The sequence below is a fragment of the Scyliorhinus torazame genome, chromosome 15 (genome assembly GCF_047496885.1).
Source record: "Scyliorhinus torazame isolate Kashiwa2021f chromosome 15, sScyTor2.1, whole genome shotgun sequence".
Lineage (NCBI taxonomy): Eukaryota > Metazoa > Chordata > Chondrichthyes > Carcharhiniformes > Scyliorhinidae > Scyliorhinus > Scyliorhinus torazame.
The window spans coordinates 119,406,933-119,695,290 of record NC_092721.1 but is presented as its reverse complement, the minus strand read 5'-3'; the positions used below and the strand labels follow the sequence as shown (position 1 = coordinate 119,695,290).

The following is a 288,358-nucleotide window of genomic DNA, read 5'->3' as shown; positions in this document are numbered from 1 at the left end:
CACTGCCCTACACTTACAGAATACGGCTCAAACCGGACACCAGCCCGGTCATTCACGCACCTCGTAGAGTCCCAGCACCACTCAAGGACCGCCTCAAGCAGCAGCTGCAGGATCTGCAGGACCAAGGAGTGCTTTCCTGGATCACGGAGCCTACGCCATGGGTCAGCTCCATGGTGTGCGTAAAAAAGCCCTCTGGCGAACTCCGGTTCTGCATCGACCCGAAAGACCTGAACAATAACATCATGAGGGAACACTACCCCATTCCCAAATGGGAAGAAATCACGAGCGAAATGGCCCAGGCTAAAATTTTTACCAAGATTGATGCCTGTGGTAGTATGCATTAGGGGTCATGTGGGACTGTGAAGCCGTGATGTCATTGGCTGACAGATCCCGGGTCCTGGTTGGACGTTGACCTCTAGTTCCGCCCTGAAGGCGGAGTATAAGTACCTGGAGTCCTCCCCCGCAGGCAGTCTACTACTGAACTGCGGGGGAACAGTCACGCTTAATAAAGCCTCATCGACTTCACTCTATTCGTCTCTCGGAGTCTTTGTACGCTACAATTTATTAAGTGTGACTAAAGGACTATGGAGCTCAGGATCATCCCGGAATGCCTGAGGATCAGCCCCCACGCAGTGAACGTGGCAGCAGCTTTCAAGCACTGGCAGACTTGTTTCGAGGCCTACCTCAGAACGGCCACCGGCCGGGTCACAGAAGACCAAAAACTACAGGTCCTGCACTCGAGGTTAAGCATGGAGATTTTCTCTCTCATCGAAGACGCAGAGGATTTCCAGACGGCGTTCGCAGCACTAAAAAGTCTCTATGTCCGCCCAGTAAACCAGATCTACGCTTGCTATCAACTCGCAACGAGACGGCAAAGTCCCGGAGAATCGATAGATGAATTCTACGCCGCGCTACTAATTTTGGGACGAGCCTGCAGCTGCCCGCCGGTTAACGCAAATGAACACACGGACATGTTAATGCGCGATGCTTTTGTGGCAGGTATGAACTCCTCCCAAATCCGCCAAAGACTTCTAGACAAAGAGTCGCTAGGACTCTCAGAGGCACGGGCCCTAGCAGCCTCCCTAGACGTGGCCGCGCGAAATACCCGCGCCTACGGCCCCGACCGCACGGCAGCCCATTGGGCTCTGTACGCACCCGTCGCGACAAATCCACCCCCCCCCGGACACCCCACAGGCTTGCGCGGTCCAAACGTCAAGTCGCATCGGGGGAGCCCGCTGCTATTTCTGAGGCCAGGCGAAACACCCCCGGCAGCGCTGCCCGGCCCGCGCAGCGATCTGTAAGAGCTGCGGGAAAAAGGGCCATTTCGCGGCTGTGTGCCGGTCCCGCGAGGTCGCCGCTGTCCCGGGAGAACAGGGAGCCCTGCACGCCATTTACGCTACCCAACCCCCCCAGCGCCCCATGTACGACCCGCAAGCGCGACCACTCTGGGTCCCGACCACCGCTCTCCCCGGAGAATAGGGAGCCCTGCATGCCGCTTATGCTCCCCAACCGCCCCCCCCCCCCCCCCGCGCCCCATGTATGACCCGCCGGCGTGACCATTTTGGGTCCCGGCCACCTCTGTCCCCAGAGAAGAGGGAGTCCTGCGTACTCCCAACGCTCCCCAACCCCCCCAGCGCCCCATGTGCGACCCGCAGGCGCCGCCATTTTGGGTCCCGGCCACCACGAGGGGAGGAAGGGCGCCACCATCTTGGACCACCCCAGACCTGTGCGACGCATGGGGGCGGCCATTTTGTCCACCCCGCCGCCATCTTGTGACCCCCCAGCCATGTGCGATGCATGGGGGCAGCCATCTTGTTCACCCCCGACGCCATCTTGGACGGCAACAACGGACCCCAGCATCGACGGCTCCACGGGGTTCGAAGAAGACGCTCAACCACTACAATCACGTCTGGCTTCAGTGACGCTGGACCAAGCTCGGCCCCGGACGCTCCAGACGACGACGACAACGGTGCTGATAAACGGGCACGAGACACCATGCCTAGTCGACTCCGGGAGCACGGAGAGCTTTATCCACCCCGACATGGTAAGACGCTGTTCTTTGACCATCCATCCCAGCGCACAAAAGATTTCCCTAGCTGCAGGATCCCACTCCGTACAGATCAAAGGCTTCTGCATAGTTACCCTAACGGTGCAAGGGAGGGAGTTCAAAAACTACAGGCTCTACGTCCTTCCCCAACTCTGCGCCCCCACATTACTGGGATTAGACTTCCAGTGCAATCTACAGAGCCTAACCTTCAAATTCGGCGGCCCAATACCCCCACTCACTATCTGCGGCCTCGCAACCCTCAAGGTTGAGCCCCCATCCTTGTTTGCAAACCTCACCCCAGATTGCAAACCCGTCGCCACTAGGAGCAGACGGTACAGCGCCCAGGACCGGACCTTCATTCGGTCCGAAGTCCAGCGGCTACTAAAGGAAGGCATAATCCCGGCCAGCAATAGTCCCTGGAGAGCACAGGTGGTAGTAGTAAAGACAGGGGAGAAGCAAAGGATGGTCATAGACTATAGCCAGACCATCAACAGGTACACACAACTAGACGCGTACCCTCTCCCCCGCATATCCGACATGGTCAATCCGATTGCCCAATATAAGGTCTTCTCCACCGTGGACCTCAAGTCCGCCTACCATCAGCTCCCCATCTGCCCAAGTGACCGCAAGTACACAGCCTTCGAGGCAGACGGGCGATTATACCATTTCCTAAGGGTCCCATTTGGCGTCACAAACGGGGTCTCGGTCTTCCAACGAGAGATGGACCGAATGGTTGATCAATACGGGTTACGAGCCACGTTCCCGTATCTCGACAATGTAACCATCTGCGGCCACGATCAGCAGGACCACGATGCCAACCTCCAAAAATTCCTCCAGACCGCTAAAGCCTTGAACCTCACGTACAACGAGGACAAGTGCGTCTTTAGCACAAACCGGCTAGCCATCCTGGGCTACGTAGTGCGCAAGGGGATAATAGGCCCCGACCCCGAACGTATGCGCGCCCTCATGGAATTTCCCCTCCCGCACTGCTCAAAAGCCCTAAAACGCTGCCTGGGGTTCTTTTCATACTACGCCCAGTGGGTCCCCCAGTACGCAGACAAGGCCTGCCCCCTAATACAGACCACGACCTTCCCTCTGTCGACATAGGCTTGCCAGGCCTTCAGCCGCATCAAAGCGGATATCGCAAAGGCCACGATGCGCGCCATCGACGAGTCCCTCCCCTTCCAGGTCGAGAGCGACGCCTCCGACGTAGCTCTCGCGGCCACCCTTAACCAAGCGGGCAGACCCGTGGCCTTTTTCTCCCGAACCCTCCACGCTTCAGAAATCCGCCACTCCTCAGTGGAAAAGGAAGCCCAAGCCATAGTGGAAGCTGTGCGACATTGGAGGCATTACCTGGCCGGCAGGAGATTCACTCTCCTCACGGGCCAACGGTCGGTAGCCTTCATGTTCGATAATGCACAGCGGGGCAAAATCAAAAACGACAAGATCTTAAGGTGGAGGATCGAGCTCTCCACCTTCAACTACGAGATCTTGTATCGTCCCGGAAAGCTGAACGAGCCGTCCGATGCCCTATCCCGCGGCACATGTGCCAACGCACAAATTAACCGCCTCCAAACCCTCCACGAGGACCTCTGCCACCCGGGGGTCACTCGGTTCTACCACTTTATTAAGTCCCACAACCTCCCATACTCTTTAGAGGAGGTCCGTACAGTCACAAGGGACTGCCACATCTGCGCTGAGTGCAAACCGCATTTTTTCAGGCCGGATGGTGCGCACCTGATTAAGGCTTCCCGCCCCTTTGAACGCCTTAGACTGGATTTCAAAGGACCCCTCCCCTCCACCGACCGCAACACATACTTCCTTAATGTGGTGGACGAGTACTCCCGCTTCCCATTCACCATCCCCTGCTCTGACATGACCGCGGCCACAGTCATTAAAGCCCTGAACACCATATTCACACTGTTCGGTTGCCCCGCATACGTCCACAGCGACAGGGGGTCCTCCTTCATGAGTGACGAGCTGCGCCAGTTCCTGCTCAGCAACGGTATAGCCTCGAGCAGGACGACCAGCTACAACCCCCGGGGGAACGGGCAAGTAGAGAGGGAGAACGGCACGGTCTGGAAGACCGTCCTACTGGCCCTACGGTCCAGGGACCTCCCAGTTTCACGGTGGCAGGAGGTCTTCCCAGACGCCCTCCACTCCATCCGGTCACTACTGTGCACTAGCACTAACCAAACGCCTCATGAGCGCCTCCTTGTCTTCCCCAGGAGGTCCTCCTCTGGAACGTCGCTGCAGACCTGGCTGGCGGCCCCAGGACCCATCTTGCTCCGAAAACATGTGCGGGCGCACAAGTCGGACCCGTTGGTCGAAAGGGTTCACCTCCTTCACGCGAACCCGCAGTACGCTTACGTGGAGTACCCCGACGGCCGACAGGACACGGTCTCCCTGCGAGATCTGGCGCCCGCCGGCAACACACACACCCCCCCGACACCAATCACCCAACCCCCCCCCCCCTTCCTGCCACCGCCGCACCCCGCGACCGCCCCCTTCCCAGGAGGATCGGTCCTCCTCCCAGGCCCGACCAGGAATGAAGCCCAAGCTGAAACCGTAAGGCTCCCGGAGACGACAACACTGGAACAAGCACCACCACCAACATCGGGGCCGAGGCGATCGACACGGACGACCAGACCGCCCGACCGACTCGTGGCGTCGATCTAACAGTACAATATGTGGACTTTTAACGAGAACATTTTGTCTTTTCCTGACGATTACTGTAAATAGTTTGAAACAAAAAAAAAACCTTGTACATACTGTAATAACATGCGAAAGTTTTCCTCCCAGGACCAGCCTTGTAAACCCTTACCACCATGCGAAGCATCACCCCGCCGGGTTCATTTTTAACAAGGGGTGAATGTGGTAGTATGCATTAGGGGTCATGTGGGACTGTGAAGCCGTGATGTCATTGGCTGACAGATCCCGGGTCCTGGTTGGACGTTGACCTCTTGCTCCGCCCTGAAGGCGGAGTATAAGTACCTGGAGTCCTCCCCCGCAGGCAGTCTACTACTGAACTGCGGGGGAACAGTCACGCTTAATAAAGCCTCATCGACTTCACTCTATTCGTCTCTCGGAGTCTTTGTGCGCTACAATGCCTCAAAGGGTTTTTGGCAGATTCAGCTGGATCAGTCCAGCAGGAAGCTGTGTAACTTCAACACTCCCTTTGGCAGATACTGCTACAATAGTTTGAAACAAAAAAAAACCTTGTACATACTGTAATAACATGCGAAAGTTTTCCTCCCAGGACCAGCCTTGTAAACCCTTACCACCATGCGAAGCATCACCCCGCCGGGTTCATTTTTAACAAGGGGTGAATGTGGTAGTATGCATTAGGGGTCATGTGGGACTGTGAAGCCGTGATGTCATTGGCTGACAGATCCCGGGTCCTGGTTGGACGTTGACCTCTTGCTCCGCCCTGAAGGCGGAGTATAAGTACCTGGAGTCCTCCCCCGCAGGCAGTCTACTACTGAACTGCGGGGGAACAGTCACGCTTAATAAAGCCTCATCGACTTCACTCTATTCGTCTCTCGGAGTCTTTGTGCGCTACAATGCCTCAAAGGGTTTTTGGCAGATTCAGCTGGATCAGTCCAGCAGGAAGCTGTGTAACTTCAACACTCCCTTTGGCAGATACTGCTACAATAGGATGCCGTTTGGCATCATCTCTGCATCCGATGTGTTTCATCGAATCATGGGACAGATGATGGAGGGCATCGAAGGGGTGCGCGTCTATGTTGACGACGTCAACATCTGGTCCACCACACCACGGGAGCACATCAGTCATCTCCAGCGCGCCTTTGCTCGGATACGAGAACACGGCCTGCGCCTCAACCGAGCCAAGTGTTCTTTTGGCCAAACTGAGCTAAAGTTTCTGGGGGACCACATATCCCGGTCAGGGGTGTGTCCGGATGCAGACAAAGTGACAGCTATTGCAGCCATGCTGCAGCCGGCAGACAAGAAGGCAGTGCTATGCTTTCTCGGGATGGTCAACTTCCTGGGGAAGTTTATTCCCAACCTTGCCTCCCACACAATGGCTCTTCGCCACCTAGTGAAGAAGACTACGGAGTTCCAGTGGCTTCCCGCACACCAGAAGGAATGGGAGGAGCTCAAGATCAAGCTCACCACTGCCCCCGTATTGGCGTTCTTCGATACTACTCGAGATACAAAGATCTTGACTGATGCCAGCTAGTCCGGCATTGGGGCGGTACTCCTGCAACGGGACGACACTGCATCATGGGCCCCGGTCGCCTATGCCTCGCGGGCCATGACCCCCACAGAACAGCGCTATGCGTAGATTGAGAAGGAGTGCCTGGGTTTGTTAACCGGCATAGATAAATTCCACGACTATGTGTATGGTCTTCCTCAGTTTACCGTAGAGACCGACCATCGCCCCCTGGTCGGCATCATACAAAAGGACCTCAATGAGATGACCTCTCGCCTCCAGCGCATTCTACTCAAGCTACGGATGTACGACTTCCAACTGGTCTACACCCCAGGAAAGGACCTCATCATCGTGGATGCCCTGTCCAGAGCAGTGAGCACACCACTCGAATCGGGGAGGGGTTCGTCTGTCAGGTCGACGCACATGTAGCCTTCACATCGGCCAATCTACCAGCTACTGACGCACGTCTGGCCCATGTTCGCCGTGAGACTGCAACTGACCCCCTTCTACAATGTGTGATGCGCCACATGACGGAAGGGTGGCTCAAGGGGCAGTGCCCACAATTCTACAATGTCCAGGACGACTTGGCCGTCATTGATGGTGTCCTCCTAAAGTTGGACCGGATTGTGATCCCACAGAGCATACACCGGCTTGTCCTCGAACAATTGCACGAAGGCCATCTCGGGGTTGAAAAGTGCAGGCGGAGGGCCCGAGAAGCTGTGTACTGGCCGGGCATCAGCGACGGCATCGCCAACATGGTGCTCAACTGCCCCACCTGCCAAAGGTTTCAGCCGGCGCAACCCCGAGACGCTTCAGCCCCATGAGTTGGTAACGTCCCCCTGGGCAAAGGAGGGTGTGGACCTTTTTCATGCGCTCAGCAGGGACTACGTCATCATAATTGACTATTTTTCCAATTATCCGGAGGGCATTCGCCTGCACCACTTGACATCATCAGCTGTAATCAGAGCATGTAAAGAAACCTTCGTTCGCCATGGCATTCCGCTTACCGTCATGTCAGACAATGGACCCTGTTTTGCGAGCCAAGAATGGTCTTCTTTTGCCGCTTCATACGGCTTCACACACGTGACGTCCAGCCCTTTGCATCCCCAGTCGAATGGCAAGGCGGAAAAGGGCGTCCATATCGTGACGCGGCTCCTCTGCAAGGCTGCTGATGCTGGATCTGACTTCTGTTTAGCCCTGCTGGCCTATCGCTCGGCCCCACTGTCCACAGGCCTCTCACCAGCCCAGCTGTTGATGGGTCGCGCCCTCAGGACCACTGTGCTGTCCATTCATGTTCCTAAACTCGACCATGCTCCAGTACTGCAAAGGATGCGACAGCAGCGTGCTCAGCAGAAGGTGGCACATGACACTCGGGCAACTGATCTTCCTGCCCTGGCGCCTGGAGACAACGTCCACATACACCTACCAGAGGGTGGCTGGTCGGCAACTGCCGAGGTTCTCCGCCGTGTGGCTCCCCGCTCGTTCCTGGTTCGCATGCCTGTTGGCTCCATTCGCCGGCGTAATCGCCGGGCCCTTCAGCTGCTTCCACGCTCGCTACGTGATCATGCACCGGTGCCACGCCCTCCTGTTGTCCCTGATGTCAACTTCGTGGAGCTTCCTGCCACTCTGCCTATTCCTCTATCGCCCGTGGCCAGGCCCATTCCTCAGCCGGTGGATCCTGACACACCCTTGAGGTGGTCAACCCGAACTCGTCGCCCATCTACTAGGCTGGACTTATGAGCCTGTTTGCACATTGGACTCACTGAATTGTGCATCAATATTAACGTGTTTCTCTTTTTGTCGTTCCAGGAGTTCTCTTTCGATATTTGATGATTGCACTTGTTTTGTTTGTGGTACAACCTCGTTGCTATGTTGCACCTGACACCGTCCTATGTTTATAGTTTAGCCTCATGTACATGTTGTAAATATTGCACACACATACTCAGATTCACTCAGTACACACCAATATTTATTACCATGTTGGATTGGATTGGATTGGATTTGTTTATTGTCACGTGTACCGAGGTACAGTGAAAAGTATTTTTCTGCGAGCAGCTCAACTGATCATTAAGTACATGAGAAGAAAAGGGAATAAAAGAAAATACATAATAGGGCAACACAAGGTATACAATGTAACTACATAAGCACTGGCATCGGATGAAGCATACAGGGTGTAGTGTTAATGAGGTCAGTCCATAAGAGGGTCATTTAGGAGTCTGGTGACAGTGGGGAAGAAGCTGTTTTTGAGTCTGTTCGTGCGTGTTCTCAGCACATATTCTTGTGAAAAGGGGGGATGTCATGATATCCATATTAACATATCATGGTGCAATCACACACACACACTGATGGACAGGTCAGTGGACCAATCAACACACACGCAACATCACAGCCAATCACCAGTGAGAGCACACGCACTATAAAACAGGGAACACCACAGTTCCCGCTCATTCTACCAGGAGATAGCTCAGAGCACAGAGCTCACAGCGTGCCACTCAGACATAGACCATGTGCTGAGTGCCTCTCTAAGATAGTGCTAGGGCTGGGTCCACAGGTTAACTGGTGAAGTACGAACCACAGCCAGAAGTTAACAGTTGTTATTATACAGAATAATAAAACAGAGTTGTACCATCTACAACTGTGTTGGTTTGTTTGTATATCGGAACACCCAACACGACATGCTGGTCATCACGTAACCCTGCGCAGCAGAGAGGAGAGAAACTGCAAACCATTGACCTGGAAGAGTCACACTTCCCAGCCAATGATGCGGATGGAGAGAAAGGAGCAGCGATGGCAAGTCAGAAGTTAATGCTCCTGCACCAGATGTGAGGGGAATGAAAAGACACGTGAGGAAGGGCCGATAGTTGCTCAGTCGCACAACATTCCGGCAGGAATCTTGCATTTGGCGCACATTCTAGTGTGCGTGCTCTTTCTTTTATGCTTCTAATCACAAGGACATGGTGCCACTAGAACATCTGCAGCTGAAGGATGGCCAGGCTGCTGAATACAAAACCCCAAGTCCTTAACACAGATGCTTAGAAGATAGGAGCAGGAGGAGGCCATTTGGCCCTTTGAACCTACTCCGCCATTCATCACGATCATGGCTGATCATCCAGCTCAATAGCCTAATCCTGCTTTCTCCCCATAGCCTTTGATCCCATTTTTCCCAAGTGCTATATCCAGCCGTCTCTTGAATATATTCAAAGTTTTAGCATTAACTACTTCCTGTGGTAATGAATTCCACAGGCTCACACTCTTTGGGTGAAGAAATGTCTCCTCATCTCTGTCCGAAATGATTTACCCTGAATCCTCAAGCTGTGACCCCTGGTTCTGGGCACACCCATCATTGGTAACATCTCCCCTGCATCTACCCTGCCTAATCCTGTTAAAATTTTATAAGTCTCTATGAGATCCCCCCTCATTCTTCTGAACTCCAGCGAGAACAATCTCTCCTTATATGACAGTCCCGCCATCCCTGGAATCAGTCTGGTAAACCTTCGCTGCACTCCCTCGAGAGCAAGAACATCCTTCCTCAGAGAAGGAGACCAAAACTGCACACAATACTCCAAGTGTGGCCTCACCAAGGCCCTGTACAATTGCAGCAACACATCCCTGCGTCTATACTCGAAACCTCTTGCAATGAAGGCCAACATTCCATTAGCCTTCTTTACCGCCTGCAGCACCTGCATGCTTACCTTCAGCGAATGGTGCACAAGGACACCCAGGTCCCGCTGCACACTCCCCTCTCCCAATTTACAACCATTCAGGTAATAATCTGCCTTCCTGTTTTTGCTTCCAAAATGAATAACCTCACACTTATCCAAATTATACTGCATCTGCCATTGATTTGCCAACCTGTCCAGATCATGCTGTAGGAGCCTTGCATCCTCGTCACAATTCACCCTCCCACCTAACTTGGTATCATCTGTAAACTTTGAGATGTTACATTTTGTTCCCTCATCCAAATCATTAATATATATTGTGAATAGCTGGGGTCACAGCACCGATCCCTGTGGTACCCCACTGGTTACTGCCTGCCATTTGAAAAGGACCCATTAATCCCTACTCTTTGTTTCCTCTCGGACAACCAGTTTTCTATCCACCTCAATACATTTCCCCCAATCCCATGCACTTTAATTTTGCACAATAATCTCTTATGCGGGACTTTGTCAAACGCCTTCTGAAAGTCCAAATATACCACATCGACTGGCTCCCCCTTGTGGACTGTACTGGTTACCTCTTCAAAGAATTCCAACAGATTTGTCAAGCATGATTTTCCCTTCATAAATCCATGCTGATTCTGACTGATACTGCAATTGCTTTCTATATGTTCTGCTATAAAGTCCTTGATAATGGATTCAAGCATTTTCCCCACTACCGATGTCAGGCTTATTGGTCTATAATTCCCTGCTTTCTCTCTACCTCCCTTTTTGAATATCGGAGTGATGTGAGCTACCCTCCAATCTGCAGGGACAGTTCCAGAGTCTATAGAATCCCGGAAGATGACCACCAATGCATCCACTATTTCCAGCGCCACCTCCTTAAGCACTCTGAGATGCAGATTCTCAGGCCCTGGGGATTTATCTGCCTTCAATTCCATCAGTTTTCCCAGCACCATTTCTCTACTAATGTTGATCACCCTCAGTTCTTCCCTCTCACTAAACCTTTCATTCTCCAACGTTTCTGGGATCTGATTTGTGTCCTCATTTGTGAAAACAGAACCAAAGTATGTATTCAATTGCTCAGCTATTTCTTTGTCCCTTATTATGCATTACCTGTTTCTGTCTGTAGGGGGCCTACATTTCTCTTTACCAATCTCTTTCTCTTCACATATCTGTAGAAACTCTTAGTGTCAGTCTTTATGTTCCCTGCAAGCTTCCTTTCATACTGTACTTTCCCCTTCTTAATCAATCCCTTCGTTCTTCTTTGCTGAATTCTAAACTGCTCCCAATCCTCAGACCTATTATTTTTCTTGGCCAATCTGTATGCTTCTTCCTTGTATCGGATACTATTTCTAATTTCCTTTGTAAGCCATGGATTGGCCCTCTTACCCCCTTTCCTTTTGTGCCAGACAGGAATGAACAGCTGCTGTAGTTCCTCCATGCGTTCCTTGAATGTTTGCCATCGTCTATCCACTGTCATCCCTTTAAGTAACTCTCCCCAATCTATCAAGGCCAACTCACGCCTCATATCCTCACAGTTCCCTTTATTAAGATTCAGCACCCTCGTCTCCAAATAAACTACTTCACTTTCCATCTTGATAAAAAAATATTTCATGTCATGGTCGCTCTCCCCATGGAGTCTCTTCTCATTACACAAATTTCCGTGGAAAATCACTCGACACATTGTTCCAATTAGTTTGCCTGCCAACAGTCCCAATTCTCTTTTTCCTGCCAGTTGCACGATTTCCTAACCAGATCATAAAATTGCACTCAATTCTCAGAGTGTTATCTTTAGCAGATAATTTCTTCTCAGGGAATTTATCAAATTCCTTCTGGAATTCCAAATGAATAATACATAAGCTATTTCCTGTTATACACAAGGGGTGAGATTCAACGGAAAAAATTCGATGTCCGCTTTTGGGCACATTTAGCAGGGTGTTTCTCAATGATTGCAATACCGTGAAACACCATCTATTCAACAGCACTTTGCCATTTCTTTTGGTCTCGGGAGTTTCTCTCCACGAGGCTGCACTGGCGAGCCCAGCAGGAAAGGCTCCTTGCCTTTAGAGATCGAGGAGTCATTTTGTGTGGCTGCGCCTATCCCTTTCAGCTCCGCCCCCCTCTGTTTCGAATGCCCCCCCCCCCTACTTTGGGGAGAACCCCTCCATCTGGTAAGGCCCCCCGGGCCTGATCCCTGGCTCGGCCTACCTGGCACCCTGACACTGTTAGCCTAGCCCTCTACCAGCCTGGAATCCTGGCAGTGCCAAAATGCTCGGGTGCCAGATGGAGCGCCAGGTATCCTGTCCTGTGCCCAACAACCTGGGGGGGTCTCCCCAGGTGCCATTACGAGCAAAACCCAGACAGCAACGTCTCGCAAGATTCTGTTAAATCTCGCGAGGTGTTTTAAGCATTGCAAACCTCATGAGAGGCCTCTAGCAGATTCAACGACCTTGTCCCAACATCAAGTTGGGCGCGACGAGGCCTTTGAACTCCAACCAAGACAATGGCTGGAATTTTCTGACCCCCCCTGTGGCAGGCTTTCTGGCAGCGGCGGCAGCTCACCATTGGCTGCCAGCGGGATCTTCTGGGTGCCGCCAAAGCTAATGGCCATTTGTGTTGTTAGCCAGCATCACTGCTGGGCATCCCCCACTGGCCAATGGTGGGCCACCTCCGCCGCTGAAACACAGGGGGCTGGAACTTTCCGGCCAATATCCTGATTTTCCAGAAACCCGAAAGTCATTGGGTGAAAATATGAGCCCGCATTAGCCGTGCGCAGGACCAGAAGTGTGAGCGGAAAATCCCACGAGAATCGGGAAAGGCGATTCTCGCTGGAGATATGTAATTCCTGATTATCCCCGTCCCTCACTGGCGAAGTCACAATGTGGGGGTGAACCTCATTATAATAGATTTGCACCAATTTCAATGTAAATTACGATATCGGCGTCGGGCAATGGAGAATCCCGCCCCGGATATTTTCTGTTGGCTGACTCTACACTCTTAAGTTGTTGAGGGGCACTCTTAATGAACATAACATGGGTATATATCACCAATCGTCTGACCATTAATTTAAGTACACAAAAAGTAATGGACAGAGAGGATTTTAAATTGGATAAGGCCTTTAATTTCAGTGTGTGATATTGCAATGTGCAAGTAGCTAACGGCCACTTTGAAACACTGAAAGGATTCCAACTTTGCGCCACCCACACCTTACCATGATTTCTGCAAGTACCAAACCCACCAGGCAATGCTCATTGGCTGCATGCAGCAGAAGAGGGTCCCAATGTCATGAACAATTGCACCATTTAAAGCTAGTTTGAACTTTTTAAAGAGGGTGTGCATTGTACCTGCTGGAAGTGATGAGATTTTTAGGAATAATGTGGTGTGCAGTAATCAACAATGGTTGATTATGGGTGAGAGTGTATATATTGGCTGTCAGACACTGCATTGGAAGACTTGGTTCCAAGGCGGAATAAAAGAGATATCTTGTATGTTCGTGGTGGCAGGAAGCCCTCTATAGGCTCTTGCACAGAAAATAGTGAGATCTAAGCTGGGAGAGGATCCCGCTGCTTTTTCTGCTTCTGGCCTTCGTATCCGACTCTCCATTTAACACTCCCCTTCCATCATGTAGGTGCGCACAATTGGAAACCATTGTCACAGTGGGGCTGAAGTGACTTTTAAAGGTTGGGCAAAACCTTTTGGCTTCTGTAAGCAGCGTTTCAATTATAAAGCACGTTGAAGGTTCACGTTTCGGTATGATTTTTAAAAATTCATTTAGAGGATGTTGGTTTCACTGGCTAGGTCAGCATTTATTTCTTTAGTAACTTGAGGAAGCAGGTGATTAATTCATTTTAACTTTGTACAAGGTTTTGCATATAGCAGCATCTCGCTCCCAGTACAATCCTTGCTGGAAGGGCTGGTCTGTCTAGGTCCTGCTTTGGGCCAGCTTTCATATCAGTACATAACGAGCCCCAGGCCTCTGCCCCCTATCTGGGATGCCCGTACTCCAGGGGTCCCATGGGAAGATTAATGATGGCTTCCCCGTGGTCTTCTTGAGGGTTATCACAATTTCACATCCCTAAATGCCCTTGCAACGATGGTAGTGAGCTGCCGTTTTGAATCACTGCAGTCCATGTGGTGTAGGGATATTCACAGTGCTCTTACGGAGGAAGTTCCAGAATTTTGACCCAGTGACAGTGAAGAAATGTGATATATTTCCAGGTGAGGATGAGTGACTTTGAGGAGAACTTCTAGGTGGTGTTGTTCCCACGTGTCTGCTGCCCTTGTCCTTCTAAATGATAGCAGTCATGAGTTTGGAGGGTGTTGTCGAAGGACCCTTCATGAGTTCCTGCAGTGCACCTTGTAGATGGTACACACGGCTGCCACTGTGCGCCGTGGTGGAGGAAATGAATGTTTTTGAATGGGGTGTCAATCAAGCAGACTGTTTTGTCCTGGATGGCGTCAAGCTTCTTGAGTGTTGTTGGAGCTGCATCGATCCAGCTAAGGGAAGAGGATTCCATAACATTCCTGGAGATGGTGGACAGACTTTGAGCAGTCAATAAGTGGGTTACTTGTCGAAGGATTCCTAGCCTCTGACCTGCTCTTGTAATCACGGTACTTATATGGCTAGTCCAGTTCAGTTTCTGGTCAATGGTAACTCCCAGGGTTTTGATGGGGTATTCAGCAATGGGAATCCCATTGAATATCAAGCGACAATTGTTTGATTGTCTCTTGTTGCAGATGGTCATTGCCTAGCACCTATGTGGCACGATTGTTACTTGCCACTTGTCAGGACATTATCCAAGTCTTGCTGCATTTGAATATTAACTGCTTTAATATCTGATTAGCTGCAAATGGTGCTGAACATTGTGCAATCATCAGCGAACATCCCCACTTCTGACCTTATGAAATGAAGGAAGGTCATTGAGGAAGCAGCTGAAGGTGGTTGGGCCTAAGACACTACCCTGAGGAACGTCAGCAATGATGTCCTGGAGCTACAATCATTGATCTCCAAGAAGCACAATCTTTGTGCTAGGTATGACTCTAACCAGCGGAGAGTTTTTCTCCTGATTCCCATTGATGCCAGTTTTGCTAGAGCTCCTTGACACCAGGCTTGGTGAAATGCTGCCTTGATGTCACCCTCACCTCTGGAGTTCAGCACGTTTGTCCATGTGGTAATCAGCAGGAGGCTTCCTTGCCCATGTTTGACCTGGTGCCATGAGATCTCATGGGGTCCAGAATCAAAGTTGAAGACTCCCAGTGCACTCAAACCTGACTGTTTACCACTGTGGAACCACCTCCACTGGATTTGACCTGCTAATGGGGCAAAACATACCTAGGGGTGTTGATGGTGGTGTCCTGGGACATTATCTGTAAGGTATGATTCCGTGAGGATGACTATGTCAGGCTTTTGCATGACTAGTCTGTGAGACAGCTCTCCCAATTTTGGCACAAGCCCCCAGGTGTTAGTAAGGAGGACTTTGCAAGGTCAACAGGGCTAGGTTTGCCGTAGACATTTCCGGTGCCTAGTGGTCTGTTCGGTTCCATTACTTTTCGCCTTTTCATCCATCTGATTGGCTTGCGAGTCCATTTCAGAGGGCATTCAAAAGTCAACCACATTGTTGTGGACCTGGAGTCATGTGTAGGCCAGACCAGGTAAAGTTGGCAGATTTCATTCCCTGAAGGGCATTAATGAACCAGATTAGTGAACCAACAATAGTTTCATGGCCATCATTAGGCTTTTACTTCCAGCTTTTTGTAAATTAAATTCAAATTCCACCATCTGCCATGGTTAGATTTGAACTCAGGTCTCCAGACCTTTTCCCTGAGTCTCTAGATTATTAGCTCAGTGACAATACCACTACACTACCTCCTCCCCTTTACAACCAAGGATTTGTCAGACAATTACACACTACCAGGAACCTAGCCCTCTAAAATATCCAGACAGCAACTTCCAAAAGATTGAACCTCATGAGTGGTCAAAAATTCTTTGTAAAAATGAGAATACCGTGCACTAACAACGACGTAATCTATTGGTACATGACTCCTGGTTTCACTTCCAAGTTTAAAAATGGAAAAACGTACGAGTAAATTAGCATCAAGAAATTCTTCTGCTATAAAAGTTTTATTTCCTCAGGCTCGAATAAAGGGTCATTGACCCATGTTTGCCTTTCCATCGATGTCAATAGATGTGCTGGGCATTTCCAGCACTTCCCATTTCGATTGGAGCAAAAATAATCCTTGTTATCAGCCCTCTGAAAAACAATCTGATTTGCGTGCCCCGAACCACCCTTCCACAGTGACCCCAGCCCTGAATAATGTCCTGCCCGAGGATCGGACCTCTCCCGACTGTGGCGGCGCTGGACTGAGTCCGCAGCCGCCACGGCGAGTTCCCGATGGGTGAGACAATGAGAGACCCACGGCGTTGGAAACTTGATCGGTCGAGGGCGGAACATTGGGGGCGGGCCTCAGGCAATGACCTGAGGCCGTCGATATGGCATGCGGGTACGAGTACGCTGCTTTGGAGGAGGGGCAGCATCGCGAAAGCACGCCTGAGACTAAGGGCGGGATTCTCTCAGGCCGGAGCCGGGCCAGAGAATCCCTGCGACCGACGCGGATCGCGGCACGCCGCCCCGACGCAATTCTCCGCTCTACGAAGAATCGGCGCCATTGGCGCCGGCGTGGTAGTGCGCCGCCAGTCAGGGGTCGCTCTACACGCCCCCCCCCCCGCCAATTCTCGCCCCGGGATGAGCCGAGCAGCCATCGTAAAAAAACAGAGTCCAGCCGGTGCCATTCACACCTGCTCTCAGCCGGCAGGACCTCAGCGTGGAAAGGTCCGGGGGCAGCCTGTGGGGGGGGTCCGATCCTGGGGGGGGTCTCTGATGTGGCCTGGCCCGCGATCGGGGCCCACCGACCGGCGGGCCGGCCTCTTTGGCTGGGGGCTTCCTTTCTTCCGCACCGGCCCCTTTAGCCTTGCGCCATGTTGCATCAGGGCCGGCGCGTTGAAGGGAGCCACTGCACTTGCGTGCGTTGGCGCCGATGCCACTGCGCATGCGCGGACCCCACGCCGCTCAGTTAACGCCAGGATCAGCAGCTGGAGCAGTGTGGTCCGCTCCAGTGCCGTGCTGGCCCCCTGTAGGGGCCAGAATTGCCGATCCTGAGGCCGTGTTGACGTCGTCGAGAAACACAATAGCGTTTCCGACGGCATCAACACTTAGCCTCAGGATCACAGAATCCCGCCCTAAATGTTGACACCAGGGCATGATTCGTGGACTTCCATGACAGCAAAATGGTGCAGCACCCAAACTGACTTAGCGACTGTTAAGGGGCTAGCACTGGCGCCACATGGAACACATTCGACTACAATCAGAAACGGTGCTGGATTCACCAGATTCGCGATTGACAGTCAGGAGGCCGCATATACACACTTCATTCCACACACACACCATTCCAGCCAACAAGATGGCACTGGTTGCACTGGAGTGCACCCATATGACTGATGGGTCGGCTGGGGACAGAGGACACCTGGGGGGTGGCCTGGGAGGACACCCATATGGCCTGTGGCCCCACGTTCACAGTGGGCAGTCAGCGGCATGCGCAGCTGCATGGCTAAATTGGCGGCTGCGGCAATGGTGTTCCGTGCCTGTCCACCCCGACACCACAGATCACCTCCTGGCAACCCCTCACTACTCCTCCTGGCCCTGATAAAAGTCCCCGACCAGCGGCACAACTGTCAGCAAACTATGGCGATGTTGGACACTTTCCCTATCCCCTCTCTCTCCCTCAGCAGCTACGCCGCCTGTTTCACAATTTTTAAAAGCACAAGTGAACCTCGCCATCGTGAATTTGGCCCAAAGAGAATCACGGATGCCCCGGAGAATACTGGGTCGGGCCTGCTAATGATATGCCAATGGCGTTTGCTGTATATGCGTTCTCGAATGCATTGACGGCACTGTCGAGGCGACAGAGAATTGCGATTCGGCGTTAAATCGGCACCCGTTGCGATTTTGCCATCGGATCTCATTCTCCGCCCAATTGCTTTTCCTATTCAGGCATCGGCCAAGGGAAAAGCCCGCCCCTTGCCTTTTCGCTTAAGAAACAGAGCTAAAGAGGTACGCACACAAGCACACACACACACATGCACACACACACACACGCACACACACGAAACGTCTCAAGTTTCTAACTCCTCATGCAGCATCCTATTCTGCTGAATTATAATGGCCTTATTTTCTATTACTTTGTTATTCTTCCTATTTGATGGTGCTCAAAACTACACGGGGGAATTTTCCGGCCGTTCTTGCTCAGGATCTTCTGGTCCCACCAACGGTGAACCCCCATCGCTGCCTTCCACCCGGTAGCTTCAATGGGAAATCCTATTGACAGCGGTTGGACCTCCAGCCACCAGGAAACTTGCCGGGGAGTGGAAGGAGACACGCAGAAATTCCCCCCCGCCAAAGTCTATGTCCTGCTACAATCTTTCACAACCAGCATTTCCTCACTCACCACCGGATCTAATGATCGCATTCCTTACATCTGTTGCCCATTTAAGTGATAGAGGTCATGGTTTGGAAGGTGGTATCTAAGGAGGTTTGATGAGGTGCTGCAGTGCATCATATATATTGTACACCCTGGGCAAAATTCATCATCTCGCCACGCCGCAAACACGATATCGGTCGGCGAATCGGTCGTCTGGCCAAAATCAATGCCTGTGCCCAGCGCCGATTCAGCTGCCATGCTCCGGTCCCACGCTATTGGTGATAGCGAGGTGTTCTGGAAGCAGGCTTGGGTCTGCTGCCCACGCTGGGGAAGAGGGTGTCCCTCCACTCCTCACTGGCATGGAGCTGTGGGTCCACCTCGGACTCCCGGAGGCAGGTCTTCTCTGAGCCATCTTGGTGGCTGCACTGAGTGTGTGGTAAGTGCAACGCTTAAAAATAGCTACAGTAGCCAGGCTCTTTGGCCCTAACTCCAGCCCCAGAACTGAGAATGTTCGCTGGGCCGGGAATTGCTCGGAATATGCGGCAGCAGAGTGCTGGCCAATTAGCATGTCCTGAATTGCTCCAGAAATAGTGCCGCAACGGGAACTCGTACTGCACGCTATTCAGACCTGGCATCAACACTTCGTCTCAGTGGTGCAGGGAGTCAACGTGTATGTTAGTGAAGCCATGAACACCACCACCTGAAGGTTCCCCTGCAGGCCACACACAATTCTGACTTGGAACTATCACCATTCCTTCACTATCGCTCGGACAAAGTCCTGAAATTCTTTCCTAACAGCTCTGCTGGTGTACCGACACAACACGGGCTGCAGCATCTCACCACTACCTTCTCTAGGGCAATTACTGAGGCAATAAATGCTGGCCTAGTCAGCAATGCCCACATTCCATGAAAGAATAAAAAAGTTAAACAAGTGGAGTCTCGTTAACTATATCTTAAGGAAATGGTCTCTCTGTAGGCATCTCAGGACAGGATTTGAAGTTAAGGTGTCAACTGGGGCGGGGGGTTAAATTACTGTCAAAAGTTCCCTAGATGTAACAGGGGTTTGAAATTATCCTGAGAAGTAGTCTGTGAGAAGGCAGGCTGCCTATGCCCAAATGGCAGGTCAAGGAGCACAGAGACAAGCTAGACTAAGAGGTATTCCTGATTTAGAGTCACTGCGCAGGGGTTGCTTGGAAGGCAAGGTCCAAGTTCATGAGGAATGACATGACAGACTGTCAGACCTGCCTAGTAAAGCTGATGGAAGCGATTGACAGTGGAATTATCGCAGAGAGAGAGAGGGAGAGCGAAAGAGAGCAAAGAAAAGTGTTCTGGAAGTCAAAGTGCCAGGCAGGGTTTGAGGAAGAATCAGAGTGAGTCCCTGGGAGGTGTGTGCGTGAGCGCGTTGTGTGAGACGCGTGTGTGAGGGGAGTAACTGAGGGGAATGACTGAGGGGTTTGGATTTCAGTTGTTAACTTTCAAAGGGAACTAAAATGTTTTATAACTTGGGAAATGTCAGAAGTAAACTTGGGAACTTGGGAAAGGTGTATTTGACTCAAGAGTGGGAGTTGGATTTCGGCGGCAGCGGTGCGCAGGGGCCTTCTTGGAGGTGAGTAGTGTGTTTAAAAACCTTACCTTTACAGGAGCAGCCCTTTGGATTTCGGCGGCAGCGGTGCGCAGGGGCCTTCTTGGAGGTGAGTAGTGTGTTTAAAAACCTTACCTTTACAGGAGCAGCCCTTTGGATTTCGGCGGCAGCGGTGCGCAGGGGCCTTCTGGGAGGTGAGTAGTTAGTTTAAAAGCTCTTACCTTTACAGGAGCAGCCCTTTGGATTTCGGCGGCAGCGGTGCGCAGGGGCCTTCTGGGAGGTGAGTAGTTAGTTTAAAAGCTCTTACCTTTACAGGAGCAGCCCTTTGGATTTCGGCGGCAGCAGTGCGCAGGGGCCTTCTTGGAGGTGAGTAGTGTGTTTAAAAACCTTACCTTTACAGGAGCAGCCCTTTGGATTTCGGCGGCAGCGGTGCGCAGGGGCCTTCTGGGAGGTGAGTAGTTAGTTTAAAAGCTCTTACCTTTACAGGAGCAGCCCTTTGGATTTCGGCGGCAGCGGTGCGCAGGGGCCTTCTTGGAGGTGAGTAGTGTGTTTAAAAACCTTACCTTTACAGGAGCAGCCCTTATTTCGGCGGCAGCGGTGCGCAGGGGCCTTCTGGGAGGTGAGTAGTTAGTTTAAAAGCTCTTACCTTTACAGGAGCAGCCCTTTGGATTTCGGCGGCAGCGGTGCGCAGGGGCCTTCTTGGAGGTGAGTAGTGTGTTTAAAAACCTTACCTTTACAGGAGCAGCCCTTTGGATTTCGGCGGCAGCGGTGCGCAGGGGCCTTCTGGGAGGTGAGTAGTTAGTTTAAAAGCTCTTACCTTTACAGGAGCAGCCCTTTGGATTTCGGCGGCAGCGGTGCGCAGGGGCCTTCTTGGAGGTGAGTAGTGTGTTTAAAAACCTTACCTTTACAGGAGCAGCCCTTTGGATTTCGGCGGCAGCGGTGCGCAGGGGCCTTCTGGGAGGTGAGTAGTTAGTTTAAAAGCTCTTACCTTTACAGGAGCAGCCCTTTGGATTTCGGCGGCAGCGGTGCGCAGGGGCCTTCTTGGAGGTGAGTAGTGTGTTTAAAAACCTTACCTTTACAGGAGCAGCCCTTTGGATTTCGGCGGCAGCGGTGCGCAGGGGCCTTCTGGGAGGTGAGTAGTTAGTTTAAAAGCTCTTACCTTTACAGGAGCAGCCCTTTGGATTTCGGCGGCAGCGGTGCGCAGGGGCCTTCTTGGAGGTGAGTAGTGTGTTTAAAAACCTTACCTTTACAGGAGCAGCCCTTTGGATTTCGGCGGCAGCGGTGCGCAGGGGCCTTCTGGGAGGTGAGTAGTTAGTTTAAAAGCTCTTACCTTTACAGGAGCATCCCTTTGGATTTCGGCGGCAGCGGTGCGCAGGGGCCTTCTTGGAGGTGAGTAGTGTGTTTAAAAACCTTACCTTTACAGGAGCAGCCCTTTGGATTTCGGCGGCAGCGGTGCGCAGGGGCCTTCTGGGAGGTGAGTAGTTAGTTTAAAAGCTCTTACCTTTACAGGAGCAGCCCTTTGGATTTCGGCGGCAGCGGTGCGCAGGGGCCTTCTTGGAGGTGAGTAGTGTGTTTAAAAACCTTACCTTTACAGGAGCAGCCCTTTGGATTTCGGCGGCAGCGGTGCGCAGGGGCCTTCTGGGAGGTGAGTAGTTAGTTTAAAAGCTCTTACCTTTACAGGAGCAGCCCTTTGGATTTCGGCGGCAGCGGTGCGCAGGGGCCTTCTGGGAGGTGAGTAGTTAGTTTAAAAGCTCTTACCTTTACAGGAGCAGCCCTTTGGATTTCGGCGGCAGCGGTGCGCAGGGGCCTTCTGGGAGGTGAGTAGTTAGTTTAAAAGCTCTTACCTTTACAGGAGCAGCCCTTTGGATTTCGGCGGCAGCGGTGCGCAGGGGCCTTCTGGGAGGTGAGTAGTTAGTTTAAAAGCTCTTACCTTTACAGGAGCAGCCCTTTGGATTTCGGCGGCAGCGGTGCGCAGGGGCCTTCTTGGAGGTGAGTAGTGTGTTTAAAAACCTTACCTTTACAGGAGCAGCCCTTTGGATTTCGGCGGCAGCGGTGCGCAGGGGCCTTCTGGGAGGTGAGTAGTTAGTTTAAAAGCTCTTACCTTTACAGGAGCAGCCCTTTGGATTTCGGCGGCAGCGGTGCGCAGGGGCCTTCTTGGAGGTGAGTAGTGTGTTTAAAAACCTTACCTTTACAGGAGCAGCCCTTTGGATTTCGGCGGCAGCGGTGCGCAGGGGCCTTCTGGGAGGTGAGTAGTTAGTTTAAAAGCTCTTACCTTTACAGGAGCAGCCCTTTGGATTTCGGCGGCAGCGGTGCGCAGGGGCCTTCTGGGAGGTGAGTAGTTAGTTTAAAAGCTCTTACCTTTACAGGAGCAGCCCTTTGGATTTCGGCGGCAGCGGTGCGCAGGGGCCTTCTGGGAGGTGAGTAGTTAGTTTAAAAGCTCTTACCTTTACAGGAGCAGCCCTTTGGATTTCGGCGGCAGCGGTGCGCAGGGGCCTTCTGGGAGGTGAGTAGTTAGTTTAAAAGCTCTTACCTTTACAGGAGCAGCCCTTTGGATTTCGGCGGCAGCGGTGCGCAGGGGCCTTCTGGGAGGTGAGTAGTTAGTTTAAAAGCTCTTACCTTTACAGGAGCAGCCCTTTGGATTTCGGCGGCAGCGGTGCGCAGGGGCCTTCTGGGAGGTGAGTAGTTAGTTTAAAAGCTCTTACCTTTACAGGAGCAGCCCTTTGGATTTCGGCGGCAGCGGTGCGCAGGGGCCTTCTTGGAGGTGAGTAGTGTGTTTAAAAACCTTACCTTTACAGGAGCAGCCCTTTGGATTTCGGCGGCAGCGGTGCGCAGGGGCCTTCTGGGAGGTGAGTAGTTAGTTTAAAAGCTCTTACCTTTACAGGAGCAGCCCTTTGGATTTCGGCGGCAGCGGTGCGCAGGGGCCTTCTTGGAGGTGAGTAGTGTGTTTAAAAACCTTACCTTTACAGGAGCAGCCCTTTGGATTTCGGCGGCAGCGGTGCGCAGGGGCCTTCTGGGAGGTGAGTAGTTAGTTTAAAAGCTCTTACCTTTACAGGAGCAGCCCTTTGGATTTCGGCGGCAGCGGTGCGCAGGGGCCTTCTGGGAGGTGAGTAGTTAGTTTAAAAGCTCTTACCTTTACAGGAGCAGCCCTTTGGATTTCGGCGGCAGCGGTGCGCAGGGGCCTTCTGGGAGGTGAGTAGTTAGTTTAAAAGCTCTTACCTTTACAGGAGCAGCCCTTTGGATTTCGGCGGCAGCGGTGCGCAGGGGCCTTCTTGGAGGTGAGTAGTGTGTTTAAAAACCTTACCTTTACAGGAGCAGCCCTTTGGATTTCGGCGGCAGCGGTGCGCAGGGGCCTTCTGGGAGGTGAGTAGTTAGTTTAAAAGCTCTTACCTTTACAGGAGCAGCCCTTTGGATTTCGGCGGCAGCGGTGCGCAGGGGCCTTCTGGGAGGTGAGTAGTTAGTTTAAAAGCTCTTACCTTTACAGGAGCAGCCCTTTGGATTTCGGCGGCAGCGGTGCGCAGGGGCCTTCTGGGAGGTGAGTAGTTAGTTTAAAAGCTCTTACCTTTACAGGAGCAGCCCTTTGGATTTCGGCGGCAGCGGTGCGCAGGGGCCTTCTGGGAGGTGAGTAGTTAGTTTAAAAGCTCTTACCTTTACAGGAGCAGCCCTTTGGATTTCGGCGGCAGCGGTGCGCAGGGGCCTTCTTGGAGGTGAGTAGTGTGTTTAAAAACCTTACCTTTACAGGAGCAGCCCTTTGGATTTCGGCGGCAGCGGTGCGCAGGGGCCTTCTGGGAGGTGAGTAGTTAGTTTAAAAGCTCTTACCTTTACAGGAGCAGCCCTTTGGATTTCGGCGGCAGCGGTGCGCAGGGGCCTTCTTGGAGGTGAGTAGTGTGTTTAAAAACCTTACCTTTACAGGAGCAGCCCTTTGGATTTCGGCGGGAACCGGAAGATCGACCTCTGGCAAGTTTCCCCCCCCCCCCCCCCAACCAATAAATTCTGGTGGAGAGGAAACCCGAGACACTACACGTGTAGTGTCTCCCACCCACCCTCCTCCTCTAACCTAATAATAAGACCCATTGGTGTAAGGTAAGTGCCATATTATATTATTATATTATTAGCATTGTGCAGGTCAAGGATTGGAGGTGGAGGAGCAGTCTCTGCCAGCGAGAGAACCTGAGAACATCTCAGAAGGTAAGCAAGTGATTTTTACTTTTATACCTTTTTTTCAAATTGTGTGTGTCGGGGGGAAACTGAAGTGACATCACAGAAAAGCTGTGACCTGAGTGGCTGGTTGGGATTCTAACCTAAATTTTTTTGAGTATTTGGGAACTAATTAAACATAATAACTTAATTATATTTTAGAGGATATCTAAGCCAGAGATCGGAGAATATTATAGTTAGCTATCGCATTTCTATTAGAAATCTAGTGCTAGGAAACAGATAGTTGACAGTAACTTTGTAATTAAAAAAAAAAGTATTTATAAAAAAAAAAAAGACAAATTTTAATTTTAATTAATTGACGCAATGTCAGTTCGAGGGGTGCTGTGCTCTGACTGTGAGATGTGGCAGGTCCGGGAGGCTTCCAGCGTCCCGGATGGCTTCATCTGCAGAAAGTGCACCCAACTGCAGCTCCTCACAGACCGCATGGTTCGGTTGGAGCAGCAATTGGATGCACTTCGGAGCATGCAGGTGGCGGAAAGCGTCATAGATCGTAGTTATGTAAGTGTGGTCACACCCAAGGTGCAGGCAGAGAAATGGGTGACCACCAGAAAGGGCAGGCAGTCAGTGCAGGAATCCCCTGTGGTTGTCCCCCTCTCGAACAGATATACCCCTTTGGATACTGTCGGGGGGGATAGCCTATCAGGGGAAAACAGCAGCAGCCAGAGCAGTGGCACCACGGCTGGCTCTGATGTTCAGAAGGGAGGGTCAAAGCGCAGAAGAGTAATAGTTATAGGGGACTCTATAGTCAGGGGCACAGATAGGCGCTTCTGTGGACGTGAAAGAGACTCCAGGATGGTATGTTGCCTCCCTGGTGCCAGGGTCCAGGATGTCTCCGAACGGGTAGAGGGAATCCTGAAGGGGGAGGGCAAACAGGCAGAGGTTGTTGTACATATTGGTACTAACGACATAGGCAGGAAGGGGCATGGGGTCCTGCAGCAGGAGTTCAGGGAGCTAGGCAGAAAGTTAAAAGACAGGACCTCGAGGGTTGTAATCTCGGGATTACTCCCTGTGCCACGTGCCAGTGAGGCTAGAAATAGGAAGATAGAGCAGACAAACACGTGGCTAAACAGCTGGTGTAGGAGGGAGGGTTTCTGTTATCTGGACCACTGGGAGCTCTTCCGGGGCAGGTGTGACCTGTATAAGATGGACGGGTTGCATCTAAACCGGAGAGGCATAAATATCCTGGCCGCGAGATTTGCTAGTGTCACACGGGAGGGTTTAAACTAGTATGGCAGGGGGGTGGGCACGGGAGCAATAGGTCAGAAGGTGAGAGCGTTGAGGGAGAACTAGGGAATAGGGACAGTGTGGCTCTGAGGCAGAGCAGACGGGGAGAAGTTGCTGAACACAGCGGGGCTGGTGGCCTGAAGTGCATATGTTTTAATGCAAGGAGCATTACGGGTAAGGCAGATGAACTTAGAGCTTGGATTACTACTTGGAACTATGATGTTGTTGCCATTACAGAGACCTGGTTGAGGGAAGGGCAGGATTGGCAGCTAAACGTTCCAGGATTTAGATGTTTCAGGCGGGATAGAGGGGGATGTAAAAGGGGAGGCGGAGTTGCGTTACTTGTTCAGGAGAGTATCACAGCTATACAGCGAGAGGACACCTCAGAGGGCAGTGAGGCTATATGGGTAGAGATCAGGAACAAGAAGGGTGCAGTCACAATGTTGGGGGTATACTACAGGCCTCCCAACAGCCAGCGGGAGATAGAGGAGCAGATAGGTAGACAGATTTTGGAAAAGAGTAAAAACAACAGGGTTGTGGTGATGGGAGACTTCAACTTCCCCAATATTGACTGGGACTCACTTAGTGCCAGGGGCTTAGACGGGGCAGAGTTTGTAAGGAGCATCCAGGAGGGCTTCTTAAAACAATATGTAAACAGTCCAACTAGGGAAGGGGCGGTACTGGACCTGGTATTGGGGAATGAGCCCGGCCAGGTGGTAGATGTTTCAGTAGGGGAGCATTTCGGTAACAGTGACCACAATTCAGTAAGTTTTAAAGTACTGGTGGACAAGGATAAGAGTGGTCCGAGGATGAATGTGCTAAATTGGGGGAAGGCTAATTATAACAATATTAGGCGGGACCTGAAGAACATAGATTGGGGGCGGATGTTTGAGGGCAAATCAACATCTGACATGTGGGAGGCTTTCAAGTGTCAGTTGAAAGGAATACAGGACAGGCATGTTCCTGTGAGGAAGAAAGATAAATACGGCAATTTTCGGGAACCTTGGATGACGAATGATATTGTAGGCCTCGTCAAAAAGAAAAAGGAGGCATTTGTCAGGGCTAAAAGGCTGGGAACAGACGAAGCCTGTGTGGCATATAAGGAAAGTAGGAAGGAACTTAAGCAAGGAGTCAGGAGGGCTAGAAGGGGTCATGAAAAGTCATTGGCAAATAGGGTTAAGGAAAATCCCAAGGCTTTTTACACTTACATAAAAAGCAAGAGGGTAGCCAGGGAAAGGGTTGGCCCACTGAAGGATAGGCAAGGGAATCTATGTGTGGAGCCAGAGGAAATGGGCGAGGTACTAAATGAATACTTTGCATCAGTATTCACCAAAGAGAAGGAATTGGTAGATGTTGAGTCTGGAGAAGGGGGTGTAGATAGCCTGGGTCACATTGTGATCCAAAAAGACGAGGTGTTGGGTGTCTTAAAAAATATTAAGGTAGATAAGTCCCCAGGGCCGGATGGGATCTACCCCAGAATACTGAAGGAGGCTGGAGAGGAAATTGCTGAGGCCTTGACGGAAATCTTTGGATCCTCGCTGTCTTCAGGGGATGTCCCGGAGGACTGGAGAATAGCCAATGTTGTTCCTCTGTTTAAGAAGGGTGGCAGGGATAATCCCGGGAACTACAGGCCGGTGAGCCTTACTTCAGTGGTAGGGAAATTACTGGAGAGAATTCTTCGAGACAGGATCTACTCCCATTTGGAAGCAAATGGACGTATTAGTGAGAGGCAGCACGGTTTTGTGAAGGGGAGGTCGTGTCTCACTAACTTGATAGAGTTTTTCGAGGAGGTCACTAAGATGATTGATGCAGGTAGGGCAGTAGATGTTGTCTATATGGACTTCAGTAAGGCCTTTGACAAGGTCCCTCATGGTAGACTAGTACAAAAGGTGAAGTCACACGGGATCAGGGGTGAACTGGCAAGGTGGATACAGAACTGGCTAGGCCATAGAAGGCAGAGGGTAGCAATGGAGGGATGCTTTTCTAATTGGAGGGCTGTGACCAGTGGTGTTCCACAGGGATCAGTGCTGGGACCTTTGCTCTTTGTAGTATATATAAATGATTTGGAGGAAAATGTAACTGGTCTGATTAGTAAGTTTGCAGACGACACAAAGGTTGGTGGAATTGCGGATAGCGATGAGGACTGTCTAAGGATACAGCAGGATTTAGATTGTCTGGAGACTTGGGCGGAGATATGGCAGATGGAGTTTAACCTGGACAAATGTGAGGTAATGCATTTTGGAAGGGCTAATGCAGGTAGGGAATATACAGTGAATGGTAGAACCCTCAAAGAGTATTGAAAGTCAAAGAGATCTAGGAGTACAGGTCCACAGATCACTGAAAGGGGCTACACAGGTGGAGAAGGTAGTCAAGAAGGCATACGGCATGCTTGCCTTCATTGGCCGGGGCATTGAGTATAAGAATTGGCAAGTCATGTTGCAGCTGTATAGAACCTTAGTTAGGCCACACTTGGAGTATAGTGTTCAATTCTGGTCGCCACACTACCAGAAGGATGTGGAGGCTTTAGAGAGGGTGCAGAAGAGATTTACCAGAATGTTGCCTGGTATGGAGGGCATAAGCTATGAGGAGCGATTGAATAAACTCGGTTTGTTCTCACTGGAACGAAGGAGGTTGAGGGGCGACCTGATAGAGGTATACAAAATTATGAGGGGCATAGACAGAGTGGATAGTCAGAGGCTTTTCCCCAGGGTAGAGGGGTCAATTACTAGGGGGCATAGGTTTAAGGTGAGAGGGGCAAAGTTTAGAGTAGATGTACGAGGCAAGTTTTTTACGCAGAGGGTAGTGGGTGCCTGGAACTCACTACCGGAGGAGGTAGTGGAGGCAGGGACGATAGGGACATTTAAGGGGCATCTTGACAAATATATGAATAGGATGGGAATAGAAGGATACGGACCCAGGAAGTGTAGAAGATTGTAGTTTAGTCGGGCAGTATGGTCGGCACGGGCTTGGAGGGCCGAAGGGCCTGTTCCTGTGCTGTACATTTCTTTGTTCTTTGTTCAATGGAGAACATGACAGATTCTTATATCTGGAAGACAATTAAGTTCAGAGAGATGTTAAGAACAATGGTTTCCAAGAAGAAAGAGAAAAAATATATCTAGGGATAGGTTGGGAGCTATGTTGATATGGAATGCCCTTAGGTGCGCTCTGTTGTAGCTGTGAAAATAAGCAAAGTGAAGCAGTCTTTAGCCAACCAGTACTGTTTATGTTGTTTTCAGAAAGCAGAGTCTTGTTCTAAAGCTTTTGGAATTCTCCAGAACAGAGAGAGAAGAGAAAAGCTCTAAGATATATCTTCCCAATGGCCTTGTAGTAACATTTATGGAATGCATAAAGATTAAATATCTATAGGAGCTTCTGCCTAAAGGGATTTTAATTTGTGAGTTTAACCAAGTAAGAATCTTTTAGGAGCAATGGCCTGCAAAACTAATTTTAACTGTGTAAGTGTCATTTTGTATGCTTGAGTTGTCTTTTCTTGTGTTCGTAAATGTTATAATTTACTATTTAAAATCTCCAAAAGCGTTATTGGAATTTGAGACTTTTAACATCAGCACACACATCTTCTTGGAGTAAAATTAAAATTGAAAATCACTGTGATAGCTTGCCTCAGTTTCCCTTTAGGAATCGGTTAGCCCGCCAATTACCACCTGCCAGATCATAACAAGTTCCATTTGCCACAAATTGGAGTTCAAACACCTATAAATAGATAATTTTAATGAAACATTTTCCTGCTCTAACATGCACTATGATAACTCAACTCAAAAAGTGCTTACCGATCAGAGATTCAAATTTGGAGGAGGATTTTCCATTGGTGCTTGGAAACGGAGAACTATAGGCATGAATGCAGCATTTTGCAGGTGGTTGGTTAACTAAACAGAGAAAATATTATAGATCAATATATGATTTAACCAAACAATTCATCAGTAACATGAGCAGAATATCAAATTTTAAAAACTGAATTGAGAATTTGACATGGTATGTCAGGCCTTCCTGGCCATTCTAAGGCTAGCACAGGAGGGAACAATTTTGACTCCGAAAATCCCTTTGATATTCAGGGCAAGTCCATAGATGCACTGACTGAAATATTGGCACAATATTGTTGCCTCAAAAATCAATGAAAATTACTCCCGCCACAAATATTTTTTGTCTGGTGAATATACATATATTTTTGACAACGACGCTGAAGAATCAAAAATTATGCTTTAACCATTCCAGGTTTATCTGAGGCATGAACGATGTAAGATATGAAACATGGTGTATCTTTCTAATAACATTTTGAAGCATTGGTTTTCAGATTTGAGAAAGAGACAGGGTTTTTTTTCATTGCCTTGCTGCCATGCTAGAAACTTTGGAGCTAACCTTTTCTAATTTTACCAGCTACCTCCAAGTGGAATCAGCTATTTGGAACTCACTGTGTACCAAGATATTTCTTAAAGGTGATCTGCATTATTGGTGCTCTAAGGTTGAGTTCAAGAGTCACACATTATCCAAAATTGAGGTCAAAGTCATAGGTGGCTTAAAAGTAGTCCATTAAGAAGCTACAGTTTTTAAATGATTTGCAAGTTAAAAGGATAGGAAAAGCAGAGGGCATGTGATCTCTGCAGTTTGTGGCAGAGGTTTTCTGCTCTCTCACTGAAATGTTAGGATGCTCTTCCACCTGGTCTTCCTCACTCTTCTCCAGTCTTTCTTTTTTGTCCATCTGAAGAAAGCAACTGACCGACGAGGACTGTCCCTTCAATCCCTGAGCACCCGTTAATATACTTTATTTTTAGGGGCCGGTTGTTTACTTTACAGTAACCACTTGCTCAAGTAGCTCTGACCAAGCACCAAAAGACAGAGACTGAAAAGGTTCACACCCCCCTCCTTCAATCACTTTGGTTGAGATCGTCTTTCAGCTTGTCGGGTGCTATTTGTTAACCCTTGCTATATACTTGTGTGGATAAAAGGATACAGGATGCTGCAGAAAGACAACATGTAAGCCTGAACCGGGGGCCCTCAACGTGAGACCTCTGATAACACCATTCTCAATGTCTATTATCTTTGTTTACCTCCATCCCTCACTGGTAAGATTTTTTTCTGAAGAAAGTATAAAAAGTATATGATCATCTGCCCGGCCTTCATAATACAATGCTGGTTAATTCTATAATATTCTTCAAGGCACCATTTATTGCCATGCCAAAATTTAAAAAAATTAATTAAAAGTTTTTTTAATGAGTTAATGACAGATACTGCAAAACACAAAGGCCAAAATTGTTGAATACCTTTTGCAACCTTTGGTTCATAGCCTACAGCAGTTCAAATGCATATCCAAACATTTAAATAGTGATGAGGATTTCTGCATCTGCTGCCCTTTTGGACACTTCCAGATCCCCGCCACCCTCTAATACTTCTAACAATTACTTCAAATTAACTTAAGCAAGGAGTCAGGAACTTAAGCAAGGAGTCAGGAGGGCTAAAAGGGGTCACGAAAAGTCATTGGCAAATAGGGTTAAGGAAAATTTCAAGGCTTTTTACACGTACATAAAAAGCAAGAGTGTAGCCAGGGAAAGGGTTGGCCCACTGAAGGATAGGCAAGGGAATCTATGTGTGGAGCCAGAGGAAATGGGCGAGGTACAAAATGAATGCTTTGCATCAGTATTCACCAAAGAGAGGGAATTGGTGGATGTTGAGTCTGGAGAAGGGTGTGTAGATAGCCTGGGTCACACTGAGATTCAAAAAGATAGGGTGTTGAGCGTCTTGAAAAATATTAAGGTGGATAAGTCCCCAGGGCCTGATTGTACCCAAGAATACTGAAGGAGGCAAGAGAGGAAATTGCTGAGGCCTTGACAGAAATCTTTGGATCCTCACTGTCTTCAGGTGATGTCCTAGAGGACTGGTGAATAGCCAATGTTGTTCCTTTGTTTAAGAAGGCTAGCAAGGATAATCCAGGGAACTACAGGCCGGTGAGTCTTATGTCAGTGGTAGGAAATTACTGGAAATAATTCTTCAAGTACAGGATCTACTCCCATTTGGAAGCAACGGGTCGTATAAGCGAGAGGCAGCACGGTTTTATGAAGGGGAGGTCATGTCTCACTAACTTGATAGAGTTTTTCGAGGAGGTCACAAAGATGATTGATGCAAGTAGGGCAGTGGATGTTGTCTATATGGACTTCAGTAAGCCCTTTGACAAGGTCCCTCATGGCAGACTGGTACAAATGGTGACATCACAAGGGATCAGAGGTGGGCAGACAAGATGGATACAGAACTGGCTAGGTCATAGAAGGCAGAGAGTAACAATGGAAGGGTGCTTTTCTGATTGGAGGGTTGTGACTAGTGGTGTTCTGCAGGGATCAGTGCTGGGACCTTTGCTGTTCATAGTATATATTAATGATTTGGAGGAAAATGTAACTGGTCTGATTAGTAAATTTGCGGACGACACAAAGGTTTGTGGAATTGCGGATAGCGATGAGGACTGTCAGAGGATACAGCAGGATTTAGAACATTTGGAGACATGGGCGGCGAGATGGCAGATGGAGTTTAATCCGGACAAATATGAGGTAATGCATTTTGGAAGGTTTAATACAGATAGGGAATATACAGTGAATGGTAGAACGCTCAAGAGTATTGACAGTCAGAGAGATCTTGGTGTACAGGTCCACAGGTCACAAAGGGGCAACACAGGTGGAGAAGGTAGTTAAGAAGGCATACGGCATGCTTGCCTTCATTGGCCGGGGCATCGAGTATAAAAATTGGCAAGTCATGTTGCAGCTGCATAGAACCTTAGTTAGGCCACACACTACCAGAAGGAAGTGGAGGCTTTAAAGAGGGTGCAGAATCGATTTACCAGGATGTTGCCTGGTATGGAGGGCATTAGCTAGTAGGAGAGGTTGAATAAACTTGGTTTGTTCTTACTGGAATGAAGGAGGTTGAGGAGCGACCTGATAGAGGTCTACACAATTATGAGGGGCATAGACAGAGTGGATAGTCAGAGACTTTTTCCCAGGGTAGAGGGGTCAATTACTAGGGGGCATAGGTTTAAGGTGCGAGGGGCAAGGTTTAGAGGAGATGTACGAGGCAAGTTTTTTGCACAGAGGGTAGGGGTGCCTGGAACTCGCTGCTAGAGGAGGTGGTGGAAGCAGGGACGATAGTGACGTTTAAGGGGCATCTTGACAAATACATGAATAGGTTGGGAATAGAGGGATACGGACCCCGGAAGTGTAGAAGATTTTAGTTTAGACGGGCAGCATGGTCGGCGCAGGCTTGGAGGGCCAAAGGGCCTGTCCCTGTGCCGCACTGTTCTTTGTTCTTTGTTCTTAATGTCCCCTCTGCTATAGGCCTCTTGAACTCAGGACAATAGGTCCTTTTTATCTCCTCTATCAGGGCCCCTCATTATTTTACACACCTCATTAAATCTCCCTTCAGCCTCTGTTCCAAAGAAAACCATCTCAGTCAATCCAATATTTCCTCATAGCTGAAGGATTTCCATTCTGGTAACATCCTCATAATCTTCCTCCATACAATCTCTCATGTGATCTCGTCCTTCCTGTAAAGTCGTGACCAGACCTGCATGTAATTCTGGAACAATGCCCTAACTAATGTTTCATACAGTCCTAGCATGATCTCCCTCAGCTACAAAGGTATCCATTATGCCTTCTTAATCACTCTTATCTTTCTGTTCTATCAAATTCTGTGGCTTGTGCATGTGTTCATCAAGGTCCCTCTGCTGGATTAATGAAGGGCATCATAATAAAGGGCAAAACTGATCATAAATTGTTGGAAATTCACACTCGATTTGAGTGAGAAATGTGGGTCCATATCTAGTGTTTTAAATAAAGGAAACTACAAGGGTATGGAAACAGAACCTTTTCATTGTGATGATAAAGGCAGATGATAGGATTCATGCAAACACAATTTACAGAGGAAGCTGGCTATTTGCATCCTCAGTTACCTAAACTGAAGTGAGAGTTTGGTTGACCAGGAGGAATAAACTTGGAATATGCCGATTAGATCAAGTTAAAGCTGGTTTGAATTTGGTGGAATTGTTTAGACAGCCAGGGTATCCTTTTGGATCTGGCCCAGGACACTTTTGTGGGAGATAAGGCAACCTTTTAGAGATAAAGCACCCTTTGGGATTGTAAAAGTAAACATGACTGTGCATAAATTCAGTGGAACTGTTAAAGTTGTCAAAGAACTGTCAAGTTGTCAAAAAGCTGTTCAAGCTATCAATGGATTTAACTCTGTTGGACTTTAAATTTAAAAAATGTCTGAAGTTTAAAAATCAGCGCTTGACATAGGAGTTGTGCTATAATGACAGATTTTACAGACTAACATTATCATATTGGGCTGCCGATTAAGTGTGCAATTTGATTGACAGCTCCAAGTAGTTATAGAACAGAAATGTCTGTTTTCATAAGAGATTAATTTAAAAAGTTTCTTTGTGTTGAATTATTTTTTAGTAATTGTTATGGGCCAGGGTTTAGAGAACCCCAAAGTGAATCATGGAGTTCACCTGACCCACAACTTTTAATAGATTGTGGTATGGGGAGCACATGGCCCACTCTATAGGTGTGCTACAGCAGAAATGGAAAAGTATTTTTTAAAGCAAAACAATGTTTATTCTATGAACTCAAGTTAACCTTTTTAAAACATACAGTGAACAACTTAGCAACCATCAATTCAAATACAACCCCCAAAGAATACAACACTAAGTAATCCTTAATAAATTCTCAAACAACATCCAGAAGACAAACCTTTTAACAGAAGCACATTAGGTTTACATTCACTACTGAGAACATTTATAATTCTGAATTCACCAAATGATCAAGAGATAGTCTTTTCATGGCAGAGAGATCAACTGTACACCTCCTCTGTCTGGCCTCAGCTCCAACACTGAAAACGAAACTAAAAAACACCCTGCAGCAAACAACCTAAAACAAAAGTAAAAAGCTGACAGACAGCCCAGCTCCACCCACACTCTGACATCGCTGCAGTAATATGAGCAGTCAAACATTTCTTAAAGTGACATTCTCATGACATAATGAGTATTTTGTTTTGTTTGAAATAATGACATCATTATTAGACACATAACTTCACATCAGCATGCCTCTGAAATTTTACCCCATATTGATATGAAATTAGCTGGCATTGAGAAGGCTGAGTTGGCATGAGGACTTATATGACAAGCTAGCAGGAGGCCAAACCTCCACAAAATTGGGCATGAGCCATACCTACCTCCAGCTTGAACTAGACAAAAAAGGTCCCGTAAATATGTCATCAATAACACACATAAGGGCCTCTACGAGTACACACATCTGCCCTCTGGAGGTCTTATCGGCATTTGCCATATTTCAGCAGGTTATGGAGAACATACTCCAAGGATTGCCCCAGCTGGAGGTGTACCTCAATGACATTTTCATAACAGGGACTACAGAGCAAGAGCACCTGGCAAATCTGGATGAGGTCCTGTGGCAGTTTTCAAACCAAGAGTATATTTTAAATGAAAAAAGCGCATCTTCCAAGCAAGCGAGGTAGCCTATTTAGGATACCGAGTGCACAAGAAAGACCTACACCCGTTGAGAACAAGATCAAAGACAGTAAGGAAGCTTTTATCCTACAAAATACCACAGAACTGGAATCCTTCCTGGGACTGGTCAATTATTATGAGAAATCCATCTGCTGTCACCATTAATCTGCTGTTGAAGAAATATGAGAAATGGTCTTGGCAGGTGCCACAAGAAATCTTTGAGAAAGTAAAATGGCTGCTACCATCATCTACTGTATTGGCCCATTATGATCCCAAGAAGAAGCTTAAAATGTTGTGTGTGTCCCTCCCTATGGAGTTGAGCCAGTAAAAACATAGAAAATAGGCCATTTGGTCCTTCGAGCCAGCTCTAACATTCATTATGATCATGGCTGATCATCCAACTCAATAGCCTAATCCCGCTTTCCCCCTATATCCTTTGCTCCCCTTTGCCCAAGTGCTATATCTAACTGCTTCTTGAAAATACACAATATTTTGGCCTCAACTACTTCCTTGGTCATGAATTCCACAGGCCGACCACTCTGTGGGTGAAGAGGTTTCTCCTCATCTCTGTCCTAAATGGTCTACCCCGTATCCTCAGACTGTGACCCCTGGTTCTGGATACACCCACCACTAGGAACATCCTTCCTGCATTTACCCTATCTTGTCCTGTTAGAATTTTATAGGTTTCTATGAGATCCTCCTTCATTCTTCTGAACTCCAGCAAATACAATGCTAACTGACTCAATCTCTCTTCATACGTCACCATCCCAAAATCAGTCTGGTAAACCTTCACTGCACTCCTTCTAGGGCAAGGACATCCCTTCTCAGATAAGGAGACCAAAACTGCACATAATCGTTAAGAAGATGGCACAGAAAGACCCGTAGTTTACGTGTCGAGTAACCTCGTGGATACAGAGCAGCGCTACTCACAAATTGACCAGGAGGTTTTGCTGATTATATTTGGTGTTCTTCTCAGCACTGCATTCACTTGCATCCTCCACCATCACAGACACTGTCATCTCAGTGGGGCATTTAAGTGAAGTGACTCCTGGATCACCTTCAGGTGCGCACATCACACATGCTGCAGCACATTAGGTGGAGGTCGGAACACCTCAGGGAACGGGCAGTCAGAGGGCTGCCTGATCCCAGGAAAGAGCTGCAGTCTGGGAGAGATATCATGCTTCTGGAAAGAGGGATCCCATCACTGGTGGAGATGCAGATGCAGAGCCAGGATCTGCAGGACTTCCCAACGCCTGCAGGTGCAGTTGGAGGAGTCCAATCACCTTCAGTTTCAGGAGATTGTGCCAACAATGTGTGGTACCCAGGTCAACACTGAAAGGGTGGTATTCACGATGGAAGACTTGGGTCAAAAGATCACAGCCATGGGTCAAGACATTAAAGGCTTGGGGAACTAAGGGTTATGGCTAAAGACGTTGAGAACATTGGCCGGGTGCTAACTGGCCTGGGCCAGTCACAGAGGGTCATGACTGAGGCGCAGAGGGACATGATCGAGGCGCAGAGGCAAATGTAGGACATGCGCCAGTCTCTGTGCTCCATGGTTTTTGGAATCGCGGCCCTGGTTGAAATGAGAGCAGCCCTCCAGGACTGGCAGCGCCAGGTGACGATGGAGCCTCTGGAGCTCACTCTGGCCTCACCTCTGTCCGATGGAGTAGCGCGGAGACCATCGAGCATCCCAAGGGAGGGGGAAGTAATGGGGCCAGTGCCTGCCACAGGGGAGGTGCTGGAACACATCAGCACTTCGGAATCACCCCCCCCCCCCCCCCCCCACCTGACTCTGGTGCATCTGATGGGCAGCAGGCAGAACAGGGTGGCACCTCATCGCGTGTGACACCTCAAAATTCAGCCGGGCCCATCCAGGCCCAGGCCCTCCAGAGAACAGCCGTCAAAGGGCAAGATACACAGCAGACCATCTCCATGTCTGAGATGTTATCTGGGGTCAGACCTAGAAGGAGTGGGAGGCCATGTAAAACAAAGAAGTTAGACACCAGTAAAGTTGGCATGGGTGCAGCACATAGGTTAGAGGTAGGGGGACAGGGTACAATAATATAGAAAGTCACTATTAAACACCTTTTCACCAACATTCCGATCAGTCTCAATATTCTGCCCGAAGGATGTGAGGGATGGGCTGGGCTGAACTGGGTGTAGAGGGTGTGGGTGTGGGTGTTAGAGGATGGGCACAGGGCAGAGTCCTAGGACAATTGAATGTTCCACCTGAGGGTCATCCTCAGAGGTGCAGTGAACGGTACAAGAAGTGTAAGGCCACCTTGTATTTCAGCTTACCCAGTGAGTGACCCATCACCACTCGCCATCTCCATAACCCCTCCATCTCAAAGAATTTAGGGGCACATGAGATGGAATGGCCAGCATACACGCAGGCATCACCCGGGAGGACAGTGGAAGGTGATCCTGAAGGCAGGAGTCAGACTTTGTCAAATGATGAGAAGCACCAATGCTCATCTCACAGCGAGTCGTCATCATCCTGCCTCCCATGGACAGGAGCTGCTGATACTGCCTGCCCAGGAACAACACCCTGCAGTGATGCCGTTATGACCCTCAGAGGGGGGAAGGGGGGGAGGTGTCAGCAGCTAGGCCACTTATTTGGCAAATCTGGCGGAGACGAGGTTGTCCTGTGTGTGGCGACCCTGGAGCATACGTTGAGCGGCCTGCTGTGCCAGCCCGGGCTCCAAGCCCGGTTCTTCCTAGCCATCATGCTCGTCAGATGAGGCCTGGCCTTCCTCCTCCTTCAGCATGTCCCCCTCTGCTGGGCTATATTGTGCAGGTCAGAGCAGGCAAGCACGCTGTTAGGTACCCTCCAGGGAATATATTGGAGCGCCCCACCGGTGTGGTCCAGGAATAGAAAGTGCATCTTAAGGACACAGATGCAATGCTCAATGACGCTCTTGGTTTTTGCATGGGCATAGTTATAGTGGTTCTCCATATCCGTCCGGGATCTCCGGACAGGCATCATTAGCCAAGACCTCAGCGGGTCACCCGTGTCACCCAAGAGCAAACCCCTAACCCGAGGGAGCGGCTTGAAGGTGCCAGGGGCCGGCGAGTGCACCAGGATGTAGGCGCTGTGCCAGGCTATCGAGCGCAGACATGCATGATGTGCAGCTGCTGGTCGCATGCCAATTGCACATTCAGGTAGTGAAAATGAAAATGAAAATAAAATGAAATGAAAATCGCTTGTCACAAGTAGGCTTCAAATGAAATTACTGTGAAAAACCCCTAGTCGCCACATACCGGCGCCTGTTCGGGGAGGCTGGAACGGGAATTGAACCGTGCTGCTGGCCTGCCATGGTCTGCTTTAAAAGCCAGCTATTTAGCCCAGTGCTAAACCTGCCCCAAGTGGAGTGGAATGGAGGTTCGTCTGATTGATGAAGGGCACCCCCTGATGAGCCTGTGCTCGTAGGGGAACATGTGTGCCATCGATCATCCCCTGGAGCTGGGGAATGCCAGCGGTCGGGGCCAATCCTGTTGCCCGAGCAGCCTGGTGGGCGTGGTCCAGATTGAAATTTATATAGTCCGCTGCCCGGGCACACATGGTATCTGTCACTGTGGACCTGTGGACGGATATCTGAAAGATCCCAGATAGGTCCTGACTGGACCCGGCACCCTGGAAAGACTCAGGCATAAATATTAAGGGCACCTGTCACCTTGACGGCCACTGGGAGCAGGTATCCTCCACCAGATGTGCCACCATCTGGCACAAGTGGCGCAGGTCTCCTTGGTTAGCCAAAGTCTTTGGCGGGCTGGCATCGCCTCGAAGGACAGGCACTGACAGTATACACGTGCCTCCTTCACACTGCTTCCCGGTCTGCTGGATGGCTGGCACTGAAACCACATTGGCTGGTCCCTGCTCTTCTCTTGTTCAGGGTCCACCGCGAGCACGCCCTGTGCCTCCAGCCTCTGTACATCCGCAAAAGCAGCTATGGCCAGTTAGATAGCAAGCATTCCTGGCTGTACTCCGAAATTCATTCTCTGCAGCAGGGAAAAGAGAAGACATGTTAGCAAGATGATTATTCCCTGGACCATCCAGATCCAACAGGCTACATGGTGCTGCACTTCAGCTCCACCCTCCACATAACCAACACCCACCCCTCAGCCGTTCCCCCGATAGGTTGCCTTCCCCACTGCACCCTTGTCCCCAGCATTGAGTGGCACCGGGTAGCCTCTATCCTCACCACCTGTTCAAATCAACAGGGATACCGGTGGCTGCCGCAACCCGTATCAGCAATAGGCTCTGCAGCCCTCTCCTGTCTCCCCAGTAGGGTCTACTGTGGGTGTCCTCATTAGGTGGGCCGTGTATTATACTGCCCGCAGGGCGGCACCTGTTTGTATGGTGGAGAGGGTCACCCTGTGCCACCAATCACCTCCATGCTTTAGAGCTTTGTGTGTGGGTAGGTCCTACAGGTGGGGATGAGGCAGGAAGTGTACGTCTGCTGGGAGCATAGCTGCAGTGTAATGTGGGTCCTGGGTGTGACACATGGGTTTTGACAACCTGTCCGGGGGGAAGGCTGGATGGGAGGTGTACAGGGGGCTGGCAGGGCATGGAGACAGTTAGTGGTCCTGAGGGGTGGGTTAGCTAATAGTGTCACTGGTGAGGCCTCTGCCCTGAGAGGGGCGGTGTGCAGGGAGGGTGCCAAAGGCCATGGTGCATGTGTCCTTTGTTTCGGGTGAGTTATTCCCCTGCTTTCCCTGCAGTAAGGCTGTGCTTTTGATCAGTGTATTGAGGAGTGCGCAGCACCTGGTGTGCCACTGATTGAGCCATGCCCATCTTGTTGATAGGTCAGCTGGTGTCTGAGGGTTTCCAGAGGGGTGCCTAGGTGGGCTCCCAAATGACCATGGGCTCTGTGAACATTTACAGGACACAGTGAGAAGTCAGCAGAGCTAGCAACCAGGGGCCTGTAACTTCTACCAAATACTGCAGCAATGGTGGTCTGAGCCAGACCCCCCCCCCCTATCCAAGGTGGATGCCCTGAATCCATGGTGTTGTCTGCAAGTCACTCCCTGCTCCTCCCCCTAGCCCTGGCAGTCACTCCGCAGCAAATGGTACAATTTTTTACATGTTTTTAAACTTTGCTTACCTTCACTCACCCCCTTAGCAGCCATTGCGCCCAGTCCCTTTCCTGTTTGTAAATACCTGTAGTATATTTCACCCACGTGACTTCCACCTCAGAGGGGCAGAGCATTGCGGAGGCCCTGAGCATAGTGGGTCAAATGCGCTAATCAGGTTTAAATCCATGGAAATGACGGTTTTGCGTGCAGCCGCCAGCGCGAGGCTCACACCTCGTCATCACTACCAGTGAGGGATCAGAGCATGGTGCCTGAATCACCGCCGACACGAAGCTCGATTTTGACCAGATGTCCGATTCGCCACCCGAGTGCGGTTCGCGTTTGCAGAGTCATGAGGTGGAGTATTTTGTCCATGTGCAGTTTTTGTCACCTTACTTAGGAAAGGATATACTTGCATTGAAACCAGTTCAGGGAGATTTCACTAGGCTGATTCTTGGGATGAAGGTGTTGTCTTATGGGAATGGTTGAGCAGATTGGGCCTATACTCACTCGAGTTTAGAAGAATGAGAAGTAATCTTATTAAATATAAAATTCTGAGGGGGCTTTACAGGATAGCTGCTCAGAGAATGGTTCCCCTTGTAGCAGAATCTAGACCTAGGGACACAAAATAAAACCAAAATATGGGGTCTCCCGTTTAAGAGGTACAGAAGAATTTATTCTCTCAGAGTTACGGTATTGTTTGGTTCACTTCCTTGGCGAACTTGGAAGTGTATTAAATATATTCAAGGCTGTTAGACATATTTTGGACCAGCAAGCGAGGTAAGAGTCATGGGTGACAGGCAGGAAAGTGAAGTTATCAGGCACGATCTTACTGAATGACAGAACAGGCTTGTGGGGCCAAATGACCTACTGTTGTACCTATTCCTTCGGTTATGTTCCCCACACTTCTCAATATCTGACCATTTATTTTGCATTCCCATGAGCTTTTATGTTTCTGATCAGTCTGCCATGTGGAACATTTACAAAAGCATTGCTAAAATCGATGTAGACTGCATCAAATGTGCTACCTTCACCTTATTACCTTGTCAAAACGTTCAATCAACTTAGTCAGATATCACCTTCTTCACTGAATTGTCTAATGTCAAGCATAATTTGGGCATGTAGAGTGGAGCCTATCAAATAAATGGGTGGAAAATATTGTGCATATTCAGCCTTTAATAGCTGTAGCCCACAGTTTAAATTTTGCAACCGCTTAAAAGATACACAGAAAATATATTGTAACCTTTCCAACATCTGTAATAATTTAAGCCTATTTGAAATCTTTCCTGTCTTTGGGAAAAATAAAACCAGTGAAAGCTGAACAAATGTGAAGGTAGAAAATACTGTGGCCAAGCGATGAGATAGCTTTGCAACCAGAACCAATTTTTGGTGACTGATGTAAAGGAGATGCCGCTGCCTGAGATGGTTACGAGATAAGATTATGACTGATCAGATTCTGGCCTCAACTCTACTTTCCTGTCTATCCCCTATAGCCTTCGACTCCCTTATAAATCAAGGATCTGTCAAACTCAGATTAATATTAGTCACCTCAGAAAGTAATGTTTTCCACTCTTCTTCCGCCCAGCCAAAGAAAAACATAAAAGAGGCACTGTTATGATAATCTGAATATGTTGTACTAATAAGGATTGGATGACATTATAGGCGTGGAGGCCTGAGCACTCCCAGAGCTGCAATGCACTTAGCACTCAGAATGGGCAGAACTCTGCCAACCATTCCGCTATGCGGTATTGTGAATCAGGTGGGAACCAAAAAGTTGGAGACCTGCCTATTACAATTCTCCCAATGGTGGGTCGCACATCCCTCTGGCAGGTGACAAAAATATCATTTACATCTCATAAATGCTCATTGTCACACTTTTAAATCTTGCAACACGCCAGCAGGAAAGACTACCCCGATCTCCCATCTGTCCTCCCCACCCCCTTGGGCATTGGGATCCCTGGCAGAAAAGGGGAACACATGCAACCCTCAAACAGGGCCAACTTCCCCCCAACACTCAATGGTTGGGTGACCCCTATACCCCCCGCCCCCACCCCTCCCCACACCACACAAGCATCAGGGTGACCCAATACCACGCACCCCACCACCATCTTTGCCGGCATCGGGGCTGCCCCTTGCTGCCAGACAGACATAACCACATCCTCCCCACCCACATTGCCATCTCTCCAAATAATGGATCCCCCTCCCCCCCAAGGGGTTTTTTGGAAGTCCCATTCCTGGTCTCAACCTGGCACTGCCCCCCGACAGTGCCAATCTGCCGACACCCAGATTTGCACTGACATGTCCCTCACTACCCGAGCAATATAGTCACCTCTGCGCCCCGGCATGATCATCACAACTGGTTTCCATGTTTGGAAACCAGTAGTGATTCCCATCTGCGTGACATCATGCTGGTGGGGAGGATCATTCAACACCCCTGGAAGCAATGGCGTTTACCCATAGAATAATATTTAAATGTAGTGAATTTTATGGGAATCAGGTTCAAGCCCTTTCTGGGCATGAACTGGATATGTCTAGGTGAGGGGTGGGGAGGATCTCAAACTGAGATCTCAACGTGGGTGAAAATCCCATTATGGCCCTCACGCCATGATGGCCATGACAGGATTTTCGCCCCCGACAAATGGGTCCCGAGAATCTTGCCCAACAACGTTTTACCTGCTCTTACCTGAGATACTGCCTCTGTGCTGCTCCCAGCACTTCATATCTTATATACTGGGGAAATGCAATAATAATAATCTTTATTGTCACACGCAGGCTTACATTAAACTGCAATGAAGTTACTGGGAAAAGCCCCTAGTCGCCACATTCCGATGCCTGTTCGGGTACACAGAGGGAGAATTCAGAATGTCCAAATTACCTAACAGCAAGTCTTTCAGCACTTGTGGGAGGAAACCGGAGCAATCGGAGGAAACCCATGCAGACACTGGGAGAACGTGCAGACTCCACAGAGACAGTGACCCAATCTGGGAATCGAACCTGGGACCCTGGTGCTGTCAAGCAGCAGTGATAACCTCTGTGCTACCATGCTGCCCCAATAAGTAAATGTCATGAGCTCAACCAACAGGTGAAATGACATCATGCAAATGGTAATACAGAAGTTGACATGGTACACCTTTGATCGCATAGTTATACCCTTAACAACTGGAAGAGATATAACAAGCAAGTTATCACTCACTAAAAATAAATTTTGTGATTGAATCTTCGACCCATTTGTCTGTGAACCAGCATCTCCAGAAGAAACCCTCATGGTGATAAGTCACACTCAACTGCCTCTGTAAAACCAACCAAAACAAAAAAAAGACTTTATTAGTTTGCACATATACAACTTAAATTCAGCAAGATAATTACAATATATATTAATTATTTTATTAATTGGGGACAATTTTGAGCTCTGACTCTAGCCAGTGAGAAATTCAGTGGCACTAAAAATCCAGAGAGAATCGAAAAACGCGACTCTCTCTGGCATGATTAGGTTTTGGGATTTTTACTCCCACTCGGGTGGAGTAATGCGAATCGTGCACAGGAGCCCAGGAGCCTCATTTTAACACATTTGCTTGTCATTAGCAAACATACTCTCCACATCTCCCCCCGATGGAATATTGAGTGGGCGTGATGTCATGACAGCATCATTTAAAACAGGTTTGGCCATGCGTGAGGCAGTTGAGGGGAGCCCTCCAGGGGTAAGTATAGCCCCTGTCACAGGTTGGCACTTCCAAGTTGGCACTGCTAGATTGGCACTTCCAGGTTGGCACACCTGGCAGTGCCAAACTGTGCTGGGGACAGTGCTAGGGCTGGATGCTAGTGGGATCCCCATGGCAGGGGTGCATGTATGTGTGGTGGGCAGGGGGGAGAGAGCAAACTTGGCGGGGGGGGGAAGGTGGGGTGGGGGAGGCTGGCGATGAATGTTGGGAGTAGGGGACAGCCCCCGAGAACTCCGTCATGTGGGCTGGGAGCCGTTAGACTACAGTGCTGTCTAAAAACTCCAAATACTCCAAAGTAAACTCAATTGCACGATGAACATATATTATTCGCAAACTACAATCCAGAGTGGACATTTGGGCATCACTCCAGTTCTTCTTTGAACTTCCAACTGGATTCAGAACAATATGCCAAATAACAGGAAATAGAAAACTGTCAGGACAGGAATATAGTTTGAGACCAGTCACTGCTTTGAAAGATATCATTCCAAAATCCTGAGAGCCAGAGAGTGTAGATTAATCATATGAAGCACCAGGCTTCCTCACTTTCACTGTTAGGATTATCCTGTTCTGGGGCGGGATGTGGCGCAGTGGTTAGCACTAGGACTACAGCGCTGAGGACCCGGGTTCGAATCCCGAACCCGGGTCACTGTCCGAGTGGAGTTTGCACATTCTCCCTGTGTCTGCATGGGTTTCACCCCCACAACCCAAAGATGTGCAAGGTAGGTGGATTGGCCACGCTAAATTGCCCATTAATTGGAAAATAAAATAATTGGGTATTCTAAAATTTAAAAAAAAGGATTATCCTGTTCCTACAAACATATAATACTGCAGATACTTGAAAATTGTAACAAAAAAAACAGAGAATACTGGAAATGTTCAGATTAGGAGCACAATCTACCTGCCGTGTTGCGCTCGAACAGAAGCGCGGCGTGGCTGGTAGATGTCGGGAGAAGCCTCACACTCGCTGCCCTCTAGCCACTACGCCTCGCAAGATCTGGGTAGATCAGGATCCCACCCATAATTGGCGTGACCAAGTCGCTTTCGCTTAAGTTGATTTTAAATCGACGTCAGTGAGCTCACCCAGGATCTACTGGCCTCCCGGGATAGGCTCCAGCCAGGGGCCATTCAGTATTCGACCACACAAAAGTGGACCAGGCGGAACGGCACCCAAGGGGTCTCCCAGGCCATCAAAGGCCTCTTGGTGGTCAGAGACAGTGCAGGGTGGCCCCCTGGCCCTCCCACTAGAACACAGGCACCTTGGCACTACCACCCTTGCACTGCCAAGGTGCTCGGGTGGCACTGCAAGCCCGAAGGAGCACTGCCAGGATGGCCATGTGCCAAAGTGGTACTGCCAAGGGTCAGGGTCTGAGTGGGGCCATGCCCATGAAAGTAGGGTGGAGGGGGTGTATGCAGGGTGTAGGTGTAGGGCAGGTAAGTAGAGGCCTCTGGGAAGTTGGGGGCAGGGAGGTGAAGGGTGGGAGGCGCGGAAGAGGTGGGCCTTTAACTAAGTGACTAAGGGCGTGTTTTCCCGACCTCGATGTGCTCTCACTCAAGTGCAACGAGGCCGGTGAATAACGAGAACCGCGCTGGGTGCCAAACCATTTGCGATGCGACTGGCCCAATCCCATAGGCAAAATCGGGATTCAGTCGTACTGTGGCAAGAAACCAATTATCACCACTTAAGTCCTATTGCCATACAATTAACGGGAGCCCCCCATTTCCAATCGCTTCTCGTGATTCATCGGCCACCCCAGCAAGTGGTCACAGTGGCGCCGATTAGTACTCCTATTGAAAAACATAAAACTGGCGGGTGGTACCTAAGGAGGTGAGCAGCTATCTTTGGTCACATGCAATGGGCCTGGGGCGCTGGGCTTGCTGCCGGGTATGTGTGGGCAGGGTGGCTCAGTTGGGAGGCGTGTGATGAGAGACATGTTTGTCGGGTTGGGAAATGGGATTGCTGGTCGGCCCGTATCGCAGAACAGAAAGCCCAGAAGCATCATACTGATTAATGTTCCTCGTACAAGTGTACGAGAAAGGAGGGAGGCAGAAGGGAGACAGAAGACGGGAAATTATAGGCCGATTAGCCTGGCTTAAGTCATTGGTAAGAATTTAGAGTCCATTATTAAGATGAAATGGCAGGGCGGCATGTGGCACAGTGGTTAGCACTGGGACTATGGCGCTGAGGACCCAGCTTCGAATCCCGGCCCTGGGTACTCTAAATTTGTAAAAAAACAAATTACATCGCCAGACCCCGCCAGGCCACAGTCCATGGCAGAGAACAGGGATTACCTGCCCGAGGGTGTGCCGTAGTCCAGAGAGGCGCGTGTCCCAAACTGAGGACTTCTATCCCTTGTAATTCCTGTATGCCCTGCTCTTCACTTTCCCATGACAGGGTGATATCCACAGCCCATTTGAGGCCCAACTATGGCTCATCGAGCAACTTCCGCTGGGTCGCCACTTTACTGCAGACCAATCTATCCCACAATATCTCGGTAGCACAGTGGTTAGCACAATTGCTTCACAGCTCCAGGGTCCCAGCTTCGATTCCGGCTTGGGTCACTGTCTGTGCGGAGTCTGCACATCCTCCCCGTGTGTGCGTGGGTTTCCTCCCGGTGCTCCGGTTTCCTCCCACAGTCCAAAAATGTGCAGGTTAGGAGGATTGGCCATGATAAATTGCCCTTAGTGTCCAAAATTGCCCTTAGTGTTGGGTGGGGTTACTGGGTTGTGGGGGTGGGGTGGAGGTGTTGACCTTGGGTAGGGTGCTCTTTCCAAGAGCCGGTGCAGACTCGATGGGCCATATGGTCTCCTTCTGCACTGTAAATTCTATGATAATCTATGAAAGCAGTCGGATGTTCCTTGCTGTCGCCCATCCAATGAGAGAGCATTGCGCCGATGGCACATGGTGAGGTGTCGCAGGTGACCAAGAGCAGTTTTGTGGGGTCAAAGTGGGTCAGCAGCTGAGAAGAAGTAATCTACCTTTTTACCTCAGCAAATGCCAACTCCTGCGGGCGCCCCCCACACCCACTCCTGTTTTTTTTTTTGAGAAAATTGTGCAGGGGGGGCAACATCGTCGCAAGGCCCGGGATGAATTTCCCTTAACAATTTACCAGCCCTAGGGTTGAACAGAGCTCTGGCATGCCTCCCGGCCCGGGGACCTGCCAGATGGCCCACACTTTATCTTTGATCATATGGATGCCCTCCCGGTCCACTCGATAGCCCAGGTAGATCACCACTCGGGCATGAAAAACCCAAGTAGGTCACTTCTCAGGCATGGAAAATGCACTTCTCTCTGTGGAGGCGAATCCAGGACTCTGCAAAGCGGTGGAGCACCTGGCATAGGTTATATACCGGGGAGGCGGTGGCATAGTGGTACTGTCACTAGATTAGTTAACCAGAGACCCAGTGTAATGCTGTGGGGACCCAGATTCAAATCCCGCCACTGCAGATGGTGACATTTTTATTCAATAAAAATGTGGAATTAAAAGTCTAATGATGACCATGAAACCATTGTCGATTGCCATTTTAAAAAAAACATGTGGTTCACTAATGTCATTGAGGGAAGGAAATCTGCCATCCTTACCTGATCTGGCCTACATGTGACTCCAGAACCCCAGACCCACACAATTGTCCCCTCAAGGCAATTATTGCCCCTCCCATGAATGAACAAAAAATAAATAAATACATAAAAATATAGGTGGACCTGTTCAAATTTCCCATGACCATGACGTCGTTCAGGCAGACTCCACACGTGGCAACCTACATAGAGTATTCTCCATCAGGCACTGGAAAATGGCACAGGCTGATGATACTCCAAAGGCACCTCATAGGCCCATACAACCTCCTGTGTGTGTTCAGTGTCATGTACTGACCAGACTCTGGGTTCAGCACCAACTGGAGGAACGCGTGGCTCATTTTGAGTTTGGTGAATGAGTGACCCTTGGCCAACTTGGCACACAGGTCCTCAATCCGTGGCATTGGATACCAGTCCATCTTGGAGGCTCTATTCCCCATCAATTTATGACTGATTCAGAGATGAACCGTGCCACTGGCTTAATTTTGGGGTTGTCCGGTGCTGCCTAATCCGCGAACTTCACCAGCTGGATGAGCCCCAAGCCTTCGAGCTCTGCCTCTAACTTAGGCAGTAGCACGTAGGAATATGGGGAGCACAAAAAAGCCTTGGCATGCCGTAGGGTGAACATGCGATGAAACGCAGTTCAACTGCAGATAATCATCCGCGGACAGACCAATCTATCCCGCAACATCTCAGAGAGGGCGGCAACATATTTGCAGAATTCTGCAAGCTTTCTTAGACGCACTTAGAATTCCATATGGACTCGCCAGGGTGCAGGACCGGGGCGGGCGGCCAGCCCTGGCCAGCAGTGGGCGGATGGACCATCCTACGGTTGCTACTACCTGTGTCCTTTCCAATCGCACTGTCTTCCTTATGAAACTGAAAAAATGAAAATCACTTATTGTCACAAGTAGGCTTCAAATGAAGTTACTGTGAAAAGCCCCTAGTCGCCACATACCGGCGCCTGTTTGGGGAGGCTGGAACGGGAATTGAACCGTGCTGCTGGTCTGCCTTGGTCTGCTTTAAAAGCCAGCTATTTAGCCCAGTGCTAAACCTGCCCCAAGTGGAGTGGAATGGAGGTTCGTCTGATTGATGAAGGGCACCCCCTGATGAGCCTGTGCTCGTAGGGGAACATGATTGCCATCGATCATCCCCTGGAGCTGGGGAATGCCAGCGGTCGGGGCAAATCCTGTTGCCCGAGCAGCCTGGTGGGCGTGGTCCAGATTGAAATTTATATAGTCCGCTGCCCGGGCACACATGGTATCTGTCACTGCGCGGATGCACCTGTGGACGGATATCTGAGAGATCCCAGATAGGTCCTGACTGGACCCGGCACCCTGGAAAGACTCAGGCATAAATATTAAGGGCACCTGTCACCTTGACGGCCACTGGGAGCAGGTTTCCTCCACCAGATGTGCCACCATCTGGCACAAGTGGCGCAGGTCTCCTTGGTTAGCCAAAGTCTTTGGCGGGCTGGCATCTCCTCGAAGGACAGGCACTGACAGTATACACGTGCCTCCTTCGCACTGCTTCCCGGTCTGCTGGATGGCTGGCACTGAAACCACACTGGCTGGTCCCTGCTCTTCTCTTGTTCAGGGTCCTCCCTGAGCATGCCCTGTGCCTCCAGCCTCTGTACATCCGCAAAAGCAGCTATGGCCAGTTAGATAGCAAGCATTCCTGGCTGTACTTCCTGGTGTGTCTCAGGAAGTTTGCAGAATTCTGCGAATATGGTGCCACCCTCTCTGAGATATTGTGGGATAGATTGGTCTGCAGTAAAATGGCGACCCAGCGGAAGTTGCTCGATGAGCCATAGTTGGGCCTCAAATGGGCTGTGGATATCACCCTGTCATGGGAAAGTGAAGAGCAGGGCATGCAGGAATTACAAGGGATAGAAGTCCTCAGTTTGGGACACGCGCCTCTCTGGACTACGGCGCACCCTCGGGCAGGTAATCCCTGTTCTCTGCCATGGACTGTGTCCTGGCGGGGTCTGGCAAGTGGCCTGTCACCCCAACGACTGGACAGACCCCTGTCTTGATCCGGAGCCTCTCAGGGCAGAGGCCTCACCAGTGACACTATTAGCTAACCCACTCTGCAGGACCACTAACTGTCTCCATGCCCTGCCAGCCCCCTGTACACCTGCCCCCATCCAGCCTTCTTCCGGACAGGTTGTCAAAACCCATGTGTCACACCCAGGACCTACATTACACTGCATCTATGCTCCCAGCAGACGCACACTTCCTGCCTCATCCCCACCTGTAGGACCTACCCACACACAAGCCTTTAAAGCATGGAGGCGATTGGTGGCACAGGGTGACCCTCTCCACCATCAAACAGGTGCCACCCTGCTGGCAGGATAATACACGGCCCACCTAATGAGGACACCCACAGTAGACCCTACTGGGGAGACAGGAGAGGGCTGCAGAGCCTATTGCTGACACGGGTTGCGGCAGCCACCGGTATCCCTGTTGATAGGAACAGGTGGTGAGGATAGAGGCTACCCGGTGCCACTCAATGCTGGGGACAAGGGTGCAGTGGGGAAGGCAACATATCGGGGCAACGGCTGAGGGGTGGGTGTTGGTTTTGTGGAGGGTGGAGCTGAAGTGCAGCACCATGTAGCCTGTTGGATCTGGATGGTCAAGGGAATAATCATCTTGCTAACATGTCTTCTCTTTTCCCCGCTGCAGAGAATTCAGGGAGCTAGGGTGGAAACTTAGATCTAGGACAAACAGAGTTATTATCTCTGGGTTGTTTCCCGTGCCACGTGATAGCGAGACGAGGAATAGGGAGAGAGAGGAGTTGAACACGGGGCTACAGGGATGGTGCAGGAGGGAGGGTTTCAGATTTCTGGATAATTGGGGCTCATTCTGGGGTCGGTGGGACCTCTACAAACGGGATCGTCTACACCTGGACCAGAGGGGTACCAATATCCTGTGGGGGAAATTTGCTAATGCTCTTCTGGAGGGTTTAAACTAGTTCAGCAGTGGCTTGGGAACCTGAATTGTAGCTCCAGTATACAGGAGGTTGAGAGTAGTGAGGTCATGAGTAAGGTTTCAAAGTTGCAGGAGTGTACCGGCAGGCAGGAAGGTGGTTTAAAGTGTGTCTTCTTCAATGCCAGGAGCATCCGGAATAAGGTGGGTGAACTTGCGGCATGGGGTGGTACCTGGGACTTCGATGTTGTGGCCATTTCAGAGACATGGATAGAGCAGGGACAGGAATGGTTGTTGCATGTGCCGGGGCTTAGATATTTCAGCAAGCGCAGGGAAGGTGGTAAAAGAGGGGGAGGTGTAGCATTGTTAGTCAAGGACAGTATTACGGTGGCAGAAAGGACATTTTAATGAGGACTCGTCTACTGAGGTAGTATGGGCTGAGGTTAGAAACAGGAAAGGAGAGGTCACCCTGTTAGGGGTTTTCTTTAGGCCTCTGAAAAGTTCCAGAGATGTAGAAGAAAGGATTGCAAAGATGATTCTGGATAGGAGCGAAAGCAACAGGGTAGTTGTTATGGGGGACTTTAACTTTCCAAATATTGACTGGAAACGCTATAGTTCGAGTACTTTAGGTGGGTCCTTTTTTGTCCAATGTGTGCAGGAGGGTTTTCTGACACAGTATGTAGATAGGCCAACGAGAGGCGAGGCCATATTGGATTTGTTACTGGTTAATGAAACAGGACAGGTGTTAGATTTGTAGGTAGGTGAGCACTTTGGTGATAGTGACCACAATTCGATTACGTTTACTTTAGTGACGGAAAGAGATAGGTATATACCGCAGGGCAAGAGTTATATCTGGGGGAAAGGCAATTATGATGCGATGAGGCAAAACTTAGGATGCATCGGATGGAGAGGAAAACTGCAGGGGATGGGCACAATGGAAATGTGGAGCTTGTTCAAGGTACAGCTACTGCGTGTCCTTGATAAGTATGTACCTGTCAGGCAGGGAGGAAGTGGTCGAGCAAGGGAATCGTGGTTTACTAAAGCAGTCGAAACACTTGTCAAGAGGAAGAAGGAGGCTTATGTAAAGATGAGACATGAAGGTTCAGTTAGGGCACTCGAGAGTTAAAAGTTAGCTAGGAAGGACCTAAAGAGCGAGCTAAGAAGAGCCAGGAGGGGACATGAGAAGTCTCTGGCAGGTAGGATCAAGGATAACCCTAAAGCTTTCTATAGCTATGTCAGGAATAGACAAATGACTAGGGTAAGAGTAGGGCCAGTCAAGGACAGTAGTGGGAAGTTGTGCTTGGAGTCCGAGGAGATAGGAGAGGTGCTAAATGAATAGTTTTCGTCAGTACTCACACAGGAAAAAGACAATGTTGTCGAGGAGAATACTGAGATTCAGGCTACTAGACTAGAAGGGCTTGAGGTTCATAAGGAGGAGGTGTTAGCAATTCTGGAAAGTGTGAAAATAGATAAGTCACCTGGGCCAGATGGGATTTACCCTAGGATTCTCTGGGAAGCTAGGGAAGAGATTGCTGAGCCTTTGGCTTTGATCTTTATGTCATCTTTGTCTACAGGAATAGTGCCAGAAGACTGGAGGATAACAAATGTTGTCCCCTTGTTCAAGAAGGGGAGTAGAGACAACCGCGGTAACTATAGACCAGTGAGCCTTACTTCTGTTGTGGGCAAAATCTTGGAAAGGCTTATAAGCGATAGGATGTATAACCATCTGGAAAGGAATAATTTGATTAGAGATAGTCAACACGGTTTTGTGAAGGGTAGGTCGTGCCTCACAAACCTTATTGAGTTCATTGAGAAGGTGACCAAACAGGTGGATGAGGGTAAGCAGTTGATGTGGTGTATATGGATTTCAGTAAAGCGTTTGATAAGTTTCCCCATGGTAGGCTACTGCAGAAAATACGGAGGCATGGGATTCAGGGTGATTTAGCAGTTTGGATCAGAAATTGGCTAACTGGAAGAAGACAAAGGGTGGTGGTTGATGGGAAGTGTTCAGACTGGAGTCCAGTTACAAATGGCGTACCACAAGGATCTGTTTTGGGGCCACTGCTGTTTGTCATTTTTATAAATGACCTGGAGGAGGGCGTAGAAGGATGGGTGAGTAAATTTGCAGATGACACTAAAGTCGGTGGAGTTGTGGACAGTGCGGACGGATGTTACAAGTTAGGGTTGAAAAGAAGGCTTACGGTGTGTTAGCTTTTATTGGCAGAGGGATTGAGCTTCGGAGCCATGTGGTCATGTTGCAGCTGTACAAAACTCTGGTGCGGCCGCATTTGGAGTATTGCGTGCAATTCTGGCCGCCGCATTACAGAAAGGATGTGGAAGCATTGGAAAGGGTGCAGAGGAGATTTACCAGAATGTTGCCTGGTATGGAGGGAAGATCTTATGAGTGAAGGCTGAGGGACTTTAGGCTGTTTTCGTTAGAGAGAAGGTTAAGAGGTGACTTAATTGAAGCAAACAAAATGATCAGAAGATTGGATAGGGTGGACAGTGAGAGCCTTCTTCTTCGGGTGGTGATGTCTGGCACAAGGGGACATAGCTTTAAATTGAGGGGAGATAGATATGACAGATGTCAGAGGTAGGTTCTTTACTCAGAGAGTAGTAAGGGCGTGGAATGCCCTGCCTGCAACACTAAGGGCATTCAAATGGTCATTGGATAGACATATGGACAATAAGGGAATAGTGTAGATGGGCTTTAGAGTGGTTTCACAGGTTGGCCCAACATCGAGGGCCGAAGGGCCTGTACTGCGCTGTAATGTTCTATGTTCAGGGTAACTGAGAAGCTGAATGTCAGAAAATTAAGGTAATTAATGTCAGCAGAGAACAAGTATTGTAGAAACCTGTTGAACACATCTAACAAATACCCATGACTTGATGGTTTTAATAGGGGTAGCCGCAAAGACAGTGGGTGCACTCATTATGACTTTGCAAAATTTCTAGATTCTAAATGGTCCCAACAGATTTGAAGCTGCTATTCCAGAAAGGAGGCAGAGATAAAACAGGGAACTACAGGCCAGTTAGCCTGACATACTCATTGGAAAATGCTGAAATCCATTATGTAGGAAATCTTAACACTTATAAAATCATAGTATGATCAGACAAAGTCAATGTGGTATCGCAAAAGGAAAATCTAGCTAGTGGGGTAAATAAAGGAGAACTTTATTTGCAAAAGGTTCTCGATAAAATGCCACATGTAAGGTTAATATACAAAATAAGAGCTCATGGAGTTGGAGGAATTATGAGAGAGAGAGGGAGACCCATTATGAATTCACCTGATTTTCACTGTAAGGGACCTACATTTGTCTTCACCAGTCTGTTTTTCTTCACATATCCATAGAGCAGTTATAGCGGAAGGCTGTGGAGGTCACCCAGAGAGGTCATGAATGAAGCTGATCCAGATTACAGACTTTCAAAAAGGGTTCTCAAGGAACTTGACCTTCTTTCCTTTCTTTCTATGCCCCTATTAATAAAGCCAAGAATACTATATGCTTTTTTAATTGCTCTCTCCATCTGCCTTGCTACCTCCAATGATCTGTGCACATTTACACCCAAGTCTCTCAGCCCCTGCACTCTCTAAGAATTTTACGACTTATTTTAAAGTATCTCTCCAGGTTCTTCCTACCAAAATGCATCACTTCACACTTCTTTGCAATGAACTTTATCTGCCAACTATCTGCCCACTTCATCAACTTATCCATGTCCTTTTGAAGTTGTACACTGTCCTCTTCACAGTTTACATTACTTCCAGGTCTTGTGTCATCCACAAGCTTTGAAACGATCCCCTGTACTCCAACTCTGAACCTTTTGTATTTCTCTTGGTTCTCAACTATATTTCCTTCCTGATACCCGTCAAAAGCACACTTTTTCTTCCTTACCTCAATAATTTTCCAAATTGCGCTGGCTCTTCCTAATCAATCCACAAATCTGTTGTGTGGCACTGTATCAAATGTCTTATGAAACGCCAACAGTATTACTCTCATCAACCCTTTCTGTTGCCTCCTCAAAAACGGCAGCAAATTTGCTAAACATGATTTCCCCTTTAGAAAACGATGTTGCCTCTTCCTAGTTAATCCATATTTTCTATGTGACTATTAATTCCATCCTGAATAATTGTTTCCAGAAGTTTTCCCACAACTAATGAGATTTCAGAATTTAACTAAATACAATTGTGCAGTATCATATTGCCTGTGAGCAGTAACTTGATAATGAAGTCCAGGTACCATAGGATGTGGTCTTAGTTCCTCTTTCCACTTGATTTCAGTTGTGCCAATGCTTTTGAGCAACAAGCAGACCAGGTACATGCTCACAAGTATGGATGTATAGTTGTGAGGGAAGGGAGCTGCTAACTGGGACATTCATGCACATGTCCCAACAACCTCAACACAAGGTAAATTACGGACATCAGCGGTGAGTAAATTAATAGGTTAAGTAAGATAAAGTAATTTTAAATAGTTCAGTTGTAGGACTCACCACAAATAAGATTAAATCCCAGTTGAATGGTTCTCTTTCTTGAGCTTCGCTTCTTTGAGCTTGTCGCTGTTTTGGGACAACTGGTTGATTCACTCCAGTTGAAATCCCTTTCCCATTGAAGTGTTCCCGATTTGGAGCAGTTGAATTGGAGCACTGCAACAAATTACAAGAGGACAATATAAAGTTGCAGAATCAGCAAATACTTGAAAAATTAAATTCAATACAGAAAAGCGTGAGGAAAATATATTTTTGTAGGAAGAATAGAGAGATCATGTATTACTTGGAAATTGCAAGTGTAGATGGGGTAGAGAAACAAAGGTCAGAATGCAAGTACAACATTAAAGGTTGTGCCACAGACTGGCAAGGCCAAAATAAAGACACAAACAAAGCCCTAGGTTGTATTTCCAGATAAAAGAAGGAATAAAAAGAGGCATATGATGTATGCCGGAATAATAATACCAATAGAAATCAGAAAGAGTTTCTCAAATGGAGAGAGGAGCTAAGGATGGAATAAAGAAGGCTAAGAGGAAGCATGAGGAATGAATGGCAGTGCCTTCAGTTCCTTCATCCAAATCGTTGATGCATATTGTGAAAAGTTGTGGTCCCAGCACAGACCCCTGAGACACAACACTAGTCACCGGCTGCCATCCTGAAAAAGACCCCTTTATCCCCACTCTCTGCCTTCTGCCAGTCAGCCAATCCTCTATCCATGCCAGGATCTTACCCTTAACACCATTGGCTCTTTACTTATTTAATAGTCTCCTATGCGGCACCTTGTCAAAAGCCTTCTGGAAAACGTCCATTGGTTCTCCTTTGTCTAACTTCCTTGTTACTTCCTCAAAGAACTCGAACAGATTTGTAAGACATGACCTCCCCTTGACGAAGCCGTGCTGACTCAGTCCTATTTTATCATGCACTTCCAAGTACTCCGCGATCTCATCTTTAATAATGGACTCTAAAATCTTACCAATGACCAAAGTCAGGCTAACCGGCCTATACTTTCCCGTCTGCTGCCTCCCTCCCTTCTTAAACAAGTGTTACATTAGCCACTTTTCAGTCCTCTGGGACCCTTCCTGCCTCCAGTGATTCCTGAAATATCACCACCAATGCCTCCACAATCTCCTGAGCAATCTCTTTTAGAACCCTGTGGTGTAGTCCATCCAGACCAGGTGATTTATCCACCTTCAGACCTTTCAGTTTCCCCAGAACCTTCTCCTTAGTGATGGTCACTGCACTCACCTCTGCCCCCTGGTTCTCCTGGAGCTTTGGCACCCCACTGGTTTCTTCCACCGTGAAGACTGATGCAAAGTAACTATTCAGTTTGTCTGCCATTTCTTTTTTTCCTATTATTACTTCTCCAGCCACATTTTCCAGTGGTCCAATGTCTATTTTTGCCTCTCTCTTACCTTTTATATATTGAAAAAAACATTTCCTATCTTCCTTTATATTACTAGCTAGCTTGCACTCATACTTCATCTACTCCCCCCTTATTGCTTTTTTAGTTGTCCTCTACTCACTTTTAAACGCTTCCCAATCCTCTGGCTTCCCACTAATCCTCGCCACTTGTTTGCTTTTTCTTTAGCTTTTATGCTGTCCTTGACTTCCCTCATCAGCCATGGATGCCTTGGCCTCCCCTTAGCATGTTTCCTCCTCCTTAGGATGAATTTCTGTTGTGCCTCCCGAATAACCCCCAAAGACTCCTGCCATTGCTGTTCCACTGTTATCCCTGCTTGGCTCTTTTTCCAATCAAGTCTGGCCAGCTCCTGCCTCATGACTTTGTGGTTACCCTTATTTAATTGTAATATCGTTACATCTGATTGCAGCTTCTCGCTCTCAAACTGCAGGGTAAATTCTATTATATTGTGGTCACTGCTCCCGAAGGGTTCCTTCACCTTAAGTTCCCTAATCTGGGGCGAGATGCTCCGACCCCCCGCCGGGTCGGAGAATCGCTGGGGGCTAGCGTGAATCCCGTCCCTGCCGGTTGCCGAAGTCTCCGGCACCGGATATTCGGCGGGGGCGGGAATCGCGCCGCACCGGTTGGCGGGCCCCCACGCTCGATTCTCTGGCCCGAATGGGCCGAAGTCCTGCCGCTAAAATGCCTGTCCCGCCGGCGTAAATTAAACTACCTACCTTACCGGCGGGACAAGGCGGCGCGGGCGGGCTCCGGGGTCCTGGGGGGGGCGATCTGGCCCCGGGGGGTGCCCCCACGGCAGCCTGGCCCGCGATCGGGGCCCACCGATCCGCGAGCGGGCCTGTGCCATGGGGGCACTCTTTCCCTTCCGCCTCCGCCACGGTCTCCAGCATGGCGGAGACGGAAGAGACTCCCTCCACTGCGCATGCGCGGGAATGCCGTCAGCGTCGCTGACGCTCCCGCGCATGCGCCGCCCGGAGATGTCATTTCCGCGCCAGCTGGCAGGGCACCAAAGGCCTTTTCCGCCAGCTGGCGGGGCGGAAATTCGTCCGGCGCCGACCTAGCCCCTCAAGGTTGGGGCTCGGCCCCCAAAGATGCGGAGCATTCCGCACCTTTGGGGCGGCGCGATGCCCGTCTGATTTGCGCCGTTTTGGGCGCCAGTCGGCGGACATCGCGCCGTTTCCGGATAATTTCGCCCCAGGTCTGCCTCATTATACATCACCAAATCCAGAATTGGCTGTTCCCTATTAAGCTCTATCACACGCTGCTCCACAAGCTGTCTCTTAGACATTCCATAAATTCCTTTCCTTGGGATCCACTACCAACCTGATTTTCCCAGTCCACCTGCATATTGAAGACCCCCATGATTATTGTAATATTGCCTTTTTTACATGCCTTTTCTATCTCCTGGTTTATTTTCTGCCCCACATCCTGACTACTGCTAGGGGGCCTGTACATAACTCCCATCAGGGTCTTTTTACCTTTGCGATATCTCAAATCTACCCACAGAGATTCTGGGCGGGATTCTCTCTGCCTGCGCCGGTTTGAAGAATCCCCGTTCCCAACGGTATTCCGTGTGACGCCGGTCCGACATCGTTATGGGGAGGGGGGGGGCATTTGACGTGACATGGGGGCTGGATATGGACAGGAGGCTGCACAATGCCACCAGCTTGGCCAGCGAGCACGGGAGGCGTTGATCGCCGCACGTTTCACCAACTAGGTGGTAGGGGCTCACTGAGCATGGACACTGACCCCACTGTACGGCACCACCTCACCGTGCCCACCTCTAACAACACCCATGAGACGCACCTCCCCCCCCACCACCTACCAATCTTACCTCCCACACAACCTCATGCACCACACCCCTCCATTACACATCCACCTGCGGCACAACGGGCTGGGCTCACACGGTTGCTAGTGGAAGCGGGTGTGGTCCATGGCATGGAGGATGATGACAACCCGCTCTACGATGGGCTGTCAGCTCCAAATCGTTAGACAATGTCTGATTCATGGTCACAGTTACACCCTCCACCTGGGTGGTCCCAGTATGCGTGTTGGACACTCCATCACATTGTCCTGTCGAATCGCTGGGAGCGGGGGGGCGTGAACGTCCTATAACTAAACTGTGCCCTGCACCCATGCCTACCTACTAGGTGCCTAACTTCCTGGCCTTACGGGCCCTACCACTACGTCTCTGTGACTCCCCAGACGGTACAGCAGGAGTGGAGGCGGACTGCTGAGACCCCTGCCCTGCGACTTGGCTCCCTGTTGGCGCTCGTTTCCTGGGCGGCCCAGCTTGGATAGGCCAGGCTGACCCTCGGGCATCCTGGATGGAATGGTGCCACCCTGTTCTGCCCACCGGATGTACCAGGGACAGAACGGGGGGAGTCCAAGGTGCTGTGGTGTTCCGGGACCTCCCCTGCAGCAGTCACCGGCACGGGCCCCAGCCCCCTCCTCCTCCCTCGGAGTGCCCGGTGGCCCCCGGGCCTCTCTATGGGACGGGGGTGCGAGCAGAGACAAGCCCTGAGGCACCACCGACACCTGCCGCTGCCAGCCCTAGAGGCCCGCTGTGGTATCGTCCAAGGTCCTTACTTCAGCAGCGATGGAGCTCAGGGAGTGGCCCATCCCTGTCTGGGATTGCGCCATCTCCCTCTGGGCTTGTGCGATGGCCGCTCTCAGCGATGGCCTGCTGAGACTGAGCCATCGCCTGGGCGAGACCGCCGATGCTCTCAGCGATGGCCTGCTGAGACTAGGCCACACTGCGGAGCGTGGCTGAAATGTCCAGCTGACTATGGCACATGGCTGCTTGTGAGAGGGCATCCCTCTCCTGGGCCACGGATGACGCTTGCACATGAAGCCCCACGCCTTGCATAACCTGACCCATAGCCGGCACCGTTGCCCCCATTGCCTCCACAGCGGACACCACGTGTGCAGTGTCGGCCTGGGTGGCAGCCATGACCGGCACCACTCCCTGCTCCTGAATGCGGATGGACTCCACCACCTGCGTCTGCTGCTGCTGGAAGCCGGCCTGCATCCCGTTGTCTAGTCCCTGGGTGTCTAACTGCATCGGGTGTATGGGTGGGTCTGGTTGGTCCAGGAACCCGGGAACTGTCTGGGCGGCAGCTGGTTGCAGGGGCTGGGCTGCCCTCCGACCATCCGGCCCCTCGGCTGCTCCTACCTCCACCTGCTGTCCAGGTACGGCTGTGCGGTGCGCACCAGTTGGTGTCCCAGAAGCCTCATCACTAAAGTGGACAGGGCACACAGGTCACTCAGACCGAAGCCCAAGGCAGGGGAGCAGCCGAGAGCGAAGCCATACCAATACCAGGATCGGGAAAGGATCCTGCAGTGGGCCAGGCAAACTAAGGCAAGCACATGGGAAGGATCAAAGAATCCAGGTCTATCAGAACATTGGGGCAGACCTGGCAAAGAAAAGGGCCGTATTTAACAAGGCAAAGTAGGCGCTCTGCAAGAGTGGGGTGCGATTCAACATGCTGTTGCCGGCCAGAATCTGGGTCATGTACCAGAGCAAAGAATATTACATCAGCACCCTAACAGCAGCAAATGACTTTGTACGGACTAACGGCCTGGACCAAGAACAGGCACGGCAGCGATGAAGTCGTGGCGGAGGAGGACCGTTAAAAGACAGAGATAGAATCAGAGACATATAGTCTTGGCTACGTGTTTGCGCGGGACTGCACTGACTCGTTCAGAGCAGAAAGACCGGGTACAGGAGAGAGCGAGGACAGGGAAAGCAGGTGAGGGGGTGGAGAGGAAAAACAGGCAGCCAGAGGGCACAGACAAAGGGCTAGTCCAGCCCTGGGAAGGGAGCCACTGTACTAGGAGGGAGGGCTAGCACGGGAAGACAGGCAGTAAGAAGGGCGCGTCGCACCTCTCAGCAAAGAGGGAGAATCTGGCCCAGGATGGGGGGAGACAGAGCGGCAGGGAGGGGGAATGCAGGGGGGGGGGGGGGGGGACGACAGGGAGGGAGGGACCCGGGGAAGGGGGCAAGGGGGCAGAGGGGGAGTACAGAACACACAGGGAATAAACTGAGAAAAAGAGTCGGCAATCGTGTTGGCTTTGGCAGTAGGGATCAGGCCGAGGAAACAAGACGGTGATGCAAGCAGTCACTTTGGAGGGTCCCTAAACAAAGGGAACCCCCAGAGTGCAGGGGTGCACCCACGTAGCGTACACACAGTTGGCCCCCATGTTGGGTGTCTCCTGGACAAAAGGAAACCCCGGAGTGCAGCGGCCCGACCTCATGGTGAGAACGGTGACCGTGGCCATTTTGGCCCCCTAAGAAAGGGAAAACCCGGAGTGCAGCGGGGCGTCCACCATGGTTGATCCCGCAGGAACGGGGGGACAGAAGCCCCCATCAGGATAATCACTTGGCATGTAAGGGGACTTAACGGCATGGTGAAAAGATCCTGAGATTTTGCCCACTTGAGAAGCCTGAAGATCGACATAATCCTCCTACAGGAGACACATCTGAGGGAGAAGGACCGACTGCTGGTAAGAAAGAGCTGGGTGGGCAGACGTACCATTCATGCTACAGGACGAGGGCTAGGGGAATAGCCAATCTGATTAGCAAGAGGACGAGGTTTACGGAGACCAGGATGGTTACAGGCCAAGGATGATGATACGTCATGGTCAGCAGTGTCGTAGACGGGGCACCGGTCGTACTGGTAAATGTGTCCGCGCCCAACTGGGACGACGCGGACTTTATAAAGAAGACCATGGCGGAAATCCCCGACATTGACACACACCAATTGATCATGGGGGGGCGACTTTAACTGCGTACAGGACCCGCTGACTGACCGATCAAACCCCAGAACAGGGAAAAAGACAGGTGTAGCTAGGGAACTGGGAACATTCATGGAGCAGATGGGTGCAATGGACCCATGGAGGTTACCGCACCCCGGGGAGAGAAAATTTTTGTTCTTCTCACCGGTCCACAATGTATACACCCGGATATACTTCTTTGCAGTGGGGAAATCGATGCTTCCAGGAATAGTAAGAGCGAGATGCTCCGCGATAGTCATCTCCGACCACGCTCCACACCACATGGATGTAAGGTTGGAGATGGGCCGTGCCCAACGCCCCACATGGAGGTTGGACATGGACCTCTTGGCCGACGAGGCCTTCTGCCAGGAAACATCACAGGCCATAGGCGACTACATTAATAACAACCGGAACGGGGAAGTTCACCTTCCACGTTCTGGGAGGCACTGAATGGCATGATCATGGGGAAAATAATTATCGCCTACAAGGCTCACAGAGACAGGGAGGAGAGGGTGGCCAGGCAACAGCTGATTGACTCCATCCTGGAGGTCGTTAAAAAGTACTCCGAGGCTCGTACCGTAGAGCTTCTGTTGGAGAGGTAAACGTTACAAATAGACTTTAACCTGCTATCCACTAGGAAAGTAGTACACCAACTCCGCCAGACATGGGGGACCTTCTGCGAGCATGGAGAAAAGGCTGACCGCCTACTGGCTCACCAGCTGAGAAAGCAGGCAGCCACGAGGGAATTAACGCAGATAAAAGACAGCAAAGACAGACTGGTAACTGAACCAAAAGAGGTCAACCGGACATTTGAGCCATTCTACCGAGGACTGTGATGCACGATCAATAACCACTAAAGCGAGATTGTAGTCCAACTGAAGGCTTTAATAAGCTAGATGTTTCTCCCAGCAGCTCAGGTACAGAATGAAGGCTGCTGGGGCGGCACGGGCTCTTATACCCCGCCTTGCAGGGCGGAGCTTACCATAGAGCTTGACCAATAGGAAACATACAATATCTACCAATGGTGTTCCAGCATTACCAGGTACCGTAATACCTCTACACAGACTACCACATTCACCCCCTGTTAAAAAAAGAGTCCAGCAGGGGTGGTGGCCTGATATTACAATATGGTAAGGTGGTAGAAATTATAGTTATGGAGGTACAGTAATGCCTCCATACAGCGTTTTGTAACTATTTACAATTCTATTTACTATTTACAATTTCTGATTCATAATTAACTACACACTTTAAAATGAAGCAATCAGTCGATCAGGGGCCCTGGCCGTCCTCTGTGATCGTTGGAGCTTCGGTGGTGACTCTGGTGGAGGCTCGGGCGTCTGTGACTCCGGGGGCGTGGCCTCGATCTCTGGCAGCTACGACAACCCTAGACGGCGCTGGTGGGAAAACGGTTGACCTCGGAAGGGAGCACCTGCGGGGTGCGTCGGTGGGTGGGGGGGCCTAGACGGGGCCGGCGGAAGGACCGATCCTCCTGTAAGGTGCACTGGTGGGGGGAAGGGGGGGACTGGTGGCTGGGGTGTGCGTGGGGCTCCGGCAGGCGGCAGGTCTCGTAGGGAGACCGTATCTTGTCGGCCGTCGGGGTACGCCACGTAGGCGTACTGGGGGTTAGCGTGGAGAAGATGGATCCTCTCAAACGGGTCCGACTTGTGTGCCCGCACGTGTTTTCGGAGCAGAATGGGTCCGGGAGCTGCCAGCCAGATCGGGAGCGAGGTCCCAGAGGAGGGCTTCCTGGGGAAGACAAGGAGACGTTCGTGAGGTGTTTGGTTGGTTGTGGTACAAAGCAGTGACTGGATGGAGTGGAGGGCATCCGGGAGGACTTCCTGCCAGCGGGAGACTGGGAGATTCCTGGAGCAGAGGGCCAGTAGGACGGTCTTCCAGACCGTTCTGTTCTCCCTCTCTACCTGTCCGTTACCCCGGGGGTTGTAACTGGTCATCCTGCTCAAGGCGATGTCCTTGCTGAGCAGGAATTGACACAGTTCGTCGCTCACAAAGGAGGACCCCCTATCACAATGTATGTAAGCGGGGAACCCGAACAGTGCAAAGATGCTATGGAGGGCCTTGATGACGGTGGTTGCGGTCATGTCGGGGCAGGGGATGGCGAATGGGAACCGGGAGTACTCGTCAATCATGTTCAAGAAGTACATGTTGCGGTCGGTGGAGGCGAGGGGGCCTTTGAAGTCCATGCTGAGGCGTTCAAAGGGACGAGAAGCCTTTATCAGGTGCGCTTTCTCTGGCCGGTAGAAGTGCGGTTTTCACTCCGCGCAGATTTGGCAGTCCCTGGTGGCTGTCCTGACCTCCTCGATGGAGTAGGGCAGGTTGCGGGTCTTGATAAAGTGGAAAAAGCGAGTGACCCCCAGGTGGCAGAGATCCTCGTGGAGGGCTCGGAGGCGGTCCACTTGTGCGTTGGCACATGTGCCGCGGGACAGGGCATCAGGAGGCTCGTTTAGCTTCCTGGGACGATACAAGATCTCGTAGTTGTAGGAGGAGAGTTCGATCCTCCACCGCAAGATCTTATCGTTTTTGATCTTGCCCCACTGTGCATTATCGAACATGAAAGCAACCGACCGTTGGTCAGTGAGAAGAGTGAATCTCCTGCCGGCCAGGTAATGCCTCCAATGTCGCACAGCTTCTACTATGGCCTGGGCCTCCTTTTCGACTGAGGAGTGGCGGATTTCGGAAGCATGGAGGGTACGTGAGAAGAAAGCCACGGGTTGAGGGTGGCCGCCAGAGCTACGTCAAACGCGTCGCTCTCGACCGGGGAGGGACTCGTCGATGGCGTGCATCGTGGGCCTTTGCAATGTCTGCTTTGATGCGGCTGAAGCCCTGGATGGCCTCTATCGACAGGGGAAAAGCTGTGGATTGGATCAGGGGACGGGCCTTGTCCGCATAGTTGGGGACCCACTGGGCAAAATAAGAGAAAAACCCGAGGCAGATCTTCAGGGCCTTGGAGCAGTGAGGGAGGGGGAACTCCATAAGGGGGCGCATGCGTTCAGGGTCGGGGCCTATAACTCCATTTCGCACTACGTAGCCGAGGATGGCTAGGCGGCCGGTGCTAAACACGCATTTATCCTTATTATATGTAAGGTTAAGGATCTTTGCGGTCTGGAGGAATTTTTAAAGTCCCTTCCCTGGACTGTGAGGTTTGCTACACAAAACCCCTTTATCTCTACTGAGTGGGAACCAGAGGCCAAGGAGATGTTTTGATTAACGGGATGGACGAGGAGGGAACAGCGCCTTACCGTGTCAGGGTGTATGAAGCTCTCCGTGCTCCCAAAGTCAATTAAGCAGGACTTCTCGTGCCCGTTGATTAGTACCGTTGTTGTAGCAGTTGAGTGTTCGAGGCCGGGACTGGTCTAGGGTCTCCGAGGCTAATCTCAGCAGTTAAGTGTTCTCTTCGGGCGGTGTGCGGTCAGCCGAGTTGGGGTCCTGGGACTCCATCCAAGATGGCGGCTCCCATTGGTCGCACATGGCTGGGGGTGCACAAAATGGCGGCGCCCGTACATCGAACATGGCGTCTGCGGGACAAGATGGTGGCGCCTGGGGGCCGCACGTGGCCCTGGAGTAGGAAGATGGCGGCACCCGCTGGCCGCACGGGGACCGTGGAGAGGTTTGTGGTGACGGTCCGCATTCGCTGCCGGAGACCACGGGCCTGGCATACGAAGTGGCCCTTTTTACCGCATCCCTTGCAGGTGGATGCGCGGGCCTGGCAGCGCTGCCGGGGGTGCATGACCTGCCCGCAAAAGTAGCAGCGGGGCCCCCCGGGGTTGCAGGCTGCTTTGCAACACAAGCTTGTGGGGGGGTGGGGGTGTCTCGGGGTCGGCTGCGGAGGGCTTCCATGCTGCCCAGGGGGCTGCCGCGCGGTCGGGAACGTAAGCGCGGGCGTTTCTGGAGGCCACAGGTATCTTTTTCCAGCAATCGCTGGCGGATTTGCGAGGACAGCATACCTGCCACGAAAGCGTCCCGGTTCAAGAGTTCTGTGTGGTTGCTCGCCGAAACCTGCGGGCAGCTGCAGTTTCTCCCCAACACCAGGAGCGCATGGTAGAATTCTTCCAGCGATTCCCCAGGAATTTGTCGCCTCGTTGCTCACAGATGTCGAGCGTAGACCTGGTTTACCGGACGAATATAATGTCCTTTTAGCAGCTCTATTGCTGCATCGAAGTCTTCCGTGTCCTCGATGAGGGTGTAGATTTCTGGGCTCACCCTCAGGTGCAGGACTTGCATTTTCTGTTCTCCCATGGGTGTGTTTTCGACTGTTCCGAGATATCCTTTAAAACACGCCAGCCAGTGCTTGAAGATTGCCGCTGAGTTCGCCGCGTGGGGGCTGAGTTGCAGACACTCCGGCTTGATTCGGAGCTCGATCCTTTTAAATCTAGCTTATTAAATTGATGCACAATCAATGACCACTAAAGCGAGGTTGTAGTCCAACTGAAGGCTTTAATAAGCTAGATGTTTCCCCCAGCAGCTCAGGTACAGAATGAAGGCTGCTGGTGCGGCACGGGCTCTTATACTCCGCCTTGCAGGGCGGAGCTACCATACAGCTTGACCAATCGGAAACATACAATATCTACCAATGGTGTTCCAGCATTACCAGGTACCGTAATACCTCTCCACAGACTACCACAGACTGTACACCTCTGACCCTCCCCGATGAAACAGTCCCTCGATGATCTGGATATGGCAGTTGTAGGAGAGGACAGGTGGGGGGAGATGGAAGCAGCAATCGATCTGGGAGAAATCATGGAAAGCATCAGCTCCATGCAGGCGGGGAAGGCGCCAGGACCCGATAGGTTCCCTGTGGACTTCTATAAAAAATTTGCACCAGCGCTGGCCCCATGTCTAAGGAACATGTTTGCAGATTCGCTGGTGAGGAGCACCCTGTCTCCTACACAGGCCATGATATCACTGATACCCAAAAAAGACAAAGACCCGACGGAATGCGGATTGTACTGACCCATTTCGCTGCTAAAAGGAGGGATTCAGATTTCTGGATAACTGGGGCTCTTTCTGGGGAAGGTGGGACCTCTACAAACAGGATGGTCTACATCTGAACCTGCGGGGCACAAATATCCTGGGGGGGAGATTTGTTAGTGCTCTTTGGGGGGGTTTAAACTAATGCAGCAGGGGCATGGGAACCTGGATTGTAGTTTTAGGGTAAGGGAGAATGAGAGTATAGAGGTCAGGAGCTCAGATTTGAAGTCGCAGGAGGGGGCCAGTGTTCAGGTAGATGGTTTGAAGTGTGTTTACTTCAATGCCAGGAGTATACGAAATAAGGTAGGGGAACTGGCAGCATGGGTTGGTACCTGGGACTTCGATGTTGTGGCCATTTCGGAGACATGGATAGAGCAGGGACAGGAATGGATGTTGCAGGTTCCGGGGTTTAGGTGTTTTAGTAAGCTCAGAGAAGGAGGCAAAAGAGGGGGAGGTGTGGCACTGCTAGTCAAGAGCAGTATTACGCTGGCGGAGAGGATGCTAGATGGGGACTCATCTTCCGAGGTAGTATGGGCTGAGGTTAGAAACATGAAAGGAGAGGTCACACTGTTGGGAGTCTTCTATAGGCCTCCAAATAGTTCTAGGGATGTAGAGGAAAGGATGGCGAGGATGATCCTGGATAAGAGCGAAAGTAACAGGGTAGTTATTATGGGAGACTTTAACTTTCCAAATATTGACTGGAAAAGATATAGTTTGAGTACATTAGATGGGTCGTTTTTTGTACAGTGTGTGCAGGAGGGTTTCCTGACACAGTTTGTTGACAGGTCAACAAAAGGCGAGGCCACATTGGATTTGGTTTTGGGTAATGAACCAGGCCAGGTGTTGGATTTGGAGGTAGGTGAGCACTTTGGGGACAGTGACCACAATTCGGTGACGTTTACGTTAAGGATGGAAAGGGATAAGTATACACCGCAGGGCAAGAGTTATAGCTGGGGGAAGGGAAATTATGATGCCATTAGACGTGACTTGGGGGGGATAAGGTGGAGAAGTAGGCTGCAAGTGTTGGACACACTGGATAAGTGGAGCTTGTTCAAGGATCAGCTACTGCGTGTTCTTGATAAGTATGTACCGGTCAGGCAGGGAGGAAGGTGCCGAGCGAGGGAACCGTGGTTTACCAAAGAAGTGGAATCTCTTGTTAAGAGGAAGAAGGAGGCCTATGTGAAGGTGAGGTGTGAAGTTTCAGTTGGGGCGATGGATAGTTACAAGGTAGCGAGGAAGGATCTAAAGAGAGAGCTAAGACGAGCAAGGAGGGGACATGAGAAGTATTTGGCAGGAAGGATCAAGGAAAACCCAAAAGCTTACTATAGGTATGTCAGGAATAAGCGAATGACTAGGGAAAGAGTAGGACCAGTCAAGGACAGGGATGGGAAGTTGTGTGTAGAGTCTGAAGAGATAGGCGAGATACTAAATTAATATTTTTTGTCAGTATTCACTCAGGAAAAAGATAATGTTGTGGAGGAGAATGCTGAGCTCCAGGTAAATAGATTAGATGGCATTGAGGTACGAAGGGAAGAGGTGTTGGCAATTCTGGACAGGCTGAAAATAGATAAGTCCCCGGGACCTGATGGGATTTATCCTAGGATTCTCTGGGAGGCCAGGGAAGAGATTGCTGGACCATTGGCTTTGATTTTTATGTCATCATTGGCTACAGGAATAGTGCCAGAGGACTGGAGGATAGCAAATGTGGTCCCTTTGTTCAAAAAGGGGAGCAGAGACAACCCCGGCAACTATAGACCGGTGAGCCTCACGTCTGTAGTGGGTAAAGTCTTGGAGGGGATTATAAGAGACAAGATTTATAATCATCTAGATAGGAATAATATGATCAGGGATAGTCAGCATGGCTTTGTGAAGGGTAGGTCATGCCTCACAAACCTTATCGAGTTCTCTGAGAAGGTGACTGAACAGGTAGACGAGGGTAGAGCAGTTGATGTGGTGTATATGGATTTCAGCAAAGCGTTTGATAAGGTTCCCCACGGTAGGCTATTGCAGAAAATACGGAGGCTGGGGATTGAGGGTGATTTAGAGATGTGGATCAGAAATTGGCTAGCTGAAAGAAGACAGAGGGTGGTGGTTGATGGGAAATGTTCAGAATGGAGTTCAGTCACAAGTGGAGTACCACAAGGATCTGTTCTGGGGCCGTTGCTGTTTGTCATTTTTATCAATGACCTAGAGGAAGGCGCAGAAGGGTGGGTGAGTAAATTTGCAGACGATACTAAAGTCGGTGGTGTTGTCGATAGTGTGGAAGGAAGTAGCAGGTTACAGAGGGATATATATAAGCTGCAGAGCTGGGCTGAGAGGTGGCAAATGGAATTTAATGTAGAGAAGTGTGAGGTGATTCACTTTGGAAGGAATAACAGGAATGTGGAATATTTGGCTAATGGAAAAGTTCTTGAAAGTGTGGATGAGCAGAGGGATCTAGGTGTCCATGTACATAGATCCCTGAAAGTTGCCACCCAGGTTGATAGGGTTGTGAAGAAGGCCTATGGAGTGTTGGCCTTTATTGGTAGAGGGATTGAGTTCCGGAGTCAGGAGGTCATGTTGCAGCTGTACAGAACTCTGGTACGGCCGCATTTGGAGTATTGCGTACAGTTCTGGTCACCGCATTATAGGAAGGACGTGGAGGCTTTGGAGCGGGTGCAGAGGAGATTTACCAGGATGTTGCCTGGTATGGAGGGAAAATCTTATGAGGAAAGGCTGATGGACTTGAGGTTGTTTTCGTTGGAGAGAAGAAGGTTAAGAGGAGACTTAATAGAGGCATACAAAATGATTAGGGGGTTGGATAGGGTGGACAGTGAGAGCCTTCTCCCACGGATGGAAATGGCTGGCACGAGGGGACATAGCTTTAAACTGAGGGGTAATAGATATAGGACAGAGGTCAGAGGTAGGATCTTTACGCAAAGAGTAGTGAGGCCGTGGAATGCCCTACCTGCTACAGTAGTGAACTCGCCAACATTGAGGGCATTTAAAAGTTTATTGGATAAACATATGGATGATAATGGTATAGTGTCGGTTAGATGGCTTTTGTTTCGGTGCAACATCGTGGGCCGAAGGGCCTGTACTGCGCTGTATTGTTCTATGTTCTATGTTCTATGTAAATGGAGGCGCGAAGATACCCACAAAGGTTCTGGCCAAGAGACTGGAGAACTACGTACCAGAGGTGGTCGCAGAGGACCAGGCGGGCTATGTCAAGGGCAGGCACTTTACTGCGAACATCAGGCGGCTGATGAATGTGATAATGACCACAGAATGAGTGCGGATGGAGAAGTCTCCCTGCGAGGGAACGACCCTCCGGGCTCTCACCATGGCAACGCTCCCATCCCTCCCGGCAAAACACACATCCCGCCCAGTGGTGGTAGCTACACTAAGGACATGGAACCAGATGAGGCAACATTTTGGTCTGACCAAGATGACCCCCATCTGCAAAACCATAAGTTCCCACCAGCCATACTCAACGCCACATTCAAAAAATGGTGTCAGGACCGGGGGGGCGTTAACAGTCAGGGACTTTTACATAGAACATAGAACATAGAACATTACAGCACAGTACAGGCCCTTCGGCCCTCGATGTTGCGCCGACCTGTGAAACCACTCTAAAGCCCATCTACACTATTCCCTTAATGTCCATATGTCTATCCAATGACCATTTGAATGTCCTTAGTGTTGGCGAGTCCACTACTGTTGCAGGCAGGGCATTCCACGCCCCTACTACATGGGGGACAGACTAGCGACACTGAGCGAACTGACGGAGGACCTGGAACTATCGGCAGGACAGGAATTCAGACACCTGCGGGTGAAGCACTTTCTCTGCAAGGAGACAGTAGGATACCGCAGGGCCCCGGGAACCACATTACTAGAGGACCTGATGAATACGGACAGTAAGGAACGGGGAAACTGAAGGAAAATTGATGGACAGCTACTGGATATGGCGAGACTGCCACTGGACGAAGTCAGATGAAAATGAGAAGACAAACTGGGGACAGAAGTGAGCTGGGGACTCTGGTGCGAAGCACTGAGCAGGGCCAACTCCACCTCCTCCTCTGCATGGCTCAGCCTCGTGCAGTTCAAGGTGGTGCACAGAGCGCACCTGACCAGAATCTGAATGAACAGATTATTCCCGGAGGTGGAGGATAAATGTCAACAGTGCCAGAGAGGCCCGGCCAGCCACACCCACATGTTTTGGGCTTGTCCCAAACTTGCAGGGTTCTGGACAGCCTTCTCCGAGGCAATGTCCAAGGTTGTGGGGGTGAGGGTGGAGCCGTGCCCAAGAGTGGCAATCTTCGGAGTACCAGAGCAGCCAAAGCTACACATGAGGAAGAGGGCTGATGCTCTAGCTTTCGCTTTCCTAATCGCCGGCCGGAGAATCCTGCTCGGCTGGCGATCGGCAACACCAGCCACAGCTGCAGACTGGCTGGCAGACCTTGTGGAATTTCTCCATTTGGAAAAGGTCAATACATATCCGGGGGTCGAAGGAAGGCTTCCTTAAAGCATGCGGGCAGTTCGTCGGTCTGTTCCAAGACCTGTTCGAAGCCAACAGCGAATAGGGGGGGTGGCGGGGGAAGAAAAGTGAGAGATGGGAGAAGACAGGCAGGAACACACAACTTTGAGGGGAGGGGTGGAAGAAGAGAGGAGTGAACTCAGGAGAACTACAGGGAGAACCATGGATGGAGGGGGAGGGGGGGAAAGCCACCCCCTCCCCAAACCCGCAAGACAGGCAGCAGAAAACATAAAGGGAAGGGATGGAAGGGGAGAATAGGAGCCAGGGAACAGTACACTCTGAACGAAAAGGGGGGTGCCAAGGAGGGGCCGGTGGGGTGGAGGAAGACAGACAATATCAATATATATATATAAGAACCACACGTGCTGTAAATGTTAAACGTAAAGTGTGATGCGACCATCAATTCACTGAGAGACACGTTGAGAAGTAAACCGTGGTTTTAATCAGCTTACAACTGAGCCTGCCTGTGACCGGTACAACAATGAATGCGGCCCCGCAGGTCAGCTGCCTTTATACTTCCTGTAAGGGGTGGAGCTATAGGCGAGCCCACACATGCCCCGACATATCTCCCTGTGGGTGAAGCCGTACATTGGCCCATAGGTAGAGCCCACAGGGTTAAACACATAACGTAACACAGTAAAATGATATCACAGTGCACTGGTGAATTAACAGTAGTTCCATTCACCACATTCACCCCCTGTTTAAAAAATGAAGTCCGGCGGGGGTGACGGGTTTACAGATTCAGTCGGTCTGGTGCCCGGATCGTACGTTGCGACTGCCGAAGCACTGGTGTTGCAGCCGGTCCGGGTGGCTGTGGAGCTGGGCCCGGAGCAGGCACAGGCGTGGACTCCTGGAGCGGTTCTTCCGGAGCTTCATTCCTGTGGACCGGTGTGGCGGGTGGGAGGGAGCGCGAGAACCATATCGGGGTAGGGGCGCTGAACATGGGAGGTTGGATAGGGGTAGGGGCGCTGAACATAGGAGGTTGGCCGGGACCTAGTGTGGGGGATGCAGTAGTGGTTGTGGTGTCGGAGCCTGCGGGCGCCAGGTCCCAGAGGGAGACGGTATCCTGCCGGCCATCGGGGTGTCTGATATACGCATAGTATGGGTTTGAGTGCAGGAGCTGGACCCTCTCTACCAGGGGGTCGGTCTTATGGCTCCGAACATGTTTTCGGAGGAGGACTGGACCCGGTGTCATCAGCCAGGGCGGAAGCGAGGCCCCTGAGGTAGCTCCCCTAGGGAAAACAAACAAGCGGTCATGAGGGGTCTGGTTTGTGGTCGTGCAAAGGAGGGACCTAATAGAGTGGAGCGCATCGGGGAGGACCTCCTGCCAGTGAGAAACCGAGAGATTCCTGGACCGTAGGGTCAGTAGGACGGTCTTCCAGACCGTCCCAGTCTCCTTCTCCACCTGCCCCTTTCCTCTGGGGGTTATAGCTGGTAGTCCTGCTCGAGGCGATGCTCTTACTGAGCAGGTACTGATGCAGTTCGTCGCTCATGAACGACGAGCCCCTGTCGCTGTGGACTTAGCTGGTTACAGCTTTGACCTCCTTGATGGAGTAGGGCAGATTGCGGGCCTTGATGTAGTGGGCGAGCCGGGTGACCCCCGGGTGACAGAGGTCATCGTGGATAGCACGTAATCGGTCATCTTGCGCGCTGGCGCACGTGCCGCGGGACAGGGAATCTGGGGGCTCGTTGAGCTTCCCAGGACGATATATCATATCGTAGTTATAGGTGGAGAGTTCGATCCTCCACCTCAAGATCTTGTCATTCTTTATCTTGCCCCGCTGCGTATTGTCAAACATAAAGGCAACCGATCATTGGTCGGTGATGAGGGTAAACCTCCTACCAGCGAGGTAGTGCCTCCAGTGCCGTACGGCTTCCACGATGGCTTGAGCTTCTTTTTCGGCCGAGGAGTGTCGAATTTCAGAGGTGGTGAGGGTGCGGGAAAAGAACGATACCGGTCTGCCTGCTTGGTTGAGAGTGGCGGCGAGAGCGACCTCTGAGGCATCACTCTCCACCTGGACGGGGGCGGACTCGACCACCGCGCGCATTGCAGCTTTGGCGATGTCCGCCTTGATGCAGTTGAAGGCCTGGCGAGCCTCGGCTGCCAGTGGAAAAATGGTGGTCTTAAATAGTGGGCGGGCTTTGTCCGCATACTGGGGGACCCACTGGGCGTAATAGGAGAAAAATCCAAGGCACCTCTTCAGGGCCTTGGGGCAGTGAGGGAGAGCGAATTGGAGGAGGGGGCGCCTACGGTCAGGGTAGGGCCCTCGGACCCCGTTTTCCACGACGTAGCCGAGGATGGCTAGCCTGGTTGTGCGGAAAACGCATTTCTCCTTGTTGTAGGTGAGGTTGAGTTTTTGGGCGGTTTGGAGAAATCGGTGGAGGTTGGCGTCGAGGTCCTGCTGATCATGGCCGCAGTTGGTTACATTGTCCGAGTACGGAAACATGGCCCGCAGCCCGTACTGGCCCACCATTCGGTCCATTGCTCTTTGGAACACCGAAACCCCGTTTGTGACGCCAAAGGGGACCCGGAGGAAATTGAAAAGGCGGCCGTCTGCCTCAAACGCCGTGTAGGGGCGGTCCTCAGGGCGGATTGGGAGCTGGTGATATGCAGACTTCAGATCTACCATAGAGAACACACGGTAGTGCGCGATCTGATTTACCATGTCTGCAATCCGGGGAAGGGGGTACGCATCTAGTTGCGTAAAGCGGTTAATGGTCTGGCTGTAATCAACCAACTTTACCCCGGTCTTGACGAGCACCACCTGAGCTCTCGAGGGGCTATTGCTGGCTTCTATGACCCCTTCCTGCAAGAGACACTGGACCTCGGACCTAATGAACGTCCTGTCCTGCATACTATACCGCCTGCTTCTGGTGGCTATTGGCTTACAATCGGCGATGAGGTTCGCAAAGAGGGGGTGGGGGAGGGTCGATTTTTAGGGTCGCGAGGCTGCATATGGTGAGCGGGGGCAGGGGCCCCCCGAATTTAAGAGTTAGGCTCCTGAGGTTGCACTGAAAATCGAGTCCCAAGAGGAGAGGAGCGCAGAGGTCTGGGAGCACATATAGTTTAAAATTAGCGTACTCAGCACCCTGGATAGCTAGGGTTGCAGTAGTGCACCCTTGGATTTGCACCGAGTGCGACCCAGAGGCGAGGGAGATAGTTTGTCGCGTCGGGAATATTGGGTGAATGAAGCTCTCTGTGCTCCCAGAGTCAAAAAGGCAAGGTGTCTCGTACCCGTTTACCCGGACGGCCATCATGGAGCTCCAGAGGTGCTTCGGTCGCGACTGGTCCAGGGTGACCGCGCTGAGCTGGGGGTAGCGGCGGCGTGATCGGAGGTGCTGGGGCGGCCCCGCGATGGCTGCTGTCCATGTCGTTCGTACATCTCGGGCGGTGTAGCAGATGGCGGCCAAGATGGCGGCCCCATGGATCGCACGTGGCCGGCCACGTGGGGGAGGATTGCCAAGATGGCGGCTCCCATGAGTCGCACGTGTTGTGTGGAGGCGGCAGACACGCTGCCACTTTGCGGGGTCTGCGGGCCTGTGGGTCTGTGGATCGGGTCTGTGAGTTCGACTTTTTAGACCTGGCCAGGCAGACCTTGGCGCAGTGTCCTTTTCGCCCGCAGTTACTAAAGTTCGCATTGCGGGCCGGGCAGTGCTGTCGGGGGTGTTGGGACTGACCGCAAAAATAGCAGGGCAGCCCCCCATGATGGGCGGGCGGCCGCACGGCACAAGCCTGGGGTAGTCTCTGGTCGGGGGCCCACGAGGGGGTCGCGTGGTCGGCGGGGAATGCAGTAAGGCTCTGAAACGCGACCTCCAGAGAGGTAGCTAGTGTTACCGTGTCCTCCAGGTCCTGGGCCCCTTTTTCGAGCAGGCGCTGTCTTACATAGTTCGATCGAACCCCGCCACGTAAACATCTCGGATAGCGAGCTCCATATGCTGAGGGGCTGTAACGGCCTGGTAGTTACAGTTGCGCGCGAGGGTTTTGAGGTTGCGTAGTCATCTAGCGACTCCCCGGGGCGCTGGCGGCGAGTGGTGAAGATGTGTCGCACGTAGATCTCGTTCACAGGCCGTACATATATGCGTTCCAGTAGTGCGAGGGCCTCTGTATAGGAAGCGGCGCCGTCGAGCTGGACAGAAATACGATGGCTCAACCGTGCGTGGAGAAGACTCAGTTTCTGTTCGTCCGTGACGGATGGCGTAGACGACGCAGCGAGATAGGCCATGAAGCATCAAAGCCAGTGCGAAAAAATTTATCTCGCCTCCACAGCCTGTGGATCGAGTTTCAGTGTATCATGTTTGAGGGCTGATTCCATAGTCGTATTTTAAGCTGATTAAATTGATGCGACCATCAATTCACTGAGAGACACGTTGAGAAGTAAACAGTGGTTTTAATCAGCAAAGATCAGTGGGAGACTAGAGGACTGGGAAATCTTTAGGGGGCAACAGAAAGCTACTAAAAAAGCTATAAAGAAGAGTAAGATAGATTATGAGAGTAAACCTGCTCAGAATATAAAAACAGATAGTAAAAGTTTCTACAAATACATAAAACAAAAAAGAGTGGCTAAGGTAAATATTGGTCCTTTAGAGGATGAGAAGGGAGATTTAGTAATGGGAGATGAGGAAATGGCTGAGGAACTGAACAGGTTTTTTGGGTCGGTCTTCACAGTGGAAGACACAAATAACAAGCCAGTGACTGATGGAAATGAGGCTATGATAGGTGAGGACCTTGAGAGGATTGTTATCACCAAGGAGGTAGTGATGGGCAAGCTAATGGAGCTAAAGGTAGACAAGTCTCCGGGACCTGATGGAATGCATCCCAGAGTGCTAAAAGAGATGGCTAGGGAAATTGCAAATGCACTAGTGATAATTTACCAAAATTCACCAGACTCTGGGGTGGTCCCGGCGGATTGGAAATTAGCAAACGTGACACCACTGTTTAAAAAAGGAGGTAGGCAGAAAGCGGGTAATTATAGGCCAGTGAGCTTAACTTCGGTAGTAGGGAAGATGCTGGAATCTATCATCAAGGAAGAAATAGCGAGGCATCTGAATGGAAATTGTCCCATTGGACAGACGCAGCATGGGTTCATAAAGGGCAGGTCATGCCTAACTAATTTAGTGGAATTTTTTGAGGACATTAACAGTGCAGTAGATAACGGGAAGCCAATGGATGTGGTATATCTGGATTTCCAGAAAGCCTTTGACAAGGTGCCACACAAAAGGTTGTTGCATAAGATAAAGATGCATGGCATTAAGGGGAAAGTAGTAGCATTGATAGAGGATTGGTTAATTAATAGAAAGCAAAGAGTGGGGATTAATGGGTGTTTCTCTGGTTGGCAATCAGTAGCTAGTGATGTCCCTCAGGGATCAGTGCTGGGCCCACAACTGTTCACAATTTACATAGATGATTTGGAGTTGGGGACCAAGGGCAATGTGTCCAAGTTTGCAGACGACACTAAGATAAGTGGTAAAGCAAAAAGTGCAGAGGATACTGGAAGTCTGCAGAGGGATTTGGATAGGCTAAGTGAATGGGCTAGGGTCTGGCAGATGGAATACAATGTTGACAAATGTGAGGTTATCCATTTTGGTAGGAATAACAGCAAAAGGGATTATTATTTAAATGATAAAATATTAAAACATGCTGCTGTGCAGAGAGGCCTGGGTGTGCTAGTGCATGAGTCGCAAAAAGTTGGTTTTCAGGTGCAACAGGTGATTAAGAAGGCAAATGGAATTTTGTCCTTCATTGCTAGAGGGATGGAGTTTAAGACTAGGGAGGTTATGCTGCAATTGTATAAGATGTTAGTGAGGCCACACCTGGAGTATTGTGTTCAGTTTTGGTCTCCTTACTTGAGAAAGGACGTACTGGCACTGGAGGGTGTGCAGAGGAGATTCACTAGGTTAATCCCAGAGCTGAGGGGGTTGGATTACGAGGAGCGGTTGAGTAGACTGGGACTGTACTCGTTGGAATTTAGAAGGATGAGGGGGGATCTTATAGAAACATATAAGATTATGAAGGGAATAGATAGGATAGATGCGGGCAGGTTGTTTCCACTGGCGGGTGAAAGCAGAACTAGGGGGCATAGCCTCAAAATAAGGGGAAGTAGATTTAGGACTGAGTTTAGGAGGAACTTCTTCACCCAAAGGGTTGTGAATCTATGGAATTCCTTGCCCAGTGAAGCAGTAGAGGCTCCTTCATTAAATGTTTTTAAGATAAAGATAGATAGTTTTTTGAAGAATAAAGGGATTAAGGGTTATGGTGTTCGGGCCGGAAAGTGGAGCTGAGTCCACAAAAGATCAGCCATGATCTCATTGAATGGTGGAGCAGGCTCGAGGGGCCAGATGGCCTACTCCTGCTCCTAGTTCTTATGTTCTTACAACTGAGCCTGCCTGTGACCGGTACAACATGAATGCGGCCCCGCAGGTCAGCTGCGTTTTACTTCCTGTAAGGGGTGGAGCCATGGGCGAGCCCGTACATGCCCCGAAATATTCCCCTGTGGGTGAAGCCGTACAATGGCCCATAGGTGGAGCCCACAGGGTTAAACACAAAACGTAACACGGCGGCGTGATCGGAGGTGCACAGGTGAATTAACAGTAGTTCCATTCACCACAAAGTGTTACTGTGTATCAATTGAAAATACCAATAAAAATATATATTTTTTAAAAGGATGGAGGAGGAATCTTGTAAGTTTGAGGGCTATGGGGATGGCAGCTTTGCCAATGTCTCCGAGTAGGTAATCAGGGAGCCCAGTGGTGCAGTCCACTGTGAAGATATGAAATCAGTTGAGGAGGCATTTGAGGATGGAAGGCATGTCGGTGTTAACGCCGCAGTGCGAGAATCGTGTGTTTGAGCCCGGGGGGAGGGGTGGGGCCACGGATAATGTATTGAGAACGGTGGAGGGAAGTGGGGCTGGCCAAGGTGAGGGATCTGTATTTGGAGGAAGGTTTTGCCAGTCTGGAGGAGCTAAGGGAGAGGGTAGAGCTCCTCGGGGGGAGTGAGTTCAGGTATCTGCAGGTTAGGGACTTTGCGCGAAAGGTCTGGTGGGGGTTTCCTAGGTTGCCGTGGAAAGGGAGGGAAGAATTGGGGATGTATACAAGTGGCTGTGGGAGCCGAGAGGCGGGCAGGTGGTGAAGATCAAGAAGAAATGGGGAGGGGAGTTGGGAGGGGAGATCAATTGAGGAGTATGGAGTGAGGCACTGCGTAGGGTAAACGGGACCTCCTCCTGTGCAAGGATGAGCCTGATACAGTTTAAGGGGTGCACAGGGTGCATTTGACTGGGGTGAGAATGAGTGGGTTATTTCAAGGGGTAGCAGCTGAGTGTGAGAAGTGTGGGCGGGGGCCAGCGAACCACGCGCACGTTTCTGGGGTTGTGAAAAATTGGGAAGATTCTGGGTGTGGGTGTTCGCGGTCTTAGCCAGGATAGTGGAGGAGGAGGTGGACCCAGATCGTGGGTGCCGGAGCTCATGGAGAGGAAGAAGGCCGATGTCGTGGCCTTCACCTCTCTGATTGCACGGCGGCAAGTTTTACAGGAGTGATGGTCGGCATCTCCAACGGGGGTAGAGGCTTGGTTGGGTGACCTGTACGATTTCCTGCGGTTGGAGAAGATAAAATATGAGTTAAGGGGCTCTGCAGAGGGGTTTGAGCAAAGGCGGGGGATGTTTATGACCGTGTTTTAGGAGCTGTTTGTCGTAGGGAGGGGGTGAAAAGGGGGAAAACATTTGTATAGACTGTATCGTTGATTGCTGGGAAATATGTTTCCCGAGGTGTTTATGTGTTGTAACCTGTTTTGATACATGTTGGTAATAAAATACATTTTTTTAAAAAATTTAATATGATCATGGCTGACCATGCAAATTCAGTTTCCCACTCCCACTTTCTCTCTATAACCCTTGATCCCTTTAGCTGCAAGGGTCATGTTCAGCTCACTCTTGTATACATCCAATGAACTGGCCCCAACAGCTATCTGTGGTAGAGAATTTCACAAGTTCACAACTCTCTGAGAGACGACGCTCTTCCTCATCTCAGTTCTGAATGGTTTACCCCTTATTCTCAGGCTATGTCCCCTAGTTCTGGACGTCCCCAACATGGGGGACATTCTTCCTGCATCTAGTCTGTCCAGTCTCATCAGGATTTTACATGTTTCTATGAGATCCCCTCTCATTCTTCTAAACTCCAGTGAGTACAAGCCCAGTCGATCCAGTCTTTCTTCATATGTCAGTCGTGCCATCCCGGGAATTAGTCCGGTGAACCTTTGCTGGACACCCTCAATAGCAAGAATGTCCTTCCTCAAACTCGGAGACTAAAACTGCACACAATACACCAAGGCCCTGTAATACTGCAGTAAGACATCCCTAACCCTATACTCAAATCCACTTGCTATGAGTGCCAGCATTCCTCACCGCCTGCTGTACCTGCATGCCAACCTTCAGCGACTGTTCCACCATGACAACCAGATTTTGTTGCACTTCCCCTTTTCCTAAACTGCCACCATTCAGATAATAATCTGCCTTCCTGTTTTTGCCACGAAAGTGGATAACCTCACATTTACGCACATTATACTGTATTTACCAAGTATTTGCCCACTCAGCCAGCCTGCCCAAGACACCCTGCAGCCTCTTTGCATCCTCCTCACAGTACACACTGAAAAGGACCCATTTATTCCCACTCTGCTTCCTGTCTGTCAACCAGTTCTCTATCCACATCAATACATTACCCCCAATTCCATGAGCTTTCATTTAGCTCACTAATCTCTTGAATGGGACCTTGTCAAGAGCCTTTTTAAAGTCCAGATACACAGCAACCACTAGTTCAGCCTTGTCCACTCTACTGATCACATCCTCAAAAAAATCCGGAAGATTTGTCAAGCATGATTTCCCTTTAGTGAATCCATGTTGACTTAGACCGATCCTGTCCCCGCTTACCAGATGCTCAGTTATTTCATCCTTAATAATTGACTCCAACATTTTCCCACCACCAATGTCAGGAGAACCGGTCTATAATTCCCCGTTTTCTCTCTCCATCCTTTTTTAAAAAGTAGGGTCAGATTAGCTATCCTCCAATCCATAGAAATCTTCCAGAGTTCATAGAATGCTAGAAAATGATCACCAATGCGTCCACTACTTCTACGGCCACTTCCTTAAACACTCTGGGATGCAGAGCGTTAGGCTCTGGGGACTTATTGGGTTTTAATCACATCAATTTCCCCAATACAATTTCCTGAGTAATAAGGATTTCCTTTGGTTCCTCCTTCATGCTAGATCCTCTGTCCCCTAGTCTTTCAAGAAAAAATATTTATGTCCCCCATAGTGAAGACAAATCCAACGTATTTGTTCAACTGTTCTGACATTTCTTTGTTGCCCATTATGAATTCACCTGATTCTAACTGTAAGCGACTTACATTTGTCTTCACCGGTCTTTTTCTCTTCACATATCTATAGAACAGTTACAGCAGAAGGCTGTGGAGGTCACTCAGAAGGTCTGAAAGGAAGCTGCTCCAGATTACAGACTTTCAAAAAGGGTTCTGAAGGAACTTGACCTCCTTTCCTTTGTATTCTTTGACCCTATTAGTAAAGCCAAGAATACTATATGCTTTTTTAATTGCTCTCTCCATCTGTCTTGCTACCTCCAATGATCAATGCACGTTTACAACCAAGTCCCTCTGCCCCTGCACCCCTTCAGCAATTTTACGACTTATTTTAAAGTATCTCTCCAGGTTTTTCCCACCAAAATGCATCACTTCACACTTCCTTGCAATGAACTTTATCTGCCACCCATCTGCCCACTCCACCAACTTATCCATGTCCTTTTGAAGTTCTACACTGTCCTCTTCACAGTTTACATTACTTCCAAGTTTTGTGTCATTCACAAGCTTTGAAACGATCCCCTGTACTCTACTCTGAACCTTTTCTATTTCTCAACTATATTTTCTTCCTGATACCTGTCACAAGCACGCTTTTTCTTCCTTACCTCAATAATTTTCCAAATTGCACTGGCTCTTCCTAATCAATACACAAATCTGGGTCGGGGTTCTCCGATATTGGGGCTAAGTGTTGACGCCATCATAAACGCTAGAGCGTTTTACGACAGTGTCACCTGACCCCAGGATCAGCGATCCTGCACCGCACAGGATGCCAGCACGGCACTGGAGAGCCTCACGCTGCTCCAGCTGCCGATACGGACGTCAGCACGGGCGGTGCGGGTTTGTGCATGCGCGTGAGTTGCCTTCTCCACGCCGCCCCGCGCAACATGGCGGAGACCTACAGGGGCCCGGCGTGGAGGAACATAGTCCCCCACCGGGATAAGCCTGCCCGTCGATCGGTAGGCCCCGATCGCAGGTAAGGACACCGTGGAGGCCCCCCCCCCAAGAGTCGGAACCCCACTCCCCCCCCACCAGGCCGGCCCCCAAAGCATGAACGGCGAGGTCCCGCCGGGTAGGACCCCAAGAGAACAATGCCGGTGGGACTCAGCCTAACTCGGCGGGCACTAGGTCCATCGCATGGGGAGAATCGCCGGGACCAGTGCCGCGCCGTCTATGCCAACGCCAATGCCACCGATTCTCTGGTCATCGGACAATCGGCAGACCGGCGTCAGAGCAGCGTTGCGTGATTCGCGGCCCTGTTGTGTGGCACTGTACCGCATGTCTTATGAAACTTCAGCAGCATTACTCTCATCAACCCTCTCATCAACCCTTTCTGTTGCCTCCTCAAAAAGTTTGCTCAACATGATTTCCCCTTTGGAAAACAATATTGCCTCTTCCTAGTTAATCCATATTTTCTATGTGACTACTAATTCTATCCTGAATAATTATTTCCAGAAGCTTTCCCACTGCTAATGAGATTTCAGAATTTAACTAAATACAATTGTGCAGTATCATATTGCCTGTGAGCAGTAACTTGATAATGAAGTCCAGGTACCATAGGATGTGGTCTTAGTTCCTCTTTCCACTTGATTTCAGTTGTGCCAATGCTTTTGAGCAACAAGCAGACCAGGTACATGCTCACAAGTATGGATGTATAGTTGTGAGGGAAGGGAGCTGCTAACTGGGACATTCATGCACATGTCCCAACAACCTCAACACAAGGTAAATTACGGACATCAGCGGTGAGTAAATTAATAGGTTAAGTAAGATAAAGTAATTTTAAATGGTTTAGATGTAGGACTCACACAAAATAAGGTTATATCCCAATTGGGTGGTTCTGTATTTTGAACTGCAATTTGTCGCTGTTTACGGACAGCTGGTTTAGTTGTGGGTACTGGTTGATTCACTCCAGTTGAATTCTCCTTCCCGTTGAAGTGTTCCTGATTTGGTCCAGTTGAATTGGAGCGCTGCAACAAATTAGAAGTGGACAATATTAAACTTGCTGAATCAGCAAATATTTGACAAATTAAATTCTGTGCAGAAAAACGTGAGGATAGTACATATTTGTAGAAATAGGGAGACCATGTGTTACTAGGAAATTGCAAGTGTAGATGGGTAGAGGAACAAAGGTAAGAGTACAAGTACAGCATTAAAGGTTGTGCCACAGATTAACAAGGCCAAAATAAAGAAGAAAACAAAGCCCAGATAAAATAAGGAAGAAAAAGAGGCGTATGATGTATGCCGGATTAATAATACCAATAGAAATCAGGAAGAGTTTCTCAAATGGAGCAGAGAGGCTAAGGATGAAATGAAATATGAAAATCATTATTGTCACAACTAGGCTTCCATTAACACTGCAATGAGGTTACTGTGAAAATCTCCTCGTCGCCATATTCCAGCGCCTGTTCCAGTCCATAGAGGGAGAATTCAGAATTCTCAGCTGGAACGGGAATTAAACCCATGCTGCTGGCCTTGTTCTGCGTCACAAACCAGCTGTCTAGCCCACTGAGCTAAACCAGCCAACGAAATAAGGAAGGCGATGAGGAAGCATGAGGAAAGAATGGCAGGCTGCGCAAACACATATTGCAACGTGTTGCCATCCTTCTGGATTTTGAATTCTCATGAGAAGTCGCCAGGCCCGGATGAGATGCAACCTAGATTGCTGAGAGAGATAAGTGTGGTATAATCATAACTATCCGCATTCCAAAGGTTCATGTAATGTCAAGAGTAGCCTCTAGAGGGAGCTACAGTTACAACTATATAAGGCTGTGATGCTAGACCTTAGAGGATGAGTGTATGCAGGAGTTAGCTAGTGAAGGTCACAAGAGCAGATAGTGCAAGTGAGTGTCGATCATAGTTTAAACCAGTAGTGAGATTAGTTGTAGATGAGTGTAGTTTGGATGTCATTAATCAATTAAGTATTCTTAAGGAGTATGTGTCAAATCCAAGTTAGTAGTGTAAATAAATTCATAGCTTTGTTTACTTTAAAGCTATTTTGTGGTCTTTGTGAACACTACGCCAACCATCCTGAAATAAGCACACAAATAACACCACATGGTACCAGAAGTATATTTCTTGTAATAAACAGCAGTTAGATTAGGTAAGAATAGCATTATGTGATTGAAGAAGCAATCCAGAAGCTACAACTCAGAAAAAAATCTACGACCTAATCAGAAGATGTAAGGTCTTAAGAAGCCTGACCACTTCAAGACATACAGTAAACAATGCCAGAACTGGGCTTTCTTTAAGCAACAGTTTGAAATTTTCATTTCTGCCTCCGGCTTGAAAATGCCTCACACCACAGGAAAATAGCACTCCTATTAAATTTGGCTGGACCACAAGCATGAGAACTTTTTAATTTGTTTGAATTCAGTGCAATGTGGACAAAAATAAATACAACATGGTGCTACAAAAATTACTGATCCTGAGAAAATTCAATGATCGCTACATGTTAAGAAAACGCTGCAGTTAAGAGCAAAGTCAGTAGATTCCTTCATCTCAACTCTAAGGTTGCGTGCGCAGTCCTGTAATTTTTCCCCAACCTCCGATTCTATGCTGCGTGATCAAGTTGTGTTCGGGATAAATGATCAAAGTTTGCATGAGAAAATGCTAAGATGACTGGTTTTATCAATTGAAGACACTATTAATATGTGCAAGGCCAGCGAACAGGCATCGAGTGAATATGTAGAGTTTGTGGCAAAAGAAAAGAGCGCAAAATCGGGAAACGTGGCAGATGCCATTAATGCTGTGTCGCAGCAAAGAAAACTCCATACAATGGCCGGTAGCCATTTTGAAAGTAACGTCATGAGTGTGATGATGTGCACACGCTGTGGATACGCGCACATTAAAAAGAATTGTCCGTCAAAAGGCAATGTTCCAAATGTTGCAAACTTAACCACTTTGCAGCACAGTGTTGTTTATCAGCAACTGTTCCAGTAACCAAATTTTAAAAGTCCTACAATAATAATAATCTTTATTCTCACAAGCAGGCTTACATTAACACTGCAATGAAGTTACTGTGAAAAGCCCCTAGTCGCCACATTCTGGCACCTGTTCGGATACACAGAGGGAGAATTCAGAATGTCCAAATTACCTAACAGCATGTCTTTTGCGACTTCTGGGAGGAAACCGGAGCACCCGGAGGAAACGCACACAGATACGGGGAAAACGTGCAGATTCCACACAGACAGTGACCCAAGCCAGGAATCGAACCTCGGACGCTGGAGCTGTGAAGCAACAGTGTGCTACCATCGTGATTTCAGATGGATCCAAAGTGTGCAGAGTGCAGAGAAAAAATCCAACATCATAGCTGATAGGGAGGATTTCTCTCCATATTCACTTTTGGATACTTTCATGACAGAAGCAGTCACTAGGATTAATTTACTGGATCGAAATGAAAGGCCAATAAAAGAGCTCTCGATGATAATTAAGGAGTGGACTGTCTCATTAGAAATAAATGGAAAATGAATACTATTTAAAATTGACACAGGAGCGCACACAAATATTATCATCCACCAATCTTTAAAGCAAGCTATTGACAAACCACGAATAAAACAATTCACTTGTAGGCTCGAAGATTACAATGATTTTTAAAAAAATCTTTTTATTGGCATTTTCAAAATTATGTACATTGCCGTTCATTTTCATTTATTGTACAATGTAAAATGGCTGTTGCCTTCTGTTTCTTTATTTACAAATTGTTGGGGTCTAGTTCTGCGTGTCCCCGTCCCCCCCAGCTTGGCCCCAGCCCCCATTTCCTTAATCCCTCCCCGTCTTACCCCACCCATCCCCCTTGATGTCCTCCCTGGTCGATCTGGGGGTGTGCTCCCCCTCCCTTTCCCCCCCCTTTCTTTTCTCCCTTCGTCGGCTTCAGCCGTGTTCTTTTTGTGGATGAGGTGGGGTTACCCCCTCTCTCCCTCCCCTCCCCCAGTGTTGTCCCTCTTTGTCCATCTCAGACTCTCTGCCTCCTCCCCCCATCATCCCCCCTGGGTTGTGTGTCCCTGGCGTTCCTCCTTTTCTTTTGTTTTTTCTTTTCCCTTTTTAATCCTTGCAGTTCCCTCTCTATTGGCTGTTGTTGGCCTCAAACAGGTTTTGGAACTGACCATTTGGAATTGCCCCCATGTAGTAAGGAAGCCTTCCTCCGTCCCTCGGATGACGTATTTGATCTTCTCCAGGTGGAGAAATTCAGTCTGCAGTCCCAGTGGGTGGTGCTGCTGATCGCCAGCTGAGCAGGATTCTCCGGCGTGCGATTAGGGAAGCGAAAGCTAGGGCGCTGGTCCACTTCCCCATGTATAGCTCTCGCTGCTCTGGTACTCCGAAGGTTGCCACATTTAGGCATGGCTTCACCTTCACCCCCCCACAACTTTGGACATTGCCTCATAGATGTCTGCCTCATAGAAGTCTGTCCAGAACCCAGCAAGCTTGGGACAAGCCCAGAACATGTGGGTGTGGTTGGCCGGGCCCCTCTGGCACTGTTCACATTTGTCTTCCACCTCCGGGAAGAACCTGCTCATTCGGGTTCATAGAATCATTACATTTACAGTGCAGAAGGAGGCTATTTGGCACATCGAGTCTGCACTGGCTCTTGAAAAGAGCACCCTACTTAAGCCCATGCCTCCACCCTATCCTCGTAACCCAGTAACCCCACTGAACCTTTTTTGGACACTAAGGGCAATTTATCATGGCCAATCCACCTAACCTGCACAACTTTGGACTGTGGGAGGAAACCAGAACACCCGGAGGAATCCGACGCAGACACGGGGAGAATGTGCAGACTCCGCACAGACATGCAGACTCCGCACAGACAGTGATCCAAGCCGGGAATCGAACCTGGGACCCTGGAGCTGTGAAGCAGTTGTGCTAACAACTGTGCTACCGTGCTGCCCCTGTGCTACCGTGCTGGTCAGGTGTACTCTGTGCACCACTTTGAACTGAATTAGGCTGAGCCTTGCACAGGAGGAGGTGGGGCTGGCCCTGCTCAGTGCTTCGCTCCAGAGTCCCCACCTCACTTTTGTCCCCAGTTCATCCTCCCATTTCCATTTGGTATCGCCCAGTGGGCTTTGGGCTCTGTCCAGTAGCTGTCCGTATATTTTACCACAGAGTGCCCCTTCCTTATTGTCCATGGTCATCAGGTCCTCTAATGGTGTAGTCTCCGGGGCCCAGGGGTATCCTACAGTCTCTTTGCAGAGGAAGAGTTTTATTTGTAAGTGTCTCATTTCCTGCCCTGTCGGTAGTTCCCATTCCTCTGTTAGTTTGTTCAGCGTCGCTAGTTTGTGTTCTACATGGAAGTCCCTAACTGTCAGCGTTCCCTTGTCCTGTTTCCATTTTTTAAACGTTGTGTCTGGCATGGCTGGCAGGAATCTGTGGTTACCGCAGATGGGGGCCATGGGGGACATCTTGGTCAGCCCGAAGTGCTGTCTTAGTTGACCCCACGTTTTCAGTGTGGCCGCTACCACTGGGCTCGATGTATATTTCGTCGAGGGCAGTGGGAGTACTGTCGTGGCCCGGGCCAGGAGGGTTGTTCCCTTGCAGGAGGCCTCCTCCATCTGCACCTACTCCGAGTTGGGTTCTTGCACCCATCCCCCTCTTTCCGCTGTTGCTGCCCAGTGGTAATTTTGCAGGTTTGGCAGCACAAGGCCTCCCATAATTTTCCTCCTTTGCAGTGTTGATTTGGGGACTCTTGGATTTTTGGCCCCCCACACAAATGCCATAATTAAGCTATCTAGGTTCTGGAAGAAGGCTTTGGGATGAAGATCGGTATGGACCTAAACAGGAAGAGGAACCTCGGCAGCACGTTCATTTTGATCGTCTGCACTCTCCCCGCCAGGGAAAGTGGGACTGCGTCACACCTCTTTAGGTCCTTTTTGACTTCCTCCACCAGGTTGGTCAGGTTCCACTTGTGGATCTGTGTCCAGTCCTTGGCTATTTGGATCCCCAGGTATCGGAATCTATTTGGGGCTCTTTTGAACGGGAGTCCCTCCAACTCTGTCCCTTGCCCCTTTGGGTTCACTGGGATGCCTCACTTTTTCCCAGGTTGCGTTTGTAACCTGAGAATGTTCCGAACTTTCTTAGGATCCGCATGATTGCTTTCAGTCCTTCCTGTGGCTTTGAGACGTTCGGGAGCAGGTCATCTGCATCGAGTGAAACTCTGTGCTCTCTGTCACCTCTTTGCGTCCCGTAAGGCTATCGGCAGGGGTTCAATTGCTAATGCAAACAGGAGCAGGGACAATGGGCATCCTTGCCTTATGTCTCTTTGTAGCTGGAAGTATTCAGAGTTGGTGGTGTTAGTTTGAACGCTCGCCTTGGAACGTTGTACAGGAGTCTCACCCAGATGGTGAATCCCGCTCCTAGCCCAAACAGTTCCAGCACCTCGGAGGTACTTCCATTCAACTCTGTCGAAGGCCTTTTCCGCGTCCAAGGAGACGATCACGTCTGGTGTTCTCTCCCCGAGGGGAAGGGGGGGGGGTGTCATTATTACGTTCAACAGCCGCCTAATGTTCGCAGTGATTTGCCTACCCTTGACAAAGCTCGTTTGGTCTTCAACAACCACCTCTGGTACAGAGTTCTCCAGCCTTTTGGCCAGGATCTGTGCGAGTATTTTTGATTCCACATTCAGCAGCGAAATGGATCTATTTGATCCACATTCCGTCGGGTATTAATGAAATTGTGGCCTGTGCTAGTGTAGGAGGCAAAATGGCCCTTGCTAGCGAGTCTGCGAACATGTCCCTTAGATGTGGGGCCAGGGCTGGTCGGAATTTTTTGTAGAAGTCCGGCGGGAACCTGTCCGGCCCCGGTGCCTTCCCCGCCTGCATGGAGCTGATGCTCTCCATGATTTCTGCCAGGTCTATTAGTGCTTCCAGCTCCCTCCGTCTGTCCTTCCCCACAACCGGCATTTTCAGTCCGTCGATGAACTGTTTCATCCCCATGTCCCCTTCGGGAGGTTCTGAGGTGCCTGTTTTCGCAGCTGGTGAGCCAGTAGGTGGCCAGCCTTTTCTCATTGTTCATAAAAGGTGTCCCCTGTCTGGCGGAGTTGGTGTACTGCTTTCCTAGTGGATAGCAGGTGAAGGTTCATTTGTAGCTTTTTCCTCTCCTCCAGTAGCTCTATGGTCGGGCCCTCGGAGTACTGTCTGTTGACCTCCACGATGGAGTCGATGAGCTGTTGCCTGGCCTCTCTCTCTTCCCTATCTCTACATGCCTTGTAGGCTATAATTTCCCCTCTGATCACAGCCTTTAGTGCCCCGCAGAACGTGGAGGGTGAGACCTCCCCGTTCCTGTTGTTTTTTTTGTTTTACAAACTTGCATCAAAGCAGGTTACAGCAAAAAAACACCACGGGAAACATACTTCCCAACAATCAATAATACCGTCTGTACAGATTTTTCCCTTTTTTCACCCTCCCCAACTTACCGCCTCCAACCAGCCCCCTGTGAAGAATAGTTCCTCAAACATGGTCACAAACATCCCCTACCTTTTCTCAAACCCCCTGCTGCGCCTTTTAACTCATACTTTATCTTCCAGAAACCGCCTCATATCCCCCTCCTCACCCTCTGGGTTCGCCTCATAAAGTCCCTGGTAGTACTCCCTTAACGCCTCGTTTATCCTCCCTGGCTCCAACACCACACCCCCAGTCCGTATCTTCAATATTTCCCTGGACGCAGCCTGCCTCCGCAGCTGGTGCGCCAGTATGCGGTTCGCCTTCACCCCATACTCATATTGCACACCTCTTGCCCTACGCAGTTGCCTAAATGCCCTCCCTGTTGTCAACCTGTCAAACTGCCCCTGCAACTTTTCCTCCTTGCCAATCCCTCCACGGTGGGCACCCTTGAATATTCCCTGTCCACCTCCACTACCTCACTCACTAGACGGTCATGTTCCTCCCTCCTTTCCCTATCCGCATGAGCCTTAAACAAAATAATTTCCGCTCAGACCACTGCCTTCAGTGCTTCACAAAAAATGGCCGCCGACACCTCCTCATTCTGATTCAGCTCCACATACTCCTTAATCTCCCGCACCTTATCACAAAAACCTCGATCCGCCAACAACCACGAGGCAAACCTCCACCCCAGCTCCCGCCCCGATCTAAACCAAATCTCCAGCCAGTGGGGCGCATGATCCGAGATAACTATCTTAACGGCCCCTCCATCCCAACCAAAGTCTCCCGACCCACTACAAAGTAATCAATCCTTATGGACGTGTGAAAAGAAGGAATACTCCCTTCCCCCGGGTTCTGAAAGTGCCATGGGCCCACTATACCCATCCTCCCCATAAACCCCCCCCAGCTCCCTTGCCATTCGTACCCTACCCATCGACCTGGAGCTCGACCTATCCACCCTCGGCTCTAGGACACAGTTAAAATCTCCTCCCATGATCTACTGGTACGTGGCCAAATCCGGGATCGCTGCCAGCAACCCCCTCATAAAACCCACATCATCCCAATTTGGGGTGTACACATTTACCAACACCACCACTACCCCTTCCAATTCCCCACTCATAATCACATATCTCCCACCCGGATCCCTCACCTCCTTCGCACTCACAAATCCCATTTTGTTGCTTATTAAAATCACCACACCCCTCAATTTCAAATCAAACCCCGAGTGAATAACCTGCCTGACCCACCCCTTCTTTAACATAACCTGGTCCTTCACACGGAGGTGCGTCTCTTACAGAAAGACCACCAACGCTTTCAAGTTCCTGAGGTGCGCGAACACCCGTGACATTTTAACCGGCCCATTCAGTCCCCGGACGTTCCACGTTACCAGCCTTCCCGAAGGCTTATGCCGCCAATCCCCTCTACCGTCCGTCATCTTCCCCACTTAACTCCGACTCCCTAAATTCCACTCTATACCTAGCCCATCCCAGATGGCCCCTTTCTCTGTCCCTGACCATGTCATCTCTCACCCCCTGCCACATCGCAACAACCTCGCCCATTCTCCCCCTCCCCCTTTCCCCCCTCCACCCGGGCACCCCTCTCGGCCTTCTCCCCAGCACCTCACATCCGTTCACCAGCATCACCTGCTAGCACAGCCACCCCTGCCCAAAGGTGTCATAATATACGCCAGTATATCATGGTGCAGACACACACACTGATGGACACACAGTGGGACCAATCAACACACACAACACCGCAGCCAATCACCAGTTAGAGCACACGCACTATAAAGACAGGGGGCGTCAGAATTCCCATTCATTCGAGCTGCAGCTTCCTAGTAGGACAGAGCTCACAGCCTGCAGCACAGACATTCACCATGTGCTGAGTGCATCGACTGGTTAGGACAAGGCAAAGGTCTTTAGTTAAAGCTAGTATCGTGTTAACCCACGGTGAGAGTATGTTAAACTGTTAATGACTCAAAAAAATATTGTTGCACTATTTCAAGTGTTGGTGACCTGTAAGTGTTCCACGGATCCTGAGCGCCCAACACAACAAAAGGCACCCTCCTTCCCTTCCCCGCACTCCTCAGCTCAAGGAGGAAGGCTCCTTGCTGACCTTACCCTCCCCCACCCACACAAGGACTTCTCCTGAATTCCAGGCTGCCTTCTCCAAAAGCAAACAAACAGATGTTAAACACAAACAGTCCCATAATACAGGAGGGGGGGATGGGAACATCCATCCCAACATAAACTCTTCACCCGTACAATCTCAACAATAAACAGCAAAAAGACGAAAATCCCCCAATCCCTACCCCCACTTCAAACATGCTTCCAACCATTATAAAGTGCCAGCACCCCAGTTCGCAAGCATTGTCCATTTAGTTCTCCCACAGTTTATGCTCCTTAATAAAGTCTTTGGCCGCTTCTGGGGTCTCGAAATAATACTCCCGTCCTCCGAACGTCACCCATAATTTCACCGGGTAGAGCACCCCAATCCTGATCTGCCGCCGGTACAGCTCCGCCTTGGCCTTGTTGGAACCTGCCCACTGCTTTGCCGACACGGCTCCGATGTCCTGATAAATTCAGACGCTATTCTCCTCCCAGTCGCAGGTGCGCTTCTCCCTGGCCCATCGCAGAATCTTCTCTTTCGCCACAAATTTGTGGAGTCTCACGATGACCGCCCGCGGCGGCTCCTCACTTTAGACTTCTCCCTCAGGGACCTATGCATTCGGTCCACTTCAGGCGCCTTATCTATCACCCCTTCTGCCACCAGCCCGCCAGCATCCTCGAGACGTACCTCGTGACACTCACACCTTCCACTCCTTCAGGCAGGCCCATTATTCACAGGTTCTGCTTTCTCGAGGCATTCTCCTGTTTCTCCACCTTTGCCCTCAACGTTTTACACAGGTCTCCTCGGAGCCCCACCTCCCCCTTCAGAGCCACCACATGATCGCTGTGGTCCAAGATCACTCCTTCGATCTGCCGAATCTGCGACCCCTGCACCTTCAAACACTTCTCCACCCGTTCTAGAGAACTCTTCAGGGGCACCACAGCTCCTTCGATGGCCTTCGAGCGATCCTCCCGCATTTCCTTCCACTGCTGGCAGAATTCCTCTTGAATAAACGCCATCAGCTCCTCCATCTGGGGCCTTCCAGCTTGCACCAGCCCTTCCCCTGCCACCGTGCTTACTCTGGCTGTTGCTGCAGAACAGGCTTCCAACTCTTTAGCCTGTTCTCTCACTGTTCTGCAGGGTCTGCTAGCCAATAGACATACCGCTCCCGGGGGAAACTACTCCTCCAACATTCACCTACGCCTTTTCATCAAAATCCCACCCACTCCTTTCTGTGTCTTCAAGCAGGAGCTGCCCTGTGCGTGACCACTCAGTCCATAGCCAACCCCGGGAATCCCCGTTCCGGTTGTTACTCACATAGTTGCCTATGGCCTGCGATGATTTCTGGCAGAAGGCCTTGTCAGCCAGGAGGTCCATGTCCAGCCTCCATGTGGGGCGCTGGGCACTGCCTGTCTCCAACCTCACATCCACGTGGGGCATGGTCGGAGATGACTATCACGGAGTATTCCGCTTCTCTAATTCCTGGAAGCACCAATTTCCCCATTGCAAAGAAGTTGTATATAACCTATGTACTTGTGAAAAGAATGAGAATTCTTTTTCTCCCGGTCCACCGCCCCCATCTGCTCCATAGATGCTCCCAGTTCCGTAACCATGCCTGTCCTTTTCCCCATTTTGGGACTCGATCGGTCAGTAAGCGGGTCCTGTACACAGTTGAAGTCACCTCCCATAATCAGTCAGTGCGTGTCAATGTCAGGCATTTCCGCCATGGATTTTTTAATAAAGTCTGTGTCGCCCCGGTTGGGAGCGTACACATTCACCAGTACCATCGGTGCCCCTTCCAGGACACCGCAGGCCATGACATACCGTCCCCCTGGGTTCGTGACCATCCTCGTCTCCGTAAGTCTTATCCTCTTACTAATCAATATGGCTACTTCCCTCGCCCTCATTCCGTAGCATGAATGGTATGTCTGTCCCACCCAGCCCTTCCTTACCAGTAATCTGTCCTTCACCCTCAGGTGTGTCTCCTGCAGGTAGACTATGTCCGCCTTCAGCCTCCTCACGTGCGCGAAGACTCTGAATCTTTTTACTGGGCCGTTAAGTCCCCTTACATTCCAGATGACTATCCTGGTGGGGGGGCTTCTGACCCCCCAGTCCTGCAGGATCAACCATACTTACCTGGTGGGCACAACCCAGCACTCCGGGGTTTCCCTTTGTTAGGGGGGCGTCCAAAATGGCCGCGGTTGCCATTCTCACCATGAAGTTGAGCCCCTGCGCTCTGGGGTTTCCCTTTGTCTAGGGGGCACCCAACATGGCTGCCAACATGGTTGTGCCCTGCACTCTGAGGTCTCCATTTGTTTAGGGACCCTCCAAAGGGGCTGCTTGCGGCACCAACTTTGTTCCTTGGCCTGTTTCATGCCCACCGAGGTCTGTTCCTTTCTCGCTGTCAACCCTTTCCTATCTTTCTGCCCCTTTCCTGTTCTGTGAGTCCCCCCACCCCATTCCCCCCTTCCCCTCCCTGTCTCCCCCCACCCTCCCCCTCTGTATTCACCCCGCTTTCTGTCCTGCCCCCCCTCCCCCTTGGCCAGACGCTCACTCTCCCTGAGAGGTGCGCCGCGGCCCCCTTTACTGCTTGTCTTCCCGTGCTAGTCCTCCCTGCTATGATGGTGGCTCCCCTTCCTGGGCTGGTCTCGCCCTGTCTCTGTTCTATCTGCCTGTCTCCATTCCCTTCTTCGCGCTCTCACCTATTTCCCCCATCCTTGCTCCCCTCTCTCTGTCTTCCTACTTTAATCCGAGAACGAGGCAGCACGGTCCTCAGCAAATACAGAGTCTGTACAATAGATCCTGGTCCCGTTTCGTCCTCCGCTTTCCATCTTCTTCCAAGCTTCCCCTACCATTGCCTCGTTTGTTCCTTCTCGAGATTGTTGGTTTTCACGAACTCTTCGGCCTCCGCCGGGGTGCCGAAGTAGTGTTCTTTCCCCTTGTACGTTACCCAGAGTCTGGCCGGGAACAACATGCTGAACCTCACCCCGCTCTTGTAGAGTGCCGATATTGCCATATTAAATTCAGCCTTTTTTTGCCAGATCCACCCCAATGTCCTGATATACCCTTATTCTGTGTCCTTCCCACAAGCACGACTTTATCTGTTGGGCCCACCTTCGGATATTTTCTCCCGGTCCTGGTACCGGCGTAGCTTTACGATTATCGCTCTCAGCTGCTCCGCAGTCTTGGGTTTCGGTCGGAGCGACCGGTGTGCCCTGTCAAGTTCTGGGGGCTTTGGGAAGCTGCCCCTCCCGACTCGGTTGCCCAGCAATTGGGTGATGTAGTCTGTTGGGTCCCTTCCCTCAACCCTCTCTGCCAGTCCTACAATTTGGACATTCTGTCATCTGGATGTGTTTTCCTGGTCCTCTACCTTTCCCCTCAGATTCCCTTGGGCCAGCACCTACCTCTTCACTTCGGTCTCCAGAGCCACAATCCTATCACTCTGGTCGGTTGATGCCCTTTCCAGGTCCAGGATCTTCCTTTCCTGGACTTCCATTTTCTTTCCCAGGCCGTCTATCATGTGCTGGAGGGCGGCCATTGCTTCCATCGCCACCTCTTTCACCACCTCTTTCACCACCAGCTGGAATTCCATCTTAATCGCCTCCCTCATGGCAGTCAGTTCTTCTTTTAGGAATGTTTTTCATCCATCCCCTGTTGTGGTGGGGGGGCGTTGCTGCCTGTTCATGTTCTGCTGTTCAGGTCGCCAGTTGCCCGTTTCCTTGGTTCGCCAGGCCCTCCGCCTCTCCACGTGGGTCCACCGCTTCGTCCACTCGTTGCTCCTGCCCCTTACCGCCGCTTCTGCCTTCTTACTGGCCCTTTGAACCACTGTTTGCTGGCATCTTCTCTTCTGCTTCTTCGCTGCTCACGCCTTTTGGGTTTTAAGGAATTCTGGGTGGCCTTTTGAGCCAAGAATCCTAGAAAATTCACTATCTTGGGTCCGATTGAGAGGAGAGCCACCTGATGGGTGTCAGCTCAGCACATCACCGCCACCAGAAGTCCGAAGATTACAATAATAACAAGATAGTCACAAGAGGACTCTGCTGTCTTGTTTTTAAGAATGGGAACATCGAGATACCCATCGACTTCGAGGTGGTAGAGAGTGAGAACTCATCATTAATTGGAGTGGATGTTTGTGCAAGTTTGCAGCTGGTTGAAAGGATTCACTCAACCAGTACTTCAGCTGACCAAGATGAAGAGTCAAGAGTAGATTGGATGTTGTGGACGACCTCTCCAAAGCTACCAATGATGCTGACACATCGGATTCCAGGGCAACGCTGAAATATCAGAACCCAAGAAAGTCCAAATAGTGGAATCTCAAGCTTGTTTCATTACCAAGATACTACCAGTGTCTGACCTCAAACTACAGACCATAAAAGCCAAAACTGAAAAGGATTTGACGCCCCAGAAGGTGAAACAATACCGAAAAGAAGGATGACCTGCTGGATGTTGATCATCCTTTCGAGATATAAGAGATCATCTATCCACAGTAGATGGTATCCTGCTGAAGGGAGACAGGATAGTGATTTCTGCCAGTTTACGTTTAGGAATTCTGCATCAGATTCACAAGGGTCATAAAGACATCGAAAAGTGTCATAGGAGAGCCAGACAGTAGGTGTATTGGTCGGGAATAAACAGAGATATCGACCAATATGTTCGAGCATGTACAATTTGTCAGATGCATCAGTCTTCACAGAGCAAAGAAACCATGCAACAGGTGGAAATTGTTACAAGTCCATGGAACAAAGTGGGCATGAATCTATTCTATTTCCAGGGTCATGGCTACCTGATAGTCATAAACTATTGCTCCAGCTTTCCTGCGGTGATGATGCTGAACGATTCAACTGCCAGTTCGGTGATGAAGGCAACAAAATCAATTTTTGCACGCCATGGGATACCTCTTAACGTTGTTTCTAACAATGGTCCTTGTTTCTTGAGTTAGAGCGGACACAGTTTTCAGAGAAATTTAATTTCAATCATATTACTTCCAGCCCAAGTTATCCTCAGTCTAATGGAAAAGCAGAGAAAGGAGTAGGGATAATAAAGAAGTTATTCCGCAAAGCAAGTGATGATGGTCAAGACATATAATTGCCGTTGTTAGCATACAAAGCGACACCATTATAAACTGGTCTATCAGCTGCTCAAATGTTGATGGGTAGAGACGAAGAACCACATTACCAGAGATCACCAGCCCTGAAATGGATAATAAAGAGGTACGTGAATGTATCACGGCAGCGAAAAAGAAGCAACAAGAGGTCTATAATAGACAAACCAAACCATCGAGATGGTGACTTCATGAATTCAGAATCCAGAAGGAGGATGGAAACACGTTGCAAAAGTTTTAAACAAGTAACACCTAGGTCATACTTAGTAAAAAGAGAACAGGGATCGTTGTTCAGGAGAAACGGATGAGCATTGCTGCATGGCAAGTATAAAGTTCAACCTCAGCTTTCGAATATTGTACCACATGACAACATATTGAAGGAAAATGCCTTTCCAGATCCTTACTTAGCGCAGACACAGCAAGAAGATGTGGCAGAGCAATCGAATACCTTGAACATTCCATTGAGACAATCTACGAGAAGAAAAAGACCACCAGAGAGACTTCATTTGTGATGACTGTAAAATGAACCTTTTGCTCATCTAAGTGATGTAACAGTTATTACGAATTAATGTACGGGATTATAGTGAGGTTATGTTAGTTACTAGCTAATAGTCAGAATTACACCGGTAAGGTAAGGGTTAAAGAAAAAATCCCAGCAACGTTATAAAAGTCTTCTTTTACAAAGAAAGGGGAATGTGATATTATCGTAACTATCAGCAATGCAAGGGTTAATGTAGTGTCGAGAGTAGCCACTAGAGGCAGCTACAGTTACAACTATATAAGGCAGTGATGCTAGACCTTAGAGGAGGAATGTATGCATGAGTTAGCTAGTGGAGGTCAGAAGAGCAGACAGTGCATGTGAGTGGAGATCATAGTTTAAACCAGTAGCAAGATTAGCTGTGGATGTGTAGTTTAGATGTTATTAATCAACTGTGTATACTAAATTCATAGCTTTGTTTAAGTTAAAGCTATTTTGTGGTCTTTGTGAATAAGATTTTGTGAATCCCGCAGGGTTCAGTGTTGGGGCCACAGCTGTTCTCTTTATATATTAACGATCTAGATGATGGGACTGGGGGCATTCTGGCTAAGTTTGCCGATGATACAAAGATAGGTGGAGGGGCAGGTAGTATGGAGGAGGTGGGGTTCTGCAGAAAGATTTAGACAGTTTAGGAGAGTGGTCCAAGAAATGACTGATGAAATTCAACGTGGGCAAGTGCGAGGTCTTGCACTTTGGAAAAAAGAATAGAGGCATGGACTATTTTCTAAACGGTGACAAAATTCATAATGCTGAAGTGCAAAGGGACTTGGGAGTCCTAGTCCAGGATTCTCTCAAGGTAAACTTGCAGGTTGAGTCCGTAATTAAGAAAGCAAATGCAATGTTGTCATTCGTCTCAAGAGGCTTGGAATATAAAAGCAGGGATGTACTTCTGAAGCTTTATAAAGCATTAGTTAGGCCCCATTTAGAATACTGTGAGCAATTTTGGGCCCCACACCTCAGGAAGGACATACTGGCACTGGAGCGGGTCCAGCGGAGATTCACACAGATGATCCCAGGAATGGTAGGCCTAACATACGATGAACGTCTGAGGATCCTAGGATTATATTCATTGGAGTTTAAGAGGTTGAGGGGAGATCTAATAGAAACTTACAAGATAATGAATGGCTGAGAGAGGGTGGATGTAGGGAAGTTGTTTCCATTAGCAGGGGAGACTAGGACCCGGGGGCACAGCCTTAGAATAAAAGGGAGTCACTTTAGAACAGAGGTGAGGAGAAATTTCTTCAACCAGAGAGTGGTGTATCTGAGGAATTCATTGCCACAGAGGGCGGTGGAGGCCGGGACGTTGAGTGTCTTTAAGACAGAATTTGATAAATTCTTGATTTCTCGAGGAATTAAGGGCTATGGAGAGAGAGCGGGTAAATGGAGTTGAAATCAGCCATGATTGAATGGTGGAGTGGACTCGATGGGCCAAATTGCCTTACGTCCGCTCCTATGTCTTATGGTCTTATGGTCTAACGCCAACCATCCTGAAATAAGCAACACAAAGAACGCCACAGTGAGGGAGCATATTGCAAAACCATTGACAGAACTTTTCCAGGCATCTCTGAATACAGGATTAGTCTTGGGGATTGGAGGGTTAGAAATGTGATGCCGTTGTTTAAGGGGCAGAGGATAACCCAGGAAACTGCAGAACTTTCAGCTTGACATCAGTAATGGGAAAACTGATGGAGGCCATAATACGGAACAAGATAAATATACACTGAGATAAACATAAGTTGATACTAGACAGTCAACATGGCTTTGTCAGGGGCAGGTCATATTTGACAAATTTAATTGAGTTCTTTGACGAGGTGACACAGACAGTGGATGAAGGTACTGCCATATGTATTATATATTTGGACTTTCAGAAAGCATTTGATATGGTGCTAAATGGCAGGTTGAAGAGCAAATTAAAATGTTTGGGATTTATGGACCCTTGGCAGCATGGATTAGAAGTCGGCTAAGGGATAGGAAACAGAGGGTGGGTATAGATGGACATTTCTCAGACTGAAGAAACGTTGAAAGTTGTGTGCTCCAGGGCTCAGTGTTGGGACTCCTGCTTTTACTGATTTATATAAATGATTTTGAGATGAGTGTTGAGGGCAAAATGTCTAAATTTACAGATGATACTAAGCTAGGGAGAACAATGAATTAGAGGATGACGCTGAGCGACTTCAGAGGGACATTTTTTTAAAATAAATTTAGAGTGCCCAATTAATTTTTTCCAATTAAGAGGAAATTGAGAGTGGCTAATCCATCTAACCTGCACATCTTTGGGTTGTGGGGGCGAAACCCACGCAAACACGGGGAAAATGTGCAAACTCCACACAGACAGTGATCCAGGGCCTGGATCGAACCTCGGTGCCATGAGACAGCAGTGCTAACCACTGTGTCACCGTGATGCCCTGACTTCAGAGGGACATTGACAAGTTGGCCAAATGGGCAGACACCTGACAGATGAACGTCAATGCAGCAAAATCTTAGGTAATGCATTTTGGCATCAGAAACATGGGGAATAATATAGGCTCAATGGTACAACTTTGACGGGAGTACAGGGGCAGAAGGATCTCGGAGTTAAAGTGCATACTTCTCTGAAGGTGGCCAGGCAAGTTGAAACAGTTGTTAAGAAGGCTTATAGGATGGGATTTCTGGTGGCGCCCATGGTGTGAGTGGTCGCACACAGGTGGCTCCTGCTTGAAGGCACAAAAAGGAGCTTGTTTTACCCGATATTAGGTGGAATTTGGGTGAAAAGGTGTAGGTGAAAATCAGAGGAGTAGTTTCCCCCGGGAGTGGTATGTCCACTGGTTACCAAACCCAGCAGAAGATGGTGGGAGACCTGGCCAAAGTGTTGGAGGAATCCTATGGTACAACAGCCAATGTAAGGATGGCTGAGGGGGGAGGTGCAAAGTGGAAAGCCCCTGATGGAGCAGTTGAGAGCATTCATTAAGGAAGAATTCTGCCAGCAGAGGAAGGAAATGCGGGAGTATCACTTGAAGGCATCGAAGGAGCTGTGGCATCCCTGAAGAGTTCAGTGGAATAGGTGGAGAAGAGTTTAGAGGTGCATGGGGTCACAGATTCCGGAGATTGAAGGAGTGATCTCCGATCACAGCGATCGTGTGGTGGCTCTGGAGGCGGAGGTGGGGCAGAAGACCTTCGTAAAATGTTGAGGGCAAAGGTGGAGGAGCAGGAGATTTTGTCGAGAAGGCAGAACCTGCAAATTGTGGGCCTGCCTGAAAGGGTGGAAGGTGGTTGTACCACAAGTTCCTTAGTGTCCAAAGTTGCCCTTAGTGTTTGTTGGGTGGGGTTACTGGGTTATGGGGATAGAGTGGAGGTGTGGATCTTGGGTAGGGTGCTCTTTCCAAGAGCCGGTGCAGACTCGATGGGCTGAATGGCTTTCTTCTGCACTGTAAATTCTATGAAATCTTCTATGAAAGTTCCGTCTCAAAGATTCTGGCAGGGCTGGCGACAGAGGACTGCTAGATAAGGCCCCTGAAGTGGACTGAGCGCATAGGTCCCTGAGGCAGAAGCCTAGAGCTGGGGAGTGATCGTGAGGCTCCAGAAATTTGTGGAGAAAGAGAAGATTTTGCGTTGGGCCAGGGAGAAACGTACCTGCGACTGGGAGGGGAATAATGTCCGAATTTATCAGGACATCGGAGCCGAGTTGGCACAGCAACGGGTAGGGTTCAACAAGGCCAAGGCGGTGCTGCACCGGCGGCGGATCAGGTTCGGGGTGCTTTATTCGGCGAAATTATGGGTGACGTTCGAAGGCTGGGAATATTATTTCGAGACCCCATGAGCGGCTGAAGATTTCATTAAGGAGCATAAACTTGGGGAGAACTGACAATTGGGAACCAGGGTGCTGGCACTTCGTAATGGTTGGGAACGTGTTTGAAGTGGGGGTAGGGATTGGGGGATTTTCGTCCCCTTCGGTTTGGAGGGGGTCATTTTCTGGGTTTGCTGTTTACTGTTGAGATTGTAAGGGGTGGTAGGGGTGAAATGTTTATGTGGGGACGAATTTCCCATCCCCCCTCCTGTTTTTTGGTACTGTTTGTGTTTAGCATTTCTTTGTTTGCTTTTGGGGGAGGCGGCTGGAGAAGTCTCTGTTTGGGTGGGGAGGGTAAGGTCAGCAGGGAGCCTTCTTCCTTGAGCTGAGGAGTGGGGGCAGGGGAGCTGGAGAATGGGACTAACTGGGTAGCTCTTTCCAGAGTCGGTTCGGACATGTTGGGCCAAATAGCCTCCTTCTGTGCTCTAAATAACAACGATTTATTTTAAAAAGGGCCAGAATTGAAAAGAAGGCAAGTTATGCTAAACCTTCATTGAATAAGGTAGAACACAATTAAGAGTACTGCAAGCAGTTCGAATAAACATATTATTAAAAAGATAAAGTGCCACTGAAGAGGATGCACAGGATGTGACTAGAAAGCATGGATATGCATATTCACAGGCTGGATCACTTTTCTCTTGAAAGAAGAAGTCTGAGGGGTGATGGTCCTTAAAATTATGAAAGGTTTTGACAGAATGGTCAGAGAAAATGATTCCAATTGTGGGGAAGAGCATAGCTAGAGGCCATTAATAAAAGAGAGTCACCAAGTAATAGAATGAGAAATTCAGAAGAAAGCTCTTTCCCAAAGTATGGTGAGGATGTGGAACTTGTTACCGGGGGAGTGGTTGAAGAAAATAAGTAGAGATGCATTTACGTGGTAGACAAGCATTGGGGGTGAAGGGAATAAAGGTTACAATGGGAGGAGTCTTGATGGAGCCTAAACACCAGATTTGATTGGCCTGTTATGTGCTATTTATCCAATATTATCCTCAGAATTCCTTTCTCCACTCAAGTGTTTCTGAAAGAGAAACGTGCATTACATTGAACTGAAGTAATCCATGAACACTCCGCTATTTATGGTAATAAGTGACTGAGCTCCGCAGACCAAGAAGTTGCCAGCTTCAGTCTCAATTTATAAGGTTAATCAGTAATGCTTTGATACCTGCCTGGCATTTTGGCTCCCAAATACTGCCCAGTAATAATAAAACTATGACTGCATTGTTGATAAATCTACCTTAATTTTGTCATACATTTGCTATGGAAGTTCTTGGTGCTGAGGTTTGCTGAACTTGCTTCTGGTAGTGACGAATGTGATATAAAATAGTTACTTTAGAGATACTAGTTAATGTAATGTAGAAATAAGCCACTTTGATTCTGGCAGTTAGGGAGAAAGGGATTTGAGACCGCATGGAAAAAGTAGGAAGAGGTGTGTCTATGAGAGTGATGCTGCATTGATAGGGGCCAGAGAAAGGGATTGGAAGTGAGCCAATCAGAATAGATCAAACAGGTCAGGAGGGATATAGGCTGACCTATGGGCGTCGAGTATGTGAAACTTGATACCATTTGAATTGATTTGCAGAGATCCCTTTGTTTCTTTGTTCATTCGCTTTCTGGGATATAGGAAACTGGATGTCTCTTATATTTCTATGAAATGAATCAAGCTTGCAAGCTAAATAAATAACTTCTTTTTACGTGCGAATCCATCTCAACTTTTATTGAGGCCAGACTGACAGAGAAAGAAATTTGGGAATCAACATTTGGTGCCGAAAACCGGGATTTCTCAGGGCGATCCTGATCCAACTGCGAAATCAGAATTAGACTGATTATGAACAGGAGGATGGGGAACAAAGGGCCCTCAATGTAGAACTGGAAAACGACCGCGCATTGATTGTTCCCCTCTTCTTATCGTCTGATTAGTCTGGTCACTCGCGGTTGGCACAGAAAGACCGCCTCAACGAAATCACAGGTCAGTCTGGGGATTAGCAATTTAATTGATGGGATTTCATATTGTTGTTTCGGCTTGGGTTAGGGTTTTGGGTTGATGGGACATCTCAAATGATGATTCAATTCCAAGTATAAGGGTTCAGAGGCTGATGTGACTTCATTAATGAAGGTTCAGTCTATTATATGGGTTCAGAGGCTGATGTGACTTCATTAATGAAGGTTCAGTCTATTATATGGGTTCAGGGGCTGATGTGACTTCATTAATGAAGGTTCAGTCCAGTATAACTGTTTTTAAATCTGAAGATGGTTCAACTCTGTGTGTGAGTGTTTTAAATATATAGTTGATTAAGCTAAAATTGTCTCCTTGGACTGTATTGGCGGAAAACGCAGTTCCGAGGTCTAGTTGAGATTGTGAGGAATGCTGCATATTGGTTGAAGCAGAAGTCTCTCAAAGGGTTAACAGCAGCAGGCGAAGTTGAAAACAGACAGTGCTTCTCACTCAGGCTTTGAGATAACAGCAGCAGCCGTAGTGTAATCGGATACCTTTCCTTTGAGTCAGTGAACACCAGCAAAGTTATGTTTTGAATTAATTAAAGGAAACCAGTGGGTTTCTCCATCTCTTTGATAAAAGTTATTATTTTCGAAAGCAATTGATTGAAATTGCCAGAATCTTAAGTTTTACTTACTTGAAATAAGGTTTATCTCATTTTATCTGGAGATTAATAGAAACTTAAAGAAGATCATGGACACCATTTTAAAAAGTGTCAATCTGGAGATGATAGTTGATTTTGCTAATACTTATGTGTATGTAAAAGAAAAAAAAACTTGTTAAAAGAAAAATTGTTAAGATAAAGAAATAATTAAGTTGTAAATGTTATACAAGTTTGTGTTAAGCAAATTGTAAATTTAGTTCTGAGTTGAGATCAGAGCTAAGCTTGCAAGTTGCAGTAATTCAATTTGAATTTTCAAACATTTTTAAGTTTAAAAAAAAAGAGAGCAAATAGAGAAAAGAAGGACACAGATCTTGAATGCGTTGAATAGCACATTTCAAAGGCCCATAAATCTTTCTGTTATCTTAGACCTAAAACCTAGGAAGATTGAAGAGCCAGAGGAATTTCTGGAGCGTTTTAATGAAATCTACCGGGGGCAGTCAGGCGATTTGCTGTATCAAAATGGTCAGAATTCCCCTCAACACTGTGCTATGTTAATGCATTGCCTACCACCTTCTGTGGCTACTGCTGTGAAATGTAATAACATGAATTGGACAGAGAACGACCCTTCCCAGATGGCAAGGGCAGTCAGATTTTACTGGAAGGAGGGTGTAGGCCAAGAAGGAGGCTCAGTTACAAAGGCTAAGACTGAGTATGTAATGAAAAAGGATGATCTGCGACCCCAACAAGCGGCAGAAATGGTAGTTTACCAGCAAGAGCTCCAATATAGTGACTTCGGGTGGGTGGATCAGCGAAGAGGAGGATGAGACAACAGTGCTATATTTCTATCACCCCCCCAGTGGTGGACGTTAGACGTTGAACAGTCACTGCATCACGTTACCCTGGCCTATGACGGAACTGGACGAAACAGGGAGTTGGAGGACAAATACCGGCCATTACTTGAGACCGAATGGCCAGTCAAGGTTACAGCCACAGTCACGGGAAAAGAAGGTACAGCCGATTTTGTTACAATATCACCACATTTATGGCCACAGTCAGCTTCGGTAAGCCCTCATATTACACGTCAGGTCCATGACCAGTACCATGCCAGGGATATGGGGCAAATGGTCAGGAGGGCAGTGGATCATTCGGATCCAACAGACTACGCACTTCAAGTCATGCCGGACGGCACTACCATAAAATATTTTGAGGTCCCTGAAACGATTAACACTCGACTGCAGCATCACAGGGGACATGATGTGTTGGAATATGTCAATCCACAGGTCTGGGCGGAATACCCATCACAAGTGGGAAAGACAAATGTTACACCTATTAAGGTGATGATTAAGGATCATGTAAAGCTACCTTCCATTCGACAATACCCCCTGAAATCTCAAGCTGCTCCATCAATAGATAAATTAATTCAAGAGCTGTTGAAACAGGGTATTTTGGTCCCTTGCCAATCAGAATGTAACACCCCCATACTTGCTGTGCCTAAACCAGCCAAACCAGACCAGTACCGATTAGTACAGGATTTACGTTCAATCAATGCCATCGCATAGCCGTTACATGCTCTCACCCTCCAACAGGATATTACGGTGTATAGCTCCCACTCGGTCATCGCACTACTGAGGCAACTGCAGACTCAGCATCTTACCGCAGCTCGTCAGAATAGGTATGAGATATACCTTTTGAACAATCCACGTCTGACATTTAAATACTGTACCACTATCAATCCAGCCTGTTTTCTTAGTGGTCCCCCTGTCCATGAAGACGCACCTGGCCACGACTGTTTAGCCTTGATTCAGGAAACTACCACAATAAGGGGCGATTTGAGTGACATTTCGTCAGAACAACCTGACATGATTATGTGTGGTCAAATATCCCACCGGGGTTTAGTTAATGACCTACTGCAGGCCCTCCTTATGCCCGCGCAGATTTCCGTTATTAAATGCGCTGCCCACACGAATGGTACAACCCCAGTTGACGTTGGTAATGAACGAGCAGATTGTGCAGCGCGGACAGCCGCGCAAATTCAGCAAGTGATGGTGCCTAAGATGTTAAGTCAGACTAAACGATCTACTATAAATATGTCTGCTTCTGACAAGTCAATGCCAACCATCCAAGACGTCATAAGGTTACAGGAGGACGCTCCTGAGAGTGATAAACAAATGTGGAAACGGTTAGGTTGTACATATGATTCTGTTTCCTCTTTATGGACCACGCCTGCACATCAGACTTGTATGTCTGATGTGCTGGCTTTATGTGTCATTGAATGTGTACACTTTGCAACTCATTGTGGGGCTCGAGGGACGAGTGATTTGTTGCTGGACACTTGGTGGCACCCTAAAATGCAGGGGTTGGCCCAAAGTATCAGTAATCTGTGTTTGATTTGTCAGCAATATAACACCGGAAAAGGTATCCCTTGTGGGAAGGGGCAAACCCCGTTGCCCAGTGGTCCCTTTGAGACGCTCCAAATGGATTACATTGAGTTGGAAAGGTGTCAATGTTACAAATATGTTTTGGTCATTGTGGATGTGTTCAGCAGATGGGTCGAGGCGTATCCGACTATCGATAATAAAGCTGCTACTGTGGTTAAAGTCTTGATGAGGGAAATCATTCCCCGGTACGGTATACCAGCTCAGTTAAGTTCTGATAATGGGCCTCATTTTATTGGACAAATTAACAAGGAGTTTTGCTCCCAGTTGGGCATACGCCAGCAGTTACATTGTGCTTACAGACCGCAGGCGGCCGGGGTGGTTGAGAGACACAATCAGACCCTCAAAACTAAATTGGCTAAATTAAGAGCAGACACGGGACTGACATGGCTTAAGTTGCTCCCTGTTGTCCTCTTCCAGCTGCGGGTTACACCTGCGGGACCGGCCCGGCTCTCTCCCGCCGAGATTCTTTATGGCAGGCCTCTTAGAACTCCCTGGAGCCTGCAGGTTCCCAGACTGGTTCAGTTTCATTAGATGACTGAAGAAATGACCGCCTATGTTCTAGCCCTTACGCAAGTGCTCAAGGAACTCCATGGCCAAGTCCGCGCGGCTCACCAGCCATTGCCCCAGTACCTAGCTCACTTTCAGTCCAGCCCGGTAGTTATGTCATGGTCAAAAATTGGACTAGGAAGGGGTCGGAGCCGCGATGGGACGGGCCCTTCCAAGTTCTCCTTACCCAAGTGCTTGGGTCCACCTACATCACTGTAAATTGAGTCCATCTCCACTACTGTAAAAGGTCGGATACTAACCTGCCTCCCTTCTCCAGTGCTATTTTACAGGTGTGGAGCATGATGGAGTGGCTACGCATCGTCTGTCTGATATTTGGCCTCACTTCGCTTGGCGTGTTATTGGCGATGGACATGGAAAAGGGGAATATTATGTATCTGTGTAGCCCCAACCAATCTACAAGGATACATCACCTATGCAAAGGTGATGTTCTTCGCTGCCCCCATATACGAGGACATGGTATCGACTCATGGAAGGTCATCAAAGTTAAGGAGAATGCAGGAGTCATGAAGCAGTTGCACCGGTCCCGGCGATAGGAAGGGAACATTATATGGACATTGCCTTGTTTTTGGAATACATGTAAATTTGATTTTGGATGTGTTAAGAGTGGTACAATAAAGGTAAAATCAGGCTGTCAGAAGAGTGTAGGAAGAGGCTATGAGAAAGAGAAAGGGACTAGAGAGAGGACGGGGCGTATGAGAAGGGAAGTACAGCTAGAACGTAGGTTACCGGGAGATACACTTAAGTTAGTTAAAGGCCAAACTGAGGAAAACCCGGGTAGTAAACCTTGGGAGCCCTCGGGGCAATAACCAAGGAGTTGTCTCAGCTACGGTTGTTTGCAATGCAGAACCGGTATGCTCTTGACTATCTTCTGGCCCGTGAGGGTGGGGTATGCGCCATAGTACAGGGCAAGTGTATCATGGGTGTTCAGGACTTGACCGCTAACATTACTAAATTTATGGATCGCATACGGGATCACTTGGACGGGATGCAGGATCCTGGCTCTTGTGGTAACTGGGGATTTGGAGGATGGAAGGACTGGTTGATAAATATGGCCATGTATCTAGTGGTAGCTATCGGCTGCATCTTTGTGGGCCTGGCCATCCTTAAATGTGTGATGGGTAGAATGCGGGGTGTACTGGATCAGATCACCGCCCCAATCACCGAAAAAAATTTAACTGTTAAAATCCATGAGGGTGAGGCAGATGAAGGGGGGCTAAGACAGGAATTGGAAATGCAGCGACGGATCTTTTAGATGAGGAACCGTAGCTATGGATTGGATAATTCGGTTATCATGGAATGATAAAAGGAGGGAATGACGAATGTGATATAAAATAGTTACTTTAGAGATACTAGTTAATGTAATGTAGAAATAAGCCACTTTGATTCTGGCAGTTAGGGAGAAAGGGATTTGAGACCGCATGGAAAAAGCAGGAAGAGGTGTGTCTATGAGAGTGATGCTGCATTGATAGGGGCCAGAGAAAGGGATTGGAAGTGAGCCAATCAGAATAGATCAAACAGGTCAGGAGGGATATAGGCTGACCTATGGGCGTCGAGTATGTGAAACTTGATACCATTTGAATTGATTTGCAGAGATCCCTTTGTTTCTTTGTTCATTCGCTTTCTGGGATATAGGAAACTGGATGTCTTTTATATTTCTATGAAATGAATCAAGCTTGCAAGCTAAATAAATCACTTCTTTTTACGTGCGAATCCATCTTAACTTTTATTGAGGCCAGACTGACAGAGAAAGAAATTTGGGAATCAACAGTAGCATGGCATTTACTTGTCTCATCTCTTGAATCACATATCCACTGCCAAATTCCCAAATTCCTTTCCATTAGGCATCCCTCTCTAACCAGTGACTTCTCAAATGAACTTCATTAGCTGTAAAGCACTTTGGGATCCCCTGAGATGGTGAGAGGTGCTTTACAAATGAAAGTCTATTTGGCATATTTGGAGGACGTTGAGAAAGGTGATAACAAGAAAGAAATTGAGGAAGCTAGACGGGTGCCAGTTTAGTACACCAAAAAAACACTTACTAAACTATCCTTATTGTACTAAGGATTACACTGAATGCCAATTAAAGATAATCAGTCAGGCGTATAGTGTGGCTCACTTACACATTCTAGAAGCTACACATATTCACACACATGGTCCTGTTCTTTGCAAAGAGAAAGAATATGTCCACACATTGTGCCTTTTTCAACAAAATAAATGCTTGGGGACAGCATTCCCTGGTTCATTTCCCATGGAAAAATGCTTTGATCAATCACAGTCAACCTGCCTAGTTTGAATTGAAATAAAAGCTCAGCAGTTAACTATTCCCTGGTGCATTTTCCTTGGCAATGCCTCCACCAATCAGAATCCTCTTGCCAATCAATTAGCAGCCTCTTCTCATGAAATGTAAATGTATGCATTTATGATAATGGAGCCATCAGGAGGAGGCCAAGGTGGATTATACACTCAGCATTTTTGGCTGAAGGTGGCTGCAAATGCTTCAGCCTTGTCTTTTGCACTGATGTGCTGGACATCCCCATCATTGAGGAGGGGCGGTTTTGGAGCCATTAAATTGTTCAGCACCATTCACTGCTGGATGTGGTAGGACTGCAGAGCTTTTATCTGGTCCGTTGGTGGAGGAATTGTGTAGCTCTGTCTATTCTGTTGTTTAAAATGTACATAGTCCTGCACTGTAGCGTCACCAGGTTGGCACCCCATTTTTAGTTATGCCTGGTTCTGCCCCTGGCATGAATTCCAAACTCCTCTTTAAATTAAGACTCATCCCCTGGCTTTATGATAATGGTAGGGTGGGGGATGTGCTGGGCCATGAGATTTCAGAATTTAGCTGAATACAATTCTGCTCCAGATGATGGCCCACAGCATCTTATTGTTGCCCAGTTCTGAGCTTCTAGATTTTTTTCTGAGTCAATCCCATTTAGCACAGTGATAGTGTCTCATGACAAAATGCAGGGTATCATCGGTGTGAAGATGAGGACTGTGCTGTGATCCACCATGCAGGAGGACCCCACAAGAGCGAAGAATCCAATGCTAGAAGACCACCTGACTGGAATTTAATCCCAATGAGGCTCCCAGAAATAGCTGTGATGGGATTGCCATCAACTCGCCAGCCAATGGGATAGGCCCACCCCCAGAACCATTAAATTCCATCCCTGGCTTCTCTTGCCCATCCTTCTTAGATAGTATTCCAATCAAATTCCTGAACCTATATAGTTTTGCAATTCCACAACATCCTTTATTTAATAATCTGGCGTGGAAAGGTCCTGGTAATATTTTAAGTCCTGCTATTTCCGGCAATTCCGGCCGGGAGGGACGGAGAATTCCGCCCCATAAGTCTAGTTATTTTCAACATTACAATTTTTAATCAGATTAATTTCGAAAAGGTTCACCCAGTGATTTATTTTTTGTTGACCTTGTACCAATAATATATTTTGTCTTCCTCTACAGTGAAGGAAAATGCCATGTATTCATTTAGCAAGTATGCCATTTCATTGTAATGTAGTCTGCATCTGTCTTTATTGGTACCACATATCCCCAATCATGCTCTTCCTGTTGTCATATTTATGCAAAGTATTATGGGCCTTAATACCCTTGCAAGTCTTTTTGTCATGCAAATGTTTCAGCTCTTAGTGTTATTTTTGTGTCCCTTTGTCACTTTTTACAGCTCTTCCAGACGGCTGAATTTCCACTTTTTTCCCATTCGTGGAAGTCTCTTTTTTAGATTGATATTGTATCTTACTTCATTTGGTGCCAGTATATTGGCTAAGTACACAAGTCGAATAATTGCCTTTTAAAGACAGGTATTGTCAGAATATACACCAGTATATCATGGTGCAGACACATACACTGATGGACACAGAGCAAGACCAATCAACACACACAACACTGCAGCCAATCACCAGTTAGAGCACACTCACTATAAAGACAGGGGGCATCAGAGTTCCCCCTCATTCAGGCTGCAGCCTCTCAGAAGGACAGAGCTTACAGCTTACAGCTCAGATCTTCTCCATGTGCTGAGCGCATAGACTGGTTAGGATAGGCATAGGTCTTTAGTTTAATCTAACATCGTGTTAACCCACAGTGAAAGTATGTTCAACAGTTTCTGACTTAATAAAATAGTGTTGCACTATTTTAAGTGTTGGTGGCCTGTATGTGTTCCACGGATCCAGACACCTTTGCGTGGAAGGCCGCACATCAGGCAGAGTGGTTGGAGCTGAAAGCCAAGCTCACCACCGCACCCGTCATGGCATTTTCTACACAGACAGGGAGATAAAGATCTCGACAGATGCAAGCCAGGATGGCATCGGTGCGGTGCTGCTTCAACGCGATGACACTTCATCCTGGGCACCGGTAGCCTACGCATCGAGGGGCATGACGCCCACCGAAACAAGGTATGCGCAAATAGAGAATGAATGCCTGGGTCTTCTCACTGGCATTCTCAAATTTCATGTCTATGTCTACGGCCTGCCGACATTCACTGTTGAGACGGATCATAGGCCTCTGGTCCACTTTATCCACAAGGACCTGAGCGACATGACGCCTCGGTTGCAGCGCATCCTCCTCAAACTCAGAAGGTACGACTTTGACTTAGTGTACACGCCTGGCAAGGAGCTCATCATCACTGATGCATTGTCCTGCTCCATCACATTGCCTAGCGAACCACTGGAAATCATCCGGCAGATTGAATCACAGGTGCAGCTGTGTGCTAGCACCCGCCCAGCGTCTGATGAGGTGGTTGTTCGTATCTGCGAGGAGACAGCCAAAGACCCCCTCTTGCAGCGTGTCTTGCGCCACCTCGCCAATGGCTCGCAGAAAGGGCAGTGCCCTTAATTTTACAATGTAAAGGACGACCTGATGGTGATTGATGGTATCCTCCTCAACCTGGACCGGATTGTCATTCCACTCAGTCTCCAGAGCTTGGTGCTCTGCCAAATCCATGAGGGACACCTGGGCGTCGAGAAGTGCAGACGCAGAGCCAGGCAGGCTGTCTACTGGCCCGGTATTAGCCAGGATATCTCGAACATGTGCGACCTGTCAACGCTTCCAGCCAGCGCAGAGCAAGGAGACGCTCCAGCAGCATGAAATTGAGACCTCCCCGTGGTCCAAGGTTGGCATCGACCTCTTTCGTTCGAATGGTTGTGACTACGTGTTGATTATTGACTATTTCTCCAATTACCCTGAAGTCGTGAAGCTGTCAGACCTCACATCTCGGACCGTCATCAAGGCCTGTAAGGAGACGTTCTCCAGGCATGGTATCCCACTCACTGTCATAAGTGACAATGGCCTATGCTTCAACAGCCATGAGTGGTCTATGTTTGCCTAGTCATACCATTTCAAACATGTCACTTCTAGCCCACACTATCCGCAGTCCAATGGGAAGGTTGAAAAAGGGGTGCACATTGTGAAACAGCTCATCTGCAAGGCCGTGGATTCTGCTTCTGACATCTACCTCGCGCTGCTTGCCTACAGGGCGACCCCACTGTCCACTGGCATGTCGCCGGCTCAACTCCTGATGAACAGGGACCTGCGGACGACACTTCCAGCCATACATTTGCCCAATCTGGATCACCTCCCGGTGCTGCAGAAGGTGCAGCAGCTCCGAAACCAGCAAAAGCAGGGTTATGATGCTCATGCCACCGATTTGCCCATCTTATCCCCGGCAGACACTGTCAGGATCAAGATACCGGATGGTGGCTGGTCTGCTCCAGCTGTCGTTGTTCGACAGGCTGCGCCCCACTCATATGTTGTATGTATGGCTGATGGTTCTGTTGTGCGATGAAACAGACGGGCACTGCGCAAAGTTGCCTGCCCGTAACCGCTTTCTTCTCCGTTTCAGTCCGTTGTTTCCACACCTCCTGATGCCTCGAACTACGAGGCCACCAGTCAGGCTTCCATCCCGCCTGTCAAGGCGCCGTCGTCTCACCACCACCTCTCCGGTGGTCGACAAGGATCAGGCGCAAGCCCCAGAGACTGGACTTATGAACATTTGTTTTGTTTGCTATGTTCTGTTTTCTCACATTAGACAGCTGTCTACACATGTAAATACGTTCACATATGCCACCGCTTGTAAATATGTTAATATATGCCACCACATGTAAGCACGTTCCCATATGCCAACAAAACATAAAAAAGGGAGATGTCATGATATGTAGACATGCAGATAACGATATACAGACAGGCAGAGACAAGCAGCTAATGAACACAGAGAACAGGACATGACCAATGAGCAGGCAGGACACTCAGGGGTAGTATCTCACTATAAAAGGCATGAGGCACTCAGACTCCGCCTCTTTCCACTGATAAACATCTACAGAGTGAGTCAGGGTGTATCTACAGTATCACACCTCCAGCCCGTGGCTAAGAGCTAGTCTGGTTCAGCCAGAGTAACCACACTTAGGTTAGCAGAGAGTCGAACTCATAGAGAACTGTGCTAACTGTGCTACTGGTTCAATAAATCAGATTGAACTAACTTCAAGGTCTGGAGTAACTTTTGGTAAAAGCTGCATCCAGTTGCAGCCTGTGTTATCCCAGAGTACATAACACAACACCACTAAGTGGTAAAGGAAGAAAAAGTAAGTAAACTGATCTCAGCAGGTCCTTTGCCTTCTGCAACTCCCACTTGCAAAATTCTTTCGTTGAATTGACAAAAACAATGGAGGTTGTAACTGTGCAGACTAGCACATTTAACCAAGTTACAGACTTTATTTCCTGTCAAAGTGGGAATTGTATTGGCAGGAGTAAGTTGGGCAGTGAAATCAGATTGTTTCCAGATCTCTCTTCAAGAAACTGCATGGATCTGGGAGGGGAATGTCGGCTACCCCAATCCCCTGAGGATGAGGTGTGGAAACCACAGTAGGTTAGGCAGCCTGTTCAATGTGGTACATGTCCCACCACACAAATTGCAGCAGTCAGCCAGCCTCAGAGAGTAACTTTAATAAGGACACCTGGGGTAAAAGTAAGAATGAAATGAAATTTACAAACGGTATATATACACTGCCCGGTAGATCCGTACCTGGTTCCTGCTTGGTTGGTAACTTACTGACTAACCTTATATATGCTGGGTAACTGAGTTACCCCACCCCAGCGGGGGAGCTTGGACTCGGCAAGGAGCGCGGGGAAAACAAGTATTCCCACCCACAGGTCCCGTGCGGGATCTTACAGCAACATTAAACTCTGAAAAACCACATCAAACCAATCCGATCGCGAAAACAAGTACGAAAGTGCTCTTTTTACAGGGAACTGATAGAAACTTTAAAAAGCCTGGACAACTCGTTCAAACGCTCGAGGAAGATTTCATTCCAAGTTTGAAAGTTGGATTTGCAGGAGACTGTGTTTATCTGGAACGCCATGATGTGGAGATGCCGGCGTTGGACTGGGGTGAGCACAGTACGAAGTCTTACAACACCAGGTTAAAGTCCAACAGGTTTGTTTCGAAAGCTAGTGACATCGAAACAAACCTGTTGGACTTTAACCTGGTGTTGTAAGACTTCGTACTATCTGGAACGCAGACTGGGTAAACAGCGTGCAGTCATGTTGCCTCCATCCCCACGGAGAGAGGGGGGAGCGCTGGGGAGGGAGTCCGGAAAAACCGGGGGTGGTCCTGGAAAATAGGAGGGGGAGGGGGGGGGATCCTGGAAAACCCGGAGGGAGGACAAGAATTCCCGCGTGGAAGGGGTCCAGGAAAACCTTGGGTGGGGTGGGGAGGGAGGGGGCATGGTCGCAGTCGTTGGACACTCAGGGTCCCCGGTTAGGCAGTGACACTCACCACTGTGCCCATCTCGGTGCCATTCACCCTCGGGTAGGTAATCGCGTGCAGCCAGTAATTGGTGCACGAAGTTAAGAAGAAGAGAATCAGGCCGATGCCAGCGCTGAGCCTGGCAAAATTTAAAGTCACTGTGAGCTGCTGCATGGTGTTCCCGCTGTGCGGAGTGTCCCTCCCTCCTCAGTCGGTCCAGCAGCTGGCTGCACGGGTGTGCCGGTGTCCTTGAACTGAACTCTCCAACTCCCCTGTGCTCTCCCAGCACGAAATCAGCTCAGTGAGAATGCGCAGCACGCAGCCAAAACCGGTGCAACTCTTGGGGAATTCCAGCAAACTTCTCCTTTTCCTTCAATTTAATTCAAATACTGTTCCAAGTATTTCTCATTCAAGATAAAGCGCTATATGTCTGTCCAGTTTCATGTCCCAAAATAAATCGGTACATGGACAGAATTTTGTCAGATTCCAAGAGACACTGTTACCTCATTGTCTAAATTTAAGATAGTCACGAATTATTCATCAGAAACTTCGTTATTCGGAGACTGACTGTCACGCAAAGTGGTTGAGGTGAATTGTAAATAATCATTGAAAGGGAAACTAGATAAGTACATGAAGCAGGAAAGGAATCGAAGGGTATTCTGTAATTTCTATGAAGATGGGACGAGGCTTGTATGGAACATTACCCAGTCCACTTGCAGAACTCTCATTAGGATTGCTTTAGTACAGAAGGAAGTTATTCGATGTCCAGTCTCACTGAAGGAGAAATTTAGCTCGTCACACCCACCATCCCCTTCTCCTATTTTGAACCTATCCATCAAATCAGTTTTCAACCTTCTCATTAAGGAGAATGAGGCCATCTTCTCCAATCTATCTAGGTGATGGAAATCCCTCATCCATCTGAAGCTTTCAAATCCTACCTAAAGTGCAGGGGCCAGAAAGGGCAGCATGGTGGCACAGTGGTTAGCATTGCTGCTTCACAGCACCGGTGACCTGGGTTCAATTCTGGCCTTGGTTGACCTTTTGTATGGAGTTTGCACTTTCTCCCTGTGTCTATGTGGGTTTCCTCTGGGTACTCCGGTTTCCCCCCACAGTTAAAGATATGCAGGTTAGGTGGATTGACCATGCTAAACTGCGCCTTAGTGTCTAAAGATGTGCACATTAGACAGATTTGTGGGGATAGGGTAGGGGAGTGGGCCTAGATAGGGTGCTCTTTTGGAGGGTCAATGTAGACTTGAATGGTCTCCTACACTGTAGGGATCTGTGATAATTAGACACAATTGTCCAGTTGAGACCAGCCTAGTGTTTTACTAAGGTAATCAAAATGCCCATACTTTGGTGCTCTTTGTCTTATAAAGCCCCGGATCCTGTAAGTTTCTGTAACTACTTTCTCAAGTTGCCCTGCCAGAATCAAGCATTTGTGCTTATTTGCCCCAGGTCTATTTTTTCCTGCACTCCCCCCGCCCTCCCCCCCTAGAATTGTATGTTTATACTGCTTCTCTTCGTTCTCTCTACGAGAATTAATCACTTGTTACAATCCCAGTTGATGCTGTAACTGGACGGGAAGATCCCAGAATGGCTCAAAAGACCATCTGCGGGATTCTTCATTGGCGGGATCCTCTGCTTTGCTGGCAGTGCACCCATACCTGTGGGTTTCCCAACAGGGCCACCAAATAGTTTTAACAATATATATTTTTTTTATTAACATGAGAAGATGGATGATTATACAATACTACTTTACTTCCCCTTAATAATTGCATACAGGTTTTAAGATTAACACAGATTACAAAGTACATTGTATATTTCAATGGTTCCATTAACACAAAGTCCCTTTTGAGCACACAAGATCACAGTGGGCAAATACATTCTCCATTCTGAACCCAAGTGAATGTTTGTGGATGTCCCCTCGGAATCTCCCTGGATGATTGACACATAAGAGTTTCCAAACTCCACTCCCAAAACCATATTTTACAATCTTCTCTCATAACTATGCTTTCATTTAGTGGTTTGTATTCTGAAATCCAGACCAGGTTTTCCAAATTACACTTTAAACAAAGTTTCCGCTCCATTTGTAACAGCCAGGATTTTACACCAACCCCTTTAGGACTTATTTGTCTTGACTGCAGTGCACACTGCTCACAATTGCATTAACTCTTAATTCCTAGATGATATTAAAATAACTTTAAATCTGTTATTTCAATTGACTCTAACTTGGAGCACTTTATTTACTCTTCCTTGAATTCTTCTAACAATACCTTGATCTCTGTTCTCTTAACTTCAGATGTCTTAAATGTTCTTTCAGTCCCAATTCCCTTGTTATCTGGACTGCATCTTGTTCCTTAGGAAGGCTGCTTCTTTGTAGCTCCCTCCCTGTCTAGTCTTTCTTCTGGTAGATGTTCACTCCCCAAGGTCCTGTCTCCAACTGCTCACAAATTCAGCTAAAACTAAAACCTAAAAGCTTCTCTACCTCCATGATATCTTTCAAGTCTCCTCAGCTAAGTGAGTTGTTTAATTATCCACCACCATTCATGGCTGGACGTAGCAGGAATGCTGAACTTACATCTGGTGTGTCTTTTGTGGAATCACTTAGCTCTGACAATTACTTGCTGCTTATGCTGTTTGGCAGACAGGTAGACTTGTGTTGTAGCTTCATCAGGTTGTCAACTCGTTTTTAGGTATGCCTGATGTTGCTCCTGGCATGCACTCCTGCATTCTTCATTGAAACAGGATGGTTCCCCTGACGTGGAGTAATGGTAGAGGGAGGGATAGGCTGGGCCAAGATTGTACTCCATTTTTAACAGTAAATCCAATATCCAGGTTTTACAGCTCCCCTTCAAGCTTTCTTTGTCTTGACTTCTGTACAAACAGTTGCTTTAACTCTCGATTCCCAGACTCTATTAAGATGGCATCAAACTTTTGATTTACTTCTGAAGTCTGCTTTCCCACTTTAAATCTGGTTAGTGTAATTCTCTTTAACTCAAAACACTTCCTTGAATTCGTCTGAATAATACCTTGGTCTTTGTTCTCTCAAGTTCAGTCATCTTAGGGCATTCTTTCTGTCCCAATTCCGTGGTTATCTGGACTGTAACTGGTTCCTTGGAAGCTTGCTTCTTTGCTGCTCCCTTGTCCTGTCCAGCTTCTCCTGGCAGAATTGAGAGATGGTCACTCCCCGGTGTCCTGTCCCCAACTGCAATGTATCCAGCTAAAACTAAGAACAAAGGAAATCCCTTCCCTCTGAAAAGTGACCCCTGTTGCTCAATAACCACTGCAAGTTTATTTATTCTTCATGCCAAAACCCTCTCTAAGTACAATAGAAATATATTTGGAACGAAACCAACCCCCACACATATAAACATCTTTGTCCAGCATGAATCTAACTATCGGTTTTACCCTTCCACAAAATCATCAAATTAAACCCACTTCAACTTACACCTTATTTCTAATATTTACCAATACAAATATAAATCCCTTAAAATTGATTCCACAAAAGACACACCAGATGTAAGTTCAGCATTCCTGCTACGTCCAGCCATGAATGGTGGTGGATAATTAAACAACTCACTTAGCTGAGGAGACTTGAAAGACATTGACTATGAAAGCGGTGCGGTCCCTCTGTGTCGAATCAAGTGTAAATAAGTTATTACCACTTGAAGTTGGTGACAGTTCTATTAATATATAAATGATTAAGCATTTTCTTTAACTTTTCATGAAATATTCAGTGTGTATTAAATGTACTCAATCTTATTCAAGGGTCATTGTTAGTGAACATGCTCAATTTCAATTTGTTGCCCACTGAGATGAAGGAGGGCAACTCATTTGGCCCAGTCATTAGCCTAGGTTGCCCATCACTGTAATAGATGATTGAGAAATTATATAACCAACACATTTTCTTAGAGCTCCCGCATCTCAAAATTTCTAACTACACCACCGGTGATGGCAGGGAGAGAGACCTAGTATGAGCGGGGGGAGAAGAGAAAGTGTGTGCGATGGGTGGGGGGAGAGATAGTGTATGCAAGGGGGACGAGGGAATGTGTGTGAGGGGAGGAGGAAAAGGAGTATGTGCGATGGGTGGGGTAAGAGAGAGACTGTGCGAAGGGTGAGGGAAAGAGAGAATGTGTGCGAGGATTGGGCATCAAGGCTGTGGTGGCCCGAAAATAAAGCTGAGAACAGGGCCCCATGACTCGTAACTGCCTCTGACCTAGGTGACTCCAGGAGTATCCGACCCATCCAAATTCCCTCTTCCAATGAGCTCCAGCTCCACAGGCCACGGAGGGTGGTACTGTCGTAAAGTAGGACCCCAGAAGCAGTACAGAGCCTCCCAGATCTCAGCTTTCCAGAAGACACCAGGTCACCATGCCAACAGGGTGTAACAGTCAACAGGCTGCCTTTGCCTCTGCTGTGGATGTTGGGATCGCAGCAAGACATAGTAACAGGGCCATACCGGTGTCATCAGCCATGTTCTTCGTTGGTAGCCCTTGTCCCTGAGGGGCCAACCCTGCAGCCTGTGTTTTGCCTGTACGGGATCTGAGACTTGCTGAGGATGTATGAGTCGTGGATGCTCATGCAAGATTCATTTGTTATGGTCACAGACCAGCTAAGCATTGAGAGCATGAAAGCCTTTGTGGTTCCCATACTGGACTGCTTGTTGCCAGGGAGATGTAAGAGTCACGTGAATGCAGTCGATGGCATCATGCACCTGTGGGAATCTCAATTTGCTGCAAATCCCGGTGCTGTTGCTTCCTGGCTTGCCTGATCTCTGTTGAAGTTGACAAAGTTGTGCGCCTTGGCAAAAATGCCACCCATTACCTCTTGGATAGATTTGTGGATGGAGGCTTGCGGTATCCTGCGCAGATCCCCAGCAGTATGCTAGAAAGAATCATAGCCACAGAAATTAAACACAGTGGTCCATTTCACTGGCAATGGCCTCTGAGTTCCGTGGTGCGAAATCCTGCAAGAGGTGGCAAATGTGTGTGACCAGTTCCCTTGATATGCGCATTCATTGGCAACACTGATTCTCACTCATTTGCAGGTAGCACCTGCGCATTTTATAGATACTGGGACCATTGATGAGCCTATGAACGATGGTTCTCTGGGGTCCATCCTCTGTGTGTGGAGGAAGGCCTGTCACCCCTTGGTCTTGAGTATCCTGCTCATAACTTTGGAAACCCAAGCGCAGCTATCACATTCTTCCACATCTTCTGTCCTGCCTAAAAGCAATGAGATGGGCAATGCAATCACCAGGCTTCATCTTTCTGATGGTCTCCTAACTGCAGTATGAAAGAGATGAACTCTGGGGAGAGAAAACTGTCTCCTCAGTACAATCAAGTCTTTGCCTGTGGCTGCCTCTCAAGGCCGCTTTCTGCATGCTGCAGAATCCTGCCCACCACATGGATGCCCAGTTTTTGGTGTGCATGATAGTTGACCAAAATGCTAATCCCCCCCCCCCCACCATCCCCCCTGCAATTGCCTCAAACCATATGACTGAGTGATGACAGCTGCAGCCACTCGACTGTATCCTGAACTCTCATCTCAGACGCAGGCATTGTCCTAACCTGCACTCCGAGGCTTTGCACTTTGCTTGGGCGATTAGAGGCACTTGTCAATGCCTACTTAACCATAAAGTAAGGGATTTGAGTGAACCCTTCAGTTAGTGTTCCATGGTCACCTTTTCTAAAGGGATGCTCAAGCTTGCCCATTCTCCCAGTGATTCTGCAGCACCATAGTACTCATTGGATTTGTAAGTCTGCACACAAGGGGTTAAATGTAGAGCATCAAACATGGGTGAGCAAAGAATTCCACTGAGCATCCAGAGTACTGATCCAGTGACAATAATTCAATGCCACCATTCGGCTTTTCAAATTTTACCATCTGCCATGGGCAGATTTGAACCCAGGGCATTACATTGGACCTCTGAATTACACGTTCACTGGCAATACCATTCAGCCACCATCTCTGTAGATGTCCGACACTCTCCCCTTCCCAATGTTATCCTCTGACAACAGCTTGTCTTGCAACACCAGAGGTGGCTGCCCCAGGAAGGATGGTACCTCTCTCCTCACAAAGTCCCTCAGCTGCAGATATCTGAAACCGTTCCCTTTGGGAGCTCATACGTTTCCTTCAACTCCTCCAAAGCTACAAACATGCTCCGATAGAAAAGTGCCTAAAGCATCCTATCCCCGCCTGCCACCAACCCCAGCACTCGCATCCATCCCCACCGGCACAAACCCATAATTGTCACAAATAAAACCCATAACAATATGCCCTCTAACCCAAAACATTGCCTGCACTGGCTCCACACCCGCAATGCTGAAACCACCACTGGGCTCACAAAATACCGGACCGGCGAAAACGGAAGGGGCGCCCTCAAACATGTCCGCCGGCATGACGCAGCCTTCATCCGTCCCCAAACCGACCCCTCCTCTGCTGCCCATTTCCTCACCATTGCGATGCTCGCTGCCCAATAATAATTCATCAAACTCGACAACGCCAGCCCCCCCACTCTTCCCCCCTCCTCTCCAAATATACCCTCCTCACCCATGGGGTCTTTCTTCCCCACCCACACAAACCCTGAAATTATACCGTTTACCTTCCTAAAAACGGATATAGGGACGAAGACAGGGAGGTTCTGGAACACGAACCTGGGCAGCACCCTCATTTTACCCGTTTGCTGCAGCACGGTGGTGCAGTGGCTAGCACTGCTGCCTCACGGCGCCGAGGTCCCAGGTTCGGTCCCGGCTCTGGGTCACTGTCCATGTGGAGTTTGCACATTCTCCCTGTGTCTGCATGGGTTTCACCCCCACAACCCAAAGATGTGCAGGGTAGGTGGATTGGCCACGCTAAATTGCCCCTTAATTGGAAAAAATGAATTGGGTACTCTAAATTTATTTATTTTTTAAAATTTTAACCGTCTGCATGTGCCCAACCAGTGGCAGCAGTAACACATCCCACCTCGCAAAATCCGCATTCATTCCCTCCACCAGCCAAGTTAAGTTTATGCAGCTGCACTCAACTTCGCACTACCTGGATTCCTAAATACCGAAAACTCGCCCCCACCACCCAGAGCGGCAACTTGCCTCAACTTTTCTCCTGCCCTTTAGCATTAATCGGGAACACCTCACTCTTTTACATGTTTACGTTACATCCCGGAAACTGGCAAAATTCCCTCAAGATCTCCATGATCCTTCAAAGCGGCACACCGGGTTTGAGATATATAACAAAAGATTGTCCACATACAGCGAGTGCTGTGTTCTGCCACCGCAACCCCCCCCCCCCCCCCCCCAACACCCTAGTTGTCATTGCCAGAAACTCTATCACCAAAGTGAAGAGCAGACCGGACACCCCTGCCTCGTCCCCCGATGCAGACGGGAGTATCTCAAACTCGTCCTATTCATCCGCACACTAGCCACCGGTGTCCTGTACAGCAGCCAAACCCAATCTATAAAACCCTGATCAAGTGCAAACTGATCCAGCAAGTCCAACAAAAACACCTACTCCACCCCATCAAAAGCCTTCTCCGCATTCATTGCCCCTCGTGCCCAACGGAGGGCATCATAATAACATTAAGCAGCCTACGCACATTCACCGATAACTTCCGCCCCTTCACAAATCCCGTCTGTTGCTCCCCTATCACCCACGACACACAATCCTCTATCTGCAAGGATAACACCCTCACTAACAACTTTGCATCGACTTTAAGCAACGATATTGGGCAATACGACCCACACTGATCCGGGTCCTTATAGAAGCCTGCGGCACTGCTGTGGGCATGCTTCCCCTTACCCCTCGCCTCATTGTACATCTGCACTAACCTCCTTGTAACACTCCACTGAGAACCAGTCCAGCCCTGGGATCTTCCCTGCCTGCATCGCCCCCAACACTATCCATCACCTCCCTCGGTCGATCGGGGCCCCCAATCCCTGCACCCTCTCCTCATCCACTCTAGGGAACTCCAACCCTCCAGGATCTGCCTCAACCCCTCACCCCCTAGGCGGCGCCTCCGATACTTACAGCCATCTGTAAAAGGCCTCAAACACACCATTTACCCCCTCTCATCCCTCATCCTGCCAATCCCCCTCCTCACTGCCTGCTTCCTCCACTGGTGGGCCAGCATCCTATTCGCCAATTCCCATACTCATAAACTGCCACTCTGGCCATCTGCAATTCCCCAACAGCCTTCGAATGGACTAGACCCAAATTCCATCTGGAGCCTCTAACTCTCCTTCAACAACCCTGACTTTGGCACCATGTGTCCTTCTGATCCACTCTCAAATCTCAGCTACTAGCCTTGTTCTCTCCTCAAGTTCTACCCTCGCCTTATGCGCTCGTATCAAAATAAATTTGCCCCGAACTACTGCCTTGAGTGCCACCCACAGCATGGAGGCCATGACCTCCCTCATTTCATCCTGCTTCACATAACCTCGGATGGCGACCCTCACCATCTTGCACACCCCCTCGTCCCCCAACAAGCCCAGATCCAATCTCCACTGCGGCTCCAAACCCCCAGATCCAACCTCCCCCTTAACCACCCGCAAATCCACGCATTGCAGCGCATGGTCAGAAATAACGAGCGCTGAATACTCCAAGTTGGCCACCCTCGCGAGCAGCGCCTTATCCATCACAAAGAAATTGCCCCGTGAGTTCACCCAGTGCACATGTGAAAAATAAAAGAACTCCTTCGCCCTCGGCCTCCCAAATCTCCACAGGTTTCCACCCCCCCCACAACACCATTTAATCCATGAACCCCCTCAGCATGGGCGCCATGGTAGCACAGTGGGTAGCACTGTTTCTTCACAGCTCCAAGGTCCCAGGTTCGATTCCCGGCTTGGGTCACTGTCTGTGAGGAGTCTGCATGTTCTCCCCTTGTCTGCGTGGGTTTCCTCCGGGTGCTCCGGTTTCCTCCCACAAGTCCTGAAAGACGTGCTGTTAGGTAATTTGAACATTCTGAATTCTCCCTCTGTGTAACCGAACAGGCGCCGGAATGTGGCGACTCGGGGCTTTTCACAGTAACTTCATTGCAGTGTTAATGTAAGCCTACTTGTGACAATAAAGATTTTAAAAAGCTCCCGAGCCACCTGCGACTCGTTTGACGACTTAGGACTCGACTGGTCCAACCTCGGATCCAGAACTGTGTTAAAACCCAATGCATGTCCAAGTCCGGGATCTTCCCTCACACCCACTTCATAAAGTCCACGTCATCCCAATTTGGGGCATGACCATTCACTAGCACCACCAGCATCCCCTCCAGCTTCCCACTGACCATCACATACCTACCCCCAGATCAACCATAATCCTACCCCCTTCAAAAGCCACTTTCTTATTGACCAGCACTGCCACCTCCCTCATCTTCATGTCCGACATGTGGAACACCTGCCCCAACCATCCCTTCCTCAGCCTCACCTAATGTCCCAACTTCAGGTGCGTCTCCTCTGAAAGCACAACGGCTTCCTTCAAACTCCTCAAGTGCACAAAACCACGCAACCGCTTAACCAGTCCTCACACGTTCCAAGTAACCAGTCTGGTGGGGGACTCACTACTACCCTCTCCCCTGCATATCAACCATACCCTTTTTTTTAGCCGCCACAGCCCGCATCATGCACTCTTCCAGGCCTGCCCCTAGGTGTCCGTCGCCATATCTCCCTTCCTAACTGTGCCACATCAACCACACCCATGTCAGCAACTCTCCCCCCCACCCGAATAGCCAAACACAGAACCAGCCTATTCTCCCCACACTTCCCTTCTTGTGAGCTTTTCTGATCTCACCATTGAACATACCAGTCCCAATCAAGCGTGGATTCCTCTAGGTTCCCAATCTTTTCTATGTCCTGGCACACCTCTATACTGTAAAAAAAAGTTTTGAGGCACACCTTATATTATTTGTTTTCTTCCCTTACTGGGAACATCTCCCTGTCCTCACCCATTTCTTTATACCTCTCCCTGCCTCTCTCGCTTTTCCCTGGGTGTTTCCATCCTTTTTGAGATCTTGATTTTTGTGCAGGCGTATGGGACCTTTGTCTTCATTCCAAGTCCCATTGGTCATGCACATGGGCCTGACCAACCCACTGACTGGGAACCACTACCCCACCACACCCCTCTCACCAACACTGTAAAACTTTTCTTCGGCAATACTGTCACCTTCCGCCTTAATTCCTGTCCTATCCATTTGTGAGTTAATTTTCTGTTATCACCACAATATCATATTCGTATCTGCTCCTGACGATCACCAATCTTACTGAACATACTTTGTACATTTAGCTATTTACAATGTAAAGCTGAATTAGATCTTACGGCATCTTCTCTTACTCTCGAGCTAGGTCTCTCCCAATCCTTTATGCAACATTTTTCTCCATTGTGGTTCCCTTTCCCCTTCCAAATAAGTTGAAACCCTCATGCACAGAGCTATCAACAAGCCCCACGAGGACATTGGTGATTTTCTTGTTGAGGTGCAATCTCCCTGCATAGAAACAACCACCCCCAGAATCAATCCCAATGTTCCAGCAATCTAAAGCCCTTTCTTCTGCACCACCTTCCCAGCCACACAATTATCTGGAGTATTCTCCTATTTCTATATTCACTAGCACACGGCACCAGAGATCATTAGCAGGTAGATCTCGCTTACTATAAGGCCTTGCTTCTTAGGTCGGAATTTTCCAGAACCCTTACGGTGGAGGCAGCTCACCATTCCAACCACCATTCTCACCAGGCTCTTCCAACACCCGCTGAACTCAATGCCCATTTGTGTTGCTCGCTGGCCATGCCATGGAACCCGCTGTGGGCAGTCGCTTTTGGCAGAACCGGAAGATTCAGCCCAGGCCGGGCCGGAGAATCACCGGGCCGGGCGCGAATCGCACGACGCCGCCCTGACGCTGGTCCGACGACTCTCCGGAGAGCCAGAGAATCGGCGCCTTTGGCCCCGGCGTGGTCGGCGCAGCGCCGGTCAGGGGCCGCTCCACGCGCCCCCCCCCCCCCAGCGATACTCCGCCCGGGATGGGCCAAGCGGCGCCATCCACATGTGGTCTTACCCAGCGGGACCTCGGCCTGCACCCATCCAGGGGTGGCCTGGTTTGGGGGGGGGGCGAAGGGGTCCGACCCCGGGGGGCTTCCGCTGTGGCCTGGCCCACGATCGGGGCCTACCGATCGGTGGGCTGGCCTCTCAGTCTGGGGGCCTTTTTTGCTCCGTGCTGGCCCCTGTCGCCCTACGCCACATTGCATTGGGGCCGGTGCAGAGAAGGGAGCCACCGTGCAATTGCGCCAGTTGCACTGCACATGCGCGCATTGGCGCCGGCCGCACTGCGCATGCGCAGACCCGCGGTGCCCATATGACGCCGGTTTCGGCAGCTGGAGCAGTGTGGGTCACTCCAGTGCCATGCTGGCCCCCTATAGGGGTCAGAATCGCTGCTCCTGGGGGCATGTTAACACTGTCGTGAAACGCGATGGCATTTACGACGGCATCAACACTTAGCCTCAGGATCAGAGAATCCCGCCCTCCATCTTTAGTCTCTTTCCTCACTTCCTGAAACCTGCCAATGATGAATGTGATATAAAATAGTTACTTTAGAGATATTAGTTACTGTAATGTAGAGGTAGGCCAGTCTAATTCTGGTGAGTTCACAGACAAAGGATTTCAGACCGCATGGAAAAGCAGGAAGAGGTGTGTCCACCAAAGCAGGAGAAAAGGATGATGGGTAATAGGGGCCAGAGGAAGGGATTGGAAGTGAGCCAATCAGAATAGATCAAACAGGTCAGGAGGGATATAGGATGACCTATGGGCGTCGAGTATGGATTTCGGCGGCAGCGGTGCGCAGGGGCCTTCTGGGAGGTGAGTAGCGACTTTAAAACCACTTACCTTTACAGGAGCAGCCCTTTGGATTTTGGCGGCAGCGGTGCGCAGGGGCCTTCTTGGAGGTGAGTAGTGAGTTTAAAACCACTTACCTTTACAGGAGCAGCCCTTTGGATTTCGGCGGCAGCGGTGCGCAGGGGCCTTCTGGGAGGTGAGTAGTGTGTTTAAAAACCTTACCTTTACAGGAGCAGCCCTTTGGATTTTGGCGGCAGCGGTGCGCAGGGGCCTTCTGGGAGGTGAGTAGCGACTTTAAAACCACTTACCTTTACAGGAGCAGCCCTTTGGATTTCGGCGGCAGCGGTGCGCAGGGGCCTTCTGGGAGGTGAGTAGCGACTTTAAAACCACTTACCTTTACAGGAGCAGCCCTTTGGATTTCGGCGGCAGCGGTGCGCAGGGGCCTTCTGGGAGGTGAGTAGCGACTTTAAAACCACTTACCTTTACAGGAGCAGCCCTTTGGATTTCGGCGGCAGCGGTGCGCAGGGGCCTTCTTGGAGGTGAGTAGTGAGTTTAAAACCACTTACCTTTACAGGAGCAGCCCTTTGGATTTCGGCGGCAGCGGTGCGCAGGGGCCTTCTGGGAGGTGAGTAGTGTGTTTAAAAACCTTACCTTTACAGGAGCAGCCCTTTGGATTTCGGCGGCAGCGGTGCGCAGGGGCCTTCTGGGAGGTGAGTAGCGACTTTAAAACCACTTACCTTTACAGGAGCAGCCCTTTGGATTTCGGCGGCAGCGGTGCGCAGGAGCCTTCTGGGAGGTGAGTAGCGACTTTAAAACCACTTACCTTTACAGGAGCAGCCCTTTGGATTTCGGCGGCAGCGGTGCGCAGGGGCCTTCTTGGAGGTGAGTAGTGAGTTTAAAACCACTTACCTTTACAGGAGCAGCCCTTTGGATTTCGGCGGCAGCGGTGCGCAGGGGCCTTCTGGGAGGTGAGTAGTGTGTTTAAAAACCTTACCTTTACAGGAGCAGCCCTTTGGATTTCGGCGGCAGCGGTGCGCAGGGGCCTTCTGGGAGGTGAGTAGCGACTTTAAAACCACTTACCTTTACAGGAGCAGCCCTTTGGATTTCGGCGGCAGCGGTGCGCAGGGGCCTTCTTGGAGGTGAGTAGTGAGTTTAAAACCACTTACCTTTACAGGAGCAGCCCTTTGGATTTCGGCGGGAACCGGAAGTTCGACCTCTGGCAAGTTCCACCCCCCCCCCCCCCCCCCCCCCCCCCCCCAACCAATAAATTCTGGTGGAGAGGAAACCCGAGACACTACACATGTAGTGTATCCCACCCACCCTCCTCCTCTAACCTAGTAATAAGACCCATTGGTGTAAGGTAAGTGCCATATTATATTATTATATTATTAGCATTGTGCAGGTCAAGGATTGGAGGTGGAGGAGCAGTCTCTGTCAGCGAGAGAACCTGAGAACATCTCAGAAGGTAAGCAAGTGATTTTTACTTTTATACCTTTTTTTTCAAATTGTGTGTGTCGGGGGGAAACTGAAGTGACATCACAGAAAAGCTGTGACCTGAGTGGCTGGTTGGGATTCTAACCTAAATTTTTTTGAGTATTTGGGAACTAATTAAACATAATAACTTAATTATAATTTAGAGGATATCTAAGCCAGAGATCGGAGAATATTATAGTTAGCTATCGCATTTCTATTAGAAATCTAGTGCTAGGAAACAGATAGTTGACAGTAACTTTGTAATTTAAAAAAAAAAGTAGTTAAAAAAAAAAAAGACAAATTTTAATTTTAATTAATTGACGCAATGTCAGTTAGAGGGGTGCTGTGCTCTGACTGTGAGATGTGGCAGGTCCGGGAGGCTTCCAGCGTCCCGGATGGCTTCATCTGCAGAAAGTGCACCCAACTGCAGCTCCTCACAGACCGCATGGTTCGGTTGGAGCAGCAATTGGATGCACTTAGGAGCATGCAGGTGGCGGAAAGCGTCATAGATCGCAGTTATGTAAGTGTGGTCACACCCAAGGTGCAGGCAGAGAAATGGGTGACCACCAGAAAGGGCAGGCAGTCAGTGCAGGAATCCCCTGTGGTTGTCCCCCTCTCAAACAGATATACCCCTTTGGATACTGTCGGGGGGGATAGCCTATCAGGGGAAAACAGCAGCAGCCAGAGCAGTGGCACCACGGCTGGCTCTGATGTTCAGAAGGGAGGGTCAAAGCGCAGAAGAGTAATAGTTATAGGGGACTCTATAGTCAGGGGCACAGATAGGCGCTTCTGTGGACGTGAAAGAGACTCCAGGATGGTATGTTGCCTCCCTGGTGCCAGGGTCCAGGATGTCTCCGAACGGGTAGAGGGAATCCTGAAGGGGGAGGGCAAACAGGCAGAGGTCGTTGTACATATTGGTACTAACGACATAGGCAGGAAGGGGCATGAGGTCCTGCAGCAGGAGTTCAGGGAGCTAGGCAGAAAGTTAAAAGACAGGACCTCGAGGGTTGTAATCTCGGGATTACTCCCTGTGCCACGTGCCAGTGAGGCTAGAAATAGGAAGATAGAGCAGACAAACACGTGGCTAAACAGCTGGTGTAGGAGGGAGGGTTTCTGTTATCTGGACCGCTGGGAGCTCTTCCGGGGCAGGTGTGACCTGTATAAGATGGACGGGTTGCATCTAAACCGGAGAGGCATAAATATCCTGGCCGCGAGATTTGCTAGTGTCACATGGGAGGGTTTAAACTAGTATGGCAGGGGGGTGGGCACGGGAGCAATAGGTCAGAAGGTGAGAGCATTGAGGGAGAACTAGGGAATAGGGACAGTGTGGCTCTGAGGCAGAGCAGACGGGGAGAAGTTGCTGAACACAGCGGGTCTGGTGGCCTGAAGTGCATATGTTTTAATGCAAGGAGCATTACGGGTAAGGCAGATGAACTTAGAGCTTGGATTACTACTTGGAACTATGATGTTGTTGCCATTACAGAGACCTGGTTGAGGGAAGGGCAGGATTGGCAGCTAAACGTTCCAGGATTTAGATGTTTCAGGCGGGATAGAGGGGGATGTAAAAGGGGAGGCGGAGTTGCGCTACTTGTTCAGGAGAGTATCACAGCTATACAGCGAGAGGACACCTCAGAGGGCAGTGAGGCTATATGGGTAGAGATCAGGAATAAGAAGGGTGCAGTCACAATGTTGGGGGTATACTACAGGCCTCCCAACAGCCAGCGGGAGATAGAGGAGCAGATAGGTAGACAGATTTTGGAAAAGAGTAAAAACAACAGGGTTGTGGTGATGGGAGACTTCAACTTCCCCAATATTGACTGGGACTCACTTAGTGCCCGGGGCTTAGACGGGGCAGAGTTTGTAAGGAGCATCCAGGAGGGCTTCTTAAAACAATATGTAAACAGTCCAACTAGGGAAGGGGCGGTACTGGACCTGGTATTGGGGAATGAGCCCGGCTAGGTGGTAGATGTTTCAGTAGGGGAGCATTTCGGTAACAGTGACCACAATTCAGTAAGTTTTAAAGTACTGGTGGACAAGGATAAGAGTGGTCCGAGGATGAATGTGCTAAATTGGGGGAAGGCTAATTATAACAATATTAGGCGGGAACTGAAGAACATAGATTGGGGGCGGATGTTTGAGGGCAAATCAACATCTGACATGTGGGAGGCTTTCAAGTGTCAGTTGAAAGGAATACAGGACAGGCATGTTCCTGTGAGGAAGAAAGATAAATACGGCAATTTTCGGGAACCTTGGATGACGAGTGATATTGTAGGCCTCGTCAAAAAGAAAAAGGAGGCATTTGTCAGGGCTAAAAGGCTGGGAACAGACGAAGCCTGTGTGGCATATAAGGAAAGTAGGAAGGAACTTAAGCAAGGAGTCAGGAGGGCTAGAAGGGGTCATGAAAAGTCATTGGCAAATAGGGTTAAGGAAAATCCCAAGGCTTTTTACACTTACATAAAAAGCAAGAGGTTAGCCAGGGAAAGGGTTGGCCCACTGAAGGATAGGCAAGGGAATCTATGTGTGGAGCCAGAGGAAATGAGCGAGGTACTAAATGAATACTTTGCATCAGTATTCACCAAAGAGAAGGAATTGGTAGATGTTGAGTCTGGAGAAGGGGGTGTAGATAGCCTGGGTCACATTGTGATCCAAAAAGACGAGGTGTTGGGTGTCTTAAAAAATATTAAGGTAGATAAGTCCCCAGGGCCGGATGGGATCTACCCCAGAATACTGAAGGAGGCTGGAGAGGAAATTGCTGAGGCCTTGACAGAAATCTTTGGATCCTCGCTGTCTTCAGGGGATGTCCCGGAGGACTGGAGAATAGCCAATGTTGTTCCTCTGTTTAAGAAGGGTGGCAGGGATAATCCCGGGAACTACAGGCCGGTGAGCCTTACTTCAGTGGTAGGGAAATTACTGGAGAGAATTCTTCGAGACAGGATCTACTCCCATTTGGAAGCAAATGGACGTATTAGTGAGAGGCAGCACGGTTTTGTGAAGGGGAGGTCGTGTCTCACTAACTTGATAGAGTTTTTCGAGGAGGTCACTAAGATGATTGATGCAGGTAGGGCAGTAGATGTTGTCTATATGGACTTCAGTAAGGCCTTTGACAAGGTCCCTCATGGTAGACTAGTACAAAAGGTGAAGTCACACGGGATCAGGGGTGAACTGGCAAGGTGGATACAGAACTGGCTAGGCCATAGAAGGCAGAGGGTAGCAATGGAGGGATGCTTTTCTAATTGGAGGGCTGTGACCAGTGGTGTTCCACAGGGATCAGTGCTGGGACCTTTGCTGTTTGTAGTATATATAAATGATTTGGAGGAAAATGTAACTGGTCTGATTAGTAAGTTTGCAGACGACACAAAGGTTGGTGGAATTGCGGATAGCGATGAGGACTGTCTGAGGATACAGCAGGATTTAGATTGTCTGGAGACTTGGGCGGAGAGATGGCAGATGGAGTTTAACCTGGACAAATGTGAGGTAATGCATTTTGGAAGGGCTAATGCAGGTAGGGAATATACAGTGAATGGTAGAACCCTCAAGAGTATTGAAAGTCAAAGAGATCTAGGAGTACAGGTCCACAGATCACTGAAAGGGGCTACACAGGTGGAGAAGGTAGTCAAGAAGGCATACGGCATGCTTGCCTTCATTGGCCGGGGCATTGAGTATAAGAATTGGCAAGTCATGTTGCAGCTGTATAGAACCTTAGTTAGGCCACACTTGGAGTATAGTGTTCAATTCTGGTCGCCACACTACCAGAAGGATGTGGAGGCTTTAGAGAGGGTGCAGAAGAGATTTACCAGAATGTTGCCTGGTATGGAGGGCATAAGCTCTGAGGAGCGATTGAATAAACTCGGTTTGTTCTCACTGGAACGAAGGAGGTTGAGGGGCGACCTGATAGAGGTCTACAAAATTATGAGGGGCATAGACAGAGTGGATAGTCAGAGGCTTTTCCCCAGGGTAGAGGAGTCAATTACTAGGGGGCATAGGTTTAAGGTGAGAGGGGCAAAGTTTAGAGTAGATGTACGAGGCAAGTTTTTTACGCAGAGGGTAGTGGGTGCCTGGAACTCACTACCGGAGGAGGTAGTGGAGGCAGGGACGATAGGGACATTTAAGGGGCATCTTGACAAATATATGAATAGGATGGGAATAGAAGGATACGGACCCAGGAAGTGTAGAAGATTGTAGTTTAGTCGGGCAGTATGGTCGGCACGGGCTTGGAGGGCCGAAGGGCCTGTTCCTGTGCTGTACATTTCTTTGTTCTTTGTTCTTTGTTCTTTGAAACTTGATACCATTTGAATTGATTTGCAGAGATCCCTTTGTCTCTTTGTTCATTCGCTTTCTGGGATGTAGGAGACAGGATGTCTCCTATGTTTCTGTGAAATGAATCAAGCTTGCAAGCTAAATAAAGTAACTAATGCTGTACCTGCAAATCCATCTCGACTTTTATTGAGGCCAGACTGACGGGTAAAGAAACTTGGGATTCTACACCAAGAGCGTCTCATCCCTACTTCCACTTATGCTTTTAATATCAATATAGACCAATCTCTAACTGTTCATCTCTCAGAATATTCTGCAACTACCCAGGGATGCAAAATAAATAAACATCACCTGCTACTCATAAATCAGCTCTTTCCCTTCTGCTGAGATCACTTTATTTTAGAATGTGGGTAACTTAAATGTTTCTTATTATCCAGATACCTCAGATTTTAACTTAACATAAAAAACTTCAATGTCATTATCCCTCTTTATTTATTTTGAACTCTATCGCCTAGATATGATTAATTAAACAATGATCATAATTATGAAAATCGCTTTATCCAATATGCAATGTATAAAATATTGGTTAGAGTTTATAAATGTTACGAAATTGGCTTATTTGTAAATTGGTTATGTTCGATGTTGATTAAAATGAAGTAAATGCTTACATGCACACTTGCTTCTTGTGCGATGACGTATTCCTGATTTCTTGTTGCCTCTCAAGATTCAGTCAATTCAGGGTCAAAGTCATTTGCAGTGGCTCCGATATCCTACTCTCAGCCTCCCACTCTCTGACCGTCTCTCGCTTGTGACATTTTAATCTTATAACCAGTAGACGTCTTTTGTGATGGCCTGTGAAAATTGACAATTTTTGCATTTTTTCCTTTCAGTTCAGACACCTTCTTGGGAACAATGCCATGGTTTCCAACTGGGCAATGTTTTATTAGCTTTCCAACTCAATTTCTCAATCTCTCGTAATTTCCACTTGATATCCATCTATCCTGCACGTGTATATTCTAACAAGGGGCAAAACCCCTTTGAGTTTCTCCTTTCTATTCCTAAGGCAGCAAATCCAATGCAAAGGGCTGCATATTTCCCAGGCTATGGATGTGGATTAAGAGCCAGGGTTGGGAGTGAAATCTGATTATAGATTTCAGGTCAGCTACCCGCTGCAGAGATTGTGATCAGTCTTTGTGGAGATAACTAAGTGAGTAAGTAATGATGCAAATATGGCTGATGAACTGACAAGTTTGGTGTAGATGCAAAACCAGGGCCAGAATTCTATGGGCCACCACCCTGACCAACTATTGACCCCTGCCATTTACCCTTCCTCTAGTTCTCGACACTTAGTTCGAGGCAGCTAGCTGCAGTGCCTTCAAGGAGCGACTTCCTCCCAGTGATGGGCAGAAGTCCCACCTTCTGCCAACCAACACTAGTTAGAGTGTGAAATAACATCAGGCTTGCTGGAGTCAGCACTGCCAGGCTTAAGCCATCCTGAAACTTCTGGCCCTCATCACTTTGCACTATCATCGGGGAAATGCATCATAAAATGTTGAGCGATACTGACATGAAGGGCTGAAATTTTCCGCTCCTGCACTGGCAGGTTAAGAGAGAGCACTGGACCAAACTCAGAACAGAGAGCGGGATATTACGCCAGCGGGATTTTATGTTGCGGCCAAAATCAAATGAACATTTGAACGGCTCGCCACATAAAATTCTGCCCATAGTGTGCAGGTCAGCAGGTCAGCTAACTGACGACCCTGCCTCCGAGCAATCTTGCCGGTGACAGGGTCAACACAACAGAGGCCACCCACCCAGCAATGGCAAGTTGCCAATTTCACCCATTAATGGACCAAATGGGGGGGAAAGTTGACATCACTGCCCGGACCTTGCCAACAGCGGTGGATGGATCCTCTTTTGCCTGAGCCCAGAATTGAACTGGATGTGACCCCCCGTCAGCAGGTCAGCTGGCCATCAGTATGGCCTCACTTCTACTTCTGTTGCATCAACACCACAACATTTAGTATTGCACCAACTCTTCTAAATGTGGTTAGTAGCTGAACCAATCATGACTAACTAATATGGTAGCCATGATAATCAAAAACATATTGATGAAGATGCTCTAAAGATGAATCTTGAAGACTTCAGGAAATAGGAGTATAGATATATCCTTCAGCAATTGGTTCCATTATGGAAGTGGCCGTGGAATGAAAGATTGTCAATGCACTGTTTTGGAAACAATTGGTTTTTGTAGTTTGTGTGGATGATTACCTCTTAGTTTGTCATTGCTGGGGGACATTAAACATATGTTGGGATGTGATGGCCAGAATCGTGGCTTCAGACCACCTTTCCACATTGGTAGCCTGATAGCTGTGGCTTTGTGAGAGGACTTTTTTCTTGAAATGCTACATGGTCACCAGCCTGCCTCAGCAATGCCAACTCTCAAGGCAGGGTTGCTAAATACACATCACAGTGGGTCCTCTGATTTGGGCCACTTGTAGGTTCCTGACCTAGAACAAAGGCCAAAATCAGGAGCACGGTCAGATCGGGTATGTCCAGTCCAAAGAGTTATTTTATGAGAGCAGAAATAGAAAAAATGATTTTGGCATTAATGAACATGTCTGACTGGAAACAAAAACAGAAAATGCACGAAAAACTCAACAGATCTGACAGCATCTGTGGGGCGAGAAACACAATTAATGTTTTGAGTCCTTATAATACTTCTTCACAGCTCTTCTGTGAAGTTCCAGTGTGAAATACGCACTGGCGCAATATATGTGGTAACGCTGCAAAAACATTCTAACTCAGCATTATTATTAGTTTAAAAATAACACCAATACACTTTGGTACTTTTACCGACTTTATTGTGAAATTAAACCTTAAAGACTTTTGTGTACATTTGTGATTTATATCAAACATATAGTGGAGGAAAAAAAAGCAAAAGGTACAAATTCACAATTTATATGGCCTCGTATGAAATAAATGCTCTATACTGTTTGAAACAGCAAAATGAATGTTGAAAATGAGTTTTGAAAAATGATGCAAAAAAATTGATGACACAATTAAATACAGGAAATGTTCATTCATGGTGGATACATTTTATAAAATGACCTCTCCTCCACAAATTATAACTTGTGTTAGCTTATTGACAGTGCAAGAAATGTTAATACATTTTTATATCTACTGCTACTTTTTTAAAGCAATATTTATTAAGAGTTCCGAGTAGATTCCCTTCCCTGAAAAACATTAAGTGCACTAGCAGAAGTTTTACAATGGAATTACAGCCATTATTGATTCCTGAGCAGAAAAGATTTATGGCCTTCCACCCCACAACTTGCCGTGTAAGAATTTGTGACCTCTGTGTACAGAAACAATGTCCGCTTGACTTTTGGAAATGCTAAATTAATGTCTGAAACATTAGCTGCTTATTTTGGAAGCGAAGAACAAAATATTGAATTTAATATTTAATTAAAATAAATTACATTTTGCAATTTAATGTACTTCACAAACATAGTACATTTGTACAGATACAAATTTTAACTGTCATATATGCTTTCCATCTCCATTCGTCCTCCGTTGTCCATTTTATGAGGTCTGATTGGTTTATGGTAACCGCCAGGTATACTTTAATGTTTTACAGGTTACATTTTTAACAGAAACAAACCTGTAGTTTTCAACATCTCCGGGCAGATTTGCTTCCCAGTTTGTTCCTATATAGAACCAATTACATGAATGAAGCAGTGGATTTTACAGTGTGACAAGTACCCAGTCATGGCACCTCTGTCAGATGGCATCCATTACCTGATATCAGTGAGTGATCTTAACACATCAACATTTTTGCCACTTCACTGGCCAGAGTTTTCAAGATGGCGAGCAGTTGGCGCTCACCATCCTGAGAGTCGATGCGTAACGCGCTCCCACTGACTCAGAAGTCCACTGCCATATTACACTCAATTGAGTTCTGATTGGCTGTGGGTAGGACTTCCATCTGCCCCTGGAAGCAAGTCCTGCCTTGACAAGCTGTTGGCCAATCTGATCAGCTGCCAGCTCTCCAACCTGTCCAGGCACAGCGCTGTAGTGGCCAAATGAGGCACTGCAGCGCTCTGCCTGGAACAAAATCTCGGACTGTTCAGGTAAGTCCTGGGGGTGGGAAGGTGGCTGGGAATCAGAAGATGGGGGGGGGGGGGGGTTGTGGCATTGGGGGAGGGGGAGGATAGGCCAGGGGAGTGGAGATGGACCAGGTCTCACAGGACCCAGATGGGAGGCCTCAATCCCCCCAGCCACATCCTGCCCAAAATAGATAATTGTTTCTTTTTCTGTTTCTTATCCTGCTGTGACCCACGCCTGACAGCCTAAAAATTGATGCTGTGTAGGAAAAAGCCTTTAAGTGGCCATAAAGTGGCCATAGGACCTTAGTAGGGGTAAGTGAAGTTTTTAAGCCGAGACCCTGCTTGCTGAACTGCAAACTTTAATCTGGGTCAGGACGGGTGGGATCTCGGGTGGAATCAGGTCCATGCAATTTTACACTCAACCCCCCACCCACCCCGCCATGTCAGAGTCTGCCTGGGCAGAACGTAAATTTCTGCCCAATGTTCCTGATGGGGAAATTGGCCAGCTGGCTTTAAATGAAGTCTGGATGGTAAAATACCATGGTCTAATTTCTGGCACTGTGGGTGCGAATTTCCACAAACTGAATGGAAGTACAATCAAAATCATACCCTCATGTTTCTACGTCTCTCACATACTCTGTCCAGGGGATTAATTCAAGTTTGTCAGCATTGACAAGGACTTGGACGGTTTAATCAGATGAATATAATTTAGACAGCAACAGTATAGTGGAGAAACTACTGGAAGGAAATGGGTACCAATAAGAACAGGGCAAATAAATTGAAGTGTTAAACTGGCTAACAGAAATCGGAATTAGATTTCAGTAATTGCACTTTGTGGAATCTTTGATAGTGAAAGAAAGCATAAATATTTTGTGTCAGTGAAGCTTCGTTGTTAGAGCATAATTGATTCTAATTCATGCAACACCAGACCATTCCTCATTTGGGGGAATTAGGTTTTTTTGTACTAAGGTGCAGAATGTCACTGCCGCTGTGCTTTATTATTCTGGATATTGCATAAAAACTTTAAATCTCCAGACTAGATATAGCACAGTTAAATATGAATATAGCTCTTTCTTATTGATCTTTACAACATACGTTAGAGGGCAACTCAGATGAGCAACCTTTGCAAGATTAGTTTGGAATTTCCATTTCCCACAAAGCCACCCTATAGGTTCACTGAGTGAGATCGCCAATTTCTTTCAAACTGTGACATATATTGGGAAGGACCAAGTTTGAGACTGTAAAAGTTACTTCATGGAGATATAAGAGGTCAAATTGATCTCCAACAGTGGTGCAAAACAGGCTGGCACTGAATCAGCAACTGATTTTTCATGGTACCCATTTCTATTTTCCACTAATTTGACAAGATTTTTAATTTCAGCCAAATAAAAGCAACCAACATGGACTCTAGAAAATGAGTCTCTGTCATAACCCCCATGAGGACCACAAGCATCTTCCCATGGGATTCGTGGAGTACTAGCTTCCCAGATAGGGGGCAGAGGTCACCCGCCTCAGGCCCGTTATGTACCGATATAAAAGCTGGCCCAAAGCAGGGCCTAGACAGACCAGCCCTCCCAGTAAGGATTGCACTGGGAGTGAGATGTTGCTTCACGCAGAACTTTGTGTATAGTTAAAATAAATTAATGTTCCACGTTCGCCTGCTTCTTCAAGTTACTAAAATCTCCCAAAAAAGTTTGAACCATTATTCTGTGAACCTGGGGCAAAATTCTCCGGTATCGGCGCGATGTCCGCCGACTGGCGCCCAAAACGGCGCAAATCAGTCGGGCATCGCACCGCCCCAAAGGTGCGGAATGCTCCGCATCTTTGGGGGCCGAGCCCCAACCTTGAGGGGCTAGGCCCGCGCCGGACGAATTTCCGCCCCGCCTGCTGGCGGAAAAGTCCTTTGGTGCCCCGCCAGCTGGCGCGGAAATGACATCTCCGGGCGGCGCATGCGCGGGAGCGTTAGCGGCCACTGACGGCATTCCCGCGCATGTGCAGTGGAGGGAGTCTCTTCCGCCTCCGCCATGGTGGAGACCGTGACGAAGGCGGAAGGAAAAGAGTGCCCCCATGGCACAGGCCCGCCCGCGGATCGGTGGGCCCCGATCGCGGGCTAGGCCACCGTGGGGGCACCCCCCAGGGCCAGATCACCCGCGCCCCCCCCAGGACCCCGGAGCCCGCCCGCGCCGCCTTGTCCCGCCGGTAAGGTAGGTGGTTTAATCTACGCTGGCGGGACAGGCATTTTAGCTGCGGGACTTCGGCCCATCCGGGCCGGAGAATCGTGGGGGGGGGGGCCCGCCAACCGGCGCGGCGCGATTCCCGCCCCCACCGAATCTCCGGTGTCGGAGAATTCGGCAACCGGCGGGGGCGGGATTCACGCCAGCCCCCGGCGATTCTCCGACCCGGCGGGGGGGTCGGAGAATCTCGCCCCTGATTCATTCGGCGGGGAAACAAAATCAGCTGCCAATTCACTATAAGCCTATTTTAGAATTCTGGGTGGATCAATTTCATCCCCAAGATTTTTATTTTATTAATTGAGGCTGAATTCAGGACCAAATCCCAAGCAATATCTTAGTTAACTTAATCACCGAGACTTTGGTATGAGGAAAATCATACGAGATACCACATAGCTCATAAGTATTAACAGACTGTTGGATCGAAATAATAATGCACAGCATGAGCTAAAACATACTATCATGTTTTTAAGAAATTTCTAAGACCACTATTTTAAATAAACTTTCATTTAAAACACTAACTGAAACAAATGGATTCACATCTTTGTTGAAAAGTGCACACAGGAATCATGGAGTTAACACATTCCTTACTAACTTCAGAACCACTTCTCATGCTCCTGGTTCAGATGACACCACATGATAAATTCACTGCTCCATCCTCTCAACAGAGAGCCATGCTAAAACAAAACGTGGATTGGAGATAGGGCTACAACATTACAAAGCAGATTCTCCCACTAGCATATCTTCAAATGGGGATTCCATTGAGATGACAGAATTGGTGATCCTTAACTTTACATTCCCAAAGCAAACCAATACCAGTTTATGAACATCAGCAGTGCGCTAAAATTATATTAGAACCGTGAACAAATTTATTTTAACTTCCATTGCACAATTGTGAATTACACAGGATAGGAAAGTAACTGATATCACAGATTTATTAAAGCTTTTTAGCCAGATATAAACTATCGAGTATATTTTCCATTTTTGTATTCCTACGTCTGAGCATTGTCTGCCGAGACTACATATTGGAAAATGGAGAGCGCAAAGCCCGGATTTTCATTCTTCAATTCATTTAAATTTATAAAGCAAAATTTGACTATATTCTATATGTTAAACATTATTTTCATATTTTAAGAGATTAAAGCTCAACAAGACGTTAACCCCCGTGGCTCAATAATGAAATGCTGACTAAGATACTGATCCCCAGTGTCAGATAAATTGGTGACTGTAAAAACACTATGGTTTAACTTTGTGTGTCTGGATCTATCCAGGAGCAAGGAGTCAGTGTTCCTTCACTCGGCTGCTGTCCAGCATTCGCTGTGCAAAATTACATTTGTGTGGATGTCAGGCGAGCAAAGGAAAATATACCTTTAGCAATCTATATCTAGGTTCAAATGTGAAGAATAACTATTGCAGTGAACAAGAGGAGGACTGCAGATGACCCAACATAACTCCTGGAGAAAAGGAGAGAAAATTGAGGGAAGGGGAAATCATAGCATGAGAATATGAAGTGCAATTGAAATGGTCAGAGTTCCTCATCGCCAACTTTATCCGATGGCAAAGAATACCCGATGTTCTTTTTCTTATTTTGAGCAGTGCGTCCAACCTGAAAGAAGAGTAAACCTGCAACTAAAGAAAAGAATATGCCTGCAGGAGTCGCCATGAAAGACCAACCAAATTGAATGTTGAGCTTTGGATGTGGACATAATTTATGTGGTTCGATAATCTGGTCCACCACAGCAACGAGAGCTTGAATCCAATAGACGTACATTATCGTGGAAAATGCGGACAAAATACCTAAAAATAAAAATAATTGTAATCAGTACAACAGGAAATCATTGATATTTGAATGTTTTACTTATCGAGGTTTTTAACTGTTACCTACCATGTGAAGATTTATTTGTGCAGCACCAAGTAAAAGCTAGCCAGTTTTACTGTGATGGTCATAATGTCAAAAGACTCAACTTTCATTATTTTTCCTTATATTTTTAACAGATTCAGTGCATATCTGCACGTCACAAACATGACTTTATTGCTCTTCAGTTTTACTTATCGAGGTTTTTAACTGTTACCTACCATGTGAAGATTTATTTGTGCAGCACCAAGTAAAAGCTAGCCAGTTTTACTGTGATGGTCATAATGTCAAAAGGCTCAACTTTCATTATTTTTCCTTATATTTTTAACAGATTCAGTGCATATCTGCACGTCACAAACATGACTTTATTGCTCTTCAGTTTGAGTTCCGCCAGTGTCACTCAGCTCCTGACCTCATTATAGCCTTGGTTCAAACATGGACAAAAGAGCCGAATGCCAGAGGTGAGGTGAGAGTGACTGCCCTTGACATCAAGGCATCACTTGACCGCGTATGGCATCAAGGAGCCCTAGCTAAACTGGAGTCAATGGGAATCAGGGGGAAAACTCCACTGGTTGGAGTCATACCTGGCACCAAAGAAGGTGGTTGTGGTGTTTGGAGGTCAGTCTCAGCTCCAGGACATTATTACAGGAGTTGCTCAGGGTAGTGTCCTAGGCGCAATCATCTTCAGCTGCTTCATTAATGACCTCCCTTCCATCACATGGTCGGAAGTGGGGATGTTTGCGGATGACTGCACAATGTTCAGCACCATTCCTGATTCCTCTGATAATGAAGCAGTCCATGTTCAAATGCAGCACGATCTGGACAATATCCAGGTTTCGACTGACAAGTGGCAAGTTACATTCGTGCCACACAAGTGCCAGGCAATGACCATCTCCTGCAAGATAGGATCTAACCATCGCCCCTTGACATTCAATGGCATTACCATTGTTGAACAATTAACATCATGAGGGTTACCATTGATCAGAAACTGAACTGGACTAGCCATATTAATACTGTGGCTACCAGAACAGGTCAAAGGCTAGGGATCCTATGGTGAGTACTCACCTCCTGACCCCCCCCCCCCCAAAGCCTGTCCACCATCTACAAGGCACAAGTCAGGAGTGTAATGGAGTTCTCTCCACTTGCCCAGGTGAGTGCAGCTCCAAGAACACTCAAGAAGCTCGACACCATCCAGGACAAAGCAGTCACTTGATTGATACCCCTTCTACAAACATTCAAACTCCTCACCATTGACAAGCAGTGGCAGCCATGTGTACCATCTACAAGATGCACTGCAGTAACTGGCCAAGATTTCTTTGGCAGGACCTTGCAAACCCACAACCACTACAATCTAGAAGGACACGAGCTGCAGGCACCTGGAACCCCACCACCTGGAGGTTCCCTTCCAAGTAACTCACCACACTGATTGGAAATATATCGCCGTTCCTTCACTGTCACTGGGTCAAAATTCTGGAACTCCCTCCCTAACAGCACTGTGTGTGTATCTACACCTCAGGGACTGCAGCGGTTCAAGAAGGCAACTCACTGTTGCCAATTCGCACCGGAGACGCCAATATTGTTGCTCCTTTTAACTGGATACTGATGTGACAGTTATTAATGATGTTATTGCTTTTCAGAGTCGCCAGGTATCAAATGATACCACCACAAGGTTTTACCCGATATCGATCAAAGACCACACAACCAGTTAGTTAGTTCAAGTTCAATGATTGTTTATTTACACACAAGAATTACTTCGACATGCAATATAAAACACTACAAGCTAAATTACACCTAACACTACAACAACCTGTACTTAACTTCAGGCACCCGGATTTATGCAGAGGAACAAGGTCTTTGTTCGGATCTTGCGTGGCTGGGTCTGGAGAAGTGACTTCGTTTCTGCTGGGCTCATCCGTCTGGTAGCGATCGTTGGTCTTGAACTTGTCTTCTGGTCGTAATGCTGCACTTGGTTTTAGGCGTAGGTCGGGGCCAAGAGAGACCGAGGGCCGGGGCCAAGAGGGACCGAACACATGGCAGTGTCTCTCTTTATCCTTCTGGGGTTTCGCGTTCTTTTGGTCGGTCCTTAGCTTTGGACCCAATAATTTGGCAGGCTTCGATTACTGCCTTCGATTTTGGCCAATAAAGGGCGGGTGCCTTGATGGCGGGGCGTGTCCTGAGCGGTCATTGACCTTGGCTTTTTGGGCTCCCTGAGCAAAGGGAGTGGCGCCGAAGAGTCTGTTTCTGTATCTGTTACCTGAGTACAGGTCTTTTGTTGTGGGGAAATGGGCCATTAGAATGCAAAGTAGCTGGGGGATAGCGTCTAGTTATTTCAGTTGCCAATATACATAAGCTCTGAACGTCTGAGTCGTGGGTTGACCATATTTCCCATGGTCCTTTGCAGGTGGCCATATTTTCCGGGATCCTTTGTAAGTGGCCATCCCAGATGGCTACATCCTGTCCTTTTGATCCTGAACGCGAAGTGTTGTGGATCACACTGCTGATCCTCATCTGTCCTTGGTGTGCCGGTTACCCTTGGTCAAGGACAGCTTCTACACTACTCCGTCCTATGTTTTTGGAGCATTTGCCTAATTTTATCAACACATCATAAATTCATATACTCTAAGGGGCCACTATAAAACATTTAATCATTACACATTAACTTATTTACACAAGGGAACCTCTAACTATCATTACCAAAGCCAATCTCATGCTGCTGGCAAATATCAAAAAGGAACTTATGCACAATACAAAAATTTTAAAGAAATAAACAGTAGCATCACATCTCTACTGAATCCATTACAGTCATAGAAGAAGTATAATCTTTATATTTTGTCAGTGAAAAAGGTTTAATTAAAACCATTAAAGGTTTAATTAAAACCATGTGAGATCGGAAGAATAAACTGTATCAAGAAATTTTGTGTGGAGCCAACATTAATTAAAACCATGTAGCGATAAGACTCTGAGTCATCACCATCTCCCGATTGCCAAACTCGTGTCTGTCGTTTCTGTGCTGAGGCCGCGTGGGCCGTCGTGGGATCCGAATCGTCATTCCTTATTAATCGACAAGAGTTTGTCATGAGGGGTGGTAGCTGCAAAGGGCAAATTTCCATTGTCGGATGGTGGCAGTGGCTCTGGCTGTGGCAGCAAAAGGGGGTACAGCGGGCCAAACACGTCCTGGTCATGGTTCCAGGGGCTGTCGCTGTCGTCCGAATCAAGCTCAAGGTGGAAAGGCGTACCTGTGGGCGGAGACAAGGTGGGGTATGTGGGCGTGGACGTACTGTCCTGGCTGGGGGTGGGGGGTGGGGCTGGTCTAAGTTGTCGATGGCCGGGGCGGAATCGTCTGCCATTGCTAGGGAGACGTGGTGGGAGAGGCTACATTGGGTTCCATAAACTTTAAGATGGTTGATATGGAACCAACCTGTTTTTCCATTGGGGTACGTTATTTTATACACAGAGGGGCTCACTTTATCTGAAATGGAGTAGGGTCCTGCAAAATTAGGGGTGAGGAGCGAACTGGGATTATACGGGGAAACCATCACTTGCTGACCGACTGTATACTCTACTGGGTGGACTGTTTTATCAAAGCAGGCCTTACTCTGCTTTTTCCTAGCGCCTAATTGGACAGCTGCAGCGAGCTGGGCTGCTTTAATATTTTCCGTGAGTTGTTGGATTGCTTTTCGTGGGTGAGGGCGGTGACTGTGGGGTTGGCCAAATCAAATCCGAATAAATATTCAGTTCCTTTCATGGGTCGTCCGGTCATGAGGGTGTGGGGGGTGAATCCTGTGGTACTTGATACTGTGTTCTCAATAAACATAAGGGCGAATGGGAGAACTGTGTCCCATGTGGTGTTATGCTGTTGCACCATTTTCCTAATAGTCGCTTTCAGGGTCCAATTCATACGTTCCACAATGCCGCTGGATTGGGGGTGATAGGCAATATGGAATTTTTGTTTTATTCCAAAAATCGTTAGGACTCTGCCGGTGAAATGGGAACCTTGGTCTGATTCAATGCTGCGGGGGAGTCCCCAGTGTGTAAATATCTGCTGTGTTAACATCTTGGCTGTTGCTTTAGCCGTGTTTGTCCTGGAGGGAAGTGCTTCCACCCATTTTGTGAAGGTGTCGATCACGACCAACACATATTTAAAAACATTTCTGCAGGGGGGGAGGGGACCAATATAATCAAGCTGTAAATTCGTCCATGGGCCATTAACAGGTCTGCTGTGTTTTAATTGTCCTTTCCTGGAGTACCTTTCAGGATTATTCTGTGCGCAGATTAAACAATTCTCAACATAATGCGTGACGTCTGCTTTTAAATCGGGCCACCAGCAAAAGGTCTTAAGTGGGCAATGGGATTGTCTATCCCCTGATGTCCGGGTCCGTCATGAAACTGGCAAATAATCTGGTTTCTGTCCTGGATGGGGACCACATAAATTCCAGTCTTTAATACAATTCCGTCCTCTACCGTCAGTGTGTCCTTGAATTTGTCGTAGGGGGCTGGGAAGTTACCGTCTAAAACTTGCTTAAGAGTGTCGTCTGCCTTTTGGGCCTGGGCTAAATCTTCGATATTGGTCTGTGAAACCTGGACTGTGTGCGTCGGTCGGTTCACTCTCGGGGGGGTTGCCAAAAGTGACCGTGTCGTGATCCTGACTTGGCTAAGCCTTTACGCTACCGGGTGAGGAGGAACGATGATGGCGTCTGACTTTGATTATGCCATATGTGCGGTCTTTTGCTGTCTCAAGAATATGCTTCAATAATGGGGCTGAGGGTAGGGGTTTACTATCAGCGGATATGAATCCACTAGATTCCCACAGGGGCAGGAATTCTGTCAAACTATTGCAGACATATAAACTGTCCAAATATATATCTGCGGGGGTCGGGAAAGAATCTGGGTACTGCACTACATATGCTATTGCTGCTAATTCAGCTGCTGATCCTAAGTGGCCTGGCAATTTTAAGATATTTCCTCTAATGCGCATCCTTGCACGTCTTCCACATAAATACCGCATCCTGTTATTCTTTTTCCATTGTCAATGGTGGGGGAACCATCTACATAAATTTTTAAAGAGTTATCCATGGTCGGGGATTCTGTGTTCTGATGCTTGCTCGTGTGGGTAGTGATTTCGGAATAAAGGGTCCTGTGTGGTGTTTGGCTGCAATGATCTGGCACTCATGTGGGGTTCCTTCATACTGCAGGTTGTCCGCTAAAAATGTGTGGGTCTTTGTCCGTTTAACTGTGATGTCCCTTCCTTGTAATAACAGTGTCCAGCAAGCTTCTTTGATCTGGCTAACTGAACTGTCCTTTAACGTACCATCTAACAGTAGCTGCGTTGGGGTGTGCTCGGTTAAAATCGTTACGGGGTTGAGGCCTGTGATATATGCAAAATACTGCACAGCCCAAAAGACTGCGAGCAAGTGCCTTTCGCAGGCTGAAAATCCTTGCTGCATGGGGTCCAAAACTCACGAGGCATAGGCTACGGGTCCTAATCGGTCATGTCTTTCCTGTAGTAGTACTGCAGAGAGGGTTCGGTAGGTAGTCGCTACTTCTATGGCATAAGGAGAGTGTGGGTCTGGTACCTGCAAAGCGGGGGCTGTGCCTAGGGTGCGTTTTAATTAATCGATGACGTCCATGTGCTGAGGAAGCCATTCCCATGGGCGTTCTTTTTAAGGAGCTCTGAAAGTACGGCTGCTTTTGTGGCAAATCTATCTATATGGTTCCTACAATACCCAACTAATCCTAAGAATGATCGGAATGCAGTGACATTGTGGGGCAGGGGCAATTTAACTATTGATTCAATCCGTCTCTGTTCGATCTCTCTTTTCCCGTATGTGATAATGGTACCCAAGTAAAGGACCTTTTCTTTCGGGATCTGGGCTTTTTTCGGGTTGACTTTGCATCCAATTGATTGTAAGAGACCCAGCAATTCGGAAAGAAGCTTAACATGCTCTTCCTTTGTGTCCGTCTGTAGGAGTAAGTCGTCCACATACTGAATAAGGCATTCGGGTCGGGAAAATTTGGAAAGTCCGTTGGCCAATTGTCGGCCAATTGTCGGTGAAAGATGAAGGGTGAGTTGAGGAAATCTTGCGGGAGGCATGTCCACGTATACTGCTGTCCTTGAAATGTGAACGCAAACTTGTATTGACAGGCCTTATCTAAGGGAATGGACCAAAAGCCATTGCTAATGTCCAGCACTGTAAAGTACTTAGCATGTACTCCCTGCTTCAGCATGGTTTTGGGACTCGTGGCAACGGTGGGGGCTACTAATAGGGTGACCTTGCTGAGCTCTCGGTAGTCAGTGGTCAATTTCCATTAACCGTCGGGTTTCTTTACGGGCCAAATTGGGGCATTGTTTGTTGAGGCTACAGGCCGAATTACTCCTTGATATAGTAAGCTGTTGATAACTTTTGCAATCTCATCCTCGGCTTGCTGTGGGAAACCGTATTGCTTCTGGGGCTTGGAATCGAGACCTGTAATTGTGACTGTTCCCCGAATTTTTCCACAATTGTGTTTGTGCTGGGCGAAGGATGCTTTATGTTTTCTTAGGACCTCTCTAATCGTCTTATCTGTACTAATGGCTTGCGGATCAAACCAATAGTCGCCTACTGAGCAGATTCTATGTTCGTAGTCTCCTACTGTGAGCGTGGCGGGGGCTCTTGCTCTTCTGGCCATTATCCATACACACTTATTCACAGGGTCAAAGGAAAGGTTGCGTGAGCTCATGAAGTCGATTCCTAAAATGTGCTCTGCTGTTTGGGGCAGGTCCACTAAAACAACAGAGTGCTTGGTGTTATGTTGCCGATTTGAATATCTACAGGGGCCGTAATGTATCCCAGCTTTACATGTCCTGTAAATCCACTAAGAGTGATGGTGTCTGTGGTGGGCCATTTGTCATGCTGAAACATTGTGGAGGAGTTTAAAGTGGTGCGAGACCCTCCTGTGTCCCAAAGGAACTCTACTGGGTGTCCCCGGACTGTGCCTGTGACTACTGGTCTGCCTGATTCACAGTGTGTCGCAGACCAAAGTTGGGGAGTCCGAACACCGTAAATCTGTGCTATTAACCACTGCATTATCTGATAATTATCTGATCGGGCACTAATGCTATGTATGGGCCTAACATTGTTCTGAGGTGGGGCGTTCGATTGCTGGTTGTGTTGCTGGTTCGGGGGGGGAGTTGCATTCGTGGGTGCAATGTCCCTTTTGTCCACAATTATAGCAACCTCATGGTGCCTGTGCTCTGGGGTACTGACCTTCATTTCTGCCCTCATTTACCCATGCAGGGTCCTGAGTAGTCCTGACTGGGTTCATATTCGCTTCTGCCTTCTCCTGATCTGCCTTTCTATGGAGGGACTGTTCCCAAGCTCTGGAGAGTCTCTTTAAAACCCAAACTTCATTATGTGTGGCGTCTGCGGGGTCGTAATTTACACAAGCTTTGTGACCTGCTTCTGTGGCGTGGGAGACTAAAGTACGAGCGCATTTAGTTGTGTTGTCATAATCTAAGTGTGTGCGGTTCAATTCCCCAAATACCGCTTTAAAATGGATCCAAAGGCGACCTGCGTATGCAGTCGGATGCTCTCCCTTCTTTTGTCTACATCGGTTCAATCCTTCTACGGAATCTCCTCTGTTGTATCCAATCGCATCTAAAATAGCTGCCTTCATCTCCTGGAGGTTTCCTCCTCCTACATTCCAGGGTTCTGGTAAAGCTGAGCTAACGGACAGGTCAAGGCTCATGACTAGAAGCTTAATTTCCTCCAGTTCGTCCAGACCGTACATTACTGTTTGCTGTCGTACTCTCTCAAAGAAATTATGCGGGTGGGTTCAAATGGTTCAATTTTGGCGCAGGCATCTCTCAATTGGGTGATGGTTAGTGGGGTGGTGTAAACAAAATCTGGTGTAAACGAAATCGGGCTCCTCGCGATCCTGTGATGTGCGCTGTGCGGTGACTGGATTCATGGGGGTGTGTGCTGCCTGTGCAGTCGGTGGTGCGGGTGCTTTCCTTTTCGGGGCCTGGGCAGCTCTATTCTGATTTTCTGTATCCTCCACAGATCTATGGGCGGTTTCATTTAGTTCTTCCCAACTGGGGCCATTCTCCTGATCTAAATTCGGTCCAAAGGTATCTCTGAAGCCGTTTTGCACTGAAAGCCGTGACTGTAACTTTGCTATTTGTTGCCTACATTTGGCGTGATCTACTGTACTCTCACTTTGTTCCGTTGTGGAACAATGGAGCGCTCGTAAAGCTGCCTTCAAATCTGCGCATTGTTTCTTTAGCTGTTCTACCTGCTGTTCCGGCTCTTCTCGTACCAAAATTGCGCGCTGTGTATCTTGGTAGGCCTTATCGTACTGGGTCTGAAAATGCTAATGTGAACTATACAAGATTGGTGTGCCCGTTTGACATCAGCCATCTCTTTATCTTTAACTGGCAACTGTTACCGGAGTTGCTCATTAATTTTCTCACATTCACTAAAGATTCCTTCATTCTTCTCCTCTTCCTCAACTAGCTGTCTGCGGAGCGTCCTCACGACCCCCTCTGTGCCTCGCAACTGTGTCAAACAGGACACGATTGCCATCGGCTAACAAAATTTCACTGCATTCTTTTTATGTACCTCGGTTAGGTTGTCCCACCAGGTTTGTCCTATGCTTCCTGGACCTGCCTCTTCATTTGAACAAAACTCGGACCAAAGGGGCCATCCTTTCCCCTTGAAATACTTCCTCAACTCTTCTTCCCATATGGGGCACTGCTCTGGTCTACTGATTGCTGCAACCTCGGGTTCCTATGGGTTCATTAGGCGTTCCATTGCCTTTGCTGCCAGTGCTTCTATTATCTCTTTTTCTCCCGTTAATTTGGGACGGGGGAATAAGGCGGTGATTCGAACAACGGGTATGGCCTAGGCTATTTTCCGGTTCACCATACTCCCGATAGTTTTACGCAACAAAATCTAACGAGTTTATCTTATATCCCTGTTAGTACACATGCAAGTCAATGCACACTTCTGGGGCAAAATTCTCCCCAAACGGCGCGATGTCCGCCGACTGGCGCCCAAAACGGCGCCAATCAGACGGGCATCACGCCGCCTCAAAGGTGCGGAATGCTCCGCATCTTTGGGGGCCGAGCCCCAACATTGAGGGGCTAGGCCGGCGCCGGAGGGATTTCCGCCCCGCCAGCTGGCGGAAACGGCCTTTGTTGCCCCGCCAGCTGACGCGGAAATGACATGTTGGGGCGGCGCATGCGCGGGAGCGTCAGCGGCCACTGACAGTTTCCCGCGCATGCGCAGTGGGGAGAGCCTCTTCCACCTCAGCCATGGTGGAGACCGTTGTGGAGGCGGAAGGGAAAGAGTGCCCCCACGGCACAGGCCCGCCCGCGGATCGGTGGGCCTCGATCGCAGGCCAGGCCACCGTGGGGGCACCCCCCAGGGCCAAATCGCCCCGCGCCCCCCACAGGACACAGGAGCCCGCCCACGCCACCTTGTCCCGCCGGTAAATAGGTACTCTAATTTACGCCGGCGGGACAGGCAATTTATCGGCGGGACTTCGGCCATCCGGGCCGGAGAATCGAGCGGGGGGGCCCGCTAACTGGCGCGGCCCGATTCCCGCCCACGCCGAATATCCGGTACCGAAGACTTCGGCAACCGGCGGGGGCGGGATTCACGGCAGCCAACGGCCATTCTCCGACCCGCTGGGGGGTCGGAGAATGACGCCCCTGAATCTTGGAGATTTGATCGATACGGGCCTTACACTTGTGGTTTCTTTCACTCTTCTCAATTGGGATTGTAATGCAAAGTTTTGTGGTTTATCTCAGAGGGACAAAATCACTTCTAGGTTGAGTCCCACCTGAGTCACCAATAATGCTGCCAATTCGGACCGGATACGCCAATAATGTTGCTCCTTTTAACTGGATACTGATATGACAATTATTAATGATGTTATTGCTTTTCAGAGTCGCCAGGTATCAAATGATACCACCACAAGGTTTTACCAGATATCAATCAAAGACCAAACAACCAATTAGTTAGTTCTAGTTAGTTCTAGTTCAATGATAGTTTATTTACGCACAAGAATTACTTCGACATGCAATATAAAACACTACAAGCTAAATTACGCCGAACACTACAACAACCTGTACTTAACTTCAGGCACCCGGATTTATGCAGAGGAACAAGGCCTTTGTTCGGATCTTGCATGGCTGAGTCTGGAGAAGTGACTTCGCTTCTGCTGGGCTCAACCGTCTGGTAGCGATTGTTGGTCTTGAACTTGTCTTCTGGTCGTGATGCTGCACTTGGTTTTAGGCGTAGGTCGGGGCCAAGAGAGACCGAGCGCCGGGGCCAAGAGAGACCGAACACATGGCAGTGTCTCTCTTTATCCTTCTGGGGTTTCGCGCTCTTTTGGGCGATCCTTAGCTTTGGACCCAATAATTCGACAGGCTTTGATTACTGCCTTCGATTTTGGCCAATAAAGAGGCGGGTGCCTTGCTGGCGGGGCGTGTCCTGAGCAGTCATTGACCTTGGCTTTTTGGGCTCGCTGAACAAAGGGAGTGGCACCGATGAGTCTGTTTCTGTATCTGTTACCTGAGTACAGGTCTTTTGTTGTGGGGGAATGGGCCATTAGAATGCAAAGTAGCTGGGGGTTTCGATAGCGTCTAGTTATCGGAGTTGCGAATATACATAAGCTCTGAGCGTCTGAGTCGTGGGTTGACCATATTTCCCATGGTCCTTTGCAGGTGGCCATATTTCCCGGCACCCTTTGTAAGTGGCCATCCCAGATGGTTACATCACCACCACCTTCTGAAGGGCAAATAGGGAGAGGCAATAAATGCTGGCCTAACCAGTGATGCCCACATCCCATAATTTATTTATTTTTAAAATTATTTTTGACTATATGCTTCTGCCTGTGTGATCCGTTTCTATTAGGTTGACTAAGTCTACAAAGTGGGTGAGTGTTGTGGAGCATTTTGTAAATAAATAAAATAACACTCTTTTTGGTCTCTTAAGTCTCCAGAGCCACTTACACTAATAGAGTGGCAGCAATGGCTGTTCTGCTCAAATTATGGTGTCAGCAATGAGTGTACTGCTCAGACTGTAGCTCAAAGGCCATCAGGGTCACATTGACATAATGGGACTCCAATTTGAATGTATGTTTGGAGGCTCATGTCTGTTTTAGGTGGGTACCTCATTAATTGCCAAAAGCAGTGACAGTTCAAGCATTGGAGAGCTGTTAAGTGACCCATTCCATTATTAAAATGCTCTCCACTATTCTAGATCACCACCTATTCCAACATTTGAGGTTATCTATATCTGACAATGCAGGAAATTTGAATGGATGCATGTTAAAAAGGTGGTTAGAATTGTGGTTTTAGAGACTGTGCAAGTGACACTTTCTGCTCAGTAAACAAAGATTACGGAAGTTCAATCCAACAGAAAGCCAAGAATATTTGTTTGCCAGAAGTTAAGTTTATGCCTTACAGACTAAAAAATAGTCCCAAGATCTCTCTTCTCGAAGCTAGTGGGGTATTTTAGCAACTCTCCCATTGGTCATTTTCAGTGACCCCATTTCCAAATGTATTTACAGTATCTAATTGTTTCAGAATGTTGAATTTCCAACTTTCAAGTTGTCATATTAGATGGCCAATGACATTATTATGTCTCAACTTCCAAGTACAGATTTAAAAAGCGCGGGAGCTGCGAGTCAGAGCGGAGATTTAAAAAGCGCGGGAGCTGCGAGTTGGAGCGGAGATTTAAACAGAGCGTGAGCTGCGAGTCGGAGCGGAGATTTAAAAAGAGCGGGAGCTGCGAGTCGGAGGGGAGTTTTAAAAAGAGCGGGAGCTGCGAGTCGGAGCGGAGATTTAAAAAGCGCGGGAGCTGCGAGTCGGAGCGGAGATTTAAAAAGAGCGGGAGCTGCGAGTCGGAGCGCAGATTTAAAAAGAGCAGGAGCTGCGAGTTGGAGCAGAGATTTAAAAAGCGCCGGAGCTGCGAGTCGGAGCGGAGATTTAAAAAGATCGCGGCCTAGTTTCGGGAGCCGTTCGGAGGAAGAGGAGCAGTCTCTGTCAGGGAGAGAACCTGAGAACATTTAAGACCCTCAGAAGGTAAGTAAGTGATTTTTACTCATTTTTACTTTTATTACCTTTTCAAATTGTGTGTGTGGGGGGGGGGGGGGGAACTGAAGTGACATCACAGAAAAGCTGTGACCTGAGTGGCTGGTTGGGAATCAACACTAAATTAAAATAAATAAGCATTGGTAACTAATTAAACATAATTACTTAATTATAATTTAGAGGAGTACCTAAGCCAGAGATCGGAGAGTACTATATTTAGCTTTCACATTTATAGTAGAAATCTAGTGCGAGGAAACAGATAGTCAACAGTAACTTTTTTATTTTTTAAATTTTAACTTTTAATTTTAATTTACTAATTAATTGACGCAATGTCAGTTAGAGGGGTGCAGTGCTCGGACTGTGAGATGTGGCAGGTCCGGGAGGCTTCCAGCGTCCCGGGTGGCTTCATCTGCAGAAAGTGCACCCAACTGGAGCTCCTCACAGACCGCATGGTTCGGTTGGAGCAGCAATTGGATGCACTTAGGAGCATGCAGGTGGCGGAAAGCATCATAGATCGCAGTTATATAAATGTGGTCACACCCAAGGCAGAGAAATGCGTGACCACCAGAAAGAGCAGGCAGTCAGTGCAGGAATCCCCTGTGGTTGTCCCCCTCTCAAACAGGTATATCCCTTTGGATACTGTCGGGGGGGATAGCCTATCAGGGGAAAACAGCAGCAGCCAGAGCAGTGGCACCACGGCTGGCTCTGATGTTCAGAAGGGAGGGTCAAAGTGCAGAAGAGCAATAGTAATAGGGGACTCTATAGTCAGGGGCACAGATAGGCGCTTCTGTGGACGTGAAAGAGACTCCAGGATGGTATGTTGCCTCCCTGGTGCCAGGGTCCAGGATGTCTCCGAACGGGTAGAGTGCATTCTGAAGGGGGAGGGCAAACAGGCAGAGGTCGTTGTACATATTGGTACTAAAGACATAGGCAGGAAGGGGCATGAGGTCCTGCAGCAGGAGTTCAGGGAGCTAGGCAGAAAGTTAAAAGACAGGACCTCTAGGGTTGTAATCTCGGGATTACTCCCTGTGCCACGTGCCAATGAGGCTAGAAATAGGAAGATAGAGCAGCTAAACACATGGCTAAACAGCTGGTGTAGGAGGGAGGGTTTCCATTATCTGGACCACTGGGAGCTCTTCCGGGGCAGGTGTGATCTATATAAGAAGGATGGATTGCATCTAAACTGAAGAGGCATATATATCCTGGCCACGAGGTTTGCTAGTGTCACACGGGAGGGTTTAAACTAGTATGGCAGGGAGGTGGGCACGGGAGCAATAGGTCAGAAGGTGAGAGCTTTGAGGGAGAACTAGGGAATAGGGACAGTGTGGCTCTGAGGCAGAGCATACAGGGAGAAGTTGCTGAACACAGCGGATCTGGTGGCCTGAAGTGCATATGTTTTAATGCAAGAAGTATTACAGGTAAGGCAAATGAACTTAAAGCTTGGATTAGTACTTGGAACTATGATGTTGTTGCCATTACAGAGACCTGGTTGAGGGAAGGGCAGGATTGGCAGCTAAATGTTCCAGGATTTAGAGGGGGATGTAAAAGGGGTGGCGGAGTTGCGCTACTGGTTAGGGAGAATATCATAGCTGTACTGCGGGAGGAGACCTCAGAGGGCAGTGAGGCTATATGGGTAGAGATCAGGAATAAGAAGGGTGCAGTCACAATGTTGGGGGTTTACTACAGGCCTCCCAACAGCCAGCGGGAGATAGAGGAGCAGATAGGTAGACAGATTTTGGAAAAGAGTAAAAACAACAGGGTTGTGGTGATGGGAGACTTCAACTTCCCAATATTGACTGGGACTCACTTAGTGCCAGGGGCTTAGATGGGGCGGAGTTTGTAAGGAGCATCCAGGAGGGCTTCTTAAAACAATATGTAGACAGTCCAACTTTGGAAGGGGCGGTACTGGACCTGGTATTGGGGAATGAGCCCGGCCAGGTGGTAGAAGTTTCAGTAGGGGAGCATTTCGGGAACAGTGACCACAATTCAGTAAGTTTTAAAGTGCTGGTGGACAAGGATAAGAGTGGTCCTAGGATGAATGTGCTAAATTGGGGGAAGGCTAATTATAACAATATTAGGCGGGAACTGAAGAACATAGATTGGGGGCGGATGTTTGAGGGCAAATCAACATCTGACACGTGGGAGGCTTTCAAGTGTCAGTTGAAAGGAATTCAGGACCGGCATGTTCCTGTGAGGAAGAAGGATAAATACGGCAATTTTCGGGAACCTTGGATAACGAGAGATATTGTAGGCCTCGTCAAAAAGAAAAAGGAAGCATTTGTCAGGGCTAAAAGGCTGGGAACAGACAAAGCCTGTGTGGAATATAAGGAAAGTAGGAAGGAACTTAAGCAAGGAGTCAGGAGGGCTAGAAGGGGTCATGAAAAGTCATTGGCAAATAGGGTTAAGGAAAATCCCAAGGCTTTTTACACGTACATAAAAAACAAGAGGTTAGCCAGGGAAAGGGTTGGCCCACTGAAGGATAGGCAAGGGAATCTATGTGTGGAGCCAGAGGAAATAGCACTAAATGAATACTTTGCATCAGTATTCACCAAAGAGAAGGAATTGGTAGATGTTAAGTTTGGAGAAGGGTGTGTCGATAGCCTGGGTCACATTGAGATCCAAAAAGACGACGTGTTGGGTTTCTTAAAAAATCTTAAGGTAGATAAGTCCCCAGGGCCTGATGGGATCCACCCCAGAATACTGAAGGAGGCTGGAGAGGAAATTGCTGAGGCCTTGACAGAAATCTTTGGATCCTCACTGTCTTCAGGTGATGTCCCGGAGGACAGGAGAATAGCCAATGTTGTTCCTCTGTTTAAGAAGGGTAGCAAGGATAATCCAGGGAACTACAGGCCGGTGAGCCTTACTTCAGTGGTAGGGAAATTACTGGAGAGAATTCTTCGAGACAGGATCTACTCCCATTTGGAAGCAAATGGACATATTAGCGAGAGGCAGCATGGTTTTGTGAAGGGGAGGTCGTGTCTCACTAACTTGATAGAGTTTTTCGAGGAGGTCACAAAGATGATTGATGCAGGTAGGGCAGTGGATGTTGTCTATATGGACATGAGTAAGGCCTTTGACAAGGTCCCTCATGGTAGACTAGTACAAAAGGTGAAGTCACACGGGATCAGGGGTGAGCTGGCAAGGTGGATACAGAACTGGCTAGGTCATAGAAGGCAGAGAGTAGCAATGGAAGGATGCTTTTCTAATTGGAGGGCTGTGACCAGTGGTGTTCCGCAGGGATCAGTGCTGGGACCTTTGCTGTTTGTAGTATATATAAATGATTTGGAGGAAAATGTAACTGGTCTGATTAGTAAGTTTGCATACGACACAAAGGTTGGTGGAATTGCGGATAGCGATGAGGACTGTCAGAGGATACAGCAGGATTTAATTTGTTTGGAGACTTGGGCAGAGAGATGGCAGATGGAGTTTAATCCGGACAAATGTGAGGTAATGCATTTTGGAAGGTCTAATGTAGGTAGGGAATAGACAGTGAATGGCAGAACCCTCAAGAGTATTGAAAGTCAGAGAGATCCAGGAGTACAGGTCCACAGGTCACTGAAAGGGGCAACACAGGTGGAGAAGGTAGTCAAGAAGGCATACGGCAAGCTTGCCTTCATTGGCCGGGGCATTGAGTATAAGAATTGGCAAGTCATGTTGCAGCTGTATAGAACCTTAGTTAGGCCACACTTGGAGGATAGTGTTCAATTCTGGTCGCCACACTACCAGGAGGATGTGGAGGCTTTAGAGAGGGTGCAGAAGAGATTTACCAGAATGTTGCTTGGTATGGAGGGCATTAGCTATGAGGAGCGGTTGAATAAACTCGGTTTGTTCTCACTGGAATGAAGGAGGTTGAGGGGCGACCTGATAGAGGTCTACAAAATTATGAGGGGCATAGACAGAGTGGATTGTCAGAGGCTTTTCCCCAGGGTAGAGGGGTCAATTACTAGGGGGCATAGGTTTAAGGTGAGAGGGGCAAGGTTTAGAGTAGATGTACGAGGCAAGTTTTTTTACACAGAGGGTAGTGTGTGCCTGGAACTCGCTACCGGAGGAGGTGGTGGAAGCAGGGACGATAGTGACATTTAAGGGGCATCTTGACAAATACATGAATAGGATGGGAATAGAAGGATACGGACCCAGGAAGTGTAGAAGATTGTAGTTTAGTCGGGCAGCATGGTCGGCACGGGCTTGGAGGGCCGAAGGGCCTGTAGTGAAGTTCCTTTTACATGTGTAAACACAAATTCTGCGGCACACTGCAATGTGATGGCACCAAGAGGAATGAGCCCTGAGAAATTCCAGGCCTGATAGTTAGACTGATAATTTACAGAGTGTTCATTGCTTCTACAGAGAATATAGAAGCAATGAACACTCTGTAAATTATCAGTCTAACTATCAGGCCTGGAATTTCTCAGGGCTCATTCCTCTTGGTGCCATCACATTGCAGTGTGCCGCAGAATTTGTGTTTACACATGTAAAAGGAACTTCACTACGTTTATAGGACCCCCGAAGGATATTTACAAGGGAATTCAATTTGTACTGAGCCTCAGTAAATTATCAAGGCCAATGACAGTACAAGCAATGTGAAGTGTATGTTAATTGCCCCATTCCTTTTTAAAATTCCGCCCTTTATTCCAGATCAGCATGTCACCTATTGCAACATTTTGAGGTTACCTTGATCAGATAATCTAGGAAGTTTCAACCTGCCCCTTATTGATCTCAGAGCAATCTGTGAACTCTTGAGAAATAGATATTTATAGCAGAACATGTTCGGAAGGAAATACAATCACATTCTAAGGAAATTTGGAAATGTGCCAGTATATTGGGTCACGTTTTGTTGCATGGAAATGAAACTTCACAACTGTTATAATGTAAGGGGCAAAGGCAAGAGAATGACAAAAAATGAAATGGTAATTTGGAGAGCTGGTGCAGACACGTTAGACTGACTTGTCGCTTTCTTTCTTTAAAAAAAAATTTAGAGTACCCAATTCATTTTTTCCAATTAAGGGGCAATTTAGCATGGCCAATCCGCCTACCCTGCACATCTTTGGGTTGTGGGGGTGAAACCCAAGCTAACACGGGGAGAATGTGCAAACTCCACACAGACAGTGACCCAGGGCCGGGATCGAACCTGGGACCTCGGCGCCGTGACGCTGCAGGGCTAACCCACTGCGCCACCGTTCTGCCCCAACTTGTCTCTTTCTGCACTAGAAGAATTCTATGATTCTGCTTTTAGAGTATGAAATGTGCTTGTGAGAAGTGCTTGTGCAAGGAAATACAGGACATTACTGATGTCAGCCATCAGCAATTAAGGTGCAACTTTAGCGACAAGGTAATAAACCTGGATAGAGGGATCTCTTAATAGACGGTAGAAAAATAGCAGTCAATAATGCCCGTTCTTCAAAAGGATTCATAACAATTAGGTCAGAAGTATTGTTTGAGGGATGTAACCTTTGAGTACTAACAGTTAAAATGAACAGACTGCTTTCAACAGGATTTGGGAATAGGTACACCCTGAGCACTTAATAGTACCTTTGATATAAGTAAAATATTGTGTATAAAGGATTTGTATTTCCAATAGTTCTTCAGAGACCATGAAAGACACCAAAACCAAAAAGCTACTCTTTTTGTACAGTTAAGCCGATCCCTGAGCTGTATAAGAATAAAGTCTGTTCCATCCATCCACCATCAAGTGTCTTATGCTTACTTGTTGTGAATCAGGGATTGTAGGATATTGAAAGCTAACAATCATATTAATAATAATATAACTACATTCAAACAAATAAGCTGCATTTCTTTCCAAAATTAACGACATTTTTTTGAACTAGATCTTTCATTTACTTTTCCTATTTACTATTCAAAGCAGAGACCCAAAATTACACATACCAGCCAAAACAAAAAACCCTCCTCCTAGAAGGTATAGGGTGTCATGCCCTTGGAAAGCTTCATAAACAATGAGGCCAAATCCAATCCCAATGGTGAATACAGACAGCACGATCAGCACACTCCATGAATGACGGAAGCCTGTAAAAACAAGTCAACATTCAGATCTAACACCATAGGTATCAATCAGAATGATCAGAGGCTACAAGTTACCAGTTAAGCAAATAGTGAAGAAGTTCTTAACTATGCAATGTTAAAAATCACAGTCCCACGGTCAATGGGTCTGACTTTGCTGTGGAGAACATGAAGGCTAACATTTAAATGTAAATCAGAATCCAACCTCTGGGGACTGCAGATGCATAATTAAATACAGAAATTAGGAAGCTGATGTCGAAGCTGCCCTGTGTCGAAACCTTCAACATTTGAGTAAGACGTTTAGACCTAAAAGAGCAGAACAGATAACAACACAGTTAATGCGTTTAACGATTTTTGACTTGAACAAGGAGAGTGAGACCTGTACAAACAAAGGTCGCAGCCAGGCTGACTGCCAAACATGAGGGAAGTAAAGACATTTATACACAAAGGAAACCCATCCCCCCCCCCCCAGGTAGTACATTGATAATTGCTGAGCCTTTCTGTTGGCTTACACAGAGACAAAGGTACAATTCCGATACAAAGGAGAGATGATCAGATGACGTCAATGCCTCCTGCAGTAAATCTACGGAGATGAATATATATTAGCAATACAAAAGCCGCGGTAATCGACTGACGTCACTGGCCTCGATGATACTGTTATAGATAAACGGTGTGCATCTGTCACAATACAAAATGGGTTGATCTCGTCAAGAAACCGATTAAACTCCAGACAAAGTAATCAATTTACAAGGGGCCATCTGTCTGCTGACTGAATTAATGAGGTAGCTAAAGCTGCAAACGGCCATGTTAGGTTTCCACATTCCCTCCTTTTGTCATATATTTATGGCAACATTATTCCGTTATCATCCTTTTCAGTTCAATTAGTTATAGGTCTTCTGGGGGTATTTCAACAGTTAGGGCCATTATGGTGAGCAGGGATCTATGCTCTTGGTTGCCATGTTGCAGCAACTTTTTATGACGATTCCAAGGAAGCAGATGTAAATGGATAGCCCTACTATTAGGATAATGACTTGCAATATGGGCTTGCCCAGGCCTCCAACAAATCTTCCAGCCAATTCCCCCAACCCCCCCATGGAGCCCCATTATGTATTTTGGCTGCCCCCTTTCTGATGTGGGCAGCTAGTTTGTAATGTTTTCTGAGGCGTCTGGTATATAGGTGCAGCATTCTGACCATATTAGGGCACAAGTCCCTCCTTTTTCTGCTAGCAGGAAACCTAAGGCCATCCTATTTTGTAGGGCAATCATTCGTGTGGCAACCATTTTGGCCGTGATTTTGTCCAATGCCCCTGCAGTGTTATTTGCTATCACCTCGAAAGCTGCTGCCAAGTTTATTGATTCCCGGGCTAGTTTTCCTGCTCCATATGGTGGGAACAAAATGGCAAAGTAACGCTCTGTTTCTGTGATGACTCTCCTGTCTCGAGAATGCGCGAGCTTTCTTGGAAGTGAGGGTGAGTGATAGATGTAGGGCACCACAAATCCTAAATAACATGATCCTGACCAGTTGATAGGCAAACGGGGTAGGCCCTGTACCCACAGATAAAGTATGTCCCATTATATGACGTATAGTGGGCTATCCCTTCTACTTGTAGGCTAACAGTAAAGTTACCTTTCCCTGTCATGTTCTTAAGTCCTTCAAGGAGTGAGGAGTAAGAGCTCTGGGAGCTGTTGAAAGAGTGTGTGCAGGAGCTATTACCTACTTTTCCCCACCAGCCAGACTCCTGTATAGGCATATGCTGCCCTTGAGGGCACCTTGTCAAGTGATATTAGTGAGGAGAAGGACGGGCGGCCTATGGGCTGTGTTGTACTTAGGCTGATACCAGCCTGAAAAGGCTGCCATCGAGTACCCTGCAGACATCCAGGTCATCAAGTCTTCTTCACTAACGGTACTGTAGCTATCCCCATTTGTGGAGGCCCCTTTCTGCGGGAGCCGTTTTGGAATAGGTACCACTCCATAGTTTGTGAGGTGCTTAAAGGGATAGGTCTTAGTGGTATGCCCCCTTTACTATGTATGAGCACATGGGTACAGACCCAACAGTTAGATAGGTTCACTTCTCTTGCGGATACATATGACATGTAAAGGAAAGTGTTCATATTAGTCCAGTAAGTGTCCCAGTTCGTCCCATTAGGCAGAAAATTGCCAGCATTGTCAATCCTGTCCCCAAGTTTCCGGGGCGGGGGCTCTTTTGCAGTGCGATATGTGTATCCATGTCGGTCGCTCCTTAACCTTCACTGCGGTGTTGATCGTCAGTAGAATCAGGAATGGACCCTCAAACATTGGCTGTAGGTTGGTCTTCCTCTTGAAGGCCTTGATGTATATGAAGTCTCCTGTTCCGAGGCTATGGCACTTTCCCTCTGATGGATCCAACTGGGCTTCCTTAACCTGCAAATGAAATCTAGAAATGCTTTTTGTTAGGGAAATACAGGAGTTCAGCATACGTTCGTCCATCTTGTGAATGTCCATTTGCTTTGCCGCACACGGTGCTGAGAAAGGTAGTGTCTGGCGTCGCCCCATAACAATCTCATGGGGCGATAGTCCTGTTGGATGCTGATCTTATCACCATTAGTGCCAAAGGTATAGTTTAACCCACTTTAGTCCAGTTTCATCGCAAGTTTTGCGAGCTTATTTTTAAAAACTCCATTGTATCGTTCCCCCAGTCCGGCTGACTGTGGAGGTAGCTGCAGTGAAAGTGCTGGCTAATTTGTAGAGCTTTACACATCTCTCGTATAATAGTTCCAGTGAAATGTGACCCATTGTCGCTTGATAGTTGTACTGGGATGCCAAATTGCAGCACAATTTCTTTTAACAGAAACTTAGCAACTGTAGTTGCATCATTGTGTTTACATGGAAAAGTTTCTATCCACCGAGGGAATACATCTATAATTACTAAAACATATTTAAAACCCATACATGGGGGTAGTTCAATAAAATCCATTTGTAAATTTACAAAAGGTCCTGTCGGATTTGGGTGGGAGGCATAGAACATAGAACATTACAGCGCAGTACAGGCCCTTCGGCCCTCGATGTTGCACCGACCTGTGAAGCCACTCTAAAGCCCATCTACACTATTCCCTTATCGTCCATATGTCTAACCAATGACCATTTGAATGCCCTTAGTGTTGGTGAGTCCACTACTGTTGCACGCAGGGCATTCCACGCCCTTACTACTCTCTGAGTAAAGAACCTACCTCTGACATCTGTCCGATATCTATCTCCCCTGAATTTAAAGCTATGTCCCCTCGTGGTAGGCATTACCATCCGAGGAAAAAGGCTCTCACTGTCCACCCTATCCAATCCTCTGATCATATTGTATGCCTCAATTAAGTCACCTCTTAACCTTCTTCTCTCTAACGAAAACAGCCTCAAGTCCTTCAGCCTTTCCTCATAAGATCTTCCTTCCATACCAGGCAACATTCTGGTAAATCACCTCTGCACCCTTTCCAATGCTTCCACATCCTTCCTCTATTTGCTCCTTCCTCAGAATTGCACGCAATACTCCAAATGCGGCCGCACCAGAGTTTTGTACAGCTGCAACATGATCTCATGGCTCCGAAACTCAATCCCTCTACCAATAAAAGCTAACATACCGTACGCCTTCTTAACAACCCTCTCAACCTGGGTGGCAACTTTCAGGGATCTATGTACATGGACACCGAGATCTCTCTGCTCATCCACACTGCCCAGAATCTTACCATTAGCCCAGTACTCTGTCTTCCTGTTATTCCTTCCAAAATGAATCACCTCACACTTTTCTGCATTAAACTCCATTTGCCACCTCTCAGCCAGCGCTGCAGCTTATCTATGTCCCTCTGTAACTTGTAACATCCTTCCGCACTGTCCACAACTCCACTGGCTTTAGTGTCATCTGCAAATTTACTCACCCATCCTTCTACGCCCTCCTCCAGGTCATTTATAAAAATGACAAACAGCAGTGGCCCCAAAACAGATCCTTGTGGTACACCACTAGTAACTGGACTCCAGTCTGAACATTTCCCATCAACCACCGCCCTTTGTCTTCTTCCAGCTAGCCAATTTCTGATCCAAACTGCTAAATCACCCTGAATCCCATGCCTCTGTATTTTCTGCAGTAGCCTACCGTGGGGAACCTTATCAAATGCTTTACTGAAATCCATATACACCACATCAACTGCTTCACCTTCATCCACCTGTTTGGTCACCTTCTCAAAGAACTCAATAAGGTTTGTGAGGCATGACCTAGCCTTCACAAAACCGTGTTGACTATCTCTAATCAAATTATTCCTTTCCAGATGATTATACATCTTGGGCGAGATTCTCTGACCCCCGCCGGGTCGGAGAATCGCCGGGGGCTGGCGTGAATCCCGCCCCCGCCGGTTGCCGAAGTCTCCGGCACCGGATATTCGGCGGGGGCGGGAATGGCGGCGCGCCTGTTGGCGGGCCCCCCGCTCGATTCTCCGGCCCGAATGGGCCGAAGTCCCGCCGCTAAAATGCCTGTCCCGCCGGTGTAAATTAAACCACCTACCTTACCGGCGGAACAAGGTGGCGCGGGCGGTCTCTGGGGTCCTGGGGGGGGCGCGGGGCGATCTGGCCCCCGGGCGATCCGCCCCCACGGTGGCCTGGCCCGCGATCTTGGGCCCACCGATCCGCGGGGGGGCCTGTGCCGTGGGGGCACTCTTTCCCTTCCGCCTCCGCCACCATGGCGGAGGCAGAAGAGACTCTCTCCACTGCGCATGCGCGGGAATGCCGTCAGCAGCCGCTGACGCTCCCGCGCATGCGCCGCCTGGAGAGGTCATTTCCGCGCCAGTTGGCGGGGCACCAAAGGCTTTTTCCGCCAGCTGGCGGGGCGGAAATTCATCCGGCGCCGACCTAGCCCCTCAAGGTTGGGGCTCGGCCCCCAAAGATGCGGAGGATTCCGCACCTTTGGGGCGGCGCGATGCCCGTCTGATTTGCGCCGTTTTGGCCGCCAGTCGGCGGACATCAGGCCGTTTCCGGAGAATTCCGCCCCCTATCTCTTATAAACCTTTCCAAGATTTTGTCCACAACAGAAATAAGGCTCACTGGTCTATAGTTACCGGGGTTGTCTCTACTCCCTTTCTTGAACAAGGGGACAACATTTGCTCTCCCCCAGTCTTCTGGCACTATTCCTGAAATGAAATGAAAATCGCTTATTGTCACAAGTAGGCTTCAAATGAAGTTACTGTGAAAAGCCCCCAGTCATCACATTCCGGCGCCTGTTCGGGGAGGCTGGTACGGGACTTCAACCGCGCTGATGGCCTGCCTTGGTCTGCTTTCAAAGCCAGCGATTTAGCCCTGTGCTAAACCATCCCCAGAGGGGGATGGTTTTGGTGTAGAGGCCTAATAATGATATACTTGATTTGTTATGTTCTAGGTATAACATAAGCGGCATCCTTGTGGTGCACTTGACAAAGGAAGGTTCAGACATGGAGATAACTTCAACACGTTTATTAAACTATTTACACTTCTATTACTCGGGTTCGACACTACTGCTAATCCTACTATATCTACCCAGACTGACTAACCAGTTGCTGCAATCCACGTGGTGGGAGTGATATTGAATAAACCCTGTGTCTCTACTCACTGACTGTCTCCATTGGAAAGAGGCAGATGTGAGGTCATCTGTGTGGTGTCCTTTATATATGGGTTGGTGTAATGCCCTCCTGTGGTCGTGTCACCTCTGTGTGTATCGTGAATGTCCATTGGTCGTGTCCTATCTAACTGATCTATTGGTTGAGTGTGGGTGTGTGATGTCTCTGGTGCTCCCTCTAGTGTCTAGCTAGCCTACATGTATTTGCATTGATAGACATCACCACAATACTTACTAATTCAAATGATGTTCCTGACATTGAACATCAGGAAATACAATCTGTCACTGAAGGGGGGGGGGACAAACACATCACACATTTACATCGACATGAAACGACATGAAACGCAATTTGGCTGTTTTCGTGCAATTTTCTGCTCCTGTCGCCAAACCCGCCTGATGTGATTTCGAGCAGGAATTCCCGGCCCTTGGGTGGTATTTTCCCATTATTTGGTTTTGGCGTGGCTTTGGGTGGGAAAAGTGGACATTAGCTCGCCAGCCACAGTGATAGGTTTTTGTGTCGTATTTCTAGGCATATGAGAAACAAAGATTTTTCACGTGCTTCATGCTACCTCCATGGCATGCGGCCTCTGATTCACCCATCCCACCATTACCTGAGAACGCCAATTACTGGGGCACTGCATTTAAAGGCTGCTCCAGCATTCTCCAGCCACTTGTTCAAAGTCCAATGCAGAGGATGTCTGCAAAGACATCCGCACCTCGATTCTCGGAGTAAGGATGAAGTGTCAGGGGTTGAATTTGAAGAGGTGTCAGAGCTTTCACCCACACTCTCTACCAGTGCAGAGACACACACCATGGTGGGAATTAGTTTTGTCGAGGTATTAGGGTCACAATCTGGTGAGCACCTCACTCTCTCTGATCCACAGCAGGCGGAAACATGCTTATCCCAGAGAGCTAGCACTCATAGGACTGCAGGAGCTCAGAGCTCTGCTGAGTCCCAGTCAGATGACATGTCTTTGGACCCAGTCATGCCTCAGTGGCTGGAGCTCCAAAGGCAGAGTTGGGAACACCAGGAAGGGATGTCAGCTGCACTCCTCAGATTGAAAGGCCCAATGGAGGAGTCACATGCGTTCTTGACTGTGGAGATCGTGCCAGCACTCGGAGGCAGCCAGATCAATACTGCAAACAAGACTTTTGTCCTGCACTGGTGGAGAGAATAAACTCCATGGTGCATAACGTGCATTCCATGGCACAGGACTTCACTCCATGGTGCAGGGCATGAATTATATGGTTCAGGCACTTGTGGACATCCATGTGTATCATTACTAGAAGACCACAAGCATTCTCGACCTCACTCCAGCAGCCCCAAGTCGGCACTGCCAGGTGCCTGGGTGGCACTGCCAGGGTGCCAGATTGGCACTGTCAAGGTGCCTGGGTTCCAGGGAGAGTGCCCAGGATACCACCCTTCCCTGTCCATGACCACCCGGGGGGCTCTAATGTCCTGCGAGACGCCCGAGGTGTCATCATGCCTGATCCATGCTTGTGGAAACCAATGCGAAACAGTACTGGATTGAGGCCTAGCAGGCACGGCTGTGGCTCATTTAAATAACATTACCTGAATCACACCCAGCGAGGGCGTGATCCAGATTGCTCCGTTCGTAGCAAGTTGGATGACTCATGTGAGGTATTGCACTCAGTGCGAAGTCTGAATTGGGGCTCTCGCAGGATTCATCCATCGTGTTTGGTTCTGCGGAGAGATAATCGCGCCCCTTATTTCTAATCTGTGTATGAATGCTGGGTTTCATTATTTTCTTCCAGAACCTTAGTAACTAATACATTTGTTCTTTCTTTAGCTCAACAAAGCCTAGTTAAATTGTTTATTTTAGAAAACATAAATACATTTGAAATGGGACAAGGAACTCACAAGGAAAGGAATTATTTTCAAATTCATCTTGTTGCGACCAACTGAAGGGGTTTAATAAAGACAGAGAACCAGTTTAACCCTCTTCACGTTTAAGCATAACAATTTGGGGATACCTCGCTCGGGGACCCATTGCAACACGAGGAACCAGTCAATAAAGCAATCCCTATTTTAACCACAAGGCCTTGCTGCTGAAAGACAATAGGATGAATGGATTGAAGCAGTAAAATGTCATAATGGAATGATAGAGGCCTTGGACGCAATTCAATGGAAAAATTTCAGAGTCCAGTTTTGGGCGCGTGTAGCGCGGTATTTCTCTGGGCTGCAGGAGCCGAGAAGGACCCTGCTATTCTGCAGAATTTTGCCCTTTTTTTTTGCCTCAGCAAGGATCGCCCTGTCGAGGCCATGTCAAGGTGAACTGAGCTCACCAGTGCAGGAAGACTATTCGTGGATCGGACGCCATTTTTAAAGGCAGCCCTGATCGTTCAACCGCCCTCAACGACCCCACCGCAGTGTCCAGACCCCCGCCCACTTCATCCAACACACCTCGTCCGGGGCCCACGAGCCCCCACTCTCACCCCACCGATTATGGGTGAGGTGCCCCCTGGCCCGACCCCTGGCACGAGCAACCTGGCACCTGAGCACCTTGGCACTACCAGCCTGGCATTGTGGCAGTGCCCCGACTAGCCTGGCAGTACCAAGGTGCCTGGGTGCCAGTGGGTGTGTGAGGATATCACGTTGCCTTGTCTCCAACCACCCAGTGGTCTCTAATGATCTGGGAGACCCCTCTAGGTACCATTACGACTGGCCCACATTTGTGGAAACCCTTGCTAAATGGCACCCTGACGAGGTCTCCCAGGCGTGCCGTTAGGTCCCAGGCACTGGGAGAATCTGGTGAATGCATATTTAAATGAGCCGAATGGATTATTTAATTATGCTAATCTGGGTCGCGCCCAGATCGTCATGTCTCGCGAGGTACAGTTGAATCTCGCAAAATGTCTCAACAGTCAAGATTCAACGGCAACATCGGGGTACCACGTCTGGCAGGACAAGACCGTTAAATTGCGCCCCTTGAGGATGAGGCAAATTTCTCTTTCCCCTGCAATCAACCTCCCCTCCATCAAAACAATCATAGCATCTTGCTATAGGCCAGGCTTCAAAGTTCAAACAAGACAGCCAGCAGACAGAATAACACACCAGGTCCTGAAGCAGGGTTACAGCCAGAAGGAGTAGCAATTATATGGTGTATATTGTGTTCTGTAACTGCCGCTGTACATTGTTATAGAGTGGACTATTTTCCAATGGACACTCTAAAGTTATTGAAGTTCAGGCAAGAGGCCAGAAATGATCGATATTCATTTTTAAGAATTAGAAAATCACATTTGCTGCCCCTGACGCTATTACATAGAACATACAGTGCAGAAGGAGGCCATTTGGCCCATTGAGTCTGCACCAACCCACTTAAGCCCTCTCTTCCACCCTATCCCCGTAACCCAATAATCCCTCCTAATTAATTAAAGATAGATGTGCAGCCATCCTTTTATCTCAGCTGGGAGTGTATGACTGGGATATATTTCATAACTCCATAAATATGTGACCGTTCAGATCAGTTTGCACATGCATGTCACATGATTTTGGGGATCTTAGAAATCAGAGCATAACCGATAGACAGGAAGAAACATGAATTAACTTTGCAGCCAAAAAGTGCTGGAGAAAACTACTGAAGCATCCAAGTATTTAGCGATAACCAAATTATAGTCAAAGATAATACAAAGGATTTGTACACAACAGTAATAAGACATACATTAGTAAACTAGATTTGTTTGTCAACTGCTCGATCTAGTTGTTAAATCCAAAACATATTTTTAGTTGGTGCTGCAACTCAGCTCTCGATACATTTCATATTTGAGGTTTGCAAAGCATCATTTTTCATCATCATGGGCAGAATTTAATCCAGGCAACAGGGTCTCCCACTCCAGCTTGAGATCTGGCAAGATCCCTGTTATGGCCCCTACGGGGACAGAACCTGTATTGTATCTGATTCCCCTCCTACAAATATTAGAAGTTAATTCACAACTCAAGAATACAAAAGAATCAGCAACATGCTAAAAAGAGTCACGAAAATCAGTAATATGCTAAAGGCATTCACAAGACACCAAAGGAACAAACAAAACCACCAGCTCTCAAGCCAGCACACACCCACCACCACCCAGCCCCCTCCCACCACCCCCCCCCCCCACACACGCCCACCACCACCCAGCCCCCTCCTGCCCCCCCCCCCACCCCCCACCCCCTCCCACACACACACACACACACCGGCCCCAACAGTAGCCTCACACCGACGAAAAGCACCTAAACAAGCAGCACAGACTACCGGAAAAGGACACACCGGTGCAGGCACAGTGTCGGAAAAGGACACACTGGTGCAGGCACAGTGTCGGAAAAGGACACACCGGTGCAGGCACAGTGAGAGAGAGAGAGAACACCCTTTCACTTCCCAAGAAGGGGCACAGTTCAACACAAAACAGTTCCTTTAAACAAACAACCAGCTGCAAAGCCAGCATGCGGCCACCTCTCCTCCCCCCACCCCTCCCAATGATAGCCCCACATTGGTGGAAAGTTGCCCAAATGATTAGCACAGGCCACCGGAAAAGGACACATCGATGCCCTGACCTAATGCTAGCCCCACATTGATGGAAAGGCACACAAACAAGCAGCACAGGCCACCGGAAAGGAACATAGCGGAAATTCTCCTTCTGTGTACCCGAACATGCGGCAGAATGTGGCGACTAGGAACTTTTCACAGTAACTTCATTGCAATGTGAGACTAATTGTGACAATAAAGATTATTATTGAGAGACAGAGAGAGAGAACTCCCTTTACCAGAAACAAGAAAATATACAGAACAACCGCAAGAACCCCAACAAGCAAAGCCGCCAGCGCTCAAGACAGTGCATACTCCCCCTCCAACCCTCCCCACCTCCAGCAACAGCCCCACGTCGGTGGAGAGGTGCCCGCTAGCAGAGTAGTCTACCAGAAAAGGACAGGCAGTGCACGGTTAAGGAGAGAGAGAGATAACACCCCTCCACCTCACTAGCATCGGGGGGGGGGGGGGGGGGGGGGGGCGTCAGCTCCCAGTGCACAAAAGCAGGAAGACCGCAACTAGTGGGCACTCAGCCATTAGGCACAAAAGAAATACAAAAATACAATAATAACCATACAATCCCCGACAATAAAACAAAACCAACATCAATACAAGCAGCACACACAGTCAATTGGGCCACCGTCCTGATGCTCTCACAGTCCCAGCATCCGGTCTCCAGACACCATCCAGTTCAAAACTGCAAAAACGAGTCCACTTGCAGCCCGACAACAGGCCAACCAGGATCCGCCCCATTCTGCACTCCAAGCCAATAAGCAGAAAGGCAGCTAGTAACAAGTACAAGTCCCTGGCGTGGCAACTGCAGGCAGGAAAATTCTATCCTCTCTTTCCCCTGCAATCAACCTCCCCTCCATCCAACCAATCATAGCATCTTGCTGTTGGCCAGGCTTCAAAGTTCAAAGAAGACAGCCAGCAGACAGAATAACACACCAGGTCCTGAAGCAGGGTTACAGCCAGAAGCAGCAGGAGCTCAGAGAAAGATTCCCTTCCAACATCTCAGAGTGTGAGCCATCAGGCGACGAGAGAGTGGAGCTTCCTCCCAATTGAAGGTAATCCCCATAGGATATAAACCCCGACCTGGAAGCAATTTGTGAGAGGTGACCCTGCAGCAAATGAAGAGGGGTGATTGTTGTATCTGGTGTGAGAATAAAGATAGTTGTATCCTGTCAGCCTGGCCTCTTGTGGAGTCTTTACCTCGGCCCACAAGACTGGCGACAAGGAACAGCTGTAGATGGCAATTGCTGAGAACTCGGACCGTTTTTCATATATCTCAGGAGGCCACTCTCCAGCTGGTAGGTATGGCACACATTGGAAATCTTGAGCCTTTTCACACCGACTTCGACGATTGGGCCCAGTACGAGCGCCATCACCAATGACGAGCGACAGACCGTCACCTTCCTGACCGCCATTGGTGGACCATCGTATGCACTGATAAGGAACTTGACTTACCCGGATGGACTGCCGTTCACCACGCTGATTGACTGAGTGGCCTGTCACCTAAATCCACAGTCCCCAGTTATGGTCCAACGGTACCGCTTCCATACAGCTTCGCAGATGCCGGCGGACTCCACCGGGGGATGTTGATGTGCTTACTTGCTGCCCCCCATGGGTTCGGAGCTGCCCTGGCTGAATCACTGCAGGGCTGCTTAGTTTGCAGACATTGGAATTGGGAGGCGCAGCGGAAGTTATTAATGGAGACCCCCCCTGACCTTCAACAGGCTGTCGACATAGGAGGACCCTGCTATTCGACAGAATTTTGCCGGTTTTTTTTGCCTCAGCAAGGATCGCCCTGTCAAGGCCATGTCCAGCTGAACTGAGCTCACCAGTGCAGGAAGACTATTCGTGGATCGGGCACCATTTTTAAAGGCAGCCCTGATCTTTCAACCGCCCTCAGTGACCCCACCGCAGTGTCCAGACCCCCGCCCACTTCACCCAATATACCTCGTCCGGGGTCCACGAGCCCCCACTCTAACCCACCTCTTATGGGTGAGGCGCCCACTGGCCCAACCCCTGGCACAAGCAACCTGGCACCTGGGCAGCTTGCCACTGCCAGCCTGGCATCGTGGCAGTGCCCCGACCAGCCTGGCAGTACCAAGGTGCCTGGGTGCCAGTGGGAGTGGGAGGGTACCACGTTGCCTTCTCCTCGACCAGCAGCTGCTCTAATGATCTGCGAGACCCCTCTAGGTACCATTACGACTGGCCCACATTTGTGGAAACCCTTGCTAAATGGCACCCTGACGAGGTCTCCCAGGTGCGCCGTTAGGCCCCAGGCACTGGGAGAATCTGGTGAATGCATATTTAAATGAGCCAAATTGATTATTTAATTATGCTAATCTGGATCGCGCTCAGATCGTCACGTCTCGCGAGGTACAGCTGAATCTCGCGAAATGTCTCAAGCGTCGAGATTCAACGGCGACATCGGGGTACCACGTCTGGCAGGACAAGACCGTTAAATTGCCCCCCTTGAGGATGAGGCAAATTTCTGAGCATAGGAGTAGCAATTATATGGTGTATATTGTGTTCTGTAACTGCCGCTGTTCATTGATATCGAGTGGACTATTTTCCAATGGAGCCTCTAAAGTTATTGAAGTTCAGGCAAGAGGCCAGAAATGATCGATATTCATTTTTAAGAGATCTGAATTAGAAAATCACATTTGCTGCCCCTGACGTTATACATTACATAGAACATAGAACATACAGTGCAGAAGGAGGCCATTCGGCCCATTGAGTCTGCACCAACCCACTGAAGCCCTCTCTTCCACCCTATCCCCGTAACCCAATAATCCCTCCTAATTAATTAAAGATAGATGTGCAGCCATCCTTTTATCTCAGCTGGGAGTGTATGACTGGGATATATTTCATAACTCCATAAATATGTGACCGTTCAGATCAGTTTGCACATGCATGTCACATGATTTGGGGGATCTTAGAAATCAGAGCATAACCGATAGACAGGAAGAAACATGAATTAACTTTGCAGCCAAAAAGTGCTGGAGAAAACTACTGAAGCATCCAAGTATTTAGCGATAACCAAATTATAGTCAAAGATAATACAAAGGATTTGTACACAACAGTAATAAGACATACATTAGTAAACTAGATTTGTTTGTCAACTGCTCGATCGAGTTGTTAAATCCAAAACATATTTTTAGTTGGTGCTGCAACTCAGCTCTCGATACATATCATATTTGAGGTTTGCAAAGCATCATTTTTCATCATCATGGGCAGAATTTAATCCAGGCAACAGGGTCTCCCACTCCAGCTTGAGATCTGGCAAGATCCCTGTTATGACCCCTACGGGGACAGAACCTGTATTGTATCTGATTCCCCTCCTCCAAATATTATAAGTTGTGGTGAAATGTATTCACCAGGAGATGTGGTGCCTGTGTAACCTTTAACCTTTAAGGAATGAGCTGGAACCCCGGTGGACCCCACCTCTGGCTCCGCTCCCCCGGGACGGTATATAGTCCTGCGCACAGTGTGTGGCGCTCATTTATACAGAAGTCACTGGCAGGCTAGTTCTTTGTGTAATAAAGCCTTCGTTCACTTGTTCATATCGTCTCGCTGTGAATTGATGGTATATCATAAGTTTATTCACAACTCAAGAATACAAAAGAATCAGCAACATGCTAAAAAGAGTCACAAAAATCAGTAATATGCTAAAGGCATTCACAAGATACCAAAGAAACAACCAAAACCACCAGCTCTCAAGCCAGCACCCACCCACCACCACCCAGCCCCCTCCCACCCCCCACACACACCCACCACCACCCAGCCGTCCCCCCCCGTCCCCCCCGTCCCCCCCAACACACACACACACACCGGCCCCAACAGTAGCCTCACATCGACGAAAAGCACCTAAACAAGCAGCACAGACTACCGGAAAAGGACACACCGGTGCAGGCACAGTGTCGGAAAAGCACACACCGGAGCAGGCACAGTGAGAGAGAGAGAGAACACCCATCCACTTCCCAAGAAGGGGCACAGTTCAACACAAAACAGTTCCTTTAAACAAACCACCAGCTGCAAAGCCAGCATGCGGCCACCTCTCACCCCCCCACCCCTCCCCAATGATAGCCCCACATCGGTGGAAGGTTGCCCAAATGATTAGCACAGGCCACCGGAAAAGGACACATCGATGCCCTGACCTAATGCTAGCCCCACATTGATGGAAAGGCACACAAACAAGCAGCACAGGCCACCGGAAAGGAACATAGCGGAAATTCTCCTTCTGTGTACCCGAACATGCGGCAGAATGTGGCGACTAGGAACTTTTCACAGTAACTTCATTGCAATGTGAGACTACTTGTGACAATAAAGATTATTATTGAGAGACAGAGAGAGAGAACTCCCTTTACCAAAAACAAGAAAATATACAGAACAATCGCAAGAATCCCAACAAGCAAAGCCGCCAGCACTCAAGACAGTGCATACTCCCCCTCCAACCCTCTCCGCCTCCAGCAACAGCCCCACGTCGGTGGAGAGGTGCCCGCTAGCAGAGTAGTCTACCAGAAAAGGACAGGCAGTGCACAGTTGGGGGAGAGAGCGATAACACCCCTCCACCTCACTAGCACCGGGGGGTGGACGACCCGTCAGCTCCCAGTGCACAAAAGCAGGAGGGCCGCAACTAGCGAGCACTCAGCCATCAGGCACAAAAGAAATACAAAAATACAATAATAACCATACAATCCCCAACAATAAAACAAAACCAACATCAATACAAGCAGCACACACAGTCAATTGGGCCACCGTCCTGATGCTCTCACAGTCCTAGCATCCGGTCTCCAGACACCATCCAGTTCAAAACTGCAAAAACGAGTCCACTTGCAGCCCGACAACAGGCCAACCAGGATCCGCCCCATTCTCTACTCCAAGCCAATAGCAGAAAGGCAGCTAGTAACAAGTCCAAGTCTCTGGCGTGGCAACTGCAGGCAGGAAAATTCTATCCTCTCTTTCCCCTGCAATCAACCTCCCCTCCATCCAACCAATCATAGCATCTTGCTATTGGCCAGACTTCAAAGTTCAAAGAAGACAGCCAGCAGACAGAATAACACACCAGGTCCTGAAGCAGGGTTACAGCCAGAAGCAGCAGGAGCTCAGAGAAAGATTCCCTTCCAACATCTCAGAGTGTGAGCCATCAGGCGACGAGAGAGTGGAGCTTCTTCCCGATTGAAGGAAATCCCCATAGGATATAAACCCCGACCTGGAAGCAATTTGGGAGAGGTCACCCTGCAGCAAATGAAGAGGGGTGATTGCTGTATCTGGTGTGAGAATAAAGATAATTGTATCCTGTCAGCCTGGCCTCTTGTGGAGTCTTTGCCTCAGCCCACAAGGCTGGCGACAAGGATCAAATTTGGACGATCGTGACATTTAAGGGGCATCTTGGCATATACATGAATAGGATGGGAATAGAGGGATACGGACATAGGAAGTGCAGAAGATTTTAGTTGAGCCGGGTAGCATGGTCGGCACAGGCATGGTGGGCCGAAGGGCCTGTTCCTGTGCTGTACTTTTCTTTGTTCTTTGTTCAAATGGAACAGCAGTAGATGGCAATTGCTGAGAACTCGGACCGTTTTTCATATATCTCAGGAGGCCACTCTCCAGCTGGTAGGTATGGCACACATTGGAAATCTTGAGCCTTTTCACAGTGACTTGGACGATTGGGCCCAGCATGAGCGCCATCACTAATGACGAGCGACAGACTGTCACCTTCCTGACCGCCATTGGTGGACCAACTTATGCACTGATAAGGAACTTGACTTAACCGGATGGACTGCCGTTCACCACGCTGATTGACCGAGTGGGCTGTCACCTAAATCCGCCATCCCCAACGGTACCGCTTCCATACAACTTTGCAGGTGCCGGCGGATTCCACCGGGGGATGTTGATGTGCTTACGGGGACTTGCTGCCCCCGTGGGTTCGGAGCTGCCCTGGCTGAATCACTGCAGGGCTGAATAGTTTGCGGGCGTCAGAATTGGGAGGCGCAGCGGAAGCTACCAATGGAGACCCACCCTGACCCTGGGCAGGCTGTCGACATAGGTCTCTCCCAGGAAAGTGCCGACCGTGGACTCCCAAGAACTCCAGGGCCTCGCGGTCCTGAGCATTGGGCGTTGCCAAGATCACCGGCCAATGCCCACTGGAAGCAAGGTGCCAAGACCATCCCAGGGTGAAAGTCATCGCAGGTCCCGCAACTGCCGCTGTGCCTAACCCTGGAGAGACCGTGGAGCCTTCCCTGACTTAGCATTCCTAGATGATGGCTGTCAGCATCAAGCTGGGAACCAAGGCCAGGAACGAGACCTCATGTGAGGGTGTCGTTTTCTGGCATCGGACCAGTCATCATCCACAACCCCCCCCCCCCCACCCAACCCTGAGATGCTGCATGCATTACCTGGAGGACTTGGAAGCTGATCAGCCACCTCTCCCGCTGCACTGCGTTCCATACCTCAGAACGGCACTTATCCGGGTGATGCTGCTGCTAAACGGACACCCCACCGAGATGGAACTGGACAAGGGGGCGGAGGTTGCTGTCGTCCGCTTTTGGACATTATGGCCATCAGGATGGGTTTTCGTGACATCGGGATCTGACTGGCCATATATACCGGCGAGCTCTTCGAAATCAAAGGCACCACATGCCCATGGCATATGGAGACCATTCTGTATGCCGACCAATGGTGGTGTGTCCGCGAAGATGGGCCCAGCTTATTGCGGTGCAATTGGCTGCGTCACCTACGTTTGGATTGGCAACGCTTATGCCAGATGTACCCCTCTGGAGCAGAGGGAGTGCTGACCATGTTCCCTTCAGTTTTCACCAAAGGCCTCAGTACCATTAAAGGAGCTATGGCCACGGTAAATGTGGAAGAGAATTTCCAGCCCCGATATTTCCACGCCCACCCTATGCTGTACACATTTTCCGCCAAGGTAGATCAGGAATTGGACCATTTGGAACAGCTGGATATTATTTGCCCCATCCACTTTGCCGATTGACTGCGTCTGTAGTCTCGTGTTGAAGCCATGTTCTCCATACACATTGACTTTTCAGAGGGCCACGTTCCTCACATTAGTGAATGCCCACATAAAGTGGGGTCCCCACGGTGACCACATGAGCAACCATGGACAGACCGTGAGGCATCTTTAGCACGCACGGACTGTCCGATGTCCTGGTGTCCGACAATGGGGAGGCATTTACAAGCCAGGGGTTTGCATTGTACCTGGTCACGAATGACCCTGTACTATCTGGCCTCCAATGGACTGGTCGAACGAATGGTTCAAACATTCAAGCAGGCCATGAAGAAGATGACCTCGGAATCTTGGGAGACGCGGTTGGCACAATTTTTCTTCAGCTACTGTACACCACCTTACGTTATGACCAGCATTGTGCCAAGAGTTGCTCATGGGGCGTGGCCCCAAACACATCTCAACCTCATCCTCCCCGATTTCCAGGCGTGGGTCCATCCACGGCAGGACCGCTCGGAGGCGGACACTCACCGCTGCCCACAAATGCGAAGCTTCACGACAACTGGCATGATTTATGCGAGAAACTTCAGCACTGGAGCCATACAGATCCCTGGGATAGTCCTCCATGTGACGGGGCCAGCCTCCTAACGTGGTCCAGGTAGCAGGCACCGAGACACATGGCCACCTGGACAACATATGATGGTACGACCAGGAACCACCGGCGCGAGGTCCAGAGGCCCCGCAGAGGACTCAGACGCAGTCCCCCGTACAACTGAGGAGGAGCCCCAAGGCCAGAGAGGAACCAGGAGCTCACTCACCCGTTCCGCCTGCTGCTGAACATCAGGGTGCGTGGGGACCTGAGGCACCTGCGGATCTGACCAAGGATGGTGTAGACAGCGATGCTGATTCAAATATGGATATTCAACTGCCATGCTGGCTGAGCCGTGCCAACTGTGCCGATCCTCGCAGAAGCGGCGGTCACCGGTGCGCTGCACCCCTCCCGGGTTGGACCAACCCTAAACCTCTGACCACAACCCAAACAGCCACGAGACCTTCCACCTGAGGACTTGGGGTAGGTGGGGGGACAGGGGAGTTACGATCCCTATGGGGACATAACTTGTATTGCATCCAATTCCCCTCCTATACCTCAGAGTATGAGCTACCCAGGTGACAGGAGGGGCAGAGTTTCCTCCCAATTGTAGAAACTTCCCACAGGATATGAACCCCGACCTGGAAGCAGCTCGGGGAAGGTGACCCTGCAGGGAGTGCAGAGGAGTGATTGCTGCATCCAGTGTGAGAATAAAGACAGATGTATCCTGTCAGCCTGACATCTTGTGCAGTCTTTGACTCGGTCCACAACAATCTCACATTACCTCCTTTGGTAAGACCTGCCATCTGGTACGTGAGTGGGCAGCAGCAGGACTTTCACAGGATCCCAGGGGTGGAATGCAAAAGACTTAGCCCTTTGGGCAACCAGAGTCCGATAACCCTTCACTGCTGTTAGCACCAGCTGGAGCAATGGTTGCTGTCAGCACCCACCAAGACCCAGGATCAGCGAGGGTTCGACCACCAGTGAGAGATGAAAGGGTGGGGATCATGGGGAAGGAGTTCACTGATTAGAGGGTACTGGCAGTCCCCCCACCCCCCAACTCACATGCCAACCAGGGAGACTGTAAACAAATTCAAGAGGGTTTGCTTTTGCTTTTCATGCTCTCCAATTTGTAACTACTTGTGGTGAACCACTGCAATAGGAGATGTAAGGTAGGACCTGCACTACAGGTTCACTGGTAGCTCCTGCCGGCTGGCTCCGCCCACGGAGAACTGTATAAATATGCATGACCTCCAGTGCCCTGCCATTTCGCCAGCTGCAGCAGGAGGCCACACATCTGACTGTAATAAAGCCACAGTTGTACCCAACTTTAGTCTTTGTGCAATTGATCATGCATCAATTTATTACAGTCAGATGTTCCACAGAATGGATATCGGAATTAAGCCCGATCGCCTGCAGCTGGATCCGCACTCGCCCGACGCCAGAAAAGACTTTACTCACTGGCTAGCATGCTTTGAGGCCTACATCAAAGCTGCGGACCCCGAGCCAACGGAGGCTCAGACGATAAACATCCTGTACTCCAGACTGAGCTTCAGCGTGTTCCCGTTGATCCAAGACGCCACGAATTACACATAAGCAATGGAACTCCTTAAGGAACACTATGCACAGAAGGCGAACGTGCTCTTCCCCAGGCATGTACTCGCCACCCGCTCGCCACTACCTGGTGAGTCCATCGAAGACTTCTGGCGGGCCCTAATCCCACTCGTCCGGGACTGTGACTGTCAGGCTGTTACGGCCATTGAACACGCGATTCTCCTCATGCGCGATGCCTTCGTGACGGGGATTGCGTTGGACCGCATCCGAGAACGATTACTGGAAGGGGCCACGCTCGAACTGGCGGAGACAAAAACCTTGGTGCTCTCCATGACGGTCGCATCCCGTAACGTACAATCGTACCCCTCCCGCCGCACTGCCCACCCTTCTACTCCTTCCTACCCCTCCTGGACCCCGCCGACGATCTCCTCAGCTGGGGCCCTGCCTTCCCAATACGCCTGCGCCGCACGCCGATCCGCGCACACCAGGGGTCCCCGCTGTTACTTCTGCTACTACTAGCGCCCGCTATCGCCCCCTCCCCCACGCCAGACGCATGTGCGACCAGTGGGTTCCGCCATCTTGTCCCCCTTCAGCCACTTGCGCCCCATGGGTGCCGCCATCTTGTCCCGACCCCGCAATGTGCGCACCATGGGCGCCGCCATCTTGTCCCGACCCCGCAATATGCGCACCATGGGCGCCGCCACCTTGACCCCACAGGGTCTCCGGACATCCCGACATCGGAAGCACACACGCTCGCCACCCAAAGCATCCGATGGCTACCCGCAGCTCGCTTCGATGACGCTGGACCAATCTCGCCCGCACAACCTGGCCACCGCGTCGACGACGGTTAAAATCAACGGCCACGCGACCTCGTGCCTGCTGGACTCCGGGAGCACTGAAAGCTTTGTTCTGCCAGATAGGTTCAGGCGCTGCTTCCTCGCGGTCCACCCTGCCAATCAAAGGATCTCCCGAGCATCCGGATCCCACTCCGTCCTGATCCGCGGCTTTTGTACAGTCATCCTCACGGTCCAGGGCTTAGAATTTAGTAACTTCCGCCTCTATTGTCATGATATTCAAACATACATCACAACACACACATCATGATAGACAGACCAACAGACCAATCAGCACACATAACATGGCAGTCAATCACAGACAAGAGCAGACACAGTATAAGACAAGAAACACGACACCTGCTGGCCAGTCCATCTGGAGACAGGACAAGGCCAGGACCTCATTAACAAGACACTCACTAAGTCACCACATGCTGAGTACCAAGTCAGATGTGTAAATAACTAGTTGGAATAGAACTGCGTTGCACCAATCGCAACCGTGTTGGTTCGTCTGTACCTCAGAGCACCAACACCACATGGTACCAGTGAGTGATTCGATACTTACCGGCAAATCTGCTATCCTGAGCCATGGACACCCACAACAAACCGCAGCCGTTGCAAGTCGCTGGGAACCTGGGCACCAATTGGAAGCTCTTCAAGCAGCGATTCGAACTGTTCATGCGAGCCAACGAAAAACAGGGCGCCTAGGATGAAACAAAGATTGCCATGCTCCTCACTACCGCAGGTCAGTACGCCATCGATGTATACAACTCCTTGGTGTTCGCGGAAGGCGAGAACAAATCTAAATATGACACGGTCCTCCTCAAGCTCGACCAGCACTTCAACGTTGAGGTCAATGAAAGCTTTGAGAGGTATATCTTTCAGCAGCGCCTACAAGGTAAGGATGAGCTCTTTCAGCCCTTCCTGATGCACCTCCGCATACTCGCGCAGTCCTGCGGTTACGGCACCACCTCAGAGTCCATGATCCGGGACCAGATCATTTTTGGCGTTGCCTCCAGTGGCCTACGCCAGCAGCTTATAAAAATTAAAGGCCTGACCTTAGCATCTGCAGTTGAAGCCTGTGTCCTGCATGAAAATGCGACCAGCTGCTATGCCCAATTTCAGGCGACCGAATCGGTACGGAGGGGGTCCCAAGCGATCGAATCGGCAAGCCAGGCCACCCACGAGGCCGAATGCATCCAGGCAATTGAGTTTCTCCCGGCCCGCGGCCCGGATGAGGGCGGCCGTTTTGCGCGCTTTTTGAGGCCTCCCGCGTTTGTGCGCGCCAAAACCTACAGCAACACTGAGGGACGTGCTGCGCAGGCGCCACCAACGCAAGACCGAACTGCGCATGCGCAGTGGTGTAACGAACGCCATGACGTCATGACGTGCGGCAACTGTGGAGCTGCACATTTAAAAGGACAATGTCCTGCAAAAACCCGATAATGCCTACGCTGTGGCAAGATGGGCCACTACGCTGCCTACTGTCGAGCGGCTCATCCTGTGGATCTTCCACATCTCCGACAACCTCGCAGACACGTGCGGACCATCCAGCCTCCACATCACGACATCCAAACCGACGACACAGATGACCAAGACGCCTTCCGGGTTGCGGTCATTGATGTGAACCGGGTCAACACCATCAATCCGTCCGATGAATGGAGTGCCACCCTGACGGTCAACCGATCGCCGATCACTTTCCGCCTGGACACTGGCGCCTCCGCCAACCTCATAGCATGGTCAGCATTCTATGCCATGAAGGTCAGACCACCAATCCAGCCATCCCGGTGCAAGATGGTCGAATACAACGGGAAACGTTATCCCGGCCATGGGATCCTGCCAGCTCCAGGTGGCACACAAAACACACACGGCCACACTCTCATTCGAGATAGTTGGCTCATCGAAGGACTCCCTGCTGGGCGCACAGGCATGTAAGGCTCTCCACCTTGTGCAACGAATTCTCTCTCTCTCTCCAGACGGCACGTCTGACTTCCCGGATGCAGAGTTCAACGCACAGCTCCAATCGCTCCTCGCCCACAACCAGGAGGCATTCGAAGGCATGGGAACACTGCCATACACCTACCAAATTTGCCTCAAACCGGACACCATCCCGGTCGTTCATGCACCTCGCAGGGTTCCTGCGCCACTTAAAGACCGCCTCAAGCTGCAGCTGCAGGATCTCCAGGACCAAGGGGTCCTATCCAGGGTGACGGAGCCCACGCCATGGGTCAGCTCCATGGTGTGTGTCAAGAAGCCCACTGGCGAGCTCCGCATCTGTATAGACTCCAAAGACCTCAATAATAACATTATGTGGGAACATTATCCCATACCTAAACAGGAGGAGATCACCAGTGAAATGGCCCAAGCGAAGATTTTCACGAAACTGGATGCTTCTAAAGGATTTTGGCAGATCCAACTGGACCCGTCCAGCCGAAAGCTATGTACCTTCAACACCCCTTTCGGCAGATTCTGCTACAACCGGATGCCATTTGGCATCATCTCGGCATCCGAGGTCTTCCACAGAATCATGGAGCAGATGATGGAAGGCATCGAAGGGGTGCGCGTATATGTGGACGATGTCATCATCTGGTCCACCACACTGCAGGAGCACATACATCGTCTCCAACGCGTTTTTGCCCGCATACGGGAAAACGGCCTGCGCCTCAACCGAGCCAAGTGCGCCTTTGGCCAGACCGAATTGAAGTTCCTGGGGGACCATATCTCCCGGTCAGGGGTCCGTCCGGATGCAGACAAGGTGAGCGCCATCACAGCCATGCCGCAGCCGACCGACAAGAAGGCTGTCCTACGCTTCCTTGGCATGGTCAACTTCCTAGGGAAATTCATTCCCAACCTTGCCTCCCACACAACGACTCTGCGCCACCTCATCAAAAAATCTACAGAGTTCCAGTGGCAACACACACACCAGCTGGAATGGGAGGAGCTCAAACGCAAACTCACTACGGCACCAGTGTTGGCGTTTTTTGACACATCTCGTGCCACCAAAATCTCAACTGATGCCAGCCAATCCGGCATTGGCGCAGTGCTCCTGCAGAGGGATGACACGGCATCATGGGCCCAGTGGCCTATGCATCGCGGGCCATGACCCCCACAGAGCAGCGCTACGCGCAAATCGAAAAAGAATGCCTGGGCTTGCTAACCGGTTTAGACAAGTTCCACGATTACGTCTATGGTCTTCCACGGTTCACGGTCGAATCAGCACACATAACACGACAGCCAATCACAGACAAGAGTAGACACAGTATAAGACAAGAGACACGACACCTGCTGGCCAGTCCATCTGGAGACAGGACAAGGCCAGGACCTCATTAACAAGACACTCACACAGTCACCACGTGCTGAGTACCAAGTCAGATGTGTAAATAACTAGTTGGAATAAAACTGCGTTGTACCAATTGCAACCGTGTTGGTTCGTCTGTACCTCAGAGCACCCAACACCACATCTATGTCCTTCCTAATCTCTGCGCTGTGCTCCTGTTGGGCCTGGACTTCCAGTGCAACCTCCAGAGCCTCACCCTCAAATTCGGCGGGCCCTTACCCCCCTTACCGTTTGCGGCCTCGCGACCCTCAAGGTCGATCCCCCCTCCCCTTTTGCCAATCTAACTGCAGATTGCAAGCCCTTTGCCACTAGGAGCAGACGGTACAGCACCCAGGACAAGACCTTCATCAGGTCCGAAGTCTAGCGGCTGCTTAAGGAGGGTATTATCGAGGCCAGCAACAGCCCCTGGAGAGCCCAAGTGGTAGTGGTAAAAATTGGGGAGAAACACAGGATGGTCGTGGACTACAGCCGGACCATCAATCGATACACGCAGCTCGACGCATACCCCCTCCCATGCATATCTGATATGGTCAATCAGATTGCGTAGTACCGGGTCACCTCAACAATTGACCTGAAATCCGCCTACCCAGCTCCCCATCCGGAAGTCGGACCGGCCATACACTGCCTTCGAGGCGGATGGTCGCCTCTACCACTTCCTTAGGGTCCGTTTCGGTGTCACAAATGGGGTCTCGGTCTTCCAAAGAGAGATGGACCGAATGGTCGACCAGTACGGTTTGCGGGCCACCTTTCCGTACTTAGATAATGTCACCATCTGCGGCCATGACCAGCAGGACCACGATGCCAACCTCGATAAATTCCTCCGCACTGCCACTCTTCTCAACCTGACCTACAACAAAGAGAAGTGTGTGTTCAGCGTGACCCGGTGAGCCATTCTCAGCTATATAGTACAAAACGGACTTCTCGGGCCCGATCCCGACCGCATGCCCCCCCTCATGGAACTTCCCTACCCCCACTGCCCCAAGGCCTGCAAACGCTGCCTGGGGTGCTTTTCCTACTATGAAGTCTTACAACACCAGGTTAAAGTCCAACAGGTTTGTTTCGATGTCACTAGCTTTCGAAGCGCAGCTCCTTCCTCAGGTGAATGAACTACTATGCTCAGTGGGTCCCAAACTATGCAGACAAGGCCCGCCCACTCATTCAGTTCACCCAATTCCCCCTCGCGGCTGAGGCATAACACGCTTTCGCCCGCATCAGAGCAGACATCGCCAAGGCTTGGATGCGCGCAGTGGACGATTCACTGCCTTTCCAAGTAGAAAGCGACGCTTCAGACGTCGCCCTTGCCGCCACTCTAAACCAGGCAGGCAGACCCGTGCAATTCTTTTCGCGCACCCTTCCTGCCTCAGAAATTCGATACTCATCCGTCGAAAAGGAGGCCCAAGCTATCATTGAAGCTGTGTGGCATTGGAGGCATTACCTGGCCAGTAAGAGATTCACTCTCCTTACGGACCAACAGTCGGTAGCCTTCATGTTCAATAACACGCAGCGGGGCAAGATCAAAAATGATAAAATCTTGCAGTGGAGAATCGAGCTCTCCACCTATAATTACGAGATCTTGTATCGCCCCGGTAAACTCAAAGAGCCCCCAGACGCCCTCTCCCGAGATACATGTGCCAGTGCACAAGTGGACCCACTCCGGGCCCTACACGACAGCCTTTGTCACCCGGGGGTCACTCGATTGCACCATCTGGTCAAAGCTCGTAATCTGCCCTACTCCGTCGAGGAAGTAAGGACAGTCACCAGGGACTGCCAGGTCTGTGCGGAGTGCAAGCCGCACTTCTACCGGCCAGACCGTGCGCGCCTGGTGAAGGCTTCCCGCCCCTTTGAACGCCTCAGATTTCAAAGGGCCCCTTCCCTCCTCCGACTGTAACACATACATTCTCCGTGTGGTCGATGAGTACTCCAGATTTCCCTTCATAATCCCATGCCCCGATATGACGTCTGCCACCGTCAAGGCCCTCAGTACCATCTTCGCTCTGTCCGGTTTCCCTGCCTATATCCACAGTGACAGGGGATCCTCATTCATGAGCGATGAGCTGCGTCAGTTCCTGCTCAGCAGGGGTATAGCCTCCAGCAGGATGACCAGCTACAACCCCCGGGAAAACGGGCAAGTAGAACGGGAGAATGGGACGGTTTGGAGGGCCGTCCAGCTGGCCCTATGGTCCAGGAACCTCACAGCCTCTCTCTGGCAGGAGGTCCTCCCTGGCGCTCTACACTCCATCCAGTCACTATTGTGCACCGCCACTAATAACACACCCCATGAACGTGTTTTTACCTTCCCTAGGAAGTCCACATCCGGGGTGTCGCTCCTGACTTGGCTCGCTGCTCCAGGACCAGTCCTTCTCCGTAGGCACGTCCGATTCCACAAGGCGGACCCCTTGGTGGACAGGGTTCACCTGCTCCACGCCAACCCTCAATATGCCTACATTGAGTTCCCCGACGGCCAACAAGATACTGTCTCACTCAGGGACCTGGCACCGTCAGATTCCACCCCAACATACACCCCCACCAATGCGCCCCCCCCCCACCTCCCACCGCGCCACCAATATTGACCCCACCAGAGCACACACACCCTCACCTTTTCCGCACAAGAGGACGAAGAGGACTTCTGCATGCTCCAGGAGTTCCCCAATGACTGGCCAGCATTAGCGCCGCCACCACCGCCATCGGTGCCACCTCTACCACTGCCAGCAATGACTTCACCGCCACCATTACGCCACTCCCAACGAAGCACCAAAGCACCGGACTGGCTGAACCTTTGACGGACTCCGGACCGTCAACATGGACTTTTCTTTCCCTACCACTGTACATAATTGCATTCATTGTATATAGTTTCACGTCACCCCCGCCGGATTCATTTTTAACAGGGGGTGAATGTGGTGAACCACTGTAATAGGAGATGTAAGGTAGGACCTGCACTACAGGTTCGCCGGTAGCACCTGCCGGCTGGCTCCGCCCACGGAGAACTGTATAAATATGCATGACCTCCAGTGCCCTGCCATTTCGCCAGCTGCAGCTGGAGGCCACGCATCTGACTGTAATAAAGCCACAGTTGTACCCAACTTTAGTCCTTGTGCAATTGATCGTGCATCACTCACTACTCTACCCATTGCTAGCAGGGCAGGATGAGCACATTGATGGACATTTACTGCTTTGGGTTTTTAAACGATTAAGGGTGAATTTTGTCTCATCCAATCTAAAGTCACGAGATGAACGCCTGAAAATAGAGAAACACTGATCTTGGGTTTAGCAAGTGCAATTTTATTTTTGGATGCATGTTGTGGAGTTTCTGGATAATGTTACACAGATACCACCACACCCAGTCAGTTCTGATTTTCACACAGAGTGGAAGCTGTATTGAAACTGCAAATAAATGCACTTTGCTTCTTGCTAACTGGAAAAAGGAAACAAAAAGCACTTTACAACCCCAGGATTTTGTTGAAGTATCAAAATAAGATCCTGCATTGAGTGAGATCTCATGAACATCATCAGTGAAGCTCGTTGAGACTTATTTGTCATTGGATAAATGACCAGAAAATGGCTGGGTAAATGTTTCACCTCTGGAAGGAGACTGGAAAGAAAACAAAGGAAGATGCATATACAGCCCGTGTCCACATTTTGCTGCATGTTTCACCAGTCAGTTTCCCTTCAAAGTCACTTCCATAAAAATCTCCATGGAGGTTGTGGAAGAAATATTAGCCAGGGTATTGGTATGTCACTTAGCTAGTCTTAAAATAGTCACATGGAATCTTTTACATCCATTGTCAAATTGGTCCTCAATTTAATGGCCAAATCAAAAGAGCCTCTGACAATGCAGTACTCCCTCAGGACTAGACTAAAGTAATGGCCTGGAATGTGCTTAATTCAATAGTGTGTCATTTAATTCAGAGATAAAAGTATGTCCAATGACCTTAAATAGAGAGTAGCCAACATAGAATATGTTCAAGTTACAAAAAATACTTTTGCCATCACGGAAAGTAACTCTTTAGTGAGAAGTTCATTTTTGTTACTGATCACAATATTTTTTTCATGGAGAGGAAATGCTTCTGGACCCCCCCCCCCCGCCCCCCCCCCCCCTCCCCACCCCCACCACCACCCCCCCACCCCACCCCCCCACCCCACCCTCCCACCCCTCCACCCCACCCACCCCCCACCCCTCCACCCCACCCCCCCATCCCCCCACCCCCCCCACCCCCTCGAACCCCCCACCCCCCCCTCCCCCACCCACCCCTATCAGCAGGCAATACAGAACAACATCAGGCTTTGATTGGTGGACTCTCCTTTAGAGCAGGTGAACAGTGTCCCAGACGTTGAGAGGTGGTGGAGACTTAGAACAGTTCAGGTGGATCTCCTGACTGTCTGGTGTGAAGTTTCTGAAATTTCAATGAGCAGCAGCCAGGTTTCTGACATTCGGCCTGGCAGCCTGAGTCACCAGCCTCACATCGGCTGTATGTCCCTGTCAGGCAGGGAAGAGATGGTCAAGTGAGGGAACCATGGTTGACAAGAGAGGTTGAATGTCTTGTTAAGCGGAAAAAGGAGACTTATGTAAGGCTGAGGAAACAAGGTTCAGACAGGGCGTTGGAGGGATACAAGATAGCCAGGAGGGAACTGAAGAAAGGGATTAGGAGAGCAAAGAGAGGGCATGACCAATCTTTGGTGGGTAGGATCAAGGAAAACCCCAAGGCCTTTTACACATATGTGAGAAATATGAGAATGACTAGAGCGAGGGTAGGTCCGATCAAGGACAGTAGCGGGAGATTGTGTATTGAGTCTGAAGAGATAGGAGAGGCCTTGAACGAGTACTTTTCTTCTGTATTTACAAATGAGAGGGGCCATATTGTTGGAGAGGACAGTGTGAAACGGACTGGTAAGCTCGAGGAAATACTTGTTAGGAAGGAAGATGTGTTGGGCATTTTGAAAAACTTGAGGATAGACAAGCCCCCCGGGCCTGACAGGATATATCCAAGGATTCTATGGGAAGCAAGAGATGAAATTGCAGAGCCGTTGGCAATGATCTTTTCGTCCTCACTGTCAACAGGGGTGGTACCAGGGGATTGGAGAGTGGCAAATATCGTGCCCCTGTTCAAAAAAGGGACTAGGGATAACCCTGGGAATTACAGGCCAGTTAGTCTTACTTCGGTGGTAGGCAAAGTCATGGAAAGGGGGCTGAAGGATAGGATATCTGAGCATCTGGAAAGACACTGCTTGATTAGGGATAGTCAGCACGGATTTGTGAGGGGTAAGTCTTGCCTTACAAGTCTTATTGAATTCTTTGAGGAGGTGACCAAGCATGTGGATGAAGGTAAAGCAGTGGATGTAGTGTACATGGATTTTAGTAAGGCAGATGATAAGGTTCCCCATGGTAGGCTTCTGGAGAAAGTAAGGAGGCATGGGATAGTGGGAAATTTGGCCAGTTGGATAACGAACTGGCTAACTGATAGAAGTCAGAGAGTGGTGGTGGATGACAAATATTCAGCCTGGATCCCAGTTACCAGTGGCGTACCGCAGGGATCAGTTCTGGGTCCTCTGCTCTATGTGATTTTCATTAATGACTTGGATGAGGGAGTTGAAGGGTGGGTCAGTAAATTTGCAGACGATACGAAGATTGGTGGAGTTGTGGATAGTGAGGAGGGCTGTTGTCGGCTGCAAAGAGACATAGATAGGATGCAGAGCTGGGCTGAGAAGTGGCAGATGGAGTTTAACCCTGAAAAGTGTGAGGTGGTCCATTTTGGAAGGACAAATATGAATGCGGAATACAGGGTTAACGGTAGAGTTCTTGGTAATGTGGAGGAGCAGAGAGACCTTGGGATCTATGTTCATACATCTTTGAAAGTTGCCACTCAAGTGGATAGAGCTGTGAAGAAGGCCTATGGTGTGCGAGCGTTCATTAACAGAGGGATTGAATTTAAGAGCTGTGAGGTGATGATGCAGCTGTACAAAACTTTGGTAAGGCCACATTTGGAGTACTGTGTACAGTTCTGGTCGGCTCATTTTAGGAAGGATGTGGAAGCTTTGGAAAAGGTGCAAAGGAGATTTACCAGGATGTTGCCTGGAATGGAGAGTAGGTCTTACGAGGAAAGGTTGAGGGTGCTGGGCCTTTTCTCATTAGAACCGAGAAGGACAAGGGGCGACTTGATAGAGGTTTATAAGATGATCAGGGGAATAGATAGAGTAGACAGTCAGAGACTTTTTTCCCGGGTGGAACAAACCATTACAAGGGGACATAAATTTAAGGTGAATGGTGGAAGATATAGGGGGGATGTCAGAGGTAGGTTCTTTACCCAGAGAGTAGTGGGGGCATGGAATGCACTGCCTGTGGAAGTAGGTGAGTCGGAAACATTAGGGACCTTCAAGCAGCTATTGGATAGGTACATGGATTATGGTAAAATGATATAGTGTAGATTTATTTGTTCTTAAGGGCAGCACGGTAGCATTGTGGATAGCACAATTGCTTCACAGCTCCAGGGTCCCAGGTTCGATTCCGGCTTGGGTCACTGTCTGTGCGGAGTCTGTACATTCTCCCCGTGTCTGCGTGGGTTTCCTCCGGGTGCTCCGGTTTCCTCCTACGGTCCAAAGATGTGCAGGTTAGGTGGATTGGCCATGATAAATTGCCCTTAGTGTCCAAAATTGCCCTTAGTGTTGGGTGGAGGTATTGACTTTGGGTAGGGTGATCTTTCCAAGAGCCGGTGCAGACTCAAAGGGCCGAATGGCCTCCTTCTGCACTGTAAATTCAATGATAATCTATGATTACTCTAGGACAAAGGTTCGGCACAACATCGTGGGCCGAAGGGCCTGTTCTGTGCTGTATTTTCTATGTTCTATGTTCTATCGGGGTGCAAGCCTGCGAAGCATTCAGCAAGATGAGAAGAAGGTGCCATCAAGGGGGGCAGCGGGGTGACTCTTGACCTCCAGGCCAGGACTGCGGACGACAGGTGGGCAATTAACCAAAGAAAAAATAGAGGGCAGGTCAGGGCAGGCTTGATAAAGCTAGCACCCAGAAGTGGCCTCGCAACCAGCCTCTAGCACACGCGGTCATCGAGGCTCAAGGCCCAGTCACCCGAGCGAGAGGTGAACAGTCGGGAGGTGCAAGGGCCAAGCAAGTGCTGCGTTGCTGTTTTCAGGGAGCAGTGGGGTGGCTCAACCAGAGCCATAGGCCAGGGCTGAGAGTGAGAGGGCTGAGCGGCAACCAGGCCGATGAGAGTAAGAGCTGAGGCCAGATAGCCAGCAGCAGGACGCCAGTGAGCCACCAGCACACCTGCAACCTTAAGTCATCAAGGGGAGCAACTGCAGAGGTAACTCAATCTCCATGCCAAGTGTGATGAACGGTTACTGCCTTATCATCATGTAAGGTGATGTCCCCTTTAAGACCAGGCTTGTAACCCTGGGGACTCCGCCTCTGGCTCCGCCCATCTGTGAGCCATGTATAAAGGGCTGCCTCATGGGCTGTGCAGCAGTCAGTCTCAGCTCTAGCATAGTTCTTAGTCTAATAAAGCCTTCTTTACAGTTTAATCTCAAACGTCGTTATTGAGGGTACCTCAATTTATTAGACTAAACTAGATTCAGGATGGACGCAGGACTAAAACCAGAGAAGTTCAATCTGGAAGCACGGACACCGGAGGCGAAAGAAATTTTAAAATACTGGCTGCGGTGCTTCGAGGCCTACCTGGACCCGGCAGAGATTCCCATCCTGGGGCCACGCAAGCTGAGCCTACTCCACGCCCGGGTGAGTCACAGAATCTCCGCCACGCTCGAAAAGGCGACGACTTATGAAGAGGCGGTTGAGTTACTCCGCAAGCGGTTTGTCAAACCTATCAACGAGGTACACGCCAGGCATCTGCCCTCAGCCGTATTACAGGCCTGTGCCACGCGGCGACCCGCTCACCATGGGGGTACACCGTGCTACTTCTGCGGGCAGGGCCAGCACCCACGCCCACGCTGCCCAGCCCGCTCCGCGATCTGCAGCGACTGCGGGAAGAAAGAGCATTTTGCGAGGGTCTACCTGGCCAGACCCAGGGGCCAGAAAAACAAAGAACAGCCGGCCCGAAAATCAGGCTCTCAGGCCCACAGGCCTCGCAATGCTGCTGCGCACCGACCCGACACGCCCCCTTCTGACGCGTCATCAGCCTCGTGCGGATCATGGGAGCGGCCATCTTGTCGGTGGCCATCTTCTCGACCCGACACGTGCGACCGACGGCGGTGGCCATTTTACGAGTCCGACTCGGCTGAGGACTCCGACTACCCGCGAGTGGGTGCGATCACCCTCGACCAAAGTCGGCCAAAACACCTGCAGAACTCTATGATGCAGGTCCAGGTCAACGGGCGCGACACTGCATGCCTCTTCGACTCCGGTAGCACGGAGAGCTTTATCCACCCTGAAACGGTAAGGCGCTGCTCGCTACGCACCCATCCCGCATCCCAAACCATAGCCCTCGCATCCGGGTCCCACGCGGTACAAATCAAGGGGTACTGTATTGCGGATCTCTCGATACAGGGCGCCAAATACACCCGTTTCAAATTTTATATCCTCCCTCACCTCTGTGCCCCCCTGCTGCTCGGACTGGATTTCCAGTGCAGCCACCGAAGCCTGACACTGAAGTTCGGCGGACCCTTGCCCCCCCTCACGGTATGCTGCCTTGAGACACTGAAAGTCGCACCCACCTCGTTATTCGCGAACCTCACTCCTGACTGTAAGCCCGTCACCACCAGGAGCCGGTGCTACAGTGCCCAAGATATGGCTTTTATCAAGTCAGAGGTCCAGCGCTTACTGGGAGAGGGGGGTCACCGAGGCTAGCAACAGCCCTTGGAGAGCGCAAGTGGTGGTAGTCCGGTCCGGGGAGAAGAAACGGATGGTCGTGGATTATAGCCAGACCATAAACCGATTCACGCAACTCGCATCGCCTAAATGGTAAATCGGATCGCCCAATACCGAGTCTTTTCCACGGTCGACCTCAAATCCGCCTATCACCAGCTCCCCATCCGACCAAAAGACCGCCCCTATACTGCCTTCGAAGCAGCCGGCCGGCTCTTCCACTTCCTCAGGGTCCCCTTCGGTGACACAAATGAAAAATGAAAATCGCTTATTGTCACGAGTAGGCTTCAAGGAAGTTACTGTGAAAAGCCCCTAGTCACCACATTCCGGCGCCTGTTCGAGGAGGCTGATACGGGAATTGAACTGTGCTGCTGGCCTGCCTAGGTCTGCTTTAAAAGCCAGCGATTTAGCCCAGTGAGCTAAACCAGCTCATGGGGTCTCCGTCTTTCAAAGGGTGATGGACCAAATGGTGGACCAGTACGGTTTGCGGGCTACATACCCGTACTTGGACAATGTCACCATCTGCGGCCATGACCAGCAGGACCATGACGCTAACCTCGAAAAGTTCCTCCAGACTGCCCGAGCCCTTAGCCTGACCAATAACGAGGACAAATGAGTTTTCCACACCATCCGGCTAGCCATCCTCGGCTATGTAGTGGAAGACGGGGTCCTAGGTCCCGACCCCGACCGCATGCGCCCCATTAATGAACTCCCTCTCCCCCACAGCCTCAAGGCCCTCAAACGGTGCTTGGGGCTTTTCTCTTATTACGCCCAGTGGGTCCCCAAGTATGCGGACAAAGCCCGCCCACTCATCAAGACCACCATTTTTCCCCTCTCGGCTGAGGCTCAATTGGCCTTCAACCGCATCAAGGCCGGTATCATCAACGCCGCTATGCACGCGGTGGACGAAACCATCCCTTTCCAGGTAAAGAGCGATGCATCAGACATCGCCCTGGCTGCTACCCTCAATCAGGCAGGTAGACCAGTAGCGTTCTTCTCCCGAACCCTCACCGCCTCCGAGGTTTGACACTCTGCAGTCGAAAAGGAGGCACAAGCCATTGTGGAGGCTGTGCGGCGCTGGAGACACTACCTAGCCGGTAGGAGGTTTACCCTCGTCACCGACCAACGGTCAGTCGCCTATATGTTTGATAACACGCAACGGGGCAAAATAAAAAACGATAAAATTTTGAGGTGGAGGATCGAACTCTCCACCTACGCGAACGATATCAAGTATCGTCCAGGGGAGCTCAACGAGCCTCCAGATGCCCTGTCCCGCGGCACATGCGCCAACGCGCAGGAGGACCGCCTGCAAGCCATCCACAATGACCTCTGCCACCCGGGGGTTACCCGGCCCGTCCATTTTATCAAGTCCCGCAACCTACCTTACTCAACCAAGGAGGTCAAGGCCATGGTCAGGGCCTGCCAAGTCTGTGCGGAGTGCAAACCGCACTTCTACCAGCCAGACAAGGTTCGGCTCGTGAAGGCCTCGGGTCACTTTGAGCGACTGAGCGTGGACTTCAAGGGGCCCCTCCCATCCACCAATCGTTATGCCTATTTCCTCACCATGATCGATGAGTTCTCCCGTTTCCCATTCACCATTCCCTGCCCCGACATGACCTCAGCCACTGTGATTAAGGCACTGCACAGCATCTTCATACTGTTCGGTTTCCCCGCTTATATCCACAGCGACCGTGGTACATCATTCATGAGCGATGAATTGCATCAGTATCTGCTCAGCAAAGGCATCGCCTCGAGCAGAACGACCAGTTATAACCCGTGGGGAAACGGGCAGGTGGAGAGGGAGAACGCGACAGTGTGGAAGGCTGTCCTTCTGGCCCTGCGGTCGAGAAGTCTCCCAACCACCCGCTGGCAGGAGGTCCTACCCGATGCCCTACACTCCATTAGGTCACTCCTCTGCACGGCCACGAATGAGACCCCGCACAACCGATTGTTTGTCTTCCCCAGGAAGTCTACCTCCGGGGTCTCGCTTCCACCTTGGCTGATGGCTCCGGGACCTGTTCTTCTCCGGAGGCACGCGAGGAGTCATAAAACGGACCCCATGGTCGAAAAGGTCCGACTGCTCCACGCCAACCCCAGTTACGCCTACGTTGAGTACCCCGACGGCAGGCAAGATATGGTTTCCCTCTGGGATCTGGCACCCGCTGGATCCCCCACCATATACGCCCCTTCCCACGCCGCTCCCCTGCAGGACCCGGCGCCCCCTACAACACACACCCTTCCGGCCCTACCCACCGTTGGTGAGCACCTACCCCGCCGGCGCCGGCACCGCAACCTCCGGCTTTCCCAGTCCCCCTGCCCCGACCCGGACCGAAGCTCCAACCGCTGTGCTCCCGGATGTGCCCTCAACCGGGACGTCCGTGCCCGCCGCACCATCGCCCGAATTGAGGAGATCACTGAGGACGATCCGGCCACCGAGACGGACGGACCTATGATGGCACTTCACCCCCGCCGGACTCTTTTTAAACAGGGGGTGAATGTGATGAACGGTTACTGCCTTATCATCATGTAAGGTGATGTCCCCTTTAAGACTGGGCTTGTAACCCTGGGGACTCCGCCTCTGGCTCCGCCCATCTGTGAGCCATATATAAAGGGCTGCCTCATGGGCTGTGCAGCAGTCAGCACATGTCTCAGCTCTAGCATAGTTCTTAGTCTAATAAAGCCTTCTTTACAGTTTAATCTCTAAGCGTCGTTATTGAGGGTACCTCACCAAGGCTGAGGAGGGCAAAGTAGCCTGCTCTTTTTGAAAATCTTGTTGAAATTAAGACAGATCAGTCAACATGAAGAGACGTTATGAATCTTGCAGTCACAAATGCAGGTCAGCATGTGGTCAGCACTCATACAATGACAGCCATGTTGCCATAAGGAACGTCACTGAACAGATCATTAGCATACTGAAGTAACATTTCCACTACCTGTACTGTTAGGAAGGGGTCCTCGAGCACAAACCAATATTGCTGTTCATAGTGATCTGCAGCATCATCAACAACCTGGCCATCATGAGGGCACAGCCTTTATCACCACGGGTTCAGTAACCACCTCAGCAGCAGGAAGAAGAGGACAAAGCAGAAAATAAAAAGGAAGAGTAAGCGGGAGAGGAAGAAGAGGCTGAGGAAGGAAGGAAATAGCCAGCATATCCATATTCCATTGTTGCCCATGATGTCAACTTCAGATGCTGGATCCCCCTAAATAAAATTCCAGAACCCTGCCATTCAACACTTTCTGGCCTTACCATTGCTCTGTTCTGGACCATCACACGTGTTCGCTTGAGCACAATCCCGAAGTAAAAGCCACCACAAAGCAACCATTTCAGAACAACGTTATCCAACAACACATTCAATACTCTATACAATAATCAACCAATCACACTTGTGCATTCTCTCAGAGCCTGTTTTCTGTCTGCTGTTGCCTGGCCTATTGATTCTATTCGTTGCTACCCCTCTGGCTGCAATAGACTATTGATTTTCAATCGAAGAGACTGCAGATTGCCTTGCAGGATGATCTTGAGCTGGCGTCAGCCTTGAAAAACAGTTTTTGGACTGCATTGCCTTAACATGGGCAGCAAGAACCTGGACTTTCTGGCTGACGGGCGCAGCAGGAGTCCTAGCAGAATGGCAGAATCAAAGCATGATTGCTGGTATCCTGAGAAAGGTCAGCAGGGTTGTGCTCCACAGATTCACTGTCACTTCATCAGGACAGAGGCGTCTCAGCAATCCCTGCAATCTGCTGGAGTACAGATTGCTGAATTATTTCTGGCACCCTGAAAGCTCCATTGAGCACTGACATCTGCAGCCATACGGGGAGCAGTCTGAGCCTGCATGGCAGCATGTTGCACTTGCCTGGCAACAAGCCAAAAGTTCATGACTTCAGTCTGAGCTTCCACTGTACTCTGAGCTTCCACTCAGACATTATGTGGTTTCTGCCTGTGCTGTAATGGAAGCTGAGACATCGGTTATCAGATAGCGCGTCATGGCAGGGTGCTCAAATATTCTCAAGGAGTTGCTGGAATGGATGAGCTCCAAACTCTGTGCGAAACCCTGTGTTGAGTTGAAGCCGGGCTCCTCCATGCTCCTTGACAGTGACAGCAGGCTCTCTGGAAAGTCAGACTGTTCACCATGAACTAAATTAGGCATTAATGTAAAACTGTAAGCACTAAAAGACAAATCCAAATCCATTGTGTTTTTTGCATTTTAGGGAAAGCGGATGCTTACCTGAGATCCTTCTTTGGGAGAACTGTGTTTCATAATGGTTTTGTAAGTCCACTTTACCAAACACACTCAATGTTTCTCCAAGCAAAAAATTCCAATTTCCTACCCAGCTATACAACAGCTCTACAGTTACACCAGTTGTTGGAATTCAACTTGTTTTCAGTGACAGTACATTGCCTGATATTATGCTTACCAGTAGCAGACTCATACGCAGAGCTGTTGTGGTTCAGTCTTGTTGGAAATGGGAGATGATAAGCTCCTATGCAGCTTTTTGAAGCAGCTTGTTCAACTAAATAATACAGAAGATGAAACACATGAGCTACATTTACTCAAAATCAAATACATTTTTTTTCAGAAGTGCAAACACTAAAAGTTGTTCATAACAAATCCATATTATATATTTCAAAAATATGTATCTACTACTAACTTTGTTCCCCTCACTCTCATGGCCCGGGAGGTGAATGCAGTGTAATGTTTACCAGGCAGACCCCTGATTCCATCCTTTATCTGGATTAAATATAATGATTTCAGTACTAACGTTACGAATTGGGGAAAATTAAGATTAAAATATGAAATTTTGATCAAATAAAAAGGGGAATTGTTAAGGGCAGCTATCTGAAGGGGGTTTTGATATGCAAATTAGCATATCATTAAAAAAAAGCAAGTATTTTCCGATGTGAGGAGGGGAAAACAATGGGGTATAGAAGAGGTAATTCCAAAGTGGAGAGATAAGGGAATTGGCACTTGTTAAAAAGCCGGGTCCTCAGGATGGGTAACATCAAAGGGAAATAATGATATAAACATAGCATAATAACTAGAGGCATCTACCATCACAGCCCACTCAGCTACTATGCTGCCGAAAACAAGTTATTGCTAAAAAGGCTGGTTAAAATCCAAAACTCAAACCGAGCGGATTGCGCCTTCACTGAAACTGAAAACGGTTTTCCAAAATGTGGACAAATAACATGTGCTTGGTAATTATTTGCTGGATTTAACTTATAGAGTTATACAATATTGGATGGTGTTTGGGAAGAAATGGCGTCTCAGCTTTCAGGAAACGTAGGTAGTTGGGAACAAAAGGATAACTTCATATAATACTGTTTGCGTATAACCATCAGTACAGTTAAGTGTACTGTTGTCGTGTGTTATAGTCCTTCTTGTCATGTGTTTTTATTTCAGTTAATAAGGATTCTTTATTTATTGATCACAAAATGATTGAACTATTCCTTCAATATGGTTTGCATATCTTTGTCACAGTATACCAAATTGAAAATATACACCGTTAAGAACCAGTGTTCCAAGTTACCTTTCTGGGTTTTGGGATACCCTCGCATTTAACATCAGTGGGGTTCTTAACACTACAACAGGGTGGAGAACAATGAAAACAGACACATCAGGACTGAAAATACAAGTGTCGCTCAAAATAAGGGGAGGTAGATTTAGGACGGAGTGTAGGAGGAACTTCTTCACCCAAAGGGTTGTGAATCACTGGAATTCCTTGCCCAGTGAAGCAGTTGAGGCTCCTTCTTTAAACATTTTTAAGAAAAAGATAGATGCCTTTCTAAAGAATAAAGGGATTCGGGGATATGGTGTACGGGCCGGAGAGTGGAGCTGAGTCCACAAAGATCAGCCATGATCTCATTAAATGGCGGAGCAGGCTCAAGGGGCCAGATGGCCTACTCCTGTTCCTAGTTCTTATGTTCTTATAATGAGCCATAGACAACCGATGGAAGTGCATGTGCCTGGTAGCAGATGTGAATGAAGTCATGATCCCTTGGTGATCAAAGAGTCCAGCAACAATCATTGTCTAGGCTCAGATATGATGATTGAGCACACATGTAACAAAAGTTGTTGTCATAGAATCATAGAATTTACAGTGCAGAAGGAGGCCATTCAGCCCATCGAGTCTGTACCGGCTCTTGGAAAGAGCACCCTACACCTCCACCCTATCCCCGTAGTCCAGTAACCCCACCTCACCTTTTTGGACACTAAGGGCAATGAATCATGGCCAATCCACCTAACCTGCACATCTTCGGACTGCGGGAGGAAACCGGAGCACCCAGAGGAAACCCACGCAGACACAGGGAGAACATGCAGACTCCGTACATACAGTGACCCAAGACGGGAATTGAACCTGGCACCCTGGAGCTGTGAAGCAACTGTGCTAACCACTGTGCTACCGTGCTGTCATCAATGGAACTATCACTCGTGATGATGATTGAAGGGGAGAAAATCAGGAGAACAAATCCGGCCAACTAATTGTTTTCATGCAATTTAATCCCACAATATAACAGCATTGTAGACTATTCTAAACTACAGGGTGATGGCAAAATTATAATTTTTCTATGTTTTAATCCTGCGTTCATTCAACATTCATGTGCTACAGCTTGACACCAAATATGGACAAAATCTATCAAGTGGACAAAGCTATTGAAATAAAATAGGCCCTTCCCCCCTTCTTGTGATCTTCATGGTTTGGCCAACAACAACATGATTTTTCACCCACTTCCTAACATTTTTAAACGTTTTCACTTTGGAACAATTTGTCAATGTTTAAATGTTTCTCTATGTCAATTTGATTGCTGTAACATTAGTGTGTTAAAACATCCATCCTGCTTGAAAGTCGCTGATGCAAACAATCTAATTTTCACAGAGCAGGGCCAAGCACCTCTCTGTTGGTCTGTTTCTGTGGACAGTAGGTAGTCAACTGATGGGCTTCGACAACATTACCTGGAGAGACAAATGTAAAACAGAGCCTGGAAACGTTCAGGTGCTGGGGTACATGAAAGATGTAAATTTATAAACAGTATCTGCCTAAATGCAAGACACGTTCAAAATAAGAGGTCAGAACTGGAGATTATTGCAGCAGTAGTAAATTGGAAGGTCCTGTGAGTAACAGCAATATAGTTAAATCTAAAGGATGAAAAATGTTGGGAAAAACAAAATGGTGATGGCATTCCATCAGGGATACGTGAGATATACTAAAGCAGATCCCAGGGAACAGGAAGAAGGGGAGGTTAAGGAAGATGCAAATGGTTAGACAACTGTAATGATAACCATAAATCGGAGTTTTCATTAGCAGTATGCTATTGAACTTGTGATTTGTATAAGGTAGAAGAAATGATTCAATTTAAATTTCCCCCTTTAAGAAATCATTAAAACTTCCCTTTTCGTCCAAGGTTTTCGTCATCTTACCAAACGTTATTGCCTTGGCTTAGTGTCAATTTTTGTTTCATTATGCGTCTGGGAGCTACCACAGGATGTTTTTCCAGATTGAAAGCATCATGTTGTTATGTATCAGAGTAACACCATTGGCTGCAGTAATGTCACGTGTTACCCAATGCCACCATCGGAGCGTTTTGCAGTTCACCATTGTATCCTGTTTGAGCAGCATCTTAAAATAAATCCCTTGCACTACATTATACAAACTCGACGTGAGCCACCTCTGATTCTTTCTCTTTGCGGCTAAGACAAAGAGCATAATGCATATCAATGCAAAATGTTCTTGCTGTAGATTGCATCTTTCATAACCTAGGGGATTCTAAAATTCTTCCGAGCTAATTAAGTGTTTTTGAAGAGAAGCAGCCCCACACAAGTAGGACATCAAATGACGAGATCATTTGTTTGAATGATGTTGATTGAGGAATAAATATTACCGCACACACCAGGAGATTTTCTTCTGATCTTTCTTTTACATCCACCTGAGGGGGCAGATGGGGCCTCAGTGTAATGTCCAAGCTGAAAGATAGCACCTCCACAGCTGCAGCACTGCCCCAGTGCTCCACTGAAGTGTCAGTTTTGAACCCATGGTCAATTCCCCAGTGGGACTGAACTCTCAATTTTCTGACCCAGATATCAATGAATAACCACTGAATCAAGGATGGCATCTATAGTGGACAACCTTTCTCTGCAAAAAGAGAAAACTCTACTTGAGAGCATGAAAGTCATTCGAGTGGGAACCCTCAATCAACCAGATTATGGGCATTTTTCAGCACCATTGGGAAAAAAACAGCTTAAGGAAGGAGAGGAAGAGGTGGGGGCAGGGTGGGGTAGAGCAGGGCCTAGAGTAAAAGAGACCAAGCATGGTGGAATAATTCTGGAAAAGTGCAAAGTGGAGAGGGAGAAGACAAAGCATGAGATATGGTAGCCATTAATAGAAACGTGCAGATAACGCTAATCCAAAGAAAGAAGAGTAGAGCAATGTCAAACTTTGAGCAGGAGAAATTAGTGCAGAGTAGAACCTGAAAAGAAAGAGCAAGATTAAATGGAACTTAGAAGGAGGGACAGTGAACAGAATAAAGCTCAGTGAGGGAGCAAAGTGGGCCTGGAAAGTTTGTTTGGGAGACAGCTGATGAGAGGCAAAGGGAAAGAACAGAAGAAAGCTGCAGATGGAATATAAGTTCACAATATAGGGCACAATTCTCTCGCTCAAGCATAACAAGGCCGGTGAATAACGGGAGAGGCCAAAAACGAGATGGCTGGGGAGATGGGCAAAGGGTCTGTGGGTCAGCCCATTTTGCGGAAGAAAGTGACGGAGGCATCATAATGGTTGTGCAAAAAGTTGTTTAATGTGCTGTACAATACCCCATTCCCAATAGTGCTGCCCCCCCCCCCCACCCCTCCTCACCCCCTACCTAACCCCCTCACATCACCTCCCCCCTAACCCGGTCCTCAGTGATCTTCAACGTGCTTGGCCCTCCTAGCTCTACCACTACGTCTTGGTGTTTCCCCATGATGCACATCAGAGGTGGAGGCAGCCAGTTGCTTACCTCGCCCCATGGCCATCGATGCCCCTGGCGGACATCCACTGGGGGTTCTGCGGCCAGAGGGCACCGGCTCACTTGCCGGTGGCACATTCACAGCCGTGCCGCTCTGTCCCATGCGCTGCTTGCGAGATATGGCCTCATCAGAGGGGTGAAACTCGGGGGCTGGTGGCCAATATTGCCACTCCATGGGACAGGTCTGGGTTGGCCCTCAGCACCCCCTCCTCCTGATCCATGTCCATAGGGCCCTGGGGTTCACCTTGGAATGGAGGGCCAGCTGGTTTCAGCCCCGGCCACTCCTACATCGTCTGGCTCTGTCAGTCCTGGCGGTTCCCCATGGTCTGCACCATGGTGTCGACGCCCTCAGCAATGCTCCTCAGTCACTAGGACATACTCTGAAGTGCTTCGGCAATGCCCACCTTGTGGTGTTGGGTGTTCTGACACACAGATGAGCCAACACGGTTGTATATGGTACAACGCTATTTTATTTAAACTTACTATGTACAGTTTTGTCTTTGCACTCTGCACGTGGGGGTTCCCTGCTTGTGATGTTTTAACAGCTCTTTCTTGTTCCCTTCTCCCCAGACCTACTGACCACCAGGTGTCGTGCTCGTGCTTTTTATGTGGTTGGTGTTCTTGTCTGTGATTGGTTGTGGTGTTGTGTGCTCTGATTTGCCTGTTGGTGTGACCATCATGATGTGTGTGTTTGAATATCATGACATCCCCCCTTTTTACAAAGATATGTGCCTACGTGGTAATAAATATGATCGTGTCGTGAGTGCATCTAAGAGTGTGTGTGTGTCGTGTGCAGCATGTGCATATGACGGAACTATGTACATGGGGCGATGTCGGGTGCGTCACATGAACCAAGTTGTACCATAACATAACATAAATGCGAGCGAGAGAAGAAGGAAAAAAAAAAACTTGAACAGTTGTCCAGTCAGACGACATCTGGAACGATAAACAACAACAGGTTATCATGTAAAATTGTGCAACTTGTTAAACATATGAACGGTATTATAAGTCCAGTCTAATGGGCTTGCGACGAGTTCGGGTTGATCGCCTCAAGGGTGGATCAAGAACCACCGGCTGCTGTGCAGGCATGGCCATGGGTGGCGATGGAAAGGGCGTGATGTGCGGCAGCTCCACAAAGTCATCCTCGGAAGCCTGTTGAGGATCTGGCGTGTGCGTACTGTGTGGCTGTGAGTGTGGAAGTCGGCGAAGGGCGCGCCGATTGCGGCGACGCACGGAACCATCCGGCATGCGAACCAGGAACGAGCGGGGAGCCACTTGTCGGAGGACTTCGGCCGGTGCTGACCAGCCACCATACGGTTGATGGACGCGTACTTTGTCTCCGGAGGACAGGGGGGGCAGGTCCGTCGCTCGTGTGTCGTACCGACTTTTCTGGCGATCACGCTGCAGTTGCATGTTCCGAAGAACCGCCTCATGGTCTGTTGTTGGTGCCAGGATGGAAGGTACCGTCGTCCTGAGGGAGCGACCCATTAGTAGCTGCGCTGGTGAGAGACCCATGGATAGCGGGGCCGATCGATAGGCCAGCAAGGCAAGGTTAAAGTCCGATCCGGCAGCAGCCGCCTTGCACAGGAGCCGCTTGGCGATGTGGACACCCTTTTCAGCCTTCCCGTTCGATTGTGGATGCAGAGGGCTGGATGTCACATGAGTGAAACCATATGCTGCGGCAAAGGACGACCATTCACGGCTGGCGAAACAGGGTCCATTGTCTGACATGACAGTCCTTGGAATGCCATAGCGAGCAAATGTTTCCTTGCAGGCCCCAATGACTGCGGACGACGTCAGATCATGGAGAGGCATGACTTCCGGGTAGTTTGAGAAGTAGTCTATAATAACGATGTAATCTCTGCCGAGCGCGTGAAATAGGTCAACACCCACCTTCGCCCAGGGGGACGTCACCATCTCGTGTGGTAGAAGTGTTTCCGGAGGTTGCGCCGGCTGAAACCTCTGACAGGTTGTGCAGTTGAGCACCATGTTGGCTATGTCTTCATTAATACCCGGCCAATCTACCGCCTCCCGGGCCCTTCGTCTGCATTTTTCGACGCCCAAGTGGCCTTCGTGTAGTTGATGAAGAATCATCTGGCGCACGCTGTGCGGAATAACGATCCTGTGTGATTTCATAAGGACCCCGTCTATGTTGGTAAGATCATCTCGCACATTATAAAACTGGGGGCACTGCCCTTTGAGCCACCCTTCCGTCATGTGGCGCATCACTCGCTGCAGAAGGGGGTCAGTCGCCGTCTCTGCGCGTATGTGGGCCAGACTAGGATCATCAGCTGGCAGATTTGCTGCTGTCAGAGTTACGTGTGCCTCAATTTGACGCACGAACCCCTCCGCATCTGGTGGTGTGCTCACTGCTCGGGAAAGAGTGTCCGCCACGATGAGCTCCTTCCCCGGAGTGTAGATCAGTTCGAAATCGTACCTCCTGAGTTTAAGTAAGATGCGCTGGAGGCGAGGAGTCATGTCGTTCAGGTCTTTGTTAATGATGTTGACCAGGGGGCGGTGGTCAGTTTCGACCGTAAATCGTGGCAGGCCATACACATAGTCGTGGAACTTGTCCAGTCCAGTTAACAAGCCCAGGCATTCTTTTTCGATTTGCGCGTAGCGCTGTTCGGTAGGGGTCATGGCTCGTGAGGCATATGCAACCGGGGCCCATGACGACGTGCTGTCTTTTTGCAGGAGTACCGCTCCAATACCAGATTGGCTGGCGTCTGTTGAGATCTTTGTAGGGCGAGTCGTGTCAAAGAAGGCCAGCACTGGTGCCGTGACCAGTTTGTGCTTGAGCTCCTCCCATTCCCGCTGATGCGATTGGTGCCAGTTGAATTCTGTCGATTTTTTTACGAGATGGCGCATATTTGTTGTATGAGAAGCCAGGTTGGGAATGAACTTCCCAAGGAAGTTGACCATGCCCAGGAATCTTAAGACAGCCTTCTTGTCAGCCGGCCGTGGCATGGCTGTGATGGCGCTAACCTTGTCTGCATCAGGACGGACCCCTGACCTTGAGATGTGGTCCCCGAGGAATTTCAGCTCCGTCTGGCCGAAGGCACACTTCGCACGGTTGAGACGCAGGCCATTTTGTCGTATGCGGGTGAAGACACGTCGTAGACGATGCATGTGTTCCTGCGGAGTGGTGGACCAAATGATGATATCGTCCACATATACACGTATCCCTTCGATGCCTTCCATCATCTGCTCCATAATGCGGTGGAAAACTTCAGATGCTGAAATGATGCCGAATGGCATCCGGTTGTAGCAGAATCTGCCAAAAGGGGTGTTGAATGTGCATAGTCTTCGGCTGGCCGGGTCCAGTTGGATCTGCCAGAATCCTTTGGACGCATCCAATTTGGTGAATATTTTGGCTCGCGCCATCTCGCTGGTGAGGTCCTCTCGTTTCGGGATGGGATAGTGTTCCCGCATGATGTTGTTATTCAGATCTTTAGGATCTATACATATACGGAGCTCGCCAGAGGGCTTCTTTACACAGACCATGGAGCTGACCCATGGCGTGGGCTCCGTGACCCTGGATAGGACCCCTTGGTCCTGAAGAATCTGCAGTTGTGCCTTGAGGCGGTCTTTGAGTGGCGCAGGAACCCTGCGAGGTGCGTGAACGACAGGGATGACGTCCGGTCTGAGTCGAATCTTGTACGTGTATGGCAATGTCCCCATGCCTTCAAAAACCTCCTGGTTGTGAGCAAGGAGGGAATGGAGATTTGCGTGGAACTCAGCATCCGGGAAGTCGGATATCTCATCTGGAGAGAGAGACATAATGCGCTGTACCAGGTGAAGGACCTTACACGCCTGTGTGCCCAGTAACGAGTCCTTTGATGAGCCGACAACTTCGAAGGGGAGTGTGGCCGTGTACATCTTGTGGGTCACCTGTAGCTGGCAAGATCCTATGGACGGGATGACGTTCCCGTTATAGTCAACCATCTTGAGCCGGGATGGCGTGATGGGTGGTTAGACCTTCATGGCCTGGACTGCAGAATATGCAATCAGGTTGGCGGATGCGCCGGTGTCCAGACGGAAGGCGACGCGCGATCGGTTGACCGTCAGGGTGGCACACCACTCATCGGCTGGATTGATGGCATTGACCTTGTTGACATCGATGACGGAAACGCGGAAGGCATCCTGGTCATCTGCATCACTTAACTGGAAGTCTTGATGCGTGGGCTGGACGGTCCTGACTTGTCTGCGAGATTGTCGAGGATGCGCCGGATCCATGGGTTGAGCCGAACGACAGTGGGCTGCGTAGTGGCCCATCTTGCCACATCTGAGGCACTGTCGGTTTTTTGCAGGACATTGCCCTTTTAAATGTAGAGCTCCACAATTGCCGCACGTCATGACGTCACGGCGTTCGTTGCGCCACTGCGCATGCGCAGTGCGATCTTGCGGTGGGCGCGCCTGCGCAGTGCGTCTCTCGTTGTGGCCGTTATTTTTGGCGCGCACCTGCGCGGGAGACCGCGAAAAGCGCGGGAAGCGGCCGCTGTCGTCCGGGCCGTGGGTCGGGAAGTAATCGATGGCCTGGATGCGTTCGACGTCGTGGGCGGCCTGGCTTGCCGATTCGACGGCTGGGGACCCCCTCCGTGCCAACTCGGACGCCTGAAATTGGGCAAAACGGCAGGTAGCATTTTCGTGGAGGACACAGGCTTCCACAGCAGACGCTAAGGTGAGGCTTTTTATTTTAAGAAGCTGCTGGCGTAGGCCACTAGAGGCAACGCCAAAAACAATCTGGTCCCTGATCATGGACTCTGTGATGGTGCCGTAACCGCAGGACTGCGCTAGAATCCGGAGGTGCGTCAAGAAGGGTTGAAAAAGCTCCTCCTTACCTTGCAGGCGTTGCTGAAAGAGGTATCTTTCAAAACTTTCATTTACTTCAACTTGAAAGTGCTGGTCCAGCTTGAGGATGACCGTGTCATATTTGGATTGGTTTTCGCCTTCTTCGAACACCAGTGAGTTGAAGACGTTGGTGGCGTGCTGACCTGCGTAGAAGAGGAGCATTGCAATCTTCGTGTCATCCGAGGCACTCTGTTTTTCGGTGGCACGGATGTACAGGTCAAATCGCTGCCTGTAGAGCTTCCAATTGGTACCTAGGTTCCCCGCGACTTGCATCGGCTGCGGTCCGTCGGTGTGGTCCATGTCCAGAATGGCAGGTTAGTAGGCAGGTATCGATCCACTCCTGTACCATGTGGTGTTGGGTGTTCTGACACACAGATGAGCCAACACGGTTGTATATGGTACAACGCTATTTTATTTAAACTTACTATGTACAGTTTTGTCTTTGCACTCTGCACGTGGGGGTTCCCTGCTTGTGATGTTTTAACAGCTCTTTCTTGTTTCTTTGTCCCCAGACCTACTGACCACCAGGTGTCGTGCTCGTGCTTTTTATGTGGTTGGTGTTCTTGTCTGTGATTGGTTGTGGTGTTGTGTGCTCTGATTTGCCTGTTGGTGTGTCCATCATGATGTGTGTGTTTGAATATCATGACACACCTGTGACTGGGGCAAGCTCCACAGCGCCTCGGCCATGCCCATCTGAGAGCGGAACATTTCCCTCAGAACCACATCAAGGTTAACCTGGTACAGAGAACATAGAACACTCAGTGCAGAAGGAGGCCATTCGGCCCATCGAGTCTGCACCGACCCACTTAAGCCCTCACTTCCACCCTATCCCCGTAACCCAATAATCCCTCCTAATCTTTTTGGTCACTAAGGGCAATTTATCATGGCCAATCCACCTAACCTGCACATCTTTGAACTGTGGGAGGAAACCGGAGCACCCGGAGGAAACCCATGCAGACACGGGGAGAACGTGCAGACTCCACACAGATAGTGACCGAGTGGGAAATCGAACCTGGGATCCTGGCGCTGTGAAGCCATAGTGCTATCCACTTGTGCTACCGTGCTGCCCTTGAACTAGGTACTAGGTGACATCCCCCAGTGAGGCGATCATTCTGCCGAGGTCCTCAGCCATGGCCGTCACCGACTGCACAACGCTTGGACACCTTCCAATGGTGCTGATGTTGTGCACCAGCCTCTCCACTGCGGTCGCCACCCTAGCAGTGTTGGCCTCGGTGCCACTCATTTCCGACGCCATCTCCTGCACCTGTAGCCTCTGGGACTCCTCCAAGACAACATCACTCCAGCAGATATGTATCTGCTGTAGTGACACTGACATCTCCCTCTGAACGTCCCAGTCGTCTCCATCAGCTCCGGGTAACCCTGTTCCAGAGACTCAGCATTAGGCTGGGATCCAGTTGAGTCCTGGGATCTTTCATCTTGAGTCCATTCATTCATCAATTGGTGACAGTTGCTATGCTTACTACTTAAGAAACCATTCTAACAATTCATATATTCAACACTTTTGCAGAGTTAGAAAACATAATTCTATTCCTCAGATTAGAACACTTTGCATTGAGACATTTCAAATGACCAACTTTGTAGAATTTAAATTATAACATTTTAAAAAAAAAAATTTTTAGAGTATCCAATCATTTTTTCCCAATGAAGGGGCAATTTAATGTGGCCAATCCACCTAGCCTGCACATCTTTGGCTTGTAGGGGTGAGACCCACGCAAACATGGGGAGAATGTGCAAACTCCACATAGACAGTGACCCGGGGTGGGAATCGAGCCTGGGTCCTCAGGGGCGGGATTCTCCCCTACCCGGCGGGGCGGGGGGTCCCGGCGGGATGGAGTGGCGTGAACCACTCCGGCGCCGGGCCTCCCCAAAGGTGCGGATTTCTCCGCACCATAGGGGCCAAGCCCTCACCTTTAGGAGCTAGGCCTGCGCCTGAGTGGTTGCTGTCCTGCCGGCTGGTGTGGCAGGCTGGCGCCACGCCAGCCAGGGCTGAAGGGACTCCGCCGGCCGGCGGAAGTCCGTGCATGCGCGAGAGCATCAGCGGCTGCTGACGTCATCCCTGCGCATGCGCAGTGGGGGGGTCACCTACACGTCGGCCATCGCGGAGACCTACACGGCCAACGCGTAGTAAAAGAGTGCCCCCCGCAGCACAGGCCCGCTTAAATAGTGATTCGAGTGCGGCAAAATCAAAGAGTTTAGGATGATATTAGATTAAAAGAAGCTTACAATATTGCCAAAAAGCAGTACGCCTGAAGTTCAGTAAAGGGTGACCAATAAATTAATCAAGAGAGAGAAAAAATGAGGGTAAACGAGTAAGATATATTTGAAAAATTGAAGGATTTTTGCAGGTATGTAAAAACAAATGTAAACATGGGTCCCTTAGAGGTTGGGACAGGTGACATTATAATGGGAAATTAGGAAATGGCACTGATACTAAGCAAATAATTTATATATCTATTCACAGTAGCAGGCACAAACAGCATGTGAGGAAACATAGGAAACGAAGGGTTTAATGAGAATGAGGAACTTAAAGAATTAATATTAATAAAGGAAACATACTGGAGAAAGTAACTAGTGGAGTGCAACAGGATGATTGCTTGGATTGCAGCTATTTACAATCTATATGTTGTGTAATATATCTATGTTTGCTAATGATGCAAAGCAAGTTGAAAAAATAAGCTGTGAGGTGAATATAAAGTGCTGCAAAGAGATTTAAGGAGATTAATAATTTGGCAAAGAGATAATCTAATCTTCCACTTTGAGGAGAAGAATGGAAAAGCATTGTTTAATTTGGTGAGAGAGAACTAAATGTTGACATTCAGAAGGATTTGGAAGCCTCTTTACATGAATCACAGAAAGTTAACATGCAAAAGTACAGCAATAAATTCAGATGGATAATTACCTTTAATCGAAAGCTGTATTTTTTTAACATTCATTCACAGAATGCAGGCATTGCTGGCTGGAGCAACATTATTGCCCATCCCTAATTGCCCTGGAGAAGGTGGTGGTAAGTTGCCTTCTTGAACTGTTACGGTCAATGTGCACCCAAATTGCTGTTAGGGAAGGTATTCCAGAATTGTAAACCAGAGACAGTGAAGGAACGGAATATAGTTCCAAGACAGGTTGGTGAGTGGTTTGGATTAAGCTTGCAGGTGGCAGTGTTCCCATGCATCTGCTCCCCTTATCCTTCTAGGTGGTAGAGGTCACAGATTTGGAAGATGCTGATGAAGGAGATTTGATGAGTTGCTGCAGTGCATCTTGTAGATAGTTTACATTGCTGCCATTGTGCATGGAGGAGGTGGATTTTTAAGGTGGTTGATGAGGTGCCAATCAAGTGGGCTGCTTTGTCCTGGATGGTTCCAAGCTTTTGACTGTTGGTGGACTCTCCAGGCCCTCATCCAGGCAAGTGAAGAAAATTCCATCACACTCCTGATGTGTGCCTTGTAGATGCTGAAAGATTTTGGGGCGCCAAGGGCTGAGATATTTCCTGAATTCTGACCAGCTTGTGTATCCACAATATTCATACAACTGCTCCAGTTCAGTTTCTGATAAATGGTAACCCCCAGGATGTTGATAGTGGGGGATTCAGTGATGATAATGTCACTGAATGTCAAAGGGTTAGATTTTTCTTGTTGGAGATGGTCAATGCCTGGCACTTGTGTGGCGCAAATGTTACTTGCCACTTACCAGCCCAAGCCTGAATATTGTCCAGGTCTTCTTTTCTACTTGCATATAGGCACAGACTGCTTCAGTATCTGAGGAGTTGCTAATTTTGCTGAGGATTGTGCAATCAGTAAACCATCAGTGAACATCCCCACTGCTGACCTTCTGAAGGAGGGAAGATCATTGACGAAGCAGCTGAACATGGTTGGACGTAGGATACTACCTTCAGGAACTCCTGCAGTGATGTCGTTGGACGATGATACCTGACCACAAACAGCGACAACTAATTTCCTTTGTATTAGTTATGACTGCAGCCAGTGAAGGGCTTTCCCCGATTTCCAGTTTTGCTAGTGCTCCTTGAAGCCACATTCACTACAATACCGCCTCAGTGTAAAGCACAGTCACTCTCACCTCACCTCTTGAGTCCAGTTCTTTGTCCATGTTTGGACTAGGTCTGCATTGATGTAAAGAGTGAGTAGCCCTGGCAAAATCCAAACTGAGCATCAATGAACAGGTTCCTGCTGAGTATGTATGTTGTGGAGATGCTGGCATTGGACTGGGGTGAGCACAGTAAGAAATCTTACAGCATCAGGTTAAACTCCAACAGGTTTATTTGGAATCACTAGCTTTGGGAGTGCAGCATTTTGATAGCATTGTCGATATCACCTTCCATCACTTTGCTGATAATCAAGATTAGTCAGATGGAGCAATAAGTGACCAGGTTGGATCGCAGGAAAATCGCGAACCGCACCGGACACCGAGCGGTTTGTGATTTAACCGGCCCACTTCCGTTCGCCGGATCCAGATCCCGCCTAGATGTGTCGCAAAACAAATTGAGGTCAATTAAGGGTAACCCCCATCTCATTAACAAGATGGAAGTTCGATCTAACGCCTCCCGTGATCTAAGTGGCTCCGCAGTGAGAGGTCACGTGGGCTCTCAGTGACCCTGAAACAGCTTAGCCCTCTTTGCTCTGCTGGTACGTCGAGCTGTGTTCCCAGGATGCTCATCAGAGGTGGAGGGAACCTCCTGCTTACCACGCCCTGTAGCCTTTGAAGCTCCTGGCAGGTGTTCTCTGGTGGTCCTGGGGACGGAGACGCCCGGCCACCTTGCTGGTGGCACATGCCTCGCCGTGCCACCCTGTTCCATCCTCTGACCCCGGGACGCACCATTGTCAGCAGTGGGGGACTCGGGAAAGGTGGAGATTGTGTCAACTCCCTGTAGGGAGTTTTTGAGTCGACCTCCGGCGCACGCTGATCCCGTTTGATGCCTGTAGGGCCCTGGGGTAATGTTGGGATGGAGGGGCAGCTGGAGTTAGCTCCAGAGGACCCTGGGTAATCTGGCTCTGCCAGCCATGGTGGCTCCCCATTACCTGTGCCACAGTGTGAACACTCTCAGCGATGCTCCCCTGTGACTGGGCCACACTCTGGAGTGCCACGCAAATGTTCACATGTGTCTGGGACATGTTCCTCAGTGACTGGGACATGCTCTGGTGTGCCTCGGCAATGCCCACCTGAGACTGGGACATGTTCCGCCGCACCTCGGCAAGGTCCATCTGTGTCTGGGACACACAACGCAGCGCCTCGGCAAAGCACAGCCGAGACTGTGACATGCTCCGCAGTGCCTCAGCAAGGTCCACCTGTGTCAGGGACATGTCCCCCAGTGACTGGGACATGCTGTTGAGGCACTCAGCCATGGCCTTTATTGACTGACAACGTCTTGGACACCACCACTCATGGCACTGATGTCAGGCTTTTCACTATGTTCGTCACACTATCAGTTTTGGCCTCAGTGCCAAGCATGGACCGGCGCCATCTCCTGCACCCGTAGCCTTTGGGACTCCTCCAATCGGCTGTGGAACCGCTGGAGTGCTGCTGACATCCAGCTCTTAATCTCACAGCCACACCCTAGCGTATGCATTTGCTCTGGGATAACCTTGTCCAGAGACTTGGCATTGGGCTGGGACCCAGCTGGTCCTGGGATCCAGTAGACCTCCGACTGCTATCCCACTGGATGTTCCTGCCTCCACCTGATGTGCATCAGCAACTCTGTTGTGCTCACCAGATTGTGCCCCAGAAGTCTGTCCATTACTTTCGCCAACCAAGGAGTGTGTCTTTGCGCTGTGGTAGGGTGGGGATTGACAGCTATAACACCTCAATGATAGCATCCTTAGAGCTCTCCTCCAAGTTCTCTTGGAATGCATCACAGGGGGCCACCCTGGGTGGGCCAGCACCATCAGATGGAGATCTTGTTGGAGAATAATAATAATAATAATGGACAGGTGGTCAGTGAGAGGGAAGTATTATTATGTCTGTCATGCACACCTCACTTGAGACAGATCATCTGGGTGGGGGCCGGTGGATCCTCACCTCTGTGGCGCAGGCCAATCTCGACGTCGGTGTCCGATCTCTCCTCGGTCACCCCCTTGACCTCCAGGACCCGTCCCTCTTAGGGGACGAGGACTCTGATGTCCTGCACTCCGCTGCCCATCTTGACCCTTTCCTACCTGTTATGGGCCAACTTCTCCTGTGGGGACAAAGAGAGGGCATTGTGAGCCACACGCTTCATGCATCGCGGGGGAAAGGCATGGGCACTGTCGCTGGGCATGGGTGGGATGTGCTGCTGCGTGCCAGCATGTGCTGGGTCACAGGCGCAGTATTGTTCTGGGGTATGCAGTGCCAACCGCCGGGTTATCGGGGGGTGGGTGGGGCGGCTGGGGGGTGGCAGGCAGGACCGGTGTCAGAGGGCTGATGCCAACTCATCCATGCGGCCCAGTAGAAGTCGTTGAGCTTCTTGGGCCACTGGGTGGCAGTCATCCTGGCCACACTCCCCGAATTGAAGGCCGCAGCCATTGCCTTGCAGGCAGCACTTGCTCGCCTGCGGCTGACCCTCCGACCTCCTTGCAGGAACAGGGGGCGGGATTCTCCAAAATCCCGGCTAAGTGTTGACGCTGGCGTAAACACCGGAGTGTTTCATGCCAGTGTAAACAGGCCTCTTGGCTCAGCGATTCAGTGGCCCACAGGGGGCCAGCATGGCATAGCGACACAGCGGACCCGCGCGGAAGAAGGTAGGCCTCCCCCAGGTGGCGCGTGCCCGCCGATCGGTAGCCCCCGATCGCGGGCCTGGCCATTGTGGATGCCCCCCCGGAGCCTGATCCCCCCCGCCCCCCACCAGGACGGCCACCGCGGATGTGGGTCCGAGCTCCCACCGGATGGTACCATATGTGAACCACGCCAGCAGAACTCGGCCGGTCGACTGCGGAGAATTGGCAGGTGGGGGCCTCTTTCAACAGCCCCCGACCGGTGCCACGTCGACCGCGCACGCACGGCTGGCGCCGATTATCCGGTCGCCGGAGAATCGCGTCCCGGCGTCAGAGCGGCGTGGCAGGAATTTTCGGTGTCAACGGCAATTCTCTGACCCGGCTTGGGCTCGGAGAATCCTGGCCTGGGTGTCCCATCTGGACTCCACTGCATCCAACAGTCTGGCCAGGTCAACATCTCCATATTGTTAAGTGGGTCTGCACGGTGGCATGGCTGCATGCTGTCTGGGGTTTGCTCTGCGGGATAAGTTTAAGGGCTGCTCCCCCTCATTAGCGGGGAGCTGCCGGGAACAGTCCTGGGAAATCAGCTGGTGGGACACCATTTTTGATGTGAAGCCGTGGGACATCATTACCGGCCCTAATTGCCATTAGATACCGGTGGCGGTCTCATTAGGTTAGGTGTCGGGGAGCAGCCGGCAATTCCCACTCACTACCACACTTAGAAACCTTTCAGTTAGATCGCACCCCATGTCGTTCGACCTTACTGGAGTTGTAACTAAGATTGTGAATGAGGTAATAATTTCACAAGGAAGCAGCCTTGCATGTCTTAGTGTCCATATTAATATCCCATGGAGTTTCAGAATTTCAACGATTCTATCTATCCTTTGCAATCTATCAATCTATAAAAAACTGTTTTAACCCAATGAATGCTAATAGGGTTAGTTCACTCACAAAACATGTTTGTTGAAAAAGTGTCTTCAGCACGTCGTACTTTCAATGCACAACTCCAGAAGAAACCTTCATAGTGAAACGTCTTTGCAGATGCCTGTGGAAAAACAACTGGAACTTTATTTCAGAAAGTAAAAATAAATATCAAATATTGGGAGTTAACCTTTCTTGCAATACTTTTCCATCCTCAATTTAATGAAAATCAGTTTTCACTTTATCATCTTTTGAATTAGACCAAGAAGTTTCATAGGGTTAAAGCAAATCTACATTTGAACAGGAAACTCTTTTTAAAACAAAACAACAGGATGTAACATTTTATATTATGATCTGGCTCCTTCGCCTGAGGAAGGAGCAGTGCTCCGAAAGCTAGTGATACGAAACAAACCTGTTTGACTTTAACCTGGTGTTGTAAGACTTCTTCCTAATTTTATATTATGGCCACTCAGTATCAACTATGGTGTGGCACAGACGGAGATAAAGTCAAAATTGCCTGTCTTGTGTTCAACAATATGCCCTACGAACTTTTGATAAAAATTGGAGAGCTGAAAAGTTTTGCAATTGCTTTACTTGGAGGGAAATTGATTGTCAGTTTGTTCCATGAATCCGTGCCAATGAGAACCAGGTTAATACTAACAGAACTGGTTTCATGTACAATTCTTACAATTAGGCGCTGTCGATGTGGAGTTTGCACATTCTCCCCGTGTCTGCGAGGGTTTCACCCCCACAACCCAAAGATGTGCAGGTTAGATGGATTGGCCACGCTAAATTGCTCCTTAATTGGAAAAAAAAACAATTGGGTACTCTAAATTTATATTTTTAAAAATTCTTACAATTAGCTGAAGAACAGGCTTTCTGAAAGACTCCAAGCAGTTTAAGCTGAACTGGCTGAATAATTGGGCTGGATGTTGCCAACCCTCTCAAAACGGTCTGAAAAGTGAGAGACCTCATAAAATGGCGGCTGAAGGTATCAGGAGCATAGCCTGATATTGTTCTGCAACCAGAAGTTATTCCGATATTCCTGGGGTGGGAACTTCAGTGGCATGGTCGCCCACCAACTGGAAGGAGATGGCCCATTAAAACAACTAAGTGGCTAATTAAAGGCTGAGTTTTTTGATCTGCTTGAATATCCTTGGTTTGCTGATTCCTAAGTGCACAAAGTCGTGGGGCTGAGCTGGGTCCTGTATTGTGACTGTGTCCTGTTGCCCTCCTTGAAGTTGGGATGTTCCCTTATATGAATGAGCAACTTTTTCTCATCTTCATCCTTGGGGGTGGGTGTGCACCGGAAGAATATGGACTTATGGTTGTATCTTGGTCCTCTTTTATCCTGAGAATGTTTGCTCCTGGTAGCTCTCATATTTTTATCTTGTCTAGTTTAATGTGTTGGGAAGCAACGACTGCATTGATATAATCTGAAATTATAGCTGTTGGTCCTCCCTGTATGAATATGTAGAATGATGATCGTTCCGCACTGTGCCTGAGGTTGGGATTATGTGGTGTGTGTGTGTGGTGTTCTTTGTGCTGCTATTACTCAGGATGGATTTTGTAGTCTACAGAAAGACCACAAAAAGTTAAGTCTAATAAACAAAGCTAAATGTATTACACTACTTATTAAACAGTTCAATCACTATTCTTAAAACAAGCAATATTATAATTAAACTACAATCGACACTATACTAACACCTGTCTCATGCACTCTATCTTAAATTGTTCTCTGCTCTGCTCCTTTCTCTCTAGCTCGCTACACTCTTCTTACGCACTCTCCTTACACACTTCCCCAGAAGCCTGAGAGGCATTCCTTTTTATAGGTCTGCACCCCAGCTCCATTGGTGGTTGATTAGAGTATTACATTAACCCTTAATGTGCCAGACATTACACATAATGTCACAGTGTGGTATATGATAAACATCCTTCTAGAACTGGGGTTCTCACTTTTGTATTTTTCCATTTTTTATGATGTGGTATAACAATCTGTGAGTGGCTCCTGCAGGGGTACAGATGAGTCTGACATCCGAGAGAGGGGGTTATAATATGTCATTGGTGCATCTGCTGTTGCTGGGGTTGAGGGAGATGTGTTCTGGTGCGCGCCTAAACATGGCACAAAATGTTTGTCCTGAACTCTCGTGGTCCTTGTGAGCAATCACCGTGTGGGAAGGTGTGCACCATTTTCATGGCTTTATCCTTCTTTCCCATGTTCTCTGGTGGCACATACAGAGGCACCAAATTGAGTCTAATGGTTGTACTGAGCCAATTATATTGCAGTTCTCCTGTTCCCCTCTGTATCCATATATGTTGAGACTACGTTTTTTGTGCTGGGCTGTATTGTTTTTGTGGTTTTGTTGCATCATTTGTTAAAATGAAAGCTTCAATGAAAATACTTCATTTTTAAATCGAAGAACAAATTAAATTAAGGTGTATCTTTGATGGGATGAGAGATTTCAAATGCAAATTCAGTGGCTGGATGCAGGCAGTTCCAGTCAGTCATCACATATTGCAAATGTTGTTCGCCCACATAGAAGGCTTGCAAAACTCACTGCCAGATGCCCGGACCACAGGGATTCCCAGACACTGCTAAAGAAACCTCCAGAAAATGAATCAATTGGAAGAAGTGGTGGGTTAGAATTCACACATCTTAAATTCACTAACTTGAGACAATAAGTACACTTCACCTGACTCAAATATTATGCTGAGTTCATTCAAAATTCTGCTTCCACTATCCTCACTCACATCATTCTCCCCTAATTCCTGTGCTTGCTAACCTGCAATGGCTCTTCTTCTAGCAATGTTTCAGAGTTAAAGTTCTCAGTTTCCTCCTATAAGGCACTATTGATCACACTTTTGCTCACTGCGCCTAGTATCTCCTTATATGGCTCAGTATCAAATTTTGCCTGAGAAAGTGCCTGTGAAGCAGGGATGCATTACTAAGGATGCTATATAAATGCAAGTTGTTGTTGTTGTTGAGTACAATATATGATTAAAATTTAATGAGAGCTCAGCTTAATGACAATAGATTGTATTTGAAAAAATGATCAGAAAAATGAAGGAGAAGGAAATGTGTGCACTGGTTATTGGCTGATATGGTTTTCCCTTTTAGAAATGATGTAGCTGCATCAATACTTGCAATGCCTTTGCAACTAATGCCTCAGTTACGAGGCCAATCGGCCCTCTTTATTTCAGGCCAATATTACTACTTGTGCCAAGCCTGGATCCCAAGGGTCCAAGCAAGGGTCACTTCTGCTACTCGACCAATCAGATCCCTTGGCATCAGAGAGACTCGAGTCAAGAGATTCCCAGAGTGCAACTGCCATACCTGACTGGCATGGCAGAAACTAGTAGCCTGGCCCAGGGCCTTGAGTATTTGAGTACCAGTTAAAGTCCCTGTAGTCACACTGTACAAACCCAGTTTTCAGAAAGAATGTGCCATCAGAGCCATTAAAGTTTCAGGGCCTGTGGATTTGTTTTTATAACTTCCTTTCTCCTTTCAGGAAGGCAAGCTGAACACCACTTAAAATTGCTCTTCACAATATATAGAAAGTGCTTTCATTTTCTCACAATGAAGTTCTTGAGATGAACGTAATTTCATTGCTTATAGTTGGCAGTGGTACATTGGGTTTTCACCTTTTCCAAAATAAGCTTAAATATTCCAGGACATGTAAAATTGTATAGAATAGAAGGAAAGTATATACAGTTAATGTATTTGCAACTCAAAATAAAAATCACCAAGGGACGGGTAATAATAGTTTTTTACAATGCTAATAAGTTCTTACTTTGTTGAATAGTCTGTATGATCCAGGGAAATGTTTGATCTTTTTCATTGTTTCAGCAATACTCCGTTTTTGAACATGTCCTTCATGTGATTCTTTATGTTCACTGTGGTTCCATGCCTGGTTATTTATTTGATCTCGTATAGAAGTTGGTTTCACTTTTGCTGCAAATTGCGCTTCCTGGAAGGGAAATAACAGTGAAACTCAACAATGTCATTTATTAAAGCAGTTCACACAGTCTGTTACATTGGCACAATATTGTATAGAAAAATGTTGGCAGCTTGTTCCTCTGTTTATTATGTATTGTTAGAAAGTTTTGCACTTAAGAATATTGAATTATCCAAATGCAGTGGGAAGGAAATTCCAGTTCAGGTCTGAAATGCCACAACCTCAGACCATTAACGAGATCATTCATTACAAATAAACTGTCCAGTTCTCATGGAATTCTGCAAGATTGGGCTGTTTAAGAAGAGGGGCTGGATTCTCCGATTTTGAGTCTTAATGCTGATGCTGGCATGGAAATAGTGTTTTTTTATGACAACAAAAATGGCGCAACAGCTGCACCGATTCAGTAACTCTAAGTGGGCTAGCACCACCGTCATGTGGAACGTAACCGGTTCCAAGCAAAACGGCGCCAGATTCACCGGGGCTGTGATTGCCGCACAATGAGACTCACACACCACAGCCACACTTAAACGATCCTGCAAGGAGAGCAGCGGTCCCACGGTTCAGGGACGCTGAGCTGGACACCCTCCTGCACGCCATGGAGGAGAGGCGGATGACCCTGCACCCTGGCCCGGGAGAAAGGCCACCAGACTTCGCCGTGCCTGGGCCACCGACGACAACAGCGGTGATACCTTCACCAGCCAAGGAGAGGAACATCCATGCCATCCACGGAGGGACCAGAGCCGGAGACACAAACGACCAGCAACAGACATCCAGCACTGCGAGACGATGGATTACAGATAATGTGAATGGCCTGAATGAGCACATATGGCCTTATATGTAATCCATCATCTGGCAGTGCTGGATGTCTGTTGCTGGTTGTCTGTGTCCCCAGCTCTGCTCGATCTGTGGATGGCGTGGATGTTCCTCTCCTTGGCTGATGAAGATATCACTGCTGTTGTCGTCGGTGGTCAAATGAGCAGGTGGTGGGCTGCGCAGCACCTTTTATCCCTTGCAGATTTCGCGCGCTTTTGGGCGGTCCCAGGTAGATGTCCAATGGATCAATCAGGACTCGAATACCGTGATCGATCTCAACCAATTGGTGGTGGACACCTCAATGGCGGGGCGGGTCCCAGTCAACCATGGCCGTTAGTGGCCGATGTCATGATATTCAAACACACACATCATGATAGACACACCAACAGACAAATCAGAACACACAACACCACAACCAATCACAGACAAAGACAGGGACAGTATCAAAGGACAAACACGACACCTGGTGGACAGTAGATCTGGGGACAAGGACAACGACAAGACCTGTTTTAACATCACAGACAGGGAGTCCCCACGTGCAGAGTATCAAGACAAAACTGTAGATAGTAAGTTTGAATAAATCAGCGTTGTACCAAATACAACTGTGTTGGCTCATCTGTTTGTCAGAACGCCCAACACCACATGGTACAGGAGTGGATCGATACCTGCCGACTAACCTGCCATTCTGGACATGGACCTCACCAATAAACCGCAGCCGTTGCAAGTCGCGGGTAACCTTGGTACCAATTGGAAGCTCTTCAAGCAGCGATTCGACCTATACATCCGAGCCAACGAGAAACAGAGTGCCTCGGACGAAACAAAGATTGCAATGCTCCTCTCCTACGCAGGTCAGCACGCCATCGATGTCTTCAACTCACTGGTGTTCGAAGAAGGCGAAAACCAATCCAAGTATGACACAGTCATCCTCAAGCTAGACCAGCACTTTAATGTTGAAGTGAATGAAAGATATCTCTTTCAGCAACGCCTGCAAGGTAAGGAGGAGCTTTTTCAACCCTTTTTGACACACCTCCGAATTCTAGCGCAGTCCTGCGGTTATGGCAACACCTCAGAGTCCATGATCAGGGACCAGATTGTTTTTGGCATTGCCTCCAGTGGCCTACGCCAGCAGCTTCTTAAAATCAAAAGCCTCACCTTAGCGTCTGCAGTGGAAGCCTGTGTCCTCCACGAGAATACAACCAGCCGTTTTGCCTGATTTCAGGCATCCGAATTGGCACGGAGGGGGTCCCCAGCCATCGAATCGGCAAGCCAGGCCGCCCACGACGCCGAACGCATCCAGGCCATCGATTATCTCCCGACCCGCGGCCCCGACGAGAGCGGCCGCTTCCCGCGCTTTTCGCGGTCTCCCGCGCTTGTGCGCGCCAAAACCAACGGCAACATCGAGGGACGCACCGCGCAGGCGCGCCCAATGCAAGATCGCACTGCGCATGCGCAGTGGCGCAACGAACGCCGTGACGTCATGACGTGCGGCAACTGTGGAGCTGTACACTTAAAAGGGCTATGTCCTGCTAAAAACCGACAGTGCCTCCGATGTGGCAAGATGGGCCACTATGCTGCCTACTGTCGTGCGGCTCAACCCATGGATCCTACACATCTCCGATGACCTCACAGACACGTCAGGACCGTCCAGCCCACGCATCAAGACTTCCAGTTAAGTGATGCAGATGACCAGGATGCCTTCCGGGTTTCCGTCATCGATGTAAACAGGGTCAATGCCATCAATCCGGCCGATGAGTGGAGTGCCACCCTAACGGTCAACCCAAATTCGTCGCACACCCATTAGAGTGGACTTATAACACTGTTCATACGTTTAAAAAGTTAATCACTACTATTATAACCTGTTGTTGTTTATCGTTCCAGATATCGTTTGACCGGACCACTATTCAAAGGTTTTTTTTTTCGCATTCATGTTTTGTTATGGTACAACCTTGTTAGCGTGACGCACCCGACATCGCCCCATGTAAATAGTTACGTCATATGCACATGCTGTACACAACACACACACACACTCTTAGATGCACTCACGACACGATTATATTTATAACCACGTAGGCACATATCTTTGTAAAAAGGGGGGATGTCATGATATTCAAACACACACATCATGATAGACACACCAACAGACAAATCAGAACACACAACACCACAACCAATCACAGACAAAGACAGGGACAGTATAAAAGGACAAACACGACACCTGGTGGGCAGTAGATCTGGGGACAAGGACAACGACAAGACCTGTTTTAACATCACAGACAGGGAGTCCCCACGCGCAGAGTATCAAGACAAAACTGTAGATAGTAAGTTTGAATAAAACAGCGTTGTACCAAATACAACTATGTTGGCTCATCTGTGTGTCAGAACGCCCAACACCACAGCCGAGGCACACAAGCCTTCTCAAATAAGGAAACCAATGACACCAAGTCTGCCACATATTGTTACTTTCTACCTGGAGCCCATTGTCCCTGGGTGTCCTTTCAATGGCCTTTTCGCTGTGTTGGTTTCTGCAAGATCTGGGCTGCAGCCCTTGTTTATTTACAAGCTGCAGTCTGTCTGTGTCTCTGTGTTGGCCAATTTCCCATCGATCTGTGTGGGCGGCCATTTTGGATGCCTACACCCCCTCATCCTCACCCCTCACCACCCTCACCCTTACCCCCCTCACCCCTGGCCTGTTATCTGCCGTTGCTCTAGGTCCAGGTGCCTGTCCCTGCTGTCAGGGGCACTGTTAGCTGGCATTGCCCTCATTGGGGCTGCCGTGGGTGTGGCCCTCGGTGGTCCCCCAGTGGGTGGCTGCCGATTGGGTGGGGTGTTCAGTGCCAGGGTGGGGGGAGGGTGCACTGGTTGCCGCACCCATTCGGCTGGTGATACTGTATAGAACCAGGGGCCGGGGTGGGTGGTCGGTCAGTGGCTGTTCAGCAGGATGGTGGTTGGTGCCTGGGCACTGCCCCAGTCCTGTGAGGGGAGGGGGGCATCCTGGCTCTCTTGGCCTGTCCCCCCCACCCTCACCCCCCCCCCCTCGGCCCTGGCAGGGGGCCACCCACCGCAGCCAGCACGGCCGGTGTCTAGGCCAGCAGCCTGCAGTCACGCCACACCATTTACTTCTGCCGCACTCTGGCTCAGCAGCCAGGTCGCCTGGTTCATGATTTGTGAGAGCACAAGGGAACCACGCGGTCGAGAAATCGGCCCATTAAAGGTGCTGAATTACAGAGGCCCCAGAGCATCGGGCGTCAGGCCCGCTAATGATGTGCCTACTGTACTTTAAGCGCGGCGAGCACCGCTTACCCCATTTGAGGGGGGGGCCGGAGCATCCCGATTTGGCGTCAAACCGGCGTCTACCGCGATTTCGGTGTCGGAAGCTATTCTCCGCACAATCGCGTTTCACGATTTTGGCATCGACAAACGGAGAATCCAGCCCGAGGTATCTGACAACTTCACAATCCAATGGTTCACTCGCAAATATATTTATTCCATGTTTGATCTCCATATTCCATGCATACGATCTCTAAATCTTCTTAGTTAATGATTCATAAATGTAAAATCAGAGCAACAGGGAGGCAGCAAACTACAATTAACTATTCTCAATGTATTCTAAACATTACATGGTTATATTGCCATCATTAGCTCTATGACTACACCATCCTCAGAATATCAAGAGAACCCAGCCCTCCATCCCCCAACTCCCCTCTCATGCATTTTCAGATAATGCCACAGGATCATTTACATCCACCTGAGAGAGTAGGTGGACATCAAGTTAACATCTCAACTGAAAGACATCACCTACAGCTTCAGTGAAGTGTTTGCCTAGATTATACAATAAGAGCACTGGGATATCCTAACAAATATAAATCAAGGAGTAAGATGAATGTTTTTGGACGAATGCTATTTTTTTGCTATAGCTCCTCACTACAATATGTTTTGGCTCGCCACCCAGCTTAAACCTAAGGAATTAAGAATGCCTATTTTTATTCAAACTGCCTTGTAACGCGCAATTGAATTTGCGTTTAGGTTCATCCCTCAATTAGGATACCTACAAGCTATAGAGTGAATTACATAACACTTCCATGCAAGTTATTAAATTTTCAAATAACATGTCATGCATGAATAATTATTTATTAGCAAAATTCTTAACTTAAACTTAAATATTGAGTACACAAAACAGTTAATAGACATAAATCTTGTAGTTAAGTTCACCTAGTAATTTAAACAAATAATTAATAGAGAGTTATTTAAATTGATTAACAAAGGTTGCTACAGCAGCTCCATGTATCACTGTAGTTTAGCATTTACTGAATCACTGACTATTAAACTATTGAGCTCAGCACATGACAAATTGACAGGGTTGTTGTTAAATCGCCACAAAACTGCCAAGTAAAAGCATTGGATAGTTATAATCTGTTGAATAGATGTGACACACTGGTGATTACCCATGTCTCCAGAACTCCTGTATTAAAATGGGATGGCTCAGTGAGAATTTGTGGAGATTTTAAAACTATTATTAACCCAGTTTTGTGTGCAGATCATTATCCACTGCCATTGATTGAATAATTGTTTACTGGATTTTCTGGAGGACAGAAATTCAGTAAAGTTGATATTTCACAAGCATATTTGCAGATAAATATGTGATGATGTGCGTACATGCATATCTATAATTAACTGTACAAATGTGTAGTGCTATTTATCAATGGATGTAATCACAGGTATGACCTCCTGCCAGTGGTTGGCGTCATAGAACAGTACAGCACAAAACAGGCCCTTCGGCCTTCGATGTTGTGCCGAGCATTGTCCGAAACCAAGATCAAGCTATCCCACCCCCTGTCATTCTGGTGTGCTCCATGTGCCTATCCAATAACCGTTTGAAAGTTCCTAAAGTGTCCGACTCCACTATCACAGCAGGCAGTCCATTCCACACCCCAACCACTCTCTGAGTAAAGAACCTACCTTGGACATCCCTCCTATATCTCCCACCCTGAACCTTATAGTCATGCCCCCTTGTAACAGCTACATCCACCCGAGGAAATAATCTCTGAACGTCCACTCTATCTATCCTCCTCATCATCTTATAAACCTCTATTAAGTCGCCTCTCATCCTCCTCCACTCCAAAGAGAAAAGCCCTAGCTCCCTCAACCTTTCCTCATAAGACCTATCCTGCAAACCAGGCAGCATCCTGATAAATCTCCTTTGCACCCTTTCCAATGCTTCCACATCCTTCCTATAGTGAGGTGACCAGAACGGCACACAATACTCCAAATGTGGTCTCACGAGGGTCATGTACAGTTGCAGCATAACCCCGCGGCTCTTAAACTCAAGCCCCCTGTTAATAAACGCTAACACACTATAGGCCTTCTTCACAGCTCTATCCACTTGAGTGGCAAACTTCAAAGATCTGTGGACATGAACCCCAAGATCTCTCTGTTCCTCCACATTCCTCAAAACCCTGCCGTTGACCCTGTAACCGGCATTCAAATTTTTTCTACCAAAATGAATCACTTATCAGAGTTAAAATCCATCTGCCATTTTTCGGCCCAGCTCTGCATCCTAGCAATGTCTCTTTGCAGCCTACAACAGCCCTCCAGCTCATCCACTACTCCACCAATCTTGGTGTCATCAGCAAATTTACTGACCCACCCTTCAGCTCCCTCCTCCAAGTCATTGATAAAAATCACAAATAGCAGAGGACCCAGCACTGATCCCTGTGGTACACTGCTGGTAACTGGTCTCCAGTCTGAAAATTTTCCATCCACCACCACCCTCCGTCTTCTATGTGATAGCTAGTTACTTATCCAATTGGCCAAATATGCATCATGTGACTGACGGGACTAGGCAGTTGGTGGTGGGACTGATAGTAAGACCGACATAGTTAGAATAACTCTCTAGGAGGGCAGCCTAGTGGTGCAGTGGTTAGCACTGCTGCCTCACGGCGGCAAGGTCGCAGGTTCGATCCCGGCTCTGGGTTACTGTCTGTGTGGAGTTTGCGCATTCTCCCCGTGTTTGCATGGGTTTCGCCCCCACAACCCAAAGATGTGCAGGCTAGGTGGATTGGCCACACTAAATTGGCCCTCAGTTGGAAAACCTGAATTGGGTACTCTAAATTTATTTTTTAAAAAGATAACTCCTGAGGGTAACTTTGTTTGTACATAGATCTGTTAGCTATCTTCCCACGTGTCTAATAATAAATCATAATTCTGGTTTAAAACATTTATGGTCTGTGTGTGTCTTCATCACTGGGGGAACCACAGAACACAACTAAAGGTTGATGACAAGATGAGGCGAACTACAAACAACTTCTCTGCCAACCTAGTGAACTACAGCTATTTGTGACTCAACGCAACAGACAATGGTGAAGTTTGAGGTGAAAGGTTTAAAGGCACCCCACCAACTTCAAGTCAAGGGTATCGTAAATGAAAATTGATGCATTATTAAACAGCAATTTGGACATTTTGTCTTAGCCCTTGGCCTCCAGGCACAGCCTGACGAAAGGCACATTGCGTTGCTGCTCATGGTAGCAGGTCGTGCACTTGAACTTTCTAATGACTTCACTTTTGAAAGCAAAGAGGGAAGCAGGAATTACGATGAGGTAATTATCTACTTTGACCAGCATTGCTCTCTGAGAAAGAATGAAACATTTGAAAGGTTCCGATTCTGTAGGCGCACCAACAAAGCTAATGAATCGTTCGATAGCTTTGTGACTATAGTTTTGAAGCTGAAGGCCCAGTCATGCAATTTCAAAAATCTGCAGTCATCGATGACCAAATAGGTTTTGGGACATCGAATGAAAGGTTTCAAGAGCATTTGTTGCGGGATGACAACCGCACATTGGAAAATGCCATCAGGATCTGCCAGGCAAATGAATTAGCTGCACAGCAGATCAGCATCCTCAGCTCAAGAAACGTTGGTGCCAACCTCAGAGATGATGCTGGCGCCATAAGCACTGTGGCGTAGCCGAGAAAGAAACAGGGTCTCAGTGCGGGTGGCCATTTTATGGGCAATGTGGCGCAGGTGAAAGATAACCGTGGTCTCAGTGTGGGCGGACATTTTGAGAATACCACTCTGCAGCATCACACGAAACGTGGTCTCAACGCGAGTGTCATTTTGGGCAAAAAACGGATCTGCCATTTTGTGTCAGAAATGTGGCAACAGACACTTGCCGCAGCGATGTCCTGCATTTAAAAAAGTCTGTCACAAGTGTGGCAGAACAGGTCATTTCGCCATGCGATGCATCTTTGGTCCAACAGTTGTCCGAAAAGAGGCAAAGTGTGCGAACAAGAAAAAAGGCATCAACAACCGGGCCAATGTGAACATGATTTTGGATAGCAACTCAAATAGTTCGACCGGCCAAAACAAAGAAGTTTTTCTAAAAATTTGCAATCACAGTGAGGTGAATGCGGGGACCATTGAGGACAGATGGACGATCCCGACAATGATTAATGGAACACCCATCAGATGTAATTTCGATATGCGAGCAAGGCAAATCTGATCCCATTTTTGGTGGTGCAACAGCTAAAAATCAAACCGCACATTATGTCAAGAGTCATACTTCTGATGCATTACAATGTCATCGGATCGCGACCTTAGGAGCATTCGCGCTTAATGTCACCATCAAGGAGGTAGCGCTCAGAATACTATTCTCCGTAGTGAAGACAGTGCGCAAATCGCTCATTGGGGTGCAGGAGTGTGAAGAACCTGGACTCGTCAAGAGGGTGTACACTGCGACACACATGACTCTCTGCCGACATATCTCAGCGGAATCGATCATGCAGAATTATCCGGAGGTATTTCAAGGATTTGGCACTCTGCCCTTCACGTATTGCATTCAGCTCAAGGAGGATGCAAAACCAGTCGTGCATATGCCCAGATAGGGCACCTGCTCTGCTGTGGGATAAGCTCAAAGATGAGCTACAGAGAATGACGGCCTTGGGTGTCATCAGGCGCATAGAAGAACCCACTGACTTGGTCAAATCCATGGTCTGTGTGAAAAAGAGGAATGGCGAACTGAGGGTATGTATGGACCCTATGGATCTCAACCTGAACATTAAGAAGGAGCACTACCCTATCCTGAAGAGAGAAGAAATAGCGTGCTAAATGGCTGGAGCAACATGCGTCAGCAAGCTGGATGCGTCGCAAGGCTTCTGGCAGCCCAAGCGCGATGAGGCGAGCACAAAACTGTGTACATTGGACACACCCTTTGGGCGCTACTGCTCCCTGCAAATGCCGTTCGGCATTATCTTGGCATCTGAAATTTTTCATCATGACATGGAGCACGTGGTGGAAGGATTACCGCGTGTTTGTGTATACGTCGGCGACATTATAATCTGGAGGTCCACGACTGAGGAGCATGATGCAAGGCTTTTTCAAGTTCTTCAATGAGTCAGCAAGAATGGCCTTAAGCTCAATCGGGCAAAATGCCTAGTTGGCGTTGACACCATCACCTTTCTAGGAGATCGGCTCTCGGCAAAAGGTGTGCAGCCAGATGATGAAAAAATCAAAACCATTCTGCAGATGCCACAGCCCACGGACAAAAAGGGCATTTTGTGCATACTGGGAATGATTAACTTTGTGGGAAAGTTTATTCCTAACCTTGCCTCCAAGACATCCCAGCTTAGGGAATCCATAATAAAATATGTTGTTTTTCAGTGGTCGGCGAAACGCGAGCAAGAGTGGAGAGCGCTGCGCGTCTCACTAACAACGGTGCCCGTCCTTGCCTTCTTTGACCCGACTAAGAAGACCAAAATGTCCACTGATGCGTCTCAGGATAGTATTGGAGCGGTACTTCTGCAGTAGAGTACTTCTGTGCATACCTGCTCTCTGTGTCAGTCATGGCTCTCGACGCATATGCCACTGGCAGACAACTCTAAGAGAAAAGCCAGGAACAACATCAATCTCTCTACATGGCTTTGATCAGATCGCTGAAGGCCATGTAGAGTGATTGATGTTGTTCCTGGCTTTTCTCTTAGAGTTGCTAAGCAATAGGGCAGCAAGGTGGTGCAGTGGTTAGCAATGCTGCCTCACGGCGCCGAGGTCCCAGGATCGGGGCAGGCTCTGGGTCACTGCCTGTGTGGAGTTTGTACATTCTCCCCATGTTTGTGTGGGTTTCGCCCCCACAACCCAAAGATGTGAAGAGTAGGTGGATTGGCCACGCTAAATTGCCCCTTAATTGGAAAAAATAAATTGGGTACTCTAAATTTTTTTTTTTTTAATGTTTTAAAGTTGCTAAGCAGTAAAAATCATGTTCACTGGTGCACCGTTTGGTCGGTACCCACGCTGGCTTTCCGGAAGAATTTCTTCAGAGTCTGGCAGAAGGCGGCTAGCGATTTGGGCGATGGTCTTCCTGCCGATGGGCAGGGCGATTCCTCGGTAGTTCCCACGGTCCACTCTGTCTCCTTTCATGAAGGTGGTGGCGATGACAGCATCCCTGAGGTCGGCAGGAATTTCTTTTCTGTCTCTGATTTTCAGGAACAGCTGATGGAGATGACGGGTGATGTCTTCTACTCCAAGTTTGAAAATCTCCACTAGAATCCCATCCACTCGTGCGGCTTTTCCATTCTCAATGTGTTTAATGACGTCTTTGATTTTGTCCATGCTTGTCGAGAGTCCAAGATCATCTTTGATGGGGAGTTGGGGGATTTCCTCAAACATGTCCGAATCTATGATTGTATCATGGTTTAGGAGTTCTTTGAAGTGTTCTCTCCATTGAAGGCTGATGTTTTCTTGTCTCTCAAGAGAGTTCGATCCTTACTCCACACTGATGAGGCCTAGGATATTGGGTCAATATATTGCCTTGCTGGCACTGAAGAAGCCCCTGATGTTGTGTGTGTCAGCGAAGAGTTGCAGCTCCTTAGCTTTCTCAGCCCACCATTGGTTCTTATTTTTCCAAGCTCTTACAGTGCAGAAAGAGGCCTTTCAGCCCATCAAGCCTTGGAAAGGGCACCCGACTTAAACCCACACCTCCACTCTATCCCTGTAACCCAACATAACATTTTGGACACTATGGGGTAATTTAGCACGGCCATTCCACCTAGCTTGCACATCTTTGGACTGTAGGAGGAAACCGGAGCACCCGGAGGAAACCTACACAGACACTGGGAGAAAGTGCAAACGCCACAGACAGTCACCCGAGGCCGGAATTGAACACAGGTCCCTGCCGCTAACAACTCTGCCACCATAGTACCTCCGCCTTGGCTGATTGAGGAGCTCTCTTCTTTGCCTTGCTGGTTATGCCATTTTGCCAGACCTGGAGAACTTTACTCTTCTTGTCGATGAAGTCTTGGATGGTGTGGTCGTTCACGTCAAACCAGTCTTGGTTTTCCTGGCCTTGTAACCGATGGTTTCTTCACAGCTCATGATTGTGGCTGTCTTCAGTTCTTTCCAGTTTTCCTCTGCTTCATTAGAATGGCAGATTTTGGGGGAGACATTGTGAGTTCACTTGAACCCTTGGCTCTTGAAGCCATTCAATGGTAATCTTTTTTTGAGCTGATTCTTCATCCTTCGCTGATTATGGTTGAGTTTGATGGACATAGAGGAGTGGACGAGCCAGTCTATCCAGCAGTCACCTGCACTGGTTTCCGCTTTGGTGATGAGGGCATCCTTTTGGTCTCGGGATCGGACGATGACAAAGTAGATCATGTGCCAATTCTTTAACTGTGGATGTCTCAAGGGAGTCTTGAACTTGTCCTTTTGGCGGAACAGTGCGTTAGTGATAACAAGCTGGTGTTCCGCACATTTGGTGAGTAAGGGAACCCTGTTGAAATTGCAATTCTCAACTCCTTCCTTCCCAATGATTCCCTGCCAGAGCTAGGAGCCTTTCCAATCCTGGCATTGAAGCCCGCAAGAAGGAATATCTTATCTTCCTGAGGAATTTTGGAGAATATGATGTCCAGGGTGAAATAAAAGTGCTCTTTGTACTCATCATTGGCATCAGCGGTTGGGGTGTAGGCACTCAGAACTGTTGCCTACTGGTTCTTAGCAAGTTGTAGACGGAGGCTCACAAGCTTGTTGATGCTGACAGGGAGCTCCAAGAGTCGGATGACAAGTTTGTTCTTGATAGCAAATCCCATTCCAAGCATCCTGGGCTGATCCTCGGGTTTTCCTCTCCAGATGGAGATGTAACCGTTGCCATTTCCTCATGGTTGCCCTTTGCCTGCACTTCGGGTCACTTGCCGGGCAGCAACATCAATGTTGACTAACTGAGTTCATGGGAAACAAGAGCAGTTCTCCGTTCCAGTCGATTGTTTTCCTCATTATCCATGAGGATTCGTACAGGCAAATGAGCCTGCTGGATGCAGTCTCCAGCCACGTTGGGGATAGAACAGACTATTTTTAGGGCACCTTTTCTAGTCCTTTCCCCATGCTGGGTGGGCACAGTGGATCCTGAAGAGGGCTATTCAGTCATGAAGAATCATAGAATCATAGAATTTACAGTGCAGAAGGATACCATTCGGCCCATTAGGTCAGCACCGGCCCTTTAAGCCCACACCTCCATCCTATCCCGGTATCCCAGTAACCCCACCTAACCTTTTTGGACACTAAGGGCAATTTAGCATGGCCAATCTACCTAGTCTGCACATCTTTCGACTGTGGGAGGAAACCGGAGCACCCGGAGGAAACCCACGCAGACACGGGGAGAACGTGCAAACGCCACAAAGACAGTGACCCAAGCCAGGAATCAAACCTGGGACCCTGGGGCTGTGAAGCAACAGTACTAACTACTGTGCTACCGTGCCGCCCATGAAGAATGCAACCAAAGTGTTTTCCTGTTCCTATTCCAAAAGTGAGATGACTGAATCAAACTCGACCGCCTGCAGCTGGTCCGAAGCCGGGGGCTTCCAGATTTCATGGTCCTGTCTCCATCACCTCTCGCTGATTGTCGAAGGGCTTGTCTGTGTGTGTGTTGGGGGGGGGGGGGGCGTGTTGCTTTCCTTGAGGTAGATAACTGGTGTGGGACATTTTTTAAAGTGGGTATGCCGTTGCATATCAGCAGACATCTGCAGCAGGATTCTCCGTCGACGGGATCTTCGGCTTCACCGGAATCCCACCCATAGTCCTTAACAGAGGGTAGGTCCACTTCCACTGGCAAGGGACCTCAACAACTGGGGATCTGTCTACTGCTGCGGCCTTCATCCGTCATCGCAGCTGTTGATATCATAGCATCGTCTGCTGTTCCGCCATTGAGAACTGGTGAGAGAGAAGCGCTAACCATTGTGCCATTATTATGGGGAATCCATGTGATTATTCCTCCATGCGTACATTGTAGAGTCCTTGACCAACTGCTTGAGGGACATCCAGGTGTTGTAAGGATGAAGGAATTGGCACACATGTATTTTTGGTGGCTAGGATTAGGTGCTCAATTTGAAGAGAGAGGTTTTTTTTATACATTTACGGGATGTGGTTGTCATTGGTTAGGCCAGCATTTATTGCCCATCCCTAGTTGCCCTTCAGAAGGTGGTGGCGAATTGCCTTCTTTCAGGTGTAGGTACACCCACTGTGCTGTTAGGGAGGGAGTTCCAGGATGTTGCTCCAGCAACAGTGAAGACGCGGCGATGTATTTCCAAGTCAGGATGGTGAGTGGCTTGGAGGGGAACATTCAAGTGGTGGGCTTCCAGGCTACCTGCTGTTCTTGTCCTTCTAGATGGTAGTGGTCGTGAGTTTGGTAGGTGTTGTCGAAGGAACCTTGGTGAGTTACTGCAATGCATATTGTAGATGGTACGCATGGCTGCCACTGTTCGTCGGTGGGGGAGGGTTTGAATGTTTAAGGAAGGAGGAGCAATCAAGTGGGCTTCTTTGTCCTGGATGGTGCCGAGCTTCTTGATTGTTGTTGGAGCTGCACTCATCCAGGCAAGTGGAGAGTATCCATTACACCCCTGACTTCTGGGAGATTCAGCGATGGTAATAACATGGAATGTCAAGGGGTGGTGGTTAGATCCTCTCTTGGGCTCCTGATGCCATTCTTGGTCACATGTAGCCTTGATGACAAGGGCAGTCACTCTCACCCCACCTCTGGCATTCACCTCTTTTGTCCATGTTTGAACCAAGGCTGTAATCAGGTCAGGAGCTGGGTGTCCCTGGCGGAACTCAAACTGAGATTCGTTGTGCAGGTTATTGCTGAGTAAATGCCATTTGATAGCACTGTTGATGACTCCTTCCATCACTTTGCTGATGATGGAGACTAGACAGATGGGGCAGTAATTGGCTGGGTTGAATTTGTCCTGTTTCTTGTGTACAGAACACACCTGGGAAATTTTCCACATTGTCGAGTAGAATCCAGTGTTGTAGCTGTACTGGAGCATCTTGGCTAGGGGTGCACAAGTTCTGGAGCACAAGTCTTCAGTACTATTGCTGGAATATTGTCAGGGTCCATGGCCTTTGCAGTATCCAGTGCCTTCAGCCATTTCTTGATATCACATGGAGTGAATCGTATTGGCTGAAGACTGACATCTGTGATGCGGGGGACCTCCGGAGGAGACAGGGATAGATCATCCATTCGGCACTTCTGACTGAAAATTGCTGCGAATGCCTCAGCCTTGTCTTTCACACATATGTGCTGGGCTCCTCCATCATTAAGGATGGGGAAATTTGGGTAGCCTCCTCCTTCAGTGAGTTGTTTCATTGTCCACCACCATTCACGACTACATGTGGCAGGACTACAGAGCTTAGATCTGATGCATTCATTGTGGAATTGCTTAGCTCTGTCGATTACTTGCTGCTTATGCTGTTTGGCACACAAGTAGTCCTGTGTTGCAGCTTCACCAGGTCGACACCTCATTTTTCAGTATGCCTGATGTTGCTCCTGGCATGTTCTCCTGCACTCTTCATTGAACCAGGGTTGATCCCATGGCTTGGTAGAGTGGGGGATATGCTGGGCCATGAGGTTGCCCAGCATATCCCCCACTTCAAATTTTGGTTGAATGCAATTCTGCTGCTGATGATGACAAACCTCACCTCATGGATGCCCAGTCTTGAGTTGCTAGATCTTTTCAACGTCTATCCCATTTAGCATGCTGTTAGTGCCACGCAACATGATGGAGGGTATCCTCAATGTGAAAACGGGACTTTGTCTCCACAAGGACTGTGCGGTGGTCACTTCTTCTGATACTGTCTTGGACAGGTGCATTTGCAGCAGGTAGATTGGTGAGGGTGAGGTCAATTATGTTTTTCCCTCTTGTTGGTTCCCTCACCATCTGCTGCAGTCCCAATTCAGCAGCTATGTCCGTTTGGACACTCTCAGCTCAGTCTGTGGTGGTACTACCTAGCCACTCTTGGTGATGGACGTTGAAGTCCCCATCCCAGAGCATATTCTGTGCCCTTGCCACACTCAGTGCTTCCTCCAAGTGGTGTTCAACATGGAGGAGTGCTGATTCATCAGCTGATTGTGGCTGGTATGTGGTAATCAGCAGAAGATTTCCTTGCCCATGTTTAACCTGAAGCCATGAGACCTTGATGTTGAGGACTCCCAGGGCAACTCCGTCCCTCAGTGTGCTGCCACCTCTGCTGGGTCTATCCTGCCGTTGAGACAGGACATACTCAGGAATGGCAATAGTAGTGTCTGGGACATTGTCTGTAAGGTACGATTCTGTGAGTATGACAATGTCAGGCTGTTGCATAGCTATGTCTGTGAGACAGCTCTCCCAACTTTGGCACAAGCCACAGAAGACTTTGCAGGGTCAGCAGGGCTGGGTTTGCCGCTGTCCTTTCCGGTGCCTGGTTCGATGCTGGGTGGTCGGTCCGGTTTTATTTTTCCGTAGCGGTTGAGTACAACTGAGTGGCTGGCTAGGCCATTTGAGAGTCAATCACATTGCTGTGGGTGTAGAGTCACAAGTAGGCCAGACCAGGGAAGGATGGCAGATTTCCTTCCCCAAAGGACATTAGTGAACCAATTGTTTTTTTACATTGATCATCAATTTAATTCTAGATATTTTATTGAGTTTAAATTCCACCACCTGCTGTGGTGGGGTTCGAACCCAGGTCCCCAGATCATTATCCTGGGTCACTGGATTACTATTACAATACCATCATGCCACTGCCTCCCCACCACAAGATTGGGGCACCCCAACCTGTCCTGACAGATACTGAAATAGCTACTCATGGAATACCATCTACAGAAAGGAATGAGGACATTTCTGAGTTCGCAAGTAGCCAAGTTCAAGAACTCTGAATTCTACTCAAAAGGTGCTTTCCCTCTGGCCAAGGTGTCATGAGCAGTGCCAACCTGGCATACTGGCATTTCCAGCCTGGCACCTTGGCAGTGCCACGTGGGTGCCATCCTGGCACTGCCAAGGTGTCCAGGTGGCACTGCCATCTAGCAGGGCACTGCCAGCATGCCAGGCTGTCATTGTCAATGCTGTCAATATGCCATTTTTTCCATATTGGGGATCGGGCCCAGGGGTGCCCTGCACGTTTAGGTGGGGTCTGGGGTGGGGAGGGGGGGGGGCAAAATGTATTCTCCACTCAGCATGTGTGACTGGGGTGATTGCAAATGCTTCAGCCTTGTCTTTTTCATTCACTTGTTGGGCCACTCCATCACTGGGGATGGGGATATTTGTGGAGCCTCCTTTTCTGTTTAGTTGTTTAATTGTCTAAAAACTGAAACAATTTAAGAGACAGCAGGAAAAAAAATTAAATACCAGAAGAAATCGGAAAAAAAAAAATGTAATAAAAATTATGCTGGTATTGTAAAACATAGCCTAGGATTAATAGTTCCCTAGTCATTGAGAAAATAAATATAAGTTTACCAAAATAACTAATATTTAAGACTCTAAAAAGCACAAAATACCAAATTAACTGATGTGGAAAAATAGTGAACATAGTTATTTTAAATCAAGACATGGGCTGGTTTAGCACAATGGGCTAAATCACTGGCTTTTAAAGCAAACCAAGGCAGGCCAGCAGCACGGTTCAATTCCCGTACCAGCCTCCCCGAACAGGTGCCAGAATGTGACGACTAGGGGCTTTTCACAGTAACTTCATTTGAAGCCTACTTGTGACATTAAGCGATTTTCATTTCATTTCCGGATCAAAGGGGAATCTGATTTAAGCTTAACACTAGCTTAGAGGTCACTTTTTTATTGCTTGGAACACCACCACTTGGAGGTTCCCCTCCAAGTTACTGACCATTGTGACTTGGAAATAAATGACCATTCCTTCACTTTCGCTGTGCCAAACTCCTGGAATTCCCTCCCTAACAGCACTGTGGGTGTACCTCCTTGCCTCCTTGCATTTATTGCCCACATTAGTTGCCCTGCAGAAGGTGGTGGTGAGCTGACGTCTTGAACCGTTACAGTCCCTGAACTGTAGGTACACCCACTGTGCTGTTAGGGAGTTCCAGGATTTTGACCCAGTGACAGTGAAGGAATGCCGATATATTTCTCAGTCAGGATGGTCTTGGAGGAGAACCTCGAAGTGGTGGTGTTGTCAGGTGTCTGCCGCTCTTGTCCTTCTAGATGGTAGTGGCCGTGGGTTTGGAAGGTACTGCCGAAGGAACATTTGTGAGTCCCTGCAGTGCATCTTCTAGATTGTACATAAGGCTGCTACTGTTCCTTGGTGGAGGGAGTGAATGTTTGTGGAAGGGGTAACAATCAAGCGGCTGCATTGTCCTGGATGGTGTCGAGCTTCTTGACTGTTATTGGAGCTGCATTCATTCAGGCAAGTGGAGAATATTCCATTGCATTCCTGACTTTTGGTGGACAGTAACACAGTGATTAGCACTGCTGCCTCACAGCTCCAGGGACCCGGGTTCAATTCCGGCCTCAGGTGACTGTGTGGTGTTTGCACTTCCTCCCCATGTCTACGTGGATTTCCTCTGGCTGCTCTGGTTTTCTGCCACAGTCCAAAGATGTGCAGGTTAGGTGAATTGGCCACGCTAAATTGCCCCTTAGTGTCCAAAAGGTTAGATTGGGTTACTGGATTACGGAGATAGGGTGGAGGCGTGGACTTAAGTAGTGTGCTCTTTCCAAGGGTCGATGCAGACTCGATGGGCGGAATGGCCTCTTTCTGCACTGTAGATTCTATGATTCTATGACAGGCTTTGGGGAATCAGGAGGTGAGTTACTACCCGCAGGATTCCAGCCTTTGACCTGTTTTGGTAGCCAAGGTATTTAGATGGTTAGTCCAGTTCAGTTTCTGGACAATGGTAACACCCCAGGATGTTGATAATGAGCGACTCAGCGATGGTAATACTATTGAATGTCAAGGGTGATGGATATATCCTGTCTTGTCAGAGATGGGCATTGCTTGGTACGTGTGTGAAGTGAATGCCAAGGATGTTCACAAGAGATTACAACATAAAACTGCAACACATCAGATGAAAATCAAAGTAATGCAACTCTTGGGAGCAAACATTGCAAGGAAAGGATTTAATGTCAGTTCATAAAGATGTAAAATAATTTGAAGGTCAGACATTAATGAACATTGGGGCCCGGAAGAATGGAGCAGGTCAGATGACTGTGTCTTGTAGCCACAATATTAATCTAGACTGAGGGATTCTGTTTATCTACAAGTCTCCCAACCCCAAAATATATGCATATGCTGAATACTGATGTGGTGTTCCTTAAAGTTCTTCATGCATCTTGATTCTGCACACATGACAATAAACAAATCCAATCCAATCTTAAACTGCTTGCTTACCGTGCTATTGTTCATACTGGCTCAAACCTACTGAAGCTTCTTAAATATAACTCCATAGAACATTGAACGATACAGCGCAGTACAGGCCCTTCGGCCCACGATGTTGCACCGAAACAAAAGCCATCTAACCTACACTATGCCATTATCATCCATATGCTTATCCAATAAACTTTTAAATGCTCTCAATGTTGGCGAGTTCACTACTGTTGCAGGTAGGGCATTCCACGGCCTCACCACTCTTTGGGTAAAGAACCTACCTCTGACCTCTGTCCTATATCTATTACCCCTCAGTTTAAAGCTATGTCCCCTCGTGCCAGCCATTTCCATCCGCGGGAGAAGGCTCTCACTGTCCACCCTATCTAACCCCCTGATCATTTTGTATGCCTCTATTAAGTCTCCTCTTAACCTTCTTCTCTCCAACGAAAACAACCTCAAGTCCATCAGCCTTTCCTCATAAGATTTTCCCTCCATACCAGGCAACATCCTGGTAAATCTCCTCTGCACCCGCTCCAAAGCCTCCACGTCCTTCCTATAATGCGGTGACCAGAACTGTACGCAATACTCCAAAAGCGGCCGTACCAGAGTTCTGTACAGCTGCAACATGACCTCCCGACTCCGGAACTCAATCCCTCTACCAATAAAGGCCAACACTCCATAGGCCTTCTTCACAACCCTATCAACCTGGGTGGCAACTTTCAGGGATCCATGTGTATCTGGATCTCATCGGGTGGATTTAATTGGCCTGACAAGGGGCTTATTAATTCCATGGAGTGGCCCAATGGTATTAATTGCCTTAAGTGGCCACTTTCAGGCCTTTCAGAATCCCAGCTGCCAAAGTCTTGCACACTGAAACCTGCTTCTCTTTGCCAGCAGTGCCGCTGGGAGTGGTGGCAACTGCCAATGATATACCCACCAGAGACCCAGGATTGCCAAGACGTCCAGGCCAAAGGTGATTGAGGGCAGGGTGGGATTGGGGGATGGGGACTCAATCAGGTCGAGAATGCCAGTGAGCAGGGGAGCTCCCCAGTAGGCCACTAGGAAACCCAGCAAGGTTATCAGGTTTAGCTCAATTAGCGAGACAGCTGGTTTCTGATGCAGAGCAAGGCCAACAGCATGGGTTTGATTCCTGCACCGGCTGAGGTTACTTATGAAGGCCCTGCTGCCCCTCACCTGAAGTGTGGCGGTCCTCAGGTTAAACCACCACTAGTCAACTCTCCCCCTCAAAGGGTAAAGCAGCATATGGTCATCTGGGACTATGGTAACTTTACTGCAGACAATTCTATAAGAATACTGATTGTGATTTCTAATGCTTTTCATTTATATACTGATTTTTATGTCCTAAGGGATGTTTCATAGCAAATGTCTTAATATTTAAATGTGGTCACTATTATTGAGTATGTAAGCATGGCAGCCAATTTGCACACAACAAAGTTCCACAAACAGCAATAAGACGGCCAGCTAATCTGGAATTTATGGCTAGAATAAAAACTTTTGCCAAGGGGCTAGGAGAACACCACTTACATTTTTTTGAATAGTGCCATGGAAATTTTTACATCATCTGGAGTTGTCAGGCAGAGGTTCAGTTTGTCATCTCCAAGGTAATACAGGTTGAACAACCCTTATCTGTAATGCTTGGGGGGCCGATTTGTGTATTGCATTTTGGAATTTTTCAGATTTTGGAATATACTGTGCATGAGCAGGACATTGGTAACCGCGCATATGCGGCATGCATTGGGAACTGCACATGTGCGGAACATTGGGAACTGCAGATGTGCAGAACTTTGGGAACTGCACATGTGCAGGACATTGGGAACGGTCGCCCAGGAGCCTTGAGGGATTTCCCATTCATAATATCATGTCGGCGCTTGATAACAAATGTGCGGTTTTGGAATGTTTCGTTTTTCGGATAAGGGATGCTCAACCTGTGACACCAATGAAGCAGAATTCCTTCAGTACAGCAGTAAAATGTTAACCCAGATTATGGACTCAAATCCTGGCATAAGTTTTGAACCTGTATAATCTTCACAGTTCACAATCAGGAACGCTTCCAAATCAAACTTCCTCATCCCAACTTGAGGCCACATGAAAATCCAATTTGAAAGAAGCAATAAGGTACAAAATGATAGAGGGGATGGCGTGCTTCTATATAGTACAGTAATCAGTTTCAACGATTGACTCCTTCCCATTGGAGCCACATATTAACATTAATAAATAGTATTCACCCATTTGGAACCTAGTTTGCCAGGTGGATTTTTAAAAATTGAGCTTGCAATGTTAATTTGTTCTTAGGATATGCATCAATGTTGGGAAAACCACATTTATTGCCAATCCCTGGTTGCCTAGGAAAGTGATGGTGCATTTTCTTATTGAACAGCTGAAATGTGGCAATCGCATAATATGTATTATAAGGCATTTCTAGATTTTGAACACATGGAGACACAATGGTGTGTGTCCACGTTTGACTGATATGTCTTGAGGTGATGCTGTTCCTATGATTTTCCTCCTCTTCTCTATCTATGTGGCAGACACTGCAGGGATGCTGTTAAATTAATCTTGATGTATCGTTACAGTTAATGCTATTAATATAGCTATACCGCTTAAAGTAATGGTCAGTGGTGACTACATGGACAAACCAATCAAATATAAGTCAGAAAATTCTGATCAAATTGTACAATGCTCTGGTCGGATCACACCACAAGCAACGTGAAGATTCTGATTATTGTGACACAAGAAACATATTCAAAAGCTGGAGGAAGAACAAAGGTGTGACTTGAGAATGATACCTGGTGTTTATGTTCTGAGCTCATGATCCTAGTAAATTTGTAATTTATCACATTTGTTGTCAGTAATTACTGAACTGTAGAGATCATGACCGAATATCTGTGGAACTGGCCAGCAGACCAAAGACCAAATTTACAGGCTGTCAGTTTAAGCCTCGGGATGAGGATCAGAGTGAAGATGTAAACATTGTGGATGAAGACCTGGAGAAAGTGAGTAGTTTCATGTGCCTGGTGTCAGTGATGGCAGAAGATAGAATGACAGAAATGGAAATCAAACAACATATTAGCTCTGGTTGGAGTAATTGGAAGAAGTGCAATGGAGCTTTACATAATAGAAAGGTACCACTGAAACTGAAATTGAGAATTCATGAGGCAGCTGTGAAAACAGCCTTGTTATATCCTGAGAAACGTGAGCAGCATCAAGCATAGGGGAACTACGACGGGATACTAATGTGTGGAGTGGTGAGAAAGGACTAAATTAGGAACCTGCGTCAAGGGGTGAGTGAAGATTGTGGAAGCATCGAAGAAATCTTAAAATGGCCTATTGAGCAGAACTGTGATCATGAACGGGAATGAGCAATGTCAAAACTTCAACAGAACTTTCATACCAGAGAGTCTCTGAATCTGAATGGAAAATCTCAACTGGTCTACCTCAAGCCAGGAGTAAAAGCCATGCTGCTGGAAAAGGTTTAGCGATCGGTGGAAAAATGTCACATCTACATCATATTAATTGATGTGGAGACCAGGTATACACAAATAAACAGATACTGAGAATTCCCTTTGCTCATGAAAGATTCTAATAATTTCAATAAAGTCAGCCTGTGCCATTAAAATGTATCACAAGCCTTTAAATACTCTCTTTATAAAATGAATTCATGTATGCATTTCATAAATATGAACTTTGAGAGTCAGTTCGCCGAAGTATGAATCGATAGAGCAATACACGCTGGTAAAATAATGTACATAGCTGCTGTTCTGACCAGAATGCAGTTCATCTACCCCCTCCATTCCACAAGTCCATTTAAAAGTTCAATTCACTCACCAAAATGAGCAATTATTTACCTGTGCTGCTGTTAGATCCCGAGTAAAAGAGACTTTAACCAGGTTCCTTTCAATAAACTCTGGAATTATTGATTTATTATAAAGCAATGCTTTTTTTCAAAACAAGTTGCTAGAACTGGTTAATACATAATTTATAATCTGGAAGTGTAACTATCTGTCCCTTTTTAAATTCTGCAGCACACACGCACACACATAAACACAGACACACAAACACACATAAAAATAATAGACAAACAAATAGGGCTTCTGCAGTGATCGGTGATGAAGACAAGACATTGTGTGGGATTCATCATTTGGAATCTGTGCTAGCATCAGCAGAGAATCAGGACTGCTCCCCACTGGTGTTAGGAGCGTCACCTAGGTGCTATCCCTAGATCTTTGGCATGCAAATTTAAGCGTGGCGGCAAGCGCTGCAGTTGCCCTTTCCAGTCTCGGGCTGCCATTTTGATCATGTGCCCCAATCCTAGTGTCCAGCGGAAGATACCCCTTGCCTCCACAATGCTAACTGCCCCCCCCCCCAAACTGACAGAGGGGGTATCCCCGATCCCTCAGCAAAGAAGGGCATCCTCCCCCCAAATCAGAGGAATAGTAGGGTCACATCCCTTACCATGAATGCATGAAGGTTACCCAAGCCCGCACCCGACCCCCTCAACCCCAACCCGGGCTGCTCCTTCAGGCCTCCCCCTTCAGTCCCAGCCCCTGGCATTGCCAATGGTGCATTTCACCCTGGCACCATGGCACGGACACTCTGGCAGTGACGCCAAAGTCTGGTGCAATCGACCCAAGTGGGATCCAGGAGATTAACCCATTGCTCCAATGCCCCCTGCTACTGCCAGGCTGCAGAGTGAGGGTCCCTTAAAGTCCTGAGGTTTGGGTGGATTCAGGCTGTTGGTAAGAGGTGAATCCTTTGATCCTACCACGGGTATGGGTCTCCAGTATATCATGTGCCCCTTCAAGCCCGGGGAAATCTGAAGATCACTATTAGCATGGTGATCTCAGGCAACCCTCTCTTCAAATTCTTCATGCTGGCCTGATCTGCTTAAATGCTGAAGTGACCTTTTCACTCTAAACTGCTCCACTTGGCGGGTGTAGAGCAGATCAGCCAGTTCATTAAAAATTCAAGTCAAGAGAACTTTCCCTTGTTGCGTTGAGCGCTCTGGATCCGTGGAACACATACAGGCCACCAACACTTAAAATAGTGCAACACTATTTTATTAAGTCAGAAACTGTTTAGCATACTTTCACTGTGGGTTAACACGATATTAGATTGAACTAAAGACCTATTGCTGTCCTAACCAGTCTATGCACTCAGCACATGGTGAAGATCTGTGCTGCAGGCTGTGAGCTCTGTCCTACTAGGAAGCTGCAGCTCGCATGAACGGGAACTCTGATGCCGCTTGTCTTTATAGTGCGTGTGCTCTAACTGGTGATTGGCTGCGGTGTTGTGTGTGTTGATTGGTCTTGCTGTGTGTCCATCAGTGTATCTGCACCATGATATACTGATGTATATTATGACATCCACCCTTTTATAAAAGAAGATATATGTGTGGCAATGAATAGTGTATGGTGAGAATGTTCCTAACTACGTGTGGGGTGCGAAAGACATATTTACAGGACTACGTACATGAGAACTAAGCTATTTACATGGGAAGGTGCCTGGTGCAGAGAAGCAGTATGCAACAAGAATAACGAGATGAATACTATTTACAAACCAGGAAAACGATGGAACAAAGCAACAAAACAATTCAGAAAGTCTATAGGTCCGCAAAGTTCGTAAATTAAGTCTCTGAGGTGGGCGACGAATTCTGGTTGACTGCCTCAAGGGTAGGTTGGGAGCCGCCGGTTCAGGAGCGGGCTGGACTGTGTCAGAGTCAGGGGGATGCAGAGTGACAGGGATCTCTGCATGGTCCGTGGCAGGGTCAGCAGGAGGGCGAGGCGACAGTGGACGATCACGTAGCGAGCGTGGAACGAGACGAAGGGCGCGTCGATTGCGGCGCAGAATGGAGCCATCCGGTAGACGAACCAGGAACGAGCGGGGGGCCACCTGCCGAAGGACAACAGCGGTTGCAGACCAGCCACCATCCGGACGATGGATGCGAACGTTGTCATCTGGAGCCAGAGCAGGGAGATCAGCTGCACGGGAGTCATGAGCCGTCTTGTGCTATGCACGAGACAGCTGCATCCGGCGAAGGACTGGACCATGGTCGGGGTCTGGGACATGAATGGACGGCACTGTCATCCTCAGGGTGTGACCCACGAGCAACTGGGCTGGCAACAGGCCAGTGGACAGTGGGGCAGAGCGATAGGGCCAGCAAGGCGAGGTAGAAATCGGACCCAGCATCGGCAGCCTTGCAGAGGAGCCGTTTGACTATATGGACTCCCTTCTCCGCTTTGCCGTTGGATTGGGGGTACAAGGGACTGGATGTCACAGGGCAAAATTGTACCGCCTGGCAAAGTTGGACCATTCCTGGCTTGTGAAGCAGGGGCCATTGTCCGACATCACAGTGAGCGGGATGCCATGTCGAGCAAAGGTTTCCTTACAGGCACGAATGACTGCAGACGAGGTGATGTCGTGCAACCGTATCACCTCCGGGTAATTTGAAAAGTAGCCCACGATCAGGACATAGTCTGTACCCAGCGCGTGGAACAGGTCGATGCCCACCTTAGTCCATGGTGACGTGACCAACGCATGGGGCTGCAGGGTCTCACGTGGTTGGGCCAGCTGGAAGCATGACAAGTGGGGCAGTTGAGCACTGTGTTGGCTATGTCTTCATTAATGTTGGGCCAGTACACTGCCTCTCGGGCCCGTCGGCGGCACTTTTCCACGCCAAGGTGGCCCTCATGTAGCTGTTCCAGGACAAGTTGGCGCATGCTATGCCGGATGACAATGCGATCCAGTTTTAGAAGAACCCCGTCTACTACAACCAGATCATCTCTGACATTATAGAACTGAGGGCATTGGCCCTTGAGCCACCCGTCTGTTAGGTGGCGCATGACACACTGTAGCAAAGGGTCAGCCGCCGTCTCGCGGCAAATTTGGATGAGGCGTTCATCCGTGGCCGGTAGATTGGAGGCCGCGAATGCCACATGGGCGTCAACCTGGCAGACAAATCCCGCTGGGTCACATGGAGTGTTGACTGCCCTGGTGAGAGCATCAGCAATGATGAGGTCTTTGCCTGGGGTGTATACCAGCTGGAAGTCATATCGCCGGAGCTTGAGAAGAATACGCTGGAGGCGAGGCGTCATGACATTCAAGTCTTTCTGTATTATATTGACCAGCGGGCGATGGTCGGTCTTGACGGTGAATTGAGGAAGTCCGTATACATAATCGTGAAACTTAACCACACCGGTCAGAAGGCCCAGGCACTCCTTTTCTATCTGCGCGTAGCGCTGCTCTGTGGGGGTCATGGCGCGTGACGCATATGCAACGGGGGCCCATGATGAGGCCTCATCACGTTGAAGGAGCACTGCCCCAATGCCGGATTGACTGGCATCGGTCAAAATTTTGGTCTCCTTTGTTGGATCAAAGAAAGCTAAGACCGGGACCGTGGTGAGTTTGGTTTTGAGTTCTCTCCATTCGCACTCGTGGGCAGGGAGCAATTGGAAATTTGTCGTCTTCCTGACCAGGTTCCTGAGAGCCGTGGTATGAGAGGCGAGGTTAGGGATGAACTTCCTTGAAAAATTGACCATGCCCAGAAATCGGAGGACCGCCTTCTTGTCCTCTGGTGTTTTCATAGCTGTGATAGCAGCTACCTTGTCCGCATCCGGCTGCACACCCAACTGGGAGATGTGGTCCCCGAGGAACCTGAGTTCCGTCTGACCAAAAGAGCATTTGGCCCAGTTGAGGCGGAGGCCATGCTCACGTATACGTTTGAATACGCGCTGGAGGCGACTAACATGCTCCTGCGGGGTGGTAGACCAAATGATTATGTCGTCGACATAGACGCGAACACCTTCAATGCCTTCCATCATTTGTTCCATAATCCTATGGAACACTTCTGAAGTAGATATGATCCCAAACGTCATCCTGTTGTAACAATATCTGCCAAAGGGGGTATTAAATGTGCAAAGTTTCCTGCTAGATTTGACTAGCTGGATTCGCCAGAATCCTTTTGACGCATCGAGTTTGGTGAAGAGCTTGGCGCGAGCTATCTTGCATATGAGCTCTTCGCGCTTGGGAATTGGATAATGCTCCCTCATGATATTGCAATTTGGATCCTTGGGATCAATGCAAATTCTCAATTCGCCGGAAGGCTTTTTTACACATACCATGGAACTGACCCAGTCGGTTGGTTCCGTGACTTTGGAAATCACTCCTTTGTTCTGGAGGTCCTGCAGCTGCTGCTTGAGGCGTACCTTCAGGGGTGCTGGGACATTGCGAGGTGCGTGCACCACAGGCGTGGCATTCTGTTTTAATAAGATCTTGTAGGTATATGGGAGCGTGCCCATACCCTCGAAGACATTGTGGTGCTGGTTGATGATGGCGTCGAGTTGCGCCCTGAAGTCGGTGTCCTGAAAGGCAGACGTGTCATCAGGAGAGAGAGAGTGAACTCTCTGAACTAGGTTCAACAGCTTGCATGCCTGCACGCCAAGCAAGGAGGCTTTCGAAGAGCCCATGATTTCAAAAGGAAGGATGGCTTTGCGTGACCTGTGCGTCACTCCAAGTTGGCACGAGCCGCTCGCATCAATGGCATTGCCATTGGTATCCAATAGCTGGCAGGCTGATGGAAGGGTGGCTGGTTTGACACGAAGGCTTTGGAGGTCAGACCACGCAATGAGATTGGCGGAGGCACCAGTGTCCAGGCGGAATCGTATTTGGGACCGGTTGACAGTCAGGGTGGCACACCACTCATCGCCTGGATCGATGCTGTATACCGACAGCGGCTGGTGTCTTTGCTTCGGGGACACCCTGTTTTTGTCACGATACCGACTCGAAAAGGCGCCTTCAGGTCCTTGGTGTCAATGTTGCGTGGTCAGTCCGCATTGGACTCGGTGACCGTGGGTTGAATGGCCCGGACATTCCTGCGAGGCTGACTGAAGCGATACGAGTTGGCAGGCTGAGCTGCTCAGCATAAGGCAGCATAGTGGCCACATTTGCCAGATCTCAGGCATTGTCGGGATTTGGGAGGGCATTGCCGTTTGAAATGGGCGAAGCCACAGTTGCCGCATGTCGTAGCGTCAGTACGTTCGCTGCGCCACCGCGCACGTACGTGGTGCGCGCCTGCACATTACGTTCGGCGACGTCGCGTCCCTTCGTTTGGTGCGCACAAGTGCGGGAGTCCGCGAAAAGCGCGTGAAATGGCCGCCCTCATCCAGGCTGAGGCCCTGGAGTTGCTCGATTGCTTGGACCCGTTCCGCCTCGTGGGGACCTTGCCGCGCCGTTTCAGCCACTTGGATGTGGGAATACCGACTCGTGGCTTTTTCGTTCAGCACGCAGGTCTCAATGGCGGTCGCTAGGGTGAGCTGCTTTACCTTGAGGAGCTGCTGTCGTAGGGGGTCCAACTGAACACCGAAAATGATCTGGTCGCGTATCATGGAGTCTGAGCTTGGCCCGTAGCTACAGGACTGCGCAAGGATGCGGAGGTGGGTGAGAAAGGACTGGAAAGGTTCATCCTTACCCAGCAAATGCTGTTGCAACACATAGCGCTCAAAACTTTCATTCACCTCTATGCTGCAGTGAGTGTCAAACTTGAGGAGGACCGTCTTGAACTTTGTTTTATCTTCATCATCCGCAAAGGTGAGAGAATTGAAAATGTGGATGGCATGGTCCTCGGCCGTGGATAGGAAGAGAGCAATCTTCCTGGTGTCCGTGGCATCCTCCTGGTCTGTGGCCTCAAGGTAGAGCTGGAAGCGTTGTTTGAATATCTTCCAGTTGACCCCTAGGTTACCGGCAATATGGAGCGGCAGCGGCGGGCAGATGTTGTCTATTTTGCAGGATGACGGTATGCTGGTGGAAGGCAGATAACTTGCAGGTAGGTCTAAGAAGTTCTAATTTCCCTCAACTCCTGGTATCATGTTGCGTTGGGCGCTCTGGATCTGTGGAACACCTACAGGCCACCAACACTTAAAATAGTGCAACACTATTTTATTAAGTCAGAAACTGTTTCACATACTTTCACTGTGGGTTAACACGATATTAGATTGAACTAAAGACCTATGCCTTGTCCTAACCAGTCTATGCACTCAGCACATGGTGAAGATCTGTGCTGCAGGCTGTGAGCTCTGTCCTACTAGGAAGTTGCAGCTCGAATGAGCGGGAACTCTGATTCCCCATGTCTTTATAGTGCGTGTGCTCTAACTGGTGATTGGCTGTGGTGTTGTGTGTGTTGATTGGTCCTGCTGTGTGTCCATCAGTGTGTGTGTATCAGCACCATGATATACTGGTGTATATTATGACATCCCTTTCCTCGCAACTGCTCCCTCAGCCCAATGATTGTAAAACTGTTGCTTTTTGAAGTGTCAGTGCCTTTCTAGAAACCTCAGAGCACTTCAAAAGCCTGAGATCCCCTGCGATTCTTTGAAATAGTAAACATTCATTCAATTTCACTGCCACAAGCTTTAACTAACCTTTGATTGACAGATTCATGGTTTCAACACAGCTGTCAGAGGTTTGTTTTTTTATATTTCCCTTCACCCTTGAATGCATCTGAAGTACCCCAAATAGTTTCTAACTGCAATGCTTATAAACATTTATGTTATGATTGACAGCTCATGACCACTTCGCAATGTTAAGTGCTTTCCGCCATTACAAATGAGGAAATGAAACCATTTAGCTGCTTTGAAGTGGTCAGGCACTATCAAGCATTGTCTATAAACATTGCGATTAGGATCATTGGAGGGTACTTGAGGTGCATTTAAGTCTGAAGGGAAAGATAAATAAACAAATCCCCCAGCAGCTGTGTCAAACCATTATGCTGTCAATCAAAGGCTAGTGAAAGGTATTGTTCTGTGAAATTGAATAGGCGCTTATCATTTCAAAAGATCTCAGGAGATCTGAAAACATTTCAAGGGCTTTCTTGGGAGGCTCTGACACAACGGCATTGGGCGGAAGGAGAAGATGTCAGGAATGGGAAAATGTTTCTGCACTGATTCTTCACTGAACTGCCTGGACTGCCCATCAGCTGTCAGGCAGAGGAGTTCAGGGTCAGGAATTCACTTCAGAGTTTTAGGTGTCTGACTGGATGATGCTGTTGAACAAAAGGCTGCCATAGGATGACAATGCCAAGGGTGATCTTCAGCTTGCCCAGGGATGGAAGCAGCAGTCCAGCCACAGGGTCCCAGGTGAACTCATGACCTTTTCTGAAAAATACATCCAGGTCAGATACCACGTGTTCAAATAATGCAATGTCCTTCCAAATTTTAAAAGAAAATATAATACTTTAAGATATGGGATGGGATTCTCTGGACTCTCCACGGCTTATTTCTCGGTGTCAGAAGGTGGTCCACCACTGGTCGATGGTGGGATCGTCTGGTCTTATGGGCCGGTTTAGCTCAGTGGGCTAGACAGCTGGTTTGTAATGCAAAACAAGGCCAGCAGCGCAGGTTCAAATCCCATACCAGCTTACCCGAACAGGCACCGGAATGTGGCGACTAGGGGTTTTTCACACGTGTGACAATAAAAGATTATTATTATCAATGGGATTTGCTATAGAATCGACCCCACGCTGCCAGGAAACCCATGGCAGGGGTGCACCATCAGCAAGACCAGAAGATCCCATCGGTGTTCAGACCCAAAAGAGCTCACCCATGGTTCCAACACTACACTAGTGAACCTGAACACAAAGGTCAATGGAACAGCTGCTGAACATATTCAAGTTATATTTACTTGTGACTTTGCCAGTGTCGGATCAGCGATATGTTACTTTGAAACAAGACAGAGAGAATGAAACTTTTCAGACTTTAGAAGACGCAGTAATAAAAGGCGAGCGAGTAATAAAATAACATTGCTCTGTCGTTAAAGAGAATTACAGTTTCACCTGGACTTTATCAATAATTCTGATTCTCCAAAGAATGGAACAAAGTTTTCTACGGTCTGCCGAGGGTAATTGATTATCAATATTCAGTCCTGTAACAAACTTTTCATGTCTTTTAAAAATGTATTTTTGTTCTAGCATCAAGGATTCCTTTACCAACAAGCAAATGTCTTCACTATTATTACAAAGTGAAATAGTGCCACTGTTTAAAAATAAGGGGTCACTTATTTAAGACAGAGGTGAGGGGAAATCTTTTTTCTCAAAGGGCCATGAGTCTCTGCAACTCTCTTCCTCAAAAGACAGTGGAAACAGAGTCTGAATATTTTCAAGGCAAAGCTCGATAGATTGTTGATCAACAAGGGAGTGAAAGGTTATCGGGTCGGTAGGAATGTAGGGTTGAGGTTACAATCAGATCAGCCATGATCTTATTAAATGGTGGAGCAGGCTTGAGGGGCCGAGTAACCTACTTCTGTTCTTAATTCGTATGTTTGAATGATGTTGTTATGGTAATGTTTAGCACCATGAAGCTGTAAATTTAAAATCTCACCATGGCACCACCTCCCTAGTGGTGCTGTCATTCTTTAAAGTTGCCAGCTTCTAATTGGGTAGGAGCTCTCGGCGGGCAGCACCTCCATCCCCAGGTTCTTGATCCCAAGGAAGGCCTGCCGTTCTCCAGCTAAAAGCTTAAGTGGCACGAAAAGGTGGTGGTTGATGGGAAATGTTCAGACTGGAGTTCAGTTACTAGTGGTGTACCACAAGGATCTGTTTTGGGGCCACTGCTGTTTGTCATTTTTATAAATGACCTGGAGGAGGGTGTAGAAGGATGGGTGAGTAAATTTGCAGGTGACACTAAAGTCGGTGGAGTTGTGGACAGCGCGGAAGGATGTTACAAGTTACAGATGGACATAGATAAGCTGCAGCGCTGGGCTGAGAGGTGGCAAATGGAGTTTAATGCAGAAAAGTGTGAGGTGATTCATTTTGGAAGGAATAACAGGAAGGCAGAGTACTGGGCTAATGGTAAGATTCTTGGCAGTGTGGATGAGCAGAGAGATCTCGGTGTCCATGTACATAGATCTCTGAAAGTTGCCACTCAGGTTGAGAGGGTTGTTAAGAAGGCGTACGGTGTGTTAGCTTTTATTGGTAGAGGGATTGAGTTTCGGAGCCATGAGGTCATGTTGCAGCTGTACAAAACTCTGGTGCGGCCGCATTTGGAGTATTGCGTGCAATTCTGGTCGCCACATTATAGGAAGGATGTGGAAGCATTGGAAAGGGTGCAGAGGAGATATACCAGAATGTTGCCTGGTATGGAGGGACGATCTTATGAGGAAAGGCTGAGGGACTTGAGGCTGTTTTTGTTAGAGAGAAGAAGGTTAAGAGGTGACTTAATTGAGGCATACAAGATGATCAGAGGATTGGATAGCGTGGACAGTGAGAGCCTTTTTCTTCGAATGGTGATGTCTAGCATGAGGGGACATAGCTTTAAATTGAGGGGAGATAGATATAAGACAGATGTCAGAGATAGGTTCTTTCCTCAGAGAGTAGTAATGGCGTGGAATGCCCTGCCTGCAACAGTAGTGGACTCGCCAACACTAAGGACATTCAAATGGTCATTGGATAGACATATGGACAATAAGGGAATAGTGTAGATGGGCTTTAGAGTGGTTTCACAGGTTGGCGCAACATCGAGGGCCGAAGGGCCTGTACTGCGCTGTAATGTTCTATGTAATTCGGCAGATCCCCCTAAAATAGCTGTCTTGGGATTTTTGGCCAACTTTCCAGCCAATGGTCCCGACCCCATTACCTCCATTAAATGCCACAAATCATGAGTAAAAACATGGAAAATAGTGGCTTAACCTCTCTGCTTCGGGAGAAGGGCCCCACAAGGATGGGATTTGCATAGTTTTCATTGGAGGGAGGGGGATGGTGGGGGTAGGGGTGGTTGAGCTGAAATTGGGCCAATGTTGGGGGAGGAGGTGGTGCAGTGGCATTTTCACTGGACTAGTAATCCAGAGACTCAGGGTAATGGGGATTAAGGGCTGCATCCCACTGTGGCAGAGTATGACATTTCAATTCATTAAAATTCTGGAATTAAAAGACTAATGAAGACCACAAACTATTGCCAATTGTCATAAGAATTCATCTGATTCACTAATGCCTTTTAGGAAAGGAAATCTGCTGTCCTTACCTGGTCTGTGTTAAGTAATGGGTTAAGAGACATTGCAATTAGTTGTCTCATTTATGTTAAGTATCCAATAATTGACACTGATCTGTAAAGGGGCAAACCTTGTCATGGGGTTATGAGAGGACATAAGTGTGGGTAGGGGACATACACTGGCATACGGGGCATGATGAACATAGAGAGTGTTTAGTGGGCAGACCATGGCATGGGGAGCATCAGTGCTAGGGTCAGATTTGAAGTTACCTTTCAAAAGATAACCACAAGCAGACTATGGTCCATGACACCGGGAAGTGATTACAAATTTTTGAAAATCTGGCCTGACGCCGTGAAAATTGGAAGGAGTCGGAAATGCTTATACCTGGAATGGAGCCAGACTGGTTGGGAGTGCAGGGTGTGGGCTCACAACCTGAATCAGCCTACACCGTTATAAGGCACTCCTGAAAATCAGAGATCCTGGAAATGGGGTTAGGAATTCTGGAATCTGATCCCAGCAGCCATTTTTAAAGGACAATGCGTTGTCCTGACTTGGCTAAAATCCAGCCCTTAATCTGTATTTGGATCCTTTTACGTGTACATGTAAGATTTAGCTCCTTAGTAATAAGGTCCTAATGATATTTTAAGAGCTTATACCAAAATACAATTTGAGAGGAAAAAATGCACACTGGAGAGCAACACACGTGACAGCAATTTCCCAATCTTCTAGTTGTCCTATTCAAGTGAAATATTTACACAACAGAATTTTGTCCCTAAGCCAAATTCATAGCTTTAAATATATGTAACAATATGGGGTGAGGGATGCAGACAATTATTTACAGAATAAGCACAACTGGTTACCTAATGCAGTTCAAAGTTCCAATCCTCAGTTTCTTTTTGACATTTATTCTAGTTACAGCAAATTATGAAGCTTTCCAAAATAAACCCCGGATGCAATTTAATGTGGATGGTGGTCTTTCCAACTGGCTAGAGAGCTAGCGTGCACCCTGCATCGCCTCCATTGGGGGTGCCCTGCCAGTATTAAGTGTCCATCAGGCAGTTGAATGGCCAGCATGAGGCCTTCCCCAGGTTTAAGGACCCCGATGTCATAAATCCTTCCCTCTAAATAGCTGCCAGCCAATTAGAAGCCAGAGGCTCTCCATTTCTTCAGTGCCACTGGAGCAATGTCAGCTGCGGGAAATGCACCTGCCAGAGTATCACCAAGGAACCCAGGCCAAAGGTTACTGAGGCCAGGATGAGGAGTCACAGACTTTGATGCCAGGAGGAGCAATAAAGGGCTGCAGTAGGAACAGAACTTGCCAGTTGCAACATGGTAAGAGCCAACACCACAAATAGGACAGCTTGAAACCTCTGATCGTGATTAGATAACTGGAAAGTGGAGTGGGCATGTAGCTGCTGGAGACCTAGTTGAATGGCCTGGGTTTTTTTCCTGTGTTCGAGAAGAGCCAAGGAGAGGAATTCACCTTGGGTCTGCGAGACAAGTGAATCTTGTTCATGTGGACATAGGAAATTATCAATTGGAGTTCCACCAACTAAACTCTGCGATCCAGCTAATTAAAGATCAGGGGTTAAGCTCTGAATGGTATCCTGATGGATCTGGAGCTTTCGTTGTGATTATCCAAAATAGTGTGTTCATGAAGTTAAGTCTTTCTATTAAGGTTTATAAAGATTTGGTGACAGTGGAATAAAGAACTCCTGTTTTATAATCTTCTTGTATTCAAATCTCACATTACAGTGAGAAAAAGATTAGCCCAAAGACATAGGTTTTATGGAGGGTCATAATGGAGAAAATGGAGGTGCAGGTAGCTTATCTAAATAAGGCAATCGAGAGCTTGGGGCCTAGTTGGTTTTAAAGAATGGCCACCAAAGCAGAAAGACGAATGTTGGTAGGATCTGCCAGAACAACAATCTGATGGATAAGGATTTCAGAGACTGTAGACGATAGGGATGGGTATTGTTGGGATCTATTTAATAAAAAGAGAAAGAACTATAAGCGTGAGGATATCGGAAGTGAATGTAGGTCATAAAATACTAGGTTGATGGGTCAGTGAAGTAGAATCTCGACAACAAGAGAACTGAATAAAATTGGGTGGGGGTGGAGGATGAGAAATTGCTCAGAAGATCATTGCCTTATTTGAGTTTGGAGATGACAAAGGCACAAATCATGGTTTCAGAGGCAGATAAGCTGATAAAGAGTGGAGGCAGCTGACATGAAAAGTGGAAGTAGGCAGTCGTTCTATGGAGAGGTTAGGCATTTGTTAAATTACCTCATGTTCAAAGAAATCGTAGACGTTGCAAAAGATCTGTTTCAGCGAGTGACATTGGCCATGGAAGAGTTGCAGTCAGTGGTAAGAGTACAGAGTTTATGCTGAGACTAAATAAAAAAGCTTTAGCATTCCCAATATTTAACGGGTAGCACTGCTGTCTCCCAGTGCCAGGGACCCGGGTTTGATTCCAATCTTGGGTGATTGTGTGAGTTTGCACATTCTCCGCCTGTCTGTATGGGTTTCCTCCGGGTGCTTCAGTTTCCTCCACAGTCAAAAGATGTGCAAGTTCAGTGAATGGCCATGCTAAAATTGTCCGTTAGTGTCCAAAAGGTTAGGTGGGGTTACTGGGATAGGGCAGAGGCATGGGGTTAGGTAGGGTGCTCTTTCAGAGGGTCAGTGCAGACTCGATGGGTCAAATGGCTTCTTTCTGTACTGTAGGGATTCTGTAATACAGCCAATCTGATGTACCGATGATCTGATCTACTGAATGTAGTGCAAGTATTCTGACAGCCAAGAAGTTGTACATGAATAAAGATTGGCAGCAGAAAATAAAACTTGAAGCTATTAGTATGGGATTAAGCTAATTCCTTTCTACAGATGTTATTGCCAAGGGACAACATGGAGGTGAGGAGGAGGCTGAGGAAGGAACCTTGTGAAACTCTTGAGATAATGAGACAGGGGAAGGAAAAGACAGCGTTACTGGAGATGCTCTGGCTATGATCAGATAGATAAGAATGGAACAAAGTAAGAGTTGTTTTACCAAGCAAAATAACAAACAGACAATGAAGGTGGATGGTGAGATTGACAATGCTAAAGACTACCGATAGGAGAGGATGTCATTTGTGACTTTCATTGGGACTGTTTCAATGCACTTAGTGCTCTGGGCAATATCTTTTAGTTGGGTGAAGTGTTATTTGATGTTTTGCAGGCAACCTCACCATCTAATTCTCTAAAAGTAGACATTATACCTGGACTTTTGGAGATAAACATGTGATTATTGTTCTGTTGATAAATAGGTTATTTTGTGTTCTGTGGGTGACCATGGGCGGGATTTACCAGATGTTCACACTGGCGGGAAACTCCGGTCCCACGCCGGTGCACGGGTTTCCCGGCAACGAGTGGTGCTATCACTGGGAAATACCGTTGACAACGGCGGGGTCAGTAGATTCCGCTGCCAGGCCACCTCCACCACTGAAAATCTATGGTATAGATCTAATGAGGGAGTGAGGTAAAGTATAACCAAATGCCATACCAATACCACCTTACATTGTGTTATGTCTTATTATCCTGTCTCTCTTACTCGTAGAAATGTCACACATTATCTGGCAAAGCAAGCTCTACTTAATTGTATGCCTTACTTTATTTTTGTCGGGTTTTAAATCAACGGGAAGGCACAAACCAACAGGATTGCACAATCATTTCCACTTCCTCTTGTGCTGCCAAACTGCATGGGACTAAGTCAGGCATCTATCCTATCACTTCCAAATGCAATTAAAGTTTGGATGATGATCAACTCTTTCATATCTTTTATGGTATTCAGTGTATTTCTGTTGTTGAGTGACCATTTCAGCATGTTCCAATATCAAAACAGCCACATAGATTTTACAGAAGATAGCAGCAGAAAGTTATGAAGCAATGGGAATAAAGAAAATCATAGAAAATAACCTATCCCCTTTTCAGAACAATTTTAAAAAACAATGCATCAGAGTTGTGTTCAGTTTTGAGCAAATAGTGCTTGTGTTCCATGTAATTACAATTGCTCACAAGTTTTATGTTGGATTTTGCACTGGATATGGCCGTAATTAGAACCCACACCGACACGGGGAGAATGTGCAACCTCCACACGGATATTGACCCAGGGCCGGGATTCGAACCTGGATCCTCAGCGCCATAGGCAGCAATGTTAACCACTGTGCAACGTGCTGCCCCCCGACTGACTATTTTGTGTGGATGTTTACAAAGTTGATGGGACAGGAGGATCAGGTCCGCGCCCCCCCATCAAGCTGGATCAGGCCCACCAGACACTTCGGGTGAAACCATGGGCGAATATGCCACCACGAACAGTGATAGTATATTTTCATAGCTATCGGATGAAGAAGAGCATCCTGAATTGGGCCAAGGGAAGGCAGCAGTATTCGAATATACCAGGATGTCACGGCAGAATTGGCAAGGAGGTCAAGGCGAAGTCAGCGCTTTTCAAGAATGGTGTGTGTTTTAGAGTGGCTTGCCCGCCGAGGCTGACAGTTACGCACAATGCCAAAGAGCTTGAGCTGGATTCTCCCAAAATGGGGCTATGTACCCATGCCGGTGTAAAAATGCAAGCGTTGCACTCCCGAGTTTCCTGAAAAGAAAATACAAGCCGATTCAATTACCTGCAGGGGGACAGTAGGGACCCGGAGTGCTTCAAGCAGCTTTGGCTGCGAATATGGGTCCCCACACTTCCGGTTTCAAATCCACGCATGCACATGGTGACGGCTTCCAGCGGCCACGCCGAGCGCCATGGCGGACTCTGGCCGCGGAGGCATCTGGAAGATGTAGGCCCCCCCCCCGATCGGTCGTGCGCCCGAGGATCCATCCGGCCCGATCTCTCCCCCAGCCATCCATAAGGGCCCCCCCCAGTGCCCGAACTCCCCACCAGGGCAGCGGCGACTGAGTCCACTGCCGCCACGCGAGCATCCCAACCGGCCATACCATGTTAGTTCCACGCCATCGGGAACTCGGCCGGTTGGGAGCGGGGTATCGCTGGGTGGGCCCCTGGCAATGGCCCCCAACCACGTGGAGTAATTTGCTAACGCGCGGATATTCGGGGCCCGGAGAATCGCGGGACCGGCACCGGGCCCAATTTCGTCGGGAATGTGTGGTGATATGCATCACTGTAGATATACAAGGGGTTAATGTAGATACACTAGGACTGAGAACACTAGAGGGAGCACCAGAGACATCATGACACACAGACATTCAACCAATAGGTCAGTAAGATAGGACACGACCAATGGGCAGTCGCGACACACCCAGAAGTGACACTACCACAAGGGGGCTACCCATATAAAAGGACAGGGCACACATGCTCTTCCTCTTTCCATAGGTGACACTCAGACAGACAGGGGCAGATCAAGAAGCATCACACCCACCGCATGGATTAGAGCAGACTGGTTGGTTAGATTGAGTTACTACAGCAAGATCAGCAGGAGAGTCAAACTCAAGTAGGAGAATTGTTAACTGTTCAATAAATGTGTTAAACCTATCTCCAAGTCTGAACCTTCCTTTGTCAGAGCATACATCAAGGAAGCAGCTTATGCTACATGAAGAAGCATAACACAACAGAATGTTGATTCTCCGCCCTGCGCCAAATGTGATTTCGGCACGGGGCTGCGGATAATCCAGCCCCTTTTCTTTGAGACAGTAGAGGAAACTGAGGCTTTTATCAAAGCTCAAGGACTTGGACTGAACTAACCGGGTTTGAATGGGACTTTGCTGCAGGTTGGGAAGAGTTTGTATGGGCCCTTGTTGTACAGTTGTGTGCTTTTTCTTATTTCTTTCTTTTCCCCTGTCTCCCTTTTTTTTGTGCCGGTTGTTGTTACTTGAAATTGGTGTATTTTGTTTTTCTTTTTTTGTGTTCTCTCTTTTTGGTTGGTGTTTTGGTTTGGAGAGAGTATTTGGCTTTGGGGAGGACAGGGGTGTTGGGTATTTTAAGAGTTGAAGGAGATGGTGGGGGAGTCTTGGCTCTTGGGTGTAGTGGTTTAGCTTTTTTTTTGGTTGTTTACATGTGTGATGTGGGCTCTGGCATGAGAGCTACCACACGAGCAGGCTCAGGTTGGCTAGTGAATGGGATCGAGGTGGAGGGAGCAACTGAAGCTTGCTTCACCTGTTTAGGCAGATTTCTATGAGCCGAGGTGTAAATGGTGGGGGGAAGGGGATGGAGGAGAGAGGTGTTGGTTCGAGAGGACGTTGCCGGGGATTTCTGGGATAGAGGGGAGGGAGGGGTTAGATTGCTGACGGTGACTGGGGCTGGCTGCCATCCTGGGTGAGCTCCGGTTTCATGTAAGGGATGGAGGGGGCAATCCCTTGCGGTGGAAATGGCAGACTTGAGGGTGAGTGAGTGATCCCCGATTCGATTTGTTATGTGGAATGTGTGAGGTTTGGGGCGCCCAGTGAAGCGTGCAAGAGTTTTCTATCATTTGAACAGTTTGAGGGCCGATGTGGTGCTTTTGCAAGAGACCCACTTGCAGGTGAGGGACCGGATTAGGCTCCGTAAGGGTTGGGTAAGACAGGTGTTCCACTCGGGCTTTGACAGCAGAGCCCTGGTGTGGTGATACTAATTAGTAAAAGAGTTTGGTTTCAAATGGCGAAGGTGGTGGCGGACCAGAGCTAGGTATAAGATCATAAGACATAGGAGCAGATATTAGGCCACTCAGCCCATCTGCTTCGCCATTCAATCATGGTGGATATTTTCTCATCCCCATTCTCCTGTATGACATAGTGGGAAGGTAAGTTGTTGGTTTTGGCGAATATGTGTGCTCCAAACTGCAACGATGTTATGTTCATGAAGAGGATGTTGGCTGCCATACCAGACATGGGTATGCACCAGTTGATTTTGGGGGGGAGATTTGAAATGCATTCTGAATCCTAAATTGGATTGGTCTAAGCCAAAGTCGTTGGCCCCTTCAGTAGTAATGAAGATATTGCAAATGTTTATGAAGGAGATGGATGGAGCAGATCCATGGCGACTTTTGCACCCTCTGGGCAGGAAATTTTCCTTTTCCTCTCCAGTGCATAATGTGTATTAATGTATCGACTTTGTTGTGATGAGGAGGTCCCTGCTGCCAGGGGTGAAGAATGCGGAATATTCCACTATAGTTATTTCGGATCATACTCCGTACCTGGTAGATGGTTTTGGAGGCGGGACCGGTTCAGCGGCCGGCACGGAGTTTGGACGTGGGGCTGTTGGCGGATTTGGGATTTTGTGTGAAGATGGCAAGGGTGATTGATGAGTATGTGGGGTTTAATGAAAATGGGAAATGTCGCCCTCAGTACTGTTGGAGGCCCTGAAAGCAGTGGTGAAAGGACAGATGATCTTGCAGAGGCGCGTGTGGATAAGGAGGCAAGGGAGGAACGCAAAAGGTTGGTGGATGAGATCTTGGTGGTCGATGGTAGGTATTCGAGTGACCCTACTCCAGAGCTCTTGGCTAGTAGGAAGAAGCTGCAGATGCAGTTTGACCTATTATCTACTGATAAGATGGTGTGCTAGTTATGGCGCTGGAGGGGGGTAATGTACGAATATGGGGAGATGGCCATCGTCTCTTGGCTGGTCAGTTGAGGTGGAAGGTAGCCTCCCAAGAGATTGCTCAGATTTGGGATCTGGCTGGTTGTCTAGTGTCTGATAAAGTTAATGGGGCATTTGAGATGTTTTACAGGAACCTATATAGTTCTGAGCCGCAGGAGGAGGTGTCGGAGATGGTGAAGTTTCTGCAGTGACCCACGGTGGAGGTGGAGGATCGGCAAGGGTTGAAGGTGCCGTTGTGGATGGAGGAGGTCCGGACACCTATTGGGTGTATGCAGACTGGTAAGGAGCCGGGGCCGCATGGGTTCCCGGTGGAATTTTATCAAAAGTTTGCTGATTGACTGGTGCCGGTATTAGTGCAGATATTTGAGGATTCAGTAGCGTGGGGATCTCTTCCACAGACAATGATGCAAACGTCCATCTCGCTTCTGTTAAAGAAGGATAAGGACCAGGTGGTTCGGTAGTTATATAAGGCACCTAAGGCTAGTGTTTTTACAAAGAACATGAGTGCGGGATACTTTTGGTTGCACAGGGGAATGAGGCAGGGGTGCCCTATGTCCCCTGTTCTTGTTTGCATTGGCAGTTGAGCATTTGACCATTGCCCTGAGGGCCTCGGATTGGAGGAGAAGGATAATGAGGGGGAGGGGGTGGAACACAGGGTATCCTTGTACGTTGATGATCTTGTTTTGTACGGATCTTTCTGACATTCCCTGTGGTGCCGCCATCCTCGTCATTGGAGAGGGTTTTGTTACTAGCAGGCACAAGGACGGGAATACCTAGGGGATTTATGGTAGGATTATGGCAGATGATGCAGTGTCGGTGGAGGGGGCTAAGGCTAGGTGGGAGGAAGAGTTCGGCTTGAAATTGGAGGATGGGGTGAGGAGCAAGGCTCTGTGGAAGGTGAATGCAACGTCTTTGTGTGCGAGATTAGGGTTGATACAGTTGTGAAGGTAGTGCATTGGGCTCCTTTGACTAAGTCCAGAATGAGCAGGTTGTTTGCGGGAGTGGAAGAGTAGTGTGAGCGCTGTATGTGTGTGTAGTGGGGAGATACACCTGCCGGAGCTGCACACTAGGGCAGGAGCTGATATTCTGCCCTTCTCCTTGCTGAAGGTGCTGGTGGGTGCTGCAAAGGTGGAGGTGTAGCCACCTAAGTTGGCCAACTCCCGATTTAAAATGGCGAACGGCAAAGGCTGAAGGGAAATTCAGCCAACACAGGCAGAAACCAGCAGGTGCAGGTTTGCTGTGTATTTAACTCTGCAAAAGCCCAGACAGCATCGATACCAGCAACTATCAGCATAATAATGCAGCAGCCATCTACATACTAACGAGCAATCCCCGGGAAAAATAGCAAAGTTTGGGACACACAAAACTCAGCCAGACTCCCCGGTGCCAGCAGGAGCCAACACAAAAGAGGTTAACGAACACCTCAAGACCGCCCATCGATCAGGGAACCGCTCCAGTATTGGAGAAATCGAACCAAGCGATTGGAACAAAGTCCAATCACCTAGAACCAGGTACAGGGTCTGCCCCGAAAGGCGGGAAGCCCCTGGGGAATATAACGTTAAGCCCCCAAGTTCAACTCGCTCTCTTCTTCCTGCCCGGGTCACCCAGCAACGCGAACCAACCTTGATGGTGACCGGTGCAGTGACCGCCGACAGACCGTAAGTCTTAATTCAACACTCGCTACGAGATAGGCGCTTCTAGCTACCAATCGGTACCAACTTCGAATCCCGCAGACTCAGAACCCGAACGAAAGGCCATTTGTTTCCCTGACCTGGCGAGCCAGTCCAAAGTTAAGTATCGGCCTATTAGTTGTAGAAGTAGCTTAGACGTAGAATTTGTGCATGAGTAGCGATTACTGTGTATAATAAATGTGCTTTGATTTAAATCTTACCAATCGGTGTATTGGGTTATTGATCATTACTCGGACTTGAACCTCGTGGCGGTATCATAAAGATACCTGGCGACTCGAGAGCAAAGGTAATAAAACAGAGCAATTGAACCAACCGAAAAGTTAGCAACAGAGGTCAGCTTCTCCACTCAGTGCATTAGTATGACTGGGGGATCTTATGGAGTTTTTAATATCGCGAGAAAGTTTAGTACACGGCAAGGAAGGCAATCGAGGGGCTCTAATGGAGATGGCAGCCGTTTATTCTATACTTTAAAGAGCTGGTCACCATTAGTTGCTAGGGAGGGGGGAGGAGGAAGTTGGGCGGGGAGTTCTGTTGGCTGTCTTTTTGTTCAGGGGAGGGGATTTTGGGTGGTTTGTTATTATTTTGCTGTTCTGTACGAAATTAAAAATGTTGAATAAACATATTTTTAGAAAAAAGAAAGCCATCGCACAGAGGAAAATCTTATAGATCCATGTCTGATATATACTTCCAGCAAGCACATTCTTAGGCCCTGAAGAAGGAGGCTGTCTCTGGTACACTTGTGATTCAGTGGGCACCACAGCAATTGTAGGTATGAGAAGACTAGTGCAATAGTATTATTAAATATATTGATGTCATTCCTTCTTTACAATTTTGTTTTCTATTAGTTATGCTGCTCTTAAAAGAGGCACTTGCGTTTAATGAAGTCAGTCTGGGCCTAGATTTCCGTGGACCCTGGAGACTCAAGGGTATCATTAAAAATGGTGAGCAGGACCGAGATACAGCAGATTTTTTAAAAATGTTTTCATGGAATGTGGGTGTTACTGGTTAGGTCAGAATTTATTGCCCATCACAAGTTGCCCTTCAGAAGGTGGTGACAAGTTGCCTTCTTGAACCGTTGCAGTCCCTGGGGTATAGGTACACCCACAGTGATGTTAGGGATGGAGTTCCAGGATTTTGACCCAGGGATAGTGAAGGGACGGTGATATATTTCCAACTCGGGATGGTGACTGACTTAGAGAGCAACCTCCAGGTGGTGGGGTTCCCAGGTATCTGCTGCTCTTGTCCTTCTAGATAGTAGTGGTCGTGGGTTTGGAAGATGTTGCCTGAGGAACCTTGGCGAGTTCCTGCAGTGCACCTTGTAGATGTTACACATGGCTGCCACCATTCTTCGGTGGTGGAGGGATAGAATGTTTGTGAAGGGGTAGCAATTAAGCGGGCTGCTTTGTCCTGGTCAAGCTTCTTGAGTGTTGTTGGAGCTGCACTCATCCAGGCAAGTGGGGAGTATTCCTTTACACTCCTGATTTGTGCCTTGTTGATGTTGGACAGGCTTTGAGGGATCAAGAGGTGAGTTATTCACCGTAGGATTCCTAGCCTTTGACCTGCTCTGGTATCCACAGTATTTATAAAGCTAGTCCAGTTCAGTTTCTGGTCAATGGTAATTCCCGGGATGTTGATAGTGGGGGATTCAGTGATGGTATTGCCATTGAATGTCAAGGGCCGATGGTTAGATCATCTCTTGCAGGAGATGATCGTCACTTCGCACTTGTGGGCATGAATGTAACTTGCACTTGTCAGCCCAAACCTGAATATTGTCCAGGTCTTGCTGCATTTGCACATGGACTGCTTCATTGTCTGAGGAACCATGAATGGTGCTGAACATTGCGCAGTCATCTGCGAACATTCTTACTTTTTTTTATAAACAATTTTATTGAGGTATTTTTGTCATATAAAACAATGACATTGTATAGTACCGTAGAAAAGGAAAAGCAAATAACACATAGAGCAAACCACGACTCCATTCGCGCAAGGACATGCCTAAACCACCCCCTACTCTCACTACCCTCCCCCCTCCCCCTCCCGACGCTTAATTCTCCGCGAAGAAGTCAATGAATGGCTGCCACCTCCAGGCGAACCCCGATAGTGAACGTCTCAAGGCGAACTTAACCTTTTCTAGACCGAGAAAGCTTGCCATGTCCGATAGCCATGCTTTGGTCTTCGGGGGCTTTGAGTCCCTCCATGCCAACAGTATTCGTCGCCGGGTTACCAGGGAAGCAAAGACCAAGACATCGGCCTCCTTCTCCTCCTGGACTCCCGAGTTCTCCGACACCCCAAAGATTGCCACCTCAGGACTCATTACCACCCCAGTTTTCAAACCTGGGACATGATGTCCGCGAACCCCCTGAGTTTAGGGCACAACCAGAACATGTGCAGGTGATTAGCCGGCCCACCGGCGCTCAACCTAACCTGGTCTGCCACTTTCAGGTGCGTCTCCTGCAGCATGACTACGTCCGCCTTCAGAACCCGAAAATGCACGAACACTGTTATTGAAATATGGAAAGATGTGTCATTTGAAACATGGAAGTCTGGCAATATCTGGTCTGAGAGAAACATGAGAGGATACAGGGAAAGATCCCACAAAGGGTTAACAGCAGCTGCCAGGAGAGGATTGCAAAATGCAGATAGACTTGGTCAAGCAGGCTTAGCAAACAAGACAAACAGGATTTTGAATGAAGCCAAAAACAATGGCTCACACCTTCATTGAAAGTAACTATCTTAGTTAGCAGCTGGAAAAAAGGATGAGGTTCAGTTGAATTTGGTGATAATTCTAGGTGTGAAAATTTGCTAATACCAGGTAAATTAAAGAAAACTGGAGACTATCAGTCTACGAGAAACATAATTAAAAGCCAAAATCAAAGTCAAAATTATGAGCTGAGGATACAATTGGAAAATAAAACTATAGAAATGACAGGAACCAAACCAAAATTCACACCTCTTGAAGTCAAAGCATTTTGAACATCACAAAGGAAACAATGTAATCAGATCTATGAGATGAAGTCATGTCAAAATGAGTACTTAGTTGGATTAGAATGTTTAGATCAAAGATACTTTTTACAATCAAAGTGAAAAATGTTACTTTACAATAAAGTCATAAAAACTAGATAACTGTTAGAAAAATATATAAACCTAGCGACCAGAGCAGGAACGAGAACCAGAACTCAGAGGGAGAGAGAGAGAAGCAGAGAAGGAACAAGAGAAGCAAGCAGAGTCAGCTTACAGTCAGCTCGGCCATGGGAAAGAGACAGGGCAAAGCAGCTGAGCTAAAATAGCTAATACATCTAAGGAAGACTAGAATTTAAAGAGGAGCCAGAGTCAACTCTCACAGCTCGGTACATGGGAAAGACAGGACACAGCAACCGAGCTAACCAGCAAATACATCTAAAGAAGACCAGACTTTAAAGAAGATTGATTGTCAAGTTGGGCCTGAAGGTCCCTTCAACCAACCAGAAGGATCCAGAAGCAAGATCTTTTTCCTTTCTGTAAAGAAAGTATTTGCAACTTTTAAAATAAAAAATATAATAATAAAATAACTTAATTTAACCTGAAATAGTGGTTATTCCAAAGTCGTACTTTACTTACTTAGCAATGCGGGACCCAGGATCGATGCTACTAAGTGGTAAGTAGATGAAATCTTGGGTGAAGGTATGGGTTATACCGGCGGTTAACTTGAAAACATAGTTTGACCTGAATAGCACCCACTGAAGCTTGCATCGGAGTCGGGGAGTGAGAATCCCTGATCACCATTTAAAATGTCGGCCCTTTTGGTACAGGGGGACTTCTAAGAATAGTGGTGAGTTTTCAAAAACAACACATGCGCCCTCTACACTGGCCCATTTAGCCCTCTAACATTCCAGGTGATCAGCCTGCTTGGGGGGCACTTGCCCCCCCCTTTGCCGATCAGCCATCCCCTTTCCTTGGCCAGCCCCCCAGCCATGTGTCACGCTTCCTCTGGCCCGCCTCCTGGCCGGCTCCACCCATGACCTCCTCACTGTTGCCATGTGCAGTTTCCATCCTTGTCAGCAGATCAACTTCCCCCCCCCCTCCCCCTCTAGCAACACCATCCTACCACCCCCTGCCCTAGTCGAACTGTACGAATCCCCCCCACCTGGCTTCCGTTGACTAGCCCACCCAGCTAGCCTGGTGTCTCCCCGCTTCGGCGCCAGCGCGTCTCTCACCCATTGTTCCCTGGCTCCCCTCCCCCGGCCCATCCATACCACTTCCCCAAACCAGCCCTGCTTAAACACACACTCTATACAAGTCAAAGACATCCCCTACAATAGTGCAATTTAGATCAAACAAATAGAGATAAGTACCACCAGGCACTCTCAGCCCTTCCCCTCCACACACAGAAAAAGTTTGCAAAAAATTCCCCCGACACCCCCATCATAACCACACCTTTTTTAACTATTATCTTTATTATTTTCCCCCTGCCAAACCTCCAACCAAACAAGAGACCCCAAAAAGGAAACATTTAGGGAAACCACGAGAAAGAACAAGAAAAACACATTGCAACCAAAATACATCAACCTAAAAAGATCGAAAAAACGAAAAGAAGGGACCCAAGCATGCAGGCATCTCTCAAAGCGAGAGAGAAACAAAATAGACTTAAAAGTTCTACCATGATTCCAAGAGTCCGCAGCTCAGAGCCAGCCCTTGCTTCTTAACAACATCGCCTCCTCGGGTTCCTCGAAATAGTGGTGCTGGCTCTCATACGTAACTCACAGTCGCGCCGGAAAAAGCAGCCTGAATTTCACCTTGTTCTTGCACAAAATCTCCTTCACCTGCCTGTAGCCTCCCCTCCTCCTGGCCACCTCAGTGCTCAGGTCTTGGTAAACACGCAGGGTGCTATTGTCCCAGGTACAGCTTCGTGTGCTCTTGGCCCATTGCAGAACCTGCTCCTTGTCCAGGTACCTGTGGAACCGGACCACCATTGCTCGTGCGGGACCCCCACGTCGCAGCTGCCTCACCTGCACTGTGTGCCCTGTCCACCACCGGCGGGCAAGGGAATACCTCGTTCCCCAGCAGCTTCTGAAACATACCCTCCACATACGCGGCAGCATCCAGCCCCTCAGCCCCCTCAAGGAGACCAACAATTCTTACATTCTGCTGGCGAGATCTGGGGCGTCATTCTCCGACCCCCCGCCGGGTCGGAGAATGACCGTTGGCCGCCGTGAATCCCGCCCCTGCCCCCGCCGAAGTTTCCGGTACCGGAGATTGGGCAGGGGCGGGAATCGGGGTCCTGGGGGGGTCCCAACAACATCGGGGGGATCTGACCCCGGGGGGTGCCCCCACGGTGGCCTGGCCCGTGATCGGGGCCCACCGATCCGCGGGCGGGCCTGTGCCGTGGGGGCACTCTTTCCCTTCCGCCTCCACCACGGCCTCCACCATGGCGGAGGCGGAAGAGACTCTCCCCACTGCGCATGCGCGAGAAACTGACAGCACCCGCTGACGCTCCCGCGCATGCGCCGGGAAACTGACAGCGGCCGGTGACGCTCCCGCGCATGCGTCGCATTTCCGCGCCAGCTGGCGGGGCAACAAACGCCATTTCCGCCAGCTGGCGGGGCGGAAATCCCTCCGGCGTCGGCCTAGCCCCTCAATGATGGGGCTAGGCCGCCAAAGATGCGGAGCATTCCGCACCTTTGGGCCGGCGCGATGCCCGTCTGATTGGCGCCGTCTTTGGCGCCAGTCGGCGGACATCCCGCCGTTGGGGGAGAATTTCACCCCTGTTGTCCAGGTCCTCCAGCCTTTCCAGGAGCATTTTTTGCTGATCCCTCAGCCTCCGAATCTCCACGTCCGCCACGGTTTGAAAGTCTGCCTGCTCCTCCACCGTCTTCTCCAGCTTCTGGAACTTCTCAGCCTGATCATCCAGCCTTTTTTCCAATCGGTCCATCGACTTCTGGAGCGGCTCCAAATTATCGCGCTTCAGAGCTAAAAAGCCCTCCTGCGTGGCCTGTAGCAGCTGCTCCATTGTAGGCTGGGCTGTCGGCGCCTTGCTCTGGACACCGGCCATATTGAACTCTCTCACAGCCTCCACCGTGCCCTTATTTGACCACTTCTTCTGCTGTTTACGGTCCCGCCGGCTTCTTAAGTCCTTACAACTCTGTATGGGTTCAGTGCCTGAGTACTATTGCTTTCCAGTTCCACGCTCAAAAGTGCAAAAAAGTCGGGGGAAAAGGTCGAAATGTCCGACTGAAATGGGAGCCACCAAATGTGCGACCTACTCCCGGAAGTCGAACATTCTTACTTTTGAGCTTATGATGGAAGGGAGGTCATTGATAAAGCAGCTGAAGATGGTTGGACCTAGGACCCTGAGGAACTCTTGCAGTGATGCCCTAGAGCTGACATGATTGACCTCCAACCTCTACAACCATTTTCCTTTGCGCCATGTATGATTTCAGCCAGTGGAGAGATTTCCTCCTGATTCCCATTGTCTCCAGTTTTGCTAGGGCTCCTTGATGCCGTACTTGGTCAGATGCTGCCTTGATGTCAAGGGCAGTCAATCTCACTTCACCTCTGTCATTCATCCTTTTTGTCCATGTTTGAACCAAGGCTGTACTGAGGTCAGGAGCTGAGTGACCCTGGCGGAACCCAAATTGAGTGTCCGTGAACAGGTTATTGCTGGGTAAATATTGTTGAAGACGCCTTCCATCACTTTGCTGTTGATTGAGAGTAGACTGATAGGGCGGTAATTGTCTGGGTTGGATTTGTCCTGTTTCTTATGAACAGGACACACATGGGCAATTTTCCACATTTCCGGATTGATGCCAGTGTTGCAGCTGGATTGGGACAGCTTGGCTAGGGGTGCGGCAAGTTTTGGAGCACAAGTCTTCAGTGCGGTTTCCATAATATTGCCAGGGTCCATTGGCTTTGCAGTATTCAGTGCCTTCAGCTGTTTCTTGGTATCACGTGGAATGGATCGTATTGGCTGGAGTCTGACATGTGTGATGCTGGGGACTTCTGGAGGAGACATCCACTCGGAACTTCTGGCTGAGGATTGTTGTGAATGCCTCAGCCTTGTCTTTTGCACAGATGTGTTGGGCTCCTCCATCATTGAGGATGGGATATTTTTGGAGCCTCCTCCTCCAGTGAGTCGTTTAATTGTCCACCACCATTCACGGCTCGATGGGGCAAGACTGCAGAGCTCAGATATGATGCGTTCGGTGTGGAATGCCTGAGCTCTGTCTGTTACTTGCTGCTTATGCTGTTTGCCACACAAGTAGTCCTGTGTTATAGCTTCACCAGGTTGACATTTCATTTTTAATATGCCTGATGTTGCTCCTGGCATGCTCTCCAGCCTCCCCGAACAGGTGCCGGAATGTGGCGACTAGGGGCTTTTCACAGTAACTTCATTTGAAGCCTACTTGTGACAATAAGCGATTTTCATTTCATTTCATTCATTCTTCATTGAACCAGTGTTGATCCCCTGGCTTGGTGGTAATGGCAAAGTGGGGGTTATGCCAAGCCATGAGTATGCAGGTTGTGGTTGAGTACAATTCTGCTGCTGCTGATGGCCCACAACGCCTCATAATAATAATAATAATATCCTTTATTGTCACAAATAGGCATACATTAACACTGCAATGAAGTTACTGTGAAAAGCCCCAAGTCGCCACACTCAGGCACCTGTTTGTGTACACAGGGAGAATTCAGAATGTCCAAATTGCCTAACAGCACATCTTTCGGGACTTGTGGGAGGAAACTGGAGCACCTGGAGGAAACCCACGCAGACACAGGGAGAACATGCAGACTCCACACAGACAGGTTCCCTCACTACCTGCTGCAATCGTAGTCTAACAGCTAAGTCCGTTAGGATCCTGCCAGCTCAGTCTGTGGTGCTACTACTGAGACACTCTTGGTAATGGACGTTGAGGTCCCCCACCTAGAGTAAATTCTGCACACTTATCACTCTCAGTGCTTCCTACAAGTGGTGTTCAACATGGGGGAGTACTGATTCATCAGCTGATGGTGGCCGGTACATGATAATCAGGTTTCTTTGTCCATGTTTAAAATTAAGCCATGAGAAGTCTTGAGATCCAGAGCCAATGTTGAGTACTCCCAGGACAACTATCTCCCGACTGTATACAACTGTGCTGCCACCTCTGCTGGGTCTGTCCTGCCGGTGAGACAGGACATAGCCAGGGATGGTGATACTGGAGTCTGGCGCATTGTCTGTAAGGTATGATTCTGTGAGAATGCTTGGCTAGTCTGTGAGGCAGTTCTCCCAACTTTGGCACAAGCCCTCAGACATTACTAATGAGGACTTTGCAGGGTCGACATGGCTGGGTTTGCCATTGCCGTTTCTGGTGCCTGGGTCGATGTCGGATGGTCCGTCATTCCTTTTTCATGTTTTTGTAGCGGTTGGATACCACTGAGTGTCTTGGTATGGGAATTTCAAAGGGCATTTAAGAGTCAACAATGTTGCTGTGTGTCTGGAGTCACATGTAGGCCAGACCAGATAAGGATAGCAGATTTCCTTCCCTAAAGGACATTCGTGAACCAGATGAGTTTTTTATGACAATCCACAATGGTTTCATGGTCATCATTAGAATTTTAATTCCAGACATTTTATTGAATTTAAATTCCACCACCTGCTGTAATGGGATTCGAACCTGGGACCCCAGATCATTACCCTGGGTCCTGGTCTCAGGATAACTAGTCCAGCAACAATACAACTATGGCACTGCCTCCACCCCATTCACAGCACATCCTCAGCGGGAATCCCCCCCCCCCCCCTCCCCCTCAGCCACGTGTTTCTTATGGCGGGAGGTGACACGCTGTCCGCTGGTGGTGGAATTGTCTGATCCTGCCGATGTCAATGGCATTTCCTAGTGAAGCAACCCCACGCCATCAGGAAATCCAGAGCTGAGGGTGCGCTACCAATGGGAGCACAGAGTTGTGCCTCCAGCGAATGACCAGAGAATTCCTGCCCCTATTTTTACTGGTGGTCGATCATGACTAACAAATATAGGAAACCTGAATAAAATACAGTCATTTGAACTCAGTGGTGAGTTTAAACAGACCCCATTTTCATAGGAGCAAGAGCCGCATCCTCCAGTGTGTGAGTTACAAATTGTAAAACTGCTTGCTCTGTATGAGTTGAAACAAAATTTGCTCTGCTCGTCTCAATAGCTGTTATCATAACCTTAAGTGCTATCAGTATAGCATTATTACTACTTGACAGCATTCCACAGTCTATCAATATTACAGTGAAAGGTTGTAAATTCAGTTTGACTATTTCAAACAAATTATTAGAAAATAGGCTGCCTTTGATATGGGGTCATGAATATATGGTTTGTTTTATAGGGATTAAGTATTTGAGGGGATTTAACATTATTGAGCGGATTTTCATGAATTAGAATATTTTATATATATAGTGAAGTCTTTAACGGGTACTTGATATTATTTCACCTCAACATAGCTCCTGAAATTTGGCCATGATGGATACTGGCTGAGTTGACAAGGAAACTGTAAGAAGCCATGGGGGTTGGTGGGCAATCATGAATTGGCATGGGTTGGCATGTATGAGCATGGAGAGTGGGTGGAGAGAGTTGAGAGATGTGAGAGGTAAAGCCCAGAGAAGTTATTCATGAAGGCTTTGCCTTCTCAACCTTTCTCCTCACCTGAGGTGTGATGATCCTCAGGTTAAATCATCACCAGTCAGCTCTCCCCCTCAAAAAGGAAAGCAGCCTATGGTCATCTGTAACTATATCTAAGGTACTTCTCATAAGAAGTGGGAGCAGGAGCAGGCCATCTGGCCCCTCAAGCCTGCTCTGCTATTCAATAAGATCATGGCTGATCTTTTTGTGGGCTCAACTCCACTTCCCCGTCCACTCGCCATAACCCTTAATTCCTTTACTGTTCAAAAATCTATGTATCTTTGCGTTAAAAACATTAGCCTCAACTGCTTCATTGGGCAGTGAATTCCACAGATTTACAACCCTTTGCGTGAAGACGTTCCACCTCAACACAGTCTTAAATCTGCTCCCCCTTATTTTGAGGCCATTTCCCCTAGATTTAATTTCACCCGCCAGTGGAAACAACTTCCCTGCTTCTGTCTTAACTATTCCCTTCATAATTTCATATGTTTCCATAAGATCCTACCTCATTCTTCTAAGTTACAATGAGTATAGTCTCAGTCTATTCAGTCTCTCCTCATACTCCTTGTGGTAAACCATTGATCATACACTACGTGTATTACGGTACACTGCCATTGTACTCCAGTCATTACAGTAAACCCCGGCCTGCTGGCTTCACCCAGCAAGCTCTGTATAAAAGTGTATTTATACCCATTCTTGGGTCCAGCTGCTTAACATCTAGCACAATAAAGCCACAATAGTTCACCATTCGTCTCGCAGTCATTAATGGTACGTCACTCCTCTCAACTCCGAAAGCAACCTGGTGAATCTCCTCTGCACCACCTCCAGTGCCAGTTCATCCTTTCTCAAGCAAAGTGTCTACAATTGTACACAATACTCCAGGTGTGGTCTCACCAGCACACTATACAGCTGCAACATAACCTCGCTGTTTTTAAACTCCATCCCTCTAGCAATGAAGTGCAAAATTCCATTTGCCTTCCTAATTACCTGCTGCCCCTTCAAACCAACTTTTTGCGAATAATGCACAAGGACATCCAAGTTCCTCTGCAATTTTTTACCATTTAAGTAATAGTTCATTTTGCTGCTATTCCTAACAAAATTGGATGACCTCACATTTACCAACATTGTACTCCATCTACCAGACCCTTGCCTACTCACTTAATCTATCTATAGCCCTCTGCAGACTTTCAGTGTCACATTTTGCCACTCATCTTATAATCATCTGCATACTTTGACACATTACACTTTGACCCCAACTCCAAATCATCTGTGTAAATTGTAAACAATTGCGGTCCCAAAACCTATCCCTGAGGCACAGCATTAGCCACTGATCACCAACAAGAAAATCACCTATTTATCCCCCTCTTTGCTTTCTGTTAGTTAACCAATCCTCTATCCATGCTAATACATTACATGTAATGCTGTGCACCCTTATCTTATGCAACAACCTTTTGTGCAGCACCTTGTCGAATGCCTTCTGGAAATCCAGATACACCACATCCACCAGTTCCCCATTGTCCACTGTGCTCATAATGTCCTCAAAGAATTTCAGTAAATTAGTTAAACATGATCTGCCTTTCATGAACCCATTCTGCGCCTGTCCACGGGACAATTTCTATCCAGATGTCTCGCTATTTCTTCCTTGATGATAGATTCAAGGATTTTCCCCACTACAGAAGTTAAGCTAACCAGCTTATAATTACCCGCCTTTTGTCTGCCACCTTTTTTAAAATGTGGGGTCACATTTGCTGTTTTCCAATCTGCAGGAATCGCCCCAGAGTCCAGCGAATTGTTGTAAATTACCACGAGCGCATTTGCTATTTCCTCCACCATCACTTTTAGTATCCTGGGATGCACTCCTGGGGCCAGGAGTCTTGTCTACCTTTAGCCCCGTTAGCTTGCCCAACACTACCAGCTTGCCCAACACTATCTCCTTAATGATAATGATCATTTTTAGATCCTCACCTGCCATAACCCCCTTGCCATCAATTTGTGGCATGTAATTTGTGTCTTCCATTGTGCAAACCGACAAAAAATACCTGTTCAATGCCTCAGCCTTTCTCGTCCTCTGAAGGACCAAAGTTGACCTTAGACATGCTTTTTACTTTTATATCTTTGTAGATCTTTTGCTATCTGTTTTTATATTCTGAACTAGTTTGCTCTCATAATCTATCTTACTTTTCTTTATAGCTTTTTTTTGGCTTTCTGTTGACCTTTAAAGATTTTCCAATCCTGGAGTTTCCCACTAATTTTGCCATTTTGCATGCATTTACTTTCAATTTGATACCTTCCTTTATTTCCTTAGCTGTCTATGGCTGATTTTCCCTTTTCCTACAGTCCTTTTTGCTGGTATAGACTTTTGCTGAGCACGGTGGAAAATCGCTTTAAAAATCCTTCACTGTTCTTCAATTGTTCAATCATAAAGTTTTTGCTCCCAGTCTACCGTAGCCGACTCCTCCCTCATCCCATTGTCATCTCTTTTGTTTAAGCATAGGACACTAATATTGGATTTTACCTTCTCGCCCTCCATCTATTCAAGGAAACTCCTCCATCTGTTCAAGGAAACTCCTCAAGGAAACAGGACATACTGTTCAAGGAAACTCCTCCTCAAGGCTGCCTTGACCGACTGGTTTGACCAATCGAAATGTAGATTAAAATCCCCTCTGACAGTTGCCATGCCATTTTTACATGAATCAGTTATTTCTTTGTTTATTGCCTGCCCGACTGTGATGTTATTATTTGGCGGCCTATAGACTAATGCTTATTAACAACCTTTTCTCTTTACTATTTCTAATTTCCACCCAAATGGATTCAACCTTTTTCTCCATGGAACTTATATCATCTCTCACTACTGCCCTGATGTCATTCTTAAATATCAGAGCTATACCACCTTCCTTACCTTCCTGTCTGTCCTTCTGAATAGTTTGATACCCCTGGATATTGAACTCTCAGTCGTGACCACCTAACTATGTCTCTGCAATGGCCACTAAATCCTCCTCATTCACGATGATTTGTGCTGTCAACTCTTTTACCTTGCTACGAGCATCAAGTAAAGTGCCCTTATGCTAGTTTTTTTTAACATTCTTTTTGAATTCTAACACCTCCATTTATAACATCTCCTGAGTTTTTCTTCCTTTTAACATTTTTCTTAATTTTCCATGTTGTTGAACCCTCCTCCCCACTTGCTAATCTGCTGCTTTGCCTCTCATTAACCATTATTCTTCCCGTAGTTTCACCCATCCGTTCCCCCCCCCCCCCACTTGCTAGTTTAAAGTCCTTGTGGCCACCCCAGTTATTCTTTCTCTTGTCCCAGACCAGTTCAGGTGGACACCGTCCCAACGGTACAGATCCCTCTTGTTCCAATACTGATGCCAATGTCCCATGAAATGGAACCCCTCCTTCCCGCACCACTCCTTTAGCCATGTGTTTACTTTCCTAATTTTCTCATCCCTATGCTAATTCATACATGGCTAGGGTAATAACCCTGAGATTATAACCCTTGAGGGCCTGTTCTTTAATTTAGTTCCTAGTGCCTGATAATCTCCCAACAGGTCCTCCTTCCTAGTCTTGCCTATGTTGCTTGTCCCAACGTGGACCACAACAACTGGATCTTCCCCCTCCCACACCAATATCCTTTCAAGTAGGTCAGAGATGTCCCTCACCCTTGTTAAGTAATGGGTGAAGAGACATTGCAATTAGTTGTCTCATTTATGTTAAGTATCCATTAATTGACACTGATATGTAAAGGGGCTTCAGGTGGTCTCTGTCAGGTGATGTATAGTGAGAGATTTGTGCAAAGGCTTTTGGAAGGAAATAAATGTGTGTTTGTGAAAAAGGAACAGAACTTTAGACTCTTCATATCACAGCAACTAAAACGCCTAACGATTGGTAGCAGAGGATGGTTGCTGTGTAAATGTGAAGGGTTGAAAGATACAACTTTTCCAGATCAAACCAAGGAGTGAGTGAGAAAAGAAAAAAAAAAGGGATATATGGCTGAACCGAGGATAAAGATGGCTGGATATGACTATCCTCCCTTATTTTCTGAAAGGGAATCGTACGGCCAATGGAGAAGTGCAGTAGTTATGTGGACTAAGGTAACTGCTTTGGGAAAGAGAAAACAAGGTATGGCATTGGCTCTTTCTTTACCATATGGCAGTAAAATCCGAAACAAAGTGCTTTCTGAGTAATTGGAATAGTTAGACTCAGGAGAAGGTCTGGAGACTTTATTACATTATATGGATAAGATTTATGAGAAAGATGACTTGTTAAGTGCGTATGAAGCATGGTCGGATTTTGATAAGTTCCAGAAAATGGAGGATATCTCCATGGAAGACTATATAATGGAATTTGGCAGACTATATAAAAGACTGCAGAAACACAACCTGGAATTTCCACAGTCTGTGTTGGCCTTTAAATTACTTGACTATGCTAGAGTGAGCAACATGGAAAGGCTCCTGATTTTGACAGGAGTTCAGTTTACTGATAAGGATACCTTATTCGAACAGATGACAAAAGCTTTACAAAAGTTTCTGGGGAAACATTCGATTCGGATGGCTCTGATGACCCAAATAGGTCAGCCTGCCAGAAGGCAAAATATGGAAGATACACTACGAACAGGATGGCAAAATCGTATGGCTACGAACAGGGCTCAAGATTATAGAAGGAGACCGAGACAAGGAAATTATGAAATCAGAAACCCAGTTAGAACCTACAATAGGAAGATGAACCCCAGAAATGCACGGGGCATGATAAATCGATGTTTTCGATGTGACTCTCAATACCATTATGCTTTCAACTGTCCAACTCATTACGATAGAGTGTTTGAAGCGACACATGACACGGAAGAGTCAGAAGAGCAAAAAGATAGTGACCAGAAAAAAGGCATTGTCCTATTGACAAGCAGTTTTACGCTGGTAATGAGGGTGTTGGTTGCAGAATCCTTCAACTGTGCTGTATTGGACAGTGGCTGCACATCTACTGTGTGTGGAATTGACTGGTTAAAATGTTACCTGGACTCCTTGAATGCTGAAAATCGTAACAAGGTTAAGGAATTTGAAAGTTCCACAAGTTTCAGGTTTGGGGATGATAATACTCTGAAGTCACTGAACAGAGTGGTGATCCCTTGCAATTTTGCCAGAGTGAATCATTTCATTAGCACGGATATTGTATCAAGTGAGATACCTTTGCTTCTGAGCAGACCGTCGATGAAGAAAGCACACATGAAACTGGATATGGAACAGGATAAGGCAACAGTTTTTGGAAAGACGGTGGACTTACAATTTACACAGTCGGGACACTATTGTATTCCATTACTGACAAATAATATTTCAAGTAGAGTGATTAAGGATGTGTTAACGGCAGTTGAAAATGGGACTTTAGCTGATAAAAAGCTTGTGGTATTAAAACTGCATAGGCAATTTGCACATCCGTCTCCTCGGAGGCTGAAAAATTTATTAAAGGATGCAGGGGTAAGGGATGACGACTATACTAAACCGATAGAACAGGTTAGTGACCACTGTGAAGTTTGTAGGAAGTACAGAAGGACAGCAGCACGACCGATAGTAACCCTACCTTTGGCCAGGGATTTTAACGACATTGTGGCCATGGACCTTAAGATCTGGGATAAAGCCAATAATATATTTATTTTGCATTTTGTAGATTTAGCAACCAGATTTAGTCAATCAACGATTGTACGAAGTAAAGAAAAGAGAGTAATTCTGGATCAAATCGTGGAAAAATGGATAGGGACAGGAATGGGTCCACTGGCAAAATTCCTTACGGACAATGGGGGAGAATTTGCTAATGATGAGTTTGGGGATATGTGTGAAACCATGAATATCATAGGCATAGATGGCAAAGCAATTATTTTGCAACATGGTAATCAAATTGTTAGGGTACATTCATCAAGGATAATGGGTACAGAATACAAATTTTCAAATTTAGACAGAGCAGACAAACATGACGGGGAACCAGAGTCATCTGGTACGCATGTATTACAGAACTATGAGGACCAATTAACTGATTTAGACAGGGTTTCTGTGGAGGAACACAACACTTCTGATGAATTAGAACAGGCCATTTTTCCGAAAAGGCAACTGCCAAAAGTTGGTTCAAAAGTGACATACTTGCCTGAAGGGTCTAGTCAATGGAAGGATGCAACTGTTATTAGTAGAGCAGGGAAGGCCACTAGAAAGTATAAACACTGGTTGAATGTACAGCATTCAGGGGAAGGAGTCAAGACAATGGATTGGGAAAACAAAGTTCAAAAATGGAGGGCACAGAAACGCAGTGCTAGTTCAGATAGTACATCGGATAATGAACAGGTCTGCTGGAAAAGGTCGAGAACTATTGAAAGGACATCCCACAGCAGAAGGTAAAGATCAAGCAGTAGCAGTACAGAACGAGATACAAGGCGGGAGAGGGGACGTAGTTTATCAAGATCTCGGAACATGAGTAAGACTACGAATACTAATAGGAGTAGAAGCCCACATGCACGTGTGATTTTGGTGGCTTCAAATAAATTAGATGAAAAAGTTACCAAAGAAGCTAAACAGCAAGAATTGCATAGTTGGAGTGAATTTGGGGTATACACGGAAGTACCGGATAGGGGACAAAGAGCTCGATCCCACAGATGGATTTGCACGGAAAAGGTTCTTCCGGATGGAACTTATAAGGCAAAGGCCAGGCTTGTGGCAAGGGGATTTGAAGAAAACTTAGAAGATCAGGATTTAAGGGTAGATTCACCTACAGCAGGAAAGGTTATTTTAAGGATCTTCTTGGCTCTATTAGCCACAAAGGCATGGGAATGCAAATCTATAGATATAAAAGCTGTTTTTTTGCAGGAGCATCAGCTTCTTACATGGGTCATCAGAGCCATCCGAATCGAATGTGTATATGGATTAAATGATGCATCTAGAGTCTGGTATTTTTCGGTAAGGTCAGTTTTGTTAAAGTTAGGCTGTTGCCAGTTGAAAGCAGATCCTGCAATGTTTTACTGGCACTATAAAGAAAATCTTTCTGGCATTTTTATGATGCATGTCGATGATTTTTTGTGGGGTGGGACTAGTGATTTTGAAGCTATTGTAATCTCTGGTTTGAGGAAAGAATTCAGGGTTGGAAACCGGCTTCCGGTGCATTTAAATATATTGGACTGGAAATTGGACAGAGTAAGTTAGGGGCAACTTTATGTCAGCAATCTTATTTGGAAAGCATAAGCCCAATAGCAATTAGTCGTGGCCGAGTTTCACAAAAAGACGCAGTGGTTTCAAAGATAGAAAAAGAGCAAATGCAAAGTTTAATTGGGCAACTGAACTGGTTAGGTAGACAGACTAGACCGGATGTGAGTTTTGATGTCTTAGAGTTGAGTACAAAAATGAATGATCCCAAAGTGGAAGACATAATAAGAGCAAATAAAGCGTTTGCCAAACTAAAAATGCAGGAGTGTGTTTTGAAGTTCTCGGTTTTAGGTGACCTTAGGCACTTGAAACTCATAGTTTATAGTGATGCGTCCTACGCAAATTTATGTGATGGGGTTTCAAGCGCAGGAGGTTTTATAATTTTCCTTTTGGGGAACAATGGTAAATGTTGCCCGCTTGTGTGGGAAACAAAGAAAATAAGGAGAGTGATAAAAAGCACTTTGGCTGCTGAGACATTCAGCCTTGTAGAGGCGGTGGATATGGCCTTTTATATAAGTATGATATTGACAGAAATTTTGGGATTAGGGGATTTGGGTAATATACCTATTGACTGTCACATTGACAATAAATCCCTGTGGGAAAATGTGCACTCTACAAAAAGTGTCAATGAAAAGGGGTTACGAATAGACATCGCAAGTTTGAAGCAGATGTTGGACAGAGGGGAAAATAACAAAAATTAAATGGGTCGACAGGAGCTATCAACTGTCAAACTGTTTTACGAAAAGAGGGGCAGGTTCACAGAAACTTTTGGATATTGTTAATGAAGGGCGTTTGTTTCTGTGACTGTTTTTTTTTCTCGTCCAAAAAAAAAGGGGGGGAAGTCATGTGTGTGTTTTTGAGTTTCTTGAAATTTTGTTTTCACCTAATTATTATTTTTTCTCCAAGGAAGAGGAGACTGTTAAGTAATGGGTGAAGAGACATTGCAATTAGCTGTCTCATTTATGTTAAGTATCCATTAATTGATACTGATATGGAAAGGGGCTTCAGGTGGCCTCTGTCAGGTGATGTATTGTGAGAGATTTGTGCAAAGGCTGTTGGAAGGACATAAATGTGTGTTTGTGAAAAAGGAACAGAACTTTAGACTCTTCATATCACAGCAACTAAAACGTCTAACAACCTGGCACCAGGCAGGCAACATACCATACGGACTCCCGATCCTGCTTAAAAAGGATGCTATCAATCCCCCTAATTATAGAATCCCCTATAACGATTACTCGTCTTTTTGCTCCTCCCGTGAAAATTGAATGGCCTCATGTACCATGGTGCAATGGTCGGCTAACTCAGCCTCCCTACCGACCTTTTCCTCATCCACACAGGGAGCAAGTACCTCATACCTGTTGGACAAGGTCAAGAGCTGAGGGTCCTCCGTTCCTGAATTCAGGATCCCTCTGTTTGCCTCACTTACAGTCACACCCTGCTGTCCCTGATCACTGACCGACTTTGGAGTATTTAATCTAAATACTGTGGTGTGACCGCCTCCTGAAACAAAGCATCCAGGTAACTCTCCTCCTTTCTAATGTGCCTCAGTATCTGAAGCTCAGACTATCGCTCATCTATTCTGAGCCATAATTCCTCGAACAACCAACACTGCTGCAGATGTTTACACTGCAGCGCGCAATGGGATCTGCCAGCTCCCACATCATACAGCTGCAGCACATCACCTGCCCAGCCATCTCTATCTAGTTAATACATTTATTAATTAGTTTTGCAGTGTGCTCCTTTAAATCCCCCAGACTAATCTCCACACCCCCCCAACCAGACTGTGTGATCTCCAGGGAGAGGGGGGAAAGGAATGAAAAACCCAGGGCCAATATATGAAAAATTCTGGGAAAATTCATCTCCGACCCCGATCAAAATGAGTCCAGGAGATCACTGTGGCAAGAATTAACTCTCGCCTCTCTCCCTACTATTCAAAACAAACTCTCTCCTCTCTCCCCGCGCTTTTTGAAATGAACTCTCGCCTCTCTCCCCGCTATTCAAAATGAACGCTCTCCTCTCTCCCCGCGCTTTTTGAAATGAACTCTCGCCTCTCTCCCCGCTATTCAAAATGAACTCTCGCCTCTCTCCCTGCTATTCAAAATGAACTCTCTCCTCTCTCCCTGCGCTTTTTGAAATGAACTCTCGCCTCTCCCCCCGCGCTTTTTGAAATGAACTCTCTCCTCTCTCCTTACTATTCAAAATGAACTCTCTCCTCTCTCCCCGTGCTTTTTGAAATGAACTCTCTCCTCTCTCCCTACTATTCAAAATGAACTCTCTCCTCTCTCTCCGTGCTTTTTGAAATGAACTCTCTCCTCTCTCCCTATTATTCAAAATGAACTCTCTCCTCTCTCCCCACTATTCAAAATGAACTCTCGCCTCTCTCCCCACGCTTTTTGAAATGAACTCTCGCCTCTCTCCCTACTATTCAAAATGAACTCTCGCCTTTCTGCCCGTGCTTTTTGAAATGAACTCTCGCCTCTCTCCCCGCTATTCAAAGTGAACTCTCTCCTCTCTCCCCACTATTCAAAATGAACTCTCTCTGCACTTTTTGAAATGAGATCTCTCCTCTCTCCCCGCTATTCAAAATGAACTCTCCCCTCTTTCCCCGCTATTCAAAATTAACACTCTCCTCTATCTCCACACTTTTTGAAATGAATTCTCGCCTCTTTCTCTGCACTTTTTGATTCAGAGTAGGAATGACAGGACAGACAGGATGAATGCATGGCCTGAGAGATGGTGCAGGAGGGAGGGATTCAGATTTTTGGCACTTTGGAACCGGTTCTGGGAGAAGTAGGATCATTACAAATCAGACACCTGGGCAGGACTGGAACCAATGTTCCTGGATGGGTTGTTTGCTCGCACTGTTGAGGAGGGTTTAAACTAATGGGGCAGGGAGATGGGAACCAATGCAGGAAGTCAGAGGGTAGTGAAGTGGTGATAGAAACAAAAATGAATTAGAAGAAAAGTGAAAGGCAGAGAAACAGATTGAACTGCATTTATTTCAATGCAAGAGGCCTAACGGACAAGGCAAATAAACTCAGGGCATGGATAGGTACATGGGACTGGGATATTATAGCTATTACTGAAACATGGCTAAAGGAGGGGCAGGACTGGCAGCTCAATACTCTGGGTACAGATGCTATAGAAAAGATAGAACAGAAGATAAAAGAGGAGGGGGAGTTGCGTTTTTGATTAGGGACAACATTACAAAGAACAAAGAACAAAGAACAAAGAAATGTACAGCACAGGAACAGGCCCTTCGGCCCTCCAAGCCCGTGCCGACCATACTGCCCGACTAAACTACAATCTTCTACACTTCCTGGGTCCGTATCCTTCTATTCCCATCCTATTCATATATTTGTCAAGATGCCCCTTAAATGTCCCTATCGTCCCTGCCTCCACTACCTCCTCCGGTAGTGAGTTCCAGGCACCCACTACCCTCTGCGTAAAAAACTTGCCTCGTACATCTACTCTAAACTTTGCCCCTCTCACCTTAAACCTATGCCCCCTAGTAATTGACCCCTCTACCCTGGGGAAAAGCCTCTGACTATCCACTCTGTCTATGCCCCTCATAATTTTGTATACCTCTATCAGGTCGCCCCTCAACCTCCTTCGTTCCAGTGAGAACAAACCGAGTTTATTCAATCGCTCCTCATAGCTTATGCCCTCCATACTAGGCAACATTCTGGTAAATCTCTTCTGCACCCTCTCTAAAGCCTCCACATCCTTCTGGTACGGCAGTACAGAGTGAGGATATATCCGAGGGTTCGCCCACTGAGTCTATAGGACTGAAAAATAAGAAGGGTGAGGTCACTTTGATAGGACTGTACTATAGGCCCCCAAATAGTCAGCGGGAAATCGAGCTGCAGGAAAATACTGGGTGGTAATAGTAACTTTCCGTACATTAACTGGGACAGACATAGCACTAGGGGTTGGATAGATTTGTTGAGAGTATTCAGGAAGAATTCCTCATTCAGTAAGTAGATGGCCCGACTAGAGTTGGGCAAAACCTGACCTCCTCTTGGGGAATAAGGAAGGGTAGGATTATAGATTAAGGAAGCCGCATTATAGGAAGGATGTGGAAGCATTGGAAAGGGTGCAGAGGAGATTTACCAGAATGTTGCCTGGTATGGATGGAAGATCTTATGAGGAAAGGCTGAGGGACTTGAGGCTGTTTTCGTTAGAGAGAAGAAGGTTAAGAGGTGACTTAATTGAGGCATACAAGATGATCAGAGGATTGGATAGGGTGGACAGTGAGAGTCTTTTTCCTCGGATGGTGATGTCTAGCACGAGGGGACATAGCTTTAAATTGAGGGGAGATAGATATAGGACAGATGTCAGAGGTAGGTTCTTTACTCAGAGAGTAGTAAGGACGTGGAATGCCCTGCCTGCAACAGTAGCGGACTCGCCAACACTAAGGGCATTCAAATGGTCATTGGATAGACATGTGGATGATAAGGGAATAGTGTAGATGGGCTTTAGAGTGGTTTCACAGGTCGGCGCAACATCGAGGGCCGAAGGGCCTGTACTGCGCTGTAATGTTCTATAGGTGACGGAAGGGATCACTTTGGGACCAGTAACCATAATTCCATTAGTTTTAAGATAATTATGGAGAATGATAGTTCTGGCCCAAAAGTTAAAATTCTAGTTTGGGACAAGGCCAATTTCGAGGGTATTAGGCGGGAACTTTCAAAATCCCTTGAAGAGTATAGGGCTTGTCGGATTAGAGTTAAGAGAGAAATCAGGAGGGCAAAAAGGGGACATGAGAATCCAAAGAGCTTTTACAAATACATAAAGGGCAAAAGCGTGACTAGGGAGAAGGTAGGGCCTCTTAAGGATGAACAAGGTCATCTATGTGCGGATCCACAAGGGATGGGAGAGGTCCTAAATGAATATTTCTCGTCAGTATTTACTTTTGAGAAAGGCACGAATGTTAGGGAAATTGGGGAAATAAAAGGTGATGGCTTGAGGAGTGTACACATTACAGAGAAGGAGGTGCTGGAGGTATTAAAGTGCATCAAGATAGATAAATCCCCGGGACCTGATGAAATGTATCCCAGGACGTTGTGGGAGGCTAAGGAGGAAATTGCCGGCCCTGTCATAATATACACACAAGTGTATGATGTTGCAGAGACAGACACTGACTGACACACTGAAAGACCAATCAACACACAGAACACAGCAGCCAATCACCAGACAGGACACGGCCACTATATAGCCAGAGGGCACTAGTTTTCCCATTCATTCGGGATGCAGCCTCTGAGACAGCCAGAGCCCGTGATCAGTAACACGAACATCTACCATGTGCTCGCAGTATAGTCTGGTCAGGTTAGCCTCAGGTCTCCAGTCAACCTAACATAGTGTCAACCCACAGTGCAAGTATGTTTAACAGCTCATGGCTAAATAAAATAGAGTTGTACTTCTACAAGTGTTGGTAGCCTGTCTTTCTCACTGCTCTGGTAAACACAGTCCCCGCAGACCCAGCATACCCAACACATCATGGTACCAGTATGTGATGTCAGAGTTTGATGGACCTACCCTGAAATAATCTGCCTTCGACCAGCGATCAGCCATCCGGTAGTATGGACAGCGTTCGCCTTCACCCACCGCTCCGCATCACCAGCAACCTCGGTGCGAACTGGAAGATATTTAAAAGTTTCAACTGTACCTCGAAGCTACTGACCTGGAAGCTGCCTCAGATGCCAGAAAGATTGCTCTCTTTCACTGAAGGTGAGGACAAGTCCAAGTTCAAGACAGTCCTGCTCAAATTCGACAGCCACTGTGACATCAAAGTCAATGAAAGTTTTGAATGCTTCGTCTTTCAACAGCGTCTGCAGGGTAAGGATAAACCTTTTCAATGTTTCCTCATCCATCTTCGCATCCTCGCGCAATCCTGCAATTGCGGCTCCACCTCCGATTCAATGATCCGCGACCAGATCGTTTTCGGTATGCACTCGGACCCCCTACGCCAGCAGCTCCTCAAAGTTAAACAGCTCACCCTCGCTATAGCCATCGAAACCTGCGTTCTGCATGAGCATGCCACTAACCGATACATGCACATTCAAGCGGCAAAAGCGGCGCGGCAAGGCCCCCATGAAGCAGAGTGGGTGCAGGCTGTAAAAACAGCTCCAGGTCCTAAGCCTGGATGAGGGCGGCCACTTCGCGCACTTTTCCCAGGCTCCCGTGCATGCGCGCAACGACCGAGGGGATGGCGAGGCCGAAGACCGAACTGCGCAGGCGCGCAATACATATGACCGCACTGCACATGCGCGGTGGTGCACTGAGCGTTCTGACGTCACGATGTGCGACAACTGTGGCTCCACCCACTTAAAGCGGGAATGTCCCGCGAAATCTCACCGCTGTCTCCAGTGTGGCAAGCTTGGCCACTACGCAGGCCTGTGCAGGTCTGCTCAAGCACCTGCCTCCCGTCGTTCCCACCAGCAGCGCAGGGACGTCCGAACCGTACAACAACCGGTCACCATTCCGACTCCGACATGGTTCCAGACCCTGACACCGAGGATCTCAAATCCCCATTCCGGGTGGGCATCATCACCAAGCACACGGTGCTTCAAAAGAAAAAGACCAAGCCCTTCCCAGTGATAAGCATTGATCCGGACGATGAGTGGTGTGCCACCCTCACAGTCAACAAATCTCGCATCCGATTCAGGCTGGACACCGGCGCTTCAACCAACCTCATTGCGCGGTCTGACCAGGACAGCCTCCACGTTAAGCTGACCATCCTTCCATCCACCTGCCAGCTTCTCGACTACAATGGCAATGCCATTGCTGCCAGCGACTCATGACAGCTTGTGGCACCGTTCCTTAAAGGCCACCCTGCCTATTCGAGATTGTAGGGGCAACTGAAGCTTCCCTGCTCAGTGCTCAGGCATGCAAGATCCTAAACCTCGTCCAAAGGGTTCACTCCATGTCACCCGCTGAGGCTTCAGCATCACCGGGCGCCAACTTTCAAACACAACTGAAGAACATCATCACTCGATACCACAGCGTTTTCGAGGGCATGGGCACACTCCCATACACGTACAAAATTCTTTTAAAACCAAATGTCACGCCTGTGGTTCATGCACCTCGCCGGGTACCAGCGCCCCTCAAGGACCACCTCAAGCAGCAGCTGTAGGACCTCCAGGACCAGGGCATCATATCTAAAGTAACAGAACCAACAGACTGGGTCAGCTCCATGGTGTGTGTTAAGAAACCATCCGGAGAACTACACATCTGCATCGACCCCAAAGATCTGAACCGCAACATCATGAGGGAACACTACCTCGCGCCAAATTTTTCACAAAGCTGGACGCATCCAAGGGATTCTGGCAGATACAACTTGACGCATCCAGTCGGAAGCTCTGCACCTTCAACACCCCATTTGGCTGTTTTTGTTACAACCGGATGCCGTTTGACATCATCTCAGCCTCGGAGGTGTTTCACCGAATAATGGAGTAGATGATGGAGGGCATCGAAAGGGTGTGGGTATATGTAGACGACATCATCGTCAGGTCAACCACCCCGCAGGAACACATTGATCGCCTCCAATGTGTCTTCCGGAGAATCCATGAGTATGGCCTCTGCCTCAACAGAGCCAAATGCTCCTTTGGTCAAACAGAACTAAAATCCCTCGGTGACCACAGATCACAGTTAGGTGTGCAGCCGGATGCAGACAAGGTGTCGGCAATCAATGCCATGAAGACGCCGGAGGACAAGAAGGCGGTCCTCCGCTTCCTGGGCATGGTCATCTTCCTGGGGAAGTTCATCCCCAACCTCGCATCCCACACCACGGCTCTCCGCAATCTGGTGAAGAAGACAACCAAATTCCAATGGCTCCCCGCCCACGAGTAAGAGTGGCGTGAACTCAGGGCAAATCTCACCAAGGCCCCGATATTGGCATCCTTCGACCCTGCCAAGGAGACAAAGATCTCCACTGATGCGAGCAGTCCGGCATTGGAGCAGTGCTCCTCCAACGTGACGGCGCCTCCTCATGGGCTCCAGTCGCATACGCATTGCGTGCAATGACGCCCACCGAGCAACGCTATGCGCAAATCGAAAAAGAGTGTCTGGGCCTCCTCACGGGAATTGTCAAATTCCATGACTATGTCTATGGACTCCCCAAACTTACAGTCGAAACGGACCACAGGCCACTGGTCAATATCATACAGAAGGACCTTAACGATATGACGCCACGCCTGCAACGCATCCTCCTTAAACTCAGGCGGTATGATTCTAACTGGTCTACACCCCGGGTAAGGAGCTCATCATCGTCCATGCACTCTCCCGTTCTGTCACTACGCCCTGCGAGCCATAGGCCTTCGTGTGCCAAATTGATGCTCATGTTGAGATCTGCGCATCTAACGTGCCCGCCACGGACGAACGACTCATCCAGATTTGTCGTGAAACAGCCAATGATCCTTTGCCCCAACGCGTCATGCGCCATATTACAGACGGATGGCTCAAGGGTCAATGCCCGCAATTCTACAACATCAAAGATGACCTGGCAGTGGTAGATAGAATTCTGCTAAAGTTGGACAGGATCGTCATCCCGCACAGTATGCGGGAGCTCGTCCTTGAGCAGATCCATGAGGGTCACCTTGGGGTGGAGAAGTGCCGACGGCAGGCCCGTGAGGCAGTGTACTGGCCTGGCATCAACCATGCCATCGCCAACGCTGTTCTCAACTGCCCGACATGCCAACGGTTCCAGCCAGCTCAGCCAAAATAGACCTTGCAGCCACATGAACTGGTGTCGTCCCCCTGGACCAAGGTTGGCATTGATCTTTTCCATGCACTAGGCCGGGACTATGTCCTCATAGTGAACTACTTCTCTAACTACCCAGAGGTAGTTAGGCTGCATGACCTCACGTCGACAGCGGTCATCCGTGCGTGCAAGGAGACTTTTGCTCGCCATGGCATCCCACTCACGGTCATGTCCGATAATGGCCCGTGTTTTGCTAGTCAGGAGTGGTCCAACTTTGCCCAGTGATATAATTTCACGCACGTCACCTCAAGTCCCCACTACCCCCAGTCGAATGGCAAAGCTGAGAAAGGGGTACATGTTGTCAAACGACTCCTGTGCAAAGCGGCCGATGCGGGATCCGACTTATACCTCGCACTACTTGCCTACAGGTCAACTCCATTGTCCACTGGCCTGTCACCAGCTCAATTGTTAATAAACCACACATTACGAATGACGGTGCCTGCAATACACGCCCCAGACTTGGACAACTTTCCGGTCCTGCGAGACAACTGTCTCGGGCCCAACACAAGCTGGCGTACAACGCCCGTGCCACAGATCTCCCTGCTCTCGTTCCTGATGACCAGGTTCGTGTACAACTTCCTGAAGGTGGCTGGTCTGCCGCCGCGGGGGTAATCAAGCAAGTGGCCCCCAGGTCGTTCCTGGTTCGTATGCAGGATGGCTCTTTTCTTCGCCGAAATAGGCGGGCACTGCGGCTCCTTCCACGCCGCCAGATTGTGATGCCCTGCCTCGCCTTCAAGACAGGCCCGTCCAAGAGCTCGCAGATCTGCCTCTTCTGTTGCCATCCTCTGCGACTGACAAAGTCCCGCCCGTTCTAGAGCAGGCGGCCTCTGACCCACACTTGCGGCGGTCAACCAGAATTCGTCACCCACCACAGAGACTGAATTTATGAACTGTCTGAATTTATGAACTCTCTAAACTCATGGACTGATTGTTTCGTTACCCTGGTTATTTGTTCGCTACTTTGTACACACTGTTATTCATGTCCCGTGTTTTGTTATATACAGTCTATCTGCACTAGACACCTTCCCGTGTAAATATGTTAGAATTTTTGTATATAGTCCTGCAAATATGCTCACATATTCGCCACATAGTCAGAAATATTCACATACCACACTATTTATTGGCATGTACACTTTTTTTTTCAAAACGGGGGAGATGTCATAATATACACACAAGTATATGATGTTGCAGAGACAGGCACTGGCTGACACACTGAAAGACCAATCAATACACAGAACATAGCAGCCAATCACCAGGCAGGACACGGCCACTATATAGCCAGAGGGCACTAGTTTTCCTGCTCATTCGGGATGCAGCCTCTGAGACAGCCAGAGCCCGTGATCAATAACACGAACATCTACCATGTGCTCGCAGTATAGTCTGGTCAGGTTAGCCTCAAGTCTCCAGGCAACCTAACATAGTGTCAACCCACAGTGCAAGTATGTTTAACAGCTCATGGCTAAATAAAATAGAGTTGTACTTCTACAAGTGTTGGTAGCCTGTCTCTCTCACTGCTCTGGTAAACACAGTCCTCACAGACCCAGCATACCCAACACATCAGGCCCCTTAGTTGAACTATTTGAATCATCGAAGCCACAGGAGAGGAGTCTGAAGATTGGAGGGCAGCAAATGTTGTGCTCTTGTTTAAGAAGGGCTGTAGGGATAAGCATGGGAACTACAGACCGGTGTGCCTTACTTCTGTAGTGGGTAAGTTGTTGGAGGGTATTCTGAGGGACAGGAACTACAGGCATTTAGACAGGCAAGGGCTAATTAGGGAAAGTCAGCATGGCTTTGTGAGGGGTAAGTCATGTCTCACGAATTTGATTGAGTTTTTTGAAGTGGTAACCAAGGAGGTAGGTTAGGCTAGTGGGGTCGACATTGTCCAGATGGACTTTAGCAAGGTCTTTGACAAAGTTTCGCCTGGTAAGTTGTTGCAAAAGGTTAAATCTCACGGAATCCAGGGTGAGGTAGCCAATTGGATACAAAATTGGCTTGGCGACTGAAGTCAAAGGGTGGTTGTGGAGGGTTGTTTTTCAAACTGGAAGCCTGTGACCAGCGGTGTGCCTCAGGGATCGGTGCTGGGTCCACTGCTATTTGTTCTATATATAAATGATTTGTATGAAAATGTAGGAGGCATGGTTAGTAAGTTTGCAGATGACACCAAGATTGGTGGCATAGTGGATAGTGAAGAAGGTTATATAAGATTGCAACAGGATCTTGACCAATTGGTCCAGTGGGCCGATGAATGACAGATGGAGTTTAATTTGGATAAATGTGAGGTGATGCATTTTGGTAGATCAAATCGGGCAGAACCTACTCAATTAATGGTGGGGAGTTGGGGAGAGTTACAGAACAAAGAGATCCAGGGGTACAGGTTCATAGCTCCTTGAAGCTGGAGTTGCAGGTGGACAGGGTGGTGAAGAAGGTATTCAGCATGCTAGGTTTTATTGGCCAGAATATTGAATACAGGAGTTGGGACATCTTGCTGAAGTTGTACAAGACATTAGTAAGACCACACATGGAATACTGTGTTCAGTTCTGGTCACCCTATTATAGGAAGGATATTGTTGAACTAGAAAGATGCAGAAGAGATTTATGAGGATGCTACCATGACTTGTCTGAGTTATAAGGAGGGGCTGGATAGGCTGGGACCTTTCCCCTGGAGTGTAGGAGGCTTGGGGGTGATCTATAGAGGTCTATAAAATAATGAGGAGCATAGATAAGGTAGATAGTTGACATCTTTTTCCAAAGATATAGGAATCTAGAACTAGAGGGCATAGGTCTAAAGTGAGGGGTTAGAGATACAAAAGAGACCAGAGGGAAAATTTCTTCACACAGAAGGTGGTGGGCATCTGGAACGGGCTGCCAGAGGCAGTTGTAGAGGCGGGTACAATTTTGTCCTTAAAAAAGCAGTTAGACAGTTACATGGACAGGCTGGATGTAAAGTGATATGGGCCAAATACGGGCAAGTGAGACTAGCTTAGTGATAGAAACTGGCCGGCATGGACAAGCTGGGCTGAAGGGCCTGTTTCTATGCTGTAAACATCTATGACTCTATTAGCTCTCTCCTCTCTCCCCGCTATTCAAAACAAACTGTTGCCCTCTCCCCAGTTTCTGAAATGAACTCTCGCCTCTCTCCCCAGGCTTTTTGTAATGAACTCTCTCCTCTCTCTCCGTGCTTTTCTAAGGGACCCTACTGATTAGAAAGTCAACTGGGACAAACTCCGAAAGAATCATGGGTGCTTTCCGTGCCCGCAGGGGTTGGATTGCTTCTCACCCCCTCTTTTCACATTGTGACTTAATGTTGTTAAGTTTCCATTCTTCATTGTTATTTTTGGGCAGTGCCCCTACCAGGAATGGCTCCTTTTAATTTATTTTGTTATATTGTTTTAGATTGGACCCTAAATTAAATCATGAGGGGGGCCTTTTAACCAGCCTGCCGCAACACTTGGCAGACCATGTGGCTGCCTCCGATCTGCATTTGGACAGGTCTGCATTAATCCCACACCCACCAGCCATTCCCCGCACTGAACAAAGAACCCGTTATTTGGGGCACATTTTCCCAAGGTAGATGCCGTAAGGCCAGAGATTTCCCAGTTCTGTGCAACTGCCTCGGGAGTAAACGTCTAGGTCCCAGTGCCTCCTTACACTTGCAATTTAAAAAAGCAGTACAACAGCAGCATGGACGAATCAAATCACTTCCTATCTGCTTGGCCCGTGGCCAAACACGATTTTTGCCAGTAGCATACTTTAGAAAATCAGCCCCAGAGTGTGTAGCATTGCTGGAGACCTTCCTAAAACGATTCAATGTGCTACCTTTTCTCACTCTACATCAGTGACTCCAATCCTGGTAACTGGAAAATCAACCCACTGTTTCCATTCACAAGCAAGAGTATATGTTGGGCGGATCTCTTCCAGGGAAAGTTCTTGAAACTGCCATGAGTATCATGCTTTAAACTGTACACTGCAGATTCTGTTAACTTGTTTACTAGTGTAATTTGACACTTAAACAGGCATTGGTTGCTCAAAATACTTTGGGGAGTACATTTGTTTTGCTGAAAGCTTAGCATTAAATTTGAAATGACTTACAAATTCCCACCAGTCCTTAATGCCTTTAATCAGGGAAACTGAAATGACTAGATCTAGATAAATCAAATGCTGATATATTAACAGCCATACCAATATAACGTGCATTCCTATTTGAGAAATGCAAACTCAGAAACTCTCATTTTACTCTGGGAATATAAACCGACATGATCACAAATTTGTTTGATCATTGTTTTAATGTTATTCATTAACTTCTTTTCCCCCCAAATGGGGCTATATTTTTTCATGCATTGGACTTCACTTTTTTTTGATTTTACAAATTACACAAAAATTTCCCCTCAGTACCCAATTAAAAAGAATTTTACTTGAATCAGAAATTCTTCTGTTCAACTCTCTGGTGATTCATTTCTCATAAACTTTGGAACTATGGATATTTGTTCGAGTCCTGTGTTGACAGGGATGATTTGTACCCTGAGTGTCAACTTGTTTTTTTCCTTCTTCCAGGTATCAGGGCCTACTCCATTTCTGTTTTTTTTGTACTTCCATTTCTACCTCACTTAATCCATCACTTTTTCAGTATTCACACATTTTCAAAGTTTCATTAACATGTTTTTTTAAATTGCTCTCATTATGACTCTTAACATAAACCTCCTACCTCTTGTTTCATTTGCAACTATATTGATCAATTTATTTATTTGTGTGTGTATGTTTTCCTTCACTGTGTCTTCCTCTTGTGTAATATCTTATAGTTGTGAAATATTACTTCACCTGTTACTCCCATAGATGTTGACAGATTTGCGGAGTTCTTCCAGCAGTTTCTGTGGTGGGGGTAGGGGACTGCAAGATAATCGATTATTTTCAATCATTAACAGCAGTGGTTACAGCAAGTGAGTAGTGTTTAACATTAAAAGCTTCTCACTCTTTATTCCAATTGCTTTGATGGATGGTGGGCAGACCAGGAGATATGAGACAACAGCTGGAGAAAATGAGTGGCTGGGAGAAGTTGCCTCAGCACAAACAACACATTGATCGGAAAATGAAGCATCCATCATAAGCTTCGTCTTGGCCATGTCTCCAGGAGACGGTGACGTAATTGGAAATGTACATCTAGAATTGGGATTGCTCATTTCTTTTTTTTTTTAAACACTTCAGTTGAACAGGATTTACAGTCAAACAATTGTAAACCAATGACTGCTTCATTTGTTTTCTTTTATTTAGAGTAAACATTCTGAATATAAATGTTTAATACAGAAGCTATTTTCCATTTAGTGATTTTTTTTCATATAAATTACATGGGTACATCGCAACTAGAACAGAGAAATTATAACTCACTGACCTGTCCGAAATCCAGTTCTGTGCTATTTTTTGATCGAATACAAGTCTCGGTAGCAACCAGCCAGCAATTGGTACAGAAAGTCAACAGAGAGAAAATAACGCCCAGAGTACAAAGTAATCTGGCAATAACTACAACTTTTGACTTTGAAGTTTTCATGGCTTTCCGAAGAATTGAAGAAAACAAACAAGAGTCTCCACTCAGTCTTTGCTCCCAGTGAAGAGTGAATGTAACTGGATGGATCTTTGCCTAGCCCTGCCTATTTTTAGATCAATAACGACACTCTGAAGATTACTGACCTGCACAGGGGTTTCTTTTTGGTGTTCAGCCTATTAATAATTATATCTCGAAAGTGCTGAGTTTCTGTTTAGCAATTTAAAAGGTTATTTCTGCTTTGGCAAGAATCAGAGGAAGAGCCATGCAGCAACTTTCTGCATGAACTCAATGACATTTAGGAGCTTTATACTAAATCCTGAAAATTGTGATTGCTGTTGCCACCTTCTTCTCTGCCCCTGCTGTCTTACATTGGGATTTTTTTCCCCACTTCCAGCAGACTAGTTCCCATATTTTCGACAAACAAACTTTTTATTTGCAGGTAAAATTTATTTGATGATGGGGCAGCACGGTGGCGCAGTGGTTAGCACTACACCTCACTTCACCGAGGGCCCAGCGTTGATCCCGGCCCAGGGCCGCTGTCCGTGTGGAGTTTGCACATTCTCCCTGTGCCTGCATGGGTTTCACACCCACAACCCAAAGATGTGCAGGGTAGGTGGATTGGCTGCAGTAAATTGTCCCTTAACTGGAAAAAAGAATTGGGTAATCTAAATTTTTTTTAAAAAAATGTTTGATGATGTTTGGCTCTTTAAACTGCTGCAGGTTTATAAAAGCCTGAAACCGACTATTATGCCCTGTTTTTGAATGTAAAGTTTGCCAATGAGAAGTATTTCTAATGCCTGGAGCCCACCACATTATTCTAAGCAGGCTGATCCCTCAACCTGCTATGAGGTCAACACTGCCTTGCAGGCAGCCTAGCAACAGTCCCACTCTTCTTGCAGGGTCTATAGTCCATAAGTCCAGAGTGAAATTGGTTAACTGTTAAGCAAGGCATGGGCTAATCGGAGACTAAGCATAGATTTGTGAAGGTCAGATCACCTTTGACTGACCAAATTAAATTTTTGTTAGGAACTTAGCACACATCTTATAATCAAAGTGGGTTTCCTCCGGATGTTCCGG

General features: G+C 48.4%; 2 protein-coding genes across 2 annotated transcripts in view; both read right to left on the bottom strand.

Moving 5' to 3' along the window:
- LOC140391778 (transmembrane protein 182-like) overlaps positions 1-113,297 on the bottom strand; it is a 131,244-nt gene extending 17,947 nt beyond the window's left edge. Inside the window, exons 1-5 of the mRNA XM_072476642.1 lie at positions 113,039-113,297; positions 81,522-81,683; positions 54,672-54,824; positions 43,163-43,259; positions 29,165-29,260 (exon numbers count right to left, since the gene is read on the bottom strand). Coding sequence (XP_072332743.1) covers positions 29,165-29,260; positions 43,163-43,259; positions 54,672-54,824; positions 81,522-81,683; positions 113,039-113,182 — 652 coding nt within the window. The 5' untranslated portion in view covers positions 113,183-113,297. The remainder of the gene's footprint in view (positions 1-29,164; positions 29,261-43,162; positions 43,260-54,671; positions 54,825-81,521; positions 81,684-113,038) is intronic.
- Positions 113,298-133,386: 20,089 nt separating this feature from the next.
- LOC140391775 (transmembrane protein 182-like) lies at positions 133,387-287,431 on the bottom strand. Its single transcript, XM_072476638.1, has 6 exons — positions 287,129-287,431; positions 214,356-214,532; positions 210,595-210,688; positions 193,489-193,584; positions 156,699-156,836; positions 133,387-138,681 (listed from the first exon to the last, which is right to left on the bottom strand). Exons 1-6 carry the CDS (start codon positions 287,282-287,284, stop codon positions 138,410-138,412), a joined length of 933 nt encoding a protein of 310 aa, XP_072332739.1. The 5' UTR covers positions 287,285-287,431; the 3' UTR covers positions 133,387-138,409.
- Positions 287,432-288,358: the final 927 nt, after the last annotated feature.

Bases quoted from the DNA above. Each gene is read 5' to 3' on its own strand.
- LOC140391775 (XM_072476638.1), bottom strand. From the start codon at position 287,284: ATGAAAACTTCAAAGTCAAAAGTTGTAGTTATTGCCAGATTACTTTGT. The intron at 210,689-214,355 runs GTAAGAACTTAT...GTTTTTCCACAG, and splicing joins CATACAGACTATTCAACAAA to GCATCTGCAAAGACGTTTCA. The intron at 138,682-156,698 runs GTATGTGTAATT...TTTTATTTTTAG, and splicing joins AGGGTTTTTTGTTTTGGCTG to GTATTTTGTCCGCATTTTCC.